Source organism: Aquila chrysaetos, chromosome 9, assembly GCF_900496995.4.
Source record: "Aquila chrysaetos chrysaetos chromosome 9, bAquChr1.4, whole genome shotgun sequence".
Classification (NCBI taxonomy): Eukaryota; Metazoa; Chordata; class Aves; order Accipitriformes; family Accipitridae; genus Aquila; species Aquila chrysaetos.
In genome coordinates, this window is record NC_044012.1 from 30255365 (window position 1) to 30520209 (window position 264845).

General features: G+C 50.9%; 10 protein-coding genes across 33 annotated transcripts; 6 read left to right on the forward strand and 4 right to left on the reverse strand.

Annotated features, from left to right (window-relative positions):
- Nucleotides 1–1079: 1079 nt before the first annotated feature.
- DAO (D-amino acid oxidase) lies at nucleotides 1080–14877 on the reverse strand. 2 transcript variants are annotated; one of them, XM_030026500.2, is made up of 13 exons: nucleotides 14724–14877; nucleotides 14289–14631; nucleotides 13328–13574; nucleotides 11694–11899; nucleotides 11440–11554; nucleotides 10998–11074; nucleotides 10490–10555; nucleotides 9686–9740; nucleotides 9072–9176; nucleotides 8402–8484; nucleotides 6419–6536; nucleotides 5466–5564; nucleotides 1080–3956 (listed from the first exon to the last, which is right to left on the reverse strand). In XM_030026500.2, the coding sequence occupies exons 4-13, from the start codon at nucleotides 11885–11887 to the stop codon at nucleotides 3825–3827; spliced, it is 1044 nt and encodes a 347-aa protein (XP_029882360.1). In that variant the 5' UTR covers nucleotides 11888–11899; nucleotides 13328–13574; nucleotides 14289–14631; nucleotides 14724–14877; the 3' UTR covers nucleotides 1080–3824. The 2 variants fall into 2 exon arrangements, with proteins under 2 accessions (XP_029882360.1, XP_029882359.1); XM_030026499.2 differs by lacking the exon at nucleotides 14289–14631.
- Nucleotides 14878–15103: 226 nt separating this feature from the next.
- Nucleotides 15104–56666, forward strand: SSH1 (slingshot protein phosphatase 1). Of its 11 annotated transcripts, XM_030025431.2 has the most exons (15): nucleotides 15104–15274; nucleotides 20072–20112; nucleotides 36756–36859; nucleotides 38691–38755; nucleotides 39546–39667; nucleotides 41835–41903; nucleotides 42337–42402; nucleotides 43721–43915; nucleotides 44158–44251; nucleotides 45634–45762; nucleotides 46929–46975; nucleotides 48346–48492; nucleotides 49185–49385; nucleotides 50313–50943; nucleotides 51416–56666. In XM_030025431.2, the coding sequence occupies exons 1-15, from the start codon at nucleotides 15209–15211 to the stop codon at nucleotides 52691–52693; spliced, it is 3255 nt and encodes a 1084-aa protein (XP_029881291.1). In that variant the 5' UTR covers nucleotides 15104–15208; the 3' UTR covers nucleotides 52694–56666. The 11 variants fall into 11 exon arrangements, with proteins under 11 accessions (XP_029881291.1, XP_040981878.1, XP_040981875.1 ...); XM_041125941.1 differs by lacking the exons at nucleotides 15104–15274; nucleotides 20072–20112 and adding an exon at nucleotides 25537–25704; XM_030025436.2 differs by lacking the exons at nucleotides 15104–15274; nucleotides 20072–20112 and adding an exon at nucleotides 33735–33837.
- A 7200-nt stretch (nucleotides 56667–63866) lies between these two features.
- Nucleotides 63867–118480, forward strand: CORO1C (coronin 1C). 4 transcript variants are annotated; one of them, XM_030024730.2, is made up of 11 exons: nucleotides 63867–63885; nucleotides 88999–89198; nucleotides 100945–101067; nucleotides 108338–108467; nucleotides 110411–110592; nucleotides 111183–111302; nucleotides 111945–112049; nucleotides 113221–113366; nucleotides 114479–114536; nucleotides 114628–114873; nucleotides 115586–118480. In XM_030024730.2, the coding sequence occupies exons 2-11, from the start codon at nucleotides 89004–89006 to the stop codon at nucleotides 115703–115705; spliced, it is 1425 nt and encodes a 474-aa protein (XP_029880590.1). In that variant the 5' UTR covers nucleotides 63867–63885; nucleotides 88999–89003; the 3' UTR covers nucleotides 115706–118480. The 4 variants fall into 4 exon arrangements, with proteins under 4 accessions (XP_029880590.1, XP_040981755.1, XP_029880592.1 ...); XM_041125821.1 differs by lacking the exon at nucleotides 63867–63885 and adding an exon at nucleotides 69843–69864; XM_030024732.2 differs by lacking the exon at nucleotides 63867–63885 and adding an exon at nucleotides 71072–71155.
- A 1625-nt stretch (nucleotides 118481–120105) lies between these two features.
- On the forward strand, nucleotides 120106–122590 carry SELPLG (selectin P ligand). Its single transcript, XM_030026802.2, has 2 exons — nucleotides 120106–120274; nucleotides 121148–122590. Exons 1-2 carry the CDS (start codon nucleotides 120226–120228, stop codon nucleotides 122368–122370), a joined length of 1272 nt encoding a protein of 423 aa, XP_029882662.1. The 5' UTR covers nucleotides 120106–120225; the 3' UTR covers nucleotides 122371–122590.
- Nucleotides 122591–123981: 1391 nt separating this feature from the next.
- TMEM119 (transmembrane protein 119) lies at nucleotides 123982–130054 on the forward strand. Of its 3 annotated transcripts, none has more exons than XM_030026766.2 (2): nucleotides 123982–124130; nucleotides 128483–130054. In XM_030026766.2, exon 2 carries the CDS (start codon nucleotides 128509–128511, stop codon nucleotides 129289–129291), a length of 783 nt encoding a protein of 260 aa, XP_029882626.1. In that variant the 5' UTR covers nucleotides 123982–124130; nucleotides 128483–128508; the 3' UTR covers nucleotides 129292–130054. The 3 variants fall into 3 exon arrangements, with proteins under 3 accessions (XP_029882626.1, XP_029882624.1, XP_029882625.1); XM_030026764.2 differs by lacking the exon at nucleotides 123982–124130 and adding an exon at nucleotides 126432–126551; XM_030026765.2 differs by lacking the exon at nucleotides 123982–124130 and adding an exon at nucleotides 128163–128388.
- Nucleotides 130055–131765: 1711 nt separating this feature from the next.
- On the reverse strand, nucleotides 131766–134142 carry ISCU (iron-sulfur cluster assembly enzyme). The gene is made up of 5 exons (XM_030024639.2): nucleotides 134009–134142; nucleotides 133772–133885; nucleotides 133388–133498; nucleotides 132702–132780; nucleotides 131766–132324 (listed from the first exon to the last, which is right to left on the reverse strand). The coding sequence occupies exons 1-5, from the start codon at nucleotides 134090–134092 to the stop codon at nucleotides 132227–132229; spliced, it is 486 nt and encodes a 161-aa protein (XP_029880499.1). The 5' UTR covers nucleotides 134093–134142; the 3' UTR covers nucleotides 131766–132226.
- A 488-nt stretch (nucleotides 134143–134630) lies between these two features.
- SART3 (spliceosome associated factor 3, U4/U6 recycling protein) lies at nucleotides 134631–152271 on the forward strand. Of its 2 annotated transcripts, none has more exons than XM_030024634.2 (19): nucleotides 134631–134851; nucleotides 135772–135898; nucleotides 136980–137084; nucleotides 138536–138720; nucleotides 139755–139860; nucleotides 140620–140744; nucleotides 141224–141379; nucleotides 142555–142693; nucleotides 143112–143219; nucleotides 143636–143713; nucleotides 143921–143979; nucleotides 145139–145248; nucleotides 145536–145648; nucleotides 146062–146138; nucleotides 146523–146691; nucleotides 147416–147864; nucleotides 148572–148724; nucleotides 150409–150596; nucleotides 151225–152271. In XM_030024634.2, the coding sequence occupies exons 1-19, from the start codon at nucleotides 134666–134668 to the stop codon at nucleotides 151403–151405; spliced, it is 2814 nt and encodes a 937-aa protein (XP_029880494.1). In that variant the 5' UTR covers nucleotides 134631–134665; the 3' UTR covers nucleotides 151406–152271. The 2 variants fall into 2 exon arrangements, with proteins under 2 accessions (XP_029880494.1, XP_029880496.1); XM_030024636.2 differs by having other exon boundaries at nucleotides 146523–146686; nucleotides 147414–147864.
- Nucleotides 152272–154291: 2020 nt separating this feature from the next.
- FICD (FIC domain protein adenylyltransferase) lies at nucleotides 154292–157951 on the reverse strand. Of its 2 annotated transcripts, none has more exons than XM_030024638.2 (3): nucleotides 157873–157951; nucleotides 156790–157131; nucleotides 154292–155833 (listed from the first exon to the last, which is right to left on the reverse strand). In XM_030024638.2, exons 1-3 carry the CDS (start codon nucleotides 157949–157951, stop codon nucleotides 154758–154760), a joined length of 1497 nt encoding a protein of 498 aa, XP_029880498.2. In that variant the 3' UTR covers nucleotides 154292–154757. The 2 variants fall into 2 exon arrangements, with proteins under 2 accessions (XP_029880498.2, XP_029880497.1); XM_030024637.2 differs by lacking the exon at nucleotides 157873–157951 and adding an exon at nucleotides 157270–157601.
- A 35423-nt stretch (nucleotides 157952–193374) lies between these two features.
- CMKLR1 (chemerin chemokine-like receptor 1) lies at nucleotides 193375–206783 on the forward strand. 6 transcript variants are annotated; one of them, XM_030025169.2, is made up of 3 exons: nucleotides 193375–193855; nucleotides 201894–202020; nucleotides 202591–206783. In XM_030025169.2, the coding sequence occupies exons 1-3, from the start codon at nucleotides 193851–193853 to the stop codon at nucleotides 203677–203679; spliced, it is 1221 nt and encodes a 406-aa protein (XP_029881029.1). In that variant the 5' UTR covers nucleotides 193375–193850; the 3' UTR covers nucleotides 203680–206783. The 6 variants fall into 6 exon arrangements, with proteins under 6 accessions (XP_029881029.1, XP_029881034.1, XP_029881035.1 ...); XM_030025174.2 differs by lacking the exon at nucleotides 193375–193855 and adding an exon at nucleotides 195355–195800 and having other exon boundaries at nucleotides 202526–206783; XM_030025175.2 differs by lacking the exon at nucleotides 193375–193855 and adding an exon at nucleotides 195358–195800.
- A 4542-nt stretch (nucleotides 206784–211325) lies between these two features.
- Nucleotides 211326–230558, reverse strand: WSCD2 (WSC domain containing 2). The gene is made up of 8 exons (XM_030025168.2): nucleotides 229883–230558; nucleotides 223671–223785; nucleotides 222220–222404; nucleotides 221079–221200; nucleotides 219850–220024; nucleotides 218684–218848; nucleotides 216191–216391; nucleotides 211326–213477 (listed from the first exon to the last, which is right to left on the reverse strand). The coding sequence occupies exons 1-8, from the start codon at nucleotides 230256–230258 to the stop codon at nucleotides 213125–213127; spliced, it is 1692 nt and encodes a 563-aa protein (XP_029881028.1). The 5' UTR covers nucleotides 230259–230558; the 3' UTR covers nucleotides 211326–213124.
- Between the last annotated feature and the right edge of the window lie 34287 nt (nucleotides 230559–264845).

Below are 264845 nucleotides of genomic sequence, written 5' to 3' on the forward strand. Positions count from 1 at the left end.
TGGTTTAGCATGTGTCTGGACTTTGGGACAGGGAGGGTTCCTTCTATTTATTTACTTTTTAATGTAAACTTTTCTTTTACATATCTTGTTTTTATAAAATATAATTAAGTGCATAACCCTGACTGTATTCCTCTACCCTTTAAATGATATTCTTATTTTGATGTCCAGTAATTTACAAACATAAGGTTGTTCATGTCTGAGTCAAAATGACTAATGATCTGCAAATACTTTGCATGCTCATACAGTCTGTTCTCATCTCCGCGTGCATTCATCTTCCTTCTCGCAGCTTGTGCAGCTGTTGACAGTCCACTGGGATTAAGAGTCTTATTTCTGGGAATGGAAACGGTTGGTAATTATGGAAGGGTTTGTATCGCGGAAGCAATACTTAGGGAGAATATTCATTCGTCTGTGTTTTCTGTGAACTTTTTGGCATCCTCAGGCATTTCTAAAGCTCATTCTGTTTTCCAGAATGCCAGAGCTGCTGTTTGCTTACAGAGGATAACTTTACTGATACTTGATGTATTTCCAGCTTTGTTCTGTGTCACAGGCAATCGTTGTTGAGAACGGCGAGTTTGTAAAATGTGCTGATGCCGGCCGCTGGAGATGGCGGTTTGTGCTTGTCAAGAAAGTATGTGCAGCAGCTGTCCAGCCATCCCACTGACTCCCTCTCACCTTACCCTTGCCACAAAAGTGAACTTCAATCTCATGACTCTTCTGTCCCACAGTGTGTCATCTGTGGCTGCCAACAGTGTAAAATACCTTTCCTAGTCTCGAAATGGAGTGATCAGCTGAGCTACATGAGAGTGTCCCAAACATTTCTGTGCGGGAGTGTGAGTTTTTAATGGGCCAGGGGCTGTTCGCAACAACACGTAGGTAACCATGTAATTTCACAGGATGGTATTTCAGTTCATTTGTCTGCTGAGAATGTAGAATGACGGCTCTTCCTCCTGCAGGATGAAGCATTCAGGAAAAATGTGTGGGGAGATATGGAATGATGATCTACTGGGATGTTTCTATGGAATTAGCATTTGAGGCCCTCTCCATGCCATCATTAAGAAGAGAAAGCATCAGACATGAGATATTTGAATATTACCTTTATTGTCCACACATATTAGATTGTGGCCTTTTAGAAAATAAGCAAAATTAGACCGCAAATAAAATTACACATCTAATCATTTCTGTTTGTTTTCTAAGAGGTTGTGTAAGATCACAGGACAGCTGCTCCTGTAGGCTTTAAGATCAGAAGAGTCAACTGCTTATTGCAAGCTATAGAATTATTTGCTACACCTCTGCTAATCCAGGGTAGGTCTTCGGAAATCAGGTAAGTGGTTTTGGATTTACAGCAGTACAAATGGGAGGAGAATATGGTCCTCAATATCTCGTATTTGGAATAAGTGAAATCAAGCGGATGCTATTTCACTGAATGGCTTCTTCTGAAGTGGTATCACAGACCATTAGGTTTAGCATTAATCAATGGTAAATTTTCTCCAGCTATTGTTTTCTTTTTTTCCTATCCCTTTCTTGATTATACCCCTTTGAGAGTGGCTGCGATATATCAGGTGAGCTGCCAGATAAAGTGGGAAACCCTTTTGACAGACAGACTGGACATGACAGGGGCTCCTAATTTTCCTACGTCTGCCTTTGTTTTTTAAGCATACTGCAGAGGTGCCTCAGCTACCAGACAACAGCAGGCTCTTTAACACACACCCACTCTCTGCTGCCTTCTGAGGATTGACACCAGTCTGCCCTAACCTCTGCCACAGCTCCATAGCAGTTAACAGAGTTCCCTGTCACCTCTGCTGTGGCAGCAGCTGGACAGGGCTGGCCTAAGGGATTATGTTCTGCAGTTGAGCAACAACCAGAAAGCACAAATGACCACAGCTATCATCAGGTGGTTTATACTTTGCAAGAATGGGAGGAGCACCGGGCCAAAATCATGGCCAGAGGAACTTCAGGACCTGCTCTCACTGATGCCTTCGACAGCAAGTTGTTGCCTTGGCCTCCAGTGCCACAGGCATGAGAAATCCCATGCAACATCACTTTGCCAGCACTGCAGGTGTCATAGCAGAGGCAAACACAACCCTCCCGCAGCTTTACAAAGGGAAGAGAGGAAGGGAAAGGGACAGGGCAGCAGCCGCTGAGAAATTCTGGCCCTTACGGTGAGAGTAACCATTGCTGCTTTTGTAAAAGGGCAGACAATTAGCAGATGGACTCAGCAAAGCTCGTCAGAGCTTTCTGACTGCTCAGGGTGTGTAAGCCAGAGAAGTACGCAACGGTCACATAGCGTTCAGTAGAAAATGAGGTCACTGGAAGGTCTCCCAGGGCCACGGCTGTGCTGGCACAGTAACCTCCATAGCACTCCTGAAAATGAGACCAGTCTCGTAGATACCCATGAGGCAGCAGATCTCCTGTGCGTGGACCATCTCTAGCAGCACTGAGTGCTCATCACTTCCTACAAAGCCTTCACAAGTTTCTCTTTTCCTTGGTGAAACTGAAGCGCATGTCAGGAGATGGGTCTTTCAACAGGGAAAAACTCTGGTGCCAGGCTGTGGCCGGGAAACATGCACTTTTCATGGGACTGTTTTAAATCCATGTGCCCAGGAGGTAAAACAAGCCCAGCTGCACTGCAGCATCTCTCATTCACTAGATGCAGCTGCCTGGTACATCACTAACCAGGTTGATGAGCTATTTCTGGCACACGGAATCAGAGGGAGAGAGAAGCTGCATCACAGATGAGTAAGAAACAGTTGGCTGATCCGCAGAGGAGAGTGAGCCAGGCACGGTGTCCTGGGCTTGGGACAACCACTAGCCTTTGGATTTGAGGCTAATGCTTCTTGACCATTCAGTACCTTGTCTGTGATGACGTTTTTTAGAGCAGGAAAGACACATGGCATGGAAAAATCAGCCAAACTGTATCTTCAGTACATTGGGTCCCCAGCAGCATCACTGAACACCCCCAAAAAGTCATACCCTCCTGGGAGCTGTCCCCAACTCCTTCAGGAGGCACAACCTATCCCATGTCAGCTCCTCTCTCAGAGCTGCTGTGCCAGCCGTGTCTCACGGCTGGAGGAAATGAGAAACTGAAGGGCCCGTGGGAGTTTTAGGGACAAGAACAGCTCTTTCGCGTATGCTCTCTGCTATATATAGAGTCTGGCTGGCAAGTACACAGGGCTGGAACATGTTGCTTTTGTTGCTAAAAACATCATTTGGAAAGCCCATTTTAGGCAACTGCTGCTGTCTATTGCCAGATACACTAACCAGGTGCTGTAGACCCGTGCTTTGTCCTGGCATGAACGTAAGAAAAGCTATTGTAACTGAAGCACGTGCTTTTAGAACTGTTGTTACTTCCCTGGGAGCTTCAGAGCTTCTTCCTACTAAGGAGCTTTTGCCTCCTGGGGGAAACTTGCAAATCTAATTACATGCTGGGTGTTGGAGCAGTCAGTGAAGACCTCAGGTGGCACCGGCTCAGTTTCAGATCCTGTCCCATCGTGCAGATGAACTGCAGCACCGTCAAGGTTTCAGCTGAACCCTGCCTGCCCTTTGCAGACTGATCCCCGGGGGCCAGAAGTGCACTTTGCCACAGATAATTAGTCCGTATTTTAAAGCACTTCCTCTAAGTAGGTTGTGCAAGGCCGGGGTGGAGGGAACTCAGCCGTCTGGCAAACAGCAGTGACAGAACTGGCAGCAACCTGAAAATGAGACACTACAAACCAGTGTTGGAGCTGGTGGGAGGGTCAGACGTCCAACGTGTATGTGTTATTTGCATCTTTCTGCTGTGATTTCTGAGCTACTGCTGTCGTGATAATCCCAGGTGAGCTGGCAACTCACAAGCGGGGCTGCGGCGGACTGGCCAGCTGCTTCTCCTGGAGGATGCTCCCAAAGAGCCTGGCTGCTGCCATGGCACAGCCCCAGTGGATGGTGATCCCGAACCCTCCGTGGCCATAGTTGTGTATCACCTGGGGGAGAAGAGGAGCGATCAGGGCTGGGAAAGCTGCACTGGAGGCCTCTGGGGCTAAAGGCAGCAAGGAGCCACGATAGAGGCTGGGATCTGGGAGCTCCTGGCACATGGCTCAGCGACCCACTGCTCTTTCCCTCCCTCCAAAAGCCACTGGAGAGGCAGGAGAAACTCCGCGTAGTTCAGCGGGATCCCAGAGCACCCTCTGCACCCCGAAACGCAGCAGCAGGGCTCGCAGCCGTGGTCCTCAGAGCACAACATGTTACATCCTACCTAGTGTTTGTTCCTGCCAAGGTAAATTACTTTGCTTCAGCAGGAGCCTGACTCATCGCTGGGATCAATAGCTACACCACTCCTGTGCCAAGGCAGTGCGGATATGATGTGCTGATAAAGGAACAGAGTGATCCATAAATTAATTCAAATACAGCATTGCTTTGAACTGTGCTCTGGGCTTTGCCTAAATACACCGATTTCTTTCCAAGGCTCTCCAGCTAAAAATTGAATATATTTTCATTACGTTTAATTACATTTTGCAGTCGCCATCCCCTTTGGAGCTTTAATCTCTTCTTCCAAGCTGTACAGAGACATATGCATGCAATCGAATCAAGGATTCCCTCTGCAGGTCTGCTGATGAGTGTTCAGGTGACAGCGCTAAGGAGTGATGTGGTCCTACATGACAAGGTGCTGTGCTGAGGGTCCGAGAACAGATGGCACACTGAAACTTGTGCCATCCCTCGTCTCCTTTCTCTTAAAAGATATATTAGCAGCGCAAGGCAATTTAAAGAGCCATTGCCTTGGGGAAGCTTTACACTAGACACCCAGCTTTACCTACACAGAGGCAGCCGAATTTTCCAGAGCCCCACAGCAGGTACAGCCCCCCCAGTGTCCCTCTGGGCCTTCACCATGTTTCATTTTGTGCTGCTGCTGAGCTTCGAACTGAAAGAAGTCTCAAGGTGTCCAATCTTTTGCACCAACAACCCGGTGTCATCGCTGGAGGCTCTGAGCATTTTATTAAAAACTGCGTATTGGGTTTTATTAAATGGAGACATGAAGTTTGCATGCACAAGGGCTGTACACTTATGGACTCCCAGCAGAAAACCACACTACTTTAAATGCTGACACCAAAAGATGGTTTGCATGTGTCTCGTGTGGCTCTGGGAGCAGCAGAGCTCATGCCAGCATTTTTCTCCCATACGGGTTTAAGGACTAAGCTCCAGCTGCAGGTTTTCCTTTGGCAGGAGTGCTCCCTGCCCACTCTCCCCATAAAATCCATCAAAACTTAATATCTCTGACACTTATCTCTGACATTGGGCTGTAACTGGCTCAGAGATTCACCCATTATTAGAGGGGAGACAGAGTGAGGACTGATGAACGCGGGGCAGTGCGGCTGCGGGCTGAAGACCGCCAGCGTTAGCTGGATGTTGGTGTTGCACTGCCAAGGTCACAGTGACTGATGCACAATTAGCGCGGTGGTTAATGGCACTCGGTATCCAGGGGCTGTGCACAGTACCTCTGCCTGGAAATGGCCGTGGCGGACAGTCTCCCGCTCCAAGCGAACACAGGGACGCGCTGGTCTCAAGCCGCTCCACTCCTCTACGATCTTTGCTTTCTGAAAGTAAAAGCACATCAAGCACCTGCACAGCATTTCTCCAATTTACAGCAGCCAAACGTCACAGCACTAAGTGATACGTGAGATAAGGGCTCTTGCAATGAGCGGGGACAGAGGCTGCCCCATCCCTGCTGCTGCACTGGCTCCTGTGACGCTGTAAGGGGCGACTGGGCAGAACAATTTCGGATCACAGCCCGCACATCGCCAGCCTGCAGCAGAGGCAAACTGCTTGGTGCAAACAGTGAGGCAAACTGCTCTGCCAAAGCCCCGTGCTGCCTTTCCTGCTAATCCAGGGTGCAATGGCAGCATCAGGAGTGGATACAAACCAGCTTCACCACACGCCAGCCTTTCTCTAATGCAGCAGTGCCAAAAGACAGGGAGAGGGGGGAACACACCACGACCAAAGGGCTGGGACCTCCCGAAGCTTTTGTTCTAATTTTTTACCAGCTATATGAGTAATTACTTTTTCCTACAAACCTTGTCTCAAAAGTAATGCCAGCCCCAGACCCTGTCTGTCAATCAGCCAGGTGTACAGAGCCCGAGATGTGCACAATGAATGCGGCCAGGCACGCACGAACACTGAGCCGTGCCACCGCCCCCCCCCCACGTTTTACCCTCTTGCTGAGTGCTACATGCTGCTGTGGGGTGCATGCAAAAAACCCAGGGTTACTCTATGTGCACACTTCACCCATCCCCGGCGCATTTCTTGGTGTGGCGGCTGACGCTGCATAAGCAATAGTCGCTTTGCAGAAACCCCTCAGCTTTCCTGGCCTGCTGAAGGCAGGCGCCGCGTGTTACTCATATAAAGATTCAGATTTTGCGGTTTGTCCTCAGTGCCCGTCCCTGTGGCCCACCTGGAGAGCAGGGAGCAGCCTGCAGCAGTTCTCCCAGATGGTTTTGTGATCCTGGGCGCTGTTTTCTTCGTTCCAGTTGCCGTGCTGATAGATCCCTCCCAAGACCGTGAACTCACTCCTGCACCAAAAGCCAAAGGAGATGCATAATGGTGAGTGTCCCCAGCCGTCCCTTGCTGGGCCATCACGTGGAGGGACTCCACGTGTAATGTATGGATCCTGCTACGCCCTGAGCCTGCAACTTATTCCTGCCAGAGAAACTGTCACACCAAGCAGGCAAGAGAACGGTGCCTGCATGTCTGCTCATGAGCAAGTCATTCATTAAATACTATCAGCACCCCAAAGGCCCTTGCCTGGGCAAACCAAACAGCTAATTTCATCTTCTATCAAACAGGTCTGCTCCTGCCTGGCTGGGGAAGAGAGTTGGAAGGAACAGGATGCCGCCAGTGGGGAACACAAAGAAACAGATTGCTGCTGCTGCTGCCCCAAAACACCTGCGGACTAAGAGAGGATAAGAGACAGGTTAAGGCTGGGGGTGTCCGTATCTGCTGGACCCTTCTAAAACCTTGCTCAAGCCCTGGCAAGCACAAAGACAAAAGGGCTGCATGCTGGGGCATGCAGGAGGAGAGCCCCCAGGGCCGATCTCTCCAGCATGGAAGATGTGATCTCCATGCGTGAGTGCTGGACCCGGCTGCTTCCTTTGGGAGCCAGCCTGGTGCCCAGCTATGACAGCTCAAGCTAAAATAAACACAGGGAGAGGAATGCATATGTAGCTGGGACTGTGATCAGAAATCACTTGGAATACTTTGCTTGGGGGCTGTGAGCATTCAAAGTTCTTATTTACATAATGGCTTATTGCCTAATCCTGAAATATTAGCACAATAGGAAGTGCCAGAAATGCAGCATTCAAGTTACAGCTTAAAGAACCCTCTCCATTGCCAAAGCAGGGTAGATAGCTGCTCTCAGGAGGAAACAGAGGTGGGATGAACAGCAGATGTATTTATTTATCTTGCAATTTAGCTCCCTGGGTACGTGCATACGCTGCCATCCCAAATAGATCCCAACTCCCCTAAGAAAGCTGCTGGTGGGAAGCAAGTGGAAAGTGCAAGATAAGTGCTGGAAGCTGGGCTCTGCCCAGGCACAGCCACTGCCGCTCGCTGAGCTTCAGAGATGGTGCGTTTGGGGCCAGGATCTCATTTCAGCCCTCCTCATCCCTATGGGGACACAGAAATAAGGTTTTCCCCTGGGATTCCTCCTTGGTCCTTGCAGGGAGGTGGCAAGGAGCACTGTGTGGATGCTAAACTGAATGGGACACCCCCAAGAGATGTCTCACCAACAGCTGCAGGCACAGCTCAGCATAACCATGGGGGGAAGGCTGAGCTTTTTAGGGTAGACTTTTATTAAAGTAAAAAAGGATTCCTGCCACCAGTTTTAACGGGACCATGAATCAGAAGTGCCGTTTCCCCACAATGACCTGCTGTAAAACAGTTTTGTCAACACCATTGATAAAAAAGATGGGTACAAATTTGAAAACAAAAGATCTTCCCCAAAATATTTGCCCCACTGTCAGTGTTTGGCTCTTTTGAGGACCTGGCCAGGACTGGCTTTTTACTTTGGCGGGATTTGCTCCTTGGAAAAGCACAGGACCAGGGACATTGAAGCCCCCTGGTGCTACCTGATCCAAGAGCTCAGGAGCCCAGGACCAGCCCCAGACCCCCCCTCGTGTCCGAGTGCCAAGCCAGGGTCTGTGCAGGGAGCTCGCACTCTCTGTGCCCATGGCAGGAGCTCCCGCGCTTTTCCTGTCCACGTCCTTCTGCTCTCCTCCTGCGCGGCAAATAAAAGCATCATCAGGCCAGGTATGAAGCCGAGCCTGGGCTGCTGCAACAGGGCTGCTGCAGGGCATACATCAGCAGCTGGTGTTCTGGAGCGCTGATAGCAGAGCATCGCTAACACCAGACAGACCCTGCCTCGCCCACTGTCACCTACCCCGGTATGACGTATGGCGAGTTGTAGATACCAGATTCGATGTCGTGAGTGATGATGAAATGCTTCACCCACGGGGCCAGGACCTGGGAGATGAAGGGGAGAGGGTCAGGGAGAGCTGGAGAGCGGGGTCCCCAGCTCGGGGAGGCAGCAGGAGGGATGTGGGCAGCTCGGCGAATGTGGACCCTGGGGGTCCGCACGTGGTGCCCTCCCTTCTGCTCAGGCTCTATGTACACCACAGCAGTGGCTTCCCTGCACGGCTGCCATGGGAAGACAGGGAGATGGGAGGGCAGGCAGGCAAGCAGAGGAGCTTCCTACTGGCCTGAGTCTGTTACCCCAAATAATCATCCTCTTCTCCCAAGGATTTCATGTCTTTTTATTATTAGCATTATGCCGCTGGCCTCCCCCTACCTTCACCCAATGAAGAAATGGGCTGGAGACTCGGGGTATCCCCACAGCTGAACCAGGAACGGGATCCAGGTTTTCTGCTCTGGCCTCCACGCATGTGAGGGTTTTACATGACCAACATTTGCTAGGAATCAGGACCTGATCCCAGTGTGGGTCCTGCCCATAAGCCCGTGATTTGCCCCAGAGGCCATATCTCATAAGGTGGCTAATGAATGACTCCTCCAGGAAAAAAAGAGGGGGAACACAAGCCCTGCACCCACCTCACCTTTATGATCTGTCCACGGCCAGGCTGTAGCTCTGGGTCAGGCTGCAGCTCCCCTGCACGAACCCCACTACAGTTTATTACAACATCCACGCCCTGGGCAAACATCTAATGAGAGACAGATGTGGCATGGTGAGCAGTGCACACACAGTGATGCTTCCGAGGGCACTACCCATGGGGGGCATGAGATTCCTGCATCAAAGCCAAGCCAAGTATTCGGTCCAACAGTCTGCTAATGAATAAACCATAAGGGCCGGATCCAGGGCATAGCTTCCCCAGCACGGCTCCCGCAGACACCCCATGTGTGCAGGCAAGGAGAATGTTTGCAGTTTAAGGGAAAGCTGTACTGCCCTTGGCTTGGCTGCATCTTCGGTCAGTGCTGGCCAAATGTGCTACCCTAGCCCCTCTCAGCCACCTCTTGATGCCCAAGAGCCTTTATCTTTCCTGGTAGAATTTGTTTCCTAGATCTTGGTGTAGTCTTGCCACTGTCCCTTGGCCCATCATTCATGCCAAGGGACATCCCAGAGCAGCCCATAAGTGCTGGGTGCTGCTTCTCCATGCCAGGACAGGGCCATGCCTGCTGCCCCGCTCTGCCCCAGCTCGACATCACCACTCACCTCCTGGAAAGATTCAACCTTCTTATGGAAAAACTTCACTCCTCTCTGTGTTAACCTGGGAAGAATGAGTTCATTTGTTACCAGCAAATTAAAAGCAAATGTACCATTCAAATTAGCGCCTGTAATTGATACCCAGAGTAGGTACGGCTTGTTGCTCCTTGTAATAAACAGCCGTGGTCTTCTTGGTGGTTCCTAACAGTCTCCAGTTATTAGCTCATTTCCCTAACGGCCCAGAGCTACCGAGGGTGGTCAGTCCTGCTAAGCCCTGAGTCAGAGCCCCAGTCTTCTGCTGTGGATAGGGCACCCGCTCCACGTTAGAAATGGCAAGAACAAAACCAAGCCACAAATACTCCCATAGCTGAAAGCGCTCAGATGCAGCTCTAAGTATCCCATTACTTTCATTTTTGTCATGCACAAATACACTCCTGGGCTAACTCTTAAAGTGGGGAGTCTGTTACCCCACTGGGGCAATAAGCAAGAATTCCAGACCCTTTTACCCGCTTCCCAGGGATGCATCCCTGCCTCCCCTCTCCTTCGGCTCATCCCGCCATGCCCTCACTGCTGCATTTTCAGGCTGAGCAGGTCAGAAGTGCAGCAGGACACGGGGTGGTCACGTAAAATCAGTGCTGCCTAAAGTCAGGCACCGACTTGGCATGAGAGAAGGATCCGGGGCAACACCTGATTTGCGGGCTGAAAATCCACACCTGCCTCCCGTGTTCTGCCGGCCAGAGAAATTGGGGGGAGCAGCAGCTCTCCCACGCTGGCACAGCCCCAGCCCCAGTGCCGTGGTAGCTCTGCACTCACCTGTTGGTGAGCCACGGCAGATAGTTCCTGCACTCCAGCATCAGCGCCGTGTTGAACCAGCCGTAGCTGAAACCAGACAGGGAGAGGAAGCCATAAGGACCTGCAACAGCTTTACATGAGCAGCTGCCTCCTGCCCTGGCACTCCTGATGGCTGCTGAAGCTCCGGGACTCCAATTCCCCCTTGCACAACAAGTGCATGACTTTTTCCCTCTGTTTACAGTATAAAATACCTTCTGCTGCTTTTCTTCCCCCAGTTTGACAATATCTGGTGAAGTTAGAGAGGGGCTGGAATGGCTTATATGCTGGGCTGCTGCTTTATAGGTTTGTTTGAGGTGTTTCCTACTTATTTTAAGGGAAGTGGCTGTAACGAAGCAAGGCCACTTCTGCACCCATGGTTTCTCATCCTCGCTGCCCCTCGACAGGGAGGTGCCTGGGAGCGTCCAGCCATACCTTTCTTGCCTGGGGGAAAGCACATCAGTGACTGTCTGGAAAACAGACTGAAAAATACCTATAACCAGGGAAGAGTTCAAGCTCTTTTGGTGTCAAGTTCCTAAATCCCAGGACAATGTTCTTCCAAGACGGGTCCTGCAGTAGGGAAAAAGGTCCAAGCTCATTAATGAACCCCAATCACTGTGCCATCGTGGGACAGAAGCTGGGGGGGATGGATGACAGTCCACCCCAAAGGAGCGCGGGTGGGCCTGCAGCTGTGGGACACCACAACTGGCAAGGCTCTGCCAGCTCCCACCCTCAGAGGGCTCAGCCCTTACTTCATACTGATATTGCATTGCGGGCACAGAAAACACCGTGTCCTGGGCAAACTGTCACAAGACAAACTTGGAAGGATTTGGAAGCATTCAGAGCATCGTCTGGGAAGAAGTACAACCCTGCCCGCCCCCGGGCAGCCTCCGAGCTGGAGCCCTTCCCAGCCCTGGCTGTGACTTGCTCCTTACCGGCACCGGCTGTGTAAACAGGTTGTAGCCAGAAATTAGGAAAAGTCCCATTTCCTTTGCTGCCGGTGAGCCCAGGTGCCCGAGGAGGTAATCGAATGTCTCTTTATTCCAGAGCCTGCGATGAAAACAGGAGAGCGGTGGCTCTGCCAGCCCCATGGAGCTGTGCCCATGCAGCTCAGCCCCTCATACACCGATGGGCACGCCGGTGGGGACATGGCACCAGCCTCCTCCTCCTCCTCCTCATCCTCACTTACGTCTCCTGCAGGTTGCTGTGGTCGCTCAGGTAGGGCTGCCACAAGCCGGCTGCCCCGTCGCTGGTGGTGTGGGGCGTGTAGCGGTCTGCGTAGACCTCCATCTCCAGGGAGGGCACCAGGCTGTGGTACTGCTCATGGATGCACAGGGCGGTCGAGAGGCCAATCACCCCGGCCCCGATGATGGCCACACGCATGGCTCTGGCTCTCTGCAGGGGGAGAAATGCTTGAAGGGCAGTGCCAGGGCTGGGGAGCTGCTTGGACAAGCTCCCTTCCCGGGAGGGAGGGCATCAGCTCCCACAGGACCCAACCTGGCCTCAGCTCTGCTGCTGGAGCACAGCTGGGCTGCAAGGAAGGGGCTGAGCTGCTCTTGGGGCATTTGTCTGCACTTCTTGTAAAGCCTCCCAAGTCCTCTTCAACACCAGCCTGCGCTGACCAAGCACTGAAATCACAGATGAGGGGGTGCGTAGTTTGCCACGGTGGCAGGGGAACATCTCTCCATTGCTCGCAGCCCTTGTGCTTGGGGTGGCATCCCTGGCTCTACCCTTGGGCACGCTGTAGCCGCTGGCAAGCAGAAAAGCGGCAGCTCAGCTGCCCACAGCTGTGCTCCTCTGCCTGGCAGAAAGAGCCGTGGTTGCTTCATGCCCTGCGGCAGCATGGGACAGAGTGGCACAGCCATCGGCATCCTCCTCTCCCTCCCATCAGCCAGCACGCCGAGGGCGAGCAGCTGGGCAGAGGTGGGAGCACCCACCCACTCACATCGTCTCCCACGGGCCAGCATAAGCCCTCTGTGCCCAGGGACCCAGCCCTCCTCCCGGGTGCTCCTAATTCTCCCCAGCTCCTGGCACAGGCTGGAGATGAAAGAGGTGGGCACAGATAAAAGAAATGGCAAACAACAGGTGTTTTCCAGGGAGCAATGCCAGGTGCGATATATGCGAGGCTGGCTCCTCACGCCACTGTTGCTCTCAGGGCTGCCTGCACCTGAAGGCGGCTGTGGCACCACCCTAAACCCTTCCTGGCATCAGCTGGGAGAACCACTGTTTGTAAACGCTGGCTGCAAAGAGGGTCTGCAGCCCCCCCTCGGTCCCCTGACTCTTCCCTCTTGACGCAGCTTTCCTGCCTTGCAGCCTGGAAAAAGTGCTGCGGTCACCATCTGGGCAGAGAGTGGCCAAGGACCAATTCAGGGAAGGGCTTGGGGGGACAACGGTGTGCATCACCTAGGCCTGGGTCACATCCCTGGCTGCTCAGCTGCCAGTGTGTGGGTAGGAGGAAGGATGCCAGCAGCACGCCAGACCCCGTTTGGGGCAGCATGAGTAAATTCTAACCCATAGTTTTATTTGGATAAGGTGAAGTGCAGCATCTCTGCTGTGAAAGGCAGCCCGCAGCGGGACTGACATTTGGTGTGATGGAGGGATGAGTCATCGGGACAGTGAAGCACCGACGGCAGCGGGAGAGCCACGCTTGCTTCCCATCTGCTGTGGTTTTATAACCCACGGCCAGCAAGAACTGGGGCTGCCTCCTCTACCTGCAGCCATGGGGATGTGCCCCAGGCTGCCCCTGCAGCATCAGCCAAGGAGGTATCTATCTGCCTCGCTGGTCAATAAATAACAAGAAACACACATTTTTCACTGGCTTACCTGCAGAGTGTGTGGTCCTCGGGGCAGCTGCCGCAGTTTTCAGAGACTTCAACAGAGCCACTTTCTCAGGGCGGCTTGTTTACCACCCAGCAAACCGCCCGCGGTGCAAGGTCTAAGTGCCAAGGGCAGCGGGATTGCAGCCCGCCCCCAGGCAATGGGGCCAAAGTCTTTGCTCCGGACCAGGGGAGGTGGAGTCCTCCACGCTGGATCCCATGTGCCACTGGCAGCCAGCCCCGGAGTTGCTCCTCTGAAAAGAAAACGGGGTCACCACGGTCCGTGGCAAAACGCCATCATGACACTTGTCACCATGGTGACTGCTGGCTGCCCCAAAGAGTCCTGGTGGGTGGGGACATGGGGATGGGACTCCCCAGCCACTGGGTTCTTGCAGGATCTGGGAAAATCGGATGCCTCGATGTCGATTTTCGTGTGGTAAGAGAGAAATGGCATTGCCTCCCTCCCGATAGACCCCAGGAGCTGTCCTGTTCAGCTTCCCCCTCCCAGGGGTCAGATAGCTTTGTTTCTTGCTTCTAAGCTGCCCCTCCCTTCACATAAACCACAATTTTGGGTTCTGGGCTGAAAAGCCAGGTTTCTGTTGGCGCGGATACTATTAGCAGCAGCAGAATCAGCCCTGGAAGCACAAGTGGTGTTTGGGCAGAGTTGCTACAATTAGGGATTTTACCATGCCTAAAGCTTTTATAAAAGAGGTAATACGGCTAAAACAAATGGGAACTCATTTCCCACAGAGTCAAGTTGCAGACACATCTCTGGAGTCCTGAGCCCAGGGTTTAAGCCACGCAGCACGACCCACCACAGGCGACAGGAGTTCGGTCCCACCAAAGGCAGAGGAACGGCACAGCAGGCTAATGCCAGCCTGAGCAGAAGGATGCTTTACCCTGAGAAGTCCATAGGGATGGCATGGGAGGGTTAAGTCTGAAGGTCATAGGGTTTAAGCACCTGGTACCTTTAATGCTTTATGGTAGCGGAACACCTGCAGACCTCTCCGACCATTGCGTGGGGGCTGCCGTCCTGCCTCCCACCCCCCTGGGCAGGAGCAGCAGCACCAGCCAGGGACTGACCCCATCCAGGCAGCCTGGCCAGCTCCCCAGGGTGGGCAGCTGGCGAAGCCACAGCTTGGGATCCCACTCCGGATGCCATGAAGGAGGATGCTCGTCCATCTGCCCCATGGTCGCATCCTCCCAGGGATGTGGTCAGGAGAAGAAAGCCGCTGGGGCTGATGGTGGCCAAGCCCCGAGTGTCCAGGCCCTCGGACCCCGGGGTGCTTTCGCACAGCTCCCTTTTGCAGCCTGGCAGGGCCAGAGGGGGAAAGGCAGTCACCCAACGGCCTGAATTATTAAGGGCTTTACATACAATCAGCAAAGCCTCTTATACTAATTACCCCATTACTCGTCTGCCTCTTGCTTTTGGCATCGTTGACCCCTCGCACTTTCTTCGGTCCGGTTTGCAGGATGCTCCCGCCTGCCGCACCCCGAAGCCGTTCAGGTGCTTTAGGGCTGAAGCTCAGACCCTACCGACACTTTTTGGGGCTCTGGGGCCCGCGACACCCCCACTTCCCCCCTACCCGTGCCGAGATGCTGCACCCCCCGCCCCGGTACGGTGGGGTGACCCACGGCCGCGACCGCCTCACCCAGCCCAGCCCCGCCCGGGGGTCCCCGGGCCAGGCCGGGCCCGGCCCTGCCACCGGGCCCCGGTGAAAGCACCGCCCCGTCCCGCCCCGGGGCCGCCCCCGCCGCCGCAGCGCCCTCGCCCCTCCCCGCGGCGGGGCGGCCGGGCGGGCTGCGCAGCCGCCGGGGCGGTGGAGGCGTCCGGAGCCCCGCAACCACCGTTGATAACCGGGTCCCCGCCGCTGCCGTTGCTGCCGCCATGGCGCTGGTCACGTTGCAGCGTTCGCCGACCCCCAGCGCCGCCTCTTCGGCCAGCACCAGCGAGGTGAGGCGGGCCGGGCGGCGGAGGGCAGAGCAGGCCCCGGCGGCGGGGGGAGGACGGGAACGGGGAGCGGGGCGGGACGCGGCCCCTCAGCGCCTCGGTTGGGCCCCGCGCATCGGCCGCGGCCCGCAGCGCCTCACGGCCCTGGCCCCTCACAGCCCCGGCCCCTCACAGCCCCCCGCTCCGGCCCCCCCCCGCATGCCCCAGCCCCTGGCTCCATCGCCTCACAGGCCCTGGCCCCTCACGGTCCCCAGCCTCACGGCTCTCTAGCCACTGGCCCCCTGCCTTCATCCCCTCACAGAACCCCTGGCCCCTCGCAGCCCCCTGCTTACCCCACCCCTCCCGCCCCCCCCCCCCCCCCCCCCCGCAGCCTTTCCTGGCCTCAGCTCAGCCCCTCGAAGCCCCCCGGCCATCCCAGCCCCTTCCCCTGCCCAGCCCTGCTCTGCCTCAGCCCCCAGCCCTTTGATGCTGCTGGGCTGGATCAGGCCTCGTACCGTCCAGCCGTCTCCCTGCTCTGCCCCACTGCGTGCTGGCCGTCCCCTCCTCACCCCCACATGCAGCCCTCTTTCCCCCATGGCTGTCCCCTGCTCCAGCCCTCACCCGGCACTGGCTTGGGCTACTGGTTCGCTCTTCTCTGCCAGGTAAATCCCTGGGCAGTGTGCTGGGCCTGTCTTTGTGGAGCAGCTGTGCTTGCTGGCCCCTTGGCCCCATACCTTCTCCCTCCCTGACACCCCACAGCCACCACCACCTCCTGCCCCAGGGATGCTCCGCTTTACCCCCTGCATTACCCCTCCGTCCCTGTCCAGCCTGTGCTGCAAAGGCACTGCCTTTCCCCATGCCCGCTGCAGCTTTTGCCCCACGGGAAGCTCACGCTAGCCCTTTCCCGAGGCAGCTGTGGTCAGTTCCCTGCCAACAGAGCAGCTCCCGTCCCGCTCTACCCCATACCTGCGCGACATCCCCTTGCTGCGCTGTCTGCTGCCACTCCTCGCTGCGGCGCAGCCTGCACCATGCTGCTGCCCTCTCCTTCCCTCCCAGCTCTGCTGCTCCGGGGTCCTGTACATGCTGCTTAACCTGCTGCCCCTGTAGTGCTCTGCTTCATGCATCCCTGCCCTGCCGGGACAGGCACCCTGTGTGTCCCAGCTCTGCTGCATGCCCCCTTCGCTCTTGTACCCCAGAAACACCTTCTCCTGCCTCTGCTCCCCTTGGGCTTCTGTCTTCCCTCACCGCAGTTCCCACGCACCATCCAAACACAGCTGCACCCTCCAATTTCTTTTTCTTTTTCTTCTTCCCCGTGCATCCCTTTTTTCCTCCTAACCCATCTGTTTTGTGACTCCCAAAGGAAGGCCTGGTGTTTCCCTGCATATCCTCCCTGTGCATCCCTCTCCTCCCCCTCCCTTTCCTTTGATGCTCCCTGCCCTTGGCTTCGCTCTGTCCCCGCTCCCGCCAGGTAAACAATCCTATTTGTCACCTGTCAGGTCCCTGTGACTCCCCCGATTAGCTGGTCCGAGGCGGGGTAGGCGGGAGGGGGACGGTGCCATAAGGCTCACAGGTTCTCCCTCGCCCAGAGGGGCCGCAGGGGTTCCCTTTACACGGCCCTCACTGGAGACGTGACTCATCCCTTCCTTTTGCCGACTGTTTTGCCGTAGATCCCTCTGATGTGGTTTGGGCTCCTGAGGCTGCAGGGACCCAGTGTTTGGACCGCGCTGTTTTCATTGAGAAACTTGGAGACAAGACTTGTGCTTTTCTGAGGATTTTTTCAGAAGGATTTTTGTTGGGTTCTGGTTTAGACAGAGTCTTAAACGAGACCTAGTGGCCACCTGATCTACACAGATGTAAATGAGCTATAACCTTGTTGCAGGCAGTGGAATTAGACTGGATTTAACTGGTGCAGGTGGGAGAGGAGTCCAAGCAATATGCCTCTCACCTTGCCATGTACATCTGCATTAGGCATTGCATTGTGTAGGAGCTCTGTGTTGGTTATTATTTTTTCAGTGGGGTGACCATATGATTCTCCCTTTCCCTCTCAAAAATGCTGCCCCGACCTTGCTGCCTAGTGTTGTCCATGGCAGGGCACTTCTGCTACTAGCATCCATGGCTCAGGTGTACTTCAATGGCTCCTGGAGGAAGACATCAGCTCCCGTTCTGTTTGAGTGGTCCCTTCTGTAATGAAATACCATAAAACTATAAACCATCCCTTTCCAAATTCAACGTGTTGTTTTTACAAAGTTAATTTCAAAGAAAAATCCCATCAAAAAGGGACAGCGTGCTCCCTGATCTTTTATGATCTTTCTTACAAGGAAAATCAGGGCTCTTTGGGGCTTTTAGTCTATATGAATAATTATTAGAAGATATTTTTTTTAATGGAAAATTATGACCATATGTCCTTGCTAAGTGTGAGCAAGCTGCTGCAGCCTTTCAACTCATGAGCCTGAAGGAATTTGTAAAATGGATGCTGCTGCCTGTGAGAGCCTTGCCGCTGCGTTAACGTAGCATGCCGTAAATTCTTAGGAGAGAGTAGTCCGTACACACTTGCAAACTTGCATGCACTTCACTTGTTAGCTCCACTGCCATCTCCCTTCCACACCACCTCCCGCTCCATGCCAGGTCCTTCAAGCCTGGCCGCGCTCTGCACAGTCCCCAGGGAGGGATGCGGATGCAGCTGGTGGAGGTCTGGCCCCGGCAGTGGTGTCTGTGCTGTGGTGGGATCCGTGGCACTGGTGAGCAGCAGTGGGTCCACAGCATCTCCTGCATGGTGCACCGTAAAACCTGCCACCTCAGAGGGATGCTCTGACCAAAACAAGGCAGACAGCAACAACGCTGAGTGCTTCTGCCTTGTTTCGGGTTTACTGTGGCTTTTTAGTAGAAAATACCAGGAGAGTGGACTTTGAAAGCAAGTCAGCTTCTGCAAAAGATGAGCCCACAGCAGATTCGGGGGCCAGCTCTGCTGCCAAGCCTCAGCTGACAATACTCATGCTGACAATATGACTTCAGTCATATTTTTTAAAAAATAAAAAAGTTTTTCTCCCCCTTGTTGCTACGTGACAGACCCAAACAAGCAGGAGGGTGACCTTACAAAGGCCAAAAACCTGCCAGACCTTCCCAGGGCTGGGGGGCTCTGCTGGTGGGGGGCACTGGGGCTTGGGGTGTTCCTGGGGCTCTGCCTGCTGCCCTGGCCAGACTGGCTCTGCGCTGCCACTGCACAGTGTAAACAGACTAAAAATAGCGATGGTATGTTTCTTGCCATCAGCTGCAGTCATTTTGGATGGGCTTTGTGTATCTTTTTTCCTCCAAATGGCTATATTTCTAATATCCGGCCTGTGCAGTTGCATTTGGGGTTTTTTTCCCTGGCATTACTTGGTTCTTGCAGATTGTGAACAGAGCGGCTCCTGTGCGCTCTGGCCTCCTGCGTCTCAACTTGGGGTGGTGGGGAACACCCCAGGTCCTACGCGCACACAAAACTTCAAGCTTGAACATTTTATGTGAAACTATTTGCTTATTTTTAACTTCTACAAAATGACCCGGAAACAAGTAACCCTTACGGTGGCCTTATTTGATGTGGGTTTTAAGCAATGTTGTAGTAAATAACAAAATGTTCCTTGAGTGTTAGCGCTGATGGAGCATGATTTCTTAAAAGTGTCACTCCAGCTTCATTAGGCTCTGATGTGTTGCATGTTTGAAGGTTTTCCTATTGCAGGGCGATGGGTAAGGTCCCTGCTTTGCTTCTTGGGTCCGAACCATCTCCCCAGTGCAACCTTGCCCTCTGAGGGAATGCTCCTGGCCCTTTCTCTTCTGTCTACTTACATAGGACCAAAGGATGAGAATTATCTTTGAGCCTTTTTTTTGGGGGTAGCTCTGGATGCAATTAGTCCCAACTCTGTTTTTCTTTAATATGAAATTTTATCCAGAAGCTAATAGAGAATTTGAAGGGGATGGCTGGAAAGCATGGCTATGTGAAATTGTTTCTCTCTGAAAGTAAGCTGAAGTCAGCTAGCACGCTTCTGTTTTAAGGAGAGCAAATAAAGTGTAAGGGCCAGTAATGTCACCTGGGCAGCCAGATTTGCTTCCAGGATGACTTTCCACCAGTGCCTGGTGAAAAAGTGGCCGTTTTAATACATGCCTGCCATCAAAGCAGTGTCTTTATCAGGAAGGCAGCAGACGTAGGACTCGTGGATGACTGGGCAACCAGGCGGGCATTGTCCTAGCCTCGGGACACATCATCTACCAGCATCCAGGTGGAGGTGGCCTCATTGGCGAGGTGGTAGCTCTGAGATGGCAGAGGGGCTGCACGTCAGTTCCAGGTCGGAGTTTGGGTGCTGGAGGCTGGGGCAGTTCCAGCTGGGCAGTTTTGGCTGCATCCACTGGAGGGCACTTGTGCTGTCGCTGCACACTGAATTACAGCATTAATTTGTGCCCAGCTCTTCGTTAGCAGCCTTTTGCTTGGGACAGGTTCTGCTCTCACGTGTGTGCTCAGTGGGAGTGATGTGTGTGCACTCTTGGTGACGTCGAGGTTGGCGATCTTCAAACCGATCTGCGCTCTAGGACCAGCTTGCAGGATTAGGACCTAATAGCTTTAAAATCCCCGTGAGCCCCTTTGTCACCCGGCACTGGGTGCTGATGGCATATATGGCCAGGGAGTCTCATTTATCCCTGGCACCAGAAAGAGAAAACCCCGTGGAAAACAACCACTCAAAACCTGTTGTTGCAGGGATGGTTTTAAAAAGCGCGGGGATTTTTTTGAAAGTTGCATTATGGAAACAACCAGCATGTAACTTTCTCTGTATCTTTCTTTTCTCCCCTCAGCTGGAGGTTGGCAGTGATGAAGAGCGTAAATTAAATGTGAGGTAAGCAGAGCTATTTGGCTCTAAACATTGTTTCCACTGTTGTTAATTGTCTGCTGTGTAGCTGAGTCCTGATCCCACTCAGGACTCGAGCATGTACGCTTGCCTGGAGGGGACTGCATGGTCTGCAGAGAGCTAAACGCTGGGGATGCTCTCTCTCTCTTATCAGTTTAGTTTTGAGATGAGTGTTTAATGAACTGCAGGCATAAAAGAGGGTTTGTGGTTTTTTCCTGGTGGGAAGAAACTGGAAAATTGCACGTCAGCTCTGGCCACAGCACTTAACTTTTAACGCAGCGTCTCTTTGCTGCTGCTGCTCTGAGGCTGGGGCTTTGGGTTGGGAAGGGGGGTACGCTTCTAGGGTGGGTAGGGGAGAGAGAGCTCTGCTCATTCCTGGGTATTAACCATCAGGAATTTGACTCCTTTGATATTGGGGTTGTGTAGAGCCAGTTTCTTCATACAGGGGGGAGGAAAGGGCTGAAATATCCCGCTGGAGAAGAGACAGGCTTCTCTGGCTGACATTGTGCAGAGATCAGAAGTAGTAATGATAAAGCTAGTTTGGTGGGACTCTGGCCTGATGGGGCTCTGAGTAATTATGTGGATTGTTCAGTCTAAATCCAGCTGTTGCAGACAGCTCTTACCCTCTAACCTGTAAACTGCAATCTGAGAGATAAAGTGTAAAAACACAACAGTGGTTCAGCAGGCTTGGTCTCTTCTTGTTACTACTTCCTACTTTAATTATCCAGGGTTTAGGTAAAAGCAAAGCCACTTGTGCTGCTGCTTGGAGTTCAATCTTGTTGTTTCCATCCTGTTTTATGCTTTGAGACTTACTGTTGCAAAGATATAAAACTGAGATGCTGGTGGCAGTGGGTTTTCTGTCTCAGTCTAATAGACTGAGACTAGGACAAAGTGGAGTTGATTGGAAGTCTGCTTAACCTTTTGGTTTTGGGAGCAGCAAGTGGATGTTAGGGCATAGACTGTCTTTACCCTGCAAGTGAAGTCAGAGAGCAGAAAAGCAAAGGTGCTCCTTTACGGAGTAGGAAAGTGTCAGGCCTTGCCATTTCTGTGTCCCCCAGGGGATTTGTCGTGACTGCAGCCCACTCTGGGAAGCCTGGCATTCGGTGGCTGTCCTGCTTGCAAGCATGTGGGTCAGAAGTGTTGTATGTTTGGTTGCTGTGTAGTCTCTGGTGTGCGGGCATTTAGTGACAGTTTGTAATGTAATTTGTTAGTTTATTTTGTGGAGAATGCATTTTATATTGGTTAAAGCAAAATTCAGGATTCCTGGTTCTGCTCCCATCTTGGTCATGGGCTTATTGTGCAATTCAGGGCTCAAGCAGGAGCCCACTGAAGTCATGAATAGCAATGCATCCTTAATTCTTGTGCTTTTTTAGTTGCATTAAAAATATAAAATACTTAAGCAAGCAGTATGATAGCCTCTTCTTTTGTGTATTTGGTTCTTGTGCTGAAAGAGGAAATAAAACTTTATCCCTCTTCATTACAAATGAACTCGATGAGAATGTACAGATAAATTGCTGGGAGATCATTGGTTTTGTGGCTACCTTTGGTCTGTCTGGCCTTTTTGCAAGCCAGGCATGTGCATCCATCACTGGCCAGAGCAATCCTGGGGGTGGATGTAGTGAGACTGGGCTTAAAGGCTGATACTTTTCTACTGGCCACTGAAAAATGTTGCAGCACTGACTTGAGATACTGAGATCCCAAGAGCTTCCTCTGTCCTTCGGTCTCTTGGGGCTGCTCTTCCGTACACAATTTTCAGGATAAGAATCTGGTAATTAAATTACTAGATAGACCTCAAGAATAGAATGGCTCTTGTGCAGAGCCTTTGCTGTACTCAGAGGGAAACACCGCCAAGGACTGATGAAAATGTGTGGCCCAAGTGTGGACACAGCGTAGATGATAAATGAAGCTTCTCTCGCAGGAAGGTGGGTAGATCCTGTCTCCTTCCTGCCAGCAGCTGCTCCGGATCAATTCGCTGAGACTTTACCCGGTGCCCATGGGGTGGCAGAATTGTTCAACTTCATTGTGCTGCTTCTCCAACAGCTGAATTCAGGTCTCCTCTGAAAAAAATGCAGGAACAGGCTATGATGATATTTGTGAATCTTTAAATCCTGGTCTAGCCTTGGTGGAGACTTAGGTGACAGCTGTGTTTTGTTACATGTGCCCTGAGTGCAGGGGTCAGCAGTCCAGTGCCTGACTTTGCAGACCTCAAAGATCCTAATGGTTAGAAAAAGGGAGGGTTGTTGGAAACAAGACCCCATCTTGCTGCCAGCTCAAACTGCATTTCATCGGTACAGGATGAATGTGCTATTACACATTTGTGACATAACTTGCTCATCCGCTTGCTGAACAGATTATTTTCATTCATTCCAAAAAATTCCAGGATTTTCATTCGAGACTGCATAGTTGGATCTGGTTATATGAGCTATCTGATTTTTTTTCTTGGAGGAACGGGTCTGTATCATGGTTTTATAACCAGCTGCATGTCTTGCTGCTCTCTGGTCTAAGAGCAGCAGACCTTCCTTACGGTTTCTGTCATTCCAAAATGCTTTTGATTCCGTTTTCTCCCTGAAACAGGTTCTACTCTAAAATAGACTGAGGGAACGTGTTCTAGGTTCAGCTTTTCTTTCAAAGATATTGTTGCTATCTGCATTTTCTTAGACATTAATGTGCTTTAAAGACTTCCTTTTCTCTCACTTCCCAAAAATTTTGCAGAAGCCTCAATAAGGTAACATCCACACTGTTTCCAGCAGACAGCCAGGAGTCCATATTGCTCTCCGGTGGGTAAAGATTCATAGCAGAAGAAAAAGTAAGAGCACAGACTCAGATGTAACAGCCCAGTCAGGCTTGGTGCAGCTGGTGCAGACAACAGCTTGCATGTCTGTTTCTCTGTGTTATCTGTGTCTGCTGAAATCTTCCTTCCTGAATGCCAGTCAGCCATAGGATGTTGTGGCTTGATCCCTTTTTTTTCTCTAATGATGCAGTGCACCCACAGGACCTTGAGACATCTCACCCAAATCTTAATAAAACTGCTGGCATGGTTACGTCAAGTCCATGGGAGTATGCATTAGCTTAGAGTTAAGCACAACCTTAAGTTTTACAAGATCAGGGTTCACTGAGTTCAACACGAGCCTTGTGTGCACAGTGCCTGCCACCTTATCGCAGAGCCATGTTGTGCTCTTTTAGCTCAGAGCAACCTCAAAGAAGATGATATCAAGTGTGGGGGAGACTGAGAGCAGTGCTGAGCTCTTTTCAAGCAGACTGCTCTGAGAGAATGGGGTATGTGCAATTTTTCCTATGCTGCTTCTTGGTGCAATCCGATTGATTTTCTTCACTCACCAGTGTTGGTTGGCTCTCCAGCACCAAGTCAAAGGAGATGTTTTACAAAGCCGGTTGTGTTGTGAGTGTTGGCTGTTTCTCAGATGCGGTTGGCAAATGCAGCAAGACAATCACTGGTTTTAATTACAAACACAAGTAAGTTTGTTTAGCTAGTCATTCTGTAGTCTTTGCCATTATTGACTTTCCAATCACAGTCTCAGTGTGGTCAGAAACAGGGCCGGGTGAGTGTTCTCAGGCACCTTCTGCAGAGAGATGGAGGTCAAACTGCTGCAGAAAGGCCTGGGAGTTAGTTGTCTCCAGCCTCTGATCAGGCCTGAAGATCATTATGGAAAGAACTGTTCTTGTTTGGCACCACTAAACCCAGTTTTAACAGCTGGCAAGAGCAGCTGTGGAAGGTAAAGGTTTTCAGGATCGGGCTTGTATACGTTTGCAGAGTCTTTTAATGGTATATGCTGCTCTGCTGCTTCTCTACATGCCGCATGGCCACAGCGGAGAGTGAAAGTGGAGACCCTGTGTTGAGAGTGCTGCCTGGAGCATCCAATGCCCTGCTGAACAGAGGAGTGGTAGAGGAAGAAGAGGAGACTGGAGGTCTTCCTCTCTTTGCTGATGCCATCCTGTGTACCTTGCCAAGTTACTTAATGTTCCCGAGCCCCTTTCTCCCATCTGTAGCCTGGCAGATGACTATTAGCTCATCTTCTGAAACACTCAGAGTAAAGCGTTAGATCTGTTTGGTTTTATTCAGCATTAAAACCTTTCAGTTGTAAGAGTCATACAGCTTTTGAGCTCTGAGGAACCTATGGCTGTTTGTGATGGGTAGAAGGCACCAAATCCCTCTGGCTTTCCACCTCACTGACTCACCTTTGTGTTTTGCATGATCACCTGGTCGGGAACAAACGTGCTCCGCCATGCTGGTTTGATAACCACCTCTACAGTTCCTTTAGTTACTGCTTTTTTGTTGTAGTTTAATGAAGTAAGGTAATTTTCTCTTTTGAAGGTAGTGGAGTTACACTAGGCATTGGTTTGACTTGGTTTTGCGTTCACTGCAGGAATTAGGTGGAGCCCTCAGGCTGATGAAAACTGCCTTTGCAGCTCCGTGATCAACGGGATGAGTAATTGCTGCAGAAAAACTCTTTACAGAGCATCATCAGGTTTAGATTGGGTATTAGGAAAAATCTCTTCACCGAAAGAGTTGTCAAGCACTGGAACAGGCTGCCCAGGGAAGAGGTTGAGTCACTGTCCCTGGAGGGATTTAAAAGACATGTAGATGTGGTGCTTAAGGACACAGTTTAGTGGTGGACTTGGCAGTGTTAGGTTAACGGTTGGACTCGATGATCTTAAAGGTCTTTTCCAACCTAAAGGGTTCTATGATTCTATGATCGTCCTGGCTGGCACACGCCACAGGACTCATTAGAAGGAGGCTGTTTGGTTAAAATCACTGTAATGAACCAGATTCCTCGCTGGTGCTAAGGCTGACTTCTGCAGTATGGAAACTTGAAGAGTGAATGCAATTCCAGCCTGCTGTTCGGGCTCTTCTCTGTGCAGCTGCATGTTTGCTCAGCACAGCTCTCCTTCTGCGCTGCACTGAGTGCCCACCACAACTGGGGATGTTTATACGTTATACTTTTTTGGTGCATTAAAATACAATATACAATAACTATTATTAACACCTTGATCTTTAACTTTTTTGAGAGATTTATGAGCCTGTTTTTCTGGAGGCAGCATTGAGTGAATGGCTTGTATCCGCAGCTTTGAGTGGCCGTGTTTATGGTACTGGGAAGGTACACGGGGCTGGGGGTACACCGGGGCTGCTGTCTTGAGGATTTATTTGTGGGGACAGCACCTCGTTACGTACTTGACAAGTCCAGCTCACTGCAGTATTTATTGTCTCCCAGTTATTTGGTGGGAGATCTTGGGGCAGAAGTTGCTGTCTTTATTAACCGTTCAAAACAGGACGCTGAATCACATCCTGGCAAGGCTGCAGCATCCTGCCTTAGCGTGCTCCATACAATGGGGAGGCAAATTCACAGGCTCGTGACCCTCAGTAGCTTTCTGGCCTGTAGGTGTGGCCGTGGAAGCCGAGGGAGATATAATTAGGCCTTTACATTTTGTGGTGGGTTGTGTGGGGACGTTCAAAGACTATGGAGCCAAGGAAGCATGCTCTTACTTGACACTTATTTAAGATCTGGCCTTTCCAGGAAACTGTTGCTGACTTGAAGTTGAGCAATGAGAGGAGTTTACTTGGGGGTAGGTAAAGTAACAGCAGGAGGCCTGCCAGTTTGAAGATGTGGTGAGCAGACCCTTTCTGGAATTATATATAAATCCCCCCTTTTTTTTTTAATTTTTTTTTTTTTCATGAAACCTCAGCAGTTTGGCAAAAACCAAAACAACTGGCCCTGTTATCAAAAGTACTGGCTTTGCACTGAACATTTTTTTTTTTTCTGTAAAAGGCCAGTGTGGTTACTGTTTATTTAGGTGTTAGAGCCGGGTCAGAAAAATATTTTGGTTCCAAATGCCTCTTGATTTTTAAATGCCTTAATCTTTGATAATCGGTTGCCAAGATCTGCGAGTCAGGGATTTCTCATACAAATCAGAGCTGTGGTCTGCCTGACAAATGCTCTTAAGATGTTTTTGGAGAGCGTGAAATGGACAGAATGCCTTCATAGGCATGGCTTTACTTTTAATGAAGAGAGTGTTGAGTTTTTTATTTCCCAAACATTTATGTATCCCTCTGCAGCATTTGAATCCCTGATGCAGAATCACTTTACTGCTACACAAAAAAATCAGAAAGCAAAATAAGCCAAAAATAAGCCCAGCCTCAAATGGATCAGGATGCAAACTGTATCCGTTAGTTGTTTGGGTTCATCTAGGATCAGAAGGACTCTTCTCTTCAGAGCTTGCATTCCCTCTCTGAAAGTTTTTAGAGTTGCAGTTCAGGCAGAAGTCAACGGTGTTGACCTTGTGCAGCCTGGACAGATGTGCATCAGCTCTGTGTAATGTAAGGTATAAATGTCCATAACCAGGGCGTGAACTGACAGTGGTTAACGGCTTTGCTGGAGCTGCTTGTGTGCACAGACGTCTTCCCCTTGCAGCCAGTGCAAAGGGTTATCTTTTGCCACAAGAGGGGTAGGTTTCCCCATGTCCTTCCTCGGACAGGAGCAGGAACACAAACCATGCCGGCGGAGCAGCTGGTGTGCTGTGTGTTTGTACCCACCTCAGCAGCTCCTTGCCGTTGGTATGTCAAGGTATTGCTCGTTGCACCAAACCCTTCCCCAAAGTCCCAGTACTGACATAACGTTTCTTGTAGGACCCGGAGTGTGTGCCTGACACTTATCTCACTAGCACAGAGACCCAGTGCAGAGGGACTTGCCAAACTGACAAATGTGCCAAAACCACACCAGCTCACCTATGTTTCTTGAAGAAATCCTTGCTGCAAGAATCACTAGGGAAGGCAGCTGCTGGGGGATCTGTGGTGGTGTGCTGGTGACCGCTGGGCAGAAAACCTCTGGGGCTTAGCACTGGGGGCCAAGGCATCCAAATACAGGGAACGGGACAAAATGTCCCTTTCAGATTTTCGGGAAAGCTGCCAGGTTGCTTGTTTGCCCTGTCTGACTTCCAGATGGTCACATCCAACACTGGCATCCCTGTGGAGACCTGCTGCTTGTGGGGCTGCTCGCAGCGTGCCTGTGTGTGGGCATCTTCCTCCCAGCCCTGTAAAACTTCTTGGACTACGGATGTTTGCTTCTCTCTGCAATACTGATTCTGCTTGTAAAAGATGAGTTTGGAGTAGAGAGGAAAAGGAAGGATAACCCTGAGGTTTTTACCAACAGTTTTCTGTCTTGAGATAGCTGTGCCTCTGGCTGGCAGTCTCCTAATTTCTGGGGTGCTGGCTGTGTACCCTTGGGGCAGCTGGGAAGGCAGGCTGCGGTCTAGCTAAACACTAGAGAGGGTGTCGGGGTTGAGCTAGAACTTTTCTCACTCTGCTTTTACCCTGCATGATCCATCTAGATTTATTTTATTTTATTTTTACACATTACCAATGTGTCAAGTACTCCCTGGTCTCTGCTGCCTTTTTTGGAGTCATTCTGAAATCCAGCAGCTAAGCTATTTTTTGGGTTGCTATGCCCCCACTGCCTGTAGGGTTCTCAGTCGTGCTGCCTGTGCTGTTGTCTGTGTCCTGGCTGACCTTCGTGCACGCCGCTTGGAAGCTGCTTTCTTGATCCTTGAAACTGTTATTCACCTTCCTTTTCTTTTTCAGTGGCGCCGTTGGAGAGTTTCCACTTGTTTCTCTGGCTTGTCTCCGGGAGACACCGCTGAGTGGGTGAAGTGGGGTGACTTAGTAAAATAGTTTAAAGGATTAAAACAATGAGTTGACGGGAGGAATGCAGGAGGATCGGCCGATGTGCTGACAGCTCGGCTGGGGATGAGGATGGGAGCAGGATCGGTTCCTGCCCAGGAGTGTGGGCAGGAGGCTTTGCCTTTGATGTGCCCTCCACGGCAGGAGCCTGGGGGCTGGCATCATCCCACCTCTCCTTTAGCTTGGACCGTGGCTCTGAGACACCTTCCTGGCACTCCCAGGCTTGTGGTCTGTCCTCCTCCCTAACTGTGGTCACAGAACATCTATGGCAATAACATGGTAACAACAACATCCAAAAAAGCGACTTGTAGGAAAACAGAGGGTGTCTTTTGTGTCTTTTAACGCAGGCAGAGAAAGGAGCCAGTGTTTTGGGAATAGCCGCCTTCCCTCAGACCACCAGGTTGCTGCATGGCAAAGGGTGCACGAGGCTGGAAAACCATGTTGTTGCTAATGCTGGGACCTCTGTATATGCCTCTTGTGCTTCCCTGCATTGGTTGCCACCTTCCCTAGCCTTGCCCTTTGAGTCCCTGAGTCTAGGCAAGCGTGAGCCGCTCCGTGTAGCGTTATGGAGAAGCGTTGCTCAGCCCTCACTGCAGGGTGGGTGGTTGTGGGGATGCCGCAGCGGGCTGGGGTCAGTCCACAGGCGCATGCTGGGGACATGGATGCTGGGAGTCTCTGTAGGGTTAATACTCCTCTCCTAAGAGTGAGAGAAAGGTTTCTTTATAGCAATTGAATGGGCAGTCATGCAGGCTGAGGTTCGGAGAGGATCTGGCCCTGGCCTCCTGAGACAGCGGCTATCACAAAAATGACATCATGTTTCAGTGGGAATCTCAGAAATGCTCGTTGCGATTCAAACCGTTCCAAGCACATCACATAGCTGGATGGTGCTGTGATCAGCCTCATGCCTTTTTGAACTCTGCGATTAATGGGATGAGCAAAAAGGATTTCTTTTTGCTTGTGAAACAATCTCTTATTTTATTTGGCTTTTCACCATCCAAGTACTAGGGATTCCTAGAATTTTCTTTCCTGGCCATTTGGGAGCTGTTCTGCTAACTTATTTTGCGCAAGTCTGGTGGAACAGGGAACAATCCTGCTAATTTGTTTGCTTCCCTCTTCTTGCCCTTTCTCTTGGATGGTTTATGCGAGCTGCTCCTGCGTTGCCTGCAGGCACAGCCTGGGTCGTGCTTTGCCCTCGGAGCTGTGTGCCACCCCAGCGTGGGGTACGCACGGCTGACCCAGTTCAGCTCCGTGGGGAGCTGGGGCGATCGCTGCTCAAGCCCAATGCATCACTCACCCAGTGCGCGGGAGCGGCTGGAGGCACATCATCAGCAGTCTATTTATGTTAGGAAATTAGCTTTTGTGGGCTTCATGATTGATTTCATTTTTTTCTTTTTCCTCTTTGTGCTTGAGGAGGTTTGTATGTGGCGCTGTGAATGGCCTGCAGTGTCTCCAACCCTTCTTAGCATTCTTGCGCTGTGGATGTGGCCCACGCCTTTCAGCTGAACAATACATGCTCAGACTCCCCTTTTGTTACTGCGCTGCTAAAAACACGAGAGCGAAGCCTGCCGGGTCTTCCTGCCTGCCTGACCGTCTCGCTCTGCTTTGAAATAGATGGGGAGATGTTTGCTCCTGCAGGGAGGCATTACAAGACACCCCCCTCAGTGGGGGCTGCTGCCTGACCCCCTTGCAAGCAACTTTTGGCATTGTGTGATGGTGCCTCTATTGTGTCTGAGGAAGGGGAGATGTTCTCTGTGTGTCTGAAGGAATGTCAGACCTTGCTGTGGTTCACAGCTTACGTTTGGGGTTTCTTCTTGGAGTAACTTGTCTTCAGCTCAGGAAGTCTGAGAGTGATGGCTTTTTATAGCTCATCAAAGCCGCACCCTAACATAGCCATGAGTATGGAAAGAGCTCTCCTGCCTTGCATTTTTGGTAATAAAATAGTATTTCAGAAGGCAAACATTTCCAAAAGTTACCCTGAAGATAGCTGCAGAGATTTTGGCAGAGGTAGAGCACCGCAATCAAAGTGATGCTGGCAGCTCTCGTTGACTTTAGCAGGTGTGTTGGGCACCTGCAGTTCTGATCCCAGGTCAGTTTATCAGCATATCACAAAGTCTATGTGCATATGCAATAGCACTTTGTTTTAAAACAGCATTGCATGTGTTGAAACTGGGACTTTCCTGGTCCCACTGCATGGGGAGCGCTCTGCTTTTCCCTCTGCATGGCCACCCGATCCATGTTGAGTTAAGCAGGGATGGTTGTGGCGATACTCTCAGGTATATTTGTAAAGGTGATTCCTTTACGTTTCATTTAATCTTTCTGTGGCACTGGACTCTGCGTGATTGGTGTGTGACACAGAGCAAAGGCCACTTGGAAACACACTAAGTACTTTTTTAAAAGCATGAGAAATGACCTGCTGCTGCTGCTTTTAAAGGCTCCCATTTCTCTTAGGTCATACAGTAGCATGTGAGGGAGTAGCTTTGAAGTTCATTTTTCCCTGGTGTTGTTTTGTGTTGCTCAGACCCCTTCTGAAGGCCCCTTTCTTGGTCAGGAAGTGTTATCTGATGTGCCTCCTATCAAGCCAAAGCAAGCATTCAGCGTGCTTTAATTGTCAGCTTGGCTTGGGAAGCAGGGGCCGCGCAGCTGCTGCCTTGTCTTCCTGCTATTTCTCTCCCCGCATCTTCCTTTCTATTTGATGTGCTCGTTTCCAGTTTAGTTTATGTTGCTATTTCAGTATGACTGCGCGATGGCCTTCTGGCTCGCCACAGCAGTGCCCTGTCTTAAAATCCACCCTCTGGCATGTCAAGGGCCTGGCCAGGCTGTGGGAGCATCCGACAGGACTGGCTCGGTCCCCGAGCTGCGGCAGAGAGGTGCACCGGGGAGCCCACTCTCTGGGGTTGTGTTTTGTGTTCTTGCTTAATTGCCTTGAGATGGCTGGGCTTTTTCCAGACTGAGCAGAAAACAGTGGGGAAGAAAAGGGAGGGGAAAAAAAAAAAAAAAAATCAGTTCTCTTCCTCCTTATCAAAGGAGCTGTGGAAAAGGGAAGTGTGTTTAATTTTGTGGAGCTTGAGGTGCCTGTTTTTTCCTCACCTTATCAGTTTGGAAACGTTTTGAGCAGAAGATGCCATAAAACCCAAGGAACCGGGAGGTGCTACCATGTTCATGCATTTGTAGAATTGTGACCAATTTTGAGAGAAGCAAATACTGTTTTGGTTTGGGGTTTTTTTTGCCTAAAACACAGACCTGGTTGCAGGAGGGCAGCTCCTTTGGGCACGGGGAGAGGTCTGCATGCAGTGGGTAGGAAAGGCAGGACAAGCGTGCCTGCTCCTAACCATGGCATTGCTGGATGCTCGGGTGAGGGCATGATCCTGCTCTAACGCTGCTGCCTGGGCAGTCTGCTGTCAGATGAGCCCAGAGGCCATGGCCATCCCCTGAGTGTTTTGGCTCAGCCCTGCTGGGTAGATGACCTTCTCTGCCTCTGCACCACGTGTACGTTTTGTTCCATTAATGAGGGGGAAATTAAGAAACTTAATTTGACAGAGATTTAGTGCCTGGAGAGCACGATGTGCCTGGGCAGGCTTCATTGCAGAGCTTTTCTGGAACATGGAGCTCTGTGCCCAAGCTGCACAAGCACACGACAGGTCAACAACGTGAGATTTGCTCAAGATGAAAGGTTAAATAGAAACAGAGAAAGCTTCAGGTGGAGTAGGTATCTTGAAAGGACATCTGGAATATTATCTCTTTGGGAGAGGAGGATATAACTTCAATGTAACAGCCAGGCAGAGGTGAGCTCCGAATGTTAGCTGAAGCAAGCTTTTGAGACCCATCAGGTACGCATGCTTTGGTCCTCAGGTGGTGCTGGGCTGCTCCTGAGGACAGTCTGTGCCTGGGTGTGCGAGGAGCAGCTTGCCTCTCTCCTCCCTGAGCTCCCTGCCCTCGGACCTGCCTCTGGTTGTGCGTGGCTGTCCATATCCCTGGGGAAAATGCAAAGCGAAGCCGGGCAGAGCGGAAGCCTGCTCTTGTTCACTACGTGAACTCAGCGCTAAAATATGCTCTAAGAGTAGAGCTGTAAGCAAGCAGATCTGAACAGCACTTGCAGTGAATGGGCTGCTCAGTTGTGATCAGCGGCAAACACAAAGAGAACAAGTTCATTATGGCTCCAGAAATACCGAGGGTCATTGCAGGTGTGGTGATAAGCCAGGCTCCTTTGGCATCCCGTGCACTGAGCGATCCCACGGCAGTTCTGGGAGTAGCAGGGATACCTGGCCAGATGCAAACTGATGTCTCCGTGTTCTGCCTCTTTTAGTTATATACTATTTTTTAATTCTTAGACTAGCAAGAGACTGTTGAATCAGCCTTAGGCTTGGCTGTGTCTTCCCAGGGAAAGTGGTTTTCTCTACTAACTTCGGTGTATGGATATTTATTTTGAGATGAGTTATGTAGCTGTAAGATACATTAGTAGATAGTTTTCTTGTATCCTGCAAGATGATTACATCTTATATGAGATTTCCCATTAAACCAGGGAACTCGAATACCCGAGGCATACAAGGTTTCTTCCTGGGATGTGCCACAGCCTGAGCCACAATGGCAAAGCAAGCGGCTTAGGGAAAATTGTTCTGCGACTGGCAGCTGGCTTCCAGCTCGCTCTGTCCAGTAACACAAGCGGCTCTGTCTCTTGTTCCAAAACGCAGTATTTTTAACAGATTGCTTATTGGCATTTGTGGACCCAAGGGGCGGCATTTTGTAATGATTAAAAAGCACTGCCTATTGTGTTCTTAAGCAACTTGAAATGTAATTGATGTGTGTTGCAGCCACGCTCTTCTGGAGCTTTCCCAAATGGGAAGAAATATTTCCTTTTCAAGTTGAGCAGCGTGGAGCCAACGGATGGAGCAGGGGACAGTGAAGCAAGAGACACTGGAGCCTGCTCCCAGCGGTGCTGTGGCCATTAAGCACCCTCTCCTTGCCAGCCACTGGGTGCCATCCCTATGGGTGCAGAAGGGCCCCAGCATTATGGACAGCAAAGCACTGTAGCTGTCTGTACCCTCCTGCTGATACTCTTGGCATTTCCCAGATGCTTGTAAGCATAGGTTTTTACCTCCTTTAGGGGGTTAATGCCATTAGTTTGGTAAGCTGAGGTTATGGAGTGGAAGGAGGACTGGTCTGCAGCTGGACTGGAGTACCAGGGAGCACCTGGGTCCTGGGGCTGTGACAAAACTTGTGGGCTCTGCGTTTATTTTAGAGCCTGGGGTAACTCCTGTAAAGTAGCTGTGCTGGTCAGGATTCCTGGAAGGGCATCCAGGGAATGGGTGGTTTCTGTTGTGCATGCCAGTTGGGCTGGGTGAAAATTGAACAGAAAGCTGCTTCTCCCCTTGGTTAGGCTAGTGGTACTGGTGAAATGTGAGTGTGTCATTATGGTTTAAGCCTAGAGAAAGAACTAGTCAGGGGTCTGTAAGAAACAAGTCTTCAGTGAATTTGGTTGTAGCTAGCTCCTAAGAAATAAATTCCAAGCCACCTGAAAGACTTCCTCATTCAGTAGTAGCTCAGTAACTTGTGAGTCACTCCGAAAATCAAACCGTGGTAGCTGTACACTAAGTGAAGAAGTATTTTAATTTGACAGCTAATGCCTTTGTCATATGTATATTACAGTGGTGGCATGCGGTGTTTTAATTGTAAAGAAACAAACAGGCATTAGTTGATACGATGCTTTTTATCTAGTCCTGTCCCAGGGAATATGGACTTTCTACAGCGACGGGCTGCTTCACTTTGTGGTTGCTGATAGGCGCTGCGTTGCCTTCAGAGCATGCGGGAGGAAGCAAACAAACAAAACAAGTCTGGAGGAGGGAAATGATTAGACGAGCCTCAGCTGGTTTTTTCCCCTCTTGAATGGCCCTCTTTCATCAGGATATGTTAGGACAAGTGCTTTTTCAAGCCAGGATATCAGTGGAAGACACAGTGTTCTGTAAAAGTCATCCAGTTCCTGGGTAGCATCAACAGACACGATTTCTCTGCTCCGCACAGAATATACGGTCAACCTTTTCTTTTCCTTATTTTCTTTTCTTTTTTATGGGTTTAGAAGCAAAAGGATGTGAGTTTTACAGCTAGTTATGAATCTTTTTGAATTTACTGACTTCTGTCTGACTCTTGGGCCAGCACAATGCTTCTGCTGTTCAAAGAAAACCAGTCCAAATTAGTATGTATAAGCCACTCGTTTTTATGCTGCTAACAAATGCTGCTTACTAGAGCATTTATCACTGCTGCTGAGGGTCAAAAGTTGGGGATGTTCTTTAATGGTAGGATTTCTCTGTTCTTTAGGAGATTTTTTTAAAAAGGCTGGAGTTTCAGTTGTTTACTGGAACCGCAGGATTTAAAAGGAGTTTTTAAAACTGGGTTGGAATATCGTGCCTTGCCTTTTTCTCCCTTTTATTTTGTTAACTGTCTTTTTAGAGTAGTTGTATGAAATGACTGAGACCAAAAAGCGTTCCTAGAGCAGAGATAAGGGACGGTGTTGGGTAATGTTGCTGTTTTGATATGGTGTAAAATACAAGCTTTTGCAGAGAGGTAGTTGGATGTGTTACCTCTGTACAGCACCATGCTGGTTGTATGGAAATGGGAGCTAATGTGGAAATAGGGGAGCACGGGTAGTGCTGGGGAGGTACAGGCAGTTCGAGTCACGGCAAGCCGCACTTCGTAAGGTTAGTGTGCAGTTTAGGAAACAAACATTTAAATTAAAAAAGAAGTCTTGCTCTTAACAGGTTCTTTGGCTTAGCTTTCCAGTTCATTTCCACGCAGATGAATACATGGTGATAAAAATTTTGCTGTGTGGGTTGTCCTTTTCCTGCAATTGCTTTCTGCTTCTGCAACGCAGCTTTCTCCTTTGCTTGCAACTGGCAATATTCTGCTTTATTGTAAAAGATTTCCTGGATGCAAGAGAGGAGAACATCAGGTGAGATGAACCATCAGAGCAGGAGTTACCAATGCCTTTGGGAAGGAGCTCTGTCTCTTCCAAGGTTTTTCCTGCTGTAGAAATCCCAGGCAGTACTTTATTAGAGATAAAAGAATATCCTTTGGGATATTTTTTCACTTTCCAAAAGAAATGTTTCCCAAAATTCTTGGGACAGGAATACTGTGAACTGTCTCCTTGTGTGTTACCTAGCCATTCCCTTCCTCTTGCTGAAAAAAGATGAGTGTGCGTGAAGCTGGTATCTAGCTGAATATCCTATACATGGTGTTGGTGTCGCTGCTTTTGTGTAATGTCTGGCCTTTTTTAACGCTTTCCTGTGAGATCTGGTGTGCAAAGGAAACAAGACTCTTCCTGGCTCACTTATGGAATGAACCAAATTCCCGTCTGCAGAAATTCTTGCCATTAGCATGTGTGCCAGGCAGAGCAGAGCTGGCGTTTCGGATCACAAGCAAACCCTGCGTGGCTCCTGTTCAGACACAACTTGCTAGCGAAGTGAGTGGTGAGTGCTAGAATACTGTGGGAGTGTAAATGGAGAAAAGTTTGTTTTAACTGGAGTGCAGTTGTCCTGCTGGCATTTTATTGATCTGATATATGACTCGTGGAGCCTGGAACTTAGGCGAAAATTTTAGTTCACTTTTCAAAAGCAGCTGAAATCTCAAATTTAAACTGATCCAGATTTTTCTGGGAATTTTGCACCTTGAAGATTCAGTTGAAAAATGAGGAAGCTTTGCCTGGGAACCTTGGCTGTGTTCTCAGGGAAGGGAAAAGCTGAACTTGCAGCAAAAGCTGAAAAGACATGAAATTCATGTCTGCCTTCACAAAAACACTAAGGTGGAATGGAGCATTAGTGCTCACTTCTGCCCAAAGGCAAAGACCCCAGATAAAGTACAGAATAGACGAGTACTGGGAGTAGTAACTCCTGTGGGATCATTTTCTCTAGCATAAGTAACTCCCGTGTAGTGCAACCTCATAATGGAGCATTTATATTTAGTAGATAGCAGACAGTAATTAATGATGATCTATGTTTGGAAGTGTAGGGTGGCAGAAAATTGGGCTTTGTAACAAGGAATGTCTCTTGTGATGTTTTGAGCGGTGTAGGAAATGCAGTGTAAGCAGTTACTGTGGCAACTAAAAGGTAGCTTAGTAGATGTTGATTTTCAGCCTTGTGGGAAATGCTAACTTTACCGCTTATGTCCAAGTCTATTTCTAAAATGCTCGCGAGTGCATTATGGTACTATGTAATTAGGCTTGTGCTGGTGCTTACTGTAACTACTGATTTTGTTCAGCCTTCTCTTCAGTTGTGTTCTGGGGCCTGTATATGTCATTTGACTCTGTGGAATTATCGTTATGTATTTGCACACACTGCGACCTGCCTTCTTATCAGTGGTATTTTTGCAGGATGGCTGTATCTAGCCAGAGCAAAGCAAAATCTTTGCTATTGTGTTGGTTGGTTTTTCCCCTGAGGTTTCAGTGCAGTTTCCTTTCTCTTGTGATGCGCGGGTTTCGTCTGCCCTCCCTTCCTCTTTAAATCTGCAGGCAATTTATGATTGCGTGTTCTTGTTTTTGCGTTCCAAAGAAATCTCAGGAACTGAAATTGGTAGAAACCGATTGACTCGGAACCTGATCTTCAGTCATTTTACAGGTCTATAAACCTGTAAAAAGTCTTACCCTCTACTGTTTTAAGTTGCAGAATATGATAATCAAATGATAAAGTCATTTCCAGCCCATGACAGCTCAGGTAAGTATCTCCTGCAATGGCCAAGTAATAAAATGTTGGTGGAAAATGACACATGAATAATCCATGAATAATCCTGGAGCCATGCTGTGCAAGTGGCAGGATCAGACTTTGGGAACAGCTTCTCACGGCAAAATCCTACTACGTTTTAGTGAGGGGAAGCCCTTCCTTCCCTAGGCATACAGTCCTGAGCACGCATTTTGCTGATATTTCCTTTCAGTTGACTTCCTCTGTCATTTGTTTTCCAGCCTAAGCGAGAGCTTTTTCATGGTGAAAGGCGCAGCCCTTTTCTTACAACAAGGAAACAGCTCCCAGGGCCAGCGAAGTCTCCAGCATCCTCACAAACATGCAGGTAGTGGATTAAATCACCTACTGAAATTCTTTTTCCTTCTTGCCTTGCTGCTCATCCAGTCCACATGGACAGGCTAATAGCATGCGTGGGTGGGTGGATGACTCCTCTAACTGTCATAGTGGGCCTTGTAGAACCTGCTGAGTAAAACCAGGTTTTCAGCCCACTTGATTCGAATGGGAACATATGATTATTGAGTCTTTGTTTAAACTTTTGTCATTATCTCAGAACTGGAGTAGAAATTTATTCTCTGCAGACATTATGGTATTCAGCATGGCATTCTTCAGGCAGGGAAGCCTGCTGAGCCAGAAGGTCTGTGCCGAATATGTATCCCTGTTTTCCGCAGCTGCAGGTGAAGAAGTGTCACTTGTGCTTTAGTGATTTGATCTTGGCCTTCCCCTTTGGCCTGTGGGGAGGAAGATTGGATGGGCTGAGTCACAGGGCTCTAGCACCTCTTCTGTAGTTATTGAGGTCCTGATTCAGCATGGCGGGGACATTTCTCTGAGTGCTCTCCCAGTCCCCAATAATCTGAAGCTTGGGACTTTTGGTGCCAGCTGACAGCATTTGTTCTTTTGAAACTACCTGTTGCTGGGTTTGTTTGATGTTGCCGGTAAGAGAGGAACATTTTAACAGGATTTGGGTCTCTGGACAGATGTGTGTTTCTTAGCTCCTTATATCCCCTTTCCTGGTTTCAGGAAAATCCCCTTTTCGGTTAACTCATCACAATCTGGCCTGTAAGAGTTTGTCACAGTTTAAGAACAGACTGTCCTTCTTCCCCCAGTCCCCTCCAGTGTGCCAGACTGGCGGGAAGAAATGGTAGGGAGTTGTATGGTGAACGTAAGTAAGGATTGATAAGCAGATAGGGTGTTCAGGAAAGTGGATTCTACTTACCCAGTGTTTTTATGACTTCTGTCTTTGACAGTTTTGGAATAAGTGATTACTGGGAAAGCAGAAATAAGATCATTGGGGCATTTTGAGAGCAGGAGCATGTGGGAAAGGCACAGTGTGGTACTGTGTGTCTGCTGCTTAGTAAACACTCCAAGCACAAAGAGGGTGTTTGAATGCCAAGCTTGGCTTTGGGTTTCTTTAATTGTCAGCAATTTCATATACCCAGCAAACATCCTACGGAAGGCATTTTATCTTGCATGGAAAGTTATGAGTGCATTACAGAGTTATTAGATGTGAACTTGTTTTGTTTTCTTGTAGATACCTTGTTCCTTTCACTTGCTTTCACCAAACAGAAATGTACCCGCTGCTCTAGAGCCTAAGGGACTTGTTGCATGAGCAGCACTTTGTTTGAGGTAGAAGGGATCCATCACTCAAACCGGGTCACTCTTACAGCTCTTCCTCCTCAGAAGTTTCTTGTGTTCAGATATACCCTCCATAAGGCCAGTGGGGCTGATCCCACGATGCGATGAGTGTTTCACAAGTTAAAGTTTTTCTTTTCTCCTTTGTTCCATTTTTTTATCAGAGTTGTTGTTCCTACCTCTGCCTCCCCTGTCCTTAGTGCCCGTATCTTTCTGTCTTCTCTAAGGTGCTGTAACAGGAAGAGTATCATCATTTGTGCCAGTCACACGTGGTCTCAATATATTTGGTAGCTTCTGAATACCGTAAGGTCAAGTTCTCACACAGCCAGATAACGCTCATCCAAGAAGCTCTCTTCTGTTAGTATTCTCTGGGACAGCAAAGTTAATTGGCCTCCCTTAAATGGTATTTTTTGACTTAGAAACATCCAGTTTCATTAAAGGTCAATACTCTGCCCATTCTTAGTGCAGCAAGTGTGGAGACCCTTTCTGATTTTTTTTTTTTTTTTTTTCCTCTGCTTTCTCTCCAGGTGATTTGCCCCAGCACCTCCAGGTGATGATCAACCTCCTTCGCTGTGAGGATAGGATCAAACTGGTAAGAAAAGATGCATTTTTGTGCTCTTCTTTCTGTTGGAGGCATTTGAAACAGACCTGTAGGGTTTTACGAAAAGCATTGGCAAATCCTAGGTTTCAGAGTCAGCTTAACTCTGTGCTGGTTGTCAGCCCTACACCGTTTTCCTGTCCGCTCCTTTTGCCCTGGTCCTTACATCCAGGTAATGAGTTGGGTCAGGAAACTGATCTGTCTGAAGTGTGTTTGTTTTGTTAGATTTAATTTTCCAGTCAGCTGACAAACAGTAATACCGGAAAAGAGACAGGAGCTTGCTGATGCTAGTGGACACTCTTAAGTCAGTCTTGAAATTGCATCCAAATGGGGCTGGGTTTTCTTTTAAAGAAATCTGCAGAGGCTATAAAAGTCACTGCAGAAAAGTCTAGGTCAATTATCCCCTCCAGCATGACTTAACATAATTCAGTGAAGGCTTGTGAGTGGAAGAATCCACTGAGCCTGCCTCTGTTTTCAGTTCTGTGCATGACCAATGTTTTTACCAACTTTCTAGTTGAACCTCCTTGTAACAAATCTTCAGGTTACATTTTGTAGTATTTCTCCAAACTGGGGCAGGTAATCTAGGCTAATCTTCTCCCTGCCTGATGCCAAGTCAAACTGGCAATTAGCCTTGCTGGAAGATGGGCCGTCTCTCTCTGTGTCTTTCATACTGCAGCTAAATAAAGCTTTTGGGCACAATTACACCTTAAAAAAAATATCAGGCAGCAATCGAAGTCATAATTATCCAAAAGCTAGTTTGCAGAGCTTGATGACCTTTCTCTAGGCTGTCCGTTTGGAAAGTGTGTGGACAGACCGAGTCCGGTACATGGTGGTTGTATACAGCAGCGGACGACAGGACACAGAAGAGAATATTCTGCTGGGTGTGGATTTCTCCAGCAAGGAAAGGTATGTCTAAGGCAAGGCTGGGCTTTGAAATCAGGCAGGCTGGGTTCTCTGGAAAGCCTGTCAACACCAAACTGTCCCCAAGCAGTTGGTTTACATGTATCTGCAAATTCTAGCAAGAGAAAGGACATGTGTTGAGTCTTCTGACCAGTTATCAGGGAGAGAGGGTTATTTTTGTTCCAGAAAGCTTTCCCTTTTCTTGGAATCTCTGGGCTCTCTGGGCAGTTGTGGGCAAAGCATTTAATCCATCTGTAGGGCTGTGGCATCTACTTCATCTGTGGTAGTTTGCTGTCTGCTCACTACAAAATGCTCTTGCAGACACATTTGCAAAACTGGAACTTATTCTATCTGCCAGACTTAAATCTTTTGATGGTATGATGCAATGGAGCTGGTTTTTGGGGGGGTAGCTTAGTTGCCAAATAACATCAAAAAACAATACTGCAAAAGTACCTCCAAAACCAATAAACAAATGTGTCAGTAATGAGCTGTTTCTTTTGTCTGACTGATAAGACCACATAATATTTTGAAAGGCAAATAAAATATTTTGTTATCACAGACCCCCTCACATTACTCCAGTTCTAGGTGAGTAAATGAGGCAGAAAAGCTCTTGGCTCAGAGAGACAGGGCTGGTTTGGCAGAGCTGGAGCTAAAAGTCAGAGCTTCCAGACTGTTGTTTCTGTTCTCCGATGATATAGTAGGCTGCCATGTTGTGCTGGTGCAGCCAGTGTGACTTTTGTTTTCTTTTTGGAAAACCTTAGTGGTTGTTTCCATGGCTAGAAGTGGAAGGGGAGAGCTTCTGCACTGCAGTGAGACCTGTAGGGAAACTCCTAGCCATGCCTTCCTAATAAGGTTATTGTCATTGGCTTTGATGCTGCCTCTTGTATCTGCTGATAAATTACTGCTGTTAGTGTTATGGAGGAAATTCTAATGTAGCATTTCCTTATGGCACACTTAGTGTGCAACAGCAGTGAATGTTTGCTATGTCATCTTCAAATCTGAAACAACTTTGCGATAATTTGCTCCTGGTGCTTATTGATGTGAGACAAGAGGAAAGATGGAAAAGTTATGACAAATCCATTCTAACTGTAAGGTTGGCTGCCATTTTAATCGCTATCTCCCCTGAAAGCCAAAGTTTTTGTTAATTAAGGGTAAGTCTCACGCATAAAGGAAGTCAGTTGGCATTAACGACTTTATTGAGTGACTCCATGGCTCTGTGTTGGGGCTGTAAGTGTTCCGACTGCTGACAGTTTGACTAGTCAGGCGCTTTTGTGGGTTTTATTCCTTTTACATGTGTTTAATAAAAAACATTTTTTCTCGCAAAGCTCTAAAACCACACATTGTCCACATGTGTGTTCAAACTGGCCTGTCAAATCCTTTGATCCACTGTAGAAAGAAGCTGAAGGCTTAAAAAAGAAAGGAAAAGAACAAAACAAAACCTGAGTTCTTTGCTAACTGGCTGTTGCTGAATGCATCCCAATTTCCTTTAAAACTTTCATATCTCAGTAGCTTAATTATTTACTAGTTGAAAGTAACTGGCTTCCATTATAGTATGGTTTTCTTTGCCAGATTGCATCTCTGAAATGAAAGTGTTCTTTCGGGTTAGGTAAACTCATAAAATCCGTTTTTGTCTTTTCTACCAGCCAGAGTGATGAAGCGAAAATCGAACACACAGTCCTTTGAAAGGCCCCTTGGGTCCTCTTTGGAAAGGGCAGGCGGCTGCTCTGCCACCTACCAAGGCTTGCTTTCTGCCTCGATTTAGTGAGCTGAATCTCTGCAGCCAGATCGCCGTGATCTGCTTTTATGTCCTGTTAGAAACTGCCTTGCACTGAGCTTGTGAGGGTGAGAGAGCAGGAAAGATGATGGGGCAAATACTGCAGTGCTTTCTGGCAGGCTCTGAAGGGGGAGAGAAGAGCTAGTAATTTTGATTCTTGTTTCTGTGATGTTTCTCCAGTCCTGTGGAGCAATCAGCATGCTAATATCAGAGTAGACCTTTAGACTTCAGCTGTCGGTCTCCTTGTGTGTTACGCATTTGGTGGCCTAAGATATTACTAGGAATTACTAGAACAAGACTTGAGGATTTTAAAAATTAAAGAGTATTAATAATTTAGGATACTGGTGTGACCGCATTGTGGGCTATATTTAACATCCTGTATAACAATCTCTCTTCCAGTAAAAGCTGCACTATAGGAATGGTTCTTCGTCTGTGGAGTGATACTAAAATCCATCTTGATGGTGATGGGTAAGAAACCACATTAAAAGGATAAATGTGAATGTCCTTCCCTACTTGGGGGCTGCTCTAGGAGAGATTCTCCGTCACCTTGCAAATGAAGCTCCAATTTTGGATTCATGGCTGCAGTCCTCTGACTCAGACAGTGAGTTTTGGTCTTGCTGCCCTCAAACTGCTCAGTGGAACCTGTGATACCCAGTGAATGTTCTCTGAAATCCACTTGAGGGGTGGAGCTCCCATCCCTGGCAACCTACACCGGGAAGGGTGTCTGCTTGCCGTTCTTATTTGGGAGGATGTTGGAAAATTGGTGATACAAATTCTCATCCCTCATTCTTTTTGACTATGAGTGCTCCTATAGCTGCCTTGCAGTAGCTGTTTGTAGAGTGCAGCCCATGATGCAGAGAAGACCAGGTTCTGACTGGGTTTTTTTCCCTCTCTCTGTTAGTGGCTTCAGCGTGAGCACTGCAGGGAGAATGCACATCTTCAAGCCAGTGTCGGTGCAAGCCATGTGGTATGTGTGTTAATTAGCTTTACTGAGAAAGAGACTGTCACTTCTTTGAGTAAATTAAAAATAAATAAACAAACTGCATTTTAGCATTGTCCATAATTGGTATTTAGTGAGCTGCAACAGAGATGCTGCTTCCCTGTGTCAGCAGGTAGCAGTACTATAAAGGGACTGTGAGAATACTGATCTGAAAACAGGAACTTCTGCTTCTGTTCAGAGCAGCTATGTGCTTTTCAACATAAGGGAAATGGCACTAGTGAGATGACGAAATATGAAAGACCAACTTCAATTCATCAGGCTGCAAACCCAGTCTTTCTTCTGTCTGCATATTTTTCTAACTGGCTGAAGGAGGAGTCTCGGGACCCATTGCCGATCTGATGGCATTCCCCGTGTTCTGCCTCGTTACTGGGGCCAGTCTGGGGTTCCTGCCACTCGGAAACTTTCCATGCCGCCCCGGGTGCCTGTTCACCTTTCAGCTCCTGTCACCCCTCCTGTGTGCAGGGATTCCAAAACACTGAAGCAGAGGTGGCTGAATCAGCAGCAGCTATGCCAGCAAATTCCTTCTTGAAGAGGCTGCTACCCAGCCCCACGCAGAACAAATGGATCTCTTTTGGTCTGGGCAGTTTGCTGGCTCCTGTTGGAGCCTCGAGAGATCCCTGTCCATGCAGCATCTGATAGGGAAAAAATACAGATGTAGAGAAGGGTGTCATGCTAGGGATGATTTTGTACCGAAACAAATGAAACTCTTGTTTCTGTCAGTTTTGAACTTGGCCCCTCCTATTGGCAACCTTAGATGTGGTTAATGTATTCAGTACAATGACATCTTTGGAGTAGAGCCTTAAAAAAAGAAAAAAAAAAAAAAAAAAAAAAAGGAGGGAAGGAAGGAAAAAGTAATGCTAGAATTTGCAAAAACAAATGACCCAATCTGGGCCTTGTCCCTGGAGCATGTCAGGGGCCAAGAATGCTGGTAAATATGTGTTTGACTCCTTGCTGAAGGTGATTTGAAAATTGTCCATGTTCTTTGTTTTTCTTTGGTCTGGCTTTACAAGTTAGCTAATGATTAGATCCCAGAGAGACTTGTGCCTTGTGCTTGCCTGTTAATCAGGAGAAGATTTCAGCCTCTGCCTTGGACCGGCTCTTGAGAAGGCCTCCAAGGTGCAGTTTGTGCCCTCTTTGAACTGCAGTACAATACATCTGCTGCTCTCAAAAAGCAAACTGTAATAAACAATGCTGAAAAATCTTTTCCTCTGTGAAAATCATTTGGATCCTGCTCTGTCTGTTCCTGCTTCTCACATCTGCACAAATTTGTTCTCCAAACTTGCAGGTCTGCTTTACAGATCCTCCATAAAGCCTGTGAAGTTGCAAGAAGGTACAACTACTTCCCAGGTGGGATGGCCTTGGTCTGGGCCACATACTACGAAAGCTGCATCAGCTCCGACCAGAGCTGCATCAATGAGTGGAATGCAATGCAGGACCTGGAGTCCACCCGCCCCGATTCTCCAGCCCTGTTTGTTGACAAGTCAGTTCTGAATTTTATTAGAAGAAGTTGGCTTGGCTCACAAGAGAAATCTCCCCCTCTACCTTTTCTTCCTCCAGTGGTTCATTTCCTTCCTCTTCATAAATGTCTTAAAATGTTTTTCTTCGGTTATTCTCATAAAAATTGCTTTTAATACAAGTCTGTACCACCACTCCTCTGTACAGTATGAGTTGCACCGTACGTTTACTGCCAGCTTGGAGACATCCTCTCCTTTTCCTTTTCAGGCCAACTGAAAGAGAACGAACAGAACGGCTCATTAAAGCCAAACTCCGGAGCATCATGATGAGCAAAGACCTGGAAAATGTGACTTCTAAGGAGGTAAATACAAAAATTCCTGCTATCTTATTCTTTCTGCTAGACTCCTTTTCCAGAGAGTGCTGCACTGATGGAGACACCATATGACTAGGTGTCATTGGCTTTTGAGTTTGTGTTTCCAACTGTTCTGTAAAGGCTCTGCTCTTTGGCTTTGCTATACCTCTGTTTCCCCAGCAGGGAAATCAGGGTAATACCAAAATCAGAGTGCATTTTTCAAGACCTTAGTAACAAGTATGTGACTTTCAAGCACATAGTGCTTGGTTCTTTGCCAAAAAAGTGGCATCAGAGGTGATGCCTGCATTACAGCTGGTTGTAGCACATAGAGGCCTGTCCAAGCAATGAATTTGCAGACACTTATTCCTCAGTGCATCCCTGTGAATTACGCAAAGGCAGCACTCAGAAGATGCAGTTGGTGGCTGAAGGCCTCGCAGCTGTTAGTGTCCTGATCTTCATTTGCTCATGGACAGTGCAGAGCAAAGTATGTGCCTTCCTTTCTCCTGTCAGCTTCATTTTAAGGTTTTATTTTCTTTGTTCCTGAACAAATGTCAGAGGGGCTTGCAGACAACATTTTGCTAGTGAGTTTATGGATGGAAAATCACAAATCAAGGCTAAAGCTAGTTTGGATCCATCCCAGGCTGGTGTAAATACATCCAGCTGCAGCACAGACGTACTCAGAGCAAATGGAAATAGTTCTTTTTGGGTTGGGTTTTCGTTTGTTTTTCAAGGGAGGCTATTAACATGCAGGGCTTTCCTTCCTAAAGCTTAGCACTGAAGTGTTCGGATACGTTCCTGTGTAACAGCAGCGTTACAAGTTGTAGCCGTAAGCTGAGAACTGGTCTGTCTGTGTACGTGTTCTTAACCCTTGGTGCAGTCAAGATGCTTTGATTTTGCTGTAACCATTTTCCATGTTGGGTTAAACAAAGTTGTGCTGCTTTGCATTGCACCTTCCTGAAGCTGACGTGCAGTGAGATGACTGTAGGTCTGTGCCCTGGTGTTTTAAAATGGGAGAGTACTGGAAATCTCTCTCTTCACCAATGTTGCTGCCATTATTCACTCCTTGCTTCTAATGGGTTTCACATTTTTTTTGTTAGCTGCTCTCCAAGGTCTTGTTTTTTATCTCTCCAATTATTTTTAATAAGCAGGTACCCAAAATACATTTTTTTTAACTCGGGTGTTATCTGAAGCTTTATTCACAGATCTTAAATTTGAGGGCCTAGGATACTTGGAGAGATGCCATGTAGTGAGATACCTTGTCTCCAAAAAGTCGAATCCCTCTTGCTGTTTTTAATGAAGTACAGAAAAAGTGTTTTACAAAGGAGTACCAACAAATGTTTCTATTGAACAGACATGATTCTAGGTGGTATCCTTTGTTTTCTGCTCTGCAGATACGAAATGAGCTGGAGAAACACATGAATTGCAACTTGAAGGAATTCAAGGAATTTATAGACAATGAAATGCTGCTTATCCTGGGTCAGATGGACAAGCCGTCTCTGATTTTTGATCATTTATATCTGGTAAGCTGCTGTGTTAGGAGCTCCTGAATAGCAGGAGGCTCAGTGGGAGTGATCTGACAAGTCACTGGGCTTAGAGGAAGCTGGATTTGGTGTCAAGGCTGACTTGTGCAGCATGAGCCAAGAGGTACAGCCTGCTATCCCACCCTTTGTGCAGACTTTACTCCAGGACCCATATTACTTGTAAAAGCCTGCAGTAGAGAAGCCTTTTTTTCTAGCTGTGTTCTTGTTTCGGGGACTTGACAGGGTTCTCTCCTGGCAGGTTGATCCTGTTTCAGGACATACCATGGCATAGCTCAACTTCTGTCTATGCATGTTCATTTTCTATTTCTAGCAATGGAGAGTTTGTTTTATGACAAACAAAGGTCTAGCTGTGGATGCTGCCCCGATGTGACAGCCATTTGCTCTTTGACTCTGATTAGGGTCACTGTATCGTTTTTTCTCCACTAAGCCTATGAAGTTCTTTCTGTAGGCATGGCCAGAGCTATTGAAAGAATAAGGCTGAAGGTGATATGCACTTGGTGCAGAAGCAAAGAACGGTGTGTGTTTTGTCTAAGCTTTTGCCACTAGATGGTACTCCAAGCAAAACCAGGCGGAACAAAGACTTGCTTGAGATGAACACATTTGTGCCCATTATGCTTGGGTGTTTTTGTTTTGGTTTGGTTTTTGGGGTTTTTTGTTCTGGACAGAGTCAGAGGAAGTGCTCATGTTTGAGGGCAAAACCTGCTTTTTAAACCGTTTTTAGGTTTCTGTTTTGCAGATATGGGGGGCATACAAGGTGTAACCACCCCCATAGCTTTCAGGATTTGCCTCACTTTTCATGTACCTGTGATCCCAGTCATGCTACGCGTAATCATTTTCTTTCCCTGCACAACTTATCTCTGTTTAAAAAGTCAGAGTGGCCAGGGCCAGTGATTTGGGATGTGCTCAGTCACACGCTGGCCTAGAACTATCTCCTTAGATGAGGATGTCTCTGCCTGTTCAGGACAGGACATCTGTGTGCTGAGCTGCAGCGCTGGTTGCCCTGGTGCCATATTCCTGTTTCAGAGGCTATTACCAATACTTTAGTCAGCAGCTAAGGAAGATCGCCGAGGCTGGGGTATTGCCGAACTTAAGAAAAAGAGAGGCTCTTGGGCTCCTTTGAAATGTGTGTTTTGTGGCTGTTGCAGGGGTCCGAGTGGAATGCCTCCAATCTCGAGGAGCTGCAGGGCTCGGGGTGAGTACAGCAACTTTCAAGCACCAGCCTTAGACTCTGAAACCTCCAGTTGTTTGCCTTTAATTTACATTCAGATCTCTTGCAATGACATATGACGTTTGTAGACTGTAAAGATGAGTTTGGGCCCATTCCTAGTGATATAGGTAACTTACCATTAAGACCTTGGTCGAGAAATCTTTCCTACCTCATTTCTGTCAATAACATGTAGAGTGAAAATAACAAAGCTTTTTGTTTGTGAAGTACATCAAGATCTCAGAAACCCTCACAATGTGTAGCAGCTGAGCATGCAACGGCCATACATATTGTTGTGTCATGTGTGAATTCCTGCAGGCTGCAGAAGAGCAAATATTACGGTGCTAAGCTTAGGAAAAAACTCTATCTAAATGGAGCAGAACTTCCTGTGGATGAGCAATCTCCATCTCACCTGCCCAGACAGGCAGCTGCAGGGCTGTCTTTCACCACGCTCTCATCACCGCACCGCTTCTTGGCTTGATTTACTTTCACGCTTTTTGGACGAGTGAGAATTTTGCATATAAATATTTGCTGCTTGCCCAAGGCGTACACCAACCTTGATGTGAGAAACTGAAAAATATTGCTCAACAGCATGACTAAAAATGTTTAATTTGGAGTCCTTGAGAACAGATGTCTGAACATCTTTGAACAAGTAAATCAACCAGTGCATTAATACTTCAGATCTACGGGGAAGGCATCTTAACGTGCAATGTCTAAAGGTCAAAGCTGGACAAATTCTGAAACAAATATCCTGTGTTCTCGATTTGTCTGAATGATAGGAGGTAATAAATCAATATGGATATTTGTTCTCTCCAGGTACATTGTAATCCCTGCTGTAATCTTTGGCAGGAATTGAGAGATACCATATGACTCTTGTTCCGTATTTTTGGTCAGAAAGAAGAGAAAAGGACAGCTTTGCAGCTAAAGCCTGCAGTTGAAAATTGTGATTCCTGGGGTCTGTTCCCACCTCTTGCCCAAACGAATCACTTGCAGTTGATGCACTTTTCTTCTTTTGCACCCTAGAAGCTGTGCGTGGCACACAGCGAGGAGTTTCTGATTGGGTTACAAAGGCTTGGCAGACAGGAGAAAATAAACTTCTTCCTCGTGTGCTCACGAGACCTCAAGGTCTTTTGATGCTTTGAATGGGATACGCCGGTGGCGAGAGATGGGTGAACGGACAGGCCCTGCACATCACATGCATGACCTGTGTCACCGGATGTCCCAGGGGTTCGGGATTAGGGCTCTAGATAAAATCTTACAGCTCGTGTTGTGTCAGATTTCACGGACTTCACAATGTATGTCAGTTCCCTTTCATGACCATGGCAGTTCAGCTTCATTTTTCTTTTTGTTCTCCACAGCATCGACTACATTTTGAATGTGACCAGGGAAATTGATAATTTTTTCCCCGGTTTGTTCGCATATCACAATATCAGAGTGTATGACGAGGAGACAACAGACCTCCTGGCTCACTGGAATGAGGCATACCACTTTATAAACAAGGCCAAGTAAGTGGGCTGGGAGATGTGACTTAGTGCGAGAGCACATCCATGCCATGGGGTCTGACACTGTGCCCTGTGGGTTTCATCCAGCGTGGAGCTGGGCCCTCCCTGAAACTGCACCACCACTGAAGGAGGCAACAGGGCTTTTGCTTTACTGCTTTTGCCAGGAGTTTTCTGCATCCCTGGAAGTTCCCCATACCTTGTCTCTTCCTGTACTGGCATTAACCTGTTCCTAGCCTGTGATATTTTTTACTATTTTGTTTTGCTTCCAAAAGGAAACGAGGACATTTCCTCTTCTCAAGAAGTTCTGGAAATAGTCCAACATGTCTGTGTTGGACTAGCCCCAGCTGTCTCTGCAGACAAGAGATGGTGACAGAGCCCATCAAACTCTGCTGGGCTTTTACACTCGGGTTGTTCCTGCTTATCGCTGTATCCAAAGACTTGGGCAGGCAGGCAGGAGGCTTCATGGTGGTCTCTGAAACGGCAGCATGATTGAGGCTGCCTTTCTCTAACTCCCAGCTTTTCTGGAGAGAGATTCTTCTCATGGCCCCCTTAATCCGAAACATTTCTCACCTGCTGAGCCATGGTGTTAGGGTGCTCAGGGGGACAAAGTGCTGTCCCTTTCACCATGTAAAACGGTAACAACAGATACCATAACCAGAAAGATGAAATGTATTTTCCTGTTTGTCCTTCTGCAGGAAGAATCACTCCAAGTGCCTGGTGCACTGCAAAATGGGTGTGAGCCGGTCAGCATCTACTGTTATAGCTTATGCAATGAAGGAATTTGGCTGGTCACTGGAAAAGGCCTATAATTATGTGAAGCAAAAACGCAGCATTGCAAGACCAAATGCAGGCTTCATGAGACAGCTTTTGGAATATGAAGGCATTTTAGATGCGAGGTAAGGCGACAGGATGAAGGGAAAGGTGACTTGCAGGAAGTAAAGGAGCTAATTGTAGGCAACTGCTCGTGTTTTTGTATCACAAAATATTAATCTCCATGGAGTTCTGTTCAGGCAATAGGTTCTTCTGCCAATGTCTTGCACACATGCATGTCATGCTCAAAGATGCTGGCAGCGTGGTGCTGTAGTCTGAAGGGTCCTCTTTAGAAGGGCAGATGCAGAAGCCTGGGCTGATTGTGTTTTTTTCTAAACCTTTTCTATGCCAGACCTCCCTGGATGAAAATTAGCTGTCTTCTAGGGAGATCTGCTCTGGTTTAATTCAGTGAGGGTTCTCTGCATTTGGGAAGCATGTTCGTATTTCTCAGCAGCCAGTACTGTTCAGCAAAACATTGTTCTTGTTTTATGAGGCAGAACTGAGCTCAGGCAGGGTTGGAGGCAAATCATTTGCAGTTCTGGGTGACCATGCCAATCACAAGTCTTTGTCGTTGCAAGTGCTGTAGTATCTAATAAGGGTTTCTGCATGCTCTGCTTGGCCTGGGCTCTACTGGGGGAAGAGGAGGAAAATTTTTCACTCTGGTTCAGCAGGAACTGTGCCATGAGATGTGCAGAGATGTTGGTTCAGAGTGTTTTGCTCTGATGGGGAGCCTCTGTGCCCCTCTGCCCTGAGGGACTCCTCCCAAGGGCTGTTGCCATCATGGGTGCAGCGCAGGGCACTGCTGTGAGTCTGCTGGGCCAAAGAGACTCTGGCATGGGCAGGCGCGAGGGACAAAATCCTGATGCTAAAGATGGTTTTGTCCAAGTGGGACCGCAGGGCTGGACCCAGCGGTCAGTGTTTAGGTTCTGGGTTGTGGAGAGGGAGGGACATTCCTGGAACTGAGCATCCTACAGTTCAACGGTAGTCACTTGTGTCTTTTTCCATTCCCCCAGCAAGCAGCGCCACAACAAGCTGTGGAAGCAGCAGGCACAGAGCAACCTACCCCAGACCACAGACGGTACCACTGGGTCAGGTGATTTTTTACTTGAGAGCTTAGACATCGACCTAGAAAACCGCCTGGCTGACCTGGACACGCCTTCGCAGTCGGCATACCTGGACAACCGCGGCAGCACAGAAGTGTCCGTGGGCTTTAATTACTGCTTCCGTCGCCTCTCGGACACGCTGCTGGAGAACAAGATTCCCAGTGGCAGGGAGGGCTTTTTCCACGTGGAGGAGCTGGAGCGTGATGCGCTTGCAGAGCGCACTGCCTCGCTGGTGGGACAGCCTCCATCTGCACCTTCAGAGGGAAGGCTGCTGGAGACAGCGAAAGCCCTGGAGCCAGCAGAGCCGCTGGCAGAGCTGAGCAGTTTCTGCGAGAAGGAGGTGAAGAAGAAACTGGACTTCAGCCCCCGGAAGGGAAGGATAGTGCTGGGCCCTGGGGACCGAGGGGAGGACAGTGTCAGGGATGAAAATCCGATGGAGAAGTGGAAGCGGCGTTTGTCCATGCACAAGGAGGAGAGCAGGCTTAATAGAGAGAACTTGAATAACAACAACAGCAAAAGGAGTTGCCCAGAGGATTTTGAGGTGCGTATGGAGTTGAAATGTAGGTGATTAGCATGGCTGACTCTACTGCAAGTGAAACTGCTCTTCTCATCTTCATAGCACAGTTTCATTTGACTTGGATAAAGCCTTTCATTCCATGATGAGCTTCTTCCTTTTCGAAGTGCTTCTGAACATGTCTTTGCTTGCCCAAGCTATGGATTTAGATGCCAGAGAGAGAGCACACACATGTGAGTGCCCTGTAAACTGCTTTGGGCAACTTGCTTGCATGACCATCGCTTGAAACGGTAGGTATTCATTCTTCCATTGACGATACTGTCTGCTGAGAAAGTACATGGCTTTTGTACCTGCTGCAGGGCCTTAAGAGAAGTGGAAATGGGTTTTGTTTCAAATCTGCTTGGCTGTAAATACATCCTGCAGTCTGTGCCTCTCGCTCTGCTGATTGCTGATGTCCTGTTCTGTGCACATTTATCTGTACCTGTTTTCTTTTTTGCAGCATGATGCTGTATTTGGGATCCTCAGTAAGGTCAAGCCTTCCTATCAGTCTTGCGCTGACTGCATGTATTCCTCGGCCAGTTTGTCCCCTGACCCCTTTGGGGAGCAGTGCGAAAAGTTGAACCCCGGCACTGCGCGTCGCAGCACCACCATCTGCACGCAACCAGCCCTTCTCTCCCACATCAATTCCAACTTGGTGGACCACCTGCCCAGCAAGGCACACTCAGAGGAAGCAATCAGAACTAAAAATAACGAGGCTCCGCTTCCTCTGTCAGCAGGAACTGGTACTTTGGACGCCAGCACTTGCAAATCACTTGATCAACACTGCAGCATTTTGGAGAAAGGAAAAGATATACCAAAAACCCCGGTCAAAACTCTGCTGCCCAGGAGAAACTCGCACTGTGACAAGAGCCTCCTTAACACAGAAGTGGTAAAAGAAGAGTCTCTAGCCAGAAAAGACAGCAAACCTACCAAGGATCTGAAGTACTTGTTGTTCAGCAAAGACTTGGAAAAGCCAAGTGCAAACAGTTACTTGATGCAGCATCAGGAGTCTCTTATTCAGTTGCAGAAAGCAGGCTTGGTTAGGAAGCATACCAAAGAGCTGGAGCGGTTGAAAAGCCTGCCCTCGGATGCCTCGTCGCTGCTCAGAGAGAGCTCCCTGAGCAGAGTCGGCTCTGGCATTGTGGAGGAAAGTGAGGATTTGATTTCACATCACAGCCTCGTACCTCTTCTGGGACCAGCACCGTTGATACCCGAAGATGCAGAAAACGATGTGGAAAAGTTAGAGGTGAAACGCATCTTGGAGGGGATCTCTCAGAAAACTTCCACGCCTGTGATGTGTCGGTTGGAGCACACGAGCAGTTTCACCAAGGACTTCCTGAAGACCATCTGCTACACTCCCTCCTCCTCCCGGAGCTCCAACCTGACGCGTAGCTCCAGCAGCGACAGTATCCACAGCGTGCGGGGCAAGCCCGGCCTGGTGAAGCAGCGAACTCAGGAAATCGAGACCAGGTTGCGGCTGGCTGGCTTGACTGTGTCTTCTCCTCTGAAAAGGTCCAATTCTCTCGCCAAGCTAGGATGTCTTAACTTGTCCTCTGAGGACTTATCAACTGACATGGATGTATCAACCATAACAGACTCAAAAGAGGCCGTTTCAAGCGAGTCTTCCGTGCTCTGTGAGCCACAATCCACGCTGAGGAGTGCAGATGTCACCTCCAAACTGGCAGCAAAGCCAGCAGTTGGAAACTTGAAGAACACGCTTTGGATGGGCAAAAGTTGATGCCTTCTGTGGGGGGAGTAGGGAGGTGGATTTGGGGGTTTTTACGGCATTTATTCATTGCACCGGTGCAGTTTTATCATCTGACTTGCAGTAGTTCATCTGATGCCACCTCTTCTTCCCCTTCTTGTACTCTAAGTGGGGAGAAAAAAAAGCATAATGGGTCATGATGAATGGCACAAGGGAAAATAAAATGTATTGCATGGCTTAGAAGAGGACTTTGTGTGTGAATTGCCTGTTGTCCTGCAGGATGCTATTTCTAGTACTGTTTGCCAAGTGTAATAATGTGGTTTTGTGTGTGTGTGTATATATAGATAGATATTTGTATCTATTTATCTATCTATCTATATATAAAATGCTGAAATACTCTGTTTCAATGACTCAACAAAATAATTAGTCATGACTTTTTTTTACAGAATAAACACAAGTCTCTAGTTAAAACAGGGCACTTGTGGAAAAATCCTTAAAATGGTGACATGAACACTACCTCTGTTCTTGCTGACTTTTCGTCTTGGTTTGTTGTTTGCTTGGGTTTTTTTAAAAAAAGGCTTTCCCCACAATACTTAACCGTTGTTTGAAGGTATTCCCTTAATGTTAACTGCAAAGGCCTGGAGGAGAATGGAGACAGAGGCTTTACCGCACTGAGTGACCTAGCTGTGAAGTAAAGGAGTATCGAGCTGTGTTCGTGTTGACTGTGTGACCTCCTGGCGTTAGTCCGTCTTCGCTGCGTAACCGGGTGAATTGTCATAGTCTCATGTTGGTGCCGGAGTGACGCCCAGACTGTGTCGCTGTCGCAGGCTTACGCTCATGCGGAGAGGCATCGCGTTCTTTGGGTGTTTTTGCTGTCGTTGTGGTTTGTAATGTCCCAGTACTAATGATGAGCCTGGCCAGTAAGTGACCGTGGACCCTAGTGAAGCTTTGTGTGATGCTGTGTTGGTGTCGTGGATCCTGCGTTGGGGACTCTTCTTCATCAGGCTGTTGGTGACACGCCATGCCAGCAAGACGGCCAAGGAGGCACGGCTCTCCTGGTGTCCCCACGCATTTGAAATCCCAGTAGGCAATAGGTGAACGTGTGTCTTTTCTGATTATTGCTGTTAGTTTTGGTAGAATGGTTCCTGCGTCCTTGGTTTGCCAGCAGCCTGGGAAGCTGTTGGCAAAGTCCAGGGGTTTATTTATGCTGGGTGTCAGCAGGCTGGGTGGCCCCAGAGCAGGGAGCCAGGGTGTACGTGTCCCAGCTCTTGCAGGGCTGCACCAGCCTCCTGCAATGGAGCGATGGAAGCATAAATCCTGCTCTCAGGGGGGTGTGTGCATCCTTTGGGGTGAGCTGTCAAACAGAAATACAGGCTCACCCCAAAGAGAGAGGGATATTGAAGGTGTGGGTGAGATCTCCTTTCGGAGGAAAGCTGGCGTGACTTGCAGGGAGGAAGCCGGGGGCTGCCCGTGCTCTCCCTTGGTGAGGTCCCCATGGTGCTGCACACTCTGCAGTAATCATAGCCGAGGAAGCATGTCCCTTCCTGCACCAGAGGCTGGCTCTCAGGCACCGGTCTCAAACCAGTGTTACCGTGCACTCCTCCTCTTGCTGTTCTGCTGTGGGAAATGCTTGAAATGCAGCAGTTCATTGATGCTATATGAAATGCACGTTTTCTCAGAATATTTTGGGCAGCCAGCCAGGTCAAGAACTGCTCTGTGCAAGACCTGGCCAAGTCAGGAGGGAAGAGCTTGAGAAGCATGGAGGGGACATGCTCCAAACCTTGGTGCTCTCCGAGTCCCATCTGAAACCGTGCTGGCTGATTGTGCCTTTGGGGTACTATATTGAAGCAGGTTTGGGGGTCAGAACAGACCTCGGGGGACAGTGATGACAAAGGGATGGATTTGCTCATTTAGGAACCAGGCTGTCAGTGTGAGCTCACCCACATTTTAAGATCTCCATTGAAAGCCATTCTTAAAAATCCCCTCCTTGAGGTGGGAGAGAGAGCAGGGCTCAAGCAATCATTCTCAGAGTCTGTATTAATCAAAAATCCACTGTCTTGAGAAAGGGAGCCACGTGTTTTGCTGTCCTAAATGCCCTTTTCCTTAAGCATAAGACCCCACATTTTTATATTAGGTGTGAGGAATTGTAGGGACTGGCAATCAGTAAATAAATGTCCCTCCTTGAAGAGTCTTAAATTTGACGTACATTTTTAGCTTAAGGCACGCTTCCTGTTTCACCCGTGAAAGCTGGTTTGAAGCAAAAGCTGCTGTGTGAGGGGACCCTGGAAAACGTGCACAAGTCTTTGTTTTTTAGGGCTGAGAAAATGCTGGGTCGTGTTCCGAGTAGGACTGAAATACTCTACCAGATGTCAGCATACCATGGGTGCATGTGCATGTCCACATCTACTGCAATAAATTTCCTATATTTGTATCACCTTTACTATCCTTGTTTACACCCAGATTCTGATTTATGAAAGGGGGCAGGTGACGGGGGCACACAGGAGGCCCTGGGGCTGTTTGATGCCTGCAGGGCTTGGGGCAGCTGCCTGGGAGGTCCTTTGTGCCTCCTGCCCGGCAAGCCTCTGCCCTCACAGCCCTGCGCTCAGGTTTGATGCCAGCACGGTTTGATCGTCAGCCTCGCCTTGCAAGGGCCTTTTGCACGATTATCTTTCTCCACTGTATGTTACACCGGCACCTTTCTCAGCGCTGCAGACGCTTCCCATTGCTGCCCAGCCAAGGGAAGAAGTGGGGGCGTCGGATTTGAATAAATTCAGAAAAATTCCGTTAACTGATGCAAGCGAACATATATATTTCCTTCCTGTTTTCTTGAGTGCCTGCCAAGTTCTGCTGTGTACAAACCACTGCTTTCCCGGGGTGTAGCTCAGCACTGACCGCCTTCCCCTTGCATGTCGCTTGGACTTGGCTCTCGCTGGACCAACCCCACCGCTTCACTCATCAGGCTCCATCGCTGCGTCATTGCGACGCTGCCGGGATAGAGGCATGGTTTAGTGGGAGTCGGTCTCGAAGCCAACGTGCGCTAGAAGCACTAGTGTGCCATTTCGAAGGGTTTTGTAGCCAAACCTATGATGCTTGCAGACTTCATTAGATTTGTTGCATGAGAAGGTAGATGTGTTTGTCCTCTCCCCCTTATTGTAATTGTTCTTTTACAATTGAGTGCCTTAATAATAGTTTACAAATACTGTGTATTTATGCTGAGCTGTTAAACTCTGCTGTTTGCTGTTCTTTTTTTTTTTTTTTTTTTTTTTGTGCTTTTGGTGTTTCCGATGGCAGTGAGACCGTTACTACTTCTACATATCGACCTCCCGGCCCCACTGAGCTCAGCACTGCTAACCACTTCCCTTCTGCTCTGTTTATGGCAAAACCAAAAGGGCTGCGCTGAGACGCCACCGTGCCGGCTGCAGCTCCCGGTGCCCCCATTTATCTATGCATTGCTGCAGAAACGCGGACAGGGGGTGTCTGGGGAGACATCTCATCAACAGCTGGCTGCGCTTTGCTCAGCGGATTGCCGGGTGTGAATCCAAACCCAGTCCCGTTCTGCCAGAAAACCCAAAATGCACAAAACTGGCACCTTATTTCCAGTCCAGGCTTTGTCGGTCTGCGCGATAGCAATAGCCGTCGTCCTGGTTGTCCTTTCCGTGAAGGTGGTGTTTGGTTCGGTCGTGTCCCGCCGTCCCCCTTGCTGGCATCGCCAGCTCTTTGCTGGGGAACCGGCTCCCAGACTGTGACCACAGACCCGGAGAGGAGGGGTGAGTGAGTAACGTGTAGCTGTTCCAGTGCATTGCTGTACTCTTATGATAACAATGTTCCTTTTATTTCATGGTATTTCTTAATTCTGGTTTTATATTTAAATATGCGGTATCTTTTGTACTGTACGTTCGCGGTAGGGGATGCATAATGCACTTTTTTTTACTTTTGTTTGTAAAAATGTACTGTATATTTTATGTGCTTCTTGTGAGAAAAATAAACTTTTTTTGTTTTCCTTTTACAAATGCGCTTTGCAGCATTTTTGGAAGTGGGCAAGGATCAGCCCGGCCATGGGGAGCAGGCCCCACTGGGGCGGGAAGGGGCAGAAAGAAAAGGAGGCGAAGGGCGCGTATCATCGGAGCAGCAGCCACTGCCTGGCTCCCACAGCCCCCTGCCCCATGTTATCTCTTCCCGTCTGTCCTGGCTGCGCTTCCCTGGTTTTTGGGTCCTGGCTGTTTTCTGCCACCCCTAAAAGCCAGACCAGGAGATGCCTTTGTTCCTCTCACTTGTGTCCTTGCAGCACTGGACGCATTTCAGCTGCCCTGCCAGGAGGGTGAGCACTGCAGAAACACACGTGAGCTGTGGCACGGGCTCACTTGCAGGTTTTTTAAGGGGAAAAGGGAAAGAAAGAGAAATATGCTTAATTCCTGGAGGTAGGAGTAGAACTGAAATCTGTAATTCTCCACCTAGCCTCTTTTTGGAGACCCCAGGCTGGGTTTAAGGAGAAGCCGCTCACCTTTTGGCGAGCGTTCCCCGGCACCGAGCGGATGTTGGCAGTGGAGCGGTCGTGCGTGTGAAAGCAATGCCTGCACCGTGCTGAGCCCTCCCTGCATGGGGCACGGAAAAGTACTTATTTGGAGAGGGGCTTGGTGCTACTACAGCGACGTGGGCTTTTTAATTCCCACAGACCTGTGCTACAGTCTTCTCCAAAGAGCAAATCCCCTGAGTGAAAGCTGAGGAGCTAAATCCTGGGACGTGGCTCTTCTGCCCTGAGCCCATCTTGCTGCTGCCCCACGATCCACCCACGGTGGGACCAGCCCTTCCTGGGCATTCACAAAATTTTGCCTTTAAAGGCAAACGGCGAGCATCTGTCTTGTGTGCCTGCGAGGAGTCTTGTTATGCCTGGGATTGTTCTCACTCTCAAAGCTGCTTCAGGGAGGAACATGTCAGTGTTTACCTTGGCAGGGTAGCAAAGCAGAGGCTGGGGATGCTCTCCAGCTTTGGCACACTTGCTAATTGCCTTAAAGAGTCATTAACCCCCACCAGAAATACTTGCTTTTTAGGGGATTTGGGGGTTGATTCGGCTTGGAGTTGGCAGCTGTCTGTCACCTATCAGTTGAGTGCAGCAAAGCATGATGTACTGCCTGCCCTCCCTGCCCCGGTGCTCAGCCCGGCTGCCCCAAGGGGCTGCGATGCTCCCACTGGATCCAGCCGGCCGGACCTGGGCAGGAACCGGCACTTGCGGCTAACTTCACGATGCTCATTTGCCAACTCCTCATGCGCATGGAGCTCGGGCCACAAACTCATCAGGGTGAATTAAGTGACTTAAGTCCTACTGTGGCCTTAGCAGAGGCTGGGTTTGATTCCGGTGTGGTAAGGGTGCAGCAATACGCTGTGTGAGAGCAAGGAGCTGTGGAACATCTTCCTTTCACCCTGCAGCTGAGTCTCACACTGGGGTGACATGTGGCACGTGCTGGCTGATGCTGCTTCGTGCCACCGACACATTTCTGGGCAGCACTCACAGGGTCTTGCGCACGGACAGCAGTTCACCAGCTGGGAAAATAATCTGCAAATGACGGAGAGCAGAGCCCTGGGCTCCCTGGGATGGGTTTGTGAGGGTTTTGGTCTTCTCCTTACACCTCGGAGCAACTCTGGTGGAAATGCAGCTCTTCTCCCAGATGCGGGAGCAGGGTGCTGAGCTGGTCTGCTGCTGCATGAGCAGGTACCTGCTGTGGGAGCTGCAGCATCAGGAGCTGGAACTGGCATCTGACACTCCCCTGGTTGAGGACAGAGACCCCCGGGCTGAGTCGCCCCGGCACAGAGAGCTTGGCTGGGTGTCAAGGCTTTCCGAGGGTTGCCCAGACATGCTTATATGATGACACACGAAGGAAAACAACGGGAGCGAGTGTGCGTGTGTGTGTGTGTGTGTATGACTTTTACATCCTGGGGGTTAGCTCTCTCCAGCGCTGAGCCACAGCAGAGCTGGAAGCTCTGTGCTGAGCTGGGAGCCCCAGAGGCTCCCACACACCAGACCTCCGGTTTGGGGAGACAACAGCTTTCTGCTGCATCATGCTTTTGAGGTCCTTGGGACAGAGTCTGTCCCTTAGCCAATGCCATTTTGGGGTCAGATGTTTGCTGTTAGCTCATTTAATTCACACGTCCCTTGGCTGGTTCACAGGACAACGCGCCCCACTCCCTGCGGCTTCCCAAAGATGGAGATCTCCCCACCGTAGCTGTGTGTAGGTTTGCATCTCAAGACCTGCATGTAAGAGCTTATACGTTAGAGAGGCACCATGAGACAGGACTGTGGAATGGCCAGAGGGTGCCCTGTGACTGCCGGTGAGTTTGTGTGTCTTCTTGTTCTTGTTATGATTGAAAGTTGGTTCTTTACGGAGCGGTTCTTGTTATGGCTGAATGTTACATCCTGTTGTGATGTTGCTATGGCAAAGACAGGCAACATCTGGAGCAAGACAAGTTCTCTCCGACGACCGTCAGAGGGTTTATTTATAGCCTCACTGGTGAAAGGAGATGCCTGAGCATGAAGCCTCTGCGGGTAGATCATGGCAGGGGCAGCCTGGCACTGGGTGCCCTCCTGGTTGGGACCCAGGGCGGCGGGAAGATGTGAGATCTGACCAGATCCGTTGCCTCACCTGCCCAGTGGAGGAGCCTGCAAGTGGTACCGAGCAGTAATTGGAAAGGAGCAGATCTCCTTGAGGACCCTCTGACTCCATTCTTTGCCCTTGATGGGAGGAGGATGGTTCCCTACCAGCGTTTCTCTGTTTCGTGTTGGGGTTGGGTGACCGCAGGGGTGGTGAGCAGATATTATAATGATGTTATTGGGGGAAAAGATCAGGTTTGGCAGGTGAGTGAGGCTGGTTTTAGTGAACAAAGCGATGCGCACAGAGAAGCAACAGGAGGGATGCAAAGGGCCACTGCTGCACTTCAACACCAGCAGCCTGCTGCAGCAAAGAGGAGAAGCTGCTGCTCTGGCAGTGGGTCTCAGCCGCCTGCAGCCCCAGGGTGATGCCTCTGTGTCACTTTACACTGGGTTGTGGCTGAACAGCCACGCTGTCTCTAAAGGGGTAGAAATGTAAATATTTTTCTAAGCAGAAGCTGAGAGTGGGCACTGCCTACATGAGACGAGCTGGTTCCTGCGATGGATGGAGGGGCAGGGGATGCAGGGCTGCAGCAGGCGCAGGCCAAGCTGCGCTGCCAGCGAGGCTCCCTGTCCATCCAGCCATTGCAAATGTGCTGCTGTTTGGAATACGTGCAGTGGCAGGTCCTCTCTGTGTGCGCACATACACACACGTGCATTTTGTATTGATAGCAGCAGCTCTGCTGCTTCAGCCAGCGGAGCTGCTCAGCTGGGGAGCAGCTGATGAGGTGGTCAGGTTTGCTCCAGCTTCGGCCCTCGCCCTGGGCGTTGCATATTCCCTAAAAGTCTCTTCCTCTCTGGTTTGAAGGACGGGGGCAGCAGCAGCAACGCTGCAGTGGCGACGCTGCAGCAGCTGCCATTTCCTTTTATGCAGACGGTTCAGCAGCAGAAACCACGTTGCTCCCATGTCAGACTTTCCTGAGTGTTTAATAAGCAGCTCGCAGGAAAGTGGTGCAAAACACTGTAGAGCAGGGTAGGGCAAACCCAGGTCCAACAACCCAGCTGTGCAGCTTCCACACAAGCCCTGGGCTCTATGACGCCCACACAGGGCAGGCCAAAAAAATCAAGATGATATCTCCAAATCATGACAGTTTGTGAGAAACCTAGAATGTATTTGGCTTTGGGATGGGGAACCAAGGGCGCTGGCTCAAGGGGAAGAACCCCAAGTTATTGATCAGGTCATCGTGCCAATGTCAAGCATGCCTCAGGCTGGTGAGTTTATCCCACGGAGAGGTGACTTGGCTTTAAAATTCGTCACTCACGCAACTGTCAGCAAATCTTGCTGCAGCATTTCAGTACCTGGCCGGATCGGTGCTGCGAGGTTCCCCCCTACTGCCAGTGTCTGCAGGGAACATCATCTGCTCCTTGCTCGGCTCGGGAGCCCAGCTGCCGGCCCCAGTCCTGCTGGGAAGCGGTTGTGTTTGTTTTGGGCAGCCTCAGCGGGGATTTAAAACTTCCAGTGGTAACAAATGGTGTTTTGTCTCGCTGCAGAGCAGCTCTGCAATGTGCATTGATAAAAAACTATCCCTTGCGAGGGGGCCTGGCTGGCTCCTGGGCTGATAAGGGCTGGAATAACCGTCATCCCTTGCTCCTTCCCCTTGATGGTAGCCAGCACTCGCTCCTGAGCTGGCTCGTGGAGCAGGGGACAAGGTGGTGGCATCACGAGAGACCGTGGTCCAGGTGTCAGCCACGCAACCCATGTGAGAGCATCGGCTGTGCTCAGAGGGCTGCTGGGGTCCCTGGGGGCTCTGGATGAGGCCCCAGCAGGATTTTCTGGCCCGGCCGAGTGTCAGCAGGATGCCTTTAGCCTGGGGTCGATGGGCAGGTCGCTGGGAGGTCTTCGCAAACTCTTTGGGCTGACACTGGGGTAACTCAGCCCCTGCTGGGAAGCAGCACCTGACTCAGCCCCGGCACCGCGGAGGTGCCTGCGGAGGTTGTGCCGCTGCCTGCGTCTCTTTAGGGACCATTTAGGTGTTTTCCCGCATCCCGCTTTGGGATGATTCCCGGGATCGGGATCGGGCAGCCAGCACCTCGTGCACCATAAAAGGCAAAGCGCTGGGGAAGAGCTGCTGGGGTGGGAGCCATGGCAGCCACTGCGGTTCGCTGCAATGCCAGGCATCCCGGCTGTGTATAAATGGATTTGAGCCCTCCAGCTCTCCTGCTCCCCCTCCTTCCAGAGAGTTTACAGGAGCCCGTTTGGCAGAAGGATTATCCAAAGGGAGGAACTTTCTGCTTGGAGGATTGTTTAGAGAAATGCCCAGAGTGTTAATAGGGATTTTTGTTAAGTTATGTTTTGGAGTCTCCTAAGGGAAACTTGTTTCTGAGGCTGCTGTCGGGCTTCTCTGTTTATCTCGAGTGGTCTTTTTTATGTCACAGCCATTCCCTTAGCAATAATATATTCCCACAGATCGTTCCAGCTGATCCGTCTCTGCCCTGTGTGCTCTGTGCAGGCGGTATCTCTCCCCAAAACACTGGGACGCAGACCAAGGCTGCGCTCCGCTTCCAAGGAAGGAGCGCTGGGGGAGACGCTTTGTGTCCGTCGGGCGCAGGGCAGGGAGGCAGGGAAGAGTGCCAGGGGCACGGATGCGGGTTTCCAAGCTCTCCGTGAAACCCACAGAGGAGCTGACGGAGGTGATCCTGCCCAGACGAGCCGCAGCAGATGACCTGGCAGTAAATTGCTCTGGAAGCAGTGAGATCGGAGGGAAGCCAGGGAGGATTGCTGCATGGGACCGTAGGGAGTTATTGCTGCAGCAGGTTGGGGAAAAGAGGAGAGTCCCTGAAGAAAGATGCAGATGGGTAGCAAGTCCTGCCCGTAAAGTGCTACGAACCAGCAAATTAGAAGCTGGGAGGTGCTTTTACAGTTATTCAGGTGGGATATATTTGGGTAGGGACCAGTGTAGCATCAGCTCTGACAGCTGTTGTGTTAGGAGAGAGCGTCCTGCCCTGCCGCAGAGGATGGGCTCCACCACACCAACATGCATTTTCATCTCTGCTGGCCATGAGGCTAAAAAACGCCGATTCACATGACCCAGGCACGGAGGCTTCCAAGCTGCCTCCGTCTCTCCCAGTAGCGGAGGAAGGAGAAGGCGGTGCTGAAAGTCTGCCGAGACCCAAGGTGGGAAGAAATCTTGGCTGGCCATTTTCAAAGCATTTGGACCAGGAATTACGGTGACCGAGCTCCTGGCCATGGAAACCTCCACCTGGCAATACTATGGATATTTACAGGATGACACAAGTAAGGCGAAGGGGAGAGACTGCGCTACTTCCCGGGGAGCCTCTGCAGGGACACGCGAGGATTATACCCTGCTGCAACTTGGCCAGGAGGGCCTGGGGCATGGGCTGGAGAGGGGGGACCTTCCCGACCCTGGGAGCAACACGCAAACTCCTGCCAAGAAGTCAGAGATGAGCAGCAGCGGGCAGAGAGGACAGCGGGGGCTGGCAGGGGACCCCTGCTTGGAAGACCACCCCGTGACAAAAGGGTACAGGAGAGGGGAGGAGGGAGAAGCCCCTCTGAAGGTGTACGAAGCGGAGGTTGGGCACAGGCGAGCAGGCATGGGCAGGACGGTGAAGCCAGTGGTGTACAGGCTGGAGGAGAGCGAGTACAGGCGCCTGATGGAAGAGGCAGAAGCAGAACCTGAGGAGGAGTGGGAAGGGACAGAGCACAAGGTACCTGTGAGTCAGGAGGGCTACCCAGGGGATGGGAAGGCGGCAAGTCCGAGCCTAAACAGGCTCAATGCTTTCCAAGGAGTCCTGAGGAGACAGATAAGCCGTTCGGACTCTGAAAGCAGTGCAGAGAGCAGGCAAGTGAATAAACTGACCCTGAACTCTCCCTCAGAGGGAAACAAGCCGAGTGTCCCCATCAGGTCAGATAGCTTCGAGCGAAATGCCATGCTCATGGATTACATTTTGCAAAGCAAACAGGAGGCAACAACATCTGTTTCCTATGTCCCGAGAGAAAGCAGCAAGGCAGCTGAAAGCTTCAGGCAGACAGCGAGCTTCGCCCTCCAGCCTGACGGCACTCCAGACCTTTGCCAGAACAGCCAAAACGGTGAGGAGGATCTGGCCAGGAAGCCCGAGCCAGACAAGCAGGTAGCGAAGAGCCTCGAGAGAATGGTCTCTGCGGTTGCAAATTATGTTTCGGTGGCTAGAGACACTGGAAAGCTTTTGAGACAGAGCAGCAGCCAGCTCCTTGAGAGCAGGGAACAGCTCGGAGGTGAAGCAGATGCAGGGATACTCGATTCATACAGCCAGAAAAAAACCCCACCGGCCCCTCCTGTCAGGTCACACAGCAAAGAGAGCCTGGCTTTGAGTATGAGCAAGACTGTGGCAATGACGGAGGCTCTGCTGGAGCCCCGCAGCGATGCAACGAAGCCTGCCAAGGAGCAGTGGGCAGCTGCAGGCGCGGAGCAGCCAACTGGAGGCAGGATGGCAGGAGGAGGGGGCTCGGAGGAGCCGGAACGGAAGGGGAGGAAGAGTCAGGAGGATGAGAAAGTGCTTAAAGTTGCCGACGCAAAGAAAACCTTTGAAAAACCCAAGCCATCAGAGGGGAAGGCAGCGACGCCACTGGCCAGCACTGCCAGAAAAGGTGAGGTGTGATGGCTCTGCCGTGGGCAGGCTGGCAGATCCTGGCTCTGCCTCGTGGTTCTGTGGGGCCAGGGTGGATCTGGAGCACGCTGCAGGGTGAGGGGAGGTGGGAACACGGCGGTTGTGAGGCTTTTCAGAAAATAGCTACCTTGTCCTGGCCGAGCAACAGGTGGGTTGCGCTCGGGGCATGTCTAGCGATCTATGGTCGTAACGAGGCAGGACAAAAATCGGGCATTGATTCATGTCTACTGTCCGCTTGGTAAAAGTACTTCTTGCAGTGAAACTGCTTTGTGAGAAAGAGATTTGCTTTTTAAGACTCTTCTGTATATAAATAAGTATAATATCCGGTACCCCTATACTGCTTTTCCCCGAATAGATACAGTGCAGAAGTGCCCATATGACACTTTCTCCCACTGCCATGTGGGATTATTTGCCTCTGTCTCTCTAGGCACTGGGTCTGCCGATATAATTTTATTTTAGTTATGGCATAGAAAGGAGGCATTATTTTCCTTAGGTTCTTTTTCTCCTGCACTGTGACTTAGCCGAATAAGGCTTTCAGGAGAATGACATCAACTTGGAAACCCTTGCACTGAAAAACTATGGATAAATGAACTTTGTTGAAATTTTTCTGGTAAAACAGCAGTTATGCAGAAATAGGGAGAGATTAGAAATGAATGTTCGAAAGTTTGGATCCTACAAGGGCATATCAGACCCATGCTGGTTAACTTACATCTTCTGTTTATTGACAATCTGTGATTGTGGATTTCCTTATAAGGGAAAATAAATGTGTAAATGCACAGGAAATTTATGCTAGCTTTGAATCAAACAGCATGTTTACTTAAAAAAATAAGTGTGATTATCCCACCGTGCTTGGTACATTGTGCTGTCAGCTACTCTCATTCACGGAAGTCACAAAACCAAGTCAGAATACGAATATTGCCACAGAGTTTGTGTGTGTGTGTCAGTGTAACAAAAAGCCTAGAGTGATGAAAAACAGATCCTATCCTCTCAGGAAGCATCTGAAGACACACCATCATTCTCACGATGTAAAAAAATAGGGTTGTGAAATATTTGTCACTGCAAACTCTCTGCCATCTGACAGACTTGGGCTCTGTACCTGAAGCAGTGCTAGTACTGGCATTATCAGGGTGCCTGTATATATGCAGCCTCTCCACTCCTCCTCGAGCAGATTTGTCTGATTAAATGGTACAGTTGATACGGCATGTTTTCATCAGCCAGGTCAGACAGAGGGAAGTTTTCATCAGCAATGAGGCATGCATCCTTTGCGGGGAACCGTAGGAGCAGGTGGATGCAATAGGTGGTCTTACAGAGGAAGGGGGTGAGAAGGGACCGCAAGAAATCCTGCTGCATCCCTAAGGCAATACTGGCTACAGCTAAATCACTCCTGACAGATGTTTACCTACTTGTTCTTCAGGAGAAATGAGGAGGGAGGGTCAAGACAATCTATTTCAGTGCTGAACTGTGAAAATGTTGCAGTAAAGAAGAGTAGGAATAGCTTCTCATTTTGCTATATCCGTGACATAGTCCATTGGGGTTTTTTTAAATCTGTTTCTAAACACATATCTTCCCAAACCTCATACTGCCTGACCAAACACGAACATCTCGTGTATATTTACCATTACATGATTCCTTTCTCATACCTCTGATTTTTCCAGCACCTTTGGTCCAACTTGATCCTAGACAGCAGGGAGAGAAACAGAACAAGATGGCAAAAGGATTCAAAACTGGTTGAATAATGAGGACAAGACTAGGATACGTGATAAGTGTAACATGGAGTACTGCAGGAGTCACAGCGCCTAGCCTCATGTTACTGCTCACTGCTCAAAGCCCCTGCTCCTTACGTGGTTCCTGGCTGGTTTTTTTCTGCTATTCAGAATGATAGGAAGTGTCAATCCCAGGATATTCATGTTGTAAATAAAATACAGCTTTCTTTTTTCTTTTTTTTTTTTTGTGTTTTGCTTTCTTGTCTTGCTCTTCCTAGTTCATTGTCTGGTGTAGTGGAGATGGCAACAGAGAAAACCCCATCTGTTGCAACTAATTGCTTCATTTTTATTTGGTGTCCCAACATTTTAGTTAGGTATTGGGACCACCTCCCCTTCATCACAAAAATGGGAAAAAAAAGAAAGAAAAATGTATTTCATGATCTGTACAATGATGGAGAAGGAAAACACAGGAGGAAATAGGCTAGCTTGAAATTAATGTAGAGATTTCCTTTTGCTGTAAAAGCTGCAGGCAGCATGTATTTCTACGCTTTTCCTATAGATGAGTTGGTAGGGATGTGTATGACATCTGTATTACTGCAGATAACATGCATGAGAGTGTGTATATGTAGTAATAAATGTGCTTTATGCAAGGTATTGTAAATCATTAATAACAATAGCATAAATTATTAATGCCCACCCTGACCTAATGTTCACTTATTATTACTTATCAATCTCCGGCATCTTCCATCCATTCCAAGCAGCACACAAACGATGTCATCTCAAGTGCTCGCTCACTGCAGCAGATTTTCATTACCCTTTGGGGAGGGGGCTTGCGATCTCAGCCCAATTTACCGGGTCTGGAAGTAGCGCAGGGACTCGTTCAGTGTCATGCAGAAAGGCGGGGCAGACCCGGGAATAAATCTAAGGGGTGCTGATGCCTAACCCTCTGCTTTAATTCACATCCTCCTCTTTCCTCCTTGTCCACATGCTCTGATACACTCTCGTACACTTCTCCCTTCCTGGCTGTTATTTTAAAAATCTGATTGAACATATTGCTCTCCTTATCTTCATTCCATAATTCTACAGCTCCCCTTTCTGGCCAAGGATTGAATAAGGCTGAACAGAATGGATTTTCCGCTCCCTCTCTCTCTCTCCAGCCAAACCCTTTGCTGGATCTGGGGTACAGATCAGCACAGGGCAACACTTCCCTGGGCAGACCACGTAATCCCGTCCAAGAGACAGAATTGATTAGCCATAATCAAGAGCTGTTACATGGTGGCTGTTAGTGCAATTCTGTCTTGGCAGCTGCTCAACATTTGATGATCATTCATTGAAATGTCCCTTAAAATCAGGCTTGTAAGCAGTTTAATAAAGCTACCCTTGCCACTCGATATGTGCCCAATGGACACTGAGAAAACAAGGCAGAAAGAGTAAATCTAATGCTATCCCACGCACGGAAAATGGCCTGGTGTTTTTTCTTTTCATTGCAATCAGTTCAGATTACCCTGCATAAAAAAAGCACTACGTTTCAGTAATGTTAAGTGAAACATAAGATCACATCACCGATTCCAATGGGAGCACCTCTTCTCAACGCTGCTGAATCTGGCCTTCTGTATATAAATTGCCAGAGCCATAGAAGAAGAAATATGCAACTTTCAGGTGGGAGAACCTAGTGCTTCCTGTAAAGTTATTTAAATATAATAATAAATCAAAAGGCTTCCAGAAATAAATAGATAAATAGTGGACACAAATGTCCTTCAAAAGTTGTATAACTTGGATATCTGCAATCCCAAGCTCCGAAACACAAACTGTCATGTCTGGCATATTTTGCATGACTTAAAAGTTAAGCTGCAAAATAACAGGACTTTAAAGTGCTGATCTCTCTAAACCCTCCGTAAGCCGTTTTCCTTCATTCAGAGTATACTTAGCAGTGAGGATTTAAGCAAATTGAAATGTTCGAGACAAATTCATCCCTCAAGTGACTTTACTGGTTCTGAATGACTCGGTTGCCGTCCATCTAAGATTGCTCAGAGACTCCAAGCCAAATTGCATAATATCAGTGAAGGCCAAAGAAGCCATCAAAATTTCTCATAGAAAGAGGTGCCTCAGGTGTTTGTATCTTTCTTTACCTTTTCTAACTAATAACAAGGAAGGCTGTGGGGCATACCGAATACATTACTTGTAAGGCATGTCAAGATCATCATAGGAACAAACCAGCATGATTTATTGCAGTGATGGAATTGATGCATATTTGCAAGCAAGCTAAATTTAGCTGCTGACATAAGTTTCAGAGGTGGAGTCTGTAGACACGGTGCTGTTTCCGTATAAAGGCTGTGAGATAGACTGCAGCAATTGTGCATCGATGTAGTGGAGGGTAAAATATGTGGGATGGATAAAACTAGTGAAATGTATTTTTGAACAAATTCTGAATCTTTTCTGCAAGATTTAATAATCAGGCATGTTGGTACTGATAAAATAGAAGGACAAATTTTGTTGTGTGGTTCCTTGTAGCTGCAAGAATTTGGTAATGGGATATTTTCCTTTACAAAAATTAGAATTTGTGATATAGTTTGACAAGTTGTTAGGCTTACATCACTCTGGCTATAATTTAAGTACTATTTGTTAGAATGATTTTATTCAGCTGAAGTGATAAAGATTAACTGTTTACAGTGGAACCAAAGAGCATGTGTAAAACCTTAGCCATTCCTTCCATTGTTGAAGACTTCAGCCCGAAATTTCATGCCATTTCTTCACCACCTTGTACAGTGAGCTGTTGCGATCTAAATGGCTCATTAATCCAAGTCAGGATCTGAGTGATCTTTGGAGCATTTCCACCCAAATGTTTAAGGAAGTGCTAGTGTAAATTCAACAGGTATCATTTCCTTTTGAGTCCATCCTTAGTGACTGTTCCAAGGCCATGTCGAGCAAGCTGTGCTGCAGGTGTATCCATCCCTGCAGCGACAACGTACCAGGAACCAACCATTCAGGTGGCAGTTACTGAGAGGATTAGGTTTCAATCAGGTTTCTCAGGACAAATTTCACTTTGTGTCCTCTGTGCATCTCTCTCTTTTTAGATGGATGCCAAAAATCTTCCTTGTTTTCTCTTCAAAGCTGTTGGGTAGTGCTGGGTACTGCTGCCTTTGCTGTTGTTTTTCAATCCAGGGTAAAGCATCGCCTGGTACATGATTAAAATATCATTTCAAGATTGCCCACTGTTTTGAGCTAGAAGGAGCTATACATATGTATATATTAAAGTATGATTTTATATGCTTGTATTAATAGTTTTTTATAAAGTTTTAAGCCACATGCACAGGTTCAAGATTCCTAATAAATTAATGGCTGTGGGACTGGCAGTCAAGACACTCAGCTCTATCACTGACTCATTGTGTGACCTTCAGCAAGTCACGTACCTATGTGGAAAATATGAATCACAATCTAAACCCACTAAACTACAGATTACCTGCGGGTCTGCTCCGAGGCTGCCAAACTGCTTTCGTTTTCTTCTTTTTTAGCTTTAAAGAGATTGTTTGAGGGAGGAGGGTGGAGAGTAAGCGTGCTGGGCTGGCTTTCAGAAGGAAGGTATTAATTTCACGGTAATCGGTGCCGTGGGCAGTGCGTGGCAGGGATGCAGGCTTGCAACTCTAATCTTTGGGTGTATAATTTTTTAATCAAGGTGTTGCTCAGTATGTAAGAGAGACTTTCCTGCTTATTGAATCAGTGGTTAAACTAGTGTCAAAGTTTAACAGATGTTGGATGACATTGGTTTGTTTAATTTGTAGCTACTGTGGCATCTGATGTTTCCATCAGCTGTAATCACCAGCAAAACCAGGACAAATCTATCTCTGCAAGGCTTTCCACATGTTTTAACACCCAGCTATCACTTAACAGGGCGTAGTTCACAGTCCTGTCACAGTTTCACCAGGGAAGAGGAGGCTTCTCAGCTCAGCTCAGCTCAGCACAACACACATATTTCTCCAAATTCTGAAGGATTATGAGGGGAGTTATGGGTGTGTCAGTCCCCTGAAAAATTAGGCCCCTTAAGCACCTAACCACATGCAAATGAATTTGCAAATATTGGCCAAAGCGTATAAGGAAGCTAGACTAGCTTTTGGTTTTGGCCATGTATGGTAAACACTGTGCAACGTGGGCACTGATCTAGCATCATTCATCCGCTCTTCAAGTTCCCTGGAGGAACAGACACACGCAGCCATTGAGAGTGGTATTACCCCGCGTGCCTTGAGGTATTTGCTGCACAGGTACTCACCTTCTTACTGTTTACTGTGTACCGTATTAATAACTGTTAGCCTCTTTCATTGAACAGCGGAGATAAAAAAACCCTCTTTACAACCACATAAGCCAGCATCCCCAAAAGCGGCTTTACTTTTAGCGCAATGGGGAGAATCTCTGGTTTCAAGCTACTGTCCTGTGCTTCTCATTAAAGTGTGATTTTTAGCAGGGGCTTAAGCTCTCCTTTTGTCACCGTCTTGCTGGCAGTGCCGTTTTCCACGGCAGCGACGGGCCCCAGCAAATCGGCATGACAAAACGAGGTGACACGGTTGTTTTTCTTGCAGAATGGTTGGTTCTCTTCAGTGTCATTTTTCTTGCAGAACGGTTGGTTCTCTTCAGTGTCATTTTTCTTGCAGAACGGTTGGTTCTCTTCAGCGTCGTTTTTCTTGCAGAACACTTGGTTCTCTTCAGCGTTGCTCTTCTTGCAGAACCCTTGGTTCTCTTCAGGGTTGCGTTTGTTGACAGCAGGCTCCGGCTGTGCCCTGCTTGGCCGCAGGCTCACCAGGAACCACATCCGCGGGATTGTGCCTCACTCATCTCATCAGCGCTTGCTATTTTCGGTTTTGTTGCCGTAGAGCCACCAACCCTCCCTGTCCTTTTGCCAGTACATCCCCACCTTTGCTTGCACCCTCGCTATCTAAAGCACAGGACGAGAGTCCCATCCCGGCAGGGAGTCGCAGCTGGGCCTGCGAGGGAAGAGGCCTGAGGCAGGCTGGGGAGCAGCGGGGGGTCACCGCGGGGCGCCGAGCCGGCAAGGGGCTGAGGGGAACCGGGCTGCCGCGTCCCCGCCGGGGCCGGGGAGGGGAGAGGGGAAGGGACCGGCGGGGGGCGGCCGGAGGGTGGGCCCGGCCCCCTCAGGCAGGGTCTCTCCCCCACTGCCGCTGAGGGGTGGCTGCCGGGCCCCGCGCCTCACACCGGCCGGCTGAGGGGAAGGAGGGCGGAAGAGAGAGAGAGGGCGCGCCACCACGCGTGGCAGCGAGCGCCGCGCCGCCATTGGCTAGACGGACCGCCATTCACCTCGCCGCCCCCGCTCTCCGCCGAGCGAGGCGGGAGGGGAAGGCGAGGCACCGAAAGGGGGGGCGTGGCCCGCCGCGAGGGCGGGGCGTGGTATCAAGGAGGCGGGGCCTCGCGCCGGCGCTGCCCGCCCCCGCCCAGCGCGGCGGTCAGTCGGGCGGCGGCGGCGGCGGCAGCGGCAGGCGGAGGAGGCGGCTCCGCCGGGCTGAGGAGCGGACGCGGGGAGGCGGCGGCTGGTGGATCGCGGTGCGCGGCACGGGGGCGGGGGGGGGGAAGGGAGGGAGGGAGGGAGGGAGGAACCGGGGAGCGGAACGGCGCCCTGTGGCGCGGCGGCTGGCAGCTGGCGGGGCGGGAAGGCAAGGCAAGGCAAGGCGGCGGGCGGCCCGCCGCGGGGAGGCGGCGGTGCCCGCGGTAGGGCGCCGGGCAGGGCAGGGCAGGGCAGGGCGGGGGTCTGGCCGGGCGTCTGGCCGGGCGGGCTCTTACTGCGCGGGGCCGGCCGTTACCACCGAGCCCTTCCTGAGGCGGCGGCCGCTGTCAGCGCCCGGGCCTGTGAGGGGAAGCGCCCTCCCCGCCCCGGCGCTCGGCCCGGGGTTTCTCCCCCGTTCTCCTCCTTATTAGGTAGCGGAGCGGCTCAGGGTCGCCGCGGGCCCCGGCATCCGGCGGCGGCTCGCAGGTCTGCCGGCGGGGCATGCCCGGGGCGGGCCGGGGCCGGGCTCTCCCGCCGCGCCTGGGGCAGCCCCTGCGCCCGGCACACCTGATGCCCGCTGCCAGCCCCGGCCGCCTTCTGCGAGGAGGGGATGGGTGGGGGGTGTTTTTTCTTTTGTTCGGCAGGTTTTTTTCCTTTTTTTTTTTTTTTTTTTCTTTTTATGGCGATGCAGCAGCAGCTCGATGGCACCGGGTGCCTGCGTGTCCCCGCGTCCCCGCTGCCACCCTGTAATGTTGCAGAGGACAAAAGATGACTGGAGGGTTTAGTTGGGTGGTTTGTTTTTTTTTTTACGGTGCATGTCACACCGTTATTAATGGCTCTTCTGAGTCTGCTTGGGAGATGTGTAAAGTCCTGGGTCGTATGACATGTTCCTGGGCTTTGGTTTTCTATGCAGAAAGCCACATTGTTTTAACAGCAGTATCTCAAAGGCCAGAATTTAAAGGTTAGTACTTACCCGTGCTTTGTGAAATTAGCTGCTTCTCCACTCAGGATACAGGGAAAGATGCCCGACATGCAACTGCACAAACGTTCAGCTGTAGTACCCCGGCTAGACAATGTGATGCTGTGACTGCACAGGAGACAGGTCTGAAAAAAAGGAAAAAAAAAAAAAAAAAAAAAGGACGGAAAGCTGACTGGAAACAAAAGTAAAACTGATTGATGCAGTTTTATTGTTAAAGATAACTGATACGCATTAGCATCGTGGGTTTTTTAATAGCTGTAGTTTCAGTCCTGTACACGTTTGTTTGAGCATGTCTATTCAGCCTATTCACGCAGATGTGTGTGTGGATTAGTGTAAGCAAGACCAAGGATGTTAGCAAAATGAAAGAGTGACATTTTGATTATACTAGGCTGTGGCTGATTTTTCAGTTTGCCGATACCAATTCTGGTTTAATTTTAGGCTAGGCTGTATCCAAACTACCTGCCACTATCCTTTCTCCTCATGTGCCTCTCTAAGCACATGCAGGAGAGAAGCTCCGTGCCTGCTGGAAGTGTGGGAAAATGGTGTGAACTGGCACAGTCCATCCTGTCAGAAGCGTGTTCATATGTGCTGAATGTGCGATGGCTAGAGAAAACAGCGGGTATCTTGTGCGTGAAGCGGGAGAGGATATATGCGATTTTCATTTGAATAACAAGCATTGAATCATCTTTTCTGCTCAAGGGGAAAAAACAGATGGCTGTGCACTCACCGAGACATTTTATTGCAGCTAATATTCATGTTTGTTAAAGGCTGTGTACACAAAGGTAGAAGATCAGATAGTGTTGTGATCAAGTTAATGCATATTTATTTTGTGTATATATGTTTTTAGTATTTTCAGTAGCCATAGTAAGACCTGGCACACTCGGGTACATGTCAGGGAGCATTTGCTTTGTGTTTGTTTTAATATAGGACATCATAATAGTAATTTTTCAGTGGGCACTTGTAGCCTTTTATACAGATTGCTTTAATCAGCATTTGTGTGTCTCTATGTTGGCATTACTCTGTCTTCTAGTGAGCTGCCTTTTCAGACATCATTGGACTTTTTCAAGTTAAATCTTCATGCTTATTGCATCTGTCACTTCTGGGATTCACTCCAAGCAAAAGGCAGAGATTCAGTTTAATGGCAATGAGAAGGAATGCACAGAAGGGTAAAATATCAGCTTTCCTGAGTGATGCAGCAAAGGATGTGGAGAGATCTGCCCTCAGTAACTGTTCCATGCATCATGTTCAAGTCTAATATTAGACTTTAATGACGGCTTCATAAAATGGCTCATTAAAGCACAGCGTTGCATTTTGATCGTTAAGAGAATTTATGTTATTGGTTTTAATTTGATTATCGATTCCGAGGACCATAACTTGGATGCCAGCTTCCTATTTTGAAGACATGAGCAAAACACTTCCTGGCCTGAGTTTGCAGCTTGGTGAGGTCATCAGCGCACCACTCCCAGGGCTAGGAATGTCCTTTTAGGCAAACTCACAGGCAGATTTTCACTTGACTTTTAAAGTATGGGTTTGTTTGTTTTGATTGTGTTTTACTGAGGTTTTTGTGATAATCTCAGTCCTTCTTTCAGGATGTGTTGGAACAGAAACTCACTGAGGATTTGAAGTGCCCCAGTTTAAGCCTTTACAGGGCATATGAACAAGAATTAAATGTCAGTGTTCTCTTCTAGCTCCTTCCCTGTAGTCTCCCCCACCTAATATTTTTGGTCCGCTTATATTCTGGTTGTTTACTCTGAAATTAGTCTGATTAGAAACTGCTTACAGCTTCAGTTTACAGTCACCCTGGTTATATAGCCACATGTGAAAAGTCAGATTGTCAGTGGCTTTAAGCTGACAGGACATGAACTGGTATTTTTTTTGTCACGATATGCACAAACGCAGGTGGTGGCGGTGGTGTTGCTGGGGTGAACACCAAGTCAAAACTAAGGCAAAAAGATTTGGGTTAGCTGAAGTGACTCAGGAAAGCTAGCATTGAAAGTTGATTATTCTGGATGTGTTGAATATACCAGTATAGTTGGGAATCGGTTACTGGGCCCTTTCTTTCTATTTGCTAGTATGATTGCTTTATTCTACTTTTTCCTTATTTGAGTATACTAAAAACGGATTATTTGTTTCTTTTTGAGGTTATAATTGTTCAGTACATGACTCTGCAGGTGTTTTTAGATGATAGCTTTAGGCCTGTAAAATGCCAGGGTGACCCTAGAATTACTTGGCTTCTCGACGTAGCAGTGATGAGCCCAAGAGGTCCCGCTGGCAGCAGGTCTGGCTTTGCACTGGAGGATTCTCTGATGTCAAGTCTGGCACTCATGGTCCTTGGAGGAGCAAACTGTCTGGAGAGGTTCCTCACAGAATATACCAGCCATTAGTTGTATTACCAACCATTAGTTGTGTATGTGCCAGTATGGGTTTGTGTAGTGAATACATATCTGATCAGAATTTTTAATGGCTGGATGTGGAGGTAATGATGTAGCTATAAAGTAGAAGGTGACTGTTGGGCAAATTGATAATTTTCCTTTACACCTCAGCCATGCAGTTCTTCATGCCAACAAGACAGATGTCATCTCTTTACAGCAGACACCTTCGTAACAAGTCACAAAGTGCTCCTGAAATGGAAAAATTCCATTTTGTGATGGAATACCATGAAAGCTTTAAAGTCCTGCTCTGTAGGTCAGGAACTAGCAAGGAAGTTGACAGAGAAATAATGAAAATGGTATCTGCTGCTGCCTCCTAAGGGGAAAAAAAACCCATGTTGTTCTTTCAAAGGCTGCCAGCCTGCTGATGCTCGCATGATGCTCGTCAGTAGAAGAGCTCTCCTTGCTTTAGAGGTGACAAAGTAAAACATGGGCTCTTTCACCATTTTTCTTCTTTGTTTTTCTTCTTTGTTAATGAGTTAGATACCAAGGTAGAATCACCTGCATTGGAGAAAGGATAATAGCATTTATTCAGCATTATCAGTTTGCTGCTTCAATGTTATTTGCTTTGTCTTATCCAAATTTTGTTGATGATAACAGAAAATGATACATAATATGCTTTTTGCTATGAGCATGTAATGACTCCTTTGAGGTCTGGCTCTCAGTGGGAGAAGCTGGATGTGGTTGGATCAGTTATAGTGGCTCTGTTTGACATTGAGCTGGGCCTCTCAATCCATCGTAATTAGGTTATTCTTGTTTTCCCTTTTAATAATTTAATTTGAAAAGCAATGGAAATAAAATTAAAACAGTGGTGGGATCTGACTTAAAGTGATTAAGGTTCAGCCTGATGCAGTCAGGCGTGTCGAGATGAGCTCGCAGCTTTCATCTGGAGTATTCCTGAGCTGCACTTAAGGCCAGGTGTTCCCCTTAGGAAGGATCGTGGTTTCCCTGTGGCTCTCCAAATCTTGGCTGGCCGTAGCATCTTTGTAGTTATGTATGTATAAGCATATATGTAATCTATGTACAGTTCTTCTTAGCTGAATATTAAGGCAACCATTTCTGCAGTCTTATCAAATACACCTAAGCAGATTTCTTAAAACTAGAGGAGAGTGGTGTGCCTAGAACTAGACCATGTTTGCATCCATGTGTGAACCTAGGCAATACATTTCCACTTGCAATTCCTGGTGTAAGTAGTCCCTGGAAAACGAACTTCAAATCACTCTGGCCAGAGTATTTAGAAATGTGGGAACTTCCCCTCCCTCACCCTTCATCCCCCTAGTTCTGCATATAGTTGCTATAGAGACTGTGTTCTGGAGTCCTTGAAAATCCATTGTTTATCTCACATAAATGTATAAACCTGCTGTATTGAAACATCACACTATGAAGTGTCCCCTTCCCATGCAAATCTGATAGGGACTTGACATCCTAGGGTACTGCACATTTTGATATTGGACATGCGTCAGGCACAATCAGACAAACTGATAATGAGTGTAATTAGCACCACCAGGGATTAGCAGGCAATAACAAATTCAAGCCATAGTAAGCACTCTGTCCCTTGGGAGCTGGGCAAACTGGCAGTGCTGGGCAGATGATCACTTGATATGGAAGGTAGTCATCAGCAAAGGCTCCATGGTGAGGGACTCGGCTCAGTGCTAGTATTACCTCTTGAAATTGCCTTTTTTACACCCCTCCACCCCCTTTTTGCTTTAAATACTTAAAAAACTCACAATTTGTTAGTTCATGCTGGAATCTTGAATGCCCAACTGACTCGGGGTATATGCTTGGCATTTACTTGGCATTTTTCATCATACAGTGGCCAGTCAGCATTACAGTTGTTTCTTGCAGTTACCTGAGCGAAACAGATTGATATCCTTGTTTTCAAGTTGGAAATGTGATGTTAAATGTTTTGCTCAGGGTCTTGCAGGTACAAGGCTGGGAATACTTCTAGCATATAATACTAAGTGTACTTGTTGTTTTACAGATGGTTCATTTTTTTGCACCAGCACACATGGTGCGATCTGTGAGCATGTAAGTGGCCATTCTTACACTTAGCTTTTCAACTGTTAATTTCTTACTGCAGTACTTACATTAATTATAGTGTATCTTGGAGGTTGGAGTAAATTGGCACAAAGCTGTCTTGTTCAGAACAGGAGGTGGATTAAGTTTTTTGATTTTTCAGTGATTTTTTTTTTTTTAAGGTTTATTTTCATTTTTGGATCTGCTGAGATCAGTTTGCAAGGCAGGAAAAAATCCTGAGCCAGCTTAGGCAAACATGAGTTGCCAGACGTACTTCAGCAATATATACTTCTGCTTTAGCACAGCGTGATGTGTAGGCAAGAAACACTTCTAGCTGAGTGTCGTTGTGCCTTCCAGCATCTTTTTTTCCTGGCCACTGCTGCTTTCTGGAGCAATTTGTTAACGTTCCACGTGGTGTTTTAAGGTGCTCTTGTTTAAAGGTGGGCTACCCTGGTTTGGCCTCCTGTTTCACCATGCTTTGGATGCATGTGTGTTATCTCTATACTCTCCACTTTGCTCCCTGATGTTTCTTTGGGGGTAAAGGTTATCTTTTTGTTCTTTATATGCAGTGCTTGCCACATTGATTGTCTGGTCTACTAGAGGAATTCTTAAGCACTATGAAAGATCACATGAAAACCAGCTGGGGCTTATCTCAGCGTAATACTGCCTGTTGTTTTGGCTGGTCTCCTCCAGAATTGCTGTAAATGCCACAGGGACTCTCAAAGGGCTGGAAGTGTGGGTTGCACGTGCAGTAGCATGACTGTCAAGCCAACAGGTAAGTAAAGCTTAAAGGTCATCAAACACGGGCTGTAATTCTTCATGCCTCTAACCGAAAACAAGTTCCCCAGCTGAGAGCAGCCAGCTGCACGTCCCTTCCCCAAGAAATCAGCCTTCGCCCAGCATGTATCAGGGTGTGATGCTCTCCATGAGGTAGGCAGAGAGCTGCTGGGGGGGTGCTGGGGGTGTCGCGGACAGCAAGTGCACGCCTCGTCCTTGGCACAGGGAGCCTGTGGGTGTAGGAAAGTGTTTTTCCTTCTTGCATCTGAAATCTTTCTTCATAGTGTAGCAGGAATGTTTATTAGAGCTGCTTACTAAACTAAATAAGCTTTCCTAAGTAAAATTTTTTTTTTTCTCACCTGCCTAGAGAGGTGAGAAACGTGCTCTGTGTTGCACTTGTGTCTTGACACCAGCTTGCCCAGGCTGCTGCCCTCTTAGCTACAGTGTGCGGCAGCTGGGGCTCTGCCGCAGCACAGGACAGCAGCCTTGGCCTGAAACGGATCAGCGACAAAGAACATCTGTACGACAGAGGAAATGTGTTTGAACTTGGAACCCTTTGCTAAAACAGATGTTTGAGGGGCTGTAATTGGTACCACGAGATAGGGATTTAAAATCAAGTTAGCGGATTGAACTATCTGGATTTGAGTTTTAGCCTCCACCAGTCCCTTCCTCCCTCCCCCAGCCCTGATTTCAAATTGCATGTTACGGAAATGGGACAGAATGACAATGGTACTCTTTGAATTATAGGCTGCTTGGCCAGAAGAGCTGGCAGGACAGCAAATGGAAATCTGGAGAAATACACGCCAGTTCCAACTGTGAGAATTGAGATTCATTTTGCAGCTTATTTGTACAGCGTTAAAATCTGAAATGTGTTTGCGTTGACCAGTTTGAACCTTCTGTGTTCTTCTGTGCTGAAGATACTGTCTTGTCTTTGACAATTAACCATTGTTGGTTTTATTTTGAGAACATCAAAAGCAGTTCAACATGAGTGCCTCACCTGTTGGGTGGGTGTTACTGCGTAGCTTGAGAAGTGAAAGTTGCTAAATTAGGCTTCGATTTAGCTAGCATTTGGATGAAAGTGTTCCTTAGGGTATGCTAACCAAACCCATCACTACTTTTTGGAGTAGAGTGTCTCCATTCAAAATTGCAGTGATGGACCACACTGATCTGTGCTGTAACTCCAGTCTAACCGTGATATTGTCCAGGTCTCTGGCCCATCACATTTGCCATTACAGGGCTGGAAACAAACTTAAGACACCATGACAGCGGTGTATGGCAGCAGTGCTGGTCCAAGAGGCACTGCCATTACGCTTGGCCATCCTGCTCCTCTCTGATCACATCCCCTGAGGCAGCAGTGTCTTCTCAGTGGGCTCCCGGCAGGTCTGGGTTGTGCTCCATCCAGCAGACCAGCGGAGCCTTTGTGGTCAGGCAGGGCCATCTGGAGAATGCTGCATCCTCGCTTGGTCAGTCTGACTCACACTTGGCTGGTCTATTTGTGAGCCTCGGTTGTGCTGATCTGTTGTTTCTGCTTTATTTCTAAGTTGCGAGGAATTTGTGTCCCAGCTAACTCTGTGTTTATAGTGGAGAGCTTTCTGCAGGTCCTGGTTTCCTGATGGTGGCTCTCAGGCTGTAGTGCTATAGCACCCTTAAAGAACTGGGACCTGCAACCTTTTATCTACGAGACTGTTTATCTCCTTAAAACATCTGTAACATTTATAGTTTCTTCCTGTGGATACCATAGCATGTTGTAATTGAGGAGGAATAGAAAACAGTTTATCAAGTCCTTTGGAGATTTTTCCATTTGATGCATCTTCTTGTCATTTTTTTAAGGAATGATCCAATTAACTGTAAGCAAGGAGAATCAGTGTAATGTTTCCAATAATGTCTTAAAGCCACTGGAGTTTAACAGGAAATGTGCTTACCTTAGAAAATACTGTGTTAATCAAATCGCCTTCATGTCTGCACTTCTTGACTTTTGCAGAATGGGAAATCTGCACATGTTATTCTTTCTGTGCTTTAGTCTCCCAGCACCTGGGTACTGCTTTCTGCTTGACTTCTAGCTTAAGCTCATCATGGAAGAGGGCAGAATACATCCTGTATTGGGAGTTGAGTTACAGGTCTAGTGGCTACCGGTGAGCTCCTCTATCACACACATAGAAAGGCTTATGTTTGCCCTTTATTTCATTTGGGCACATTTGATTGCTTCAAGTTGTAGGAGAAAATACAGTTGTTTTCTGCCGTTAGCACTCTGTCATGTTAGGAAAAAGCGCTTATGCCTTAGCTGGTTAGTTGGGAAAGGTGGGACCTGGTGGTGATTTGGTGAGAAATTAATGAAGCCATGCTGGGGAAGTGCTCTTTCTCCATTTGTAACTACCATCCTTAGCTGGTAGTAAGATTTCTCCCAAAATTAAGTTTAAAAAAAAAAAAAAAAGGCAAGGTTGCGATGTGTCTCAGGAATATGATCTGGAAGAAGCCTGCATGTAACCTTCAAGAGAGCTGAAGAATTCAGCAAATTGGGGTAGCAGCACTGAGCAGATTGATACTTCCTTGTTAGCTCGGTTGCACTGATAAGAGAACTAGGTCAGCTCTATGGAGAAAGCATTTTATCTGCATACTTCTCTTAACTGGAATCCTGGTGCTTGGCTGTTGTAACAGGCTTGCTGACTTGCAGCTCTACACAGGGGGTTGTGCTCTCTGTCTCATGTTTTCCTCGGGGTCAAAGTGTGGTCTGAAGCCCTGTTGCTTTCCTCTCTGTGGCATGTGCTGCTTTTACTGTGGGGGTGATGCAGTCAGTCCCCAGGGGTGTAAGTAGCATCTTCCATCATGGTGGTGTAATGTCTCTGGCTGAAGTTCATAGGGCTGTTGTTCAGCTCTGGAAGTATATTGCTCCGTCTCTTGGCAGTGGATGAGGATACAGTGTGCGAAGAAGCATCTCTGGTGTTTATTCCAGTGGAGAAAGTAGAGGAGAACAAAAGCTCTTGGTGGGGAGCTTATGAAAGGCTATGGCCTTCTGTGGTCGGTGGTGTCTTAAGGTGGGAGTCTGTCTACTCCAGTGCAAAGATTCCCTTTCCTTACCCTGTAAAGCTTGTTTGGTGCCCACCAACTGTGTAACTCTGTCTCCAGTGGCAGCAAAAGTAGAAGCTAAAATATGGAGATGCACTCTGGTATCTGGGATGCTTAATCCACAGGTACCTTCGTCCTCTTTTCCCCATGTATTCTGTATATTACTTGCCTCTCTGAGGTTTTGTCCTGGGTTTCAGTGCTTTTTTTTTTTTTTCCCCCCCTCTACTTTGCTCTCCTCTGCCTTCTATTTTCATTTTTGCTGACCTTTTTTGCCCAGTGTGTGTTAAATTGCTATCATCCAAATACATCACACATTGCTGCCTACGAGGTAGGCAGCTTTAGTGCCAGCCGACAGAAGGTGCTATAAAAGATGTAAACCCAAAAGAGGAAGTTGGTTTGGAGGTTGTTGCTCTGGTACCCATTGGTGCTCCTCAGCTGCCTCGCCATTTCAGATCCATGGTTTGTATAACTGCTGCAGTGTTTCTCTTTGCTGGTTACCCATCCCATTATGGCCTCCTGATAAATTATTTTGTGTAATGATTTTTGTGTGCGTTCACTGTTCTAGCTTTATGTCTAGATGACACAGATTAAATGAAGCCAGACAATGCTCTCTGTTTGGGGTAATGACTTTCAACTGTGGTGTCCTTTTGTCACTGTAAATTATGGTAAATGATGTAATGTTAGACCATAAAGATACAAGCTACAAAATGGTATGAGCAGTAAGATCCCCCAAGAAGATAAATTGCATTCCTGGAAATCTTTTAAGTGAAAATATCCATTGCATCCCTATGTGCACATGAAAGGAGTGTCAGGCACAGCATGGGAGATGCGCATGAGACATGGGTTGAGACAAGCATGCACAGGGTAAACACTTAGGAAATAACATGTGCTTCTTCATGATGCCTAGAAGGTTTATGCGTTATAGGCATTTAGAGTTCTTCATATTAGAATGGTCTTAGTATGATTGTTTCAGGGTACAGCTCTGAAAAACAGAATCATATCAAGTATTTCACAGGTTGGAACCAACACCTTGCACTTTGTCCAGAATAGCAATTTCAGCTTATTTTAAGTTTGGGTTGTGTTACATTTTTGAATGTGCTGGGCTCTCCAGTTGAGATATAATCGAATTCCCTGGTAGTTTGTGGTTTAGGTTCCCATCCCAAAATAGAATCTCGCCAGTGGTATAACAGCTGGAAATTTCAGTATTAAGTTCATATTCCAGCTTTTTGTCTTTAAAATGAAGTGAAATCAGATGGCAGGGTCTTGCTCAACCTAGACTAAAGTAACCAAAGACTGAAAACAATCTGTGCACAAATATGATGTATTTTGGAATTGTGACCATCTGTAGTAGTGTTCACCCTTGGTTTAAATAACTCTGAACATCTGAAAACAAAAGTTCTGTCAGCAATGGACTTAATATGAATTGATTTGAAATGGTATACCATAGAGGGAATAGCATTATGTTTAAAAGTAGAGGACTGCATCAAGGTATTCGTGGCTGTTCCTTTTTTCTGTCAGAGGTTTCATGTGAAGTCGTAGGGAGAGCTGAAATTTTTGTGGCCGTGTGATTCCCCCCCCCCCCCCCCCTTCCTCCGTTGCCCAAATATTGCAAGACTTAATATCACGAGACTGAATTCATTGATTCCCTTGGTACTTGGAGAAGGAGATGAAGTCCTCCTTCAGCCTTGCTGGTGCCATACTGGTTCTCCACCGTGACAATGGTGGCGATTTGCTTCTGTGGTCTAATGCCACTTGTGACTCTGTGTAGAACACATGCTCGCCATGGTCTCCCGTGCGGTTAGCTTGCTCCTTTGGGGCTTGTCAGTCTGTGCTCATTTGGCTTCAAAGAACGGATGGTCTTCACTCTCCTTGCTATTTGCATGGCTCAACTGGTGGAGCCGGCAGCAAACGCTTGCCTGCTTGCTTCCCCCGTAGATATGTCCCGCTTCCCTTCCTCTGCCAAAGGTGTTCTCAAAAATGCTGTCCTTAAAATGATCTGGCAGACTTTTCTTCTAGGTGAGTGAGTCTTCTGAGACATTTGTAAGACGCTGTCCTGTGCAGTATGCTAAGGCTGTAAAGTATTTTTGTGAAATATGTGTGCAACTAGACAAAGCACAAGGCAGTGTATGTCCACAGGCACATGTATGTGTGTTTGTGCTTGTGTACAATGTGGTGTGCACATGCATGGGTTACAGAGAACCCACGGAGGTTGCACAGCCAAGTGCTCTGAAGTTAAGAAATGCCAGAAGTGAGCACTTAGGAAATAACCTGGGTAGTATTTGTTCCCTTTTTCACATGCTGTTAGCTCAGTCCCTGCTCCACCAGCCCCTTGCTCTGTTGGGCACGCAGTGATGGCCGCGACGTTGGGATGGAGTCCTCCTTGCCTGTGTGGAGCAGGAGGTGCGATGGGATGGTGGTCTTTTTATGGCTTGAAAACCTCTGCATGCTTACATCCTCCATTCCATATGCGGCTCTGTACCTTATCTACCATGTGATGTTCAAAGTGCTCTGAAGAGTGATTCCTTGTGGGCTTTTCTCTGGTGCTTATCTCCGTGATGGCCAACTGCTTTGCAGATGTGGCTCGGCCCTGCTGTGAGGGAGGGTGTTTTCTCTGCTTAGGCCTCAGGTTGAAACATCCATGGCCTGATGATTGGCTTATGATTATAACTTTTTTTTCTTAAAACATTTCAGCTCTGAGCACTCATTGCTTTTGCAGATGAGGCCCAAGCATCTCAGCCAAGGTGTTCAGAAAGCCCTTGGGCTGCGCACTCAATGCCCAGGTACTCGAGAAACCTCTGGGCTTCCCCACATCAGGCACCCATGGCATGGGCTCTCCTGTCTTGCAGTTTCACCAGCGGGATTGTCCCCTCTTCCCGCTGGCGCCAGCACCCTGTCCAACCCATAACAAACGAGGCAGGTGCCCCCTGGTATTAATCATCATTTGTAAGCAGTGCTGATGGCATTGCCTATAGTGTATCTGGATTTTTTTTTTTCTCCTTACCGGTTTCTCATTTGTTAATAGTTACCTGAGACTGTACATTTATTCCAAAGCTGCCATTGAAGTGTATCCAACCTCTTCAATAAGGCTCTAATTCAGAGTTTGGGGGCTCACCATCAGCAGATGCAAATTATCTTGACATTTTCCACTTAAGGAAGAGCCTTTCCAGTCCCAAGTACCACCCTTTTGTAAGTGCCATTCTCCCTGTCCAGTGGATTTGTATCTCCTCGCTGCCTGTGACTTAAACTAGCCTTTTATTTCAAATGTCTCCCTTTCCAGAAGGGATCACAATCACATGGGCTGAGCAGGATTTTGCCATTAGTGGGGGGTTTTCCTGTAAGTGTTCCCTAGCAGGATGCATTTCCTCTTGCATAAGCAGGCTGAAAACCCTCCGAAGCCACAGAAATACATCTGTTGGATTCTTGAGACAGATAAATCCTTTATAAACAGGAAAATGGGCAAACTCATGGTAACTCTTGTGACACATCATGATGGGAGATCAGAAAGAAATGGAATGAAAAGTATCACTGTGCAAGCACAGCTGACGGCATCCTGTATTTCTAAGGTCCTTTTAAACACTGACACAAAGGCCAGTGGCTGAGCTGTACGGCAGGCATAGACAGTGGGAGACAAAGTTAAATGTTTGGTAAAATTCAGCTGGAAGTCACTTGACATTTGGGGGGGGAAGAAGAGTTTTGAAGGCTCTTTCCTATGTCTCCACCAGGATGTGTAAGATGCGGTGTGTTGCGGAGCAGGATCCAGGAGATCAGCGCAGTCGTAGATCTGTCAGCACTTCTATTGTAGTGGTCTTTGCAGGGTGTCTAACGCTTCTGTTTTAATTTTGCTGAGGGCTGTAACTCTGGCAAAATTTAAACTCCTTTCAACTCCTAGTTGTGAGGTTTTAAATCCTCCAAATTTGTACTTTACAAAAAAAAAAAAGAAAATATTTCCTGTCTAGCAAGTGTATGGAGATCGTTCCAGCTCTGTAGCTAAGATTTAACAGCACAGACAATGATCTAATTAACTTCCTTTTTGAAAACTCTTGCTCCAAGTCTACTTCCTAAGAGTAAATCCCTAGCACAGCCCCATTAACCATGGATGCTCTTGCTTGCCTGCTCGGGTATTTCCAAAGTCACTTCCCAAGGGGCCAAGTCACACTTTTGCATGTGTGATAGAGGCTGAATCAGTCTTTCCTTATGGTGAATCATTTCAGATGTTGGTGTCTCACCTGACAATCCTACAAGTGGCCAACCTGGGAGCTCCTGCCTGCAGCCTGCCTCCACCGATGGCCACACGTGGCCCTGCTGAGAGAATCTGTGGCAACCAAACTCAGCTGTGGTTTTCTTGCAGATGGTGGAGGAGGGGATCCTTTGCACTGCAGTATTGAGAAACAAATGAGGGTGCTAAATGCCCTTCACGTTTTAACAACAGGCTGGGGTAGGGAGAAGATGACTTTTTTTTGGTGCTCAGGATCAAGCTAACCCTGGTTTGTTTTTCACCTGCTCCCTTTCTGTGGTGTGCTGCAAGATCCACAGTCGCTGCTCTTCAGAACTGCAGCCTGCACATTTCCCCCCCCCTCTCCTTCTCTCTGGAGAGCAGCCAGATCAAAATGGCTGTGATCCAACGCCAAGAATCACTCCCTTTGCTATGGAAATGAGGACTTGGAGGCTGCTCACCATGTGTTCATCAGAGAGTTCCTGCTAAGGATGATGAGCTGTAGGTGGGGAAGAGGGCAGCGAAGGTGTGTTCCAAATCTGTTTGGAACAAATAAGGATATTTTTGGATACATCTGACTCTTTGCATTTTTTAAAAGTCATTTATAGAAAACCAAAAAATTACCCTTTCCATCAAATGGTAAAAATGAGGGAAATAAAGTAGTAGAATTTCACCATAGGATAAAGGGTGTTTCTCTTCCATTAGAGTGGAAGGGGTGGCAGACCTCCTGGTATCCGATATTTGAGATAAGCATTTTTGTGTGTGGTGTTCTGGTATTGATCAAGAGAAAGAAAGATATGATTATCCAAGCTATAGAAATAATCCTTCTTCTTAACTACCATATCCACATTCCCAGCATTAAAGTGGACAAATTGCAAAACCCCTGGGTTTAGGATACATTGACACCGGGCAATTTCCTGTGCGTTAACTCAGCAAGGCGGGTTTAAGCCTTTGCTTTACCTTCTTCTAAACCATCAGATTTTAATCTTGGTGCACAGTGGGATGGGAACATTGCCAGTGGGTGAACAGTCACGAAAATTGACTGTGCATAAAGCAGGGGACTTTTCCCTTCTCCTAGATGAGTTACGCACCCCAGGCAGATGAGTGAGTAGGGTTTTGCTGCAAGGTGTGCTTTCAAGAGGGAAAGGGCCAAGCTGTTTGCAAGCTTCCTGCGGTGTTGCACTACGTTGGGCTTTGCAAGAACATCCCTGCTTCTTCAGGGTGGCCTGGTGTCACCTCTTCCGCCAGTGAGGGATGGAGGTGGCTGGGAGGAAGGGGGTGATGCTGCTCGGGCATGCTGCCGGCTGCAGGAATTGAAGCTGTGGATGCAAAAGTCTGGGAAGCGGAGCCCTGCCTGCGGTGCAGTGCCCAAACAGCTTACGGCTGGGAGGAGCCCTCTTGGGATGAAAATGTCTGACAGGTCTCTGAATGAGTCTACACAATAAATTAGTAACTGGGTGTGGAACTGCATTTTTTTATGATGTATCTTAATTGGGCCTCAGGCAGCTTGATAGTACGGTGTGTTTCTTGTCTTTCGGGGATCTTTGAGTTGAAATTCACATTTTCTTTGTGCGTGATTCAGTGGGGCTGGGGCTCGGCTGGGAACATGCTCTGAATCCACCCAGGGACTGGGGCTGGTGCCCCTGGATGGAGCTGTGCCCTGCCTCATCCACTCACCCACCCTCCCCGCTGGGGACGGCCACGCGCAGATCCCTGGCGTGCCCACCAAGCCGCCTGCGCTGGCAGCACTCCACCTCGAGGCACGCTGTACCATCTGCTTCCGCAGAGTTCTCCCATCCATTTTGGATAACTTAATCTCTTCCTTTGCCTGAAAACAAAACAAAAACCTGCATTGCATTGCGAGCGGAGCAGTTGCATTTTTTTCTCCCCCCAAAATGGGTGCACTTCACTGCCAGGTGACTAATTATCTGTGTCCTGTGCATAATGGTTTGCTCCTAATATTTCACAGTCCAGTTGCATGAAAGGTACTGTCTGCCCTACTCCATCCAGTTGTAGAGCTGAATGTGAACTCTCAGGGTGTTGCTGTGCATTATGAGCGTAAAAAGAAACCCGTGTCTGGATTTTGCACTCTTACCTGGAGTACGTACTTACTTGGCTGGAGCTGGAGAGCAGCTCCTGGTTTATGACTTCCCATTACGCTGCGGTGTCACTGGGCGTGTCCAGCGTGGAACAGGCCTTTTATTTGTGCTGTGAGTGAAATAGTTGGCAGAAACTGTATTATGCAATTCTATTAACTGATGTTAAGTACAGAGGAAGCCTAAGTTCATCTATAATATGATATTAATCATTACTAATTTATATATAGCTTTTTTCACGTGGACATCTTGAGCACCCCAGGCATTCACAGAATCTTGCATTTAAAAACTACACCTGTTTTTTCTTCAGCTGTGTGAGTTCTTAATAAAATGGTGTTTGTGGCATTTCTGTAGCTTTGAAATGACAAGAGTTAATTGGGGAGATTTAACAGGACATCAGTACGGAAATGGTACCATGAGAAATGCTGTGGGGAAAACCCACCTACTCGCAATGGCTGGAAATGAATGCAGAGCCCTTCACGCCTGTGTCACCAGCTCGCAGACTTCAGGTCGTCGGTGGCTGAAAGCCATTGCCATCTGCTTGTCCTGTATGAAAGCTGTCAGTGGCCTCCACCCCACACCTGGGGACAGATGTCCCCATTGCCAAAACAACCCCATAATTGGTGCGTTTATTAGCTGTGTCTGCAGAGAAGCTGGCTCTTCCCTGAACAGGTAACTTGCTCACTGTGCCCCTCGGTCTGGGCTTTGCTCTTACCATCACACCGGTGACACTGATGGCACTTGCACCTCAGCAGCGGGTCTGTGTCAGCAGCAGCTGCCCAGGCTGGAGACGGAGCTGCTGTGGAGATGGCCAGTGCCAATTCCCAAATGCTTCAGCTGGACATGGCTGGGGGGAGCTGGTGGAAGACAAATACTCTGATTATTTTTTTTCTTATCTTATGTGGAAACTGGAGTGTTTCACTTGATAGCTGTCTGTTAGGTTAATTGTAACATTTTTCTACTCTTCAAACATATTATGTGACTGCTCATTTGCCACCTCTGATGAGTGCTTTCCTCTAGTTACTCAGCTTTTTGTTGCTGTTCATTTTTTTTTTAAACCTCTAAGACTACAGCCATCATTCTGAAGTCTCTTTTTCGCTACGGTTTCATGCAAAGCCTTTGCAGTTAGAGACAGACGTACAACCTTTTATCACTTTTGCTGCAGACAGGCTGCGTAGAGGGAGTTGTGCTCAAGCCGTGTTTGGAGTCTCTCACTTGAGAGCTTCAGGCTGGTGGGTCTGGAGAAAGAAGCTCTGTGAAGCTGAGCAGTTTTTCCCAGCCTCTGCATGTGCTTGGGGACCTACTGGGAGGCGAGATAGGAGGTGGACTCTGCTTATTTTTATTTTTTAAAATTTTTTTTTTGCTTTCCCTAGAGACTGGGGCAGAAATACTTTTCTCATATGTAAAAGCAAGATGCTGTATGGAGGCTTCTCGTTCTCCTGCGAGCACTGATTGAAGGAGAAAATCTTGTATGGTGGGAAAAGTCCTTCCCAGATGCAAGGGCTCTGTAAGGTTGCATGTGTGGAGGGCAGGACAGTTGCTATCTTCCAGGGTTGGTGTTCGTATGCGGTGTTGTGCCTGTGTCTTCTTCCAGGGCTCAAGTGCTGGAATTTTCCACGCCAGTCTCTTTCCCTCTGTTCTAACTCAAGCCTTCTTGAAAATTATTTTTCTCAAGAGAAGAAGTGCTACAGACACACTAAGTTAATTTGAGTCATTAGCTTGTTTCCATTACTCCTTTCTGCCTAGGAAACTAATTTTATTATTTTTTAGTGAGATTTTGGAGTTAGAAGAAAGAAATGGAAGCTAGTGAACATGTGGAACCATTTCACAGGAACACCAGATTTTGAGAGCTTGCATTTTTATTTACATCTTCTGGACCCTGTCTGACTTGAAAGTAAACAAGTTCAACCCAAGACCAGATTTATCCCTGAAAATATGTGGAGACTTGTCTAAAAACTGCTTTTAGGATTAGGAACTTCCTTTACCGCAATAAGAGAATACATTTAAAACGGGAAAACTGATGTTTAACTGGCAAATTCTTTCTGTAAAACACCCTTGGAAGTGCAGTTCAGTTCTGTTTGGTGCGAGACAGCCTGAAACTTTATTAAAAAACAAAACAAAAGGCAAAACTGGCTGAGAACTTAGCAGGTCTAAAGCAAGGTGCAGGAACAGTGAGTGAAACTGTATTTCTGTGTTGCTGGAAGCTGGGTGATGGTGCAGGCGAGAGGGTCCTGTCCCGTGGAGGTCCTTGGCAGGCATCTTCTGGGCAAGCAGGAGGTCCCTGCACCTGTAACTGATCTCCTTCTTTTGACGTTCCTCTTCTCTGCAGACACAATGAGGCGAGTGGTACGACAGAGCAAATTTCGGCACGTGTTTGGCCAAGCGGTGAAAAACGATCAGTGTTACGACGACATCCGCGTTTCCCGTGTTACTTGGGATAGCTCCTTTTGTGCAGTAAACCCCCGATTTGTTGCAATAATTGTAGATGCTAGCGGTGGCGGAGCGTTCTTGGTGCTGCCTTTGCACAAGGTAAGTGCTTTTTGAAAGTTTCTCGTTATGACATGCTCAGCTTTGTTGTCATTTCGGCATTTGTTTATGAATAACATTAAGGCTGTGAAGTCTCTGCTGTGTTGTGACAAATGCTGCTCAGTAGTGCCATGTAAGAATCCATTTAATGTCTCTGTAATCAGTGCAATGCTTCCTGTATATGAAACACAGTAAATAAGTGGTTTGCTTGACTAATCTGAGCCAATTTTTTATGGCAGAAGTTTCTACGTAGACTCATACTCCTCATGAATCATATTCCTAATACTCTTTATTTATGATAGCAGTGGTCAGGTTTTTCCGCTGTCGGGGATTTGGCTTTCTGAGCTCTTCGAGTGTCAATTAATTCAGGAATGCACCTGAACCTAACTACTTCTTGCAGCCCTGTATCAGATGGATGCGAAGGAGCGAGCTGGTTCCAAGGAAGGCATTTCCATGGGCCTCCTGGCCCTGGCATCTCAGCTGGTCTAGACTGCTGCCAGCCCCTTCAGCTAGTCTTTCTCTGTATGGTATAAGACAAGAATAATCTCAGTAAGAAAACAGCTCCTCCAGGTACCACCACAGGTGTCCCACAGTTCTCCCAGATCACAAGGCTGTGTCTAGGCTTTATTATACTTCAGCCAGATCTTGTTAGCCCCTAGTACCTGACATACCGAGGAGAGGGGCTTCATCTGATCATGGGCAGGGAAACACACCTTACATTATCTACTGTGCAAAATGCTGCTAAGTCTCCAATAAATAATCTTTCAGTGACCCCATATATACATTCTACTTCTTCCCCTTACACTTTGAATTTATTTGTAGAACCCCAGGGGTGTACTTTGCAAAATACACAGAAAAGTTAGGTTCCTGTCCGTCAGCCATGAGAATAGCCGGATCAAAGGTTTGGAAGGAGGCTGAAAAGATGGGTACAGAAGCCTTCCTGGCAGTACCTCTTACAATGCTGTGGTATAAAAGCACACAAATGAGCAGGAGCAGTGTCTCAGACTGAAATAAATTCCTGTTGCCCCCTGATACAGCATGGAAAAAATTGCAGAGCATCTTTCTTTTACCCTTGTTGGAGGGCAGTGATCTCCCTTTCTGATGCTTAACCAGCAAATTCTTGTGATGAAAGTCTTTTTCTGTAACATTATTTTCTTTGTGACCCTCAAGCTTCTCTTAACTATACACTTAAGATGTCCTCAGTCTGTCATCAGCCCTGTCCTTTTTTTCCTAGCTCCATTTGCAGATCTGCCCTGTTTATATATAGAAATAGTGACCAGAATTGAATATAGCATCCCACATGGCGAGTGCATTGCAGGAACAGAGGCAGCGAGTTCTCACTTATGCCTCAGTTGTGCTAAGCGAAGCAAGCCAAACCCTTAGCCTCCTTTAAATAGCTCTCCATTTTGCTATCTTATTAACAGCCCTTCTTTGCAAATATTCTGGTTTGCGGTCATCTTAGGGCCACGTGTCCTGCTCTTGCCCAAGCCACGCACGATGGCACAGATCTCGATTAGAAATTCCTTGCTCAACACAGCACGCAGTTGCACTCGTGTTGCATCATGGCACAATCAAATGCTGATGGCAAAGGACATGCACCCCTCTTTTTCTCTTACTTCCCAGTGTTTTCTCAGTCCCTGGCAGAAATTCTTGCTAATTCTGAGTGATCTGGCCTTTTGCATTTTTAAGTGCCATCTTATGTTTGGGTTTTTTTACGTTTATTCAGTTATTCCTCCTGCCCTCCTCTGTATTTGTCATTGCATTTGTGCCCTCAATGATGTTCCTGTCCTGTTTTACACAGCTATTTAATATTCATATATGAGAAGGTTTCATGCAAAGCTTGAAGAACTCTGTTCCTGAACCCCCCAGCCTGACACGTTCTTTTGCAATGCAACACGTTGCTGGCTTTGCTCTAACCAGTTCTTATGTTCCTCATTTATTTTTATAGCCTCGGCTGATGAAATTGTTCCTTCAGTTCCTTCAACACCCTAAAATTTTGATTTCTGTTTGAGCCCGTTTAGCAGAGGTATTCATTGAGTTCCCACAGCAAAATCTTCGCTGTTATATTCGGGGGGGGGGGGGGGGGGGGATAAAAAGGGGGTCAATTTTAAACCATGGTTTTGGTATGATTTTAAAATTAAGCCATAAAAATACACTTGCTGCATTTCGGAGCCTTCAGGAGGCTGCCAGAGTCTGCAGGGAAAATGGCCCTCCTAGAACTTAATTGCATCGTGTCCACTTGAATCCAGCACTGTGCGGGTCACTGTGAATTACTTCGAATGTGGCTTGACCTTCCGTGAGCGGTGAGCCGAGCCTGCGCTTCAAAGGGCCCGTGTAATCCCAGAAAAGCAGTTTTTACTCATTTTAAATGTCTTTTTCCTTGCCAAGTTTCAGTAATATTGTGTTTTTGTTGTTGTGGTGGCGGGTTTTTGCTGCCAGGCGGGCGGCTCCCGGCTCCCTCCCCGGCCGTGGGCAGCGGCTGGGGGTCGGGAGGTCGGGGCGGGGTCTGTGTGTGGTTTTTGGGGGACGGGATGAGCTCCCCGGGACCCCGCACCGAGCACCCATGTGCTGGGGAGGAGAACGCCGGGGTTCCCCGCCCGGCCCGCCCCGGGAGGCGCGCGCGCGCGCCCGCCCGCAGCCGTTCCCGCCGCAGCGGCACTGCGGCGGCCGCGGCTTTTTACCTTATATGGTCATGGCAGCGCTCGGGGCCGCCGGCCGCCGCCGCTCTGATTGGCGGGGGCGGGGACGCGGCGCGGCAAGTGCGCGGCCATTAACCCCTGCGCGGCCGCGGCCCCGCCGCGCCCCTCGACCTGCCCCTCCGCGGCTGCGCTCCCAACCGCGCCACTCCTCCGCTCCCTGCCCCCGCGGGGCGGACGGAGGCGGTGGGGAGACTCCCTCCGGCAGGCCCCGGTGGAGGTGTGCGGAGACCCAGGGGGCTGCGTCCTCTCTTTCTCCGTCCCCCGGTGCTCCCCGCAGAGCCCGGTGCGGAGCAGCAGCCGGGGCTGGTGCAGCTGAGCCGGGCTTGCTGGCAGTGGAAATGCTTTGTCTGAACTTCCTGTTTTCTTGCATGCACATGTGCAGGGTCTTTGCCAGGAACTCGTCATTCCCATGCTCCAGCAATAGCCACGGCCACTGTCTGAGTTGCTGAAAATTGTAATTCCCACAGGTTGGTTGGTCTGCAGAGAGATGGCCTCTGTTTGGAATGAACCACATATTTTTAAAAAGCTGTAATGTATATCAGTTGATGGTGTGTAGACGATAAAGAGTCAAGCTAATCAGCATTAACTGTACACACCAGGGAAAAAACACCGAAAACTTGCATGCTTATTCTGAACTACGGGCTGACTGGTACTGAGCAAAGCGTTAGTGTAGAATATTGCCATTAAACTGGAAGCTTGCAGGCTTCTAGAGTTGATTTTCTTTGAGCCTTATCCCAGGCAAAAAAGTGGGTGCATGGGGAAGGAACCCCGGGATAAAACTCTTCAGTCAAGTGGTGCATGCCTCAGCCTTTGCTGCTAGATTAGATGAAGATCACCTCCAGCATGGTAAATGGTTGCTGTTGTTAGGGAATTAAGGAAGAGACAGGCAGGTAAGGGAAGGAGCGATTCTCCTGCTCGCATTCCCCGGAGATCTCCGGTAGGAGCAGGATGGGCGTGTGCTCGGTGGCTCTCAGTGCCCAGCTCAGCTGGCAGGTTGGCGCTTTCACAACAGTGGTGTGCAAGGGCTGAGAGTCGGTCGTTCTGCCTTGTCCTTGCAGCCCTCCTGTGCTCAGCCTGGACGGGGCAGGTTGCTTGGTGTTCAGGAGGTGGTGGGCTTGTCATCTTTGCTTCCGTGCATCATTCCCAGCGGAATGAACTCAGGACTGCAGGTTATCCTCTGGGATGCTGTTAGGAAGGGCTGTGCTCCTTGCTGTGCAGTGGTTGGTGTGCTCATGTTCCTTCAGATGACAATTGAAACAGCAGGACAGAGATCTCCCTGTCTCTGCTGTCAAAGGAGAGGGGTTGTGGCGGATCTACCTGCCCAACTCGATGGGTGATCCCTGTTTTACAGCCCAGATGAAAATTTTCTGGGTTTCTTGTTGAGCTGGGGAAAGTGACATGCAAATACCTGGGTTTAGTGCATGGTTCTGATGCTGGGTCTACATTACAGCAGAACTGGATACAATTTTTTTTTTTTTTCCCTCCTTGAAAAATCTTTGCTTTTTGTATCTGCAAAGAAGAAAGTTGCTGCAAAGGGCTCCTTTTTGTTTCAGTTCGTCTAGAAAGATGCCTTCAGCTGAAAGTCATGTTATGTAAGGCCTTTAGAAGAGGCTTATTCAGTCCCCTTTGGATATACCTTTTATTAGATTTTCCATTTGTGTGCCTGACTTCATATTGCACTCCCTTTACATAGGCAGCATTCCTACAGAAGCTGTGATCAGATGGGTGCCCTGAGAGGCAATTAGCATGTGGGTGGGTGAGTGCACACCTCAGGGATGATCTTCTTGAAGGAATATGTTGTTCTGCAAGTGACATGCCTTGCTGTTCAACCATGGCATATGTAAGTTGTTAATCAGCTGTTCCACATTCTCATTCCTCCAGGAAGGACTGGGAAAAAAAAAAAATCATCCTTTTCTGAATTGTGTGTAAAATAAAATCAGGAGGTACTGCTGTAGTGGGTTCATTGAGCCCTTCCAGCAATTTTAGGTGGAGTGTGGATGGAAGAATATGAATTAAAATGAGTTTCTGTTGTCTTGACTTTGGCTGCCATGGAGCCCCTGTCAGTACTAGTGCTGTGGGTCTTATTCATAGCAGTGTCCCTGTGAGAGAAGTTGGCAAGGTTGAAGACTAGGAAGGGATATTTCCCCTTAAATTTTGGTCAGATTTCCACGCAGCTCCAAGTAGTTTTGAATGTTGGGTGGAGGCGATTAAAATTCAAGACAACTCTGCAACAACTGAATAAAAAAGCAAGACATTGGTGGTTTTTAAAGATCTGAGTTATCTTGTGACTAGTGGAACTGCTAAAACCTGGTTTCTTGCAGATTTTTCCGATAACCACTCTGCATAGAGGAAATGTTCCCCAGCTCCCTTACACATCCTTTCTCTCTTGGCCCATCAGCACGTGCCCACCTCCCATGGGTGCCTTACTAGCCCAACTGGGGTGCGTATGCCACTCAGGAGGGATGTGGGCTTGAGTTATAACTGCACCTTCCCTAGTCGGGCACTAATTTGGATTTCTTTCTTTTATTTCACCTTAGATTTTTCTCTAAAGCTGATTTTAAAAAAAACCCAAGGTTTATATTTATCACTGTCAGTTTGATTCCAATGGATCATCAGATTCTAGTGTACTAGGAAAGAGAGGGCAGGCAGTGTGGCTAATAAATCTCACTTCTCTAGCAAAGCAAGCAGCAAATACTGTCCCCTGCCTCATGGTCAACCAATGGTTTGTACAGATATTGTTGCAGTTTTAAGGCTTTGTCCAGTAATGAAAATGGAAGTTGTGCTTGATAGCTTTGTCTGCAAGCAGGTACGAAAAAGAGATTGTTGCACTTGGAGAGCACTACGCATGATCAAGGTCTGCCTTCCTGTCTGTATGCAGTGGTTAAAACGGAGCGTAAGGAGTGGAGTAAGTCCTCAGAAGTTGTGTATTTGTCCAATATTCAGATGAAAAATAATGTTGCTCTGCCAGCAGCATGAATTTCTGAGTTGTTGTCTCCATGGTGTAATGTCGCTGGTTTGTGTAGGATACAAACATACATACGCAAACCATACATACATGCACACTTACAGCAGGGCTGCAGGTGGGCCTGAAATGGAGAGTAAAATCCTGGTTTAGCTGTTTAAAACTTCCAACTAAACTGAGATCTTGGAAGTCCAGGGACAAAATGAGTTCAACAGAAATGGTTGGAACAGAACAGCTTCTTTCCTGGGATCTGTCCAGACTTTCTTCTGTCTCCTCCTTCCCCGTCTGCATTTTTACTGGTCCCAGTTTGTTTTGCTGTGGCCGATGCTGGAGTCCTGGATTGTCCCCAGCTCTTGGGGATGAGTGTGTTTGGGTGACACGAGGCTGTTATTCCCCATGGATCCTTTCTGGGCACTGCCTCCTTGCACAGCAGCTCTGCCCATTCTGGATGGGTGCTCGTCTTCCACCGCCTCCTGAACTGCAGCTGGGTTTTACCACTTTATCCCAGAACCCTAAACTTTTAGGACACGGATTAGTTTTCCTTCAGTTGGAAAGGTAGTACGGGGAACTGACTGCTTTTGAAATCATACTTTAGGGATGGAACAAAAGAGCAACTCTGTATCTTGTTAATTTTAATGTAATTTCTGGGCAACAGGTCTCTTTGTTTTGAATCTCTGCATCTTCTGCCCGAAGGGCTTCCTCAGCTGACAGTTAGCTGAGGCTGAAATTTGATTTTGAAATGTGTTTAGAGCTTTCCTTTAGAAATGGGGATGGACACTAGCTGAAATGCTGGAGCTGTGCTGCACACCCAGCTCCGAGTGATAGGAGTTAGCAGTTCGGATTGGGTTTTGGGGGGGTGGTTTGTGTTGGTTTTTTTCCTTTTTTAAAGCCAGCATGTGAGTAGCTGATTGTTGCAACTAATTCTGTGAAGGATTCTGCAGAAAAACGTACCCTTTTCCAGTGTAAAGCATCCTGCAGTTGCAACCAGCTCTTATGTCTCTGTTCTCTGGTCAGCTGCAAGCACCCGCTGCAAAGGATGGAGTCCCCCAGCTGCTGCAGTTCCTCTCCCAGCAGTGAGAGACGAACCTCACTATTGCTGTCTGCTCCACCCGGCTGCCCACATGCCTGAAACCCTCCAAACTGTGCTTTGAGCTGCGATGCCAAATCTGCTGGGGCCGCACAGTGCCGTGGTTTTCAAAGCCCTGCTCTCGCTGCTCAGGCAGGGTTAGCTTTGTGCAGGATTCCTGTCTGTCACCGCATTTTTCTTCCCTTCTCTTTGTGCATCCATTTAGGTCTGGGCGCTCCGGAACAAGGACCTTTGTCTCCATTCTGTAGCAGCCTGTAATGTCTACTGTAATGTCACAGCTTTGTAGCTGTCAAGGTGATAAAATGAGAACAGGAGCACTGCTGAGGGTTTTTTGGAGGGCACAAGCAATGTTTGTAGTGGTCTAGTTTGAAAGCAGTATGTAGTTATGAATGCCTTAAAGTCTTATTGCATGGCATTACAGGAGACGTTTTGGGAGTAACACTTTTCATAATCTTCCAAATTAGTTATGGATGCCTTGATTGGTTTGCTGGGTGACTAATGTCTATTTGTCATGGTCACGAGAGCGCAATGCACTTTCATTACATCCTTCTGCAGTTTTTTTTCCCAACTGCCTCCTGCATGACCAGCTGCTGCAACCAGAGGTGGAGGTTCAGCGGCCAGAGCACATTAAACTTCACTCGACTGGACTTTGTGAAACTTGAGTTTGTTGTAAGGAAAATGCACAATTTAGCTAAGAAAAAAGGAGTATTTGTCTCTTAACAGAGAAAAGGTACTAGTTGGTTTGTATTTCAAACTTTGGAGTTGTGACCTGGTTTCCTTCCTCAAACTTCTGCAAAGTAAGGGTGGGGGAATTGCTTTTGCTTGTGCAACTTGATGCCACTTCCCTATTTTAAATGGTGATCTTAATGAGCACAACTATGGGTTGGGGGAAGCAGCTGTTCCCAGTGATATTTTTACCATAATCCATGAGCTGTTTCCTGCAACCAATTGCCCTTATCTGGCAGAGAAGCAATTGTAAGACAGTCAAATTAATTCATAAAGCTACTGCTTTTAGGAACAGTTTTCCTGTGCCACTTACCTGTCCCTTCTGGATTTCATGACAATTTTTTTTTCTTCTCATCTGTCCTTTTTTTCTGATCTGGGATATGTGAAATCACTAAATGAATTCCATTTGGTAAGGTCAGCTTACCACCTGCTGAAGGACCTGAATATTGAGTGTGCTTCTAGTCAACGCCATCCAGCATATGAATAGTAATCCTCAAGTTCACCTTTTTGGCTAACTTTTTATAAAATACAACTCCGAGTTTCAAAAGTTGTTACTGTGATATGTTGCTCAACCAGAGTCATAATGGATTATGAGAAGGATTTAATTTCTTGAAGTCATACCGAGTTAATTTTAAGCTGTGTATCAGCACTTGAGATTTATTTTAAATCCTTAACTAATTAAAAGATTACATTTTAAAAATAAATAAATCCCCAAACCTGGGAGTATTACAGTAACATGGAAACACACCCATTTGGCAGCAAAGTTGCAAACCTCATGGTGTTCTTGTGGCAGAGGCATCTATTTTAGAAGGAATTGTATTTAGAAACATTGGATTTGGTAATTTTACAAGCTGGCATTTTTTTAATACCCTACTGCAGGCTTCCTGGTCTTTCCCTTTTGGCAAAGCCCTCCAAATACTGTTTTTAAAGCTCTTCTGTGCACAGCTAATCCCGCACAATGCCAGGAATAGGAGTCCCCTACTCCGGAGAGGGGAGCGCTGCTGGGAGGAGGAAGCCTGCAGTGTAGCCTGCATGGATGGTATTTGCAAAACTGGCTTAGAGAGGTGGTGAAGTAACACATTTGAGTTAAAAAAACTACTCATTTCTCACCCTGCTGGGTGGTTGAGGGGAAGGTGTGCTGGGTCAGGCCCTGGGGTGGTGACATGGGTTGTCCTTCGGCAGCCCATTCAATCCCCTTTGAAGGGTTATGCTTTCTAATAAAAGTGTTGTTTTTTTTAAAGTGGAGCAGATGAAGTGCATTTAGAAGCGTTGCTGAGGAGAGCTCTTGCTCTTTATTATGTGTTCAGGAAAGCACCGTGGTTTCCTCTGCCCCGTGAAGACGGTTTTGTGTCTCTGACCACAAGTCAGTAGCTTCTCTGAAAGTGGTGGGACTTCTCCTAGCCGAACTGCAGGTTTGAGCAGTGCTGCAGCCTTTTGACCAGTAAGCCCTTCTGTCCATTTACTTCCTTATTTATTCTCATTTTGCTGTTTTGACACTATTCTTTGTGGACCCTAGTGAGTAGCTGAGTTGGTCCTCTCGTGCAGTAGTGCCGTGCCCAAGTGTAGAAGTTGATGCTGCTGGGCTGTGCCTCTCCCCTGGCATTGTCTTCCTCTGCCAGACCCTGGGGAGCTGCTGTGTTTGCAGGCAGTGTGACATCTCCTTCTCTTGTTTGTACTGTGCTTGCTTGGTTTTGTAAATTTTTTGTGAATAAATATGCTTGAAGTTACTGCATCCCCCACACTGCTTCTAAATAACATCTCATTTTCCCCATCCTTACTCTGTCTGTTCCCTTGTTAGAAATGGCTTTCATATGTCACTAGCCACATCCAGGCAGGAAAAGGGTGCACTTTACAGATGATGCAGATAAGCATCTATTTACCTGTATCATGGTGCAAAGATATTTCTGCTCAATTTGGTTTAACTTCCCCTTTGTGCATCTGCAATTTCTTCTTGATCCAGATGGCTCTGGCCCAAGAAATGCATGCTGTCCTTGTCCAAAACAGCCGCGCCTGTGCATCCATCTCAAGTTCCTCAGCTTGGTGACAAGACTGAGCTTTACTCTAGCTTGGTGACAAGACTGAGCTTTACTCTAGCTTGCTGGTTTGCCTGCCAAGGGAAGGGGACTTGCTCCCCCGTGGGAGCTGGAAGCCTGTGGCTGCTCTGGTCCCTTCTGCTTTCAGGCATTGGGAGCTCCCTCTTGCCGCGGGCTCACACGGAGCCTCCATTGTCTTGTTTTCCTCGCTGCCCTCGGAGCACTGCCGCTTAGTGAGCTAATGGAAGTACAAGATAGCTGGTTTAAAAAATGAGCTCCGTTTTAGGTGATCAAAAGCAGGAGGCGGGGTTGCCTGGTCCCTGTGGTCAGCTGGCTGTCACAGGCAGTTGGCTGCTGCTGCTCATGCTGTTCAGGTTCATCGTGATCAAAACTGAAGGGTGAAGTTTGTGGTTTAATTTGTTCAAATTGAATTCTCCCCCCCCCCCCCCCCCCACCATAATAAATTACTGTAAAAACTCTAAACTAAACTGACAAGCACTCGTGCAGCCTGCAAATAATTACCATAGGCTCCTCTTCAAGGATTACTCTGAGCCCTGCCTAGGAGCAAGAACAGGTAGTCACTGACGTCTCGCAGTATTAGTTGTATTTTTTATTTTTATTTAGGTCTATATTTGTATTTAGCCTGTAATGTGACTTCTGAAATACATTCGTGCGCATATGCTCTGCATGGTTCTTTTTTAATTAGATAAATTAAAATGGATGGACTATACATGTCAGTTGGATGTATTAATTTTTTAAATCCTATTTCACATTATGGCATCCAAGAGGGATTACACAGACTTTAATTTTTGAATGTCTGGTTTATGGCTTTTCATCTACAGCACTTTCACTTTTAGTAATTTCAAAAGCATTTGAGTCACTGAGTGTTTTTTTGAAACCTAAATTTGGCCATTTAGGAAATAATGGTTGTTTTGTTTCTGTAACTTAAGTCTGTTTGGATCTGTATCTTGTTTTGTTGCTAGTAGAGGTCTTCAGGTCAGTAGTCTTCAAAAGCCAGCATCCAGCATTATTCTGTTTCTTTGTATGTAAGACAACGTTGAATAGGAACAGCCTTCCGCGTGGAGATGGGTAGGAGGCATATATTAAGAGGTGTCACCTCCAAGGTTGGGGAATGTTACCACCGAATGGCAGAAGTGAAATGCCAACCATTTCTTCTGCATGTCTAAACATGAAAGAAGACGACCCCATCCCAGACCTCTTCATCCTGTCTCTCTTCTCCCAACGCTCATGAAAAGGCCATTGCGGCATTCCCTGGAAACAAAACCCCTCAGAGCGGGACCTAGGTTCTGGCCCTGGAGGAGCAGGAGTCTGCTGCTCATCCTGCCACTTGCTTCCCGTGTGTGCAAGAGTTGACCAAGAGCAATAACGATGATTAGCTAGAGTGATTTTTATTTCCTTTCACACAGAGGGTATTTGGTGCATCAGCAGCTTGAAGGGGTCAGGTGCTTCAGGATAGGAAGGGGCTCCATCAGCAAAATGTAGACCCAGTTGCCAAAGTTGGTGTCTTTGCAACAACTGTGTTGGCATTGCTAGATTTGTCTCAGTTAAGTGGGAACATCTCATTAGCTTGTTTTCTTGGAAAGTTTATCTGTGTAGTGAGCTTGACTTTGGCAGCGTGCTGGTGACCGCGGTCCTCTGGCCATAGAGAGGCAGGTATGGATCAGGGGTGGGTGGCTGTGGCGGTCTGCATCAGCAGTATTTATTCCTGAAAACAGTATTTTACTCTGCACAACCATGTCCTAAAAACTTTCCATCTAAACAAAATACTTATATGATGAAAACAAGCAGACTTGGTAAATTCAATGACCAGCAACACCCTTCAATTAACATTTTAGCTTGGTTATCTTTAGCTGTCGCTGGCCACCGTTGTGAAGCACAGACAAAACCAGAGCTTTACTGGTCGAGCAGACCCCTCTTCCCAAAATGTTGGGGTCAGACAAAGGGACGGTGTCGCAGCAAATGCTGAGATATGGGCGGCAAAGCCCTCCTGTGCTGAATGTCTGAAGCCTTTTCTTGCACTGTTGGGAGTTTCCAGCTAGTTGGTGCTGAAGAAGAGAGTTGCTGGTTTGTTTCTTCTACCGATACATGAGATGATTCAAATTTCATGAAATTGTGAATCCTTGAAGAGTTAACGGAGAATTGGGAAGCATCTTCCTCTGCTCTGAGATGTGCTCTGTGCTGTCTGTGTAATACAGCTCTCTTTCTTGTTTCCCCCCTTCAGACAGGCAGAATTGACAAGTCCTACCCAACAGTGTGTGGCCACACAGGACCGGTGCTGGACATAGACTGGTGTCCTCATAATGACCAGGTCATCGCCAGTGGCTCTGAGGACTGCACCGTCATGGTAAGAGTATTAAATTTGTCTTGCGCGGTGGGGTTTGCTTCATGCTCAAAATGCTGCTGCAAATGACACTTGTATTTCTGAAGATACCTCCTGTTCTGACACTGAGGATAGAGTCCTTGCTGATGTGAGAGTGGTCGTGGGCATTCTGCACATTTTGTCTTGGCTTACAAAATGATGCTATGTTGGCTGCAGGACCTAGCTAAAAATTGGAGCAAAAATAGCAGTGAGCTTTATTGCCTGCAAAACAACAGGATTTGGACTCTCACAATTGGTACTTTCTTCTCACATTACTGTTTGAGAAGGTGCAACCTCAGACTTCTGAGAAGAATCTCTTCAGCACTGAGATGGCACTTCGTGTAACGGACTTGGCCTGTGTCTTCCTGGCTTTGTCTTCAATTGCTCTTCCATTTTTCCTTCCCCTGGGGATTTGTCTGATGTTTGGGAAGAGGAAAGAGAAGAAAGAGTGCCTGTCAGTGGTGAGGTGTTTTGATTTGTAGTGCTTTGCAGAAGACAGAGGTGGTTCCTTACCTCAAACATCCTAATGGATGCAGTGGTGTGTGTTGCAAAGAGGTGGGGACTGGAGGGGAACAAGCCCATCATCAGGTTTCAGAATTGCTTCAGCCCTTGATTTAAGGGTGACACTTTAATTTTTTCCTGTATCTGCAGCTTGTAAGTAGATGTCAAAAGGGGTTTTTTAATAAATAAATAAAAAATAATCCAAATACTACACCTGCCAACCTTGATCCTGAGACCTATTTTACCTCAGTCAGAGCCTGCTGAACAATAGACAACCTTGCTCCATGATGGATGTGGAATCCTGTGTATGCAAACACAGCAGAAAAAGTGAAAGAAAATCCTTGTAAGATGAAATAATGCCAAATAACTTCAGTGATCTTTGGCCATATTTAGAAATGCTGTAGGCTGAATGTTATATTGAAATCTTATTATAGATCATGTCGGATAAATTCCTTTGCTTCTGTTCATCGTTAAAATGTTTGGGAGGGGATTCATCCCAAGAGGCTTATCCTGGGACAGCTCTTGCCTGTGATCTCTCAGTCTTGGAAGCTGAAGCACGTTAACAAAATGTACTATATTTAATATTAAACAAAACAACAAGCTTCTGTGTTTGCAACATTCACTACTGGGCTAGAACTAAGCTTTGAAGGATGGAGGAATGTTCCTCCAGAAACCAGGATCCAGAAGGGCTGCGAGTCAGAAGGAAAGGTTTCCGAAACATGAGCATCAACAGAAGTGGGCAAAGCTAAGGTCCATAGCTGCCTTCTTGGAGGCAAAATAAGTCTCTAATCCAAGTGCAATGAGAAGTATGTTGTGAGACTCCAGGGGGATTGAATTATGTAGAAAAACCAACAGTGTTCAATTACAAGTTGTCCAAACGCTCCTAATGTAGACACAAACTGTCTGCGAGAATCTGAGCCTACAACTGCACAAACAAGCTCCGCGGGGCGTGGGTTCACAGTAGGTTGTCTTCTCTGCGGTTGCTGCTTATCCACACACACTGAAGCCAGGGGTGAGCTTCCCCTCTGTCCCTGGAGGCAGCACACATGTGGACAGGCACTGTGGTGTAGCTGGCTGTGAGTTTGCACACTCGTGTTCGTGTATGGTACCTGTTTGTGTGACCGTGTCTTGAGTGGAAGGCAGCAAGCACCTGGGAGGGTGAAGTAAGTGAGTCCTTGCTGCGCTTGAAGGAACAAGCATATGCAACTCATGGTTTGGAAGATGTTAGGTGCATGTTAGCTGGAAGTTTAAAATGGAGCGAAGCTGAGTGCCAACAGTAGCAATGAAGAAGGCAAAGTGGACTAGCTAAAGACTTAAGTCAAATCTCCTGTTAAGTATCACATAACTCCTGATGGGAAATGATGTATCCCAAATCATTTGGGACAGTTGTTAACTGGGCTGGACAGAGCTAGAGTATGTCAGGAACAACCCTGGCCTGGACTATTTGGAAACAAACTGCATGACCTAATGAGCCTTCCCATTTTTAATTGCTTTTCTGTCCTGGCATGGGTAATTTAGCATCCTGTTTTCTTTGCTTTTCTTCAATAAAGGTTTTGGAGTCCTGCTTCCTGAACAGCCTGTCACTGAATAAACTCATCTTACTTTAAAGGATATGTGGCTGTTCATCAGCTCTGAACTCTTCATTAGCCAATGTGAAATGAGAAAAAGTGATGTGGTAGAGGAAATCACGTGGCTTTCCACAGAAGTGCCAGCTGCTTTTAAAAAAATACCTTATGTTTTTAAAGACCATCTGTGCCTTGGCACTCAAGGATTTAGGACCTTACCCTCCGCCACAAAAGATTTCATCAATGTCAACTAGATATGTGTTGAGGGACAGAGCATGTCTTCGAGATGCTATCTAACCAACGTCTCTGGGATGAAGAGGGCTCATTTCCTACAGCCATAACTTTGAACTGCCTGCAGCCTTTGCGTTGCACTAGGAAGGTTAACTTGGCCCCTTCAAAAGCTAGAAGCATTTTCATGTAAATAGAACCTCAGATTTGTAGAAGGTGGAAATACCCTGTGAGCTGCATATAAACCTTGAACCTTTGAGATCCTTAGACTAGGGGTTGAAATAAGAGACTGGGAAAGAAGACATCTTTCTCTGATACTGCTGGGCTTTGTAGCTTGGACAGCCTTAGAGGCTTAACTATTTGTAGCTGCATCGAGATTTTTCTGATGAAAGGCACGTGATCTGACAGTTTCAGGTGATATGCTCATTAATTTTGCTGTCACATCTCATGCATTCAGAAATTATCTGGAGGTAGAGAAGAAAAAGGTGGTGGGGGGCAATGCTTGGGACAGCTCACCCTTGCAAGACCACCTTTGTGCAGGTAACGGTGCCAGTGGGTATAAGCACATGACTGTCTGATCCCGGCGGAGGGAAGAGTAGAATGGACCCCTCCAGAACACGGCCTGCTTTCTTCTCTGTGGGAGCGTAGGTTCGTGGAGGAGCGAACACTCTTCCTTCATCCCACGCTGGGTATTCCTCGGGGCACGCGTTGGCCTCTGTCTCCTCTTGCCTTTGCCAGTTGGAGTGTGAAGCCAAGAGATTCCTTTTGAGTTGGCAAATACAAATCACTTGAAGTGGTTTGAGATATAATGACATACTTGTCGTCTGCAAGTGTTGAAGTATTTCCTCTTTGTGCCTTGTTCTCAGTTCTCCAGAACGTGGCCCATTTCATACGTCCAGTGTAACACAGGAGCCCTAATCAGACAAGCGGTGCGATGTAGGTAATGGCAGCAGCCTCTCTGCCCCATTTGCTTGTTTCTTGCTGAATTTCTCTCGTCTTTTGCAGAAGAGCGGGACAGGGAGTCCCCATCTCCTCTGCTCTGACTTGTTCTCGGAAAGATTTCCTTTAAAACACTGTGGCATGCAGATACCTTCTGTGGCCTCTTCTGGTGTTCTCTTTGAAGAATTGTTATCTTGTGCCAACAAATAAGGAATTACTTAAATATACATCCTTGATATTAAGCTGAACGACTGTAATGTACTGCAGGTTTTTTAATTCAGCTGGAAAATGTGATTGTATAAAGGCTTGTAGATGGTATCAGAGGGCCTTTCTCAGATACAGAAAATTTGCTTCATCAGAAGATGAATACTAATGAGTTTGCATGTAATAGGCAGAGTAGAGTTCATTTCATCAAGCAAATTGTTTTAAAAATTAAACCAGAGCCCTTGCAATGACCTGGGACACCAACCTGTTAGCAGACAGTTAGGATGTGGTACCGGGACAGGATGAACCAGGATCAGCTAGCTGTGGAGAAGGTCTTACAGCTACAAAAAATGGATGCACAAAGTGACTTTTCCTGCAGCGATACAAGAGCAGGGAGGTAGATAAAACCCAGGGCTCAAACTCATTTGTTTCCTTATGTAATTTGAATATAGGAATTGATGTTGTTTCTAGAAATTGACTTAATCGTCTCTGCAGGTTGGTGCAGAGCCAAAAGAGACAGTTTTTGATTCTCTTTAAAGGGTATAAAAAAAAGTGCTGAAAAAGGTCGCTTTATTTTCTTTCTCACATGCTGTTTGTGCAAAACCTTTCCCTCCTGCTCTTCCTCTGAGACCCAAACCTCTACACCACTGTGGCGTGACTTCACTTCCTCGATCGCAAACAAACCAGCCATGTTAACTTAAAAAAACCTCCCATGAAACCAAAAAAAAAACCCACCCCAAAACCCCCACAAGTGGGAGAGTTGACAAATGGTTACTGATGTCCAGTTAATCTTGCAGTATTTTAAGGTTTCCTTTGTGTACTCATCCTGAGTCCTCACCTTCAGGAGGCTGAGTCCTGCATCTAAAGCCAAAGTTCCTTAATTTTGCCCTGTGACTCTAATTTCATCCCACGCTGAAGACAGGCACCCCACCCTATGCAGGAATGAGTGGGCCAGGTCACTTGGGAGCATACCCTGACCTTTCACACTCCTAGCTTTTCTTTTTTTTTTTCTTTTGCAATACCAAGCAGGATTATTAGGTCAATAGTTTCTGTAATCTGCAGAGGATTACACTGGTCTGCAGCTGCTGTAAACTATAGGGGCTTTCCCTTAAAGAAAAAAGTCTGTCTGTCTTCCAGAGGCTTTTAAAAAATCCTTTTCATTGGTATTTTGCCTCTAATGCCTCCCTTTCCTCTCCCACCCCATGCACTCGCTGGCTCACTTTTAAATGTGTCCTGGAGTTTTTTGGCATGCAAGTTACTTTGCTACAAAGCTGCGCTTGCACAGAAGGATACCTGCACTGTTCCCAGCTGAGACAGTGCAAAAGAGCAACGGGGATCTCGGGGAGCTGGTCCCTTTGCTCCAGCTGCCCGTCGACAGGGAGGAAGGTTGCCTGCAGCTGCAGGTGTAGAAGCTGCTCTGACCCTGCTGCTGCTGTCCCAGCATGGCTTGTCAGCAGCTCATGCTTGGCCTAAAAGGTTGTGCTGCTCCTGGGTCTTTTTTGTGAATAAATTCCATTTTCAAAGCTTCTTCCCCAAAGAGACTGAGGCTGAGTGAGTTGGGACAGGCCACTTTATCACACCCTTTCTCTCAGGGGAAGAAAAGGCTGTGTTCATCACGGCTTGCCTTTTTTAAGGGCTCCTGAAGACTCTCTCTGGCTCCCTGCTTAATCCTCGGTGTAACATCCACTTGTATAGGTCAGTCTTGGCTGTCATGGCCTTTTCATTTAGTGGAGAAGTGTTTTTGCTATTTTTTTCCTTCTCATCCCCACATCAGCTGTGCCCCAGCATCTGTCTGCCAGGCAGAGCTGTCAGACCCGAGCTGCTCGTGTCAAGCATCCTCTACCCCTGCACCAGTGTCACCTAATGCTCTGCTGGGCACCTCCCGTACCTCTGCTTCAGAGCCCCTGGCTCTCCTGCATTGCCTTTTCTGCTGGGGTCTTCCAGCTCTCATGTTCTCTTTCCAGCTTTCTTACTGGTTTAGGTAATACCTGTTTTCTGCAGCATTGCATCAGCGCTTACAATTGCGGGGGGTTTGGAGGTGCTTCATCTGAGAGACCTGCATACAGTTATGACATCAAGTGCAGGTACCAGTTTTAGCAGGCTGACGTTAAAGTTCCCTTGTCAGCAGACGTGTTTTAAACTGTTGCTATTGTCAGGTTGTTATTCCCTGACTGGCAAGAAGAAAGCTGCTTCTATAAAAATTAAAAGCTTTGTAACCCAGTTTTATCGTGTAATGAGCAGGTGAAATGATTTGTTGCAGTTTGCAAGGCGTGTTGTGTTTCAGCACAGTCGTCTGAGAGCATGCTGTGGCCGCAGTCACTAGCAAAACTGGTGTGGAATTGGATGTGAACAGGATGACATCCTGCTTCTCCAAACTGAACGCCTCCAGTTTGCAACCCAATTTTTAAAATGTGACTGCTGGTAAAAACCTCAGTTTATGTCATCTTGTTGCTAGCCCTGTTCTGTCAGGCAGAAAGAGAAAGAGGGATTTGCAGCCCTCGCAGAGAAATTCTCTGCTGAGGTCGTGTGCCCGTCGCAGGTCATTCCTCCTGGGATGCTGAGGGTGCTGGGAGGGACAGTGCTGAGAACTGCGTTGGTGAAAAGCGAAATCATTTTAGGGTTATTTAGAGGTGAGCTGGTACACGCTGAGAATTTTTGCATCTCAGGGGTTTTTATTTGAGCAGCTGCCATCCCTGTGAGAAGGCAGAAACTGGGATTAGTGCAAAAATCCATGCTGCCCTTACACATGTCTGTCTGCCTCGCTTCTGAAATCCGCTCAGCTCGCATCTGCTGGCTCTGACAGCTTGCTTGGGCATCGTGGGCAGGGTCTGGCCAGACCTATTCTCTAACTCCAGAAAAAGCAAACAATAGAAGGCGAAGCAAATGTGCTCTAATGCTGCCACCTATCTAGAGGTAGCTATAATTGCTTACTGATGGGCTTTCTATTTTAATTTTTTAATACACTATATGTAGGTCAAATTCAGTTCAAGGATGATTGTCCAGTGCTGAATTGCAGGAATAGTTTTGTAGGGCTGATCCTGCCTTGGGGCATGGGGTGATGGGTTTTGTCTCTCCAGTCCCTGGTTCCTACCTGTTGCAGAAGCTGCCTTCTTCAGTGCGTAAACCTGCTCTGACTCCACGGCTGGAATTCTGGTGCTCTGCAATCCTTGGGGGTCTGTTTCTCCTCTTGATGGCACTTTCCTGAAGATGCTTACAACAGAAGGGTTGTGTAACTAAGCAGGCAAGAAGCAAACAGGCAGTTCGCTGCATTCGAAGGTAGTTTCTGCAATGCTGACTTGCATTGTTTTAACCTTTGCAAGGACCAAACTGCTCTTCCTCAGTTAAATGGCATCTGAAAGGAGGCTCTAAACATAATGTGAAAACTAATTGCCAGTATCTCTAAAGAAATAAAAAGCAGGTTCCAGTATAGCAGCAGTATCGTCCCTCCAAGGGACAAGCATAATTTGAAAGGACAGCAGCTTGTTCAGATGGAATTTGAGCTGCAAGGCAAATTTTTTTTAATCCATCTTAGGCAGCATCTGAGATGAATGGATCCCTGGACACAGCGATAACAGGGTGTTTGCAGCATAAGGAGCTGGTGGTTATGTGCTGGCAGTGTGAGCTAGGAAGGATGTTACGCACAGATCAGCTGAAGGTTTATTGGTGGCTGGGAACGATTCCCTCTCTTCCTCTTTATATCGAGAATTGGCAACTTGGACTTCTGCTGTGGCATGGCGCAGGATGCTGGAACCAAACAAGTAATGTGCTCTTCAGGGGGGATGGCCCTTGGCTAACCATCTTTCCTTTCCCCTTTCCAGGTGTGGCAGATTCCTGAGAATGGACTCACCCTGTCCCTGACAGAGCCGGTGGTAGTGTTAGAAGGCCATTCCAAGAGAGTCGGCATTGTGGCTTGGCATCCGACGGCACGCAACGTGCTGCTCAGTGCAGGTACAGTGGTGCATCAGGGCCACGGGGTCAACAAGCATCTCTCCCTCGCATTTTGCTTGCACACCAGATATTTTCTAGAAGACCTTGTTGACTCCTTTTCCTTCTTTCCTCTCCCAGCTGCTTAGGGCTGGTGAATCACAAGACTAATGGCAGTGCCTGGGAACACTGGGACACATGGCTCACAGCCCCCTCCTTATCTTGACCTTTTATTATCTTCAGTTTACAGGGACAAGAACCAGGAAATTGTCTGGAGGCATGAATTACAGTATTAAAATTGTTTCAGACTTTATTTGATTTGCAAGTTTCACCCACTGATAACTATTTACATCTGCTCTCTCCACATCCCTGTTTTCATATACTTTTATAAAAGGCCCAACTGTTTCTCCTTTTTGCTGATCCCTGCAAGGTATCCCAGAGTCTGGCTGTTCTTTCCACAAGCTTTCATCTTCAGCATTTTCAAAATTGTCTCCTTGATTGGCACAGTCTATGCAATGAGAGTCTTTTGACCACTGAAAAACAGTCACATCGTTATGGAAATAAAATGGATAAGTCATTATCCATTAGCACGGTCTGAGGCTTTCGTAGCATGACCTTTAGGTTGGAGCCCAATAAAAGAAGCCAGTCCTTTTAGTTGGACTGTCAGATGCGCTGTGTGTTTTCTGTTGATAGAAATGCCTTCTGAGGTACCAGTTTGGTTTTGATCTGGTTTCCCCAAAAATGCTTGGAGTTGCAGGCCTTGTGGCAGTTAATGTAATGAAACTCAGTGTGAGAACATACAAAAGGAGAAGGTGATTTTTCTGAGGTAGCTTCCTCAGACTCCTGTAGAAGCAACAAGATGTGTGTGTCCAGGCTGTCCAGCCAGGATTAGTCAGGAAACACAGAGGAGAAAGGATGCTGTCAGGTCATTGCAGTCTCCAGGGTTCCTCCTAGTGACAACAAACTGATTTTGGGTGTCTTCCATGCCCTTTGGGAGGTCAGAATGATTGTTGTCTTCTGCCTCATTACATGTTTTCACCCCTCTGGAGGCTTAGGAGAAACTGCTCAGTCATACATTGTGCTTTCCTTCCCTTACCTGGTTCTCCAGTCCTGTTCTTTATTTTGCTGTCATCTTATCTTAGGCTTTATTCTTTGTCTTCTTGCTGTCCGATCCTTGAATAAAACCTCTGCTGCTGGTTGTAGTTCTTGTGAAACTGCTGACCTCAGCTTTTGCTGCCTGCCATTCTTTTTCCTCTTTGTTCTGCTGTTTCTCCTGCTGTCACTTGCCTATTTTCCATCCGTGCTACTTTTACTCATTCTGCCACAAATCTCTCTGACCTGAGGAGGCAATGACTGGCTGCCAGCCAGTATTCTCACATATAGAGTTGTAAGAACATCACCTCTCTGCCCTTGGTGCCTCTTGCTCTGTGGTCCTGCAGTTGATGCAAGACCCAGGAGCTCCTGCACAAAGCTCCTGCAGTAGCAGCGGCCAGGGCACACTCTCACAGACCTCCTTCAGCTGCACCAGTACCTCCTGCTTTTCCCTTCAGCTTCTCTGCTGGGGACCTCTCCTGTCCCTCCTGCTTGCCCCATTCCTGCAGGCAGCATGTTGGCTGGGGTTGTGGCCAGCTGTGCTAGCAGTGGCCAGCTGTGCTAGCAGTGTCCAAATACTCCCACATAAACTGCCTTTGTTTGGGACAGCTACAGCACCTCTGAGAAGGTGCTCGATGCTTTCAAGGGAGGAATTCTGTGCCTTCTCTGGCTGCTTGGTCCCCACTCTGAGCCTGTATTTGAGTGAGGGTGTGCTGCCTGGGGCTCCACATACATGGTGGGGCACTGAGCATGTTTAAGAGTCAGCATCTGAGGCTTTGGAGCTGCAGCAGATTTTATTCCTTGTTCCCTGCTGCTGGGGTTTTTTTTCCTGTATACACCAGTGTTGTAACTTTAGACGCTGTTTTCTTTTTTAGGTTGTGATAATGCAATCATCATCTGGAATGTGGGAACAGGTGAAGCCCTCATAAACTTGGATGACATGCATGTGGATATGATTTACAATGTGAGCTGGAATCGCAATGGCAGCCTAATCTGTACAGCTTCCAAAGACAAAAAAGTTCGAGTTATTGACCCCAGAAAACAAGAAATTGTTGCTGTAAGTTTGCATGCTAATTAAAGAAGCAACTGGGTTTCACTCCAGCAGAGAGTTAGCAAGAGCATATAGAGAAAGAACCTTCTTGCTTAGTATATATACCATGTTTAGTCATGTTTTTCAAAGTAAGGAAAAAATTACAGGAGGGATGGCAGTGGTTGAAGGATTTGTCTGGGTTTTATTCGGATTAGTGTTTGAACTAGGATTTTAGGGCTCAGTTTTAAAACCTGCAGGAGTGTAATGCCACATCTAATCTTTCTGTATAATTACAGTTCCAAAGTTGTGTATGCAATGTGGAGATTTAGCAGCCTGCATATGTGCTGTAGCTTGCAAAGAAGTCTTCCTTCAACCTTGCAAGAGTCTGATAGGCAAAGCTGAAACAAGCCAGGAATGACCACTTCTTTTGTAGTTTAGTAATTGGTTTCTTCCCTCAAGCATCAGGCAAAGGTAGTTGGATGTTGCTCCATGTAGTTGGCATCCTGTGTGGAGGAGTAGTGTGTCCTGTCAGGGATTCTGTGCAGCTAGAAGAGAAGCCACCACCAGGTGGGCTTCCTATTCCTTGCTAGAGGCTAATCTGTCAATGTCTTTTTCAGGAGAAAGAGAAAACCCATGAGGGAGCCCGGCCCATGCGAGCCATTTTCCTCGCTGATGGAAATATCTTCACAACTGGCTTCAGCCGCATGAGTGAACGGCAGCTTGCCCTTTGGAATCCAGTAGGTTCCTGTCCCATTACTACTTTGCTGTTGTAATGTCCAGTGAGTTACTAGCCCAGACCTGCAGTCACCCAATAAATTCATAGTTCATATACTTGAGCATATTCCCTCTTCCATCTACTGCCTGCTCCTACACAGACTTCCTGTGCCAGAAGGTATTGCCGTTACTTAGGCTGGATGTTCACTCAGTAAAGGAAATGAGTTCTCTTGTACCAATCCCCACTTTACCAAGAGCAGCAACGAAGCTGACAGTTGCACGTTTGAAGTGCCCGAGAAGATGTACACAGAGTGGCTGTGTGAAAGTCACTTCATTCTATACATTATATGTGCAGAGCAAGACAGCAACAATCCCATCACACTGACACAAGGCACTCATTAACAGGACTACGTCACATCTTTCCCTTGACTTTGTAAATTTTTTGGGGTCCTGCTTTTATTGCATTTTGTGATTAAAATGTCCTTGGGGAATGAATAAGCTTGTGAACATTACATCACTTGTTATTGTAACACACAGATCCTTCAGGGTGGTGAAGACACCGCTGCGTGTTCACTAGCTACAAAGAACTGTTAATAATTTAGATCCTACATTAACATGAGCTTTTTCATTCTTCATTAACATCACTGGCATTTTTTTCTTTCCAGAAAAACATGGAGGAGCCAATAGCCCTTCATGAGATGGACACCAGCAATGGGGTCCTGCTGCCGTTCTACGATCCAGATACCAACATTATTTACTTGTGTGGCAAGGTAAAGAGAAGCTTTTGGAATGACTGGGTGTGTTTAGCGGGAGAGTCCTTTCAAATGAGTGATGCCTGTGAAATGTTCCCCAAGTGTCTCAATTGAGAAAGGTAGAACCAAAACATTAGCAATCAGGCTGCTCTGAAATCAGTTTGATTCTCACTCTGCAGGACCATACAGAGAACCTGTGAAGTCTGCCCTGTGAAGGTCTGCTATGTAATTGGATGTTTCTTTGAGATCGATTTACTTAGGTAAAGCTGCTCTTAATGCAACAAGTCAGATACCGTCATCAAAGCATCTCTTGTTGGTGTTGACCCAAATGGTTGTACGTTAGTGTGGGAGGAAGGTACATTTTAGATGTTATCCACCTTGTGCTTGAAGATGATGAAGCATGTAACAGCACTCACTGTAATGTTGCAGCGTTAACTAATGGAAAACTGGAATCACGTCCTCATTTTTAAAAGCAATTTGTAGGCATTAAGTGCTCTAAAGTGCCTGCTTCTAATGCCGCAGCTTTGGACTTCCTACAAATAGGAGCCAGAGACAAGATGAACAAGTAATTATGAAGGAGGATCCATACAAGTGCATTCAAGAATCCCATCTTTGTAAACAGCTAATGAGAAATACTTGGTTTATATCTGCTACCTCTTCTGCTGTTTCAGAGATGCTAGTGTAGTAGAATTGCCTGGAATCAAAGAGAAACTGGTTTATAGCCTTTCTGCCTGACTGTGGCAGAAAGTTTAGCTTTTTCAGAAGAGGAGATGTGGAAGTTGACACCCCCAGTCTTGAAGCATGAGCTTAGGTCATTGTACCACAGTATTTTGAAGAACAGCACTTATTGCTGAGAAACCGTTCAGCTGATGTACTTGGGTTACAGTAGGGATCTGCTTTATGGTAGTTCTGCTGATGCCGTATGGATAGCAAGAGCGCAGCAGTGTGCTGTCTGATAGCAACTGCTGTGAGCAGCCTGAGATGGGACATACTCGACTGGCAAGCAGTGGAAGTTTTAGCCTGAAAAAAAATAGCTATAAACTGTGCATTGCTCTGTGGTGCCATTTGTGGAAGGAAAGGCTATCAGGTGAGACCGATGGCTGCCTACCCCAGCGGGGAGCAGGCACGCAGGCACAGGGAGTGCTGGTACCTCCAGCCTCTGGAGTGGTCCTCCTTTCGTTTTTTGCAGGGAGACAGCAGCATTCGCTACTTTGAGATCACGGACGAATCCCCCTATGTTCACTACCTCAACACCTTCAGCAGCAAAGAGCCGCAGAGGGGCATGGGGTTCATGCCAAAGAGGGGCCTTGATGTGAACAAGTGTGAGATTGCCAGGTAAGGAGAGAGGCTGTCAGGGAGGGTGGTGTCGTCTTAGCAAGTCACCCCGTCATGAGCTCGGCCGTTCAGAAATGGAAAGTCCTGCTGCTGGGTGTAGGACCCTGCTGTTGGAAAGATCTCTCTGCCACACCATTGCTTCTGCAGCGTTCGCTAGGACCTGTGACATGAAGCGATACTTCTGCTGGGCATAACACGATATAACCTGAGAATGTGCTGGGACTTACGCTGAGTCTGTTTTAAATGAATGAGTGATACCTAGCAGAATAAATTGTCTGCAGAAAACGTAGCATCAGGTTGGTTCCAGCCTACGCTGTCAACACATCGATGATAAACTTTCGGTGCCTAAGTCTAATATCGGTCTCCAGCTTGTACACAGCAAGTGGGTTGGAAGCTGGTTTCAGGAATTTAGAGAGTAACTAAAGCAGCAGTGCAGTGAATAGAGTGCAGCTGTGATTCAGAAAACACGGCAAAGGAAGAAGGCACCTCAGGAAAGCAGGTTTGTGTCAGTGCAGTGGCTCCTGGCACACTGCTGGTAGGGAACATGCTGGATGTTGCCCCTGAAGCCTTTTGACGCTCCTCTGATTATTACTGAAAGCAGGAGCCCCTGAAAGGGAGCAGAGCCTGCACTTGCCTCAAGCACATGGAATATTTCAACAGCAGTGCCTGGTGGCCAGACTGAGGACGTTGGAGTTTGTGGCACTGGCCCAAAGGGGGACTGCAAGGGGTGACCAGAGTGTGGAGACACGTGTGAGCGGTGAGCAGAAGGCTGGCTAGTGTGTACATGTAAATCACTGGTGGGGTGCTTGTCTCAGGGGTCGGAGAAGTGGGCTGTGCCTCACTGACAGCCTTTCCTGGCCAAAGTGTGACCCTCTGAAGGCACCCGGTACCTAAGAGGGGAGCTTTGCATGCACCCAGGTGGTTTCCTTCAGCCCTTGCAGGGCCCTGCAAGTCCTAGTGCAGCCCGGCTGTGACTCCTTAGGGTTGCTCGTTTTCCATTGCCTCTGACTCCCGGTACGCTGCTGTGCATGAGCAGCAGAACCGAGGCCTCCTTTGCATGGTGTGTTGGCTGTCCTCGCATCTAAGTCACACCTTTTCTTTTTCTTTGAAAGGTTCTTCAAGCTTCATGAGAGGAAATGTGAGCCCATCATCATGACGGTTCCTCGAAAGGTGAGCACTACCTCCTGGTTATATGGTTTGAAGCCAGCTCGCGCCTTCCAGCCCCAAAGCACTTGACCAATTCATCTTTTCTGGCTTGCAGTCGGACCTTTTCCAAGATGACCTGTACCCTGATACAGCTGGCCCAGAAGCAGCTCTGGAAGCAGAGGAGTGGTTTGAGGGGAAGAATGCCGATCCCCTGCTCATCTCCTTGAAGCATGGGTACATTCCAGGCAAGAACAGGGATCTCAAGGTGGTCAAGAAGAACATACTGGACAACAAGCCTGCCGCAAACAAGAAAAGTGATCTCATAAATGCTCCAAAGAAAGCAGCTGATGCCTCAAACACTGTGAGTAAAATCCATGAGCTTTTGGGGATGGTGGCCTGAGACGTGATTACCAGGGTGCTGCATGTTCAGAAATAGTTATAACAAAGTTCAAGCACGTATGACTCAAGTACACCGGGACTTGGGTGCCGGTGGATGACCTGGAGTTGAGGTGGCATTTGAGTTGTGGTGTTCCAGGCAAGGTTTGTGCAGCTGTGGGAGATTACTGGGAACTGTGACACAAAGGAAAGCTTGGCTTGTAGGTCCAGCCACCCACCTGCCTGGGAGAGCTTCTGTGCACCTCTTTTGTGTAAAACCCAGCACAGAGAGTGGGACAAACAAACCTCAGACTATGCAAGTCCAGAAGGAGGTTGTACAAGTCCCTAATCGGGGGCTGTAGCTAATGCGTGGTATAGTAATACGCAGAGATGTGGAAGTGACAGCTTGTCGGTCCAGTAGGTCCTTAAATGCTGTTAAAGAGCAGGTATTGGTCCAGTACGTCCTTGAAGCTTGCACTGCTACCACTGGAAATGCTGGTGCGTGCCCTGCGCATCACAACTGCCACAGTGCCTGTGCCAGGTGTGCGGCACACACTCACCCTGCTTGCCCGCGCACCCTGACACACTTATGGCTGCAAGAATCCCATTCAGAGGAGCCCCTTCCTTTGAAAACTCCCGTCTGCAGAGCTCATCCCGCCAGCTCTCCTAACAAATACATGTCTTGTCTTGTCTTCCAGCAAAATGAAGCCAAATTGGATGAGATTTTGAAAGAGCTGAAATCTATAAAAGACACGATCACCAACCAAGACGAGCGCATTTCCAAGCTGGAGCAGCAGATGGCAAAGATCGCGGACTGAGCGGGGCGAGCGGCGCTGGCCCCGCTGCCGGCCCAGGCACATTCCAGTTCCCCAGTTCAGCAAGCAGCAGCGTGCAGCATTCCAGTACAAGCTTTCCTGTTCTCCTAAATTCACGTCAACAAGAGCTGATGATTAAAAGCCAAGCTTTTTAGTGAAAGATTTTTTTTTTCTGATGTTTTAATGAATTTATGTGACTGTGTCAAACAAGTCAAAAAGAATAAGTGCTACTTTTACAGTCTTTTTTTTTTTCCAGATGAATTATGAATTCTTGAAAAAAATCCATTCTGACTTTCAATGTTGTGCCCAAATATCTTTTTCTAGATTTAGGGACCAATGCCACATTGTTCTTAACCATTTTTTAAAGTTGCCAAAAAAAAGAAGTTGCTTTTTATTTTTCTTATTTGCCACTTTGCAGTATTTGTGTTTTAAATTTAAAGGGACAGCACTGCGTGTGTGTGCGCGTGTGTGTGTGTGCATGGTGGGTGTTTATACTGTTCAGAGAACAAGACTGAAGCTATTTTGTATAAATCTTCAATTTCGAACAATCGGATCGGTTTCCTTTGCAGTGTGGCTGAGGCTGCTGCTGAGACCCCTCAGAGATAGTACAAGCTGCCTTTCCTGCCTCCCTAACATGTCCCCCCATCACCACTGTCTGACAGTTTAAAGGAAAAAAACATAGTTCTGAATGAGGTGATCCATGCCACAAAATGCCTCTTCCCTTTTTACACCCTGAAGAACTTTTAAACTAGCATTATGTTGCCCTTTTAAAATAGTCCTGTGTTTTGGATTCCTCTAGCCATGTCCAAACGGGCATGTTCTACTTACTGTTTTGGTTTTTTTTTATTTTGAGGCAGAAGTTACTTTCATGCAGGAGATGTTTTTACATTTATCCATGGACTACAGCGTTGAAGGTGTGCCATGGGAGATGTGAGCCATGGGACATTTGCAGTCACCAGGTTCTCCGTAGTGTCCATTTCAGCTGTATGCGTTGCTGTAAATACTTGTTCCTGCACTAGAGCTGCACCACCGTGCTCTTTAGCTCATTGACTTTAAGAAGCTTTTGAAATCTGCGAGCTTGCAACTCTCTGGCCCTTCACTTTAGTGCTAATGTTAGAAATTTAGACTCTGCTTCCAAAGTAGCATTAGCAGCACCTAGGTAACTTTATCATGACGGGTCTCCCAAAACAAAATGCCTCTGTTATTTTTTATAATTTTTTTTTTTTCCTCTGCATCATTCCTGCCTCGTCACCCCACCCGGCTGTAAAACTTTGCAGGAAATTATTTGTTCCTGGATCAGATGAGTGACCTCTATACCCAGACCCCCTTCACTCCCAGGCCTTTGGAGTGGAAGGGACTGGGGAAGGTGGTTTTGATCCCAGTTTGGAGAACTGGTTTCTCACACAGTCCTTTGAGATACTCAGGGGACAGACCCTGTGAGCATGCCGGGTTTGCGAGCTCCTCATGGAACTTCTTGGATGCCTCAGCTTGGCAAACCTCTGCTCAGGTGGGGTCTTCCCTGCGAGGGGGGGCTGCCTGTGTTGCGGATGGGCCAGACACAGGTCCCTGCTTGCAGGCTGTGTCCCTGCAGTGTGAATGGGATCTGTGCCACCCCAGCAAGCTGTGCCAGGCTGGATTGGTGCTGCCCGTCCCAACACAGCCTGTCCCCGCAGTACCGGGGAAACATCGGCAACCCTTGTCGAATCCAAAGGTGGGCAAAGGCTGTCAGGTGCTGAGAGCGATGGGCTGAGGAGCCTCACTACCTGTCCCAGCTGGGGATTGATCCCTGAAGCAGCTCACTGCATCCCCGGTGTGTGTGCACGTCTGTGTGCTTGGGACCTGATGCACCAGAGCAGCGTCCCCCCGCCCAGGGCATCGGCGGCTGCCGCTCGGTGGGGGGACATGTCCCTTCGTCCAGGCTGAAGTGATCTTTTTTTTGTTTTGGTTTGTTTTTTTTCATTAGGTTAGCTAGAAATCCTCAAATTCTCCATTTTTTCCAGTGTTTGCATGTTCAGAACTTACAGATTAAGGATTCTCTGTTCTGGAGGGATGTCTGTATGAGTGAAGGTGAAACCACACCGTCGGGACGGCCAGGCGACGTAGCTGGAGAGGCATGAGAATGGGATGTGAAGAGACAGAGGATGTGTTATAATTGCATAGCATGAAAGCTTCATAAAAGTGGGTTTTCTTTGTTTTAAGTGGCGAGCAGAGCAGGAGGGACGAGCGTCCCCTGCCCTGTGTCTGTGACCACTGATGCTGGATTCACAGTCCAGACACTCCAGGTTATTTGAATGTTTGGTGATGTTTTTGTATTGCAGTAAATGCCTGAGATGATGTGTATTTTTGATTACCTTTTTGGGTTTTTTTTTTTTAAAACAAAACCAAACGTAATGCTCCCCCAAACGGTGATCTCTGTGCTGATTTGTACGTGTGACTTCAGGGTTGTGTGCTTGGGGACCTTTTGTTTTTTCTAATTGGAGGGAAATAAGTATTCTGAGATGCTGGATTGAAATGCCCAGAGGAGATCGGTGTGTGGTAGACGGTCTGAGGAGGGCGGAGGAAAGGCCGCCCTGCTTTTTAGTTTATAGCCTGTATTTTATTTAAATGAACTGATGCCTAGCCAGGCTCAACCGGAGTCAGTGCCTGAAGCTTTTTGTAGCCGTGATATCCCAGAAGAGAACCAGCGAAGTCCTGAAAGATGCGCTCTTATAGAGCGGCCATAGTATCTGTCCAAATATTTGCTTCCATTTTCAAAAGATAAAAGTCATTGATTATAAACTTCCTCTGGTTTGCTTTTTCTTTGACTCTCTGCATCCTGCACCCACCGCTGCCCGTTAGCACCTGTGCTTTGGATTTTATCAATAACCAGGTTATTAAATGATGGCACTACCCTTAACCACAGGGATAGAAACCTGAGCGTGTGGGGTTGGGGCTGAGCGGAGTCTGTCCTCTGGGACTCCTCCGCTCTCCTCTGCTCTGTCGCGGGAGAGCCAGGACTCATCCCCAGGGTTGCATGTGGACTCGCTGGCAATTTCCCTGCGAGTGAGCCCAAGAGCTTGTCTGGATGTGGGACTCAATGGCATGGACTTGCTGGGGGGGTCTCAGGGTAGCTGAGATGGGTGTGATGTGGTTTCGGGAAGGAACGGCACCAGCTGGGGGCTGCTGTGGAGCTGGGGGCGGGGGGGGCTTGTTCTGCTCTTCCCCAGCTGAAACCTGCTTCAAGGGCGCAGGAAAGCCTGCAACGGTAAAGAAAGCCCAGGCTGGAAATGGCATCGCTAGGTCCCCATCCAGGTTTAAGAGCCGCCCCCCGGGGCCGCGGTGTTTTACCTGGCATCTCACAACCACCTTCAGCTGCCTTCGGTACACTCCGTCCCCGGCACAACCCCAAAGGCCCAACCATGCCAGGGGACAGGACAGGGATACTCTCGGAGAGGTGATGCTCCTTGGCCACCCATGCACGCCCTGGACCCATCCCAGGGGATGCTCATCCCTCTGCCGCAGCTGCTCCCATGGACCTGAACCCCCATTTTCTGTGCCTGTTTTCCCACAAGTGATCTGGGGGTGGCAGGAACTGGGACCCTCTTCCATCCCCCATGGCCAGGAGATTTTGAGAAGGGATGTGGTGAATCCAGCCTGTGGCACAGGGGGGGTTCAGTGTCCTGTTGGAGGGGGTGGGGGAAGGCGGTGGGGCTGTTTACGGCCGCCGGCAGCAGCCGCAGGGTGTTTGCTGCGGATGTGCTCTTGCAGCACCCTTCCTGCGGCTGCACCTCCTGCCTGCTGCCATGCCGGTGCTTGTGGTTAGGGTGGGGTATTGCCCAGCCGGTGCAGCACCATGCAGCCAGGACAATGCCCGGTGGCCCCCGCAGGCCCCCAAGAGCTCCTCAGCCGCAGGCTGCTGTCCTGGGGATGTTAGTGCTGAGAGAAGGGCCCCAGCACGAGGGCTCTGCAAATGCATGGAGCCAGGCCCTCACCCTCCTTCTCCTCTTCCTCATCCTTGCATGCAAAGGCCGCTTCCTAGTGTTGGGGTACCTCTGTGCCCCCTCTTGGGGCACCATGACCTGCCCCCCCCATCCTATCTGTAGCCACACTGTGCCTGGGAGGGCTGGTAGCCCTGGCACCATGTTTGCCATCACTTCTGCTTTCGGGGTGGTGTCAGCCCCCATCACACAGCTCGGCGGAGCCACCAGTGGGGCTGAGCCAGCAGGGTGGGCTCCCACGGGGTGCCAAGCACACCAGAGAGGGGCAGGAGGTCCCTTTTTGGGGTACACCTCACATCCCAGCCCCCCTCGCTGGTGAGTGCATGCAGCCCCCGACCCGCAGTGGCCCCACTCCCGGCATGACGTCCTTCCCCCGTCGGGTTCTCCGAAACCACAGCCGCTCTTCCGTGCCCGCCTTTCCTTTGCCGCCCAGGCAGGAGGCGCAGGCAGAGGGCGGCCTGCGACGCCCCTTGGGTTTCAGCAGTTGCCCAGCCCCGGGGCTGCCCCTCGTGCCCCTGTACCGGCACAGCCGGGCCCTCGCTGGTGATGCCCACTGGTGCTGCAGCTCGGGGTCCCGCAGCATCCCCCGGCAGAGGTGAGCCCTGGAGGGGGGGTCGGCAAGTGTGCTGGATCAGGGCTCAGCCCCAAGGATGCTGTGGGTACAAAGGGGATGCTTGGGGTCCCCCTTGGGGCTCGCGCGGGTCCCTGGGGGGGTGCCACCCTCCGCACAGTGATGGTCCCTGGTGGGGTTTAGGAGGCGGGTAGGCGCTTTGGGGATGTCGGAGCCTCCTGGGGATGCCGGGTGCTGAGGGAGCATTGATCAGCATTTGGATGCTGTTGCGTGGGGGGCCACAGGGACCTCGCTGGCCTCTGCCCACCAGGGCTGCTGGGGGGTGGGTATTGGTGCTCGACAGATGTAACGGGGGGGGGGGGGGGATTTAGTGTGGGTTTGGGGCAGGTTTGCCTCTCCTCCCGCTCCAGCGCAGATGCACAGGCACATGGTGGCCTCAGCCAGGGAGCTCCGCGCCAGCCCTGCTGGCGGAGTGGGAGGACAGGCACCCTGGGTTCAGGGTGGTCGATTGAAGGGTGCGCGATATCCCTGCAGTTTCATTTCTGCACGGGGAGTCATCCTGCAACTGCACATCCCGCAGCAGCCGCCTCCATTGTGGCTCGTTTCCCATTTCCAGACACTCAACTTCCTTTTCAAAACTTTCTTCACAAGCGGAGCTGGCGGGGGCCAAGCTCCTGCAGGTGGAGGCAGCTCGGTTCTGTCGGCCACGGAGGAGGTCAGTGTTCACATCCTCCAGGTCCCCAAACCACAGGGCCCCTCTCTGGGAGGGGAGGAGGATGTTTTGCTCATGTGTGATCCCTCCTTGGGGCCACTGCCAGCCTGAAGGATGAAGCTCAGCCTCCTTCCGCAGGGAGCAGGGCCCCAATTTCACCTGCTCCCCTCTGTTCCCCCCCACAGGTCCCATGGCGCCAGGCTGGGCCATGCTGGTGGTGCTGGTGCTGGTGCTGAGCACCCTGCAGGCATGTGGGGCCGTGCCAGCACCAGAGCTGGGGCAGCACCGTGGCGTGCAGTGGGTCTGGGGGGCGGCCAGGCAAGCGCAGGCTGAGCCCCCACTGCTCTCCCGCAGGAAAAGGGCTGAGGGTGGGCAGCAGCCCAGCACCCCCGCTGCCACACCGGGGCACAGCCACGCTGCCACCACGATGCCCAGCAGCACCGAGACCGACTCCCCTGAGCCCGACCCGCTGCTGGGCTCTGTGCCAGCACCAGCACCCAGCACCAATGCCAGCCTGCACCGAGCACTCGTGGTGTCGACCACGGCCGACCCCCTGGACGAGACCGATTCCCCTGAGCCCGACCTGCTGCTGAGCTCTGTGCCTCCACCAGCACCCAGAACCAATGCCAGCCTGCACCGGGCCCTTGTGGTGCCAACCACGGCCGATCCCCTGGACGAGACCGATTCCCCTGAGCCTGACCTGCTGCTGAGCTTTGCACCACCACCAGCACCCAGAACCAATGCCAGCCTGCACCGGGCACTTGTGGTGCCAACCACGGCCGATCCCCTGGACGAGACCGATTCCCCTGAACCCGACCTGCTGCTGAGCTCTGTGCCGCCAGCAGAGCCTGGCACACAGGCAGCACCCCAAATGAGCATCACCACCGTCCCCAGCCAGCTCACGTCACCCGGTGAGGAAGGGACAGTGGCCAGCGGCACGGACAGCAGCTCCTCTGTGGGACAGCGCTCAGTGACCCCCCCAGCCCTCAGCCCCACCACCACGGGTTACAAGAAAGTCAAGAAAGCCGCCCCCCCCCCCCCCACGCCGACTCGTTCAGCCCCTTGGGACACGAAGTCTGAGGGGACCACGGTGCCGGTCCCCTGGGACCCCAGCAGGGTGATGGGCAAGTGCCTGCTGGCCATCCTGCTGCTGGCGCTGGTGGCCGCCACCTTCATGGTGTGCACAGGGGTGTTGGGTGCCCTGCTCTGGCGGCGGGCACGGACGGCCCACCGCCGGCTCAGCCACACAGAGATGGTCTGCATCTCCTCCCTGCTGCCCGACGGCGAGGTGACCACCAACGGCTCCAAGCCTGGCCCGGCCCGGCGGTCGAAGCTGCTGCTCGATGGCGGCTCTGAGGCTGATGGTGACAATCTGACTCTCAGCAGCTTCCTGCCGGAGCACTCCTGAGCCATGGGGATGGGGTTCTGCATCTCAGAGCACCGGGGGGGCCAGCGGCTGCACCGTGGGCATGGTGCCCAGTCCCCGGTGCTGCCGCGTGTGGAACCGCGGGCAGGGGACCCCCATCCCCTTGGGTTTGTGTTTTAACTTGGACTGGCGTGATGGGGAGCTGCTTTCTCCCAGGGCGAGCTCAGCCCTCAAGGCTGATCCCATTAAAGTGTTACCTGGACATGGTGGTCTCTTCCTGGTGGGTATGGTGCCTGCCAGCCCACCCGGCCCCCTTCCCGCTCCACCGCCTGCCCACATCCCCCTGCCAAAATTTCACTTCTCCATCCTCCTCCCCCAGCAGCAGCCCCAGCCCCCCTGGAGGGGAGCAGAAATGAAACCTGTGGCGGAGGCAGGGGGCCAGACCCCGGGGGGGGGGTTGGGGACCACAGCCCCCAGGACCCCCTCCCCACGTGGGCTCGGCCTCATGCCGCGGCGTGGGAGCGGAAAGGGTGGCGGTGCTGGGGCGGAAATGCCGGGGGTGGAGGGATGGGGACGGGTGCACTCGTGGCGTAACGTGTTCCTGCCCTGCGGTCACCTACAGTGAGGTGATGGGACGACTCCGGGACCATCACTGCCTGTCGGGGTGGTCCTGTGCGCTGCTGGTGTGCCCAGGGCTCGTCCCAGGTGGGCAAATGGTGGTTGCAGGCTCTCGGCCTCGTAGGGCAGCATCGGCCCAGGCTGTCCCTGCCTGCTTGTGGCTGGGGCCGGGAGGGATGGGGAAAGCAAAGCCATGAGCGGCCACCGAGGGTCCCACCAGCTTGCCTGTACCCCGGGGGCTGAAGGAGTCTCAGGTTCGCTCCCAGGTCCCACCTGCCCCTGGTGTGCAGGTGTCGGTCACCCCTCGAGCCACCAGCCTGACCCCTTCCCTGTGCCCAGCCCTGGGGGAGCCACCCAAGGAAGCAGAAATGGCCCAGGACCGTCTCTGCCCTGCCAGGCTCGGTGTCCCCACATTCCCATCCCTGCCCTGCCAGGCTCAGCATCCCCATCTCTCCATCCCCATCCCTGCCCCACCAGGCTCAGTGTCCCTGTCCCCACATTCCCCCCCCCCCCCAGATTCAGCAGCCCCAAGCCCACCCCACCATGCAGCTTATGCCGCCCTCCACATTTGCAGCACACACTTGGGCAGCGAAGCGTTTCGGCACACGCTTGAGGCATCGCTGTGCCGTCTCCTCCCTGAGCTGAGCCCTGGGTGCGCAGCCGCCTCGAAAGCCGCTTTCGGGGGTGGCCGTCCCACGGGTGGGTTGGCAGCGCGGCCACTCACCTGCACCCTGGCCGCCCCGGCCCCACTGCCTGTTTACATAAATGCTCTGCTTTGGATATTTTCCATCTGGGGCCGAGCAGCCTTGCCAGCCCCGCTCCCTCCTGCAAATGTAAATGTTTATGGGTGAGTCAGCATGGGTGAAGGGATATGCAGCCGGAGGGGGTGGCTGGTCCCCGGATGGGGCGCCCCGGCAGTAGGCTCTCCAGTGATGCCACCCTGATCTGACCCCACTGTGTCCTCACGCATGCAGATGACAGCGCCCTGCCGTACCAAAAAGCAGTCGCAGGAGTTCATGGCTCAGCCGTAACGAAGGTTTATGTGCCTCTGGGCTGTCGGGGCCAGGCTGGGGAATGGGACCCTGCAGCAACCACTGTCACCCCCAGCCCCACTTTCTCTTGGAGGCAAAGGGATGCTCCCATCATCCGGCTTCACCCCACAGTGGCTCGTCCCCCCGGTCCAGGTGAGGATGAGGCTCAGCAGGTCCCAAAAAGGCAGATGGGTGCGGGTTGGAGGGATTGCTCCCGTCCTCGTCCAGCCCTGCGCCTGCCGCTCTGGAGCAGGAGCCCAGCGAGGATAAACTTTCCTCCACCACCGAAGCACGAGCCGGCTGCCAGGAGCCGGGAATCGCCCTATTTGGCATAGTCAGCAGGTCCTGTTGGGCTGCCATCTCCCAGCTCACGGCAGAGGAATCTGCAGGAAGCCGGCGCGGTGTCACAGCAGGATCCTCCGGCCATGCCACCCCGGCAAGACGTCGTGCCGTGCAGTGGGATTGGCAGCGTGAGGTGCGCGGGGCTGTGTGTGGCATGGGGCCGTGCACGGTGCCGTGCAGGGTGCTGCGCATGATGCTGAGCACGGTGCTTTGCATGGTGCTGTGTGTGGCACGGTGCTGTATGCATGGTGCTCTGCACACCATGGTGCAGCTCCGCAGGATCAGTCCCCACCGGGTATTTTGCTGGCGCAGCAAAGTGCAGCCCAGTGAAGCAAATTACAAGCAGAGCAGGGCCGAAATGTCTCAAATTGCAGGTTTACCTCGGGCCGGCTGTGCCGCTGAGCCGAGCCCTGTGGGTCCCAACGTTCCAGCTGCCCCAAATTACAAAGCGGGGCCCGGGCACCACAGCCCTGCCCAGTGCCGAGGGGCCGAGCCCTCCCCAGCCGCAGGCAAAAACAGCATCGTAATGGCCGGTGTGTGCTGGCACCGGGGGCTGCCCGTCCCCGCGCCTCTGCCGCCCTGGGAAGAGCCCAGGGCAGGGACGGGGACCCTGGCTGGGGGCAGTGGGGACCACAACTGGGGAGGGGTGAGGACCCTGGCCAGGGCGGGATGGGGACCCTGGCCAGGATGGGACGGGGACCTTGGGCAGGGTGGGATGGGGACCCTAGACAAGGAGTCTCAGCCCAATGCCAGCATCACTGGGCCCACGGCGGGGAATCACAGCCCCATCCCCATCTGGGCTGCAGGAGCGAGTCCGGATGCCGCTGGCGCTCCTCCAGGCCGGCTCGCCTCAGCAGCACAGCCGCCCTCGCAACCCCCTGGCCTCCCCTTGCCTTTCCCCCTTCCCCTCTAAGATTTCAGCACTGATTGTTTAAGGCCAGGAAAAGCCGCCCCAGCAGCTGCATGGAGCCGCCGGCTGCAGACAGATGGACGGACCCGTTATTTCTGGGAGCCATGATTACATTCGGCGACGCCGGGAGAAACCTAAATGGCGCCGGTTCCCCTCTGGCTTCCCGGTGCCAGCAGTGATGGGGACAGGCACCCTCACTCCAGCCCCGTGGTGGTCGCAGTCCCTGGGCGTTGGCGATGGCTTTTTGGGGGGAGATCTGGCCGGGTCCCCGGGGAGGCGCAGAGGCGAATAGCAAGAGGATGAGGTCACCCGCCGGCGGCTGCAGCCTCTTGAGCAACTTCAGCCCAGGCGGAGGGGACTGCAGGGGGGCTGGGACCCCCATCCTGGAGACAGTACCCTGGGGAGCTGCATGGCTGCTGCTGCCACACTGGCCTGGGGAACCGCAGGGGTTATTTTCTGTACCCCTGCCTGCACCCCGAAGCAGAGGTACCTGTGCCGGAGCATTTCCAGGCTGGGATGTTTAGGAAATGGTCTCCTGAAATCAAGGTGGGGGGTCCCAAGCCCTGTTTGCCCCCATGCTATGCTGCCAGCCCCCAATAATGCTGGGGCATCAAGCCCGAAACCCTCACTGTCCCCCTCGGACCCTGGGTGCTGCTTGGCCTCAGTGGCCGTGCCCCACTGTCTCGTGCCTGTGCCCAGGGGTTGGGCTGGATCTGGCCCTGGGCTGGCATGATGGGGGGCCCAGGAGCAGAGTGAAAGGCAGCTGGGTGGGGGCCATGCTTGCTCCTGGCACGGCATCACCGGGAGGCATTTTTGGGGTGCCAGCACCACTGTCCCACCATGGTGGTTCAGCTACTTGGCCGGGGACAGGGTTTATACCTTTGCCCTTGTGGATAAAAACACCTTTGCAAAAACCCTCCCTTGTGACACCCCCCTTTCCCCACTTGCACCCCAAAAAGTGGCCCCTTCCAGCGGCGCTGCTGGGATGATGGGGGGACCAGGTTTCCCCCCCTTCGCTGTCAGGGCAAGAGGCTGGGAAGCCCCCCCTGCCCCCAGCTGGATCTCAGCTGGGAGGGGGCAGGGGGCTGCCTGCCCCTCACCGGCCTCCCACACTCCCTCCCCAAACCAGCCCTAATGAGAACAAGCTGGTCCCTGGCTGCGCCGCAGGAGGAGGAGAAGGAGGAGGAGGAGGAGGAGGAGGAGGAGGAGAAGGAGGAGGCTCCATCCCAGCAAGCAACAGAAAGAGGCGCAAGGAGGTGAGGTGTACGGGACAGATCCCGTCGTCCCGGCTCCCTCCTGCCGACGCGGCGGCTGCAGGCGAGGTGAGGATCCCGCCGGCAATGCCAGCCTGCTCTCCCAATTTTGGGGTGGCTCCTGAGCAGGGCGCAGGCTGCCCCGTGGCTGGGGGTGCTGCGGCGAGGACTGGGCATGGTCCCCGCAGCGGGATGTGGGATGGAGCCGGCCATGCAGCTGTGTGTCTGGGCACGGTTGGGAGGATGCTGCGCCTGGACAACATCAAAATCGTGAATTTCCCAAGCATTTGGGGAGTGGAGGGAAGCGGAGCGGGGTTCGCTTGCATCCGGCCAAGCCGGAGCTGGGGATGTGCTGTGGGTCTGGGGGTGGGTGAGGATGGGGATGGGATAGGGTGGGGATGGAGGGCTGACAATGGCTGTGGCAACAGGCTCTGCTCTTGGCACTGATTTGGGCTTCGGTCAGCCCCTCCACGGCCATGGCTGCTCATCAGCTCTGCTTGCTAATGGCGAATTAATGCCTTCACCTTCCCCGGGCCCCGTCTCCCTGCCATGGCTGAGAGGCCCCTCTCTGTGGTGAAGGCAGCGAGGGGGAGGATGAAGGGGCTTGTCCCAGCCCCCCAAAACCCCTCGTCTTGGCAGTGCCGCTGTTACTGCAGTGAGCCCAGAGCCCATGGCAGCGGCAATGCCTGCAGTGAGCCGGGAGGGTTGGGGGGTCTGGGGGTCCGGGGGCACCTCCCGCCTCTGCCGCCGTTTGTTTGCTCTGGTTTAATGCAAACCAGATTTTGCAGCCGGGAAGGAGCCTGAAAGCCAAGTCCCGCTGCTGGAGTTCCTCCCGGCTTGCAGCGCTGCTGGGTTGGGTTTGTTGGGGGCGGAAAATGGGAAGCGGATGGGATTTGGGGCGCCTGAGGTTGGCGGAATTGTCCTGGGGGGGTCCCCGCTGACGGACCAGGGGAGCTGGTTCCTGAGACCTTCCTGTGGGGCCGTGCGGAGGGGGAGAGCTCTGGGAACGGCTCAATGGCGTTACGTGGCGTGGCGCAACCAAAAACTCACTGCCATCCCCCAGGAATGTGCTGCGACGTGCTGGGGACTGTCACACCCCGCTCCGGAACCCCACTGGGGTGAGGAGCCCGGCGGGGGGCTCGCCCCGGCTCATCGCTTTGGGCTGTGCGCGGGGATTGGAAACGCTCATGCCATGTCCTACAATGTGCTGTGGGCTGTGGCTGCCAGTGAGGGGCAGATCCAGGCCCATCTGGCACAGAGCGACGCAGCAAGAGAATGGACCTGGCCTTCACCCTTCACTGGGGATGCTCGGGCAGCCAAGACCCCCTGTTCACTGCACCCAGCTCCAGGGCTGCCCCTTTACAAAGACTTTTGGGGAGGGGTTGTCCCATGCCCCGTCCCGGCACCGCTTGGCCGCCGCAGCAGCACCAGGGTGAAATCCTGCTGCCAACCTATTTTTAGCCATGTTCAAGCTGGGAATCGTTTGTAACGGTCTGTGCCGGGACGAGCGGTTGGGAAATGCCGCTCGCGCCGGGGGCTGGCCCCTCGGCAGCGTCGCCTGTGTCAAAGTTTCCACTGGAAACCTCAATTTTTCAGGAATTTTCTAATCAGCCAAATGACCGTTGTCTGAAGCCGGTTGTTGGCAGCGGCCCCGATCTCCTCGCGTGCACGCAGCATCCCCCAGGCTTGAGCAATTTGATTCAGCTGGTTTCCATCTATTTTTTGCAGTGCGCCGTTGCAAAATAAACGCAGACCCTTGCTCAGTGTCGGGGCAAGGAAACCAGAGCTGCGTTTTGCTTTTCTTAAGCAAATTCAGCCGGGTGAATAAGCGAGCGCCCGAACTAACTGTCGGTGGTTCGACGCTTGTGCTTGTCCCTCTGTGCCGGAACGGCATGCAGGGCTTGGGGTGGGTACACCATGGGGCTTTGCTTGCGGCAGGGCTGGGGGGTCTTGCTCCATCGGGGTTGTTAACTTTTTGCCCTCCCCTCTGCATCCTGCAGGACGCCGTGCACAAGCCCCAGGGGACATGGCGGTACGGCCGGCGATGGGCATGTGGCTGCTGCTGCTGGTGGTGGTGGCCTCGGTGCGCTCAGCAGCACCCCGGCACGCCGCAGTGCTGGCCGACGGCGGGGGCAGCGGGGACGGTGAGGAGGTCTCGGCCGCGCCGCCCATCCACCGTGTGACGCCGGGGACCGGCCCGACGTTGGGGGACGCAGCGGGGACCACAGTCACCAACAGCTCGGCACCGGGCGGCATGCTGGACGGGCTGGTGGACTTCTTCAAGGAATACATGCTGCTGGTGGTGGTGGTGGGCTCGCTGGCCTTCGTCCTCCTCTTCATCATCTGCGCCGCCGTCATCGTCCGGCAGAAGCACAAGGCATCCGCCTACTACCCGTCCTCCTTCCCCAAGAAGAAGTACGTGGACCAGCGAGACAAGGCCGGGGGGGCCCGGGCTTTTAGCGAGGTGCCCGAGAAAGCCCCCGACCCCAGCGCTGAGGAGCCCCTCGACTGCAGCCGGCAGCTGCAGGCAGACATCCTCGCGGCTGCCCAGAACCTCAAATCCCCCCCCAAGGCACCGCTGGCCAACGGGACCCGGGGGGAGCAGAAACCCCCTGCCGAGGAGGAGGAGGAGGAGGAAGGAAGCAAAAAGTTAGGCGATGAGCAATCCGCCGAGCCCCCTCCCCAAAATGCAGTTGCTGAGGAAGCAGTGGGTGCAACGGGAGCACGGGGAGAGGGGGCCCCCAACGCAGCCCAGGATGGCTCCCCGGCCCCCCCCCGGCATCTAGGGCAGGGACCCGGTCCCTGGTGAGCTCCGGTAGCCGCCGGCTCAGGGGACGCCCCGCGGACACGCGATGGACGTGGTGGTTTGTTGCTCCATACGTACGTGGCGGCTCAAGAAAGCCCCGATGAAGGCCCCCCCCACTCCACACCCGAGACTCCCCCCGCCCCCAGGACCCACTGACCCTTGCACCGGCGGGATGCCATAGCAAAGCCATGACTTTTTTTTGGCAGGCGATGTTTTTCCACAGTGCTGGAGTTAGCGTCAGCCCCACCGCCCCAGCTGCCCAAGGGGCTTTTCCCACCCCTGGGCACTGGGTGGGTGCATCCCCCCCCCCAGCTCTGGCTCTGGCCCCCCCCAGTGCTGTGCCAGGCAGCCCTCGCTCTCTGCCACCTGTCGCCAGCTTTCTCCCAAATGTTATTTTACTAATTAGCAGCACCCTGGTCTGTCTGGCCAGGAGCTGCATCCCTCTGGGCAGAGGCATGGGACCATGGCTGGGGGGGGGGGTGTCTGTGCAGTTGCCCCCCCACCCCCCCTCGGGAGCAGGGCAGGAGCTCACCATGACCTTGGGCACCATGGGCTGGCTTTGCTGATCGCTGTGGCCACCGAGGATGGGATGACCTTGTCCATCCTTGCCCAGCTAATGGGAGAAGGGAAGAGGATTTAGGGGCAAGGACCCACCCTTTCATTTTTCTGCCCCAAAGCCATGACCTGAGGGCAGCCCAGAGCCCAGCTGGACTTTTGCCTTATTTTCTTAACTCCTTCAGCTTGTAATAAAGACGTTTCCTATGCAGATCTCCTCTCCTGTGTATTTCTGCAGCTTGTGGGATGGCCGAGGCACAGTCCCCACAACTTTTTCCTCCTTCAGGGCCCTCCCTGCATCACGCTACTGTTGGGGTGCAGCCGATTTCGGCTCCAGCCCTGTGGGGTCCACGCATGAGCCCTGAATCCGGCAGGCACAGCCGACCTGGCTGTGCTTTGGGGTGAAGGTTATCTGCGTGGGTGAAACCCTGGGAGCCGCTTATCGTTCACAAAATCTGTACACCAACACGCCATTTCGGGGAAACTTTTATCTCACAGCCTGCAGCCAAGGGCGGGGGGGCTGCAGTGCTGCCGCATGCCTGGGCACCAGGACGCAGCTGTGCCTGGCAGGGATGGCAGGCAAACCTGCAAGGCAAAAGAGGCTTTTCTGCCTGAAAAGCAACACATCCCCATATCCTTGCATCCCCATACCCCTGCAACCCCACATTTTGTCCCAGCTGTGGGGCAGGTAGGGAAGCATCCCCATGTCCCTGCATCAGGACAACCTTTCCCCTTGGAAGAGTATGCTGGCTTTTATCTCCCTCTTGCATTTTGTCGAGGGGCTCTCGCAAGCACAAGGAGCTGATTCTGCCCCAAAGTGGACATGGGCATCTGGAGTTTCCCTGATTTTTTTTTTTTTTTTTTTAAACCGGGAAACCGCAGGACCATTCCCAGGGAGCGAGGCACATTCCTCGCTGCAGGAAGGTGGCAGGAGACAGGGGCCGTGCCGAGGGCCAGCAGCCGGCACGCACGGCGGTGCTGAGCTGAGGTACTGCCAAAGCCATCTTGCAAGCGACAAACCACAGCAGCAACCACACTTGGCCTGCTCTGCATTTAAAAAAAAAAAAAAAAAAAAATCGTGGACAGATACATCAGAACAAGCTACTTATTTTTAAATGCGGTTTTTAATGTTTTTAAAACACCCTAGGTATGAAAGAAGGCAAGTAAGGCTTCTTGGGGTGGTTTAAAATCTTAAGAGCAGGCAAAGTTTTCAAATGTGTTTTCTGTTTGTTTTGGAAATCTATGGAAATACTCCCCTGGAAAAGAGCAACCACCAGAGGGCACAGGAGAGCACAGTGGCCTGGAGCACGGAGGGCAAGCCAAACTGCAAAACATTTCATTTTCAAACGTTGGTGTGCCTCCAGCTCCCAGGGAGCCAGCTCACACTCAGTGTGCAAATCCTCGAGTAGGTGAGCATCAGCGATGCTCTCCCTACGGCCCGTTCCCCCTGCAAAGCTCAGCTGAACTGTGCCCAGCAGGATGCAGAGGCATCATCTGCAGAGGGCACAGACTGACCCCTGCTCCCTTGGGAGCTTCCCCCTCAGCTCTGCACCCCGGCTATGCTATTGCCCTCCTGGGTTCAAACCCGAGGGTGCATTTACTCTCTTTTAACAGAGTACCTGGCCAATCCCAGGGGTTCCATTCTTATAGAAGACACTCCAAAATTAAGATTGTTCCTCTAATGGGAGCTTAAAAAAAAAAAAAAAAAAAAGCAAGCAAGCATTAGTCATGACTGGATGCCAGCAGAATCAAGCCCTGCTAGCTTGGGTCCGCGCTTCCTGGAGCAGTGGCACCCAGCTGCTACTTGCTGGTCTCCCAGCAGTGTATTTATTGTCAGTGTCCTCTAGTGCCTGCCAGAGCATCCCAGCAACCCGCAGAAGAGGAACTCGCACACAGGTTGCGAAATGAAACTCCGACACAGCTGAAGTTTGCGGGCAGATGTGCTGCCCCACATTTGTATACTGCATCGTTACACAGACTGATCTGCAGTTCCTACATAAACATTAAGACCAAGGCAATGTTTCCCACTAAATTCTGTAAAATATTAGGCAAAACTATACATCTTCCAAAAAAAGTGCAGCCCTTCCAGGACCGAACAGCAGGATTTTCTCCCCAGAGAGAAGTCACCGAGTTCTCTGCAGTTAAGCAGTCTTCTTCACTCAAACATTTCAAACACAGTCATGACAGGACACAGGCTGCCGAAATACCCACATCCCAGTCATGTAAGCACTACAAGAGTGGCTGTACACACATGAACAGTGACATGTTGTGCGCAAGTTGTGCGTATCTTACAGCTTCATTTAGTAGTGTGCAGGATCCTACTAATAGCTAGAATAATTGCACTGCAAGTTTAAGTGGAATGAGAACAAGCTTTACAGTCACTTTAGGCATTGTTTGCTTTCTTCTCTGACTCTTCTTTGTTTGGATCCTGCTTCAACTTGTAATCAGCCAAGGCAGCCTTGATTGCGTCTTCAGCCAGCACTACAAACAAAACAAGTATTTCAAGGACAGCTAAAAGTCATTTAGAACAAAAGATGCTGTAAAAACAAGAGCAGCCAGCAGTGACCACCACTGCAGGTAGCACCGGTCAGCATCTTAGAAGTAGAATGTCAGAATCTGAACACTTATTATCAGTCTGCTGAGCTATGGAATCCAAAAGATGAAAGAGAGCTGAAATCTCTTAAAATAACCCCAAAATCTGGACATAAGCAAGTTTCTCTTGTGGGCTAACCTTAGCTGTTCCTTGTGCAGAAACTTTATTTGGAAAACAACATTCAGAAGCATCTGCGCTATTCCCAGAAGCCTCCCTTCAAATACAAGCTTGTGTTTGAACTTTCACTGTTTAGTCCTTTACTTACTAGAGCAGTGCAGTTTGACTGGAGGAAGGCAGAGTTCTTTAGCGATATCAGTGTTCTTGATTTTCAACGCTTCGTCAACCTGAAACGCAGTTAGTACGTAGTCACCGGTCACATGAAGTACAACATGGACTACAAAGGCATTTGCTAAGAGTGTTTTCAGAGCCAAGAGAATCCACACGGAAGAACATCTTAACTGCCAGGGGCAGTGAAGGGTGGCTGAATTAAGGAATGTCTCGGACTGAGCAGTGGTGGGAACGAACCAAAGCATACCAGTGTTACAGACTGAGTGTTATTGGATGGGCTGCTCTAAGGCTGCTTATCTTCTATCATAATACAGACGTGCATTGCTTGTTTGGCAGAAAGAGAGATCTAAGTGACCTAAAGATGCTCCATAATTAAGCTTTCTTCCAGAATCTGGGATCAGCATGTTTTCATTTGTTGCGTAAAACACAAAGTACTTCCCTACAGATTAACAGATTCTTGGAAAAGGCAACTATTGCCCTAGAAGTCAGGCCACTAACAGGGTTGACAGTCGCTGCTTTCTGTGTCACTGTACCGCGCTGCACAAAATCAGTACTGGGATTCTTACACTACTGTTTCCTACATGGTCCCAACAGAGAACACAGGCAGGTTCAAAGCTGTGACACCTTTCCGTGGTGTCACCTCACCTCGGCAGGGATCCTTACCGTTTTCCCTTTGACCCACTCCGTCGCCAGCGAACTTGATGCGATTGCTGATCCGCAGCCGAAGGTTTTGAAACGGGCATCAACAATCCTCCCGTTCTCATCCACTTCCACCTGCGAGAGCATCGGCAGCACCTCAGTGGCTGGCTCAGCTCTACCAGGCACCCCAGAATCACCTTCTCAGGCCCAGGCAGGGCCCTGGGTCCCACCACGCCCTCGGGAGCAGGACAGGGCCTGCCCGGGCCCCAGGGGACATTTCAGGGGGGTTGTGAGGAGGAAAGGCCGCGCTACACCCCTGAGGGGAAGGGGACGAGTTTGGGCCTCACAACAGCCCCAGGCGACCCGCCCCCCACCCCGTCCCCGGTGTCAGTGGGTCCCCAAGGTCACCTGCAGCTTCATGACGTCGCCGCAGGCCGGGGCGCCCACCAGGCCGGTACCCACGTTCTTGGCGTTGCGGTCGAGGGAACCGACGTTGCGCGGGTTTTCGTAGTGATCCACCACCTACGAGGGCATCGCGTCACTAACGGGCACCGCGCCTATATTATATTATATCCTATCCTATCTTATCCCTTCCCTTCCCTTCCCTTCCCTTCCCTCCCCTCCCCGCAGCCCCTTGCCCCTCACCTTCTTGTGGTAACCCAACCTGACGGCCGCCTCCCCCCGCCCGGGCCGCAGCAAAGCCGCCCCCGCCGCCCTCAGCGCCGCCATCTTGAGCCTGGCGGGAGTGGGCGGGGCTGCACCGCTCTTTTTTTAGCCTCCGCGGGAAGGCCACGCCCCCCGCGCTGCCTCAGGCCTGGCACCGCCGGGCGCCCACGTTTTACCCCGGGCGCGGCGGGGTTCGCCGTGTAAAGGAGGCGAGGGCTGAAGGCCGCCTGGCGGAAGAAGCTTCGCGCTGTCGCTAAAGCGATCAATAAACGCTGTTTCCAGTCACGACGCCGTTTTTATCGCGATAGCCGGTGCATGTGCGGCGGCCACACTCAATATGGCGGGCGGGCGGTGCCGCGCACGCCCCGGCCCTCCTCGGAGGCCCCCTGAGGACCTGGTCCCGAGGTGCCCGCGACTCCGCCTGCGCCTTAACCGAGAAGACAAGGGGTCCGGCCCCGGCGACCCTCACCGCAGCGTAGCCTCGGTGCGTAGCCGAGCGCGGGGTGCTGCGGGAGGCGGGTCGCCCCTCTTCTCGCAGCGCTCGCCCGGCGGCAGTGCGCGGCGGAGGGACAGGCGCCGCGAGGACAGCCCCGTAGGCCGGCGGAGCGCGGCTGGCTGTGAAGGGAGCTGCATAAGATGGCGGCGGCGGGAGCCGAGGCGGCTGCGGTGGCGGCGGTGGAGGAGGAGGAGAAGAAGCGGCTGCCGGAGGGTGACCCCGAGTCGGGGGGTGACTCAGAGGATGAGGGAGACTCGGAATCGTCTGGTGACGGAGAAGATGAGGAGAAGGAGAATGAGGCTGAGATCCAGCGGCTGGAGGAGCAGGTGGGGCCCGGCTGGGCCGGTGGCGGCGTGGGGAGGGGGCGGTGGGGTAGCACCGCGGCCTCCGCCCGGTCCAAGCCCTTAGCCCGGGGGAGGTGGTGTTGGAGGCCGGGCGGGGCCCTGCGCCGGTGGCCCGCCCGCGTCGCTATGAGAGACGCGTCGGCCCCGGGGCTCCGGGGAAGGCTCGTCCCGGAGAACCGAGGCCTCTCCTCCTGGAGACCCGGCCTTAGTGGGGTCTTCCTTTTTGTGACTGCCTGCTGGAATAGCTGCGGCGGTAGTTGGGGAAAAAAAAAAAATAAAAAAAAATGTGTGGCTGCTCGTGTAGTTTGACGCTGGGAACTGTCAAGACGTGAATGTTTGGAGTCTTAAGTGGAAACTAAGTGTTTCGGTTGGGCTTGTTTGGGGTTTTTTTGAGGGGGAAATTGGAGAGGAGAGCGCTAGGGGACAGTTTGTAGTCATTGGAAAAAACTCAGCTAGCTGTCTGGGGTTTTTTTTATTGCTTTTGAAGAAATCAAACCACATTTGGTTCTGTTGAAAAAGGCTTTCTTCATTTTGCACTCTTGGGTCTGTTTCTGCAGCTGTACTGCTGGTGTTAGCATTTGCACTGCTGAGCAGTAACCTTCAGAGCTTAGAGGCATAAGCAAAGCTCTAAGCTTAACTTTAAAGCTCAGTTAAACTTGGAAGTGTTTTTTATAAATGTCTGCTTGTGACCTGAAGGCATCTTGCAAACAATAGTGAAGTTTGGTGCAACTCTGTGTAGGGAGGTAGGTGTTGTTTGGGCTATGTGAACACATGATGAGATTTGTATGCCCCAAAAGAGAGTATGGGGTTCTGTTTTGCTAAATGTTTTCTGTTTTCTGATTTCTTCAAGTCCATCACTCAACAGTGCTTTTTAAAAAAAAATTTATTTTTTTTTTTTAAAGCTTTCCATCAATGCTTTTGACTATAACTGTCACTTGGATCTGATAAAGCTGCTCCGCCAGGAGGGAGAGCTGGTCAAGCTCAGGAGAGCTCGTCAGAAGATGAGTGAGCTCTTTCCACTTACTGAAGGTATGGAACATCTTCTTCTCATGTTGCAGCTGATAGAGCTTAACCATCATCCATGTAAAATACCATTGTTTCAGTAGTGAAATAATATGTTTGTGCCAGGCTTCAACAACATTGTTCCAGTCCAGAGAAACCTGAAAGAACAGATCTGGGACTTCTTCAACTCTGAATGCTGCTGGTATTAATGGCCAGCATTGAGCTTGGCGTCTGCCAGACACAGGGTAGCGAGCCTGTTGCAGGAATTTGAGTTCTTGCCACTTGTGACTGCACTGTCCTGCCCTGTCCTCTGCCAGAGGCTGCTGTGGTAGCTTGGAACTGGTGAGAGGGGGTGTTTGTGTGCGCCCACCTACTCCAGTCTGTCTGTCTGTTAGCTGGGTGAGTTGCTGCTAGGATGCAACCTGCTGTAGCCCAGGGACAGGCGTACGTTTGCTTGTGCTGCCTTTGCTGTAGGGCTGGTAACATACAGCTGTGGGATGGCAGCACTGAAACGGCTGCAGTCACTTAGTCAGTGAATGTGACTCAGAGCCCAAACTCCTGCCAAAAGTTTAATTTCACAGTCAAGCAGCAAAAAAATACGATGTTGGTGGAAGTTATAGGTAGCCCTTGAAGTGGGTGTTTCTTTTTTATTCATAACATAGAGGCAGTGTAAATATTGCAGAGGCTGCTCTGCCAGTGTGCTTTTAGCCTTGGCAAGGGAAGGTTTCCTAATATGTGTGTGGAAACTTGCAGTCTCTAAAGCCATTTACTGTTTCTTGTAAAAGTGTGAGAAAGGGTGTACCTCTGGATGCCTCTTTGGTTACTGGTACATACTGATCCTCTGCCCAAGGTACTGATAAATTGCTGCTTGCAACTTCTGCTCTCTTTAAATATAAGTGGTCTTGTTTAGTACCAATTTGAAAAGGTCTATAATAAACTTTTAAATTAACTGTGAGTAGTTGTGGAGGCTAAAATTGCTGTCTTCTCTCCATTGGCCCCCTCCCCATTTTTAAGATTGTTATTAAAAACTCTCACAAAAAATTCAACAAGTGGATTTAACTTATTCTTTCTGAACATTGGTGATGTGTTCTAAACTTCTTCCTTTCAGAAATTTGGCTGGACTGGTTGAAGGATGAGATAAAAATGGCTTCTGAAAGCTCTGAGCGAGAGAAGGTTTATGAACTGTTTGAGAGAGCTGTGAAAGACTACATCTGTAAGTTGTTAATATATGCTATAAAATGTATTGTGTTGCATTCAGATTATGGCTTTCTTTTTCTAGAAAGGTTTCTTCCTTCTGATATAATGCAGAAATTGGACCAAAAATGTTGCTGTGAAGTAACTTTCAGTTTTTCTGAAGCATTGGAGTTAAGGCCATTCAAAGGCAATGCTTTAAATGCTACTGCAGTCTTTAAGATCTTCTAAGCAAATGTTGTAAGAACTTTTAAATGCATATTTTGCACTTCTCTAGTCTCTAAGAGTAGCAGGTATTGTTCTCACTTAGTGAATGCTTTCTCCATTACCCGTTACGGGTTCTTTAGCTCTTTCTTTGAGGAAGGTGAATGCTTTTAAAAGGCTCATTTCTACTCCTGTCTTCTGTGTTAGTTAGCACAGTCTTTGCTGCCACTTCCGCTATGTGATAGCTCTTTCGGAACAGTTTGTAATTACTGTCTGGGAGACAGCATTCCTGAAACCCTGTGAAGTAGGTAACCCTAGCCATGCTGTAGTACCGGACTCTGATCATCCTTGTTAAAAGTGAGGGAAGTATGTGCTGTCTTCATTTGTCAGGACCTGGCTGCAGCTGTAGCTTAAAACTTTTAGCTTAAAACAGTGAGTAACTGCGTGCCCTTTGGGTATTGTGATAAGGTGCTGAAAACGTGAAGCCTGAAGAAACAGAGGGCTTGGTAACATCGAGGCAAATCCCTTGCAGAAGCTATATACAGAATGTCATATTACAGCACCGGCATAGCTGGTCTCGCAGGGTGTTGGTGATCGTTCAGGAAGGAGGAATGGAGAGGTGAAGAACTAAGAGGAGGCATTCTCTGGATCTGCTGGGTGGATTGCACTTGGGGTTTGGCAGGACAATTTCTGGAGCCTGAGATGTGCAATCTAACATCCATTGGTAGGATAGTCTCTGCTGGGGGTCCCTGAACCTATTTTGGTCAGAGACTGCTATTGGTGGGAGAGGTGCCAGGCAGCTAACACTATTCTGGCACCTCCTCCTCACCTTCATAGTTATGCTGCTTAAGCAGGTGCTGAACAGGTGAGTATAGGAGTCTGGAAAGAGGAAAAGGACCTACTTCAATCTGAGTTATGTAGGAGTGCGACAGCTTTGTGGTCCGAGCTCTGCATGTGTGCTCGAGAAAAGTGAAGTTGCTGTTAGGAGGTCTTGATGCATCTCTGATGTAGCTTGTGTACCAGAGGTGGCATATGGTTGGTGTCAGTAACAACCACAAGAATGACTTCTTTCAGAAGAAAACTGTAGCTGCTGGTGCTGAACCAAGAGCATGGAATAAAATAGTTTAACTTTTCTTTACTACATTGAATGGTAAAGAAAATTGTCCTGTGTTGGTCTAATTATATGCAGCAAATGAGGTGTTTGGGAAGCAGAGAGTTGCCTTTATTTTTGAGAGGATTAGGTCATCTGTTTCTCATAACTTTGTTTAGGTCCTGAAATTTGGTTGGAATATGCCCAGTATTCCATTGGTGGCATTGGTCAGGAAGGAGGAATTGAGAAAGTTCGCTCAATATTTGAGAGAGCATTAATTGCAGTTGGACTGCATGTGACGAAAGGAACAGCTTTATGGGAAGCATACCGCGAGTTTGAGAACGCCATACTGGAAACGGCACAGGTAAGGCTGGTCTCCTGGGCTCTTGTAAGAAGTAAGTTGTGGTGTAGTTTCTGAAGTCATCTTGTGCTACCCCTTCATCAGTCTCTTCTGAGAAAAGAGGCTGTAATGTCACACAGTTGTTTCTTTTCAGGTGTAGAAACTGACCCTTTTGGTCTGGGAAAAACATTCTATGTATTTAGTTGATAGAGTAATGGATTTGTGTTTAAATAAGATCAAAAAATCTCATTTCCAGACGCAAAGTTTCACTCTGCTGCTTTAGCTTGAACTGGCAAGAATAGCTTTAAATTGAGTAGCTTCATTATTAAATGATGTTCTTGCCAGTGAATATTTTTGCAACGTAGTCAGTCATGTTTACATTTCTAGACTGTTTTCTACTTCAGCTTTTAAATCATTCATTATTTCACACTTTTTTGACTTTTGGATGATAGTGTATTATCCCTGGAACATACAGTTTGACATCTGTGAAAGATACCTTTTACAAGATAGCCAGAATGTGAATATTTCTTTTTATTTTTTGTAGCTTATTCGGAAGTTAAAAGATGTCCCTGCCCATGCTAGGGAGGGGGTGGAACTAGATGATTTTTAGAGGTCCCTTCCAACCCCATTCTATGAAATGCTTGTAACAAAGGAGTAATGGGAGAACAGCCTTTCATTCACAAACAGAAAGAAAGCTGGAAGTTTTAAATCATCTGTGCACACACGAAGGATTTATTGAAAAACCATTTGGCAGCACAGTGGGTTTGTGAAATGGCACGATCGCATGCTGCTTACTTTTTTTTCAGGTTATCATTTCCCTGTGCATGTGTCAGCTTTCAGTGAGGAATGCTTTTCACATTCATCCAGCTTCTGAGTCTAGCAATTTCCAAGTTTTAGCTTTCACAGCAGTGACCTGAAATGCAAGTTGGCTGTGTCTGTTCCTCAAGGATCATGTAGTCATTTGGAGCCCAGATCCCCCAACTCATAAACAATACCCCATCACGTTCATCAGCTTGGACTTGAGGGAACTGATTAAATTTCAATCCTTTTGTTTGTAGCCAGCTCCTGGCAGTGTTCCATCTCCTGAGCAGCAGCAGATGCTCTGCAGCCAGCTTGAGAAGATCCACACGCTGTTCAGGCGCCAGCTGGGGATCCCGCTGTTAGGTAAGAGCTGGTGCACTTGGAGAGATGGCATGGATAAGCCGTGTTACAGTGATCCAGGCATTAGTTGTGATTATTCTTTTGGTAGAGCCACACAAGCTGTAGCTGTAGTACTTGTGTATTCTTTAATCAATGACGTTTGCCTGTCTTTAAGGCCTCTTGAATAATGCACAGATCCCTTTTGTTCAGAAATATTCTTACTCATTGAAACTTGGTTTATCTGTTTCTTCATTACATAATTTGAGGCTATTTAAGTACAAGTGATGAGCACAAAACATGACTATTAGGAACTAGGACTTCAGCTGTGATGATCACTGGATAAGAACCTTGGTTGGTACGGAGTAGTACGTGCTGACAGCTGTGTTGTTAGAATCCTGCCATATCTAGCTCATACTTTAAACTCCTTGAGTCCCTTTTCTTGCTGCTTTGCTTATAGGAGAAAGTTAAGTACAGTTCTTTGACTTCATTTGCATATTGAAAGAATTTGGCTTCTTCTCTTTTCTTTAAAGCCTTGGGAGAATCTTGCCACTTTAGTTTTCTAAATCCAAATAGGTAGTTTTAATATAACTTGCCCTGAATTTGTGTTGTAGTGCACTGTATAAGATGAAGCGTCTGAACCCTTTAAGCATGCAGTAGTGTGACAGTTAAGATCGAAAGCGTAAATAAAAATACAAATATGTGTTAGAATCAAACGTAGCTTGAAATCTGGTTATTTAGTCCCATAAGTGCATTATTGATGGTGTTTCATGTTTGTTTTAATAGATATGGAGGCTTCATATGCTGAATATGAGGAATGGTCAGAAGATCCAATACCAGAAACAATAATAAAGAATTACAAAAAAGCTCTACAGCAATTGGAGAAGTGTAAACCATATGAAGAGGCACTGGTAATGCTGTTACTTATACCTTGCTTCAAAACTAAGAGTTAATTGCTTTGGGGTGATTTTTTCTCCCCCCCCCCCCCTTTTTTTTTTTTTTTTCCCTAGTCTCAGAGATAAAGCAGCTGAGTATTACTAGGTGACTCTTTCAGCTGTGAGCAATGTGCAAGAAGCCTCACAACTGGGTATACTGGAAACTATTGAATCTGTTGACTGTGTCGGGCCACCCTGAGGTGCGCATGAGTACTCTGGCTGTTTCCTCCAGCATTGATGAGTATGCTAGGCTAAGAGGAGTAAAAAGTAGGGATCTGAATGGCTTAAGAACCAGGGTGATATTCAGAGATATGTGAAAATCAAAAGCTGTTGATACTTAGAGGCCAAGCTCTTGTCTGAAATTTTGAGAGACCTACTCTGAGTAACAATTGAACTGTTTGAATTGTGCTTTATTTAGACGACTTTAATTTTTTGTATCCCTGTTTGTTTTATAGCTGGGTGCTGAAACACCAAAGCTAGCAGAATATCAAGCTTACATTGATTTTGAAATGAAAGCAGGTGATCCAGCTCGCATTCAGTTGATCTATGAGAGGGCTTTGGCTGAGAACTGCCTTGTGCCAGATCTTTGGGCACGCTACAACCAATATTTGGTAAGGAAAAAAACAGATGTTTGAGGTTTTATTTTCCTGTCTTGTTTTTTTGTTTTTGGTTTTTTTTTTTTTTAATCTTAGTGTCTAACAAACAAATGACCAGTAAGTTCTAACTCAGTCCCATCCCTTAGTCTTTAAATTCTTCAGAAGCTGATTTTCACTTCACCTTTTGGTTTCTTTCTGTTTTCAGTGGTGTGTTTATTGATCAAGTGAGTATTTCCTCACTTTTTCCTCTAGCTGTGTGTTTTCTCTGCGGAATTAAACTGGGGGTGGGCATCGAGGTTTGTGCTATCTGGCAAAGGGTTGGCTAGGTGTAACCAGCTGTACTGTAAGCCCTGGCATTGTCTCTGGTAGCAAGGCATTGCTTCTGAGGATGTCCCTCCTTTTCTTGTAGCTTTTGTAGGCAAAGCAGTTCAGTGCTGTCTGAATCACTGGGGAGCCTGCCTGTCCTTCAGGAGGCACAGATAAATTAATGAAAGTGCCTGTTTGAGGGTTGCCAGTGCTCTCTGGAATGTTTTATGGTGGAGAACAAAAAACTTAATTTACCAACAAGCTGAAACAAACCCAGATGTTTAGTTTATATTTACATGTGGGCTAGTTTGTGCAGTTTGAAAATCATATTGAACTTGAGAGGCAGGGCTTTACCTATGGATGGAAGGGCAATCTATTAAGAGATCAGTGTAACTCTCTACAGGAGGCTTATCTAGGCTGAGTTGCTCCATTGTCTCTTTATCTTACCAGCCTGAGACGGCAGGTTGCGGGTGGAACAGCGACTGCCTGAGTAGGCTATGTGTGCACCCTCTTTCTTGTATCCTTTCCTCCCCTCTTCTTAACGTACTAAGAACAGTTGGGAATTTACTCAGTGCCTTTATTATATTTATCTCATTGGCAGAAAATACCTAACTGGCTTGGTTAGAAGCAGACAGTTAGGTATTGCAGACTGAATAAGGTGTGGAGTTCTTGTTTGTGTTGCTCCTGAGCATATCCTTTCTGATTTGAAGGTGTTCACTGGGTTTTTAGGAATATAGAATTTAAAATACCCATCTTGTCTTAGTTTTTCAAATATAAAATGAAAGTACTCTTTTTAAGGTGTTGGCTCCTTGTAAGCTTGTATTTGTCTCGGATGGTCTCTCTGGCTACCAGGAACTTAAAACTTTGTTGTATGGTTATTTCAGGACCGGCAGCTGAAAGTGAAAGAATTGGTCTTGTCTGCTCATGACCGTGCTGTTAGGAACTGTCCCTGGACGGTTGGACTGTGGATTAGATATCTTTTGGCGATGGAGAGGCATAGAGTTGATCACGGCATTATTTCTGGTAAAGAAAGACCATCTCAGCGAAGCTTCTTTACAGTACAGAACTGCTTTCTGCACTCTGAGTAATGTGTGACAAATGGTGACTTGTAGGACGTTGTAGGATTTGTTTTCATCCTGCTGCAACAGTCTTAAAGCTGATGAAATGTACAGTAGTGTGCTTCTAGGGCAAAGCTGCTTTTGCTGAGCAGCTTCAATTCTGAACAAGCAATGAACAACCTTGCATGAACATTACTGAATTAAACTGGCTTTTAAATTCACTTTCTAAACCAATTTACTATATGTAGGATTTCTTGTGTTTTCCTGTCTTCCTAGAAATGTAAGGTGTCTATACTTTTGTGCTATACACTGTGGCTTGCTAATTTTGTCAATATCTGAAAAGTAAATATGTTTGTGTGGGTGTTTTCCCTGTTTTCTTTCAGAAATGTTTGAAAAAGCTCTGAATGCAGGTTTTATTCAGGCAACGGACTACGTAGAAATCTGGCAGGCATATCTTGATTACCTAAGAAGGAGGGTGGATTTTACACAAGGTATATATGGTATATGTGTGAATAAATATTTGAACTGTCCTCTATGTACCTCTCTGAAGCAGTGGCATTACTTTTTAAAAAATTTTAACAGTAGTTTCCTATCTTTCACAAAAACTACTTTCTGGCCAGTTAGTGTCTATAAAATATATGAACTTGGTTTAAAGCAGCTCCTTGCTGACAGAATAGATTGTGCTTTTGCAAAAATGCCCTGGCTTATATTTTAGGTACTAGATGTTTTTTTTATTATGCATGTAGTGAGTTTTACTGAAGTAATAAATTTTGGCCCCTATTTTTTTTTTTTTTTTTCATTCCCCCACCTCCCAGTAAAATAACTGTGGGTGTTAGGGAGAGGTTGTAGTGGACAGGAGATGAAAATTAAATTATTATTTTAAGGCAATTCTTTCTTTCTTCTAAAGACTCAAGTAAAGAACTAGAAGAGCTGCGGTCTGCATTTGCACGTGCTGTGGAGTACTTGAAACAAGAAGTAGAAGAGAGTAAGTTAAATCATCTGATATATTGTTTTCTCTTCTTCAAAATATTTTTTTGTAAGACCAGTTTTCTACACAATGTTTAACTGGTCTTCAAGGGTCTCACATTTTAAGAAAGCTACAGATAAACATTTCATCTACAATGTAGAACTTGTTTAGTAAACACTTTATTTCCAAGAGCCATTCACAAACAGTACTTATTTTTATTCCCAGGATTCAGTGAGAGTGGAGATCCATCCTGCACCATCATGCAGAACTGGGCAAGAGTTGAGGTGATGTTTCTACCTGCTGTGTTTAAATTGGTAGACTAGAGGAAATTGATCATTTTAACACTCCAAGTGCAGAATGCAATTCTTTTGTACTTTGGCATTTTGTCTGGGTAACTTCAATGAGTATATCTTTCTTTTTCCACTCCTGTGTCTGGACTGGTCAAGCATGTAGTATAGATTCATACTGAAAGCACAACATCCCAGGAAAGAAACAGCATTCTCTGTGAGAAGGTGGTCAGGATTGTTAGCATGTTTGTACTGCTGTGACTGCAGTATGGCACAGAAATGTGTGAGTAGTAACTTGGTTATCAGGCTAGCCACAGTGGCTTGGAACTGCACACTGTGTCTGTGAACTGCCTTGAATCCTGCCTAGTTTAGTGCTGCCTACGCTAACTAGTTTCAAACTAGTACAGGTATCAGTGTGCTGGTGCAGTCACTGCCTGCGAGTGGATGTTTTATTTTCCTTCCTTTGCCACAGGCTCATACGAATCAGGATAAGTCATGTTACTTTTGTGCTATAATTTTTCTGGGCATAATGCATGGGATGGATTGCCAAAGTCTTGGGCATTGTAATCCTCCTGAACAATGTGGGCCTGAATCTGAATTAATTACTTTCACTTTCTGTCCACTTAGTGAAGGGAGAAAGTGGATACATCCAGGTGTGATGCAGCTTATGCTAAAGCAGTTCTAATAAGTCAGCTGTCTAGTGTACTCATGTACCTCTACATTTAGATCAGGTGAATCCCACTTGGGTGCCTTAATCCATTTCCCCTCTTCCCCTGTGCCCTTTCCTAAGCACTCCTTCCTGCTCCATTTCCTAAAAAATTCTAGACTGAGAACTGGGTTTGTGTTTAAGTGCTCTGATGACGAAAGGAAAAGTTTAGAAGCAACTAAGTTTTTTTTTTTATAATGACCAAAATGAGATGTATGTGGGAGCCAGAAACCAAGATTGATATAACAGGTGGGCAGGGAAGTATTATTCAGTAGTAGGATTGCGTTAGGTGTTCACTTTGATTGCTCTAAGGAGAAGATCTGTCTTCCTGGGGCTATGTGCATCATCTGTGGTGTTTTCTTGTTTTGGGGGCTGGAGGGAGGCAGGGGAGTAATGGCGTTGAACAAATAATCCTAAATTATACTGAGTGCTTTGGATGCTGTGTTTCAGGCCCGCTTATGTAACAACATGCAGAAAGCCAGAGAACTCTGGGACAACATTATGACTAAAGGAAATGCCAAATACGCTAACATGTGGCTGGAGTATTACAACCTAGAAAGGTAAGAGCTTGGCTGGCTGGAAGAGTTAATTACCTTTTTAGTTTCCTCTCTGTGTGAGACAAGACTTAGATACTTAGTATGGGTATACTTCATATGGGTTTATAATATGCTTTTGAGCTTCTTACAGAAGCTCTGCAGTATATTTGAGAAGTATTACAGCAACAATGTGTAGTGCAAGTTTGCTGGGGAAGGAGGAAAAACATTTGCATAGAATGTAGTTAAGTGTCCTGTCTTGTAATCTTGATGTGGAGGATTTGCTCCTTACTGCCATGGTTTCCCTACTGCAGAGCTCACGGTGATACTCAGCACTGCAGGAAGGCCTTGCATCGAGCTGTGCAGTGCACAAGTGACTATCCAGAGCACGTCTGTGAGGTGCTGCTCACACTCGAGAGAATAGAAGGTAACTAACTACATGTCATCTTGTTTTACCTAGTCCAGTTAGTGTACAATGATACAGAGTGACTTTTGATCTAGTGTTTTGTGTTCTGGTGAAGGCTTATTTTCTTTTCACTGCTGTAATATACACAAGCAGCTCTTTCCTTTTTTCTTCTTTTCTGGCCTGACTTGGAGCCTGCTGAAATTACTGGATTTTTGCATGCCTTTTTGGAGTGTCATATTATAAATGAGAGGCTTCTGCTCTGCTTGGTTTTTTTGTTTTCTTTTTCTTTGAAGGCTACTCATTATATTTAGAATTTTCATGTGTAATGGTTAATGTTAAGAGGAAGTTCCATGAACTCATTGACTCTTATTTTTCCAGAATTGTGTTTTCAAATTATGGGAAAGCTAAATACAAGGCTTTTTTTAATCCTTTAGGAACATTGGAAGACTGGGATGCAGCTGTTCAAAAAACAGAAAACAGATTGGCTCGAGTTAATGAACAAAGAGCAAAGGTCAGAACTCTGAATTATCTAAGCAGTTTATAGGAAATACCTATATTAAGAATCATGCTTGTCTGAATGTCAGTTTTCTAATGTTGATTCCCATAGATAAGCCTGAATTGTCTTAAAGCCTTAGAAATATTGATTTTAGTCTATGGTTAACCTCTTTTGATACTCTTCTATCTTTTACCTTTTGACCCTTGGACAGTTACAAGAGTAATAATGTGCACTCTGGGAAAGCTGTAAGAGCAAACAGTTGAGAAGTGCTTTAAATGATGATCCCATTAGCACTGTGTTTAATGTAGCGTAGGAGAAACCCCTCCAGGTTCAGTACTCTAGAAAATGCTCTGCAATCTGCAGTCACTAGAAAAAAAAAAATATCTTGCATATTTGTAGGCTGCTGAGAAAGAAGCTGCTCTGGCAAAGCAGGAGGAGGAGAAAGCTGAACAACGAAAGCAGGCTCGAGCAGAAAAGAAAGCTTCCAAAAAGGCTAAAAAAAACAGGATTGGAGACAAGCGCAAAGCAGATGATGATGATGAGGGTGAATGGGGACAAGAAGAAGAAGGTAAAAAAAAGCCAAACTTCAGACCTCTGGCAACAGGGTTATTGGTTGTCTCCCTTCTGTTAGAGGCAGTGAGGAAGTGGTATCTTTAGAGCTGCCATCTATTCAGGCTCTCTTTCTCCTAGATCTTTGTGATAGTGAAATGAAAGCAAGACTAAATGGTTTGTGATCAACAGAAGTATATGTTTATAAGAACTTCTCTAGGGCTTTTTGTATTTCAGAGTAATAGTGATTTTGTTTTTCTTCTTTGTTTAAAAAAAAAAATAGTCATTTTCCTGACTTGTTGAATGATGCTGAGGCATGTGTCTAAATTGGGTTATTCAGTATTGTAGCAGTCTCTTGGAAGGGATGGTAACAGAAGATTTTAATAGATTGCTGCCCCTGGGAGTTTTGAGAGCTCTTACATTTTTGTGTTTCTTACTTTTCCTATTAGACAAAGAGAAAGAACATGAATCAGTAGTTGTAACTGACAGAAAAAAGGAAAAAATATCCCTGTTGCTTTCATCTAAATACTTGCTGTCTTGGTCAAATAATCTGTTGTTACTCATTCTTAAAAACCTGAGGCAGATTTTTATTTTGTGTCTTTAATACCTGTCACTGTATTTGTGGTTTCACGTGCCATTTCCAAACTCTGTAGTGGTAATAATAGAGGACGGCATAATTTCAGTGCTGAAGGACATAGTGTAATTTTTTTTCTAGTAAGGCTTTCCATTTCATTAATCGGCAGAGCAGCCCAGCAAGAGACACAAGGGAGATGGTGATGGTGTACTTCCTGAAGAAGACATGGAGGTAGAAACTGGGCTGTTTGGAAGAAGTGGACCTGAAAAGCCAGATCGCCCAGCAAACCAGAAGGAAAAGGCATCTACCAGTCGAAAAGACATCCCCAAAGTTTTACATGACAGCAGTAAAGATAATGTTACTGTCTTTGTCAGCAACCTTTCCTACAACATGGCAGATCCTGAAGTGAAACTGAAAGAGCTCTTTGAGAGCTGTGGGGAGGTAGCAGAAATCCGTCCAGTGTTCAGCAACAAGGGGGTTTTCCGGGGCTACTGCTATGTAGAATTCAAGGAAGAAAAATCTGCTCTCCAAGCTCTTGGCTTGGATCGTAAAGTTGTGGAGGGAAGACCAATGTTTGTTTCTCCATGTGTTGACAAGAACAAGAATCCAGACTTTAAGGTAAACTTTTATTCTTTCAGGTAATAGGTTGAACAGTGGGACTGCATAGGAAAGCTTTCAGAGTATGTTGCTTTCAGAGTGCTTGCATCTAATGAATTCATGTTGTGCTATTTTGGAATGGTAATTTTATGTCTTAGCAGTAAAACTGTTTTCTGGGAGTTCTTGCGTCTTATGTTACTTTGCCATAAACCAGGATTGACATTAGCTTACTCCAAGATTTGCAGAAATCTGCTAATCTGAGCACCTTGTTAATGGTGTGATGTACCCAGATTCTTACCTGAGCATCTCGGTCTGTGAAGTACTTTTTTTGGTTGAGTCATACAGCTGTGGGCATTTGTTACACAACCCACTCATTCTTGTTAATGGTCTGTACTAGAGATCAGTTGTGTAATCAGTGGTTTCCTGCATTATGGAGTTTTTGTACAGAAAAACTTAATGTTCAGATGGTGACAACTAAGCAAGAAGACGTTATCAATGGCTGCCCTCATTGTAAAGGAGACATAGATGTTTAGAAGCATTTACTTGCAAGTCCTTAGTGTGTGCATGTGTTTATATGCAAATATCTTTCAAGATACTACTCATGGCTTTGAGGTAGTTTTGGATCATGCAGATATGAAGTACTCTGATAACCTTTTAGGGGTGTAATAGATTAAAATCCTTGGAGTCTCTGACTGGTTTGTGAACTAACAGCTGCCTTGTTTATTCAGGTGTTCAGGTATAGCACTACACTGGAGAAACATAAACTGTTCATATCTGGTTTGCCATTTTCCTGCACTAAGGAAGAGCTGGAAGATGTGTGTAAAGCACATGGGAATGTGAAAGACATTCGGCTGGTCACTAACCGAGCTGGAAAACCCAAGGTAGGCATCCTTAATCCACTCTTTAATTTCAAGAAATTCTTTGAAAAGAAGCTCTTTATGAAGTTTGGATACAAAAAGTAGGTTTTGTATTTAAAAGTTGCCAACCTGGCTTTGCATTAAAACTTGTAGAAATGCTTGGATTTATATAGCACAGTGTGCCTTTGTGCCAACAAATAAGAAGTAGGAGGGGAAGAAGAATTTTTCCAAAATACTTCTTAAATTGCACAAGTAGTATGTGTGATATAAATGGGATGGAGGGGAAGATGTTTACAGCACTATCAGTATAATAAAAGTAGACATTAGTAAGTCTGCAAAGAATATTTGTTTTTAAAGTAACTGACTAGACAGGGTTCACCTGGTATAACCGAGTCCCCTCCTCCCTTTCTTCAGTTTCTTGAGGCTATTGTTCATAACACCTGCTGCAATAACAGATATGCCAGTGAGAAAAGAGGCACCTCTTTCTGACAGGGCTCATTATTTCCATCCTGGAATAAATGACTCCTTGTTAAATAAGAGACTTTAAACCAGCTGCTGCTCTGCCAAAATTCTACCTGACACCTCGGCCATATCTGAATGTTGGGCACTTCTAACAGGTGCCATCTTGGGGTTGATGTATTTTCTAGCTTTTGGCAGTATCTCAAGTACAGTTCCTGTTGCATGCATACCTTGTAACGAGCGCTGTCATGTGTATCCCAAGTCTTGCAATCCACGTTCTGAACTTAGTTTCAGCTGGGATTCTGTATAAACCACAAATAAATGTACTTTGAATCTGATGTAAAAGAAAAAAATCTGTGTATTTCCTGTGGGATAATCCAAAAATGCAGCTTAAGGGTTTGAATGTCATTTAGAAGAATAACAATAACAGAACTGAGAGGTGATGCCTCCCAGCTAGTGTACTTGCTGTAGGAGCCTGCCATAGCAGATGCTGGGGGCTGCCCTTTTTTCTGTTTGCTGGAAATAAGACCCAATTACTGAAGGCGCACCAGCAGCAGTGTGGTTAGCAGCTGTTACTGCATGAAGTCAGCACAGATCCAGGTCCTGCAAAGAACGCTTTTGTCACCAGTCCCTGCTCTCAGGGCAGCAAAGCCAGTCTCTTTGGAGACAGCGCCTGTCAGTTTTGGTGGAGCTGCTTAAGATGGGTCTTACCGCTCTTGAAACCAAGGTGGCCATGATGGCTCTATGTTGGCAACTTGATTCCTTAGGTATGAGTTGTAGCTTAGTGAAGAATCACGGGAGAGTATATATATTTTTCTGTTCTAGCTTTCTGTTCTAGCTCTACAGATTGATTTATCTTTTATTCCACTATGAATCCAAATCTTTTCAATACCAGATTCAGCATGGATATATGTGTAATGTACATCTCAAAGGGAAGACTTGCCACTGACATGGTAGTTTATTATGTTTACTTTACTGGTATCTTGGTTTTCTTTTTCTTTTTTTTTTTTTTCCTTTTTAATACATCTTCCACAAATTAGGGCATCATGAATGAGAGTCAAGAAGTGCAGGTTGTAGATTTGTCAATAAGAATTTTTCTTTTTCAGCTAAAGAATACTGGGACTCTGAGCCATGTTTAGGTCTGCTTTCTGTACGATTTTCTTAGCAGCTGGCCAAATTATTTGCAAAAGCAGTCATGCAGAGACAGAAGCACTAAAACTAATGTAGGTTACCTCTTTTCCTTATTTAGGGCCTGGCCTATGTGGAATATGAAAATGAAGCTCAGGCCTCGCAGGCTGTGCTGAAAATGGATGGCTTGACAGTGAAGGAACACGTCATCAAGGTGGCGATCAGTAATCCACCTCTCCGAAAGCTGCCAGACAAGCCTGAGGCAGGCAGAGCCTCGCAGTTTGCGGTACCACGACAGGTTTACGGAGCGTAAGTATTGGTGAGGGAGGCTGCTTGGCAATGTTTAAAAAGGAAACACTGGGTTTCTTTATACACTAGAATGTAGGAATCTTCTCTAGAACATGAGAGAACATTTAAAAGGTGCTTAACTGTAAAAAAATTGGGTTGCTGGATTGATGAGGAAAAGCAGATTTTTCTTCTTTCACAATAGAAGCAGGTCTGTAGTGACTGAAAGTATTGGCTATTGGACATCCTGTTGGATCTGATGTTAGCACCTAAGCACCAATAACTTCCATGTCCTCTCATTCTGGAGAACCAGCTGTTGTTTGCAGTAAGCATTAAGGCTGCTCTTCCATTTTTTAGAGTGCTCCTGCTGCTTTGCATTGCATTGGTGTTGTATTGCATGTGCCCTATAGAAAACCACAGAGCTTCAGTTTCTGGGGGCTGTCGGGCAGTTGTTTTCTGCCAGGACTTAGGTATACTGTTTCAAAGGGCACCCATTGAAAGCTTTGCACTACTTATTACTGAAACAAATGACAGAAATAACATTTAAATGAGTGTTCTTCATAGTGAACAAAGTCCTTTGTGTTTCCCCAAGCTAAAACAGTGTGTTCAAAGAGCACTGGGATATTTTTAAATGTCACTTTTTGTTCTCCAGGCGAGGAAAGGGAAGGACACAGCTTTCAATGATGCCTCGTGCGTTACAGCGCCAGAGTAATCCTGTGGCTAAGGCTGAGAATGGGATGGTCCAGAACTCACCAGCAACTTCATCCGAACCCCCTGAGGAGCCTAAAAAGATGTCCAATGCTGATTTTGCCAAGATGCTACTGAAAAAGTGAGCAAAAAGTCTGCAGTCAGCGGGTCTGGTAAAATGTGAAATGCCTTTATGGAAGCCATGTTGTGTCCTTATGCTAGCAAGGAGAGAACGCCAGTCACAATCATGTGTAAATACTGTTCTGGACTACTGCATTCATCAAGATCAGTGTAGGATGGTACAAATCCAGGTTTTTCTCCTCTGTTTCTAAGAGCAAAGAGTTAAACTATGTTCTGGTAAAATGGCGTTATATGATCCCTCATATTGAGGGTAACAAGGGGGGGAAATATTTCCTGTACAGGTTGGGTGCCACATCAAGTTTTAAGAATACTTTATAAATATTTCTCTTTCATTAATGAATGAGATGCAATGTGAAAGCCTAGTGATAACCTTGTCAAGCTCTACTGGTCAGTTCAGATTGTGATGCAGTCATTCTCTCTGATAATGAACCCATTTTACACCTAAACACACACATGCAGGGACATTCATCTCCTTCCATTAAGAGTTAAATGGCAGATGCTAGTAACTTCACCACAATGGCCTATTTTAGTATTGGGAGAGTTTCTATACATATGTGTGTATATGTATATACACAAATACACATATATATGTATTCAGCAGTTAATGTTCTGTTTGAGTTGACCTGTTTTTTATATTGTGTATTTGTAAAAGACATTAAAATTATTATTTTTAAGTGTCATGAGATAATACTTAGATCTGGTAATTTTTGTTTCCCATAAAAGCTGTACATGTTGTTGCTGAGGACCATTTTTTTTGTTGTTGTTTTTGCTAGCTAGCTCATATGTCATTTGCAGGTGGTTTCTGTATGGTTTTGTACAAATGTGAAGTGCAAGCTGATGTTTCTTGGTTTATTAAACTCAAGTTCTCAAAGGTTTTCTATAAATACCGTTGCTTTTGTTTAAATGTGGGTGTTGGAACTGCACTTAACCTATGGCAGCTGGGTAATACGGATGTACCTCGCCTCTCAGGTGCACTGAGATACATGGTATCACTTGCATACCTTTAAGTAGCTCATTCCATCTAGTACAAATATCCTGGAATCACTTCAGTAATCACCTCAGACTTTAAAATAATCTGGTATGTGATCTTGGACAGAAATATTACTGCTTGTCTGACTAAAACTGATGCTAACTCTAGAAGTCAACACATGCAGGGGCCAAATGTGAGGGGGGACCCCAGTACCAACTTCACTTGTACAACACAAGTACTGCTGCAAATAAACACTATTTTCAGTGCTTACATTCTGTGCTAACTTGACTTGGCTTTACTTTGAAATGATTGAACCATGTAACATTGGCAGCTGTGGTGATACAGCAAGGGAGCAAGTTCTGTTGGTGCTTTGTCACTGTATGGTGTGCAGCCTCTTTGGCTAGCCATCCAGTATTATCCTGATGATACAGTGGGCTTGTATCTCAAAATCAGCTTAGAAACATTCTAATAACACTTCAATAAGAAGCTTTGATTCGTGAGGTGGGAATGCTAAGGCTGGCACTTAAGTTTCCTTTGGCTGCTGGGGTTAGACTTGCTGCTTTGGAACCTTCTGTAACACCTCACGCTGCAGTACAGTTGCAGGGAGCCAGGATGTGCACTGTGCCACTTGCTGCTCCACAAACTGAGCTGTGACTGCTTTTTAGTTCACTGCAGCAGAAGAGTGTTTTGAGAACAGCCTATTCCAAACAAAGACTTTTAATATTAAAATAGTTTATTAATCTGTTACTAAAATAACATTTTTTTTTTTTTCCACCGAGCTCTAAAGTGCAGATTTTATTTATATTCACCTTGCACTACAAAAATAAGCACACTTTGTAAGGACAGAACAACCTTCCTCATTTATTGTTTGCTTTCCCTGTCAGCAGTAATTGGTACATAAGCATGGAGTGGTGCCGTAGCATATAGAGAACTCCCAGTCTTGTCCTATTGTCTGCTTGTATAAAATGTGTCCTAACTACCTTGCAAGTAAGAGAGAGTTAGAAGGGAAGAAACTTAACACTGGCCTGGGACAGTCTAACAGCTTATGCTGTTTTGCAAAGGGTTTAAGCTTCATAGCACTCTAAACTGGAGTGAATGGAAGTTTTCTGACCTCAGAGATGTTTGTTGGGATCAATTACGCTGTTGCACAACTGCCAAGCAGGGGTGTAGGGAGCTATTCTTCTATGTTAGGCTGCAGGTGCTTTTACCTTAAAAACAAAGATAAAGTATGCTGCTTTGAACGGCACAGCAGCTTTCACATACTACACTAACTGCCACTGCAGCACAAAGAGGCTTCATGGGATTCTTGACGCATTCATCACAGTAATAACATGACCTAGTAATTAATTGTGAAAAGTTCTCTTGTGTAGATTGAAGAAACTGAAGTTTTTGGTAACACATTCTTACCAAAATGGCACAGTTGATAAATAATAAATTGATAATTGTCTCTCATAGTTATGTATAATAACCTTTTCTGCCCGCAGCTTTGCAGAAGCAAGTTCTTTTCAAACCCTGAACTGAAATGTATAAGGACAGTTGCAGTTTCCCAGGGCTTCCTGGGCTCTGAGGCAAAGCCTCAGTGCTAGGTAGTCCTTCTGTCTGAAGTACAGTAAAAGCACTCCGCAGTTCAGTGAAATAAGTCAGAGAGCATTTCTTCTCTTGTTCAGTCACATCATCTGTAATCTTAAACCAAATACTTCCCACTTCTTGTTCTACAAAACTCACCCTAAGAAAGGCAACTGAAAGTAAACATGCAAAGTGCTAGTGAAAACAGAAGTGGGAGGGGAGAGATGCCTTTGCTGAACTGGAGTTTAGCCTCCTTCCTGATCAGTACTGTCAGACTTGTATGACTGACAGGAAAGAGTCTGATTAATATAGCTGGGAAAGTGCTATTACTGCAAGTGTTGTGTTTTGGGGGTTGGGTTTTTTTGTGGTTTTTTTTTTTTTTTTTTTGAACAACAGGGAAGAGGTAACACAAAAGCAACAACTCAGTTAAGACTTTGTCTTGCCTAGCAGCTCCTTGACAAGGTAAGATGATGCAGTTGACTGACTAGGTGAAGGGTTGTGATTGAAGTGGCTTCTCGAAGCTTAATTTTAAGGAGAAACTAAATTCTGCTTCAGCTTGTTGAGCCCCTCTGCCACCTCTCCCCACCTCCTTCCAGTAGCACAAGCAAGTTGTAGTGCACAGTCAACATCAACAGTTCACATTTCGACTTGGCATTATGTATATAAATAAATTATATTAATTTAATCCAATGTAAGACACTTTAAATAAATGAAATGCTAAAAAGTGACACCTCCTGTTGAGTTATTTCCCAGCAGGAATACTGAGTGGCTTGGCGTTCTGTCCTCCCACGTGTTCACTGGCTCCTGAATGTCCACAACCCTCAGGTCTTGACAGGGATAGTTTGTTTGCATCCAGCAGTGCTGCCATCTGCTTCAGGTAAGCCCACGGAGTATTCTGTGGTGGCAATGAGCAACATGTCCAGAGTCGTCTCAGTACACTTAGCAATAAAGCGTATGAAAGGCCTTACATCGCCCTCGTTGGCTACTTCTAAGACATGGTAATACTCGGCCCGTTGCTCCTTGCGGATTGTGATGGGCGGGTAGCCTGCCTGCATTAGTATGAGGTTCATTAACAGGCGCGAGGTCCTTCCGTTGCCATCTACGAATGGATGGATGTAAACCAACTTGTAGTGGGCTAACGCAGCAAATTCCACAGGGTGCAAGCTCATGGCATCTTCTGAGTTAATCCACTGCACAAACTCCTGCATCTGTTTCTCAACATCTTGGGGATGTGGTGGTATGTGATGTCCTACAAACACCTGAGTAGTCCTGAACCGTCCTGCCTCCACTGGGTCGGCATAGCCCAGCACTCTCCGGTGTATCTCCAAGATGTCACTGATGGTTACAGAGCCTATCCGCGATACCAGCGTGGTATTGACATATTTCAAAGCTGCGTGCATGCCAATCACTTCATTTTGCTCCACTAAGCTTTTTCCAGGAACAGCATATCTGGTCTCAATGATGTGTCGTATTTCTGACAGCGTCAGAGTGTTTCCTTCAATAGCAACCGTGTGGTAGATGTGGTGATAATAGGACTCTTCCATCACTCGGCGCAGGGCAGAATTGCCTTTGGGGATTGCCATCACTTTTTTAACTTTGCTGTCAATAATGCTAAAATACCTCTGATCTATCTCTTCAACTAAAGGTAGCGTCCGGTCCCGATTAATCAAAGCCTTCTCGTTGCAGGGTGAAATGGTTAGTGCTTTAGAGTACAAATAGTCAGCTTGAAGAATGTCTTTTTCCTCTTCAGAAAAGATACCAAATTCATTCAGGGCATCCACATAATCAGGGTCCATTTTGAGGGCATACACAAAGAGTTTGTGGGCCTTCTCCCGCTTTCCTTGGCGCTTCATTTCGAGGGCTTGATTCAGAGCTGCTTTGGCTTCTAACTTCACTTCTGAAATGCAACAATAACAGTTAGATAACAGGGTAGTGAGTTTTACTGAAGACCTCTGGAGACCATCACTGTTCACTGATACAAAAATTAAATAAAGCCAGTCAGTCTGTCAGAACTGTAACAGAGAACTTGTATTCCAGCCTTTGCTGGGCTACAAGCGCAGAGGCTTATGCCACGTTTACAGGCCGAGTACGTGGCAGCAGAGCTGTTCCTGGCAGGAAGCGTGGTGAGGGATAATCTGTGAGCAGCATGGCTCAAGCTGGCCACAGGCGTGTAGCCATCCCGGCAAAACTTGCTTCAGCCACCAGGCTGCTTTGTGTGGGGCGACACAGAGTCTTAAATACATTCTCTTGGCAATAATGCCAGTTCTCTTGCTAGCAGCACAGCCCACAGCTGCTTACAGCACTTCTGTTTTTTCACTGAACTATCAAACACCTTCCCAGCAATAACAGCTTTAAAGTGAACAAAGATACAGTGCTGGAATGGTAATGATTCCTTTGACTGTCTTCCAAATTAACGTCCTGGCCAATAAAGGCAATGACTGCAGCCTGTCATTGCCAGAAAGGCTGTTCTATGACAGCCAGGATTTCAGGATTAATGCCGTGTACCCCAGGTTACTGTGTATTAAGTATACTCTGTATTCCAGTTACCTTAACAGAACTTACTAGTACTGAAGTCATGAGGAAAAACTTCTGAGAGGCAAAGCAGCGCTGAGAGAACACCAGCACATCGCCCTTCTGTGGTGCAGGGCAATGGAATGCAGTCAGGCTGGCTATGGCATGTCTGACCTCTGGGTTGTTTACAGCTGATGTTAATTTGCAGTTGGGCAGTGAGAGTTCGTTACCATTATGGAGTACAGGAGATCATCAGGTAGGGGGGAACAGATCTCTAGATGTGGGTTGTTATTATACAGAGAGTCAGCTGTTCCCCTGCACCTGCCCTGGGGACACTCTTACCTGGGGAGGCTTTGCCTTTCAGCACCAGCAGCTCCAGCCCATTGGAGGTCACGCTTAGTCCAGTTGTTTGTCCTGTGTATCTGGTGACCCCTGAGGAGCCTGCACCCAGTTTACTTTTCAGGAAGGAGAGTCCTTTGAGCACTGCGTGGCACTGGTCTTCCACAGCAGCCAACGGGAGCAGCAGCATCACGAGTGAGCCCAGAAGGAGCACAAGCACGGCCGCCCACCTGATTCGGACCCACAGGGTTATCCATTTCAACTCAGGATCTGTCGCCATAGACACGAGATTCATCCTGCTTCCAGTGCAGACACGAGGAACATCTCCTTTCCCACTGCTCCCACCTGGGAAGAGAAACAGCTTTAGCCAGAGCTCCGTGTCATGGGGCAAGCGTGGTGCTGGAGACGTGGCACCTGCGTGGACTTGTGCATACATCCTCTGGGTTTCTGTCACAGCTGTTAGGAGTTATCCCAAGCACCCACCTTTCCCTGCCACCTCTAAGCACATCAGGCCAGGGTGCGCGCTGTATTCGGTGTAACGCAAATCCTTATGGGATCCGCTACATGTTAATGTGACAGCAGCAGCAGGAGGAGACATTGATGCCCATGAGCAGCATGGGCACCAGGCTCTGCAGGGATTGAAGGAGCTCTGTCCCGTACATGTATGGCACAGCTACCCACCTCCTCCCTCCCCCAGCTCCCAGCCCTCCTCCAGCCCTGCGACCCCTGAAGGCAAAGGCTCCAGGCTCCTGCGCGTCCTCCCGGTGTGGAAATCCGCCCCCAGACCCCCCTGTTCCCCTTCAGCCGCCGCTCCTCCTCCAGCGCCGTTCCCTCCCCACGTCTCCCTCCCCAGCCCGGCCCCCCTCACCCCCAGCTCCTCCCTGTCCAGGACCCCCGGTTCCTCCCCCCCTCCCCCGGCCCCAGTCTCCCCTCAGGCCGGCATCCTCCTCACCACCGGGCCCACCTCGGCCCGGGTCCCCGCAGCCCCCAGCCTCCCCTCAGGCCGGGGTCCCCCTAACCCCGCCAGCACCCCCGGGGTCCCCTTCGCCCTCAGGATCCTCCCCCGCCCCGGGTCCCCCCCGTCACCTTTGCCGCCTCCTGGAGCCGCCGGCTGCCGGCTACAACAGCCCCGCCCCCAGGGACCCCGCCCTCCGCGCCCTGCCATTGGCTGAACCGCACTTCTTCTCCTTTCCTATTGGCGATCGCAGCGGATCCTTCTCTCTTGTGTTCCGCCCCCCCTTCCTGCCCTCGGCTTCCTGTGGCGTCTTCCGGGTAGCACCACACCCCCGACGCCGGAGAGGCTCGTGGAGGGTGAGAACTGGTGAGCGTTCACGCCAATCATAGGAGGAGCAGCCAATGAGAAGGGAAGATAGAGGAGGGGGCGGGCCCACTCGGCTAGTTAAGGACCGGGGGGTGCCCTTCCCCCCCCCCAGTTGCTATGCGACGGCCGCGGCCTAGCAGGCAGCGGGCCGCCCGTCGCTCTCCTCAGGCTCGGGGCAGGGCCGGGAGGTGGCACCTGGCTGGTGTGGCCTTCTCTTGGGGGGGGGGGTGGCCAGGAGCTTTCCCCAGCGGGGCTCTGTTGGGGTGCGGTGGTGTGGGGAGGACAGCAAAGCGTCCTCAGTGCTCACAGCTTGTTTATTGGCATGGTAAAAAAAACCTTTTCTGTCATTGATTCCTTCCTGGCCTTTCTGGAAAAATACTCTTTTTTTTTTTTTTTTTTTTTTTTTTTTCCTTAAGGCAGCAATGTACCTTGGTGCTCTGCACTTTTCCTTCACCTTTTGTCAAATCTCTCCCCATTCCTGCTCTTTAGCAAAAGGAAGGGAAAAGAGACTGGTTTAGGGAATTGCAGGTAACTCACTCAGATTTCAGTATCTGGTAAGACAGTTTTCTACCAGATGCTTACACAGCAAATCATCACTGGCAGGGAAAAATAACCTGGTTTGTCAGAAATAAATTGTGGCAATTTAAGCTCTTTTTCTTCTTTGTAGCTGACAATAGTGAAAAAGCAGGTGCAGTAAACACAGCTCTTGGGTTGCGAGAATTTGGAGCTCTCCCACACGATGTGCCCAGAGGAATGCTAAAGACGATGGCCTGGATTGCTTCTCTGCAGATGGCGCACACCACGCATCTGTGCAGGATGGTCTTTTAACAGTGTTCTTTAGCTGCGATGGCTCCTCTTGCTGTGGGGCGTTGCAGGGGGAGGTTTTACCATCATCTGTCCTTTCTGCTTTTGCTTACTGTTACAGCACTGGCTGGGGTGAAGGTGTAAAGAACGTGTCTAAAACTTGCTTGTGGTACCGGATTGGGTTTGTTGGCAAGACCTTAGGAAGAAAAAGGAGCAAATTTAAATTATTTTAGTAAAATGAACAGATGTTCTTAAACGTGAAGTTGAAGAAAGGCAAGTACTGCATTCGGGAAGAGGAGTTCGGGCCCGAAATATGCCTGCCCCAAAATAGGCCCTAATGCCTGCCCATGTGTCTGCCTCTGCACAGGCTGTCCATTGCAAAGCCTTGGAGGGGAGCCAGCTCTGAAATCCCACCTAACGTTTTGAGCACGCAGTATTCGCTCCTCCTTGGATACTGTTCCTCCCAGCCTTGCAATGTTTCCTTCATGCCTGTTGGGAATACACCAAGGGTCCTTTTCATGAACAGTGACTTGAAACCAAACCTTTCAGAGGAGCTGCTGGTTCAGTGGTCTCTTTGCATGGTGGACTTCCAACAATGAGGACAAGCCACCTTTGTGCCCAAATGATCAAGGAACACGCTGCCAGCGCTTAAGTAAGAGCATAGTATGGGGCTTGCTGTCCCATAGTATGCATGCTGTCTGTGCACAGCATCCTGATCCAGGTTAGCTTTGTGCTGCTCCTACGCTGTTCTGCTTCCTCTGCAAATGATGTTGCACATGGGGGTTTCCAGAGACAGTCTTCCTTTTCTTGCTCGTTTTCATTGGGAAAGGCAGTAACCACTCTCTGAGTGTTGGGGCTCTCTCAGATGTTTATTGATTTTACTGGGATTGACATAAGCAGCTTGATGAACTCAGTTCAACCAGCGTCCCTAAAAAGAGACTGACGGCACCTCAGCTCTGAGAGCGCTCAGCAGCAAACGGAGCCCAAGGCGATTCCTGCAGCACAAAATTACATGTCCTCCAGCCATTTGGAGCCTGCCAGAGCCCATTAATGCTGAAAGAGAAGTTTGGGGGATAATTAGCATTTGAAGGATGAGCAAATCTATCTGCCCTTCAAGAGGAAGCTTTGACAGAAATGTGTATTTTCCTCAGTGCCAGTGATGTGGCACCCAAGGCTAATTACGGAATAATTATAGAGTGATGATATATTTTCCTTTTAAAAATGGTGAGAAGCTCATTTAGAATCTGTTCACCTATTAAATCTGATCCAACAGAGGAGAGCAACACTGATAGCCAGGAATGCCTGGCATCTCATCCTGGCTTTGATGCTTCTCAGTAGCCTTGGAGTGGTACTTCTTTGTGACTGCTGTGCTAGAAGCTGACGATGGCACGCTGTCCCTCGGGGATGCCAGCAGTACTGCTGATACTTGGCATTTCCAAAGCTCTTCCTCGGCGTGGATCCGGGCCAGCTCAAGGGTTGCCATTGCCAGTACATCGTATGTCACAATTATTTATGATTTTGTCAGGGATAGCGAAGCGAGATCCCAATGTAGATGATAAGAAAGAGTAGGGCTGTGAAACGCTGGAGCTGTAGCCCTGGATTGGCCTGCTGGGCCTCCCTAGCAGCTCTTGGTATGGTTGGACATGGACATGGACATGTCTGGAGCCACGGTTGTGCCAAAGGGCTCCGATCTGGACCCTTAACCTCTTGGGGGAATTTGCGTTTGAAACGGTGTCATTGGTTACAGCGTTGCAGGGGGACACTGGAAGCATTACGGTTGTGTCACGGGAGAAGACGTGTAAGAAGTTGATTCTTCTTAATATTTGAGGCTGAATCCAGTGAATGTGCAAGTGGACGGGTCCCTGCAGCCGGTAGATGGCACTGACTCATTTCGCTGCACTGTAGAAACCTCCCAGCGTGCTGCAGTCTCTCTCCTGGACCTTTATACCTTCTGCCTTTAGAGGCAGTGATTATGAAAAATATATTTTAAGGTTAAGTAAGGCTCAGGCTTCCTTTTGGAACTGTTTGTACTGGGATAAAAATCACCTTTCTGTGCACTAAGGAGGTTTTGGGGATCTATTGCTGATGAGGTGTAACGGTGGCTGATGGCACAGACCTTGTGTTTCTCTGAAGCTTGCACAGTGCTGTGTCTGATGGTGCCTGTTAGGCTGATCCCTGTAATAATCTTACCTGACATAAATTTGGAAGATGTGATAAGGCAGAAACGTTAGTGTTGTTTCTTTCTGGCTTTCCTGGGTGGCAGGTTAAAAAGGAAAAAAAAAAAATCTTTGCAAAAGAGAGGGCTTCTCTGTCCTCCCCTGCCAGCCTCGAGTCTGCAGAGTGGCTGGAGGTGGAGCACTGCAGGCTCAGCATCCCCGTGAGCCTTGCCATGCTGGGGGTGCTGGTCGTCTGTTTTTGTCCCCCTCCAGCCCAGGTTTCATCTCTTTTATTTCCTGTGCTCTTGGGCAGTGTCATTGGGCTTGCTGGCAACTGGTTGCCCTTGTGTTGTTGGGTTAAACCGAGGCAATGAGGAGGCAGTGATCTGCTTGAGGAGCGTCACTTGGGAAAGGCTCCTTGTCTGTATGAGGGTCTTGTTGTCAAGAGAAGCTGCTGGATTCAGAGACAGAATTGCATATTGAAGTGTGGGATTTTAATCAATGAACAGATGGGCAAGTAAGAGATCAAATGCCTGGTGGTAAAGCTGTCATCCAGGTCAAAGCAAGGTTGTTGTGAAAAACGGTTTTGACATTCTCTGCTGCGCTGTTTGCAAGGCAAATGGAAACCACGTCCTGGATCCAAGTGCTAGTGAGCAGTGCAAAGACCAAAGGGATTTTTAATTAAAGAGAAAATAGAAGGGTAAGCAAAAAGCAAGAGCTAGATTGCACTGTGGTGATTACTTCTTCTAGCTGCAAACCAAAAAGGCAAGAGTGAGGGGGTTCAAGGCTAACTGAACGATTTAAAGCTCTTAATGCAAACATTGAGAAGCACAAACAGAAGACTGAATAGATAGCTGAAAACAAAGCTCTGAGAGGGTGCAGGAACAGAGGGCTTTGTTGGCTCTCTTAACGAATAATGAGGAACGAGCTTCTCCGACAGATTGGTTTGCAGCACTGGGAATAAATGGACAAAAGGAGAACTTTCAAAGCAATACTGCAGCTGAGCACAACGTTATTTCAGCTAAGCTGGGACAGAGGTGTTCTAACATCAGACCAGTAAGCCTGTTTCAACCAGCAGGTCCCAAGAAAAGCCCTTCTGCAATGTCTGGGTATAATGAGGAATGCAATTTAGACGGAAGAAGGGAATAAGGAGTCCCATCTGTGTGGAAGAAAAGCTCTTTCATTATTGCACTTGTGGTCAGCACAGTTTTCCAATCAGCTGTGCATTGCTGCTGGTTTGAAGGTCTGGAAGGCAGTGGGGCACAGGAAAAAAACATCCAAAGGGAGCAGCGAATACTGCTGGGCTGATACTGTCCCCAGGCAGGATCAGAGGTGGAAATGGCAGCGCTTGGAACACGTCCCTGTTCCAGTATTCCTGAAGAGTTTTTAGTCATGGTGCTGGGAGCGATGGAGAATGGGGAGCAAACCTGAAAAATCTTGGAAAAACCCAACATATTTTGTGGTAGAGAACACTGTTTCTCACGGCAGTTCCTGTTCTTGCTGGCTGTCCTGCCTTGGGGTAAGAAACGTCAGCTTTACGGAAGTTGAGGGCTGTAGAAAGCTGCAGTCATACATGATCCCAAGGTTGAAGAGGACGATTCTCAGGGACCTCAGTCCGTTTCTAGCACCAAGCCTCATGAGGGACTTCTTGGCCATTTACTCGCAGTCCCCAAACTCTGTGGGAGTCCTGCCCCAGAGGGGACCTGGGGGAGGGGTAAGGCAAGTGGCTGCACGCTCATCTCCAGCCTGTCCTTGAAGCTGAGGTGGAAATGCTGACTCTATAATAAGAGTCATTTTGGACTAACTGCCACATATACTTGACTAATGTGACTCCATGCCAGGCAATCTGGAAATATATTAAACCCGTGAGCTACTGCAGCGATGATTTGCATGTCAATAACAGAAGGGAAATTGCCTCCCACAGTCCCCTCTCTGGGTTTTGATCCTGTGAAGTGCCAGGTATCCCCAACTCCAGTCCATGTAATTGATTCCAGGAGGCAGTGGAGACCTCCTGGGATAATGAGGGCTTCTGGGGTAAGATGCTCAGTTAATCTTGTGGTTTTACCTCCCTCCTCCTCTGGCTGAGTGAAGCGGGGCCGGGGGGTGTTCAGCTAAAAATGCAACAAAAGCGATGCTTGTTAAGAGGGATTTAGTGTCAAAGTCTGCGTAGGCACCGTCCGTCCTTCTGGCACGCTGGTTTCTGACAGGGTATCGAGGAGCATGGAAACCTGCTTAGGACACGGCACAAGGATGAGCAGCTTCCCAATAGCCACGCAGGCATTAAAACAACTTCCTGATCCTTTCCAGGTGCCAGAGGAGCAGTCGGATCAGGGCAGCGCTTGCAGTGCAGCCTGGCAGAGAAGGGTGGAGAGCTGTCTGGGCCACAGCAGAGACTTCTTTTCCAGCAGGCACGCTTACTGGGAACACATTTGCAAGATGCATCATTTAATAGTTAAAACTCTGCACACTTGCTGTCTCCAGGGCTTGTAATCTAGGACAAGGAGGGCTAAAACAGGCAAGAGGGTAGGTGTTTTGTAGGAGCAGATTACAAAAGGAGCTATTTTACCCTGTAAGATTCTCAGCTCGCCCCTGCTAAGGTACTGACAGCTGTCAGAGCTTAGCAGGTGTCCCCGCACAGATTTGGGAGGGCAAGGCAACAGCTTGTCAGACTTGGAGGTGGCACTTCTTGCTAATGCAACGGTGGGACAGACTTGGCTGAAGATGGTCCTTTCCACAGGTGGGGAGCACGAGGCTGGCACTATTGGGGTCTCTGGGGGCCTGTGTGTGTGCCCAGGGAGATGCCAATGCCATCGGCTGTAGTGGGGATGGAGGCAGTGGTGGCCCGAGAGGCCACGGACGCTAAGCTCAGAGATCCTCTCCTAGTCTTAGATGCCCTTAAGCTCTTCCCTTCTTGGACTTCATTTAAAAAACCCACCCTTGATTAGATCTGGGGATGACTAGATCCTCATTGCTCTTGCCTTTATTTTCTTTTTTTCCTTGGTGATGTTCAGCTGCAGGAGGCTTCTGGCAGCTGGAGAATGGAGCCAGCAGTGTCGTCCGGCTGGAGGTGCATCCTTGCAGGCAGCCGTCCCCATCCTGCCCGCTTTCTCCTGGGGGACCAGGCTGCCCTTCTGCTGCCTGCCAGAGCCCTGGGTGCAGGATGCGGTCAGGGGAGAGGCAGAATCTGAGAGCAGGTGGTCTAGGGACAGGCACGTGCTATGGAGGGCCATGGGTGGCTGCTGAACAGGGGGACATTTTTCCTTAAAGTTAGGGGGAGAGGGGATGATGCTCAGTCACCATGGCAACTTCAGCCAGTGCAGGGGTGCTGGGGAGGCACCCGTGTGTCCTGGCAGAAGTGCTGGGGGATGCTCGGGGGGCTGGTGAGCCTGAGCTGGGTGCTGGAGGCCAGCATGTCCTGGTCCCAGGCTGATTTCCAACATTTCAGTCTTTTGATTGATGTGGACTGCCTGCAAGGGTCTCTGCTCAGCTGGGACTGCCCTGAGCAGCACTTGATAATGGAGGTGCTCCCTGAATGCAGTCTTCAAGAGCTATTTAAGTTCCTAAATCCCAGGAAGCGAAGCAGGGGCTCTGGAGCAGAGCCCTTGGTAACTGCTGACCACTCTGGCTTTGCTTCCCCATGGATCTAAGTTTCCAAAGGCTCCTGGAGCCTGGGATAGTCAAATGGCTCTTTATATGTGCTGATTGTTAAAAATTCAAACCAAAGCAAGTGGATGATCCCTTATAAAGCACCTTCTGTGGTTAGTAACATTGATGTAGAGATCTGATCTCAGAAACTCTGCACAACTGTGTTCTCAGCACCTACACTCAGAAACAAGGCAAGAGTTGGAGGAAATGGATTTGCAAAGCAATCTGTGCTGTTCTCAGCACAGCTCAGTCGCTGACTCGAGAGCCCTCTTGGAAATATGGAGAAAGAGCATGTGTAGTTCACAGCTTTCCATGGTGCTCTGTTAATTTTCCTGCATGCTGCTAAATAAAATGCATCCTCTGAAATTCCTCCAAATTAAAACTCAGGCTCCTCTCTCCCCCCTGCCAGTAATGGTGCAGAGAACAGTCCCTGTTTATTACCAGCAGTGTAACTCCATCTTTATCAGGTTCCTCCAGCTCTGTGCAAAACTCAAAGTTGTTAAACATTTCACTTTATATGGCTGGATTTAATTACTTTGGAGATGCAATGTTAAATCTCCTCTGTTGGGCTTTATGGCTTTCAACAGGAAGAGGCTGAGCTGGAACAGGAGCTGCGTGTAAATCTCTTTCTGCGCTGGTATGTAGGGCAAGCACCATGAGCTGCTTTTGCAAGCTCTCGGCATCGTGTGGAAGCTCCTTGCTGCGCTGTACGCATGCAGCTCTTCTCTGCCGATGCCAGTGGAGCCCTGGCACCATGCGGGGCTCGCCCCATCTGTTCCTGAGCCCTCGCTACCGGCTGCCTGTTCCCAAAAGGGGTGATACTGGGGTGGGCTGCTGCAGGCTCCTGTTTGGGCTGGGTGAAGGGATGGGGAAAGCTAAGTGTGGTGTGCTGATGCTCCTGTGCCGGCTCCATCCCAACCTCATCCTGCGGGATGTGGGTGCAGCATGCTGGCAGAGCAGGACAGAGCTGTGCCTTTCCCCAGGAATGAAATGCAGGTGATGTGGAAATAAATACAGTGCAGCTAGGGCATGCACACCTGGGCTCATGCCTTGTCTGTCAGCTCAGGTGATTTGTCTAAACCCACATGCTGTCTTAGCCGTGAGGAAGCCTTTCTGATGAAACACTCTTGTTATCGTTTCTTGCCTCATAGCCAACCTGTTACCTGCTTTCTGGTACCTGAATCTCACGCCTGCATCCCTCTGCGTGCCACCCCCTCCCTGCAGCTCCCCAGTGGTGAGCGATTGTCAGGCTGAGCTCCGGCTCTCTGCCCTCCCTCGCTGCGGCTTCCTCGCCTGCCTTTTGCTCATCTCTGGAAGCTGTGGCTTACATCTGTGCTGTTTGTAGCTGATGATCAGCTACTGCCAGGTGAGCCTAAACCCCAGCCCATGGTGTTGGCAGCTGGATGCAGTTCAGGTCCTGAAAGCAGTGGCACATCTGTTGCTTTTGCTGGCTAGGCCAGCACCGTGCCTTCCCACAAAGCAGCGAGGTGCCTCCCTTTTCTCAGAGCTCTTTCCATTTTGGAAGCAATTATAAGATTGCCATTTCTCCCAGACATGGCAAATGGCTTCAGGCAAGAGCTAAGAGCTCTGTGGAATTACTTCAGTGGAGCTGATGCTTGCTGAATGTTTCGGTAAATGGCCAATGCTGGGTCATAATTCAGTGCAGCTCCTTCGGGGACGGAGCTGTAGTTTGGCCAGCAGTGCTGCACGGCATAGCTGTGTGCTCAGTACGAGTGTGAGCCAGGACGATGCTCTCTACTTTGGTGGGGATCAGCATTCAAGGGCTTCTTACTCTAGAGGGAAACAGGAATGTTTCTCCTTGTTCTGCATTCATGGACTTCTGGCTGATGGCATATGTGTGTCATAGATCCAGGGCTACCAAGGAAGAGAAAAGCCTGAGGATGGAGGTGTCCCTTTGCTGTCCCATTGAGCTGTGGTCTGGGAAGATGCCTGGTGATTACCTGGCCTCTGCTCTGGGAGTGCTGGGTCACGCGTTAGTCCAGCTACCAAATTAGTGACAGTCAGATCGTGCAGAAAACAGCAGCTTGCCTGGGAACCCTTGAATGTCAGGAGTAAGTAGTAGCCTCATCTTTTACAGTTACTTTATTTGCAGATGTTTAATTGAGGCTCCTGCTGGCATTTGGGTTATGTGCCTCACCAGCCGTGGGCAGCAGGCTGGGCAGGCTCCCTGACTTCCCAGAGCATGAACCTGCTAATAACCAGGCTTCTGCAGAACCCAATCTTCACTGCGTTTTTGTTCTCATTTAGTTATTACATTTAGTCTCTAGTGACTACAGAGCGGACAGCTGGTAAAGATTTGCATATGGCATGAAATTAAGTGAGTTCATTTTAATGTCTAATCTGTGCAAAGCTGAAATTTGGTTTCTAAAAGCCTTGCTTTGCCTTATCATTGCTGGCACATCTGCTTCATGCATTAGCCTTTGATTTCTAAAAGTTTATTTTCCCTGTGTTTCACCAGGATGAACAATTGGAGCAGATCTTTGCGATCTTTTGTAAATGGTTTAACACCAGAGCTCAGGATCCTCTGGGGTGTGCAGCAAGAGTTCTGCCTAGCCATTGAGGAACATCCCTTGCATTTCAAGCGCGCCTTTCTGCTGGGCTCTTCCCAGCAGTGATCTGCCATGAGAAGCTCCCCTAACCCTTGCTGCCGTGGCATGCTTGGCAGCGTACTCGGGTATTACACAATGCCAGCCATAAACGGGCTCCTTTCAGCCAGCGCCTCTTTGATCAGCTTCCCCCGAGTGTGCAAAAGTTACTTCTAAGCCTTCGCTTGTCCTCAAAGCGTGAAGCCAGCTTCAGAGCTGGGCTGCGCTATTTATTTCATTTTATCTTCCGTCTTTTCTCGTTTACCTCATGTGAAGTGTTTGAGAGGGAAACGAGCTGTGCCCAGCGTGGGGTATGGTGGGGAAATTGCTCTTAGACCTTGTCTATGCTCAGGGAATGCAGACATAATTTCTCAGGCGTGGGGAGCCCTGGAATAGCAGGTTCTGCAGCTCATAGCATTCCCACCTCTCTGTCCCTGAGATCAGTGTGCCCTGCCAGAGCTGTCTTGGGGCTCAGGGATGAGGCAGCAGGTAAGACTGATGTACAAGAGGTCAAAATAACACAGCAGCTGCTAAAGCCGAACCAGTGACTTGTTTCATATCTAACAGGGCTGTTTACTGGTATTCTAAGAGCGGAGAAAATGCTGGATGGATGTTGTAAACGCTTTGTAGGAGCTGTTTCCTTCAATGTAAATGAGCTGGTGGACTGGCCTTCCAGTACACTGTGCTCATGGTGCCTGGCTTCGGGAGAAGATGACAACAGCATCTGGCAGTGTGTTTGATGTTTGTGAGATGTCGTTTCTGATTCAGGTCTCCACCCAAGTAGTGTTTGGAGGATCCAGGAATGCAGGTGAAGCACCTGAAAGGAGGTTCTTGAGTATTTCCAGTTGGCAGAGAAGTGAAAAATACTCTGAATCTCAAGAAGCAAGTGCTGAGAAGGCATCCATCCAGCTGTGGCCCTGGAGCAGAGCTCCTGCAAGCAGTTATTCTTATGCAGACCAAAATGGCTTGGGTTTGTTCATGTGCTGAAGAGGAGTTCAGATCCAGACAGCAGAGAAGGGGAATGCTGGCACGCAGTTGCTGGCAACAGGCGGGTGAGACTGGACTGGCCAAGACGTATCCTAGTGGGCTCCCCCCGGCATGACCGGGATTCAGTAACGCTGAAGTTCAAGAGAGCACTTGACTTGCTCTTTTCTCATCTTCTGCACCAAAGGTCTTGGCATCATTCAGACATCAGCTAACCAACTCCTCAGGATGTGTCTCCTTCTCCTTCACTTGCCTTTTCAGGTGGGGCAGGTGAAGCCTGTGGTGGTGAGAGGACAGACTCTGATCATACAGCCGAGAAGCTGGGGCAGAATTCAGCTAGCGTGGAGTACCCTGCTGCAGCCCCAGCCTCCCTGTGTGCCCAGGGTATGTGGTCTCTGCTTTAAAAGAGGCAGAAAGCAGAAGCAGGGAGTGGGTTTGACAACAGCACAGTAGTCTCGGGTTTGTGTAATGAGTTGGAATTGCAAACCTTGTGAATCTAGTGATGAGAAAAGAGTAGAGCGCGCTGCAGTTGTCTCTATGGGAGGTCTGACCTTTCTGAGCTTGAAATTCAGGACTGAGAAAGAAAAATCCTAGCTTTTTGGCAAATTATACGAGTTTTCCTCCAGACCATCTGGAGTGGAGTTTGGCGTTGGTTTGTTTTGGGGTTTTTTTTGCTTTAAGGTGTCTTTTTTTAGCAGGCAAGACATCTAGAGAGTGGATAAGGAATCAGGCAGGAGCAGGAAAGGCAGCAGGCCTGCAGCTCATGCACAGAAGCCATTTGCAAAGGCTGTGATGCTGCTGAACAGCCTCTTGCTTTAGCCTCCCCAGGACGGCCAAGAGGGGAGCTGAAGGGCTCCTGCCAGCTCTTCAGTGTCAGCAGGGTTCAGAGGGAGCTCTATCCTGTCCCTGCCGCGCTCGGCCCTTGCAGGATGCCACCAAGCTCCCGGGTTTGCCTTTTGCTGGCCGAGGAGCCAGATCTGGCTTTGAAGAGTCTCCATGGCTCAGTGCTTCCAAGCGACTTGGGGTCTGAGCCCTGGCATCTGCGTAGCACCTGGGTAGGGCCAAAGGGACGTGGTAGGGGAGCTGCACGTTGGCATCAGCAAAGGCCCGGGGGAGTCACAGAGTGGTAAATCTTGTTTGTGGAGGGAGAGCAAGTTCTAGCAGAGATGGGTTGTGCCTTCATCGCACCCAGGTTGCGGCAGGGTCATACACACCTCCTCTTTGCTGGTGTTTATTAGTGCTGTCGCTCAAAAGATCCTGGCGTAAATAAGGTCCTTGGCTCAGGTGGCTGCTCATTCGAAGAAATCAATTCAATTAAATTGGACTGGGTGGAGGTGCAATATGGGTGCAAAAGGCTGTGGCAGAGGGCTGTAAATCCTGCTTTCTGCAGCGCTGGAGCTGCCCCTGCGCTTTCCATCTTTCCCCTTTCTCTGAAATCAAAACCCTTTTCCAGCTCCTTCCCTTGTCCTTGCTTCTGCTCTTCTTCAGGAGGAGGGGAGGCTGGCAGGGCAAGAATTGCAGAGCAGGAGAGCCAATAAATCGTTGCTGTATTTTGCACGAAGCCACATGTGGCTGTGTGCTCCCACCGTGGGCAGCACTGTGACCCAGACTCCGCAGAAGCGGCCGCCTGGCCGTGCTGAGCATTGCCTGCCCGAGGAGTCAGCCCTTCTGAGAGCTTGCCTCATTCCAGAGAAACACTAATTTGCTAGGGGTAATTTATTTCGCAGTGGTTTTGCTGCTCGGGGGGGCAGTAAAAGCAGACAGGTTGATCTCAGCTGTGTTTGAATGCAGCTTCCCTGCCGGCTTCTGCACGTAACTGCTGCTGCGGCTGGTTCCCTGCTCTGCCACGATTGAACAAAAACTCACAAACAGCTCCTGGGTTAATGAGATTAAATGTATCCAGTGGAACATCTCTATTTGTCTGGAATGTGCTTCTTGTCCAGGCGCTATTTAAATCCGTGTTTGAAGTCGTGAAGCTTTGCAAATCCGCCTCTCTGTGGGCACCATCTCTAAGTTTTGGTCCGAAGTGGGATTGAAATTTTCCCCTTGGGCTCATCAAAGCTTTCCCCGGTGCTGAGCCGTGCCGGCAGCCAGCTGACAGGCTGATCCCCCAGACCCAGGGGCATCCGTTGTCATGCCGCTGGTAGCTCCCTGCACTTGTTTGGCAGCCGAATGGGAGGAGTGGGGGTTTTGAAATAAGCACAGCAGGGAAGAAAACCCAATGATCTAAAGCAAGCAAGCGAAATCTCATTTTCTCCTTGAATTTCAGAGGGCTGAGCAGCAAAAAAACAATTATTTCCCTGCGACTTTGCTGGGTAGATCTATAATTCCTGAGTCATGGGGAACAAGCACTCTGAAAGCGAGCTGCTGGCTGATGGATAACCGGGGTGATGGTGGGGACGATGATCTGCTGGCACAGAGCACTCCCACTGCCTGCCACACCGTAAATCAGTGCAGCGGGGAGAGACCTCCTCAGGGCTGCAGAGACGCCTCCATCCCCTGCTCCTGGGACCCATTGTGGCTTGCTGAGCATCAGACATGCGGGGCCAAGGTCTGGCAGGGCAGAAAATAGCAATGCTATGAAGAGATGTGTGGAAGGAGCAAGCGATTCCGTGTTGCATTTTTCCCCCCTTGGTGCACAGAGTTTTATGTACTGTAAAATTTGTGTTATTGGCAATGGCATTTTGGCTGAGGTTTGTACAAGGCAGTGCTGCTAAATACAAATAAAAAGCAATTGTTATTTCTTTCAAGCATAGCTTTAATTTTTCTCTAATCCGATGGCACAGAAATTCAAAATCTGCTCAGGTTGGGAGCAGGGCTGTGCTCTGAGGTCCCAGGGGACAGCTCCAGCTCCCTGCTGGAGCCAGCAGTAGCCTGTTGCAGTTTTAATTTCCAAGGAAAATCAGCTAAAGCCCTCCCAGCCCAACTGGCTCTTTTCTGGTATTCCAGTGATGTTCAAGTCAGTCCTCTGCCTAATTAGCTTGTAAATATTACCGCAAGTTTTTTTCTCTTTTTAGGCCAAGTGCACCGCATTAGTAAGTGGAAGGAGAAATCCATTATGCAAACCACGAGGGAAAAGCATCTGTTTCCCTCTCTCCCACTCCCAGCACAACCTGCCGCTTAAATGGAACAAAGACACAGCTCTGAAAAGTACCTCTTCTTGTTGGAGAGGAGAGAGGCACACTTTGAAGTGTTGGTATTGAAGTTTCTCTGAAGGACCAAGCAGCTGGGCCATAGAATGTGTCAGAAACCATGGCAGAGGGTGGGAAATGCACTCTCTGTGTCCGCAGAGGGGACACTCGCTGGGTGCACAGAGCAGGACCAGGGTGAAATCCCTCAGAAGATGCATCAGCCTTAGTAAAAGTGTTTGACGGTTGCGCTCCAGCAGGAATTAGGGAGATGTCCCTGTGTCGGCTGAGTTGCCTGCGCCTGACAGTCCTGGAGAACAGAGCTGGGGTTCCCTGGGTGCTGCCCATCTGTGCGGAGCATCCCTTGCTGCTGCCCCTGAGTGTGGTTTTCTCTGGGAAGCTGCTTAAAATGTGCTCGGCAGGGGAAAGCTCGGCAGGGCCAGGGCTGTGCCTGGAGACTGAGGCTGGAGAAATGTAATTTAGCACCTTAGCTTCTGATTAAAATGACTTCACGGGGTTGAGAGGGGCATTGGCAGAGTCAGAGCTGGCAGTATGCCGTCTGTGGGGCTGGCTGTGCTGGGGGCAGGAGGGGACGAAGCGTGTCCTCAAACTGCGCTGACCTCCCACCCTCCTGCCGTCCTGCCCCTTTCCTGTTTCAGTTTTGATTTTCCTGACAAAGCCCTGAGTTTGGGCAGCTTTTGGCTTCTGGACTCGTTGGAGAAGCTGTGGTATTTCTTGTTTTTAAGCTTAAAATAGCCTGGAATCGGCTCTTCATGTTTCCTGGAGTCTGCTTCGCTTTCCAAACTTAAGTGAGAGTCACCACGATGCAAGCAGGAATTAAAAGCCATTGCAAGCCCTGGATTGAAATCCGTGTGTATTTTATGGGCCTGTGACAGCTAATGCAGGAGCTGTTCCCCGATAAGCATTATTTTGGATCACAATAAAAGCCACATTAGATCAAGGCTTTTGGCAAGACTCATTTTATAGTGGTTATTAAAGGCTGAAGTGAACTGCTTGGGGATGGGCCCCAGGGTGCATCAGTAAATAGAGAAAGCAGAGGATCAAATGAAATGAAACACGTTTTGGGTCTCTGAAAACCATCTTTAGAAAGAGCTTGGCATTATTATTATTTTTGGTCTAATGTTGTTTTCTGCCTAAGTAATGTTGGGGAAGTGTCTTGAATAGCTTCCTAATTTGTGAGGGTCCCAAAGGCATAACGTTCGGAAGGAATTGGATTAACACATGAAAAATAAATTACAGGCTGAGTGCTCGTTAGATGATTTTGAATTAATTTATTGATCTGAGGCTGGAGTCTTAGAAAATAGAGGGGAAAAATAACTGATGGCACTTCATCCCCAAACACAGGCGATTCTTCTACTGAATAAATGAGGATCAGGCAGCAGTTTTCTGGTGATGCCTTTGATCTCAGGAGCTCATTGAGCTGCATCAAGGGGCAGAGCTGTCAGGCTCGGGGCTCCCACGGACCCATCGGGGCAGGTGAAAAAGCTCGAGGGACTGCCCTGGCTTTGGCAGCCTGCGATGGCCCAGGGGAAGAGTAGAAAGCTGTGCAATGCTGTGCCCTGCTCCATCATGCACAGTGATAAATCTCCCTCCTGAAGATGCTGTGGTCCCCCGGGAGTGGGGTGGTAGAGAAAATGGAGCCAGGCTCTTCTTGGAGGTTGTCGTGGTTTCAGCCCAGCCGGTAACAAAGGACCACGCAGCCGCTCGCTCACTCCTCCCGCCCCCTCCGGTGGGATAGGGGGGAGACGGAGGAGAGAAAAGAAAAAAAACCTGGAACCTCGAGGGTTGGGATAAGGGCAGCTTACTGGGACAACGCAAAAAAAAATTACAACAACAACGACGGTACTAATGAAAGAGTATACAGAAAAGAGTGATGCACAGTGCAACTGCTCACCACCCGGGACCCGACGCTCCGCCACTTCCCCCACCGAAAGTCGAGAGCAGGAGCCCCCTCCCCCCGGCCCACTCCCCATGTATATACTGAGCATGATGTCACATGGTATGGAATAGCTCCTTGGCTAGTTCAGGTCAGCTGCCCCGGCTATGCCCCCCCACCTCCCAGGTTCCTGTAAAAATTAACTCTATCCCAGCTGAACCCAGGACAGAGGTGCAGAGTGAAAGGCAAAAGGCAGATGGCAGGAGGGGATGCTCCACTGGGGAAAAAAAAAAAAAAGGAAAAAGCCTTTTGCGGTGTGTGTGTGGGGATCTCTGTCCTTGGGGATCCTTAGAGCTCACCTGGAGAAGGTCCTGAGCTGCCTGATGTACTGGGAGGCTGGCTCTCCTTTGAGCAAAGGCTTGGGCCAGATGATCTCCAAGGTCCCTTCCAATCTTAGTTAATCTGTGATTAATGAAAATAGCTCCAGATACAAGCATGCTTTTACCCAGCCTGAGCTCCAGCTTGCCTGTCCTTGTTGACCACGGCAGCCAGCCAGCACACAGGCATAAGTGGTGGAGTACCAGAGCGCAAACCATCAGTGCCCTTGTGCAAAAGGCACTCAAACAGGGTTGGCTTGAACAGCAAAAAATTTTTTTTTTGCCTAATATTTGTGGAAACTGTAACAGGCATTTGCCGTTCCATGTGATTTTCTTTTTTCTTGCTGCTTTCTCAGTCTGAGGGAGCTGTGCCCTCTCTCGAGGTGCTCTCTGCCCAGTGCGGGCCTGCTACAGCAAAGTTTCAGTGAAAGCTGGAAACTTGGCAAACTTCTGCAGTATAAAGTGAAGCTGGTGTTTCTTTTTAAAGGCTGAAAGTAAATTCATCCCAGGAACTGACAGTCCATTAAAAACAAAGATAACAGAGTCTCTGGGTGCGTCTCTGCTGGCAGTCGTCTGGCTTCCCATATTTACTTGATAACGTGATGGCTAGCGCAGCAGGCACTGATATCTAAAAATAAACGAGGGAGCTATTCCTTTGGGCTCCGGGTTAATCTGATTTGGGGGAAAATGGTCCATAGTGCAAGCTCAGGAGATCACAGTACTTAGTTTTTTTAACATAAAGTAGGATTTGTAGTACCATGCCATATAAAAGAAGAGCAGCTGTAATGAGATATTTATCACAAGGCACATGGTGTGTTTTTCCACACAGGTCAGTGCGGGTGTGCCTCCCGCCATGCTGCTCTTACTGGTGTTACTGGTCCTGCTCTTGGTGAGGTTTTGGTTCCAACATGCTTGTTTGGGTCTGCCTGCCCCGGGGTCAGTGCAATCCCTCTTGCCATGGCATCACTTGGAGCAGGTCAGTGGTGCCCACCCAGCCTCACCACTGTCCTCCTGGTTTGTACTGGAAGCAGTGGGATGGGGTTGCTGGGGTTGGCTGTGCCTACTGCCACCCTGGATGGGGGAAAGGGCTGACCTGAGGAGCATGGATATACCTGGAGGATTTATTTGCCCCGAAGGCTCCTGTGGCAGCAATCTGGGTGTAGATGGCTGGACTCTGCTCCGAGCTGCCAGCTGTGGGTTTTGGCCATCGGCAAGGTGGGCACTGCTGGGCATGGGCTGGCCTCACGCTGGCACGAGACGAGTCCCCTAGGACGTGCAGGGACCCTCGGTGGATGGGTCTGCCGGGGTCCTCCACCCACCAGCAGCATCATCGCTAATTTACACCCCGCTATCCACAGCACAGCCCCCCTGGACCATAACCCGCTTATTAAAGTCAATTAACTCATTAACTCTGCACGCAGGGAGCTTTGTCTTAAAAAATAAAGAAAGTGAAATTTTCACTCTGAACTGGGTCAGAAGCTTTTCTTTCCTTTTTAAAATTTTTTTTCCCTCTTTCCTTCCTGGAGACAGGTTTGGACTTTGCTCAGCAGCGGCAGCTGGCGGCTCGGCTGTGGCGATCTCACGCTCTTCCTCGACAGTGGACATAAATCCTCCCAAAGGAGAATACGCTGATGCTGAGCCGCTGCCGTAAATCCCATTGCAGGGAGGCCAGGGCTGTGCTGGGAGCTCTCCCATGGTGAGCAGCGCTGCCAGGGCTGTTTTGGGGTCCGAGCCCGTGTGCGGGAGAGATGGGGGGTCCTGAAGGAGGAGCAACACTTCAGATTAAAGGATTTGCCAACATCTGATGAAACAAGAGCCTCCAGGCTTCCATTAATTAACAAATTAGCTCATCAAGAGTCTCCCTAATTTGTTGAATATAAAGCTGCCCTATTAATTAAACAAGAGGACAGATTTTAATTTGCCTGGCAAAATTGCACATTTAATTGATAAATGACTCATTTAAACCGTTCTTGGTGAAAGTTTCCAGAAGAAGCGATGGAGGACGAGCGAGGCGTCGGCGCCGGGCTCCTCTGAGCAAGCAGCACCTGCACCCGGCGCTCGAGCTGCCGGCTTTGTGCCCACGCCGTGCTGTGCTCCCCTGCATCGCTGGGGCTTGGGGACCACGGCCCGTCCCCTGCCCGTGCTGATGACTCCATCACCTCTCCTCCTCCTGCCAACCTGCCCTTCTCTCTAGCACTGGGCTTGGCCAGTGCTTAATTGACCCATCTGCTAATTGGGTCTGATTACATCCGACTGCTTGTTCTTCTTCCCCTAAATCCCCTTAGCTCGCTGTTTTCCATGGCTGGCAAATTATTTAGCAGAAGTTCCGCACCGACTGCTCACCGGCGGTCCGCTGGGGTTGGGGAGATGCTGGGTGGAAGACGGCCGATGCCCTGGCACACGGGTAAAGCACTTGAGGATGAAAATGGGAAATGCTTTACTTCTCCCTCGGGAATTACGGCCCCATCGTTCCTCCTTGAAGGCAGCTTCAAAAGACCCGTGCCGGTTTGTGCTCCCTGCTAGTGATAAAAGCAGCTCACCGCGCTCACTTGGCCCTGCGGCTGGAATTTCTTCCTCTGCTTGAAGGACAGGGGAATAAATCAGAGGTCGCCTGACATTCAGATGATCTCCACGTGGGATTAATTGCTCGCACAGCATCTCCCCGACCAGATGTGCTGGGGAAGCAGCATTGAGCCGGTGTACCCCAGGTTCCCCTTTACCAACCTTTTTTTTTCCCAAAAAAGTAAAGAGAAGTCTTAACAGGAGAGTGGGTGAATTATGTGGAGTCCTGCCTGAGTTTTCAATTTAGTTCTATTGATTTATAAGGTCTTTTCAATTACTGAATCCTTCTCGGCGGCAGCGTGTGGAGCAGCTGTACGTGAGCTTCATACTCCATCGGGGCGGGCGCTGTGGCAGGGACCTTCTGTGTCTACTCTAGGCTGACCGAGGCACAAATAATGAGGATTTCCTCTGCAACATTTAGTAAATAAAAATCAGGAATTCATTAGCACAGGAACTTGTCTTATATGAAGAAAAGACCAGAGGAAATGGGAAGTGCGGGAGTTATCATGAACATAATATATGAAGCAATTTGAATTCAGGAGAAGGCAATTTGAAATCTTATTAGATTTTCTTCTTTTTTTTTTTTTTTCTTATTGTGTGGGCATGGTTGGGTGATTTCTGAGGGAGCTGGAGATTAAAAAAATACGTGGACAAGAAGTAACCTTCCCTCACTGCTGGGTTCAGGCCGTCCCCGTCACCTCCTGGCTCTCGGCTGGGAGCTGCCAGCTGGGGAAGACATGAGGGGTCAGGAACCTGAAAAGCTCTGAAATCCATGGAAAATGAGAGCAGCCCACTCCTGATCGTTTCACTTTCTCTTCCTAGTGAGTGCTGGAGTATTAATAACCTTTTGGTGTAAAATTACTGCATTTTAAAAATTTCATTATGTCTCTGTGTCACGGGACATAAAGCAGAGGCAAACCTAATTAAATTACCGAGAATTAAATTGCTGGCCCCTCCAGCAAAGCCTGGGGGAAGGCGGTTGATCCCTCCAGCTTTGCAAAGGATCCAAATTACTTGACTCAGCTCTTCTCCCACCAAAGCTGGAGCCAAGCTGCCCGGAGCCATAGGGAAGGAGCCCGGCTCAGCCCCTGCGCCGGCCGTGGGGAAGCCGGCACAGGAGGGAAGCAATGCTCATGGCAGATTTATTTATTAAGGTCCATAATTAATAGTGAAGACATCCGCGGGAGAGGGAAACCATCGCCTCCACGAGGACAGGGGGAGGGCGGGATGGTTTTGGTGCTATTTAAAGGAAAATTTAAAAAGGCAACAGTCTGCAAATACTGAAGTTCCTGCAAGCTCAGCAGAGCTGGTTCCCTCTGTCAGCGTGGATGCGGGCGGGGGCTCGCGCCTGGGGGACGGCCCCCAGCCCGACTCCTGCTCTGCAGCATCGCTGCTGCTGACTCTGCTTCCCCCATCCTGGGGCTGGTTATTTCAAAATACCTTTGTGGCCCCTTGATGTGGCCTATTTCTAAAACCCCGGCAGCAATTTGCTGAGGATTTCCTGCCATTTTGGGAAAGGCCAAGAGCAGGGCGGGGCTGAGCGCGGCCGTGCTGCCCGGCTCTGCCTGCGCCCAGCGGCACGTTCCCTGGGTCTGGCCGGGGTGATGTAGCCAGCGCCTTTCCAGATCCCTTTGCCGAGCCACCATCGCCCACTGGTGCGGTGCCGGAGCAGCCGCTTCAGCAGCGTTGGGAGCGTTGTTAGTCACAGGAGATGACAATGACACCGCAGCCATGGCACGTCACACCGCATCCTTTGGGAGAGTGCCATATCCATCCCTCTTAGCGATGCCAGGGCTGTCTGGCGAGGCGAGGGGTGATTAAAGTAAATCTGCTTATAAATAGAAAGGTGTGCTCCCTGTGACAGGGGGTGTTGCCCGTTGCAGGGGGACGCAGGGTCAGGCCTTCCTGCCCAGCTTCCTCCTTCCCCATGCATTTGAGAGCCAGAACAGACATCACTGGGCTGCCACCCTTCGCTGTCCTTGGGCTCATTGGCACGGCCAGTTGCTCGTCCCCATGGTCCCGGGGTGATGGGGTGCAGCGGCGATACACGAGACCCACAGCCTCGGTCCGGCTGGCTCCACTGACCCCATCCCACATGCTCTGGGGTGGAGTTTTAACCCCCAAAACCCCACCAAGGGTACCAGGACTAGGCAGCACAGGCCCTTTGGGCTGCGTGGTTCAGCCTGGAGGAGCCTCACTGGAGTTGTTTGGTCTCCTGGGGTGGCAGGGAGGTTTGGTTTTCCCTTTCCAAGGCCGATAACCAGTATTGATGCTGTTCCTCGTCTCCAGAGAAGGGCCAGGCCAGCCTCGCTGTTACGGCTGGTAGAAAGCAGCTTTTTAGCAGCCCCGGAGCATGTCCATGACCTCCACTGTTGGATCTGCAGCAATCTCGGCACCAGCGCTGCCGCGTGGATGCGATGCCGGTGCTTTCAGCTGCTCCTGAAATTCCCCCTCCTGAAGGCTCCACAGGGGCTGGGTGTGCTGCAGCCCCTCAACAGAAGTGAGGAGCAGGGTCTTTAATCTGCTGATGGGTTGCACCCCCTGAGATGGAAATCAGGACGAGGCTGCTCTGAGAGATGGTCCCTGAAGGTGCTGCAAGCAGGGCTGTAGAGATTCAGATAAGATGATGTCTCACCCCCTGCATCCCTTGTTTCCCTATAATTGCTCCATGCATTTATACCATAGGGCTGGTAACAATGGTGTGGGGCTGGTATACTTACCCCTGACCATAGTCCACCCCGCTACCCCGATGCTGGGAGATGAGGATGCAGCCACCTCAAAGTCTGCTCCAGCTGAAATTTCAGGTGCTCCTTCACTTGGTACCACAGGGAGGGCACTTTTGGGCTGAGGAATAATATTTCTCCCCACCGGAGACTACCAGCCATAGCAAATAAACAGCAGCTCTGCAAGGAAAAGCGCTTGGGAGATAATTACAACTTGTGATGAGGGCTCTCAAGTGTGGTATTGACTAGGGGGTGAGTGGCTGATAAGCCCCGTGCTCCCCAGGGAGTGGCGTCTCGGCGAGGTGCCCAAGGCCACCGTGTCTGCCAGGGCCAGCACCAGTGTGGTGATGCTGCGTGGCTGGAGTCAGTCCCCGAGGGCGCCCGGCACATCTCCGCTGGATCTCAGGTGAGTGGTTTATGAAATGCCTTTTCTCTAAGCAGCAGTGTCGGAGGGAGCCGTGATGTCCTCTGCCTTACCTGTAATGACATTTTCAAACTAAATTTCCAGCCATTTATATATATATAAAAATATATAAAAATAATATCAGCTCAATATATCTGCAGCAGGGTTGCCCTGCTCAGCACCCAATGTGCACAGGCTGGGATGATGGGTGCAGGGACACCCCACCGCCACCCATCCATCCAGGCTACGAATGCTCTTAAGACACGCTGAGGGGGCTGATCCTGCCTGGAGAGGTGCCCCAGCCCCGGAAGGGCCGTGCTGGTGCTGATTGTGGCAGGCTGGCAGGAGGTACCTTTTTTTTGACCATACATCCCCCATAAACCATGTTTTTAGGCAACTGTGAACCTGAGCAATAAAGTTATATATGGGGTTCCCATTTTCTGCCCCAGTCGATAATGGAGATAGTAAATGTAGCTCCTGTTATTCACTGCTGTGGTTTAATACCTCATACTCAGAGGGCTCAGGTTAGAGCCCTTTCTTCCAAGGTAAAAAAAAAAAAGGCAAAATGGAAGTAATTTAAATAGACCATTTATGCTGTTGGTGTTCCAGCAGCTATCACCAGCTCTGTTTGGTGCAGTATGTATTATTTATGAGATTTCATTAATATGCAAAACCACACCACTTGATTGGCTCTCCTGGCGTGCTGCCAAGGCCCTTATAAATTATATAAGTGCTTGGCTGCCTGGCCCCACTGCCACGCTGGGGCTGGAGCAAGTGGGGGGCTCTGGGGGGGCCAGCAGCCAGCCTGATGTGGTGCAGCGGGGCCGGCTGTCACCCCGGCACGGTGCAGCCACGGTGGAAGCCCCGTGCCAGGCTGGAGCTGCCACCGATGCCTGCCCAGCCCCGCTCTGCTCCTGCCAGCCTGGCATCTCCCCTGATCCCCCATTTTTCTCTCCTGCTGTTTTGCCCAGCTCCGGTCTCTTTGCAGACAAAGCCAGGCGTTGGCGTTGCATTTTCCAAGCTATGATATTTAGGGGGGGCTTAGGCTTGTTGGATCACCTCTGCCTCCACCGTGGGGTGTGAGCGAGGTGGTGGGAAGCTGGAGGTCCCTCCCTGCAGAGGAAGAGAAGAAAAACCCAATAAAAAGCCAGGGCTGGCACCGGTGCTCAGTGGTTTCTATCCCGGTCCCCGACGTGGCCAGAGCGGTTTGTTTTACACGGGCTCCTACCTGCACGCAGCAGGTAATTACGCCTCATCCCTCGCCTCCTGGATAAAAGACGTGATGCAGATGCATCTGCAGGTTAATTAAAAGCGAGCAGGTTGCACAGTGCAAACCTCGTGCTTCCAACCCTGCGGCCATGGGCAGAAACCTCCGCCGGCTCTAACAAGGGATGGGGCAAACATCTCAAGAGCCCAGCTCTTGACATCATCTCTGCTAATTTTCTGCCCAGATGTGAAGGTGTGAGCAGGACATGGCGAGCGGCCCTTCGCCCAGCACTGGGCTGCCGGCTGGGAGATTCCCAGGCTCCGGAGAATACGTGGCTGCAGAAAATTATAGCTGGGTAATTGCAGAAGACCTCTGGCAGGGCATGTAATTAAAATGAGGATTTGACAGCGGGTGGATGAGAGGAACTCTCCCGGCTGGGCCAGGGGGTTGGCAGGATGGGAATAGCTTCTGCTGGGGAATAAAAAAACAAAGACAGAAAATATCCCTTTTGCAGGGGATAAAACATGAGCAATGATGGTCCTGCTGCTCCCCAGGTGGCCCTGCTTCTTCCCTTGCTCCTCCTTTAACGCACACAGATTTGAGAGTAAAAGTCCGTGGCAGGAACGGTCCTGGTGTGCTGAGAGCCCAGCAGAGCTGCTCTGGATTTACACTGGGGGAGCGAGGCAGGATCAGGGCAGCCCTGGTGCCAGCGGGGTTAGCAGCATCCTGGGGCGGTGGTGGAACAGGAGCAATCTGTTCAGGATCTGTCTGTTGAGGAGCAATCGCCTCGGAGGAAGGATGGGCTTTTCTTGGCATGGGGAGCCTCGAGCTGTTGGTTTGCTGGCTGGGACTGAGAGGAGCCACTCCGAACCTCTGGCTCCAGCGCTGGGCTCTGGGGCTTTGGGGACCAAAGCAGGTGTGCAGAAGCCGGGGACTTCGAAACCTCATCGGGGCATTTCAGGCCCCAGCTGGGACATAGGTTTGATCTGAACATGAGAAAAACCAGAGCAGCCAAAACCCAACCTGCGCATCCTCCAGAGGAGCCACTCCCCGTGCCGCTCAGAGCCAGCTTGGGCACGGGGCTCATCCCTGTCCGGGACCCTTCCTTCATCCTCCTCATGGAGCCCGTACGGGTGGTGGCGAGGGTCCCCACGCTGTCCCCAGGATGTGGCTCCGCTTGGCCGAGGGCAGGCAGGAGAGGAGCCGAGATGCCGTTTGCAGCTGGGGGCTGCGGCATGCAACCCTGTTGATTCCCTGGCAGGAGACGCTCATAGCCTGATTAAAACCATGCTTTAACCACGCTGTCCCTCTTGCTCCCAATTAACTCGGCGGCACTGTCAGCAGCCTCCCTGCCACCGCCCCGGCCTGGTGTCACAAAAAGAGATGGGGGGGGAGGATGAAGGGAGCCCAAGCCCCCAGCAATTATCCCGGTGGCCAATTTAATTTGCAGGCGCCAGTGAGAAGGCAGCAGCAATCCTGACATCGCCTACCCCACGCCTGCACTTCGGTGCTGCTGCTCGGCTGCTGGGGCCCTACACAGGAAGAAATTGGGGAGAAAAGCTCTGAAAATGTCACTTCCCATTGGGGGGGTCTGTGGCAGCCGCTGCCGGAGCTGCCCGTCCCTGCCTGCATCGCAGCCAGGGGCTCCCGGACTTGGTCCTCACCCGTGCTGGGGGGCTTTCCCGCTCTGCTGGGGGATGCATTTATGATGAATGTATCTCTGTCAAATGAAAATGGTGATTTTCCCACCTGTCAGATGCCACTTTTACTGCAGGTCTCACAGCGGGTAAACATTAATTGCGGCATGCCTTTAAACAGGAACAAAAAGTGACAGGACTGAATTACTTCACTCCAGTCCCTTGATGCCAAGCCGTAAATCACACGCTGGAGTTTATGGAGACTTTATGTGTCTTGGGCTGGGCAGGATCAAAATTTTCTGAAGAATAATGACATGTTAATAATAGCCTGCCTCGGAGATAAAATTAACAGAGGGGTTTTTGCTTCTATTAAAGTCAAAGCTGGGTTCTTTTGCCTTCATATTGGTCTCTTACATGGAGAGAAATCCCTCATAGGATTGGATGAAATGATGCTGAGCACCTTCCAGTGAGGGATGGCGAGCCCAGAGTGTCACCAGTGTGTCACCAGTGCAGTTATGAACTGGTACATCCATTAGCTCATCGATAAACTCTCAAGTATCTGAGCAAGTTGTTAATTTATGAATGTTTTGTGTGACATCCCCTTGTCATCATGGCACAGGCTTGATGCATATTTAGCCTGGCTGTTACTGGCAAGAGCACACACTGTCCATGGCAGTGGCTGAGCAGAGTAGGTGTGCTGGCTGCCTGCTTTACGCCCGCTTTACACCCTCTTTAACCCTTGAAAATTCACATTTGCCCACTCCCAGGTCACACAGCCCCATCATGGCCTGGGGGGGCCAGCACCGGGTGAGCAAACCCACCTTGAAGGAGCATCACCATCAGGATGGGGGGATGTCCCCATCTTGCTGCTACCCACTGCGAGACCCGTAAGGGTGAAAGACTTGTGGGTCCAAGCTGATACCCCCTCAAGTCATCACATGTGTACGTGCAGAGCCAGCCAGGCTGCGACCATCACCGCCATGTCCCCCAGGAGCTGCCACAACCAAGGTGACCCGTGCCCCAGACATCACCATGCAGCGTGTCCTACCCAGCGGTGATTGCTGGCTGGCGGGTGTTAAATAACTGCGAGCGGCAGAGGTGACTCTTTTTGGTCCCGCTCCCGGGGGGCTGCCAGCCCTGCTCCCCACCCTCCTGCCCCTCCGGCCTCCACCTTGGCCCAGGGCTCGGTCCTGACCCAGCCTTGGCCAGGAGGTGCATCCCAGGCACCCCCCGGTCTCCTGGGGTGATGCCATGCTCCGAACAAGCTGCACATCTGGGAACAAAGCTGAAATGATTATTTTCCCATAATTAAAAATACATTATTCATTATTTGCTGCTGCTCTGCAAGCATGTGCTGTGAGTGGCAGGGTGTCCTGCTGCTCGCGGCCGCCCTGTCCCGCTCCCTGGGGTGCCTCATCGGCAGGGATGCTCTTGCCTCTTATTACTGTGCCAGGTTTACAGGCGCTGTGGGATCAGCTGGTTCCAGGCAATCCTGAAGATGCTTTTTCAGTGCAGGATGCAGCTCTCTGAGATCATAAAAAATGTTTCAAACCATCACCCTGAGTCAGAGGGGGAAGAGCCGTGTTTTCCAGCTGGGCTGTAAATGGGCACGCAAGCCTCTGGGATGCAGGGAAAGGGGCTCCGGTGCTGCTTGTGTTGCCCTGTCCTGTCCACTCCAGACAGATGTATGGATGGGTGGTGTTGGATCTGGTCAGGACAGATGGATGGATGGATGGATGGACAGACAGCCAGTGTTGGGTGTACGGCCAGGAGGGTGAGTCCGAGTGGGTTCAGAGCGATCCAGAGGGACAGACAATGTTGGAGCGGTCTGGACAGACAGACAGACGGGCGATGCCAGAGTGCTCCAGCCAGAAGAGGACACTGACAGCCAAAGCCAGCAAAGGTGACAGTGGCCACATGCTTCCTCTTCCTCACCTTAAATCTCCTGAGTAATAAATAGATGATGATTTTATTTCTCAGCTGTGGTTTCCACCTGGATGGAGTTGACTCTGCACCTGGCTGGAGCTGCGGCAAACGGCTCCTGGTGCTTCGAAGATCCGAGCTGTAACAAGGCAGGGATTTACGGCTGCCATCGAGAGAGGCGAGGGGTTCCGTTCCCCCCAAAGTCCCCCCAGGGTTAGATTAGGCTGTCTGCAAGAAAACTTAATTGATTCTTTAGGTTAAAGCCTTTTCATCTGCACAGACAAGCCGAAGCATTAATTCTGTATAATGTGACACGGAACATTTGCGTGCAGCTCTGCGGCACGGCTTTCCCTCCCCGTGCTCCCTTTTGGGCTCTGATTTGTTTTCTTTCCAAGGCAAATTCTGGATCTGGCTTCCATCAACAACACTAATTAATCCCTTTCGATAGATCCCCAAATTTATTTATTTTTCTAAATATTTCTCAGGTAACAGGTGCATTTCAGGAGCAGGCTTCTGTCCCTTGTGCCAGTCCCAGGGGAGGATTGCATCCAGCATGTGGCTGAGCTTTGGACATCAGGATGCCCGAGCTGCTTCTGACTGCAGGAAGAAGCTGCCAGGGGATCCCGGCGAGGGCGCGGGTATCCCCACGGCTCTGCCGGCACTGCCTAGAGACTGTCTCATCACTTCGGAAATAGTCCCACTGCTGGCATGGGCTCAGGAATAAAACATATTTTGCTGTTATTTTTAACGGTGTGGGGGGAGCGGAGCCCCGGGGACCTGCACCAAGGCCACCTCCCCGGCCAAAACGAGACCGAAAATGGCATTGCTTGCTTGGAGCCGGCAGCCGGAGTGGCTGGAACCTGGCAGGGATGCTGAGCCTTCCCGCAATGAAGCAGTGGCTGTGCCGCTTCCCAGCCCAATGCCTGATGCCCGGCAGCCCCGACGCCTGTCCCCACTGGCTGCTGGCGATGGGAAGCAGGATGGAGCCATTGGCAAAGTTGGAGAGCACCAGCCAACCTCCAAAACACTTGTCTCTGCAAAGCCTTGCTCTGTGCAGTGGCCATTGCGCAGAAATTAGTTGCTAGGAAAACTGTTTTTATTGATTAAAAAAAAAAAAATCATAAAGAAGAAAGAAGGATTTCTTATCAGTGTTTGGGAAGTTGAAGCCCTTTGCTGTTATTAAGACAAATCCAGCTGGTGCCTTAAATAATTGGGTATTTCCCGAGGGGTTTCTCAGCCGTGTCACGTCAATGGTTCTATTTTGGCTGTGAGATTACAGGAATACTCACCTCTATCTGTATTTTGTATCTGTCCGCTGCAGTCCCTGCACATGGGACACCAGCTGTGGGAGAAGCACAACCTGAGGATTTTTAGGGTGATGCTGAAGTGTAGCACGAAAGATGAGCCTATATTAATCTTCAGCAGCTTCATAGCTAACGCAAGCCATGGCAGACCTGTCGGCATCACCTCTCTTCCCAGTGGGATGCTCGGCATCCAATCCCGGAGCCCTGGCAGGGCTGCGTTTAACCCCTCTCCATCCTAAATTCTCCCAGGGCTAGGGGTTGGTGACCACTGTGCCACCAAATGAAGAGCATGGGGACCTTGGGAGAGGGCAGGGATGCTGACACAGAGACGCATCTTCGCACCCACTTGAAGTCCAGCTGAGCTTTGCACTATCTATCTCAAATGCCCGAGTCTTCCCATTTTCCAAACCCAGAGCTTGTGGGTTTTTTTCTCTTCTGAGATGCAGATGCAAGCAGACCTGGCCTGAATTGGTTTCCCACAAAAGATGTCATGTTAAAAAAAAACACTCTGGGGGGGAGAAAAAGAGATGAATGGCACATTTTCCACGGGAAAGTGTTTCAGGGCAACACAGCGCCCAAAGAAAACACTCAGTTCTGGCAAAATTAACAATTTGGGCATAAATTGGGGGTGCAAACGGGGGGAAGACCTGTGCTGATATCAGAAGCTGCCTGGCCACAAACCTGTTTTAAGGATAACGTAAACTCATGGACATGCACAGCATCCCCCGTGTGCCAGCTTGCTCTGCCCATAGCAAGCCTTGGAGCCATTCCCTCTGCCTCTGCTGAACAGCTGGGGGAATGAAAATTCTTCAAATTAGCTAAAGACCATGAAATGAAGGAGCAGCACCGCACTTGGAAATTCAACTTTCTGGCCCTCATGTTTCCAAACCGCCTTCCAGGAGGGGATGGAGCATGGAGGAGTTTGCTGCACTGCAACGGCATGCAAAGGGCCCCAGAGAAACCCGTTTGCGAGTGTGAATCCCAAAGGATTCAGCCGTACGCTCAGGCTCTGAATATTTATGGGAAAGCGCTTGTTGGGGCTTTTTGCAGATTTATAGTGATGTCCCAAGGTGACAAATGTAATTTTACATTCGCCATTAATCTTGTACAACAAAACACATGGAGAGGATCCTGCGGGGAATTCAAATTAATTGATGGAGGTGGTAGGAACTGATATGTAACTCGCTGAAAGGAGCCAAAACTGTTGTTGTTTTAATCCCTTACTTGGTGGCCTCATTTCGTGGTCCCCACTGCATCCGTATGGCTGGCGGATGGGATGAAGGGCTCACAGGACCCATCAGTGCCTGCCACCTCTCTTTTCTTGGTGGGAAAGAAAATAATGGCATTTTCCCCTTTATTAATGAAATCCAGCTAGAAACAGACCCGTTCCCTGGCACAGGGATTTTCTTTCTGCTGCAAGGGGTTTTAATCATGGAGTTTCTTAACTTCAGTTGTGCTGTAAAAAAGAAAAGGGAACCTGGAAAGGGAATTAAAAAACCTCTTTTAAAAAAAGTGTCACATTAAGATGTTCGTGTTTTTAACCTGAAACCTTGTCCTGCGGATGGGCGTGGTGGAGATCTCCTACCCTGACGCCCATCCACACACCGACCTGGGAGCTCACAAGTCTCCTCGGCTGAAGGTTTATCCTGAAGCATCTCCCGCAGCTCAGGATTTATTAAGGGTGGATCAGCTGTGTCTTTACTACAGCTTATGGCCGTGACATTAAATTTCCAGAGATTAGAAGCATGAGAGAGAATTTAAATGACAAATGGGCTCGAATAAGCCATCCAGCAGTGGGACCATCTCCTTGGGGGGGAGCAGAGTATTTCAGAGCTCAGAGGTGTCTCAGCATCACTGAGAGGCACTGGATTTACAGCAAGCAGACTAGAAAGCCTCCGGGGAAATGCTGTCCAGAGACAAGAAATAAAAATGACTTTGAGAAGACAAATAAAAGGAATTTTATTTCTCCAGCTGCTCTGAGATAACAGAAATGCCCCACTCTCGTGGCATGGTTTTGGGCTGCGGGGTGGCTCCAGGACCCTGGGGTGGATGAAGATGCTGTGCCAGGACGATGTAGGGGCCGTGCTGGGATGATAAAGCTGCTGTGCTGGGACGATGAAACTGCTGTGCCGGGACGATGGAGCTGCCATGCTGTGACGATGCCAGCGTGGAGGCACCTCCCTGGAGCAGACTGTGGGTCCACCCGCTATTGCTGCCTAGTCCATGTGGTTGCCTCTGCCCAGCAATAACATGTAACATCTATGTGTGTAACCCAAATTCTCCCTGTGCTGCTCCATCCTCAGGCATGGCTATATCCAGTGTACCCTGCCATGGGGATAAAATACGTCTGCCCAGACTCCTCCTCGGCATCCTCCAGTGGGAACCGGCACTGCTCGGTGCTCAGGTGCTTTTTAGCCAGATATTTTAAAGAGATGAGCACTGTGCACGTGTGCCTCTCCATCTTGCTTTCCTCCTCCACCAACTCATCAGTCTTTTTTCTGTTTACCTTCTTCCATATTGACCAAGAGAGGTCTCAGAGGCAGCACCAGCAAGGGGGGAGGAAGGCTCTCCCTCATCCATGCAACGCAAGCTCTACCCTGGCACAAGACATCAGAGCAGCGCCCCCCAGAGAAAGGCAAAGAAACCCGCTGCCGGGGTGATGGTTTTTGGATACGCCCCAGGGCCTGTGTCTTTTCAGTGAGACCAGCCTTAAAAATCCAGGGGCTGAGGTGTGAAATTTAAAATGCACTAAATAGGTTTTTTCTTCCCAGGCTGGGCTGATTGAAGGCAAATCCCCTGGCAGCTTAGCTGCAGCTTGGGGAGTAATTCTCTCTCTTGTACCCTCGGGAATTCATCTCCCTGGAAAGCCCCAGCATGTGCTAATTAACCCTCCAACCTCAATAAAAAGGGGGCATGATCTCGCCAGCACTGGTTGTGCCCTGTGATGAAGTTAGTCCAGAGGTTGGTGCTCAGCTGGGGAGGGGGGGAGCTGCTGCTCTCCTGGGACAAGCCCCTGCAGGGATGCTGTGGTGGGGCCTCACACCGCCTTTGCTGGGGATGGGGGCTGTGACCACCGTGGTTGCCCCCCCAAGTTGCGGGGCTGGAGGCAAATTGGAGTTGCTGAATTGGAAACCAGGTAGGAGAGACCCTCCCTGAAAGTCCCCCATAAAGCAAAGGTGAAATGGAGCTGGGTTGAAGCTTTTGGCTCTACACAAAGCCCCTGAGCTGGAGCTGGGCTGCGAGCCTGGGGCTGCGGTGGGGACCCTGAGCATCCTCAAGGCTGTGACCCAAGGAGCTTTGCTGGGGCAGATGCTGCTGGTGATTCCTCATCCTGGACCATGAGCTCTAGGTATGAACTTCTGGGGGATCCCTGTACTGGGAGGCTCCCAGGGAAACCTGTTGCATGTTTGAGCCTGGGAATAGTGGGACTGTCCCCAAATATCAGCTCCAGCCAGGATCTCGGTTTGTTTTTCCAGTTCCTCACCAAAGGGCTATTGGGCATGTCACTGTTTGGGGTGGGGGCTGGTTTCCGAGTGCTGGAAGAGCAGTGCCTGCAGAGACGGGCCAAAAACAGGTCGGGGTGGTTGCCAAAGGAAGATTTCATTCTGTGAGAGATGAAGCGCATCTCTAGCACGGAGGAGATGTGCCCCGAGCAGGGCTCTGCAGGAGGCGATGGGGCAAGAGCCTGCGCTGCCTCCAGGGATGTGCCAGCCAGGGCCACCAACCTGTGCCCCCTGTCATTGCTTGCCTGCAGGGCAGCCACGGTATGTACAGGGCAGGGAAAAAGCAAAACCCAAACCAGTCCCATGGTTTTGTAATGTATCAAGTTGCAGGAGAGAGAAACGCAGACTAAAGCTGTGAGGATGCCCAGTGTGGACACACCAAAGCCTTTAGCTCTGCCCCCCGGGACAGATGAGGTGAGCTTGGCTCGCGTTTCGATGACGTGCTCGTTACCAGACTAATTGCTTCCTTGGCAGATGTCGGAGGCCGGCGGGTGTGAGCGGGGCTGGGTCACCAGCACCCGAGTCGGGGAAGCTCTGCCTGTGGCTGCAGGCAGGGAGCCCGGGGCAGGGTGCCCTGCCATGCTGAGGATGTTTCATCTCCTGCTTTTAATCTCGGCTGCAACGCCCCCCTGAATTTCAGTGCAATTCCCACTGAAGCTTACTGAGTGCCCTGAGCCCCTAACGAGCCCAGGGGGATGAAGCACTGTGTGCAGGAGCCTGGCGCTGGTCCTCGACTCTCCCTTTACAAAGGGAATTGTTATTCCCCCTTGGGTTTTACTGCTCCAAATAATTTTCTTTGGTGGAAAGATATAGGAAACTCTTGCTCTCACCCACTCCCATGTGGGTCTGGGCAGAGGCAGGGTCTCCCACGGAAAAGGCGTGAGGCTGGTTGATGGTTCCTGCTGAGCAACAGCATCTGCTCATCACAAACTTTCCTTGCTGTCTTGGGGACCGAAAGTGATTCCTGGGGAGGAGAGACAGATCCCAGAGTGCTGCTAGATCCGAGTGCTTCCTGTGCCTCAAAGGGAACCCCCCAAGACCTCAGCTGAGATTTGATGCCAAAAGCTACCTCTGCTCATAAATCCCCGGCCCGGTGACGTCCTGTCACCTGCCGGGGGGCTCGAAGGCAAGAAACAAGTGAATTGATAATGCTGGAAAGGATGTCCTGGGCTGGGGTTTAAAAATAAAATGAAGTTCCAGTGCTCAGCAATCCCTCATCCCTGCACCTGGAGCTGTTGGTGGCCCTTGACAGCTCCTGCACAAATCAGAAACCGCCCATAAATCGCCCAGCGTGGGTGCATCCATCACTCCCCTGGCTCAGCCGCTATCCCCAGGGATGAGCTGTCATCCTGCCCCCGCGGCACCTTCTCAGCCTGTTTTGGGATGGAGGCGGGTGGGTGGCAGCCGATGCACGGGGGTGTCAATGGGGCAGGGTCCTGCTGGCAGCAGAGCTGTGCACCAGGAACATTTGCAACCTGTTGTATCAGCCCTGCTTTGCAAAGGGTGTTTTTTCCGGGTGCCGGGGTGGGGGAACAAAGGGCAATGCTGGAGCCATACCCCAGCCCCGTGGGTGTGCATTGCTCTCCTGCATGGGCCACTCGTGTTTCTGAGCATGGCTTGAGTACCTGACAGTGCTCTGCAGAGGGAGGCACAGCCTGGGGAAAAAATGCTGCAAAATTGGAGTCAGATGGAGGTGTGGAAGGTGCCAGTAGTACTGCGGGCTGGGTGGTTTGGGGCTGAAACAGCAGCTCTGTGGGCAAGCCTTACATCCTGCCACCGGTGCAGGGATGTCCTGGCCGGGCTGGCCCTGTCCTGCCCATCCCAGCGGTGGGATGCAGTGCGACACGGTACCTCCCACAACCAGCAGCGCCGTTTACAGCCGTGAGACTGCAGTGGGTTTCGGCAGCATTGTCCCAGCACAGACATGGCTGTGCGGAGTCCTGCTGGGTTCCCGTGCCACGTTGCTATTTATAAGCCCCAAGCTGCACAAGGTTGGGACTGTTTTTTCCGTGATTGTATCAAATCAGCGAAATGGGGAAAGCGAGCAGTCTATTTGACATCCTGTATGTGGGCTTTTTATTTGTGCAATGAGTTTTCATTTCCACTTGGATTGCAAGGCAGTAATGGGATACGTAGCTCATTACCGCAGTGGGTCGTGAAGCCAAGAGCAGGAGGGATGAGCTCCCCACAGCCCGCCCGTGGGAAAGGCAGAGCAACGGTTATCTGTGGGGATAAACCCAGCCCTGAAACGGAGAGGGTTTGGGCCTGGGAAATGTGGTGGGAGCCCCGTGTTGTGTCCTCACAGCTGAACCCAGCTCCCTTTCCAGCCATTTCGTGTGGTTTTTCTCTGTGGCTCTGGCCAGGGCGAGAGAAAGTGCTGCTGAATGACGGAGAAAGCTCCCCTGGAGAGGGAAAAGCTTCATGCAATTTCTTCCACATTAAGTGTGACATCTGCTTCGGGATGACTCAGGCGGGTTCCCACCACCCGCACAGGAGAGGAGAAGAGGGCCAGCACCCACACTGGCTGGGTCAGACCTGCTGGGCTTGGTCCTTTCACCCTGGCTCGGCAAGGAAGTGTTTGGGGGGTTATAATAAGCCTAAATCAAGCAGTTCCTGATACCACTGAATTTAGAGCTATAATTGCTTTGCTCAGTGCGGGTGGCACTCGGTGTGCTTGCCAGGGACGTGACGGATGCCAAAGACTCTGCTGGCTTTGGTGCTCAGCATCGCCGCAGGAGCTGCCAGCCCCGTGCCCGTGCATCGAGCTGTTCCCCATGGCTGTTCCTGCAATGCCATGGTGTTTCTGCACAGTCACCATCCCTGGGAATGGGGTGTTTGTCCACTGCTGTTTGCAGTGGTTTGCTGAGCAGATGATGCTGAGCGCCTCGGAGGGAAACCCCAAACCGCAGCGCAGGACGAACACTCGGGATATGACATTTTATCCCAAGTCAGCGTGTTTTTAACTTCTCTGTCTTGCTAAGCACAGGAATAAGTGTGTGCAAGTAGGATTCTGCATCCTGCCTTGCCCAGTGGAAATGGCAGGTGCCTGGGAAAGGACTCGGTGGCAAGGGAATGGACTGATCCTGCCCAGGCACATGGCTCAGCTCCCTCCCAAGTGCTGTGGGGTCAGCAAAACTGGAGGAACCTCAGCTCTAAGGGACCCCTCGGTGCTGCCAGGCTGTCTGTCATTGCAGCACGGCATCCTTGTGGCGCTGTTCCCTGAGGTCAGCCCTTGGCAAGGCCACGTGAAGGAGCATCCGTGGCCAAACATCCTCAGCCCCACCTGTGGTGGTTTTTGGGAGCCCCCGGCTCCCACCACGCTGCCTGTCCCATGCACGGGCTGCATGCCGCCCAGCGCTGCCTGGACCGTGCATCTTTTTGGGCCTCATCCAGGAGCTGGTCTGCAGTCGCACTGTTTGACTCCAGGCATACTGAAGGAGATAACATTAGTTTGCAGTTATTTTCCCCCCCCTTGCTGGCTTGGTCTGCAGGATGCTTTCCGGGCTGTCTTTACAGCCAAGGATAATTAATTAACCCTAATTAATTACCCTTCATGTATGAACATCCTTTCTGCTATGGAGATGGGTGAACTGGCTGGTAGCAAACCCAGGGCAGTGCCAGTGCCGCTTGAGCCAGCGCTGGTGTGTCCCGATGGGGCAAATCCTGCTCCTTCGCCAGGCTGCGTCATGCTGGCAGGAGGGTAAAATGGGGGCATCGTCCCCAAACCTCCTTGTGCTTCCGAGGCGATGCCTTGGCACCCAAACCACAGGGACCCAAACACTGTGCTGGTTCTTATCCTGGCTGGGTTAAACAGCGCGCCTGGGGTGGCTGGGGCTGAGGAACACGGGAGCTACGTGGGGAAGAAAGGGATTTTCTTGGTTCCACATCAAGCGTGGGGTTATCCGAACCTCCTGCTCTGCATGGATGGGGGGTCAGCACTCCCACACCAGGGGCTGCCTTGGAAAACCTCCCAGTCTCCTCCCCATTTGGGGCTGAGGAGCCAGGCTCCCCCCGAACCCCATCCCTGCATCCAGCCTTGCCCGTCCCTCCTGCCTGGGGGAATCTGGTGCCTCTCACAACCCCCCCGGCACCCCCCAAAAAGACTTTTTTTGCATGCGTTAATGGGGCTGGGGGGTGTTGATGGAGCTGCTACCGCAGAGCCCTGCCGTGGGCTGGGGAGCTGGGGCTGGGGGTGCTGCCTGGAAGCAGCTGCTGCATCCTGATGGTAATGAAAGCCATCAGGGAAACCAGCCCCTGAGCAGCAGCGACGGCATTTGGGAGCCAGATTTGACGAAGGGAAGTGACTCAACGTCTTGGAAGGAGTTGGGGGCGGTTTGGGGGGGGGGAGCAGTAGAGGACAGCGGGTGACCCAGGGTGGGGACAGTGCGGTGGGGTGGCTGGCAGCCACCTGCCTCCCTTTGGGCTCCCCAGCTGGGGCCGGCATCACTCCGGAGCCTTCGTTAGCTCTCGTTAGGGCGGTGTGCTCCCAGCTGGGGGGGGACGGGACAGGAAAGGAGGGCCCTTGGGAAGCAGCTTGTTGCTTCCTCGTGCTGGGTCGCGGCAGGATCTGGGCCAGCGTTCCCAGCTCCCGGCGTCACACCCTCTCCCAGCTGTTGCTCGCAGAACATCGTGCTGCCAAGAAACCCCGGCGATGGATGCTGCCGCGACTCCTTCCCCCTCCCCTCGCCCTTAAAACCAGCGGGGATCGGCACTGTGCCTGCGCCTGGCCCCGCTGCACCGGGGTCCGCACGGGGATGAGAGCCCGCTCGTGTCCGGTGAGCCTTCGGCATTGGGGTTGGGCTGAGCAGCTCCTCTTCCTCACCGGGCCCTGGTACCCCAACATCGTCCTTCCCGGCATGGAGCAGTGGGAGAGCGTGGCACCGCATGAGGTATTTGGAAAGGTCACTGGAAGGCTCGAGAGAGGGATACTGGGGGCACTGGGGTGTGTTACTGTGGGAGAGGGCAGGATGGGTCCTGCCGGCAGAGTGATGGGGCAGAGCCGGCCCATGCAACGCGCTCCAGCCAGCACCATGTTTCTCATGGTTTTTATTGCTTTGGGGAGTGAACTGCATTTACCGCTGCTGTGAGGGGACTGCTTCGCCCGGGAACATTGGGGTGCAAAGGGTTTGCATCCCACTGGGGACCTGCCGCACGCCACAAATGCCACAAGCATGGCATACTCTGCAGCGCTGCTGGCACCCAGCACCCTGTGGAGCTGCTGCCCCGTCCCAGGGGTCCCGCAAGCCCCTGGAAGTGGGACACTAGCGTGTTGGTCACGAGCCGCCTGGGTTGGCACACCCCCGCTCGGTGCAGATGTCTGGACTTTTTGCGTCTCTTCTCCTTTCTCCGGGCTGGACCTGCTGATCCGGGTGCATCAAGTTTCCTCCTGATTCAGCTGCGGGCGATGTTGCAACATGGCGTTGTGCAAAGGCGGACATTGGTCTGGGCTCCAATTCCTCTTTTTCAGCTCCTGCAGGAGCTTGGCCACATGCGATGGGGGTTAATGTCCCCACCTGCAAGGGCTATGGTGGTGGGCACAAGCTCCCCAGAGGCATCGCTCCTCACTGGGCATCACCCGCTGTCCCCTGGGTCACAGTTGGGTGGCAGTTTTCCAGTTGCGGTGCCGCCAGCTCTGAGGAAATTCTTCCTTGTGCACGGCTGAAGTTGAGAGCCAGAAAACACACCGATATTGGTGATGGTGAGCAGGTGAGGGCTCTGCCCCAGGCTTGCTGCTGGCTCCCATTGAACGTGATGCTCCCGGCACAGGTGCGCAGTGCCAGATTTTGGTCCAGCCACTGCATGTGCATGTATTTTTTTGTGTGTGTCTCCCTCTGGATGGGCTTCCCTGGCTTGGGGCAGAGGTTTGCGGCTGTCCAGGCTCAGCCCGTGCTGGATCGCCGGATGCACCGTGCATGCCGCGGGCAATTGCCACCTACTTGCAGGCACAGGGCTGAAGCCAGGCTGGCACTTGGCTGCTGCCCCTCTGCTTGGGGTCCCGGTGCAAACCGGGACGGGCCGATTCATCGCCGGGAACTCGCTGCCGGATCCAGATCCACCTCGGCATGGGGGTCGCAGCTGAACAAACAGCTGGGAACAGGCAGGACTGGGTGAGCGTGCCGGAGGGGACAGCATGGTAAGGGGGGGACATGCTTCCCTTCTGCCACGGACCCCAGGGACGGCTTTGGGTTACCCTTCTCCTGCGTGTGCGAGGCCAGGAGCATCCCAGGTGGTGGGGCAGGGACGTGGGGGTCCTGTGGGCCAGCCTGGGGTGAGGTGCCCCATCCCAGATCACAGGGGACTCTTTGGCTATGCTCACCCATCGCCAGGAGCCACAAGACCATGGATTTTTTTGCACCAGCGAGGGATGACCAAAGCCTACCCGAGGGGTCCTGCGGGACTCATGAGCCGGCTGCGGGCAGCTCAGGGGCCGTGGTGGATGGGGCACAGCACTGAGGGCAGCCGGCTGCCCCGTTCCCTCTCTGTGTCCAGCTGAACCGTGCAAGAAAGCGCCTCTACCCAAAGTCCCCCACATCCTGCTGCCGAGATCGCTTCCCCCTTCCCAGGCACTGCACGTCCCCGCGCTGAGCCCGGCAGCTGGTTTATGCCACCGGCTGCAGTTTTGGTTTTTTTTTCTCGTCCTTCCATCGGCAATACGTGGGTGTCCTTCTTGGGGGGAGAAAGCTCAGCAATATCCACGGCATCCTCCGCTCAGATGCCAAAACGACATAACCCCAGGGTCATTTGCATGCCAGCCCTAAGGAGGTTATAGAAGAAGCAGAGATGTGTAATCCAGCCTCCGTGTGCTCAAAACCCCTGGGGATTTATCAAGCTCAGGTAAATACCTCTGCGTTTATATACATATGAGTTTATTTTTATATATATTTGGGAGGGAGGATTTGGCTGCAGCTGGCTGGAAATCATTGCTTTGCTCAAGGGATTTGCAACCAGTTGAGGTTTTTTGCTCCCCTGTTATTATAAAGTAGGTTTGGGTTTTGGCACGGCATAGGATGGCGGGCGGCGGTGACCTCTGGGGTCCCAACACGTGCTGCGTGTTGGGACCCCAGAGGTCACCGCCACCTGCCGTCCTATGCCCAAACCCCTATTTTTTCTAATTTTCCATAAATTCCCCAGCTCTTTTGGAGATGGGGTTTGCAGCCTGCGGTGATGGGAGCGCCTGCAGTGGCTTTGCAATGTGGGAAAGCTGCAGGGAAAGGAAAGGAACTGGGTGTGAATTTGGGGGGGTGGGAAGGGGGAATGTCCTTATAGCACGGCAGTGTCACCTCGGTGAGGACAAGGAGAACAGGGGGCTTTTCTTTGCTGTACTGATCAGCATGCAGCTGGGAGCGTGGCACGCAGCTGCAAGCCGGAGGCTGGAGGATGCTCTTGTAGATCCGGGGTGACTTTCTCACTTGGTGGGGGTTGAGCTCTGCCGGACCCAACCGTCCCCCATCCCTGGCACGGTCACATCCGTCCCTCCGGCAGCAGGAGGGACAGACCTATTTCCTTTTTCTTGGTTTCCTTCCTCTTCGTACCCTCAAAATCCTGAGCAGTTGAGAGCAGCCAGAGCAGCCCCGCAGGTGGTATGCGAGCTGCTGCCTTTTGCCTCTACACAGTGTCCCCAAGATGTGTGCTGGCTTTGTCCCCAAGCTGCTGTGCTAAAGCCCGGGCCATAGTTAGGGACATCCTCGCTGGGCTGAGGCAGGTTCTGGAGCCCTAAATGGTTTGAAAATCCCCTGGGATTGCTGCGTTTCATGCCCTACCCTACCTGCCTGGGCTGGTGCGATGCAGCGGGGAGGATGCTCACAAAAAGGGAGTTTTATTGGCCTTTTTATTGCCTGCAAAGTGCCAGGAGAGCCTAGGATTAATAGCAAACTATATATAAAAAAAAAAAGAGAGAAGAGGAGATGAAAGAACTTTTATTATCTTGGAAGCAGCTCGAGTCATCTTAAGCAGCACAGAAACACAAACTGTCCTTTTTAAAGAAAATCTTTGCCTGTGTAGGTACAAACGCCCAAGATTTTCCCCTTTAATACTCAACCATTCACAAGAACAGAAAGGACGGGGAGCAAAGGGCCGGGCTCTTACTAACGGGGTGGTTCTGGGCAACCCGGGCACTTTGTGCCAGGGAAGGACAGGTTCCTTTGCCCGGCTCCTGCTGGAGTTTCACCCTGGGAAGACCCTTGCATGACCTGCATTTTGAGGTTAAGCACCAGTTTCTGGCTGGATTGGGGCATGCTCGCCATCGGGGTGACCCCGCACCATGGCTGGGGGCAGCTCATGGAGACCCATCCTATCCCGACCCGTCCTGTCCTGCGCAGCCTGGCCAGCTCTGCCCAGATAAACACTGACTCATGCTGTTATTCTGTCCCACCCTGGGCATAGCCAGCTTTTTTAAGGCTGCCTTTTCCAGCTATTCCTTTTTTTTCCCATTCACATGGGCGGGGGACAAAGCCTTAGCCGCTATGCGGGGAGCAGCCAGGGGTGCCGAAGGCTGCCAGGAATGGGGGTCCCGATGGAGCAAGGAGGCTCTGCGGCGGTGAAGCAGGGATGCGTCCGAGTGCCATGGATGCAGGTAGGGCTCAGGCTTCCTGTCCGTCCTGCAGGCAGCCTTGGGGCAGAGCTCGGTGCCTCAGTTTCCCCTGTGGGGACTGGCATTGCCTTGGGGGTCTGCTGCTGCTGGTGACTTGGAGGAGCGTTGGGGGAGCTGCCAGCCTGAATCCTCGCTGGCAGGAGCCCGTGTGCTCGGCGTCAGGGTGTTGTGGATGCTCAGCATGCTGCTGCCTCTCCTGTGGCATCCTGCATCCCTGTCCCCTTCCCAGTCCCCTTCTCAGCCAGCTGGAGCTGGACAGAGTGTTCAGGGACGGGTAGCAGGGCTGGGACCGTGGCCAAGGAGCAGCTTTTGGGCAGGCCAGGGCTCAGGGTTTTGCAGTGGCGTGGTCTAAGCTCCCTTTTGATGGGCATGTGGCTGGTGGCCGATTTACCCTGAGGCTCCATCCCTGGGCACTCTTGTGGGGACCAGGATGCTGTGCAGCATCTCTCCCTGCAGCAGCTGTTGCCATGGCAATTGCTGGCTAAAATAAGGGGAAATTGGTACGCAGAGCTGCTTTCCCATGCCTTTTTTTTTCTTACCCCCCCCCCCGCCAAGCGCTGGCAATCCCCCACGTGGGACTGGACACTGCATCCCAGCAGGGACGTCCCTCCCACTTAACCCCAGGTTGGAAAAATGTGGGTGCCAGAGGGATGGATGGGGTGGCCTCAGGTGCCAGCTTAGGATGGGGCATGCATCCGTATTCCCTAGGGCATGCTCCCACTGACAGCAACAAGAGCTCGCTGTGCTCAGGATCCAGCCTGAGTATCCTCAGGATCCACCCAGTCCAGGGTGGGACTCGAGCTCAACCGGAGCAATAAGCCCCCATGGGACTAGGACCAGCGTCTGCCATGGGGCTGGGGGGGAAATCCAAGGCTGTGACAGGGCTCAGAGGGGACCAGTGCCAACAGGTCAAGGGGGACATCAAGATGCTGCTTCGCCCCGTGCCCTTCTCAAAGCTCTTCAGATGAACAGCCATGTGTTTCCCCCAAAACATCTGCCTGCAATTGCCATCTCTCACGGAGCAGGGCTCTGCCGGGGCTGCCTGCCTCCCACGCACGCCGGAGGAAGCGGGTTTGAGTTTGGGGTGCGCATGGGACCTCGGAAACCACTGCTGGGAAGGAGGGGAAATGCTCAAATGCAAAAAAGGAAGAGCAGCTGCCTGGGGGCGGCAGCAGCTGTGCAGGCAGCGGTGCAGGCAGGGGCACAGAGCACAGGAGCTGGCAGTGGTGAGCAGAGACCACCCTGGTCATCCGCCTGCTTCCCAGGGGAGTTTCTCTGTCCTGCCCCTGGGTGTCCCTTGCACCCTTAGCACCCCGCGGGTGCTGTGGCGGGACAAGCACTAACCCAAGGGCACCTCCAGTTTCCCCAGTGCTGGGGGAGTGCTTGTGGGAACCCCTGCAGAGGCACACGTTGGTCCCAGCCCGGTTTCATAGCATCATGCGGGTAAAAGCACAATGCACTTCGACAGCTCAGGCAGGATCTTGTGTGCTTAAAAGCTGGTCTGCTTATTTTATTTGATTTTATTTCATTCCCCCACCACCACCTGTATCAGTACCTCTAGTAAAAGCATTGCCCACAGGCATCAGGGGGAGGCAAAAGGCAGTGCTGGCAGCCTGCCTGTCTCTATAAACGCCTGATACAGGCAGCTGAGAGCTTGGGCAGCACCCGTGCCCGGGTGGCACCCGCTGCTGGGGTGGCTGAGCATCCCCTGCCCTCCTTGGGCATGGCTGCATCCCCGGCGTGCAGATCCGGCCAAACTCCCCCCATTTCCCCATAGCCCCGGTCACATCCGACCCCCGCCTGTCTGGGCTGGCCACAGAAGAGCTTTCGCCCAGAAAAGCTGGATTTGAACATTTTCTGCTGTTCTCTCTGTTTCCTGTTGCCTTCCCAAGAACAACATCCCTGACCTCATCCTCCCCCAGTGAGCACTGGGATGCTGCCGATGTGCGAGCCGCCCGTTGGGAATCCCACCCCAGCGCCCACGGGCCAGACTCAGCCTTCCCCGGGTACCAAGACAAATACAGCTGCAGGAATGACGGGGCTGTCGGTGGCTGGCTGCACTAAAAGGTTATTTTGGGTAGATCTTGTGCTCATTTTTGTTGAGGTAGGAGGACAGAGATGAATAGACCGAATGGAGCGCAAAGTGGTTTTGGCTCGAGCCAGGTATTTTCAACCCAGAGAGGAACATTGAAACACGGTTATGATTATTATGTGGCGCTTTTTTTTTTCCCCCAAAACTTTGGGGTTTTTTGCAGTGAGAAATGGGGAGGTTTCACACAGCCACCCCTCAGAGTCTCTGTTTTTGGGAGGGTTTTGGGGATGCAGGTGGGAATTTGCTGGATGATTTTCCAGTGGATCTGGGCTCCAGCTCCTGGTGCCCATCTCACCCCTGGTGCCCAGAGCCATCCTGGGAGGTTCACGGCAGGTTCAGCAGCTGCCTGTCTGCTGCCTTGGGGTTTGTGATAGCTCCGCATGGGCCCTGGAAACAAACCCATCATCTGCCAAACCCCATGGGGAAATAGAACCCTGCTGCTCCCGTTGCTCTCCAGCCATCCTCACCCCCTCATTCCAAGCGAGGACCGGGGCCACCCCGCTGCCCAACCTGGCAGAGGTCTGGGGGGGTTCTTTTACATCACCTGCCTTGTCTGTCTGTCTTGAGAAGGGCAAATGTTAAAACCAAAAAAAAAAAAAAGAAAGTGAAGGGAGGATGACAGCAAAATAAACAGACAATTCAAATAAATAATCCATTAAATACAGCTTTGAAATGTCAAGCTGAATGTCATTGCACTCACTGGGCTCAGTGATTAAAAAATAATAATAAAGAGGAGATTTTACATTAAAAATATAGAAGTGGGCACAATTGGAAAGGAGCCTGTAAAGCTGCAGGAATCCCTCCTGCCCGCCCTGGGTGCTGTAATGAACCCAGGGTCTGGCTGACCTCGTGGTGATGAGGGGCAGTGGTCCATCCCTGGGGGTCCCTCACTCACCCCATGGGTCACACCAGGGTGGAAATGGCAGGTGGGTGGCATTTCTTGGGGGTTTCTCCTCAGTGGCAGAGCAAGTTCCAGGAGCTTTGGGGCTCCCTGGCCAAGGGTAGTGGGGTGGGATGGGATGGGATGTGGTGGGATGGGATGCAGTGGGGTAGGGTGGGATGGACATGGGGCTCTGGGCTCCTCCACCTTTCTGCGGCTTTGCCTTTGGAAAGGTGATGACATGAAAACTGCTGGTCCGTAAAGGCAGCGGTCAGGATGGCTCATTACCCAGGAACATTAACAGTCAGCGCTATAAGAGCAAGTTCTGCTGATACTGTTACTGCCACCGGATCATCAACTTTAATTCATGCTTTTGACGATCAAGGTTTTGCCGGGGCAAGGCCTCCTTCCAGCTCAAACTAATTCACAAGCTTTGCGCTAAAACCTTATTTATTCTGGCTGCTTATCATCTCCTGGAGCTCGGCAAGGGGGGAGGCGATGGGGCTGTGATTTAAGCCCCCGGCCGGGGACTTTGCAGCAATGGGAGCAGCAGCAATTGCAGGAAGGAACCAGAGGAAAAGCCCAGGGACAAACAATAGGTTTCAACACAAACACTATGGGGATTTCAAAGCAGGGGGACCTTGGAGCTGAAACGCCTGAAGACAGGAGAGTCCAGCCTGGATGGGCAGAACTACATCCTTCCCGCAGGGACAAGGTTGGGTGCGATGTCCCATGCCGGGGTTCACATAGATCTCGCCCCTCTTGCCACGGCTCGCTCCAACGTGCTCACACTTTGCTAATTGGCTTGGGTGGCTCTTGCCTTTAACCCACTGTGACTGTTCATGGGCAGTGGTTGAACCCATTTAACACAGGGCTTTAAGTGGCTGGTGGAGACCAGCTTCTGATTATAGGAAATGACGCTGTTAGTTATCACAATGAACATTTTAAAACACGCAGGGCACTGATTTAATCAGAGAAATAACTGTATGAGAGTCCAGGCACCTCACGCATATTTATGGCTTTAATTGTTTATAACAACATTGCCGTGGGCTTGATTGTAGGGTTCTTTGCATCTACCTACTGATGCTGGCTCGCGGCAGGTGCTTGTACCGAGTGTACATTACAGGATTTCTGGACTGGGTTATCCCAAAAACTGCTGGGATCGTGACAGGACCCCAACTTCACCAGATTTGTGGCGGGGGTGTCCCCAGGCCAGCACAGCCCCCTCAAGGCGTGGGGCAGCACCAGCCTGCCAGGGAGGCTGCACAGGGTTAAATCACAGCAGCGGCTGAGTCTCTGTTTCCTCCCTTAACCCCACATCCGAGGGTGAAAGGCCTTTGTTTGATCTCAGCTTTAATATTATAGCTCCGTCCCTAGACCTGCGTGGAGGGACCTGCCTTTGTGCCGTGGGACGCTGAACCGCCACCTCTCCCCCCATCCTGCCGGGCATCCAGCTGCGCCGGGAGCACGGCCGCCGCGCCGGAGAGGAGAGGTGAGACGGTGTAATGCCACTTTCACCAGGCCAGGTGCCTGGCATCGGTGGGGTATGTGGTGAGCTGCATGCTGGATTTTTAGTCCAATTTGCTGGGTGCTCAGGAATAAAAAAGAGAAGAGCCATAATATTTTGCAGATTGGAAGGTCTCAAAGCTGTTAATGAGCTGTTAATAAGCATCATCCTAGTTTTTCCCCTGGAAGTAGGCGTGTAAAAGACATTTTTTGCAGGATGAGGCTACAGCCACATCCTGGTGGAGATGAGGGACTGAATCACGTCCTGTGGCTCAGGGAGCTGATCTCTCTTGGTCGGGGGGTGAAAATCCAGGGAGGAACCACAGGAGCATCTTCCTCTGGGGCCAGCGGCGGTGTCCCCATGGGATCCCCCGTACCTGTGTGCTCCGTCCCCTCTCTCCATGGCCCCTCATGCCCATGCATGTTGCAGGGCTGGCATCCCTCCGGCAGGCTGTGCTTGCTGTGATTAACACCATGTGTTTGCTCAGCAGAAACACACAGAGAAACATCACCGGCCAGAGAGCCCGGGACTGACCAGGCTGTAGTTTGTTTACAGACAATGGCGCTTTCCAATTTGTCCAATTACTTGGATGATGTTGATAACTACAGCGACTACCCAGATTACACCTATGAGGAGACCAGCAGCGTGTGGACAGACCCGTCCTACGACCCGAAAGACATTGCGAGGATCCTCTCTGTTGTCATCTACAGCGTGTCCTGTGTGTTGGGCATCCTGGGGAATGGCCTTGTCATCGCAATCATAACTCTGAAGATGAAGAAGTCAGTCAATGCCATCTGGTTCCTCAACCTGGCTGTCGCCGACTTCCTCTTCAACATCTTCCTGCCCATAAACATTGCTTACACGGCTATGCGGTACAACTGGATCTTTGGGACAGTCATGTGCAAGTTGAACTCCTTCCTCCTCATCCTCAACATGTACACCAGTGTCCTTCTGCTCACCACCATCAGCTTCGATCGCTATGTGTCAGTGGTTTTTCCTGTCTGGTCTCAAAACCATCGGTCGACCAACCTAGCATATTTAGTTTGCTTCATTATCTGGACCGTTGGCATCATTATGAGCTGCCCATCTCTTGTCTTCCGAGACACAGCACAAGCCCGCAACTCCGTGATTTGTTTTAGCAACTTCTCCCTCTCCAGGAATAAGTCTTACCAAGCCCTGGCATTAATGAGGCACCGAACGGTGAACATCACCAGGTTCCTCGCTGGATACATCCTTCCCATAACCATCATCACTTTCTGCTACATTGCCATTGTCTTCAACTTGCGTCGAAACCGCCTTGCCAAGTCCAAAAAGCCTTTCAAGATCATCATCACCATTATAGTTACCTTCTTCCTTTGCTGGAGTCCCTACCACCTGCTGAACCTCCTAGAAACAGAGCCCGACATGATCCCACGCTCCGTGTTTGAGATCAGCATCCCCATAACCACTGCACTTGCTGCCTCCAACAGCTGCATGAACCCTGTCCTCTATGTCTTCATGGGCCAGGATTTTAAGAAGTTTAAGGTCACCATCCTTTCCAGACTGGTGAACGCCCTCAGTGAGGAGACAGGCCACTCCAGCATCGTTCACAGGAGCTTCTCCAAGATGTCTTCAATGACTGAGAAGGAGATGACAGTCCTCTAAACTCAACCTGAATGCCTGCGGGAGGGCCACAGTCCTCCGGTGTTGCCCATGCCCATCACTATGATGGTGGCCACCCTTGCAGTGGCCCCTGGTGTGGGACGAGCATAGTCCAACACTATCCTATAGCGTATTCTTTGACTTGTCTTGCTGCCTGGGGGCTGGCAGGTGTTGGAGAACACGGCTCTGTGCACGTGGAGAACATACAACCGCCCTTAATCTTTCTTTGCGGTTGCAAAGATGATTGCATTGAACTATTTAAGAAAATATTTCAGGGCATTCCTGTCTAATCTATGCATTGCCTGGCCTGACAAGGCCATTCCTGCCATTTCCAGAGACATCGTTATGGGGAGATTGGGTGAAGGATGTGTCTGGGAAGGCACCTCCACTGCCAGGCTCCCAAGATGGGTGGCTGAGTGGGCACGCGCCGTGGATGATACCTGCTATGACAAAACTGGTGATGCTCTTCCTATGTCCTATGTATGCATATAGCTACTCATGTTAAAGTCCTAAAGTATATTGGTACTAGCACAATATGTTTTTAACTGTTGTGAGCACTTTGTACCCAGAGAGGCCCAGGGAATTGTCTTCATAAGAGGGGTTTGAATATCCCAACCTCAATGAAGCTTGAAGTCTCGCATGTCTTCTAAGTGATCCAGACCCAGGGCCACCTGCCAGGGTGGGGATTGGACTCGTGCATGGGGTCACTGACATGGAAAACTGGGAGAAAAAAGAGGGAAAGATTCATTTGAAGTGTCTTTTGAACAAACCCCACTTTGATGGGCACGTTTCATGTGGTATATTTTGCAGAGCGATTTGATGCTTGGGGCCGTCAGTCCCAGCAGCTCCTTGCAAAGTGCCTGGGTGGCACTGGGGACCAGGTCCGTGGGCTGGGCACTGCAGTGCTGGGGGAGGACCTGCTGTCCCCTCCTGGATCCAGGTGGACCCGAGGACTGGCTCCATTGATGGCTGCTCCCTGGTGTGATCAGTCGGTCCTATGGGAAGATTTTGTCTCTTCCCGACCAGGCAGCAAGCCCATCACTGGTGGGAGACTCTGCCAACGCACACAAATCTCTGCAGTGAAGGATGAGCCAAGCTACCATCTCTATCCAATTTCATGCACAGTTAATTTGGGAGTTCCTTCACCGTTTGGGCTTCTTGACTATGACACCAGTGTCACGCTTATTTATGTGTTGGTTTCTCCGTGTCACCCATAGCCTCTCACTCCTAGGAAAGCAAGGAACAACCGAGTCCTCCACCTGTGCCGGGAGCCGGAGCAGAGCTGATCCCTGGAGCTGGGTTCAGGCAGTCCCCACTGGCACCAGGGACATTTCAGAGGGTCCCTGGGGCTCCCAGCCCATGCGATGCCCAGGGCAGTTTTGTGCAGGAGCTGGCACACTGGCAATTGAGAGTCTGCTCACAGGTGCCCGCAAAGGCTGAGATATTTATTTATGGCTTTTTTTTAAAAGACAAAAAACAGAAAAAAAAGTGCAGAGGCAGCTCCCAGGAAAAGGCACAGAGCTATTTACAGGCTCCTGTCAGCAGCAGATCATGCTAGACACAGATATAAACCAAATCACAAAGCCCCAGTAATTGAGCTGCAGCCCTGAGCTGTGGGAACGCTGCAGATAATAGCGGACGCTACGGTGGGAGCTGGATTTCAGACAGATTATCAGGCATCCCCTCTGCCCCCCGCACTGTCTGGCTGATCTACCTTGATCTGCATAACCTCGTTAGAGTGGCATGGTGGGGAGAGAGGGGAGCACCTGCACCCCATGGTGCTGTCAGCATGCTCCTCTCCCATTACATGGGAGCAGAAGGATGAGGTGCTGCCTGCAGCATCCCTGCCCAGCGCTGCCAGCCCCTGGCACTGCCTGCATCTCCCCTGGGATAGGGATGCTGATGGATCTGGTGCGTTTGGCTGCAGTTTTGGTGCTGTCGGATGGTGTGTGCTGGGGCATATTTGTCCCCCACACTGGGGCAGGGAGGTGCCCATCCTTGCTAGGGTTGCAGGAGATACTGCAGATCCGGTCTGCTAAAAGTGGGGTGCAGAGGGGTGGGGGATTTATCCTGAAAATAAAGCGTGTCCAGCCTGAACCCAGAAGGGGAACACAGCAGAGAGATGGGGATTATAAGGGAAATTAATGGCAGATTGGTGACTGCCACCTGTTGGGTGCTGCTCTCAATAACACAGGGTCCTGGGCACTCAGCACCCAGATGCAGGTGTCTTTGCATCTCCTCGGGGCTGGGAACCGGCAGGCTGAGCAGCACCGGCTGCTTGCCCGGGGAGCAATGCCCTGTCCCTGGGCTGCACCATGTGCCATGGCCAAGCCTGGGGCTTCTCCCTGTGCTGAGCTGCCTGCAGGGACCATCCACAAGTTTTTTTTCCCCACAAAACCTGTGCACAGTCCATAGCCTTGGAAGATGCTGTGACCGAGGAGGCTGCAGGGGAAGAAGGCTTTGGCTGTGGGAGGAGGCTCCCCTTGCTCTTGCTACACAGTATTTAATTACCTGCTGAAAGATCGCAGGGTTCCTGTTAGCAGTCAGATAGGACAGATAGGGCAGACAGACAGACAGCTGCTCGGAGAGGTGAGGGGGACAGGCAGAACTAGCAGAGGCAGAGCAGGAACCCAGGATCTGTTTGGGGGACAGGGGGAACGGGGTGCACCCCGGAGCCAGCAGCCACTGATGCTGTTTGGGCTCGGGGTTTGGGGCAGCTGAAGAAGTGGGGCAAGAAGCAGCTGGTGCTGCTGGGACAGGACCCCAGGACGGGTTTGTGGACAGAGTGGGTCAACATGCATGGGACAGGGGGGGAGCTGGGCAGCCTGTGTCCCCCCCAGGACCCAGCGCCATACTGTTGCCCCTCGGTCTGGCAATGTGATGCTCCCAGGCCATGCTGGAGTGGGGATGCTCCTCACTAATTTTTGTGGCTGGATTTTGCAAGCCCATCTATTATTACTGCAAACAGCTTTCCAAAAAAAAAGTGATGACTTGGTACATAACCTTGGGTTAAATCATCATTATAATGACAGCTTGGGAAACCTAATATTTGAGTTTGTCCTTGTAGCTGTTTGCCTATTTAATAAAAAACCTGTTTTACATACAAATACCCCCGCTATATGCTCAAGCTCGTCACATGGAGCGGGAAGGATCCCAGGACTTTTCAGCAAGCAGTCGCTTCCTAGTGTATATTCCTGATCCCCAGCATTGAATTTGGGACTGCAGGAAAGTAGCTGGGAGTGGAGGGGCATGGGGATGCACGGCTGGGGCTGTATGGCCAGGAGCCAGCGACTGAGATGGGAGCGTGGTGCTCCGAGCCTCTCATATGGGAGATCTTCCAAAGATGCTCTCTGTGGGTTTCCCCCTTTAATTTGTCCCTGAAGAGGCCAAATGGCTCTTTAAGGGGAAAAAAAAAAAAAGTATCTGTGCAAAAAAAAAGCAGCTGAAAGAGCATTGTTTCCCCTGCGCCTGCATGCGGCATGAGCCCTGCAGTGGGGGCCTGTGTCCGCTCCCCGTCGCCTGCTTTGTTAATCTGTGCACCGAGCCGCTGCCAGCCTCTCCCCCAGGTTCGTGTCAGCCCGCCGTGTTCTCTGTCAGATAAGATCTGGCAAACGCTCTGTTATACTGATTTGAAAGAGGAATTATTAATGCCAGCTCTGAGATGGAGCTCTGCGTGGGAGCTGTCTGCATCTTGCCCGGCGGAGGCCGGTTCCCCCATCACTTGCTGCACCCCGCGAGCCCCCCGCAGACCCACGCTGTCCCGGGGGCTGGTTTGGGGGGATGGAGCAGTGGGGAGGGGGTTGGCTCCTGCACCCCAGCTGGCTCCCAGTGCTCTGCCCCCCGCACCCCACCATCCATCCAGACACCCCTGGACAAGCAGCGTGTTGCTGCTCCATCCCCTCCCTCTGCTGGTTCCCCCCATCCCGGCAGGGTTTGGGATGAGGATCGGGAAGAGAAGGGAAAAATCTCCCGAGTTTTGCCCACTGGACCCTGTAACCCATCAGGCATTGAGCGAGCCTCCCCAGGGAATATTGGTGATTTCTATTCCCATGTCGCCTATCGAAGCAGGCAGTAAACAGATCAAACAGAGGGCATTAAAAATGCATATATACAAAACAGAAACAGGGCAGAAATATTCATCATAAAACTTCAGCAGCAGAACCGCTCAGTGCGCATGAGCTTCTTATCCAGATTTTTCTTTCCCTTTCTGCAACATGGCAAAGAAATGCAGCTCAATATTGCCCCAATTCCTCTGATATTGCCTAAATACTACAGGCATACCCCAGCATCTCGCAGAGTGGGCGAAGATGCATCCTTTCAGCTCTCCTATTTTTTTGCAGTGCCATACATTTTGTTCATCCAGGGGAGGGAATCTCACCCTGCTGTGTTGGCTGCAGTCCCCTGTGGTGATGGGAAGGTCCAATATATTAAATTGTGGGTCCTTGGATGCTTCCTGCTGACCCTGGTCTATCCCACTCCTGCAGGGACTGATAGACTCGCAGCTCAGCTGGGAGATGTCCTTAGCTATGAATTAACACTGTCCTCTTGATTAATGCCGGCAGGAGGCTAATGACACTGCAGCCAACTTGAGCACGATGTGCAAAAACTGTAATTAGCATCCAGGGAAGGGGCTCAGCGGGACCCACAGCTCCAGGGCCAGCTGGCACGTCCAGCCCTGCTCCGTGCTGGCGTGGTGGCAGCCGCCCAGCTGGGGTCTGCGGACCCTTTTGGGGCAGGAGTTGGTGAAATCGGTAACTGGGGGTGCACCTGGGTTTAGGATCCAAGAGTCAAGGGGTGAACGGGATTCAGAGCTGCCACCATCCCCATGAGACCTGCAATTAAGGCTGTCATGGGGATTGTGATTTTAGAATAGGTCAGGGCTGGCCAGGAAAGAAAAGCAGCAGGTTTGGGAGCTGGGACAGTGATCCCCGGTCCAACAACCCCATGCCCAGCCCCGAGACCTCGACCCCCAGCCCAGGACCCCCATCCCTAGCCCAAGACCCCAATCCACAACCCCGGGACCCCATTCCACAGCCACAGCCATCCCACCTCTCCCTACCCCACGAGCCCATCGAGGTCCCACATGCCCCACGCACTGTGGGGCTCAGCACCCCCAGAACCCCAGGGATGGTGCTGCAGCATGTCAGGGGGCCCACGGCAGGACCGGTCCTTGCCCAGCGCATCCTCGCCACGTGCCAAAACTGCCTCGTGCCTCTCCATGCCCCCTCCCCGCTGCTGCCTCCCCATAATTACCTGCCGCTTGCAGGGCCCCAAAACTTGGGGCTGGGTCTCATTTCACATGAGCAGTTGGGAAATTACTCCAGAATATACCAAAATCATTTCTGTGGAACACACTACCATCGTTAATGACTGTTCTTTTTCAATTAGCTGTCATGGCCCTGAAATAAAGCTGTGCTTTCCTTCTCCAATAAATCACTTCCTTTATTTGGAATTGGAATTAAGAAAGAAAAAAAAAAGAATAAACATGTTACCCTTTCCCTTTCCTTGATGCCAGGTGGGTTGGAGCCATGTTTAAATTATCTCTGCTGCATTCAGGCAGATTGTCAACTGTAAATTTTACGGAAAATAGTAGAGCCGATAAATAAACACGCTTCTTTTGTCAGGGATGAATATTACTGCTGCTCCGATTTATAACTCGCATCTCCTCTACATTATAGAGCTTTTGTGAAGGTGCTGTCGCAGCTTCTGTATTATGCTGTTGAGGTGGGTTATTTCCCTCTCATTTAAACAGCAGCATGAACTTTCTGTGTGATTTAATTTGGGAGGAAGGGGAGCCCCTTCCCTCTGACCTGCTGTGAGTCCCCCAGCATCATTTGCATCACTGGGGTCATTGCCCAAAACCCCCTGAATTCACCCCAAAGGGCCATCACTACCTTTGCCGGGGAAAGGATCCCTGGCCTGAGCCACTCTCTGGCATCGTCTCCTCCAGCATCTTCTCCTCCATCGCAGGGACAGGCCTGCTGAGCGCAAAACCCACATGGAATTGGGGGAAATGCGGGGAATTTTGGTGCAGATGCTGTTGCTAAGGCAACGACTGAGTAACCCATCCAGCCCGGGAGGGAGGATGCTGCAGCCTCTGCCAGCACAGGGCCGGGGAGGCAGGAAAATGCTCCTGGGGATGAGAGATTGCAGAAAATAGATGATTTTTAATGCAGGAAGCCAGAGGAGGGTGGTCAAGGTCACCCCCCCAGCAGCCCCCAGTCCCACGCTGGGGCCGTGCAAGCTGGCTGCTCCCACCCGGGGATGCTCGGGGCTTGCCCAGGCTGAGTCAAGTGGAAAGATTCACTGCTTTTAAAAATCATCATGGAAACGCTGAGTGTTGCCTACCCTGCCTGCACATTTCGGTGCTCTCCAATGAGCCAGGCTAATGTCATTACAGAGGCAGCCGAGCAGGGCGGCTATTAAATGTCAAGAGCTTTGCACATGAAAATGATGCAGAAAGGATGGTTGGCTTCTCTTTCCAGGGGGAATATAAATTTTATTATTGCATGCTAGTCCCATGTGGTAAAAAAAGTAGCCTGGCATTTAATGAATAAATAAAAATTTAAAAATAAAGTAAAATAGCCCTTCCGTTTCTGCTTGCAGCTTGGCTGCGCGTGCAGGGAAAGCAGCCGCCGGCAGGACGGTGAATGCTGCTCCTGCATTAGCCAAGATCGAGGCGAAGGCACGGACCCCTGTAAGCCGGGGGTGCACATGTGTGCGTGTGCAGCCAGATGTGCAGCACTCACTTACAGGGAGGTAATGATGTCCGATTGCTCCATTTCATTGCAAATTAAAAAAAAAAAGCAATTGTGGTGAAATAAAGGCATTAAGCTTCAGTGAACCTTAAAGCCATGGGGGGCAGAAAAAAAGAGGTAAGCTGATCCTGCTGGTGCTCAGGGAGCTTCCGCTGTCCTTTTGCTATCAGATCTGAAGGGGTTTGGTGGGGGTGGCGATGACCCCCTGGGCTGTGCGGATGGGGCAATCCCTGGGCAGGGGGTCCCCGTGCTGGGGGCAGCCCCCCCTCCCCGCTCCCCACGCCTCCCCTTCCGCCTCACAACCTGCAGCCCAGGACCCTGAGCATGTTGGCTGCACGTGATGTCACCTCTTAATTGTTTGATCTTGGAGATTAATTGGCTTTGGGGGTTTAATTACTTGAGGGGTGGAAGGGAACACTGCCCCTCCCTCAGACGATGCCTGTCAGAACAAATCACGCCTGGCTTGCGTCTTGATCGTTGCAAACCCAACACTATAAAAGAAAAAAGGGACTTCACGAACTCCAGATAAGAGGGCAATCGGCCAAGAGAAAAGGAATAAATTGCACTGAGCCTACTCTTGCTCCAGAGCCGAGGAAGGATGGGAGGCAACAGGAATAAAGCCCGCAGTAAATCTCCCCGCTCCCACCACACACCCGAATAAACCTGTCTTTAAGGACACTATAAAGGTAATAAAACTCCCAAGAACGAGCCACTTTGGTTGCATTGTCAGTAGTTTGGATGCGGGAATAACATTAATGTGATTAAAGACTGGGGGAGAGGAGCCATCCGCCAGTCACTCCCATGTCCCGGGGGACATCCAGCCCCTGCTCTGGGATGGGTGGGGGGTGCCGGAGTCCTCGGACAGCCCCACAAATACACGGGAAGGCAGAATAGCAACAAAAACTCTCCTTTAATAGCTGGATTGACCTGAGGATTTGTTCTGACCGAGGTAGGCAGCCCCAGGGGCCGCCAGGAGTGAAGGAGCATGGGGTCAGCTTGATTCCCACTGCCGGGACAGGGCTCGCCCACTCTCCTAGAAAAACTCCAGCTGTTTGTAAGGGAATAGTTAAAAACAGGGCAGCTGCTCCCTATAAACACATTTGCCCACCTCCGTGCAAAGAAACGGGGACCGGGAGCCCCCCAGCCCTGGCATCGCTGCCCATGTCCGCTCTGCATGCATGTTAGAAAAATATATTTTATTTAAATTCTCCTTTTTCTCCGTGGAGTTCTCTTCTCTCTCTTTGAATATAGATTGAGCAGTGTCTCTAGATTTCAATCTGTGCATGTATTTCTATCAAGATCAAGAGTTAAAAGACAATCATTAAATACCTAATTCTAGAAAAGGCTGCGTACAATATATGGCTTTTGCACCTACATCCAAAGGGGACTTGCGGGCTGGAAGGAGGGGAGGGAGCTCGTTTACGGCAAAAGTCAGAACAGGGATGGGCTGGGAGGCGGTGCAGGGCAGGGGGACAGCCGGGGACCACATGCAGCTCTGCACAAAGCCAGCCTGGTGAACGGCTTCTTCCCGATGCGCACGGAGATCCTTTGGTTTCGCTTGCTTGTCAGCAGGCAGCGGGCGAGGGTGCAGGCATCGGTGGGGGGACCCATTGTGGGACTGGATTTGGCTGGAGGGACACCTGAAAGCTCAACCCCAGGATTTGCTCCCTGCTGCCGCATGGGTTTGATGTGGCTGGGCTGCAGCATGTGGCACCCAAAACTGCTTCTGGGGGGCTGTTCTGGCTCGTGAGCTTTCGAAATGACGCACCGACGAGCTCGTGGGTCCCGTAAGCTCTTCCGTCCGGGCCCAACATCCCCCTCTCAAGCATTGCCCACACGCGTGGGGGTGGCTCCCACCCGCAGCCCAGGGCTGAGGTTGCTGCAGCCCCCCTGGATGGGGGTCAGGGGCTCCCCCAGGGCACCGGGGCTGGAGCAGCAACATTGCCCGGTGCTGTGGCTGGGGATGCCAGCTTCGACCCAGGGACCCCCTGTCCCCAGGCTCAGGGAGGGTCCCTGCAGAGCCAAGGGACAGTGCATGGGGGACACACGGCCACCTCATTTGGAGGCATCATTCTCCCCAGCGCAACCTTCCCGGTTTCCGTAACCTCTGACCGGGATCCACGGGAGCATCACCCATGCGGTGCCAACCCCCCCCGGTCTCTCCTCCCTTGGGAAGGCTGATGGGCTCCATCCAGGGATGGGCAGCAGCCTTCCAGGGCTGGCCAAGGAGCGAGGGGAGTTTGGGGATACCCAGCCCAGGGGAGCTCAGCTCCTGTGGCACCGCGGTAGTGTGCTGACACCAGGAGGGTGCGTCAGGCACGTCATGAGCAATGCAGTGTCCCCTCCAGCCAGCCCGAAGGGACGGACACAAATAACCCATTGCATTGCCAAGGAGGGCTGCAGCAGCCGAAACGGGAGTGGGATGGAGCAGGAACCCTGTGGCGGGAAGGCACCGTGCATCCGCTCAGCGGTGCCGCCATGCCTGGGTCCGCATCAGCGTCGGCATCGGCCAAGCAAGCTCAGCGATGGCTGGGGACCATTCGTTGCTCATGCAGGGAGTTGATTAACAGCTAATAGCAGCAGATGGAGAATTAAAAGAAAAGCCACCCACTGGGTGGAAGTAGGCAGAGGCCGGGAAGACCGAGCCTTTCCTTGCCACGCAGGGTGAGGTCCCCCCGCCATCGTCACCATCATCTCGGGTAGTAGTCATCCGGGACCCCCGACAGATTTCGGAGTTTCAGAGCCGTGTCCACCGTTTTGATGTAGCTGCTGATCATCTTCCTCATCTCGGGGGTGTAAGGGTCATACTCCAATTTTCTCAAGCCGGATCGCTTAAAGTTGCCGTCCTTCTGCCCCTCGACGCAGAGCAGCCTGTCCTCGCAGGCGGCGATGCCCAGCAGCCCCACCATTCGCTGCAGCTGGACGAAGAGATCCCGCTTCAGGTCCTCGAAGTGGACCACCAGCACCCTCTTGCCGTAGCGCAGCCAGTCAAGGGTGTGGGTCGCCCACCACGGTGCGTAGTTCGCCACGAACTCCGGCCACTCTGGAAGGAGCAGAGGACACGGTTAGTGGGTGTCCCCTGGGTCCTCCCACACCCCCTGCATCCCCCATCCCAGGGCTACGGCCTGCACTCCCCGCTGAAATCTTTCAATTCTCGCTAATTGATCCTCCCATAAAAATCAGGTGATAAAAGGGATAATGAAACATCAATAATAAACCGCAACTCTCCTGGCAGTGCCATATACATCTATCTCACGATGCATAAAAGCTTTGGGTACCTGCCTCTTCCTCTTGTCCTCCCCCAGAAACCAATGCCTGATTAATAGCTTAACTGTATTTAATTCCCCGAAGAATCATTAAACACAGTATCTGTTTCATTAAACAGATACAGGACAATTCACCTTGTGTAATCATATCACATAAAACTTTGCTTTGGAACCGCTCCAGGGATATCGTAAAATTAATGTCACGGAACCAAACAGGGGTTTCACGGCGCCCGCGGCCACTTCAGGCTCCATGCAGAGCTGAGAATGGTGCGGAGGGAAGGAAAATCCCCCCCAGCACCAGCAGCCACAGGTGAGGCTGGGGAGAGGGCACGGCTTTTTTCCAAAATTGCCCCCAAATTAGCTCTGGGAGAAGGAAATGGTTTGGAGAGCCGGGCTGCAGGGAGCAAGGGGCTGTCCACAGGGAAGGCTGGGGATGGGAGCCCCGTGCCCTGTCTTAATTACTTACCTTTAATCACTTTTTTTTTTGGCCTCTGGATGATTTATTTAACCACGCACCAGAGCGTTAATTGCAAACCTGGCACAAACAAACTGTCCCCGCTGAGTGTTTGCTGCTGGTGGGAGAGTAGGGTGGGAGCTGATGGTCCCGCAGGGAACCCCCGGGCTCCATGGCTGGGCTCCTCCATGGGCTGAGCCCACACACAGGGTCGCCGAAACGGGGGTCTCCGACCCGTGCCTCGTGCTGCACCACAGCTCTCAGCAACCATCCCAGCCCGATTAAAGTCCTCAAGCGATGGAAAATCTCCATCTTTCTGGGCAAGTTGTTCCAATGGTTAATTAACCTGACAATTAACCCATCAGCTAATTACACCGTACATCCTCTGGAAATAATTTGGTAATGTATTTTAATGGGTGTCCAAATCAGACCGTGCTGGGATGGAGGAAAGAGTCCCCTCTGCCTGTCCCCCGCTCCCCACAGGGGCACAAGGTGTGGGACAGAGGTGGGGGGGTTGAGACGAGGAAAGCTCAGGAGGGTTCCCATGGTGCTGGGGCTCTGTCCTGCATCCCCTGTCCTGGCTGTATCTGCAATTTGCTGTTGTGCTTTGGGGTGCAGCAGATGGGGATAAAAACTTGCAAGAAGCTCATACCCCATGACAGCAAGGGCGATGCCAGCCCAGGGACCTGCTCAGGGAGAAAAGTCAACAAGAAAGCAGTGGGACATTTCTTTTCCCTGGTTTTACAGGATGGGGCGGTGGGGAGAGCAGGGCTGGGCCATCTCCGGTGCTGCAAGCACATGGTGATAACGAAATCCAGGCACATAACAGCAACAACAGCAAAAGCTCCCCTTAAATAAACTCTGAATTAAGGGTAGCAGATGTTCAATCAAGCTAAATATTTTAACTCTTTCCAATGAAGTCAATTCCACAACAGCAATTTGCAAATTGCTATAATTAACAAGCCTCCACAATATGCCTGTGCATGGGAAAGGTAGTGTCTCCGGAGCAGCTGGGCACACAGAAATAATACTCTGCCACTGCTAATGTCCTTAGGGATGGGCTGGTGGCTGCCACCGCTCCTGCTGCCGGCACCAGCGAGAGGGAGAGCCCGGCAAAGGGGCAGCCGGTTCCCCCCAGCCGGGGACTTTGCAGCCTCTGGGGCTGGGTCCAATCTCTCGCGCCTCTGCCTTGGGGAAGGACAGATAATGGGGGCTTGGAGGAGATCGCCTTCCTCCTGCTAGTTAGAAACTCGGGTGCTTGTGAGATCGCACTGGACAGGCAGGACGAGGCAGGCGAGTGACCTGGCAGCGGCGGGCAGGACCCATTGCAGGTACTATTGCCTTAGTGAGTTATGGGGCTTTTTTCCACCCCCCAGTGGTGCCCGTGCCAGGGCTGGCTCTGCCAGGGAGCAGGGCTGCCCGTTCCCTCCCGACCCCCGACCCCCTGGGCAGGGTGATCCTGCTGGGATCCAGCTTCAGTGGCAGCATGGAGATGCTGCAGCCCCACGCAGACATATGTGCCCACCAAGTGATGGATGGAGATGTCTGATGGATCCTGTTATTTTTTTAACCTTTCCTTGCTCTCCACCTGTCCAGCCAAGCACAGCTTGGCCTCGAAGAGCTGCTCCAAAGAAGGGGCAGAATTTGGGTCCTTGGGCTCCTGCCCACCCAACCCATTCCCTCCCCGGTGGCACCAGGCTGCTGTCAGCCTCGTGTCCCCAGGCGGTGCCACCTCTCTGCTCCTGCCCTTGTGACCCAACACAGCACCGAACAGCCCAGCATCTCCGCTTCCCCATCCCATCCCGTCCCGCCCACGTGGGAACCCTCGGCCGTGCCCAGGTGGGTGCTGCATGTTGTGCCAGTTGCAAGCCCAGGAGATGCCCCTCCAACATGGGGACCCCAAAGGGGTGGCACAGCCCAGGCTTCCCCCACAGGGACCAGACTCAGGCTCTACGGGGCTTTAACAACAGCTTTATAGCTCCAGCAGTCAGGCTGGAGCCTGCCCACCCAGGTCCTGTGGGAGCCCACCAGCTTACCTTTGCCCTTCCAGTGGGCGTGAGCCGCGAAGCCGATGTGCCCCCCATATTTGCGGTTGAACTCTGCCATCAGAGCCTTGTAGGGGTTTCGGATGAGCAGGATGGCCGAATCGAAGGATTCGATCTCCTTCTGGCCGCTCTCGTGGGTTTTGATGCAAATCGTCCTCCCGCTTCGCCAGTGGTCTCTCTCGCCCTTGAACCCTGCCGGGACAGAGCAAGCAGGCGCCTGAGAAGCGGCCGGTGCCGATGTTAATAAAAATAATAAAAGCGAGCTGGGGAAAGGGAACGATGGGGGGATATCAGGTTGCAATATACAGTTGGATAAAAGCAGCTGGAGCTTGAAGTAGAATTTGCATCCCTCTCCCAGATGGCAATCATTTATTTGCCCAAGTTATGAGTCATGTAAAATTTATGTATGAGAGGGCGGGTAGCGGGCATGGGGACCGAGCAGGGCTGCCTCCTCCCCAGCCGTGCTCGGCTCTTCTCAGTGAGACAGTCTGCAACAGCCTGATATGGCACAGCCCAGCTTTCCTCCAGGGCAGAACACACTGGCATTAAATAACGGCATACTGCATTAATGTACCTTATGCTTGTATTGGGGGTCAAGAACGTATTTTTATAGCTATAATCTCCCTGACCACAGTGTTTAAGCTCTCTCCATAAATTAAGAAGGGTAAAAAAAACATGCTCATGGGGCTGCAGATAAGCCCAGGGCCACGGTGATGCTATGGGGGGTCCAGGGAGGGGACCACCATCCCCTGTGCCCCCGCATGGAGTATCGGGGCTGAGCCCAGCATCACTCCCAGCCCCTTTGCACCCCCAGCTCCTGCAAAGCACAACCCAAACTACCCGGGAACAACGTGGTGGCGGCAGAGTTGAGCCAAGGGGGGAGATAAGCTGTAAGTAGCTGTATTACATCAATTATAGATGTGTAATTTGCTTTCGGCAGCCATGCCATGTGACACAGGGACATGATGGCTAATCTGCCAGTTGCTTGGATACCTCCAGGCCCTCCGATACGCTCAGCCTAGAATAAACATGAAACCTGTGCTCGGTTGGTTGAGCAAAACATCACCAAGGCTTTCACCCGGTGATGCTCCCCTCCGTGGGATGCACGAAGCCGGCTGCACCCTGGGATGGGTGCCAGTGCCGGGCACTGATATAGTCCTGGCTCCATCACTCAGCGCAGAGCATCTCCATCTCTGAAAGGCTGAATTTGGCAAATCTCAAAGAAATGTGCATCGCTGCCTACAGTGTCAGGCAAATGGGGCTTTAGGGGGTACCCTGGGTACAAACCCCAGCTGGCTGCATGGGTACAGACCCCACCAGCTACATGGGTACCCCTGGTACAGATTCCAGCTGCACCAGGGCCAAGGAGGGAAGGAGGATTTCCTCTCAAAGCCATAAAAGGAGAAGGAAAAGCAGGAGAAACCTTCAAGGTCTATAAATAAAACTATTGTAAATGGCTATAAAATGGGAGAACTGGTCTTTTCGCTCCCCCTTGCAATATGGTGGGTTACTGGGAGGAGCTGGCTTCTGCCTGAAAAAGCTTCATGCCCGCCTCAAGGGTTTTTTTGGCTTGAAACTTATCCTTGCTGCTTAATTTGGGGTCCCCAAAGCCCATGTGCTATCGGCCCTGGCACCAATACAGTGGGCACAGCGCTGCTGCTTTGCCCGAGAAGGCACAAGAGGTGGGAGCAACAGCATCCCTCCTCTGTTAAATATTTACTGGGCAAATATCTGTGTCACCCAGGATGGGAAGATGGATCTCCACCAAATCCTTCAGCCCGAGGAGAGCAGGCAAATGAGATCAGTTCCCTCCTCCATCCCCCTGTAAGCTCATCAGCGCTTTTTTGCATGGTGAATATTCATTAATTTGGGTGTTGGTGTTCCCCGGGTGCCCTGACACATCACTATTTTTATCTGCAGCTACTCAGGAAGTGCATGGGAACATTTGTCCTCCAGGATACCAGTGCCCCCAGCACCACCCGCTCCCAAATCCTGAAGCTGGAAGGCTGCACAAATCCTTCTCACCCTGCAGCCATGACTTTCATTTGCTTCTCACTTTATGCATCCCAGGATGAGAGTGCCAAGCCCACAAACACCAGCTCCTGGAGAAATCTGATCAAAAAACTCCACTGGCCTTTTCTTGGGGCAAAACCCACAGGAATTTCCTTGTTTGCCAGGGTCAGAGCTGCTCCGATTCCTCCTCTAGAAAGTTCCAACCCCCACAGCAGGTTAAAAACCACCAGCGTGATGGAGAAACCCCAGTTCTACCCCAAATCGGTCCTTGCCAAGGTTAGTGGGCAGCACAGGGAGGTTACGGGCAGGGGACACACGACGTCGGATCCATCCGATACCCTTTGGAGCAGCATCGGTGGTACCCAGTTCTGCCCTCCCCTTCCTGCAGACCCGAGGGATGTCACCAGGACCTTTGCCCAGCTCAGCTGGGACCGGTGCACCCCTGGCAGCGACCCACCCCCCCCGTCTCACCTTTGTTGTAGAGAGACCCATCGAAGTAGTAGCTGCCGGTGTAGAAGCCGGTGGCCAACTCGATCAGGTGGCGTGCCCAAGTGTTGCCAGCACCAGGGAAGCTGGCCAGGGCCACCAGCTGCTTGGCACGGGTGGGGAGAAACCTCCTGTCCATGCAGCGGTTGTCTGCAGCGAGAACCGGCCAAGGCACATCAGGGCACGGTAACGTGCTTTTCCTACAGAGATATTCTGCTTCCTTACAGCGTGCTGCTGTCTCCTGGGAAGATGCTAGGGCAGGATGCGAGGAGGTGGCCGCTATAGGGAAAGGCACCCTTGCACCCTGCCCAAAGCACATAGGGACACCCCAAAGAGTCCTAAACACCCCCAAAAATTCTAAACACCCCAAAAAGTCCTACGAAGAGGGCAGGAGGTGCTCTGCCATTAGCAGCTGCTTGCTGCCTGCGTGATTAGAGGAGAGGGAGTAACACGGGTGCATTTGCCAAGCGATGCTCCTGCTTTTTATATCAACAAATGCACAAGCGTTTCCAGCATGGCCTCAAACACCAAAGCAGGGATCATGTCAAGACTGAGCTGCTCTGAAGCAAAACCACCTAAATTTGGGTCCTCACTTGCTCCATTCAGCCCTTTCCTCTCCCAGTAACATGTTTCCCCTCGCCCTGTGCTTCCCTGTCCCCGCTGGTCCCACCGCGGGGACCTGCAGGGCAGTGGGGGACAGGAGCCCTCTCTGTGCAGCCTCCTGGGGACTTTCTGCCTGGTCACAGCTTTTTTCCCCCATATTTTTCCCTGGAGTCTGTCCGCTCCAGCTAGCAAAGCCCCAGCGGGTTCACCAGCTGGCTGCAGGCTCCGGCTCACCAGTACTGCCGGTGACAAGAAGGGACAAGCAGCAGCAAGGAGGGATCCTGCCAGAGGCAGATGGCAAACTGCTCTCTCCTGCAGCTGAATCAGGCAGCAATTAAAGCTGTTTGTTCAGGGGAAGATTGATTTCCCAGGAAATGAAAATAAATGGTAATTTTTAATGAAAGCCAAATAGATGCTGCAAGCTCATGCTCACTTTCTGCCAGTGTCCCTGGGAAGGGCTTGGGAACTGGTGCCGGTACCCGTGCCCAAGGGGTCCATGCCTGTTCCCCTGCCCGGCAGCAGCCAGGGTGAGTCCGGTGCCAGCTCACCTTGCACTTGGGTCTGGTAAACGAGGAGATATTCAGCAGTGCCGCAGCTCTCAAACTCCTCACCGGCACATTTCTGGGCGCAGAGCTGCTCGTCCTCGCGCTCGTGCAGGGTGAAGAGCGTAGTGGGGAAGCCGCAGCGGCAGGTGATCCCGGCCAGTGCTGACAGCGGGTACTCCTGCGGGGACGGGTGGAGGGGGGGCAGCCAGCAGCACTGTCCCTGTCCCCCGTAGCAGACCCTTCCTTTGCCCCCCACACCTGTCCTCCCTGGCCCAGCCCCGCTGTGCAGCGCAGGGCGGTTTGCAGCACCCTTCCAGCTGGCTGCAGCATCCCTCAAGGCAGTTGCACAAGTAGCTCACTGCAGACAGCCAAAACCACCCAAGCCGCAACTTTCCTGGGCACAGCCGAGCTGCCTATTGGCATGGACAGCAAAGCATCGGGCGTTGGTGCTCCCGGCAGAGCCGTGGCACGTCATTTGTGAGTTTGTCACCCACACCGAGGTTACTAAGAGCCATCAGATGGCCCAATGGCAGCCTCGCCGGCGTTTCCAAGCCCGGAGTTATGAGACCCATTCAGTGGCTGACAGGCAATTTACCACTAGGTTGCGGCAGTGCCAGGTTAATCGAGGGGCTCCAGTTATTTACACCTCCCAGCCCCAAGGTCTCCCAGCAGCTATGGGAAAGTGGAGCCAGCGATGGAGCAGCCACTTGTATTTAACTGGTGTGATGGTTTATTCCCCCCCGTCCTCTGCTGAGGAGGCCGTGAAGGGAGGACACAACTGTCCCCACCTGCATGTCTTTCTCTTCCTCTGCCTGATAATTTACCTAGTTTTAATTAATAAATACTCCGGCAATGCCCCCTGTCAGCCTTTCCCCTGCCTGCTTATAGGCATCGTGCCCCAGGAGCAAACTGCACTGCAGCATCCCTGGACCAGAGCAGGATGCCGTGATACCCCTGCCCAACCCCCCCTGCAGGGGACTGCTGCCTGCTGGGGGGGGGCAGAGCCGTGGGGAGCAGACAGGGCAGGCAGCGGGTGCTGCTCCTGTGGGCAGCTGTGGTCCAGTCCCTCCCCACAGCAAAGACACAATCAATCAATTTGATCCTTTGTAGTTTGGATACACATAATTATGACACTAAAGCAGATTAAAATTTACCCCGTGTGACCCTTTCTGATGATGATTTAGATGATTAAGCTTTTGACCTGCACCCTCCCGCCCCAGTCCCCCCAGTACCTTCTCGGTGCAGAAGTCCACGCACTTGTCCACCGACATGTTCAGCATGAGCTGGCTGACAGGCAGGGCGATGGAGACGTTGTCTGGCCGGCGGAAGCACCCCCGAAATATCGCGCTGCCATCTGCAAGGGAGAGAGGCCACAGTGGTGCTGAGAGTGATGCTGGCCCAGGCCCGAGGAGCAGGGGCTGCACCCCAAAAATGATGTCACTGCCACCCTTTGCACCCCAGGAATGGGAGCAGGAGCCTCTGCATGCCCCAGTGTCCCCATCGCTGTTCCCCATCACTCCTCTCCAGCCACCCGTCGGCACAGCGGCTGCTTTTCTCCAGCTCTTGTCACCCACCGGCTGTGAAGCCACATTTGCTAACAAGCTTACCTGGCCACTCACAGTGCAAAATCAGAGCAAAAGCCCTGACAGCAAAGTCAGGTTTATTTTTTCCTCCCTATTTTTACCAACTCAGTTGATCGCAGGCTGTATGAGGGATGGAGCCAGTGAGGAGAGCAGGCCTGGTCCCCCCTGGCATTGGTACCCTGAGGGGTCCTGTGCCAGGTCCTTGCCCACCGCTGCACGTACTATGCACCCTTGGCCCCTCTCCAGGGTGGTCACTCCACTGGGTGCCTGGTGATGGGAGCCCTGAACGCCACCACTCTCTTTCCCATTGCTTGGGGACGAGGAAAGAAAAGCAGCAAATGTGGATAATTATAGTGGTGCCTAATTGGGAGCCAAACGAGCACTTCTGACGGGGAGCACCCTTGGCTCTTTCTGGAGCTCCCTCACATCCTTCATCCTGCAGCCAGCTCCACCACCAGCACACATTGAATGTGATAATGGTCCTGTTTGGCCATCAGGAGAGAGAGGTCTTCATCCAAAGTCCCCCAAAATGCCCTGAATTCCCAGTGAGGTCCCTGGGGCTCCCCACTCCACCCAGCCCCGGCCAGCAGCCATCCCCCACGGGGATCCGCACAGTTTACAGGAGCAAAACTGGCCCAGCCACAGACTTGAACCACTTTCAAACCCCCTCTCCTGAGCCGTGACCCAGCTTACACAGCATGGGGATGCCGGGGCTCGCCCCCACCGGCACCACAAGGGGTTCCCCCATGTCAGGTCCAAGGCAGGAGCTGCATCCATGCTGCTGACTTACATCTCCTGGCAGACTCCTGGGCCAGCTCCAGGCGGTAGATGGAGAGGCGGTTGACCCCACCGCAGACGTTGCTCCTCTCTCCCTTGCACTCCATGTTGCACTCGGATTCGCTGGCGTTCGATGCCTGGACCTTGTGCCCGCAGTAGCACTCGGCACCGAATTCCAGCCCCGCATAGAGGTAGCCCCTGGGGAGAGGGAGACGGAGGGGCTCAGCACGTCCCCAGGCATCCCTCCAGCTCTGTGGGGTTTTGCAGAAGCATCCCTGCTGCAGCCAGCTCCCACGCAGCGCTGGAAGCAGCACTGCATCCCAAGGATGCATTGTTGGACTAGGAGATCATTGTAGGTACCTTCCAACTAAAAATATTCTATTCTATTCTATTCTATTCTATTCTATTCTATTCTATTCTATTCTTTTCTTTTCTTTTCTTTTCTATTCAAGGGAAAGGTCTCCATGGGCCACAGAGATCATAAAGCAGGAGACAGCGACATTTCTTACAGGCAGGGAGGATGTAACAGGTGGTGGTGGGGCAGGAGTAAGTGACAGGGACTTTGCTGGGCTTCAAAGCAGGAGAGCTGTGCTGCTCGATACAGATTGGATTTGAAAGGGGGAAGGATTCCAGCACAGGCTGGTGCTTGCCAAGTGCCAGCGGAGCTGGAAACCTGCTCCAGAGGGGCAGTGCCGAACCGGTAAGTCCCACCATGGGGCTGCTGTTGCTGCGGAGGGGGCTCTGGTGTGGAGCAGCCCTGCATCGGCACCGTCGAGGATGCGCTGCAGCACTTGGTTCGGCTCATGGCATGCGTCCGTCAGGGTGAGCATCCTGCTGAGGTGGATGAGCCCTATGCAGGGGACGTGCCACTGTCCCAGTGATCGGCGATGGCCCTTTGCAGCAATGTCCCCAGGTGCTGTGGGATGCTGCACAGACGGGCTTCGGCTCCGGGGGAGTTTGGAGGCAGCAAACTGCCTGCAATGCCACCCGCCCTGCTGGCACAGACCACATTTAGGGCACATCCTTCATGTAATGCTGGGAAAGGAGAAAACTTTGGCAGCAACGGATCCACATGTCTCCCCAGCTGCTCACGGACACCCTTTGACAGCTCGGAAGGTCTGGGGAGGGTGTTTTGGTGGGGACAGCATTTTGGTGGGGACAACCCTGTGTGGATGGAAGTGCTCAAAGCTCCTCCAGCAGCAAATTGGAGCCCTTACATCCCCCTGCCCCATACGAGGATGGAGCCCATCATCCTGCCCACCCTTTTTCGGGGGGAGGAAACTGGGGTCCTCGAAAACACCAGTGAATTAAAAAAAAAAAATCAAAATGACATAAATCTAAAGAAAAAAGAAGGAAGGCGGGCGGAAGGGGAGGAGAGCAGCTGGAGCAGGGAACTGTGACAACAGAGAAACGCTGGTGGTGTGCGGGAATTGATGAAGATGCGGTGCCCATCTCCCGCCCTACCGTTCGGCACAGTTGTCCTGGCAACGGAAGACTGTCATCTTCTTGTAGTCAAAGAAGGACACGCCGCGCAGCGTTCGCCGGCGAGTGTTGTCCACGTAGCAGCCGATGTATCTTGCTGGGGGGAGGGCAGAGGAGAAGGGGGTAAGAACCAGCCGAGGCTGAGCCCACCAATTCCCACCCCCCTCTTTTAATTTTTCCCTAAATAGGGATGTGCAGCAATGCACCCTGTTCGTTTGCTTTAGAAACACGTGCTCTGGGTACAACACGCCCCTGCAAACGCTGCAAGGAAAGCTAGATAAAGCCCAGAAACACACACCACGGATTTAAAGGATGCTGTGTCTCTGCACTGAGGCTTCTCCTCTCTGTCCTCTTCCTTTCCACCGGCCTTAAAACTGAGCAAAGCAGCTCCAAAAAGAGATGAGTTACATGGTAAAATAACCCATCCCCTTCACTCTGCCCTGCCAGGAACACAGGGGCAGGCAGAATGGAGAAATATGGTTTAAAACAATTTTTCCTCAGCCAGCAGCTCATTTTCCCCAGCCCCAGACATCAATGTGGAGGTTATTTGCCCAGCACTAACAAAGGCTGATGCCTGTGCTGAGAGCAAATGAAGATACTGGTAGACAGGGAATAGAGCTGAATAAATAGTTATGATGAAATCATTTATTTGATAAATGTAGCCTTTCCCAATAATCTGAAAACAAACAGCCATCTCCTTGCTTCTATGCCTGTTGCGACACTCTGTGTTGGCTGTGGGCTCTTGTTAGGGGCAAGCCAGTCCACGAGCCATCCCCGGGCAGCCCTGTACTGCCAGCACCCACCCTGTCCTCACTCAGTCTCCTCGTTAGGTGCCCTCATTAGTGCTCTCGTTAGTGCCCTCATTAGTGCCCCGCTTCTGCTCCCATCTGAGCATTTGCCGTGGGGAAGATGTATTGCCGCCGATGCAGGGATGCAGCGCTGGTGCAGGGATGCTCAGCATCCTTGCTGCCACTGCTGCCTGAGGAGGACAGGGGTTTTGGGAGCCAGTGGGATTAGCCACCCGGCAATCAGCTAACGAGGTGTCCATTAACATGTTCTGGCAGAGGACGTGCAGGTTGGCCACCCAGGGAGAGGGGAGGGTGGCCCTGGGGAACAGTGGCTGGGTCTTACCAGCCCCGGGGGCAATGCCAGAGCTTGCTTGGAATCCCATACCAGTCTGGTTCACCTCACTCCCTGTTTCAGGTACACATCCTCGATGAATATAATGGCAATCTTTTGCTTTTTATTATCCTGAAATATCTGCTCCACTCTCAGACCACCTTCTGCAGGATGCTGGCATGGGGCAGCCCTGTCCTGGAGAAATCCTGGAGCCCATGTGGTGGTCACTGGCCTCTGACTTTGAGCTGCTGCTGCAGAGTCCCAACGTGGGGCCACAGAAGGAGAGGCTCCTGAGGCTCCTGTCCCTTCAGGGCCACCGGATCCCAAGCCAAGGAGTTGTTTTTCACAGCACCAAACACCCCTCCAGCTGTGTCACCGAGGGCTCTGGCCCCAGCACCCCGGCCAAGGGGCTTTGGGAAAGAACTGGGATATCTGGCAGCACAGGACTGGGCAGGAGCAGAGGTGAGGGCTCACCTGCTCTGGTAAAGTGTGAAGCCATGGCTCTAGGCAAGCAAGTTTCATCTTCCCATACATGATAACCACCCCGTGTCTCTCCTTCCATCTCCATGGCTCCATCACACACCAAATTATCCCTCTAATAGCAGAGCATCTCCACATGTGACCCTCCAATACCAAACCACACTATGGGATAATACTTCTCACCTCCTGCTTGCATTTTGCATCTGTTGGGGGGTCCCTGAACCAACTCCATGTGTACACCCCACCAGTGGCGTGCCCCACGCATATACCCCTCCACCCTCCCTACCACCCCACATGGCGCTGCAAACCAGCTTCCCCAAGCCAGCCTGGAGGAAGGTGGAGGAGAAAGATTGAGAGAAATGTGCCTGATAACTTTAATCACCAAAAAGCCATAACTCAATTGCTCCCAATTACTCTCAGCATAACGTGGCATTTCCGCAGTGCTGAGCAGGTTTCAGGAGGTCAGCTCATTTTGGTCATGACAGATCTAACAGGAGCAGGATTACTCCAGTCATTTGTACAGAGCCGGTGACTGCTGCGCATTACCTTCGATCCATTGCTCTTGACGTATACGTGCTGCAATTTATTAGGAAAGCAACTGGAATAATTAGGGAGATATGAGGACAATAAGTGAAGGAGGAGCGAGCAGGGGAGATGCTGAAAGGTGCGTGGTCGGGTTAGGCAGAGCTTGCCGGAGGGTGCTGAGCAGCAAGAGGGGGACCTGCCCTGGCACGCAGCTCTCATGGGGCCAAGAGGAATTTTGGAACACGTTGGAAGCACATGTGTGAACAGACATACAGATCCACCCAATAGTCATTAAACTCCCCAAATGTCTCACTCTTCCAGGAGCTAGGCTGGCCACTGGGGCTGTTGGCATTGCAAATTCATGTTTAACATCTTAGTGTAAAGCTTAATGTAAAGCTTGGTCTCCCAGAGAGCACCGCAGCTCTTGGCCGTGGTGCAGCACATGCGCACAAACCGCTTCAGCGCTGGGGTCCCTGTTGGGTGCGGGCAGGGGGTGCAAGCAGGGACCCCCTGGGCAATGCACCCGTGCTCGGGGCCAGCTGGTGACCCCGCTTGTGTGGGGAAGCGAGTCGTAGCGCTGCAACTCCGCCCCAACTCGCGGGGTGCACTCAGGGCTGCTCCCCTGCCCTGGCAGCAATCACTTTGGGTCACTAGTAACCCCCCTGGGGAGCATCGCAGCAAATCCCCAGCCACGTTCTCCAGAGGGTTCCATCGGGACCCAGCTCTCGTGCCAGGAGTTGGTCTGTCGGGGGGCAACACCTCTGTCTGTCCATCCTCCCTCCCTGCTCGAGTAGCCCCAGCCCCTCACCAGGCTCTCCCAGCACCCACCACCACCGTTTAGCAAGCTAAATGCAGAACAGAAGTGTTTTCACAGGGCTGTTCTGCAGGGTGATGCTTGAAACAAATATATCTGCCCTTGATTTTCCAGCTGGTTGATCAAAAGCCTGCGCTGGGCACTGAGCCCTCCCAGCTCCCCCCGACGCTCCCTCTGCAGCCGTCTCTGTCCTCCGCAGAGCACTGACGGCTCGCCGGCAATGGGCTGGGGGCTCTCCCCGGCTGTATGAATACAAGTCTGGCATGCGAGAAGGGAAATGCTCCATGTCAACCCGGAGGGAAAGAACGGGTGGATATTGGTGGCAGCAGCTTCAGGAAGGGTGGCCCATGCTAATCAACCCTGGGACAACTGCACTGGTGTCGGAAGGTATAGGGACGTCTTCGGCTGCGTGCCTGGGGTGACCAGTTCCCCTTTCTTCATGGCATTGCTTGTTCATGTGTCACGGGGGAGCCCAGCCCCGGCTGGGAATGGCTGGAGACATCCAGCAAGGGACCGGAGATGGATGTGGCAGAGAGAAAGCGATGCTGGGCATTGCCAGGCTGGGGCTGGGGCTTGCTCCCCTCTCTGGCTTCACCATCCACAAATGCCCCCAGATTTGAGGCAGGATGCAGGATGCACCCCCTTCACACGGGGATGCAGATGTGAGCCGAAGCCATTCCCTGGCAGATGGGGCTGCCCTCGACCCGCGCCTTGGCCTGGCCCTGGGACTCCACCAGCATATCAGGAGAGGGAGAGGGAGGAAGAGGAGGAGGAGGGAGGCACAGCACCAGAGCTGCATATCACGCTAGCTAAACCACAGCTGATTTTAGGACCAGTATTCCCTCTGGAACTATTTCACGTGGCAGAGCTTCCACATCTGCCTTCTTAAGCTGTCCCCTGCTTAATTACCACCACCGTTAAAATCTGCCTGCTCCTGCCAGACGGCCCAGGGAAGCGGCAGGCACTTCGGAGAGGAGCAGGGGAGTGAGGTGGGTGCTCAGTGCCCATCCCCTGAGGCTCCGCCAGCCCCACAGGCATGTCGGGCACACCGGGCTCGGGGGGTTTCTCAAGCTGGAGAATTTCTCCTCAGTATCGTGCTCAGGAGTTGCCGAGATGCTCGTGTGGTGGCATTGCATCCCCTCCAGCTGCTGGGTCTGTGCTGGCTCCCATTAACTGCTGCCCACGCCGAGACTTCCAAAGTGAGATTACAAAGGGGAAAGATGATATTCCCAGACCACCTACGAGCAGCTAAAGCCAGCGATGCCTGAGCCCAGCATTCCCTTCCCTGTCCCTCGCAGCCCCCGCCGTGGCTGGGCACGGGGAGGCGGCGGCACCGGCAGAGGTTAATCGCGGTGGACATGTTGCATATGGCCAGGGACAGGAGCGCTGCTTGGGGTTTTTATGGTGACTGACAGCTTGGGCTCACGAACCATCTGGTGAGGATTTGCTAAATGTCAATTCGCATTAATGGAGCAATGCAGTCGCACGCGCCTCGGAAACGCTCCCGGAGACCCCTCTGTGCGGGGGCATGATGGGGAAACCCCCTTTCATCTCATTTTAGCATGAGAAGGTCCCTTAAGCACCACAAGCCATTTTTCTTCCTGCTTCCAAGCCTGGACCACGCATCTTGCCCAGAGTGAACATGAACACAGACCTGCTGCGGGGCCGCTGGCCGAGGAGGAGCCCCCCCTGCCCTGGGAACAGCCTGCATTGGGGGGGACCAAGCCTGGCTCAGCACAGTGACCCCTTTGAAACCCTCAATTTACCACAGGATTGGGGGCTCCTGCTTCTCTCTGAGCCACACACTCCCTGATCTACCAAGGGTCCGGTAGATGCGGCTCCCATCCTGGGATGCCCCAGGGAATCGCATGTGCCAAGCCCCATGGCGCAGCTCCTGAGCAAGCCCAGCTTTGGGGCACAGGGTTGCTTAAGCAAAGCAGCCTTCACAGGCTCCGGGGCTCCTCACAGGCATGCTTCCCCCTCCCCAGATTTCACCCACTCTGGGGGTCAGGAGAGGGGAACGAGCAACGACAGGCAGAGAAGAGCCCAGCAGCATCCTGACACCTCTCCAGCAGTTCCCGCTCCCAATTCCCTTCCGACTTTCCTCGACCAGATGATGCTGCAGCTCCTGCCCTGAACGCCGATGCATCCAGCATGCCACTGCTGCAGCTGCACGGCACTGGAGCAATAAGCTGGATTGCTCCTTCTCACCAGCCCACTTTATTAACGACAAGAAATCATAACGGCTTTCACAGCAGCTGAAGACGCAAGATGCTCCTTCACTGGGAGGGGGGGCTGCAGAGCTGGCAGAGAGGGGACGCGGGGTGTCTTTGGGTGAAGTTTGCTGGCACTGGGTACTCGTGGGTGCCAGTGAGGGAGGTGACAAGCTGAATAACCCCTGGGATGCAAAAGCCCTGATGGGCAGCTCTCAGCCACCCAAATTCAGAGAGACTATGCGACTCTGCATACAGCTGCCTTCAGGATAAATAGTTGCCATTTTAAAAATCAATGAGAACTACTACATTCGCTTATCCTTGTTCATTAATAACAGTCCCACTTGACAATACACCACAAACCCCAGGCAGCAGCCAGGCTGCTTGAAAGGTGAAACCCCAGCCCTGCCTGCACCCGCACCTGCCTGCACTTCAGTGCCTGCAAGGCAATCGCAGCCAGCCCCGGCCTGAACACCCCAGCAATGCAAACAACAGGCCACAAATCTGGTTTTTGTGTTCATTGGGGCTAACGGAATTAAAACTGAATTTGGCCAGTGGCACAGCCAAAGGATGGGATGAATATGGGGTGCAGCCTCTCCCCACTGGCACTTCCAAAAGCACCTGTCCTAGCAAGGTGTGCCTCAGAGCTTGGTGATGCACAAGTGGGAAAAGTGCAAATGGAAAAAGGAAAATGGATTATTGGCACTTGTGGAGGGAGGAAGGAGGGGAAGAAGGGAGGAGAAGAACTTTCTAGGAACATCCTCTGGACCAGTGGACTCCAAAGCGGGGTGCTGCGCCCCAGGGGATGCGCAGGACAGTCCTCTGGGGCGCGGGAAGAAAATCTTAGTGCTTGGGTAGCACATGCATATGGTTTGTAAATAAATAAATACACATTTAATGGGGGTGTGTGCTCAGAAATTTGTTCCTGGTGGGGGTACACAACCAAACCAGCTCAGAGACCACTGCCCCGGCGCACGAGGCTTTCACTGGCAGACGCCAAGAGGAGGGACCCCTGCCTGGACACGCGTGTCCCCAGCCCTTACCTCTGTCCTCCTCCTTCTCGCGGCCGCTCCTGCCCCTGAGTGCCCGGCTCCGGGTGCTGCCGTAGTCTCCGGCTTTGGCCCTCTCTGCCGGTTCCTTGGAGGTGCTTTTGAACCAGGGTCCGTGTCTCCGTCCCCCCTCCGGCATCGTCGCCGCCGCCTTGAAACCACGGCTCAGCTGCATCACCCCCAGGTAGGGCAGCCCTGGCCCCTCGCCAGCCCCGGGGCCGCGCTGGCTCCCCGTCACCGTGGGCTCCCCGGCAAAGCCAGAATGCAGGAAAACCAAGCTGCCGGCCGCCAGGTAGAGAGCCAGCAGCGTGAAGAAACGCACGGGTTTTCGCCGAAAGTACCGCTGGACTTTTATCAATAATTTGGCCATAGCGTCTTCATCCCTTCCCCAGCAGCCGGCGCCGCAGGGGAGCTGCTCTCCGGCCCCAGGGATGCTCCGGGGGGGGGGGGGGCCCCCCCCCCGGGCTGGAGGTGGTTCCCAGGGATGTACCAGGGAAGCAGATGGGTGCCCCGAAAGCACAGCAGGGGCTGCAGGGTGAGGCCGTGCAAAGCTATTGCCCGACCCTAAAAAGTCTGGGAAGGCTGGGGAAGGCAGCGGGGGTGGATTTTGAGGCTCCCCCACCGTGCACGGGAGGTTTCTCCAGCGCTGGCTGTCACCGCCGTCCCCGGTTTATTCTCCTCCCGGCAAAGCCCCCCGGCCGTGCCCCCGAGACTCGGCTGATGGAGGGATCATGTTAAGGAAATCGAGGGTTTGAAGGTGATTTGAAAGCCGATCAGCTGACACAGCTCTTCTCACTCGCCTTTCCGCTCGGCGGCACCGGCTCTCGCAAGCATCTCTCTAATGGAAACGGCACCGTCGCCCTTTCACACAAAGAATGAAAAGTCCCTGGACGCGTCTCAGGGCCTGAAATGCTGACTGGGACCCTTTGTCTAATGAAGCGCCATTCATCTCACTCCCAGGGCAAGAAATCTCCACCTGCAAGTCAAAGAGAAAGGCACACTTAGGAAAGCATCCCAGGATGCGGAGAGAATGGCAGTCCCCAGGGCAGTTCAACCTCCCCCCCGCCCTGGCACAAGGATGCAGGACAGGCGGGAGATGTCGGTGCAGTGGGAGCGATGCTGGCTGCCAGCAGCCCAGGGTTAGGGACAGGGGGACAGGGATGCGGGCCTGAGTCCTGACTCCAGAGCCCACACGTCTCTGCCTCGTCATGCAGGAGAGGTGCTACAGCATGGCTCTGGGACACGTGGAGGATTTCTGATTTCACCTGATTTCACCCACAAGAGGATGAGCTGTGCACGCACACATGCATGCACACACCCACGCATTCATGCATGCACATGCACGCACACTCACGCACACACGTTTCACCCCTTGAACTGAACGTCTCCATGCACCAGCCGGCCCCAAGCGAAGCCCCCAGCAAGCAAGTGCCTGCCCTGGGAGCTGGGTGGGCAGCGGGACAGGAGGCCCCACGGGAACATGACGTCCCCAGCGTGGCTCTCCCACATACCCCTGTGGCTGCGTTTCAGCCCATCATGCCCCCAGTGAGGCTTTTGCAGATGTCGAGGCCAGGGCATCCTCTGTTCTCCAGCCAGGACCGAAGGCCTGACCATCCCCGTCTGCACTCCGCCAGCCGGGATCGACACGGTGCTGCCCCGGGAACACCATGGTCAGGGCTACCTGGGGCCATCCCTGGCGGCTCTCAGCACAGGGAGAGCAGCTGAGCCCAGGGAAGGGACAGTCCGTTGCAGCCCCCCCCAGGGGCTTTTCACTGGGGGGGGGGGGGGTTCTCTCCTCCGTACCCCCCAGCTATGGAGGATTCACTCCAGCCCTGCCCAGGGCAACGCCATGCTGAGTTACATGGTGGGGCTGGCTTCACGGTGGGAAATGCCACCGCCGCCATACCCTGCCGGCACATGGGTTGTGTGGGGACGGCCCCATGCCTGGGGTGTGCTGCCTGTCACGGACTCATCTTATTTTAGGAAAGGAGACGAAAATAAATGGAAAGACAATGTGCCATTAGTTTAATGGCCTCTGTGTTCCTGCCATCTGTCTTCAGTTGATTAAATAAAAAATATTGGTGGAACATATGGCATGAATTATACATAAATATTTTAATTTGGGTTCCCAGAGTGGTTATACAAATACCTCTGGCTCTGTTGGGTGAACTTTTATGGAGCTCAGGGCTGGGCAGGCTGTGTGGGGCAGATCCCTGGTGGGGCACGAGCCCCTCAGGCTCCCCCAAACTGCCCACTCCCCAGCCATGCTTGGGGCCAACACAGTCTGAGTAAAGGCTGAGTAAACTCGGAGTAGGAGCCGAGCAAGGAGACTGTTTGCTATTTGGGCTTTTGCCTCTGCAGGCACTTCTGTGGCAGGATGAAGGCACAGGCAGCACCCTGGCACAGCCAGGGCGGGTGACCCAGCCCCCACCGCGGTGGGCGAGCATCCCCCAGCCCAGCGGTCCCATGGACCTGTCAGTTCTTGGCCTCTCTCCTGCGGTCCCTGGCCAATGGCCAGTGGGGAAGGGCTGCTCCGTGGGAACTCATGGCTTCCCCTCCTGTGCCAGCACAACCGGCTGTTCTGCACTTCAACCCACCTTCCCGGCGCTTTATACGGGCACTGAATACAGGAAAGTTTGGGATGCCGCTGGGATACAAATGGGATGGCCCCAGGGCTGTCCCGGTCCCCAGCATCCCGCTGCTGCCTGCCCTCCTCCCTGCCTGGGCTTGGTCCTGCTGGGCTATGGCAAGGAGGCATGGCATATAAAGAAGGGGCTTAAATTACTATCATTAAGCCATCTGGAGCTCATCCTTCTCCATCATGAACTGCGGAGTCGCAGGTCAATTACTGCACATTTGCATATATTCCATTAATGCTTCTGCTAATTGTCTGGAGGAGATAATGTGCTCGGCTTACGGCTCCCTCGCTACCTACGGTTTACAAACAGCAAGTGCGGCAAATAGAGGCAGCAACAATGCTCCCCATATCGGCGGAGGCTTGGGACATCGCGGGGCTGATGGGGGGGACCCCACCCTGCTGGTGGCCATCCAAGATAGGGGATGCTGGCAGCACCCCACAGTGCCGCTCCGTGCACCCCAGCAGCCCTCCCCATGGTGTAAGGATGGATCCACACCCCACAGTGCAGCAGCATTGGGGTGGAAGGACCAGCCACCTCGGCTGGACCCCACAGGTCCCCATCCCCACCGCAGCCTGCAAAGGTGAATGTCCCCCAGGGGTTGTATCCTGCCCCCTCCGCTGCCTGCACCCTTTGCTGCCTGTAGCCCACGCTGCCCAGCTGGGCTCGGGCTGTGGGGCAGCTCTTGCTGGTCCTGCCATTCAGGAGCAGAGCTGGTGCCAGCCCAGCCTGCGGCACGGCTTGAGGACAGTAGTGACACATTTTACCAGCCAAATTAATGAAGCTAACTGGGACATTAATCAGCCAGCACGGTGCAGCGGGCAGCATTGTAAGACGGGGCTTTCGTTGGCTGCTGCGGGCAGCTAGGTACAAAGGCTGTTAGAAAAGCCGCTGTGGGCCGGGAGCCACCTCTGCTGCCTCAGTGCTGGGGCAGCGAGGGCATGGAGGGGATTTATTCCCCAGGCCTCGCTTGGTTATTACCTGCTGTGCCCAGCTGCTCCCAGCCACGGCTGTCAGCAGGGCTCTGCTTGGGTCCCTGGGGATGGATCCAATCCCAGGGAATCATGGGGCTGGAAAGCTCCCCCCGGCCAGCAGCACCGGGGCTGGGGCATCCCTCCCTGCTCCCCTGGACCCCCTTGGCACCCAGACCCAAAGCACAGCAATGTCGAGTGGGGGCATTTCCCAGGCACTTTGCACCATTACAAGCAGGCAGCGGGTCCAGCTGGGATGGGGGGGATAGGGAAGGGCTGGTTCCTCGCCTACCTCCATCACCACGCTCCTGCCAAGAGCTAAAATCCTCATCCCGGCAGTGGGAAGCCTGGCTGAGCATCGCTCTGCACCCAACCCACCTCCCTCTACGGTGACAGCAGTACCGAGGCCAGCAGAAAGCAAGCGAGCTCTGCCCGCAGGTTTGGGGCTCTGCAATTACTTGCTGTGGGGCCAAGGAAATCCTCATTAATTTGCAAGGATTTATCTCCCCCCACCTCGAGCAGAGTCGGTGTGTGGGGTGGTGGGCACGGGTCCCGAGGGGGCTCTGCCGAGCGGCATGAGCATCTCTGCGACCGCTCGTGACGGGGATGAATGAAGCGCCGATAAATTATACATTTGGGTCTTGTCTCCAAATTGCTCTGCAATTATTGAGCACCAAGGTTCAGTTGCCTTCAAGCACCACCTCACATCTGACCATGGCAAAACACACTGAAGGGCTCACGTGGTTCCCCCAGCACAGGAGAACAATCAGCCCATTAAAAACAGCAAATTAACGAACACAAGAGTTCCATTAGGAGGAGAAGGCGACCGACCTATCCAATTTCATCACATCATTAGCATTTCTTATCAGAGGGACAGGGAAAGAATAGGGCTTTAAAATACGGAGGGATGGGATGGAGTCTAATGACGACAACAGGGAGACGTGCCCGGGGGCCCCTGTCCTGCCGGAGAGCTGCAGCGCAGCCACTAACCTCGGTCCCATGGGGGGAGAGCACGGTCCTGCACCCTGCTGAGCATCCTTGGGTGCAGAGCACAGCTTTCCCCGCCCCCCAAAATGCTTCTGTTGAGACCTGGAAATGCGGCAGTGTGCAGGACCCGGTGCGTGGCGTGCAATATCCAGTGCATGGCATGCAGGACCCAGTGCATGGCATGCAAGGACCCAGCGCATGGCGTGCTCCCTGGACCTGCTGTTATCCAAAAGCCACCCACTTTGTTGTGGGGACCACATGGCTTCTCAGAAAGCCCCGTGTCCCTCCATCCCTGCCCTCAGCTCCACAGAATGCCGGCAAGAGGCGATGGCTGCCACCGCAGAGCAGGTCCTGCAGCTTCACATCCTCGTGCCTCCCCGGTGCAGGCAGCAGGCAACGGCACAAACCAGTGACACCAGCATGAAGACCCAGGGACACTGGGCACCCTTGGTGCTGGCATCCCTCGGTGCTGGCATCCCTCGAGCCTTTCAGCCTCCATCCCTAGGAGTGTACTGCGGTGAGAGCTTGGCATTGCTGCCCGGGCAGCAGCTGGGCAACTCAAGCGCCCAGGTAAACCTGCCATCTTCTTCTTCAGCCCCATGAAAATGGATTTTCACCCTTTCTCACTCTTTAAAACAAGCAGCAAATGAGATGCATTGGGCTGAATTTAAATACCGTTACTGCTGGGAATGAAACTGGGATGTTGAAGATTGAGGTTTTCATTGCAGCAGGGCACGTCTAGACCATCTGATGCATCTCCCCTTGAGCACCCAGCACCCACCGACTGCCTTTTCCAGGGGCAAGCCAAGCGCACCAAGCAGTCAGCTGCCTTTAAATCACTGAAAAGTTTATTTATTCAGCTGCTCCCTGCCTTAATTTTGCTGAGAAACATTTTTGTGCATCCCCTCCATAGGGAGGGGTGTGCAGGAAAAGTTCATGTGCACTTAAAAACAGCTGACTCGGCAGCTTTTGGATGTCACAGCCAGTGGTGGCTGCTCCCTCCCTACCCGGGGAAGCAGCTTGCCCGAGGGAGCTGCACCAGGGTCGGCACCTCTTCCTCGGTGGTGAGATGGTCCCCAGGTATGTGCTTCCCTGGGGAGCTTTTGAATTCCTTCTGTAGGCCAAACCACCAAGACATGCAAAGGAAAAACCTCTTATTTGGGATTTATTGGCCTGATTTGTAAATCCAGAGCAGGACTTGCCCATCTGCTGATAGATTTCTGTGCAGGATTTCCAAGCATGTTGGAGGGTTTGTAAATCTTCCTCCTCGCTGGGAATTGATGGAGGGGTTTAAACTGAAATTAGGTGGCTGACTTTCTTGCTTATGGGCAAAACCTGATTTTTAAATATTCTGGAGAAGATTTATTGATGGTCTCAGCACTTGCCCATGGTGAGGGGAACCCGCAGCCACAAGCCCAGCTGGGCAGGAGGCACTGAGCTCAGAAGGTATTGCAGATCCTTTCATCTGGAGGGACAAGTCTGTCCCACACTAATTGATTAACATCTGTAAAAGCCCTCAAGATCCACAGAAACGAGGCCGTGCTAATTGCACAGCCTCCTATTAGCTCTCCCTCCACTCTCCAGAGGATGAAAACCCGCCAAGGGCTGAGTTATAAATAAATCCCGGGGCGATGGGCTGGATCCTGCCCTGGGTTATTTCGAGGCACTGAGAATGACTGGCCAGCGCTACGCAGAGAAGCCCAGGGCCTGCAGCACATCCCAGAAGGGCTATTTTATTTAAGCAAGCTGATTTAAGCAACTTTAACCCCATCTTTAAATATTACATTTGCTGTTGAGCTACCTGGGATTGCAAATTCCCATGACCGCCCCAGATCCCTGCCCAAGGGATGCCGATCCCCACTCAGATCCCGCAGCCATCAGATGGCACGGAGCGGGGATTTGCTACAGGGCAGGCGAGGGGCTCCCAAAAAAAATCCAAGCTGGGGTGCAGCAGGGTTGTCCAGACCCTGAAAGCAAAGAAACACAGTTGCCTGCAGGCCACAATTTCCAGGTAATCCCACCACCTCCACAGCGTGCAGAAGCTTGCAGGGGTCCGCTCACTTCCCCATGTATTTTGCTTTACAATGGCCCGAGTGGAGCTGAAAAGGGGGGTTTTTGCTTCATGCTCTGTTCCTCCACATGCAGTTACATCAAATCCTGTTCCAGTCTCTTGTAGGATGAGTTCCCCTTCTGAGTGTGAAAGCAGCTCATAAAGAAAAATGTTTTAAGCCACGAATCATTTAAAAAGCAGACGCCACGATGCCAAAGGCAGAGAAGGAAATAGCGGTGTATTCCAGAGACTTAGGCAGGCAGAGGATACCGGGAAATCGGTGGGATGACTTAAATGAGCCGGCACAGCAGAGATGCTGCAGCCGTTGTACCCGGTATCACCATCCCAGCTGCTGAAATGAACCCTATGTTACAGCATTATTACTATTTTAATTAATCTGCAACAACCCAAAGCACATGTGTTATCTGACTCTCTCCATCAGCGTTATCCCATCTGCCGGTACCTCGGTTTCCCTTGGTAGGGCCGGAGCGCGTTTGTGGAAGGAGCAGGGAGCTCCCTCGTTTGCTACTGTGGCTAATTGCATTTGGTGAGCCACGCACAGGGCAGGTGCTGGGGAGCAGGCAGGATCCCGTCTTTGCTTTCAGCAATAGAAACAAATAACCCAGCACAACCCTCACCTGCCACAACCCCGCCATCCCCCGGCATCCCTGCCCAAGCATCCCTGCTGCCGGCGTCAGCCCCATCCCCATGTGCAATGCTGAGAAACCTCTGTTTCCCCATTATTTCCGCGTTTTTCCTTGCGAGGCCAGAATGGGAGATCCATTTGGATGTGAACAGTGTCAGGCCTGTGTCAGTGGTGACACACAGCAGTATTTGGGAGAGGTCACACTGGGGAGGTCTCGGTGACACTAAGGGATGCTCCCTGGCCTGCCGCAGGGTCTGCACTCCCTCTCCCCCTTCTTGCCGTCCTTGCCCATGGCACCCTTTCGACACTTAAGCCCTGTGAAAAAGGTGATTTAACTTCATTCAGATGACACTGTGTGTGTGTAAATGGGCTTAACCTAATGAGTTTTAATACGTATTATGTTCTAGGTATTTTATGCCCAGTCTGCAAAATCCAGTTATGGTTTTCAATAAGACTTAGCAAGCTGAGACATGCACTGGAGGGGATGCACGCTCACACGGGGCTGCTCCGAACTGGGCAAGGAGGAGGAGGAGGGTGGGAGGAAGGCAGGGGCTCTCCCCCACGGAGACACAACTGCATCCCAGCCAGCTGCTGGCTCAGCAAACCACCACCACCGCCAGACCAAGCACTGCCTGCAGCTGCCTCCAGCAGCCCGGGAGGACGAGGTTTAAGATATAAGGGCTGGCCTATTTCAGTTGCACGGCCAGGGCTGGCCAAGCCGGGCAGAGCACCGCTGGCTGCACTGCAGCAGGCAGGGCCAGCCACCGTCCTGCGGTGGGGAAGGCAGCGGGCAGCCAGCCCAGCAGCCAGACCCTGGTGGGTGCACAGCCCCCTGTGCCCGTCCGTGCAGGACTGCGGCTCTGGAGGAGACACTGCTTATCGTCCCCAAAGCCTTCGGCCGCTCCTGTAGCTGGCTGGGCTGTATCCTGGCGCAGGCAGAGGGGACAGCGCGGGCAGAGTGCGGGGACCCACTGGCCGTACGAGCATCCCCGTCATCTCGGCGTGTGAGGATACCTGCACCAGCCCCGCCACGGTGGCAAAGCAACCCCAAACCACAGTCACCGACACATCCAGAGCCCATAGGCTCCTTATTTCAGAGAAAGCTGCGATGCTGCTATTTTTCTGTCTTGCGCTTAACAATAAGGAACAAACCCAGCAGCCAAACCGGAGTGGCCAAGTGGCACACCTTTATCCCGAGGTTTTGAGCATCAGAGCCAGTCCTGGCTTCTGGATTCACGGGAGGTGACAGGACTCAGGTGCCACACACCAAAGGGGGATCCCCCAGGGGAAACCCAGATGCACCTCACCAACAGCACCTACAGGACCACCCCCTCATGGTACATATAGCAGCATAAATCCCATATAGACCATGATGAGGTCCATGGGGCCATCAGTTGGGAGCTGGGAGGCATGACACACACCCCCAGGGCGGGGTGGCTCAGACCCCCCGAAACATCTTCCATGGGCACTATGGGAAGGCCCGGCACGTTCAGTCCACGACTAATCCCCACGGGCCTCCCAGGCAGGAAAGAGCCAAAACTAATTTGCCTGTAAAGCCCACACTCAGCTCCTGCAGGTCTCTGCCACAGAGACTTCACTCAGCCCTCGGTAATCTGGGATTATATGCAGCGCTGGGGCAATTAAGAAAAACAGCTTTTCAAGCAGCAGACAATGCTTTCTGCAGCCTATTTAAATTAATATAGTGAGAAAGATTATTTCTTGCAGCCCTTGGTTTAAAGCCTCCTTTCCCTGGAGGGCTGATTTCTTTCTTTTCCTGCTCACCCAGCAGCATTGCATCCTGCTGCACGCAGGAGATGGAGGCCCAGTTTGGGAAGAAATCTGCCTTTCCCATGAAGACCGCAGGCTCCAGGAGGGACCAGGGTTACCCTGTGCCCAGCCTGGTACAGTGGACAGACCAGGCTGGGACAGGGTGGCTGGGGCAGGGGACAGTGACTGCTCTGGCTTGTCCCCATGGGACGCAGGCTTCTCCCCACCTGGGAGGTCTGTGGAAGATGTTTCGGTGGGGCTCAGCCACCCCCCTTGGCGGGGGTCACACCTCCTAGCTCCCAACTGATGGCCCCCATGGACCTCATCATGGTCTGTATGGGATTTATGCTGCTATATGTATAGATCCCACGGCAGTGCTGCCGGGACCCTGCGCATCACAGCTCACCACAGAAAAACCAGTACATCAATGGGCTCTTTCTCGGAGTGTCGCACTGGAGCGGTTCCCAAAATGACCCAGCTGAGATGGAAACCCCCAGACCCACTTCAGGAGCAACATTCCCCCCAGCCCAGGGGGGGAGCAGTGGGCACTGCCCAGTGGAGGATGAGCCCAGAGATCGCTGCAAATCCACAGAGAGAGTGATCGGCTCAGCAGATCACATCCCAATCCTCTGATTTATTCCCCTGGGTCCCCCCACATTGTCTAGGATCACGCTAGCGAGAGCCAGCCCCTGCTCCCCCCCAAGGGCCCTGAGATCCCCGTTCCATCTGGGGCAATGGATGTCCCCAGCAGCAGGTTGGACGTCTCGCTCCTCACTGAGCAGCACTGAACAGCAGGTTCCTCTGCCCCACGCTCGTCCCCCTGCCCCACACTCGTCCCCCTGTCCCAGGCTGAGCTCCAGGCTCCAGAGGGGACCAGCACATCATGAAGGGGGTACCGAAGCATGGAGATTTCTATCCCAGAGCAGAGCCAGCTCCCTGCACAGCTTGGGTTGATTGAGGACTTGGGGGGGAGGTTAGAAGACATAAAAGTCTTTCCAGGGTCTGCTGCCCAGCCCGGACCGAGCTGGGAGAGATGCTAAACCCCCAGGGAGGCTGTATTCCCCATGGGGCGAAGCTGGGAGAAGGGGATCCTGCCTCAGCCCTGGAAAGTGTGACTTTGGGTAGGAGCCTGGAGGGCTGGGGGTGCTGGGGGGGGTGGCCTTGGGGACCAAGCCCAGACTTGCATGGCGCTGTGTGGGGAGACGGTGCCAGGCAGAGGTTTAGCTCCAGCATGAAGCTGCAGTGAGCACAAAAAGGAAATAGTGGCAAAGGAAACCTCCGAGCGTGGTGCAGCTGGAAGCCACAGATGGGGTAACCCTGTCCCAGGCTAGCCAGAGCCTGTGGGCTGGTGGCCAGGGTGAGAGCGAGGGCAGCTTGCTGTGGTGCTGCGGGGCTGGTGGCATCCCAGTCTGCTGCCAGGGCTGGGGAAACGGTCCCCCGGGAAGGATGAGGCTTTTGTCTCTGAGAGAGGAAAAGCAGCCGCATGCCCTGGCTGGGCTGTGAGGGGATGAGGGCACTGTGGGGGGCTTCCCTGTCGGCCCAGCCAGGCTGCAAAGGAGCAGCACTGGGACCTCATGCATCAGGGACCCTAAAGGCAGGGGGAGAGATTTGGGTGGCGGGGAGATCTGGACAGGGGTGAGCCATGCCAGAAACCAAGCACCTGCAGTCCTGCCGCCGCAGGCTGGACTCATCTCCATGGGCACAGGGCTCTGGGAAAGCCATCCAAAAGCTGAGCAAAACCCCACAGGGAATTCTCCCTGGTCGCACACCGCTCTCCCTGTCAGGCCCATGCAACCCCCTCCTCTCGCAGGCAAGCAATGCATACAATAAATAATAATAACTGCTAATGAACCCCAGCCCAGAGGAGCCCCTCGTGCTTAACGGCGCCCAGCCAGGCAAGCGGTTTCCCGAGCCCAGGGAAGGGGCAGCCCATTATAAAGGATAACTCAGTACAAGTCCCCAGAGAGGGGAAGGTTATGGCATTCACAGGGTGGGAAGGTGCAGGTGGGCCAGGGACAGGCTGGGTGGGGGCACCCCAGGGCTGGGGGCTTGGTCCCTGCTGCTGGACTGTGCTTCCCAGCTCTGGATTGTCGGGAAACTTTATTTAATCCTGCCTTCACAGGAGAAACGGTTTATAATGCTCAGCTCAAGGTAACCTTCACGTGGTTCTCCAACTGCCTCTGCTTTTCCTGCACACGTATTTTTTAACTTTATATTAAAATATTCCAATAAGTTGTCAGCATGGAGATGGAAAGAAGAAGACAAATAGGGGAGGTGTATTGGGAAGGATTACCATCTCTCCCCATTTCCCTTGCTGAGATCTTCCTGCACAAAGTCTCGGGAGGAGGAGGAAGAGGAGGAGGAGGAGGAGAGCTCTCTCCCTGCCTGTCTCCCGCTCCTCTCCGAAGCAAGAAACCCTTTCGAAAGCAGCAGGATACAGAGCGAAAAATCTCTGCCAAGGCGAGAATTATTAACAACTCCCGCAAAGCATCCTTAACCCTTGGGGAGCCGGCAAGCTATCCCACCTCCTCCCTAACTTCCCCGCACACGCAGCCCGCATCTTCCTATCGAGCCGACCCCCCTGCCCCCCCCCCCCCCCCCCCCCGCAATGTGTTGCGCTTTTCGCCTTTTTTTTTTTTCCTCTTTTTCCCTTTATTCCCCCCGGTTTTAACCCGTTCCCCCCCGCCTAGCAGCACGGATGCCCCTTCCCCGCAGCCCAACTTCGCCGCGGACTCCCCCCACCCCCTCCCCGAACCCCCATCTCCCCTCCCCACCGCCTCCTCCTCTTACCCGCACCGGCCGCTCTCCCAGACCGGCCCGGCCGCCGCCGCCGCCGCCGCCGCTCCATACACCGGCCGCCCCCGGGAGCGGCGGGGCCGGGGGTGGCCGCCGGGCGCTCGTTGCGGTTCGGTCCCCGCCGTGCCTCCGCGCTACCGGGGCCGGGACTGGGACTGGGACCGGGACCGGGACCGGGACCGGGACCGGGGCTCCGTTCATGCCGGCCGCGGGGGGGGCCCGGCCCGGCGGCTGCCGCTCCGCTCTGCCCGGAGCCGCTGCCGGTCGCCGTTACTTAACGGCTCCATCCAGCTCCGCTGCGGCTCCGCTCCATCCGCCGGCCTGCAGCGCTGCCTGCCGCTTAACCCCTTCCCTCCCGCCGCTCCGGCCTCCGAACCCACCCCCCCCCCCCGCCCCCGCTTTTTTTTTTTTTTTTTTTTTTTTCCCTCTTCTTTAGGAATGAGGTTAGTGATGAAACGCGGTTCCCGGCCAGCCCCGGCCCCGCCGATGCACTCAAGGGCAAGGGATGCTGAGGGTGCGGAGGGTGATGCTGGGGTGTCGTGTGTGTCCCCACCCCGCGGGGACATGGCCCCGGCACTCGGGTCCAGCCAGAGATTTACTGAATGGGGCTAGCAACTAAGAATAAATAAATTTAAAAAAAATATACATATGTGTCAGATGAATCTGAAAACTTCCCAACTCTGGGAGTAGGAAAAATTACGATTTTAAAATGATTATGGTGAGAGGGGATTCCCCCCCCCCCCCCCCTTTATTGGCAACTTTAAGCATTGGGAGGGATTTTTAGGATGTGCTGGTGGCAGCTGGAAGCTCCATTGCCTGCCCGGTGCTGCCTCTGCCGCGGTGGCAGCATGCCCGGCTGCCTCCTGCTCCACTGGCACGCCAGGCCGTGGCACACACCGAGTCCCTCCGGGTCAGGAGATAATTAAAAAAGGATCTAGAGGAAATACCCCTGCCTTAACATGATTAAGGCAGCAACCTTCAGTGGCCATGGACCCTTCTCCCTTCTCCCACAGCCATCATTGCTGCAGACAGGGGTACAGGCTCAGAGGGCGGCATTTTTCTCGGTGATGTGCCCAGCTGGCACCGGCTGTTTGGGGGGACCCCAAGCAATGTGCCTGCGGTAGGGGGGCTGCTTGTGGCTGCCATTTGCTGGGGTTCGTGCATCCCAGCATCCCACTGGCAGTCCCCACTCCCAGAGCCAAAGATGGGGAGACTGGGAGTTTGGGGAAAGCAGCAGTTGAGGGGAGGGACAGATCCTGCTACTGTCCCTGCCGCGGGAAACCGCAGCCTCAGTTCAGTCCATGCTGGATGCAAGAGCATCCATGTGTGAGAGAGCCAGTCAAAACTGCCCCAGGCAGGCACAGGCAGGCGCATGGACCACGGCGGCTGGTTTCCATAGGAAACCAGGCTGGCGAGCACTGCCTCAGCTCCAGGCTGGGGGCTGAAGAGCTGTTCGTACTATTTTTATCCTCCCAGTACTAGGTTTCTTGGGTTTGGCCATGCAAACGCCCTGGCAGCACTCCCTTCCTCCGGCCAAGGCTGCGGGGGGAACTGGGAGGGGACTGGGAGGAGATGAGACCTGCCATCCATCAGCTGGGGACAGCAGCAGCAGCCAGGCAGTCCCCTGCCTGGGGATCCCCACGCTGGATCAGTGGGTCCCACCACCCGAGGGTTTTCCGTGCTTCCAAATGGTCCCATTTTCCCCACAAAAACAGTAATTCTGCCCTGAATTTTATGAAAACAAGGATGTCTTCCCTGCAGCTTCCCAATGGGGTGTTTGCAATTCCAGGTCTCCTGACGGGAAGCATGGTGCCTTCTCCATGGACGAGCATCCATCAGAACAAAGTTTGCTTCCTGCAAATACCTTATCGGCTTCTCTTTAAACCCTCTCCTGCAGGGGTTTTGCAGCACGCACAGGCCAGAGGAACAAGAATTTGGCCAGCTCTGGCAGATTTGCCAACAGCCATTTTGACAGGTGCAAGGGAAAATTTAGAGTCATTGGTTTAAAATAGCACTCACAAAAATAACTTTTAAAGACTGTTTTATTTTGCTTTTTTTCTGGGCTACGTTTACCCCAAGAGCAGTCAGGGATCCACCTGAAACATCAACTATATTTCCCTTATTGACCATGATGTAAACAAAGTGACTCCAAATCGCACTCAGCACCCTGAGCTGCTCCTGGCGATGCTGCACCAGAAGGATCCAGTTCTATACAGCTTTAAGGGTGTTTTTCACCACAAAGGCCTCAAGGTTATTGCCAGGGGACTTTTGACATTGGCCCTAAGTGTCCCCAAGTACTAACGTCACCAAATAAATCCCTACGTCAGGGAAATTGGGTTTTGAGTCAAAAGTGACTGCTGAGGTTTCTGCAGACAGCCTTATCGAGGGGAGTGGAGCCCACAACACTCTGTGCCCTGGCACCCAGGGTGACTTTCATTGCGTAAGGGCTCAGGACAAACACTGGGTCCCTGCTGTGGTGGGGACACTGGAGCGGCCATCATCCCCTCCTCCCCAGCAAGGCAGCAGGCTGCAGCCCTCAATTATAGGTACTTTCAGAAACTTCTAATTACCCAGGCTATCTCAGAAGGGCACATCATCAGGGAAAAAAGAGGATGCAGTGCATTATAACAGTAAAAAAGGCTGCATAAAATCTCATTTTGAGGATTATGAAGTGCCAGCACAAAAAAAGCTGTAAACAGGATGTCTGAAAAGATCTTAAGCATAAAGGTCAGAATCTACAATTTAAATGGGTCACTTGTTGCTTTCTTGCTTTGTGCCACCAATGAGCCAAGATGTAGAAAAACAAGGTTGGTTTTGAAGCCACATTTTGGTCATTTTGTGATCTGAAATGTCAACTTTTCAGCAGCAAATTTTTTACCTGGGGCAGGGTGGTGTGTGTGCAGGGGTGCAGCTGAAAAGCGTTTCTCTCTCCCTGGTCACCAGCATCCCCATGGCAGCAGCGGGAGGGGACCAGCAGGGACAGGGATGCTCAAGCCCAAGGCCTTTGCAGGCAGGTGATGCTGCAGCAGCATCCCAGCCCGGGGCGTCTTCGGCTCCCAGTGCCAGGGCCATGGCACGAGGCTCTGCCTTCCTCCCGAGGATGAGGCCAGTGCTTGCAGCCGTTGCCAGGCACTGGGTTACTAAGGGGGTGGCATCCAGGGAATGGCAGGATAAGGAGCCTCATTTGAGTCATTTACTTATTTATACCATCGCTGAGCCCCCAGTGCGCTTCTCCAGGGCTCTCACCTCCCGGGGGGTGGGAAATGTGCCCGCAATCCTGGCTTTCCCGGAGGTTTCAGTCCCTGAGGGAGCTGGGCCGGGTTATCGGGGAGCAACTGATTACAAGTCAATATTCAGCAAATCTTGTCCTCTCAGTGCTTGCCTCTGCTTCGGCTGACCTGAGCGATGTGGGGCAAAAAATAGAGAGAGTGAGCCCAGAAATAATGAACACTGCAAACTAATGAGCTTCTACAGGCAATGCAGATGCCTTTCCTCCTCTTCTTTTTCATTTACATTTTCTGTCATTATACCTTTGGCAGGAGCAAACCAAAGTAGCTGAAATGGGGTTGCCCTGATGCTTTCTAATTGCTTGCAGGGGCGAGTTTTGGGGGGGGGGGGGGGGGGGGGGCACAGGAGGTGTGCGTGAGCTGCAATACCCCGAGCATCGCTCACGTCCCCGGCACCATCCCCGCCACTGGAAAGGACAGGCCAGCCTTTGGCGGCTGGGGAGGGAATATTGTGAAGCGGTCCCCATCCAGCAGCCATGAGATGCTTGAGGGTCCTCCCTAATGCCAGCATTTCCCCAGCCCCCCCAGGGAGGCAGCTGCATGGCCACGGTCCCCTGGGACCAAAGCAAACATCTCCCGGAGACTGCATCTCCCAGTAACCATCCCCTGAGAGCTCGCACCTCTCTTGCCCTGATTTTTCTTAATTAACTCATTAGGATGCCAGTGACAGTGATGTGAGTCTCCTGGGAGGGACCTGCTCTCCTGGTGTAGGCAGTGCAGGCAGCGATGGCTGCCCAAGCCCTGCTGCCTGCAAGCTCAAGAAACGCCCTGCGGCTGCAAATTGAGGGGGTCATTTTAGGGTAAGAGAAGCTAAAAAAAGGAAGGGGCATGTTGTAATGCTGAGATAGGCTTCTGCGAACGCTTGCCGGAGCCTCAGGGCCAGGAGGATGGACATGGGCCTCTGGTGTCTCGGCATTGGTTTTGTGATTATTTGGAGGTGGGGGGGATTAATAAAAAAACAAACAAAAAACAAACAAGAAAGAGGCAACCATGTGGTTTAAAGCTGGAAGGAGGAGGATTAAGAGATTGAAGGGCAAAGAAGTGCAGAGAATGCAAATGGAGGGGATATTTCCCCTTTCAGCCATTCTGCCTTCAGAAAAAGGGGAAAGAAAAAGATTTTGATAAGCTCTTTAAAAAATTCATGAGGTTTCCATTTCTCTGTTTATTTATTTGTTCCCCAGGATAAACTCCTGAAATACAACATCTCATTTGTCAGCAGGTCCTGGGGGAGCAGGGCATAAATCAGATGGCCCTGGTAATAAATTATAAAAAGCCAACACTCTGCAACTCTGCTTCCATGCTGGCCTGGGGCAGGAGGGGACATTTTGGGGCTGGAGACTATGGTTCAGGGCAGGAGGGGATGGTTTGGGGCAGGAGGGGATGGCTTTGGAGCAGAAGGGGATGGTTTGGGGAAGAAGGGGATGGTTTGGGGCGGGAGGGGCACAAGAAAGTGAGCATGCATTTCTGGCTGGATCCGGCCATGCCCCCCACCGCCCCCGCCATGCAAAAGGGAAGGGGACTGACAGCCCCACAGCCCCAGAAGGGCTTAATGGGGTGGTGTGGGTGGGAGGAGGTGGGGGGCTGCATGGGGTGGGAGATGCTGCCCCAAGCACTGGTACGGCTGCGGGTGTGGGGGTGGCCGGTGCCCCCCAGTGCTGGGACTGAGCTGGGGAAGCCGTGGGGCACCGGCTCCATCTCGCCAGCACAGGTGCCGGGCAGATGGGAGCCAGCACTTGTGGTCCCCGGGGGGCTCTGCCGCTGGGGAGGAGAGGAAACGTGGGGATCTGGGATCTCTAGCTGTGTGCGGCGAGATGGGAGCCAACACCAGCCCCCCCGTCTGCATTCAGGGACAGGCTCAGCTAACGGACCCCACGGGGAAACCCCGGACAGGGCTCCTGCAGGGCAGCACAATCCCCACACAGCTCAAACCCGACGCATCCTCAGGGAAAGCCATTTGCCCCCTAAATATGAAGCAAGCAGCAGTGCAGGAATTCACCAGGAATGGGCATTTTGCAATCGATGGGACTGGCACCGGGCAACCTTGGGCCCAGCACTTAATTGTTCTGGGCTAATGCAGTCTAAAATGCAGATGAAAATACCTCCCAGGGGTGTCCTGAGGCTTAATGAGTATCGGAGAGACGTCCTGCACTGCAGTCCATGTCCCCGCAGCCTCCGTGATGGCACAGCCCAGCGCAGCGCCACCTGTTAAAGTTCAAAAAGAGATTTAATTTTAATTTCTTTCCACTAATTGATGGCTCTGGTTTTGTCTTTCATGTGTTTTGTAGCTTACAAACTGCCCATTGGAGTGCAGTGGGCACCAGGCGCGGGTGCCAGGCTGTGGCAGTGCTGCGGTGGTGCCGGAAGGCTGCGATAGCTGGCATCACCAAACCCTTTCTCACAGCTCCCGGCAAGCAGCTTTTCCATGGTAAGATTTTCTTCCTGCCCTGCAAACTTCTGGCCTTTGGGGCAAAAGTGTTTGAGGGAAGGAATTTTCATGCCCATTGGAGGGTCTGCATGGACCTGCCCCGGGTCCCCCAGCAGCACCTATCCCAGGGAACCTGCTCAGCACAGAGGGGATGGCAGCAGCACACCCAGGACTCGAGTGGCTGGGATGCAGGGAAATAAATCATCGGGGCCAAACCATGCCTGCAGCAAGTCCTGGGGCACCGTGGGTCTCGGGCACGGGTCATACGTGATTAAATGCCCGGGGGGACAGTGATGGATGTGGGGAAGGGCTGGGGCAAGGGCACAGGAGATACTCTGCCCTCCGCCCCACAGCAGCAGCCAGCCCTGGCCCGTGCAGAGGGCAGCTCCACAGGTCTTCAATCATGGATGGAAAGGGTGTACGGAATGGCTGTAAATTTGCTGGTGACCACTTTGCCCCCCCTCCAGAAGCGTTGGGGCTCAGCCTGCGGCTGTGGCTGCTCCTGGCTGTGGCCCTGGGGGTTGTTTTGGTCCGTCCCCGGGGTGGCCGGTGGCTCAGGGCATCCCCAACCTGAATGGGTCCCCAAATCCTCATGGCAGGTGAGGCGGTGCGGGGGCCGCTGCAGGGAAGTCAGCGCAGGTGTTTTGCTGGGGGAGGAATGGAGAAACCATCTGCACATGAGGGTTCATCCTGATGCTTCAATGGAGGAGTGGATCCGGAGGCGAAATTGCTTCGCGTGGCTGTGTTACGGGATTTCGGCATCTTCATTTAGTGCTGGCTGATAAATGAGCCGGTTGCTCCCCCGTGCTGTGCCAGGTGGTGCCGAGCGCTGCTGCGGCAAGCAGCAGAAACTGGAGATGCTCCTTGCCCTCCCTAGGTCTGGTTTGCACTCAAGATGCCGCTGGATGGGGAAAAGATGGGGCACAGCGAGGCGAGCCTAGCCTTATTCCTGCTTGGAATAGGGAAACTCATGAAAACCTTCAAAAATCCCCATTTTTCACCCTGTTCCACCATCCTCCCCTGGCAGCTCCTGCATGGCGATGGTCAGTGATTGCTGCTGGCAGAGTGATTTGCTCTGACCTCCTCGCTGGTGAGGAGCATCCGAGGACTGGGATGAGGGCAGGGGGATGGCTCCCGCGGGGCTTCACCCAGCCCCATTTGGGGAATTAGGGCTGGCACAGGGATGGAGCAGCTGCTTGGCAGAAGTGCAGCTCTCCTCTCCTTTCCTGCAAAAGAAACAATCCTTGCCTGTGCTGTCCGGAGCCATTCCCCTTATCTTGAAGGTGGCCATTGTATTTAGTATTAGTATTAGTATTAATATTAGTACTACTACTGCTGCTGCTGCTACTACTACTACTATGCACCTGGCTGGGAGCAGAGCTTGGCGAGGGCTGCCCTCCTCCAAATGACACCTGGGAGACTTCTGCAGATAATTCCTGTCAATGTTAGTGCATTGAAGGGAGAATAAAGCCCATAAAGTCCAGGTCTGCTTGTTCCCGTACAAAAGAGAATGACTATTTCAGCCATTCCCCGGCATGACGAAGGCCAACGGTACATTGCAAATTAACCGTCAGTAAAATCTGATGCTGGAGAGCGAGGCAGCTTTCAAGGGTGGCTGGGCTGGCAGCTCGGTGTGTGCTGGGGTTGAAGACTAGCACAGGGGCAAGGGACAGCATAGGGTAGCCTGCACACACACAGCACCGCTGCAGGGCCACATCCTGCCCCGGGCTGGGCAGCCAGCCTGGCTCTGACGGAGTCACAATCTGCCTCCAGTGGTGCTGTCCTGGCTCTGCTTCCATCCCCAAACCAGCGGTGCCCCAGGGCTGTCTGTTGCAGACTGCTCAGACCTGCCCGAGACCCAGCACAGCCACAGCCCTGATCCCGATCCCAGTGCTGGTCCTGGTCCCAGTCCTGGTCCTAGTCCCAGTCCTTGTCCCGGTCCTGGTCCTGATCCCAATCCCACAGGTCTCCCACCCCGGAGCCGACATGGAAAGTAGCTCTAGGCATTGCAGCAGGAAATTCCCATTGGACATATGGAAAAAAACCCTCATCCCCATGAAAGATGTACAGCCTGGGGATGGGGACACCGAGGGCAGCTAAAACGCTGTGGGTTTAGGGCTGGAATGTTTTTTTCAGTGATGCATGGCACAGCTCGGAGCCGCTCACCTCCCGATTTTTACACGAACCGTCCTTCAGTGCTCATCACAGCCTGAGCTCCCCCCAGCATCATCTGCCGCTATTATCCCTTTCTGCTGTTCTCTTTTCCTTGTTGGTGTGTTACAGATAAGCCTAGCACACCGTCATCTGGGCATGCTTCTCCCCGCTGGTAAGAGGGAATTAATTGCTGGTTTAAAAAAGAAAGGAAGAAAAAGAGAAAGGACTTCCCAGGCAAAGCAGTGCCCACCAACCAGTGGAAACAGGGCTTGTAAGGGAAAGATACACCTAGATCTAAGCATGTATATATTCTATATATATGTATATAGAGAGATGTGTGAGAGCCAGAAGCTCCATAGTGATGGCACCCAGTGACTCCCCAATGTCTAGGAAGGGCTGGACTCATGCCACAGCCTCGCTTTCCTCCCTACACACCTATTTTCAGGAAAAAACCCTGGTTTTGAGCTGCCTGCCCCTCTGCTGAGCCGGCTGGCTGTGGCCAGAGCCGTGGCATTGCAGGTGGGAGGGAGGAAGGGACACGTGGCCATCACTGCCCGGCGATCCCTAGGCACGGGTGGCATCGCTCTGGGGTCCCGCAAAGCCCCAGTTCTACGACTGGGATGAGCTTTGAGGGGGTCCCCGGGGGTGGCCATCCCCTCCAGCCTCCCCTCGCTGTGGTTGAGCTGCTGGCAGTGCCAGATCCGGAGCACCCGGACACCAGGCAAACCTGCGGCCGCTGCTCCCTGGCCAGAGGGCTGCCGGCACGCAGCTTCCCCAGCCCTGACCGATGGCAGGAGATTACTGTAGCTTTGGAGCAGACACGTGTAATGGCTGTGTCCTAGTTTTTGAGAGCAGAACCCAGCATAAAAAAAAAAAAAGCCACAGTTGTGGTGAGAGCAAATATAGTAACTCACGCTCACACCACTCTTCTGGAGTGTTACTAGCTGTAAAGCTGTACCAGGGTCACATCCTCACAGGCTGGCATGTCCCCTAGGAAAACGGTTTGTTTGTCCCCCACATTCCCCTTCTCCCCAGTGGAAAAGCATCTCCAGACATATTTCTGGCTGTGTCTGACACAACCAAGCAGTCGTCTCACCTCCTTCGGGGTCAGCAGCCAAGCCACTTCCTTGGCAGTGTCTTCTCTCTGTCCCTGTGCCCCTTCCCTGTCCTCATCCCTGTTCCCATTCCTGTTCCTGTTGCTGTCCCCATCCCCATCGCCATTTGTTCTCCTGTCCTTGTCCCCATCCCCTTCCCATTCTCCATTCCCCATCCCCTTCCGCATCCTCATCCCCATCTCCATCCCATCCCATCCCCTTCCCCATCCTTATCCCATCCCTTTCGCCATCCCCTTCCCTTCCCCATCCCCATCCCATTCCCTTCTCCACTCCATCCCCTTCCCTTCCCCATCCCATCCCATCCCATCCATTTCCCCATCCCCATCCTCATCCCTGTCTCCATCCCATCCCCATCCCCATCCCATAAGGCACAGCTCATTGCCATTGAAAGGCAAATGTTAATTTCACCATCATTATTAATTACTAATTGAGAGTCCTATCCCACTCGGAGCAGAGGTGCCCGGGAAGGCGCAGGTTGGCTGTGGTCTCATTTTGGCACATCTCATCCAGATTGCCTGCCCTGGCTGGAAGCATCAACCAAAAATGTACTGTAGTGGCTAAATCTAACGTCCTCACCTGGACGCCCAAATTGAAAGAAGCAATTAAAGCCATTTAATCACCCACTGGTGGCAAAAGGGAGCGAGACTGGCAAGGAGCGGTGGGTGCTACCACGGTGCAGCCATCGTCCCCCCAACATCATCCCCCCAGGATGCTGTAACTCAGCCGAATGTGGATTCACTGCCTCTGCTTCATTATCACCAATCAATATAACAGTTATTACTTAATGGGCTAAAATTGTCATTCTAATGTCCCAGATCTGCATGTTATGGCATGGCTAATTGGTACAGAACTGATTTGGGGGGCTTAATGAAATTGTAAATTCAGGCACATTAATCAAACAATTATTTCGTAACCACGAGACAGACGGTGCTAAACCTAATTAAGAAATAAACAAAGTTAATCAGTGAACAGAAAACATTTACTAATCATACAGATATGTAGCAAGAAAAAAATATTAGGCAATCATTTATTAAAGATTCCCAAACCTGCTCCTGTTCTTAATAACCCGGTGCTCTGGCTTCCAGGAAGCACCATCTCGATTTTATTAAAGCATTTGTTCTGCTTTAAGGTCTACTGGGCACCAGAGAACAAAAAATATATTACTCTGCAAGATGAATAATTGCATCAATTTAAAATAATAGGGCCGGGGACTGAACGGGGGTGTGTGGGTGACATCTAATGTTGAGACCGATGCATTTTGGGCTTAATTATCAGCGGTTAGTGCCGTTCCAGCTCAAAAGTTAATTCCGATTCAGACATAAAAACTGCAAAAAGACATAAAGATGAAAGCCGGTGGCATTTCTCTTTCCTCTGCCTGTTCATAGCTTCTTGTCAAAACCTGCTTGTCTGGCACAATTTCTGTACATAAATGGCAATATTTCTCCCCAAACTTCCTTCTGCCCAGTGCTGATTCCCACTGTGAAGCAATTCAAATTCCCTGCGGCATCGCTGTGCATCCCACAGCCTTGCGAGACCGGGCTGAGGCTGTGGGGCTCCCATCGCCGAGCATCCCCGGGGGTCCAGCTCCACTTTCTTCCCCCCCCAGCTCCCCACGTGCACTGGTGAGATGAGTCGGGAGCCGCCGGCATTTGCTGCACCCTCCCCGAACCAACCCTGAGAGCAATTCAATACGGAGCCATTAGTGCCAGCGGGGATGGAAAGCAGATGGCAGGGTCAGTGCCTGCCGGGGCTGCGGGCAGCTGCCTGCCGAGGTCCTGCCTTGGCCTGGGTCTCCGTTTGGGTGCTAGCCCGCACCCAGGGGCACCCACATCCCCAAGGGTCTCCCCGCCCCAGGGAGATGCATCCCCAAAATGTGCCTGACCACGCAAAGCTGCGGTGCTGCACATCCCCGAGGGATGGAGGTCTCGGTTCTGGTCCCCCGATGGGAGCGGGGCTGCCAGGTCATTTATCAAAGCTTTCCCTCGAAGGGGTGCAGAGGAACACGGGGGCTGTGGATGCGATTACACACCCTGTGCAGCATCGCTGCTGTCACTCCAGGGCCAGGGAGGTGGTGAAGGCACCCGGTGGCATCCGCTGTGCTCTGGGACGTGCTCCCGGGGTGGTGGGGTGGCTCCAAGCAAACTATTGCCACCGCTGCTCTTCCACAGGAGGGCTTTTATAGGTTTTCACTGCAAATTGGAAAGGAAGCAAATTTCTGAAATATCGCTGTTTCCCAGCAAACCGTCACTCGCAGGATGCACAGGGCTGGGATTCACCACACCTACCAGTGCCATCAAGGGGTTCCCTATGGCCCTGCTTTCAACATCCATTTACCCAATGGAAGAAGGGCCTGACCCAAACCCCAGCACTGTTTTTTGGGGTGATTCAGTCTTTTTGGAGCTGCTCCATCCCAGGCGCACACAAGCCTTTCTTTCAGGGCAAGATGAAACTTGCCTGGGAAAACCACTCAGCCCTGCCAAAAACACCTTCTGCATTTTCTTTGGCACAATGTTTTCCCCAACCTCCAATATTTGTGGTCCCGAAGCTGCTTTTTAGTTTCCCCTTTGGTCCTGGAGCAGCGCTGGGACATGGTCTTGGGGTTTTATCCATGAACCCCTCGGCCGGGCAGGATTCTGGTGCTCACATCCCATTCCTGCTCCTCTCCCAGCGCCGGGATGAAGGAGAGGGGTTGGATGGGACTGAGAGCCGCTGGGCTCGGCGGGCTGGTAGCAGACCCCCACACTGCCCTCGGTGTGTCCCCCAAGCCCACCACCACTCCTTCCACTTTCTTTTTTTGTGTCTCTCTCCAGAGCTATTATGAAGACCTTTTTCCCCACAGCCAGGCTAAGCCGTTTATTGAAAGCCTCCATCATTAGGTTAATGATTCTCAGCAAATTATTTCATACACAGCCTCGTTCATCCAGAAAATGGAGCAGCAATGTTGACAGCTCGATCAGCTGCAGGAGGGACGGCTGCCCGAGCCATGGGGTGCTTGGCACCATTACACCCCTATTTGATACCCTGCGATGTCCAATGCGCCTGGTGCCACTCAGGACCCTGATCCTGGCCCCATCAGCACATCTTTGCGCTGCAGAAACAGACCCACCGAGGAGCAGGGATGGTTTCTGTCTCCGTCCATCCCAGTGTGGCACTGGGCATTTTATTCTGGCACACGGCTTATTCATCAGGCTCGGAAGCATCCAGCTCTGATTGATGCCGCAGGGATGGCTGGAGCTGACTGCAGGGGTTTGTGAACCCCCCACCCCTGCAGCTTCATAGGAGCATTGCAACATTGGGGGGGGGCGGGGGAGAACGGCAATATAGGGGACAGGAGCATCCCCCTGGCAAAACCCCGGCCTGGGAGGAGCCCTGGGAGAGCAGGAGGAGGTGAAGGGCAGGGATGCTGCAAGGACAACCCAGGGTGGCTCAGCTCTCCTTCAGCACATGAGGCACCTCCTGGACCGCAGTGACCAGGACGTGGGGACAAGGTCTATTTGCCCACCAGCTCCCTGGGTGCTCCTTGTCCTGAAACCACCTTGTGTCATCGCTCATGTCACCGAGGCCACAACATCAATTGCATCTCATAGTAGGCAGCCAGGAGCAGATTTGCTGTGCCAGCACCGCATCCTGGACCATGCAGCTTGGCTCCTAGGGCTTCAAAATGCAGTTTGGTTCTTCTGGGAGGAGGACGTGCCCCGCGGGTTGGGGTGGCATCAACTGGGCAGGGGAGAAGGATTCATTGTTCAGCTTTCTGGGCCCAAATGGTGGCTGCTGTTGCTGCTCTGCAGCACCAGCCTCGTTGGCATTCTCCGGCGGTGCTGCCTGCCCGGCGGGACCAGCAGCCGCTGCAGAACCTGAATTATTCAGCTCAAGCAAGGCCCATTTGCTGATGGAGCAAGTGAGGACTTGTGAGCAGGACCGAGTGCTCGGCTGTGTCGGGAAGCTGTTCCTTGGGCAAGTTCCTGCGGCAGTGCCCTGCCTCCCTCCATCCCTGTGCCATGCCGGGCTGGCACACATCCCGGTCCCTGGCCTCTGAGCTGGTCCGTGGCACTGGCACGATGTGGGAGAAACCCTGGCTGGATGCTGCTGTCGTGATCTCAGCAGCAATAGATCCAGGGCACCAGTCACACCTTGTATCTGTCTAAAAAATATAAATAAAAAGCTGGGGGAAAAAAAAGACATAAATAAATTGCTGTTTAAAAATGTCCCTTTCCACGCTGAGGAAAAAAGGCATAAATAAGTTGCCACGTTTAAAAATGCCCCTTTCCACGCTAATGCTTTAAGCACTTTTAAAAAGTCCCCCCACACACACTGGTGCAGATGTGTGCCTTCCTCCCATTCACAAATTCATCAGCATTTAAGAAGGTGCAGATTTAGGTCACCACATTCCCAATTAGGCAAGAACTGACCTTTCATGAGCTAAAGCAGAGTGAGGGGTTTCCACCCCACCATAGGTCTTGCCCCTTGGTCTCTAGAAAACCTCTGTCCTCTGCATCTGGGAGGGGGTCTAAGAGGTCTTGTGTCTCACCCAGCCTCCAGACAAGGTGTGGGTCTGTCACCAGCGCTAGTGACAGCAGCATCACTGCCCAGTCCCAGGACTGCAGCATCCAGGGACTGACACATGACCCCATGCCTGGGTCCCCAGGGGAAGAAGCAGCACCCACAAACCAAACCCCATGCCAAGCACCTTCATCCCAACAGCCCAGACCTGCTGCTCCCCAGAGGAGAGGGACCGGTGCTGGCTCCCTGCCACCACTGTGACATTTCAAGTGGCAACCATGAAGTTCAAGGTGGCCTTGGTGGCATCTTGGCACCTACCAGGTTGCCAAGCTCCAGCACTGCTAGAGACGATCTCAGCCATCCCCTGGGATTTATTGGGATGTGCCCATGACGGATGGCACGAAAGGGCTGGAAAATCAATCCAGGCATCTGCCAGCGTCCAGTCTGAGCTGCTAATTCACCCAATTGCTTAAGTGCCAGGTGAATGTGACTCTGGCCTGATGGAGCTGGAAATGCTGTAGCTGGAAGAGCAGCTTTTAAAACCATTTTTGTCAGCTTAATGCTATTAAGGTGCCTGGGAAGGGAAGGGACAGCAGCGGCCAAGCCCGGCCCCGTCTGCTGGCGGTCCCCATCAGGGCACATGAATCCCCAGCACCCGGGTTGTTCCCAAGTCCCTAGAGGTGGCTGGCGAGCCCTGGCTTGCCGATGAAGACAGTTCCTCTGCGCAAGGACATGTCCCCAGGCCTTCCTGTTTTTCCCAGGAGAAGCCCACGGTGATGCTCCTGGCTCGCCTTGATTTACTCTGGAAATGGGGTTGAGAGCTCCTGGGTTTGCACTTGTGGAGGGTCCAAGTTTGTGGTTCAGCTGTTGTCACCTCTGCTGTCACCCTGGGGATGCCGTCCCCTCCCCTGGGGACAACATGCAGATGGGCACAGCCTGCCAGGGCTGCTCCCCAAACCACAGGCGATGCCAGGGAAACTGCACCTCCAAATATCTGCCAAAACTCAGGGGGCACCAACTGCACTTGCTGGTTTTAGTCTCCACCTTTGCAGACCTCCTGCTATCCGGACAGGGCTGAGTGAGCTCAGGGAGGTCAGTGGGGAGCAGTAAAGCAACCGGTGGTTTCTGATTTACGCCGCAAGGCTTTTTCGAACAAGCATAATAAAACCACTGTGAATTGGATGTCTCAGGGTCAAAAAAAAAAAAAAAGAAAAAGGATGAAGTGGAGGGAGAGCGCTGCTCTTCAAGTGCCGACAGCAGCCGAGGCTAAGGAGAGCTGTCAGGTTGGGGGGTGTAAGTAGGGGTGATGGTGGGCTCCTCCCTGCGCTGCTGGGGCAAAGCTGGAGGCGAGCAGCGGGGAAAGCAGAGATGGTGCAAGATGGGCCATTTCAGTTCAGTCAGGGGAAGGATGGGCATACCATACCCCCGGGGTGAATGTCCCACCCCAGGGACAGACCAGCATCCCCCCGACCACAACTCTCCCATGCTCTTGACTGCAGCTCATTGGCACCAGGACAGTAATTTTTAACTCTATTTTGGCATAAGTCCTTGTCTGAATTAAATGTCAGCACACTCCACCTCCCTCTGCACACTGCCTTTCTCCTGAGCTCCTTGCGTAGGACGTTGACAAGTGTTTCAAGTTGATTAGGAAAAGAAAACACAGGAGATAAACTGGGATGAATAAACTTTGCACCGCCACTGCCAGCGGCTATTCCTACAGATGGGTGGCCCCAATGCACCCGCTGCCCCCCACCTCCCCATGCCGTCCCCGTCACGCTCTGCCCCAGGGACGGCAGCCAAAGCCCCATCGGCCAGCGACCGCTTCCACGAGCACAGGAAACTGCAGCAGCCTTGTTCACTCCATGGCTGCTGCAGGACCATGAGATGCCCGGGACTGGGAAGGCGTGGGGTAGCCAACACCGTCCCCCACAGCACACGGGCTCTGCAGTGCCAGCAGCGTCCCCGCAGCACTGTGAAGGTCCGCAGCCTGTTGATCAGCATCTCCCTGTGCCACCGGCAGCACCATCAGACAGGTATGCAGATTGCCAGGGCACAAATACCTTCCCCGTGTCATTTTTCAAACGATTAAATATAAAAAGACTCAAGTGCGGCTCATATTTCAGTGTTAATGTTGCTGCCAAATATTATCATGTCGACGCTGCTTGTAAAACAAAAGCAATCGATAACGTTATATATCCAGGAGAGCCACTCTGGCACAGGATTAGCTTCATGTGCACTGAGACAAGCTAGCTGTGCCTGCCGGCGCAGCACTGGAGCTTTGCTGTGCACCCCTGCACCGGGGACCTTCTGTGTTTTGTTTTCCCTTTTGCTGGGCTTTTAATTTGGCAGACATTTAATGTGCTTTGCCTCGTGCTTCTGCTTTCTAATGAGAGCTGCACCCAGCATGGCTGCAGCCCAGAGCAGTCCATGGGTCAAGATGATTAATGATAGGGAGCCCACTGGGTATTTAGAAGTTTGCACGTGTTTCTGCGGCCAGGAGGAAAGGTATTTCCCCAGGCAGGGAGGAGAAGCCATCATTTGGGTGGTCCAGCCAACAGCAAGCAGAGGTGAGCCCACGCCGGGCACTTGGGACCTGTGCAAGCCCGCATCACACCCTCTTGCTGCTTTGAGCAAACACAGCCATAAAAACGGAACTGTTTTCCCATTGCATACAAAAACTGAGCTCATGTCTCTCTCTGAATTATTCACACTTGGCTCTGTTTTCGCTAATATTAAAAAGCTGCTGTTGTGGGAAACGTTGTTCCTTTTTTTCCCAGACATTGTTCCAGATGGTTCTGCTCAAGCCCTTCATCGAAGAGCAAGCTGGGGCTCAGTATTTCTGTTCCCCGTGTCCGAGCAGCAAAAAGGGAGGGGGAGAGGAAGAGGAGGGCTAAGGAAGGGAGCCCAGAGCATGGCAAGCCCTTTCTCCTTGTGCACGCAGGGCACACACACGATGGACAGCGCAGGTCCACTGCATGAGAAGCGTGTCCTGTGCCACTGCCACCTCCATCACTTGTCTTTGTCCTGACCAGCATGTCTTCTCTCCTGGTTGGCATAGGGGGGAGGTGAGGACCAGCTCGGGGTACACGAGTACCCCACAGCACTGACCAACACAGCAGGTCCGGTGAGCAAAAGCATCGCCCTGCAACCTCAGCCTTGCAAAACCTGCCCTCCAGGCCAGCCTTAAAATGAAGATGGATCCAGGTCTTGTCATGCAAAACGGGGTGGGGAGCAGGCATAAGGTCCCCAAATCCTGGAATCATTTCAAGCCTGTCTACAGGCCAAGCCTAGAGAGAAATCCTGGTCTTTGGGAAGACAGCAAGGCCAAGAGTCCAGCCTCCCACGTTTCCTGGGAAGGGAAGACACAAGCCGGGGGTCCCAGCTTCTCCCCACTCTGGGAGGACAGGACCCCCCTCCTGAGATGAGCCCCTGCTCCCTCCGCTGCCCATGCTTTGCTGAGCATCCCCCAATCCCGTGTCACTCAGCATAGTATCTCCACCAAGAAGTGATGTATTCGGGGAGCAGAACCTTTGCAGCAGGGTGGCAGGATGTTTCCCAATAGCTCGTGAGGAAAGGATTACTTTGGGGTAACCCTGAGGCTCCTGCCCGGGATGCAGCATCTCATACATTAAAACTGCTGCAAGTATGGATATGGGTGGAAAAAGGCTGGTGGTCCAGGACTTGCTAGAAACTGCTGCATGGAGCAGGCTGGATTCAGGGGCCTCAGGTATAAGTACTATATATACAATATAGATAGCATGTTTTGATCTACTTTCCTCTGGACTGGCAGAATAGCTTTCACTTGGGCAGGTTTTCCAGTCTAGTTTTTCTGCTTAGCTGTCTCAAAAGGCTTATTTCTCTGAAAACTTTCCAGCTACTCCATCACAGCAAGTCTGCAAGGCCAGGCCATTAAATACACACAGAGAGCAGAACACAGCTGGGGATGAAAGCGATGCCTGCGCATGAACTCCAGCAAGGTGAGGGCAGAGCTGGGCATTCATTAACACCCTGTCCTTGGGGACGGGCAAAGCTTTGGAGATAAGGCACATAGCCGAGATATGCTGAATTCAGCCCCTGGAGATCCCACCTGCCTTTCACAACTGAGTAGGAGTCATGCATATCTGAATAATTTGGATTTTAAAAGGAAAATACTCTTTGTTAGCAGGCTGAATAAAACCCTGATTTGCTGTGGCTCTTGAGATCTTGGCTGTACCACTCAGGGTTTCCATGGCAAGGCTCTTATCAGGTAGATAACAATCAGCTATTCAGCTCTGCCTATCCGGCCCTTAATTAATAATGCTGACCCTCAGCCTGGGAACAAAGAGGAGTGATAGAGACACCCATTAATTTCTTAGGCTCCTTCTCTCTCAAATTCAGCCCATCCTGGTTACAAACACCCTGAATGCTTCTCCTCAATGGCAAGTCCCTTTGACCAAACAGTAAATCTTTTTTTTTTTTTTTTTTTTTTTGCTTTTCATGTGCCAGCGCTTTTATTTTCCGGTTTTGACCTGCTCAAGATGAGTCTTTTTTGCTTTGACAGTTTTTGGAAGGAGCTAGTTTGTTAAGATTTTTTTCACAGCTCTGCCAGAAAACCTGAGAAATCAGTTATCTCTGCAACCCTAATGGATTCAGAGAACCTGCTCAGCTCTCTAAAAGCAGATAACTTCAGTTTCCATCTTGACTCCAGCTACTTAATTCAGGTCCGAAGGCAGGCACCAGGCTCCCACCGTCTGATCTGCCCAGGGCAGCACAGCAGCCTGCCCGCTGCCTGCTCCCTGCCTGGCTGCTGCTGGAGGAGAGGGCAGCACCACGGGCAGCCAGCTCTGCCCATGACCTTAGGTCATTGATTCATTGCCTAACATACCCAAAAGGTGCCCTCTGCATGCTACCTGTGTTGTGGGGTGAGGATGCAAAAATGGGTTTGCATGACTCCATAGCAGTGACACCTTGGCAAAGCCTCCATGACATCCCGCTGCTTCTCGGCTCCCATCACCTTTCCCGCTGGGCTCACATTCTGCAATAAGCTGTTCCCAGCTAATATTAATTCCACCTGGATTACAGTAAAATACAATTTTCCACCTCTGACTCAGTGCAGCAGCATGATGCAAGGGGCTGTATCAGCACAGCAGGGACCAGCGGGTGGGGGTGAGCCCCTTCCCACCCCTGTGGGGACCATGGGCTGCTCCGGTGCCACAGCATCAATTTTAGTCTTGCAAAAGGTGCTCAGTCAGAATTTTCCCTTCTTTGTTTGCTTGCTTTCCGCCAAGCCATGCCTACTTGCAGCTGTATGTTTTAACCCAAATCTGGTCCCAGTTTTGAGGTTTTTTTAATCTAAGCTGTCATATAATTTAATCTGGACTGATTAGATTAATGAAGGTGTCACCAAGGCAAAGACGGAGTGAGGACAGCCAACCTCAACCTTTGCAGACAGATGTTTTTAGGAAATACGAGCTGTAAGCAGTTGTCTCATTTCCAGCATCACTGCAGGGGCTGTCACAGCCTGGTACAGGTACCCAGCACCCCCCACCAACGCCTGGCTGTCACACCGGGCTGCATCCCACCTGGAGGAGATCCATCCCAAACACCCGCATGAGCACACAGCAAACACTGCTCATTGGAAATGCAGTCCCCAGGGGAAAGCTGTGGCTCCCGGTAGCTGAGATGAGCTCGGTGTGACAACCAAGCTTTGATCAAATAGCACTGGTTGGAAAACTGCAAAGCCGTTGACCTGAAGCCATGGGACAGCAGGAGTGCAGTGAAGAAGATCAGACCTGCGTGTTTCTAATGAAATATCACTTTCCCCTCTCAACTGGATGCCGTTGGACAGTGTGGGCAGGCAGGCGGGGTGTGCAATTAGCAGGTACACAATTTGATTACGGTTGAGCCTGGCATCAATCCAGTTCCCATGTGCCGGGGGTGGTGTGGGTGCCATGTCAGACTACCCCATCCCAGACTAGCAGAAATACCGCAACATTTAGTGCATTTGTTGTTCTGACGCTCTCAGCTGGAGACAGGTACGCTTTCTGGGGCCTCTGCCTATACAAGAAAATCAGCATTATGCCCAGTTAATATTCAAGCTGTGATTAATCAAAATACTCCACTCCCTGTTCCAATTATGCTCACTGTTTGCCTGTACATCCGTTGTTAGTTTTGTTTAAGTGCAAGCAGAGTCTATTGGAATTGGGGATTTATGGTAGCTGCTAACCACTCCGCTCTCCAACAGCAATAAGTTATATTCCTATTATGCAGTACGTAATAAAAAAGGCTGATATTTATTCTTTGGATTCTTCTTTCCCAAGAAAGTCGCTGAAACTCACACAACCACTAAAATGTGGCTCAGTATTTCACAGGCGATGTCACTGCAGCCACCAGCACAGCAGGGATGTGGGGATGGCTCCATAAGGTGGTTAGGAGGAGGTGACCATCACCCGGGCATCTTCGCTGGCCTCTCTGGCTAGGGACCCAATGCCACCCTGCAGAAACAAGACAACCCAAAACCTCAGTTTCCCCCAGGGAAAGGCTTTGTGGACTCTCCAGACCCCACCGCAGACTGTCTTCAGCCCCATAGCCACTCTTACATGGCTCTGCAGTGGGCCAGTAGCCCAGAGGAGATGCTAGCCCCAGCTCTGTGCATCTGAGTGAAAGAATAACAGTTTATTTTTAGGCTGAGCACTGACAGATGAAAGCCATTGATCTGAGCTCATAATTACATCGTTATCTGTGCCCTATGAGATAAAGAGATTTCTAGCTGCAGGCTTTTTGAAAAGCTGGGCTTCAAAGCGGATAGAAAAGGGATTTATTTAGTTGAGCTTCTCTATTTTTTAAGTTAAATGTTTAACAGTAAAAGTTTGCTTGTATTTATTTTCTTTTTTTCCCCAGAAGATGGAAAGCCATGGAAGGTTTCTCTTCTGCTCAATGCAGCAAGAGAGCCTCAGTGCCCTCCTGATGCCCCGGGATCACGTCAGACATGTTATGAGAGCTCCATAACATGTTCTTTTTATGAATTATACCCCAAAGGAGATAGGTTAGAAGAGAGCACTATAGGATGCTGGCATGAATTGGGTCATTGGGTGCTGCCATGACCTTCTGGAGCAATGTGCGTCTTGGAGAGGAGCTGTTTGGCCACATTTTGTATCTCCCGCTCCAGGAGCAGAGCAAGAGCCCAACTCTTCATCAACATCTTCAGCCCGGTGCTCGTTCAGTGGGAGAGGTCTGCTCCACTCACTGGTCCTGTAGCTTTTCCTCTCTGATTGTACTGGCCACTCTCCAAGACCAGCAAGGGACCTGCTTCCATGTCAATGGGTGCCTGATGTCACCCATGTTTTACAGCCCTCTCAATGAAGAGCAAATCTGTATTGATTTCAGAACAACTAGAGCTGTAAATTACTGGTCATGACTGGCTTGGTCAGTACTGAGATAAGAATCTATTGATTGCACCGAAGGTCTAAATCTAATTAGCACAGGAGGAAACTGGTTGGAACAGCAGAACGATTCAGATGTTCTGAGATGTAATTAAAACTGTAAAGCTACCTACAAAAGCAGAACATGCAAATAATGGTCCTGATCAAGCGCAATTTGCAATCCAAGGCCTTCCTTTTCAGAAAGACTGAGAAGAAAATAGGAGCAGAAATATCAATCAGGGGAACAAAGGACCCTCTCTTATCCGCATGGGTTCGCTCAAAATGCCTCTTTCTCTCTTTTGAAGCACTTTCTATTCAGGACTTCACAGCCAACCACAGCTGGCGCTGCCTCGCCAGCAATTAATCAAGACTGCATCTTAATCACAGGGGGCTTGGGGTATGCTCGCTCTGGTGCTTGGCTGGAGCTGGGTGGCCAATCCGTTGGGACGCCTTGGCTGGACCCCCTCTGCTGGGCCCCCTCTGCTGCCCACTTGCCACTCCAACACCAGGCAGCAGCAGAGAGGAAAAATCAGTGGGACGCTCTCATGCTGAAAAACACTAATAAAAGGAAGTTAAAGCTCAATTTTAAGGCTGCTAGACGTCTCTGGGAACTATTTTTTCAGAGGACAAAGACCTAACTATTTCCTGCCATGAAAGGTTTGGGAGAGAACAAGCTTTAGCAGCAGAAAAAGGGGGATGCAATTTGCCCCGCTGTTCTCAGCACACCTGGTAATTACTGGGATGGTGCGTTGCTCTTTCTTCCACTCACCCCACCTAAAATACTACCACTGGGAGCAAGCATGTATACAGCTCCACCCTTTCTGGAAAATGACCCATTTTCTCTGCTCAAACCTCTTGGCATCCAGCACGACATGATCAAAGAGCTTCTTCGTGCTCGTTGTCCTCACAAGCCTTGTCCTCTCCTTGTCCTCTGGAGCCAACGCATCCTGCAGCTCACCAGGAGCGAGCCTGATTTTTCCCTTTTTCCTTGGAGTTTTCCCCCAAAGAGGAGATCACCTCAGAGAGTTCAGTCACTGCTGTGTATGTTTAACCTCTGTTTGTTTTCCTGCCACCATGCATGAGAACATAAGGTCTTCTCCTGACTGGTGGGACAGCTCAGGGTCCTCATTAAGAGCAGTACATATAGGCAGCACTACATGACAATTTTAAATATCTTGGAGATTTTCAATACCAGTCATTGTTGCTGGCTCTTACACAAACTCCCTGATGACAACAAAGTGGTATCTAACTTGCCATTTTGACCTTTCTGCTCCAAGATAAGTCCAGCTGACCACCAGTGGTTCCGGGGAAGGTAGTCCCTGGTCTCTCCTGGGCAATTATTCCCAAGCCAACTGCAATGTACTGTGATGGCATCTCATCAGCGGAGACACCTCAGGAGGCTTTAACTGCCCTCTCTTGAAGAACTGCTACTGGCCTGGCCTCAGGGAAACCATGGGTTAAACCTGTGGTATGTGGGAGCAGCCATGGGGATGGGGCAGCTCCACACACCCCCCCAAGGCCATCATCTATCAGGCTCAGCAACAGCTTGCACGAAAACTGCATTTGGGGGGGGGGGCACCACCACAATGGGTGCTGCTGAAGTCGTGAGGTGTCCCACCACAAGGATGGAGGGTGCTGAGGGGGTCCCACCACCAAGATGTGTGATACTGAGGGGATCCCACCACCAGGATGGGTGATACTGAGGGGATCTCACCACCAGGACGGAGGGTGCTGAGGGGACACCAGCCCTGACGGTGGGCAGCCTTCCGGCACCTCCTGCCCGTCCTTCCCGCGCCATACCTGGAGCATCACTGACATCTGCTGCTGTCTCTGGGCATCGGCGCTGGACCGGCTCCATGGCTCAGCTCCGTCCCCACGGGCCCTTTCTGGGTACACGGGGGGGGCGGGTGGCCCCGGAGAGGCGAGACCACCCCACAACCCGTGTCCCCCTGCCCAGGGCTGGGGCATGGCTCCCGCGGACCCACCGCCCGCTGCCATCCCAGGGGCTCCCCCCATCCCGGCGTGCCCTTCCCTGGGGACTGCACTTGATGATATGCTGGAAATTGAGCCTAAAAATGCCAAAATTGGAAAAAAAAAAAAAAAAAAAAAGGAGAATAATTTGGCTTGGGTGATGCAGCAGCTGGAGGGGGTGTTTTCCCGCAGCAGTGCAACAGGAGCTGCAGCTATACAGGGGAATGGCTCCTTCTCCCCCAACCTGGGGAA

What these genes read in the sequence shown, in the direction of transcription:
- DAO (XM_030026499.2), bottom strand. Translation starts at nt 11,887, where the DNA reads ATGCGTGTGGCCATCATCGGGGCCGGGGTGATTGGCCTCTCGACCGCC. An exon ending in CTGCCGTGGCTCACCAACAG is followed by an intron (nt 9,741 to 10,489) that starts GTGAGTGCAGAG and finishes CATTCTTCCCAG; the next exon opens with GTTAACACAGAGAGGAGTGA. An exon ending in AGGTTGAATCTTTCCAGGAG is followed by an intron (nt 9,177 to 9,685) that starts GTGAGTGGTGAT and finishes GTCTCTCATTAG; the next exon opens with ATGTTTGCCCAGGGCGTGGA.
- SSH1 (XM_041125940.1), top strand. Translation starts at nt 34,609, where the DNA reads ATGGTGATAAAAATTTTGCTGTGTGGGTTGTCCTTTTCCTGCAATTGC. An exon ending in GCATCCTCACAAACATGCAG is followed by an intron (nt 36,860 to 38,690) that starts GTAGTGGATTAA and finishes CTTTCTCTCCAG; the next exon opens with GTGATTTGCCCCAGCACCTC. An exon ending in GAAGGCATTTTAGATGCGAG is followed by an intron (nt 49,386 to 50,312) that starts GTAAGGCGACAG and finishes CCATTCCCCCAG; the next exon opens with CAAGCAGCGCCACAACAAGC.
- CORO1C (XM_030024730.2), top strand. Translation starts at nt 89,004, where the DNA reads ATGAGGCGAGTGGTACGACAGAGCAAATTTCGGCACGTGTTTGGCCAA. An exon ending in CTGAGGACTGCACCGTCATG is followed by an intron (nt 101,068 to 108,337) that starts GTAAGAGTATTA and finishes TCCCCTTTCCAG; the next exon opens with GTGTGGCAGATTCCTGAGAA. An exon ending in CAACGTGCTGCTCAGTGCAG is followed by an intron (nt 108,468 to 110,410) that starts GTACAGTGGTGC and finishes TTTCTTTTTTAG; the next exon opens with GTTGTGATAATGCAATCATC.
- SELPLG (XM_030026802.2), top strand. Translation starts at nt 120,226, where the DNA reads ATGCCCACTGGTGCTGCAGCTCGGGGTCCCGCAGCATCCCCCGGCAGA. An exon ending in CGCAGCATCCCCCGGCAGAG is followed by an intron (nt 120,275 to 121,147) that starts GTGAGCCCTGGA and finishes TCCCCCCCACAG; the next exon opens with GTCCCATGGCGCCAGGCTGG.
- TMEM119 (XM_030026766.2), top strand. Translation starts at nt 128,509, where the DNA reads ATGGCGGTACGGCCGGCGATGGGCATGTGGCTGCTGCTGCTGGTGGTG.
- ISCU (XM_030024639.2), bottom strand. Translation starts at nt 134,092, where the DNA reads ATGGCGGCGCTGAGGGCGGCGGGGGCGGCTTTGCTGCGGCCCGGGCGG. An exon ending in GCGACGTCATGAAGCTGCAG is followed by an intron (nt 133,499 to 133,771) that starts GTGACCTTGGGG and finishes ATGCTCTCGCAG; the next exon opens with GTGGAAGTGGATGAGAACGG. An exon ending in AGTGGGTCAAAGGGAAAACG is followed by an intron (nt 132,781 to 133,387) that starts GTAAGGATCCCT and finishes ACTGCGTTTCAG; the next exon opens with GTTGACGAAGCGTTGAAAAT.
- SART3 (XM_030024634.2), top strand. Translation starts at nt 134,666, where the DNA reads ATGGCGGCGGCGGGAGCCGAGGCGGCTGCGGTGGCGGCGGTGGAGGAG. An exon ending in TTAATGAACAAAGAGCAAAG is followed by an intron (nt 146,139 to 146,522) that starts GTCAGAACTCTG and finishes GCATATTTGTAG; the next exon opens with GCTGCTGAGAAAGAAGCTGC. An exon ending in ACCGAGCTGGAAAACCCAAG is followed by an intron (nt 148,725 to 150,408) that starts GTAGGCATCCTT and finishes TTCCTTATTTAG; the next exon opens with GGCCTGGCCTATGTGGAATA.
- FICD (XM_030024637.2), bottom strand. Translation starts at nt 157,384, where the DNA reads ATGTCTCCTCCTGCTGCTGCTGTCACATTAACATGTAGCGGATCCCAT. An exon ending in CTTAGAGGTGGCAGGGAAAG is followed by an intron (nt 157,132 to 157,269) that starts GTGGGTGCTTGG and finishes TTCTCTTCCCAG; the next exon opens with GTGGGAGCAGTGGGAAAGGA. An exon ending in GAAAGGCAAAGCCTCCCCAG is followed by an intron (nt 155,834 to 156,789) that starts GTAAGAGTGTCC and finishes GTTGCATTTCAG; the next exon opens with AAGTGAAGTTAGAAGCCAAA.
- CMKLR1 (XM_030025169.2), top strand. An exon ending in CGCCGCGCCGGAGAGGAGAG is followed by an intron (nt 202,021 to 202,590) that starts GTGAGACGGTGT and finishes GTTTGTTTACAG; the next exon opens with ACAATGGCGCTTTCCAATTT.
- WSCD2 (XM_030025168.2), bottom strand. Translation starts at nt 230,258, where the DNA reads ATGGCCAAATTATTGATAAAAGTCCAGCGGTACTTTCGGCGAAAACCC. An exon ending in CCAGGAGTCTGCCAGGAGAT is followed by an intron (nt 221,201 to 222,219) that starts GTAAGTCAGCAG and finishes TCTCCCTTGCAG; the next exon opens with ATGGCAGCGCGATATTTCGG. An exon ending in TGGGTCTCTCTACAACAAAG is followed by an intron (nt 216,392 to 218,683) that starts GTGAGACGGGGG and finishes CTGTCCCGGCAG; the next exon opens with GGTTCAAGGGCGAGAGAGAC.